This window comes from Phasianus colchicus, chromosome 2 (genome assembly GCF_987193195.1).
Source record: "Phasianus colchicus chromosome 2, bPhaCol1.hap1.1, whole genome shotgun sequence".
Lineage (NCBI taxonomy): Eukaryota > Metazoa > Chordata > Aves > Galliformes > Phasianidae > Phasianus > Phasianus colchicus.
Genome location: NC_143437.1, coordinates 78,706,124 through 78,994,481, shown reverse-complemented (window position 1 = coordinate 78,994,481; position 288,358 = coordinate 78,706,124). Strand labels below are relative to the sequence as shown.

The 288,358-nt window shown below is 38.8% G+C and overlaps 3 protein-coding genes and 1 long non-coding RNA gene across 10 annotated transcripts; 2 read left to right on the top strand and 2 right to left on the bottom strand.

Moving 5' to 3' along the window:
* Positions 1–23,862: 23,862 nt before the first annotated feature.
* ELOVL4 (ELOVL fatty acid elongase 4) lies at positions 23,863–55,952 on the bottom strand. 4 transcript variants are annotated; one of them, XM_090136098.1, is made up of 7 exons: positions 55,803–55,948; positions 55,601–55,712; positions 37,606–37,793; positions 34,823–34,903; positions 27,292–27,463; positions 25,409–25,536; positions 23,863–24,703 (listed from the first exon to the last, which is right to left on the bottom strand). In XM_090136098.1, the coding sequence occupies exons 2-7, from the start codon at positions 55,698–55,700 to the stop codon at positions 24,428–24,430; spliced, it is 945 nt and encodes a 314-aa protein (XP_089992224.1). In that variant the 5' UTR covers positions 55,701–55,712; positions 55,803–55,948; the 3' UTR covers positions 23,863–24,427. The 4 variants fall into 4 exon arrangements, with proteins under 4 accessions (XP_089992224.1, XP_031466905.1, XP_089992225.1 ...); XM_031611045.2 differs by having other exon boundaries at positions 55,601–55,952; XM_090136099.1 differs by lacking the exons at positions 55,601–55,712; positions 55,803–55,948 and adding an exon at positions 54,982–55,433.
* A 25,925-nt stretch (positions 55,953–81,877) lies between these two features.
* Positions 81,878–89,282, bottom strand: LOC149919130 (uncharacterized). The gene is made up of 3 exons (XR_016464803.1): positions 89,203–89,282; positions 87,938–88,073; positions 81,878–82,309 (listed from the first exon to the last, which is right to left on the bottom strand). It is a non-coding gene; the product is annotated as an uncharacterized LOC149919130 (long non-coding RNA).
* Positions 89,283–89,412: 130 nt separating this feature from the next.
* TTK (TTK protein kinase) lies at positions 89,413–124,006 on the top strand. The gene is made up of 23 exons (XM_031610956.2): positions 89,413–89,540; positions 93,249–93,394; positions 97,010–97,157; positions 97,403–97,628; positions 99,225–99,331; positions 104,112–104,255; positions 107,304–107,412; positions 107,511–107,586; positions 107,667–107,764; positions 108,506–108,605; positions 109,382–109,505; positions 111,342–111,523; positions 111,636–111,772; positions 113,052–113,178; positions 113,931–114,023; positions 115,098–115,255; positions 115,335–115,486; positions 116,399–116,523; positions 116,702–116,785; positions 118,479–118,655; positions 119,325–119,415; positions 119,690–119,787; positions 120,945–124,006. Exons 3-23 carry the CDS (start codon positions 97,010–97,012, stop codon positions 121,032–121,034), a joined length of 2,646 nt encoding a protein of 881 aa, XP_031466816.2. The 5' UTR covers positions 89,413–89,540; positions 93,249–93,394; the 3' UTR covers positions 121,035–124,006.
* Positions 124,007–156,755: 32,749 nt separating this feature from the next.
* On the top strand, positions 156,756–268,795 carry BCKDHB (branched chain keto acid dehydrogenase E1 subunit beta). Of its 4 annotated transcripts, XM_031610910.2 has the most exons (11): positions 156,757–156,952; positions 158,868–158,945; positions 161,166–161,234; positions 178,809–178,942; positions 182,032–182,187; positions 186,172–186,280; positions 190,248–190,345; positions 193,089–193,199; positions 215,210–215,296; positions 262,293–262,445; positions 266,178–268,795. In XM_031610910.2, exons 1-10 carry the CDS (start codon positions 156,796–156,798, stop codon positions 262,431–262,433), a joined length of 1,140 nt encoding a protein of 379 aa, XP_031466770.2. In that variant the 5' UTR covers positions 156,757–156,795; the 3' UTR covers positions 262,434–262,445; positions 266,178–268,795. The 4 variants fall into 4 exon arrangements, with proteins under 4 accessions (XP_089992221.1, XP_031466770.2, XP_089992223.1 ...); XM_090136095.1 differs by lacking the exons at positions 262,293–262,445; positions 266,178–268,795 and adding an exon at positions 243,177–243,290 and having other exon boundaries at positions 156,756–156,952; XM_090136097.1 differs by lacking the exons at positions 262,293–262,445; positions 266,178–268,795 and adding an exon at positions 223,302–223,367.
* Positions 268,796–288,358: the final 19,563 nt, after the last annotated feature.

Below are 288,358 nucleotides of genomic sequence, written 5' to 3'. Positions count from 1 at the left end.
CTGCTCCTACCATTTCACTGAAAGCTCTGCTCTAGTAGCATGTGTTATCTCTGCTGGAAAACAGTCACATTGCTTCTCTGGGTGATTTGCTCCTGTAAGGCTTTTTTAGTGCAGTCACAAAGAAGTAGCAAGGCTGGAGCCTGCTTTTTGTTGAAAGACAATGAGTACATTATTTCAAGTAAAATATCTTAGTTTTGAAGTAGATAGTAAAAAAAGAAAGTTTACTCCACAGTGCCTACCCCTACACCAACTTTATTCTAATTCGAAATGCCTATATTTCATACATTTCCTGTAATCAGCCCTATAGTATGAGGGAATCTGAATCCCATTTCTCTGGGATTTTAGATGCATTTTTGAATCCCCCATATTTTCTTTTGCTTTTCTTTTCTTGTCAGGGAAGTAAAAGCAAGAGCAGAGAGCTCTAGGGGAGTATAAGCCTTCCTTAGCCTGGAAGACTTGTAGCCAAATCCTTCTGCACTTACCAACCAAGATAGAATTAGTACAGAATTGTTTAGTTGGAAAAAAACACAAATATCATCAAGTCCTGCCTGACCTTTCAGGATTAAGCAAAAGTTACAGCAGATAATGGAGGCATTATCTGAATGCTCCTTGAACACTGACAGACATAGGGCATCAAACACCTCACTAGGAAGCCTGCTGCAGTGTTTGACTACACTCACAGTAAAGATGTTTCTCCTGGTGTCTGATATGAGCCTCCTTTGTGCAGCTTTGTCCTGTGCCTGCAGGTTCTGTAATCAGTGAATGAAAACACGTGAATTTCCACTTTGATTGCAATAATGCCTCATCCTCACTGCATAGCCCAGTGTTGAATGATGTGGTTGCATGGAAAAAGCAAAAGGTCTGGAACTATTTTTTGTTTCCATAACAGTGAGACACGTGATAAGGTAGCTTTAAAAATATGGGTTGGGAACTCCAGGAGAGTTTGATCTCTGCCAGGGTCCCTTGGTCCTCCTACACCAGCATGGGGCTGATGCACGAGAAGTGGCCTCCGAAGTGCCATCCTTTCTTCAGAGACATGATGGCAGAATGAGGAGCATCAGCATGGGGTCTGGGGGCTCACCACTCATCACAACCCTGTCACTGTAAGTGGGATGTGAGGTGTTACAATTTTAGATGCAGATGTGGAGGCTGGTAGTGGTTGTTTTTCAGCACAGCCTCTTCTGAGAGCCAATCAGAGCAGTGAGAGAGTGCTGGAAATAGGAGTAGGTAGTGCTTGCTGCTATTTTTGCTTATATCCTTACCAACCTGCCTTGTTTGTCCTGCCAAGACCTTTGAATTAGCAGGAGACTTGGTGATGCAAAAGGCAGAACTGCAAGTCGCAGCAGTTCTGGGAGTAAGTGGATCTAAGCTTCACTGTCAGGTGGAGGGTGGCCCTGTTTCCCACTTCCAGCTGCCAGAGCACTGCAACAGCATTAAAGCTGTTTTATTCTAAAGTGAATTCTGGAAAAATTCTGTATTATTCTTAAGCATTATTTGAAATTGAAATGATATCTGGTAGTTTGTGTGAGCAACCTGAGCTTGTGTAATACATGAAATATTTGACATCCGATCTCAGCTTGTTAGAATTCTGAGATAACATGAGGGAAAAACATGACTTAGCTGACTTTATTTTCTCCTTCTACAGTTTTGAAATTCCACCTAGGCCTTGCCATTCTCTGCCTACTTTGGGCAGTATTGCTAACCAGAAATGTGCGTCTGAAAATGTAAATGACACCTTTGCTTGAACCTCCAAACAATCCAATGACCTCTGCAGGTACTTCTCTGGATCCAGACCAGGGCAACTCCAAGGGACAAGGGCTCAGCCTGCAGAGAGGTGCCTATGCTGGGGCACACACCTTTTGGTGCTGTCTCTGGGGACATGCTGCACTCATTGCGTGCCTGAGTTGCTTCAGGGAAGACAGCCCTGAGAGAATCTCAGAGCGCATCTGCTTGCAAAGCAGAATTGAAGCAACGAATGAGAAGGATGCAGTAAGTACATAAGCTGCCTTACTTGAGGACATACATGGTAGAACTAATTTTTCAGAGGATAGTCTGAATGACAGTGCCACAGGCATGGAGCTGGCCCCTGTCAGACAGCCCCTGTGCCAGTGGTCACTTGTGTATAGCAGATCATAAGATGGGAATATGCACTCCAGCTTGAGACATGAGGACTGGGTATTTTTTCAGGGGCAAGTGTTTCAGATCGAACTGGGGAAGCCAGGGTTTTAAAACCATATTTGCATGATTCGGGAGAGCACCTGAGCCTTCTGCTTGGCTCAGCAGGCAGGCTCTGAGAATACTCTTGGGTCAGCAGGACCTTGCAGACACAGTAGGTGGGAGATGCCTGGCTGGAAAATCCTCCTGCAGATGAGTCAGAAGATAAAGCTCTGAGCAGTTTAGTGATGCCAGGCTCCCCAAGGAGACAAAGCTGTGACAGGGAGCGGGACTGGGGAAGAGGGAAGCAGGGGCTGGGAGGTGTGGGCAGGCATTTCCTCACCTCCTGGAGATAAAACGGAGTTGGTTCTTTTACAGGTATTAATCCTCACAGGAATAAAGTAAATTGTTTGGTGGATTAATGTTAGTGCTTCATTATATGAACGGAGTATTTATGCTTGGACCTGTATTGCTGTAGTGGGAAAATGAATAACGCATTCCTGCCTACTATTAATCATCTTTCTGTTCAGAAAGCTTTTTCTTTATGGTTACCCAGGATATATGGCGTGATTAAGTTATTCTAAAACATGATGGATGGAATTGTTACCTCTGTTCTACCCATGGGTTGATATTAGCATCACAGACAGCATGATCTGGCTGTATGGATGCTGATGGGATTGTTCTCAGCAGCCTGCAGGCTGGCCTGATGGTGGGGAAGGTGTCTGAGTGCCTGAAACACACCACAAACTCCCTTCATCTGTGCCATGGCCACATGACAGTGAATGCAGAGAACGCCAGTGCTGGACCTCACTGTGCTCCCCCAGCACAGTGCCAGGTGGGTAGCCTCAGGCCAATTTACTGCCTACAAGCCAAACCTTCCTCCAAAACACTAATTTCTTAATACTTTTTTCCTCTGTGGCAGCTGTTACCCCGTAGCATGGCTGCTTCACAAACATTAATTAACAGATCATCTCCCTAGCACACAGTGGAGAGGCACCGCAGGCCTCATCTCTGGCCCTGCTGGGCACAGTGCCGTGAGGCAGGCAGCCACCCATCTGTGGTTGACCCTGCTGGGCTCACAGCAATGGCAGGAGGGATAAGAAGGAAGCTCTGGTGGATTCTGCTAAAGTGTACATGAGCCTAAGATCTTCCCTGAAGCCCTCCTTGGCAAAATCCTGTGGTACTGAGAGTCTGGAGAGGATGCTGTTGTTGTTTTTCTCCAATCTTTCTGGCACACCAATGTGTGGACTAGGAGCACCATTCTTAGCACCCTGGGACTCACTGCCCTAACAAAACCCACCAGGACATCAGCATCTGTGTAGCTCCTGCAGCACCCAGCGGTAAGCATCAGAACCATCAGAGCAGTGAGTTAGGTTACTGGTGGCAGGAGGTGGCATATTGCTTCCCTGACTAGTAGAGAAAGAAATATGAAGCAGACCTGCACTGGGATAAAGCTCAGCAGCCACTAGTCACAGAGGAACATGATCAGAGCACCTCTGACAAAACTAGCACAGAGATGTTTCCTTGGCTTCACATAATTGCCAAATTTTTGTCAGCTGTAGTAGATCACACACATTTTCAGCGCTGAACAGGCAGACAAATGCTGCTTAAAATAATCTACATCCAGCAATTCTTCCTTCAGGAGCTTATCCATGAACATTTTCAGTGTACCGATTAGCAGGACCAAGCTCCCTCCTCCCACTCATCTCATTAAAATATTTAAAGAAATACTAAGCAAATTAAGACTGTCTAGTAAGTGACTAGTCATGCTCTTCTCTTTGCTAGATGATGTTTTGTTCATCTTAATTAAAAAGAGGAAGAGGAAATCTCAATAAATCAGAAATCTGCTACTCTCTGAATCAGGAATTCTTCCTTTGCTGAAGAAGATGAGCTTTAACATGTGATACAGGTGTCAGATTGGATTAAATATTATGAAATAAGGAGTGAAATAGGGAGCAAAATTACATTATGAGGTAAGTTAAAGAAGCATCTGTTTCAAGTGGATTTTTTAAAATTTAATAATTGGGTCTGCCAAGATGGTAATACTCTTAGATAGAAAATGAGAAGTCTCAGAGTGAGAATTTCAGGGTCTTGGCATGAAATCTACAACACCTCACAGTTTTTATATGATAAATATGTCTGACGTTCAGTAATGGGATATTAAAGCAGGCATCAAACGCAGCCCGTTTCAGTTGCTCACATGTGAATAATGCAGCCTCTTCTTGTCAAAGTCAATGGTCTCTCTTCATCTGCTCATCCTTTTCTGATGCCAGCTGCACTCTTAAACGCAGGACTAATCTATATATTCCTCAGAGTGCTATAAAATTTATGAGAGAGCAAAGTGAACTGCATCCAAATGGTCCACTCTCAGGCTAACAGTTAGCAAAGGAAAACATTTCCTCTACAATGATGATTTAAGAACCCTGATCTTAATATATATGAAAGTGATATCAATGAGTAGATGTATGCTATATTCTGCACATGTAAGAAGTTACTGGAAGGTATGAATTTGAGAAGAGAGCAGGAAACCGTGAGTTCTGCCATAAGTATGGCTCCTGCAAATATATGTACATGTACCAACTTTAATCTGCCTTTCTGTATGTATCCTCTATAGCTTTCAACCTACCGAAACTCTTTGTCAACCACTGTCCCTTTCTGAAGCCATGAAATTCTGTCAGCAACATTTTGGAGATGGGAAAGAGGGACATTGAGGACTGAATTCACAAGAGCTGAATCTGAAACACAACCAACCTCCATGCCAGCTGTGTCTTGCCCCAGGTTATGGACCAATCAACTGACAATTGACCAGGGGCCCCCAGCAGTGAAGGTAGGCTTTGATTTGGAAAAATATATCTATTTCAGTACCTCTAACAAGGGCACTAATGGGAACTTTCGGTCCTACAGATTTCTTCTGACGTATTTTCCTGCTAAGAAGGAAAGTGTGGGAAGAAATACTGATGACAGGTGTTTCTGATGGAGTCAGTGGTGTCCAGGAGCGGGATGCAGCTGCACAACCATGCTGTAAGTGCCTTACCTCCATCAAGATCAAACCATGACATTTTCTGAGGAGGGGAAGTTTAAAGCACTGCTGATAAATGCTGAGCAGAATGAGACAAAATGGCAGACAGGGGAACCCTGAAGAAGAGGGCATGTGAGGTGGCCATGACATCCCGGGCTCACCACTCATTGCTTTGCAGGAGCAGCATGCTGGATGAGGATTAAGAAGGGATATAGAAGACAAAGAGGAAAAGGCAAGGTGAGGCTGTGTGGGAGAAGGTGGGGAGTAGGCAACATAGCGATGAAAAGGATCAAGTAGGCAGTACACTCTTATTCTGCAGTACTCTCTCCTTAATTCACAAGCAAGCCACAAAGAAACTCTTCTGGAAAACAATATTAAAGTTGTTGATTTTTACAGAAAAAAAATTAAAAAAGCCTATTAATCAAGCAAATGGCACTCCAAGGAATTGGACAGTGTGGGAGAACAAATTGATTTCAGGAGCTGTATGTTCCCCCTATGTGTCTCAACATTTCAAAGTGTATGTAATACCCATTTATATTATTTGTTAGCCTTTTAAGTTGGAATTGAAATGCAATTAAAACAGTACTTGAGAGAGCCATACATTTTAATTAACGGCTTGCATTGCTGAGAACTTGGAAAACAAAGAGAGTATTGTCCTTTTGTAATGAGTAAATCAAGACAGATGTGTTCCTGGCTGTTCATACATCAATATGATGACATAATCTAGTAAATCGAGAAGGCCATCCCTGCTGCAATATCACTAGTTTTTCTTCAGAAATCCAACCCAACGGGTGTGTATGATAAGTGGATTGATGGATGAGCAGTCATCCATTTTTAAAAAATGGGACCAGATGTATGTGAAGGGATGGGGTTCTCCTGCTGGTCTCCAAAACCAAATTCATTCCGAACTGCAAAAGAGGTGTGTGCTTAAGATCTGGAGTTTGCTCCAACTCAAAGCGCCTGTTGGAGCACGGGCCTGATAGCAGGGACAGTGCTGGGAGAAGGCCCAGATAACCCTGCTGCTCACAGGGGACAGCTTGGATGTGGTATCCCTCTTCTGGAGGGCAGCAGAGCTATAAAGCACGTAACTATGTATATGCATACATCAAAAACTGCAATCAGGCAGGTTTGCAAGCACACCTTTCTCTCCCAGGCCTTATGTTCACAAACATTTTACAAGATGAGCAATTTGAACCTAACATTTACCTGGAATCATATTGACACACTGAAAAAAAACCAAACAGACAAGATTACTAAATTCTCCTAAATAAATAGTAAAATGGGAACTGATTCACATGTTACAAGTCAAAGAGTTTTTCAAGGATATTTGTATTAACTCATGTTCATCACAAACCACATATATTTTGGTTAAGGAGCAAGGATTGCATAGAAGAAATTTCTTCAACTTTTTACAAGGGGAAAATCAAACCAAACAAAACCAAAAATGATAAAGCTATTAGAAAAATCTCACACTAAAATGAGAGTCTGCACAAAGCAAATATACCAACCATTTTAAAGCACATTTATAGACCTTAAAATTACAAACCGCTGAGGTAACTGCAGAGAAGAACATTTTGTTTTCTTAAGATAGATCAGTGTTTCCTGGACTAGAGAAACTCTGGGAGAAACTGACAACAAATAGGCTCTTGGGAAAGAAGATGATGGGGGAAATTGGCTGTTGTCAGTATGAGAAAATGAGCTTTAGAAGAAATAATTTGGGCTGTTTTGTCCCCTTGTTTGTCTCTCAGTTAAATCTAACCATTTGGGAGAAGAGATTGACAACCTCTGGGTCTATAATCCAACAGAAGGTTCCGATTTTATTGTTCCCAGAAAAGCACAGAAGGGTCTGGGATAATTCCACTTAGTTCAGCGGTCTTCGTGCATTTTGAATGTTTGGGGCATTTTTAGTCACTCTATCGTAAACCGTATAAAGCAGAAATTGACTGGCTCCAGAAAATGGGCAGAAAACAAGGGAGTCCAGGGAAAAACCTTCTAAATTTAACCCCAGGGTGGAGGTATCCAAAGGCTTATGGTTGCCCTCAGAAGGGCAGTTAGGCTGTAGTCGGTCTGCCTACAAGGAGGTGTCAGAGGGGCTGTGGGTGGGCACAAGTATCCCTCTGTCTGGTTTGCAGCTCTTGGTGTGGGCAGGAGACACAGAAATCGGCACGTCCACACCAAGGACATCCTGGGCATGTGTGGGTGCAGGAGATCTGTGTGTATGTGGGGGAGGCAGGGTCCAGAGCAGAAAGAGAATTTTGCAGTCTGGCTCCGATCACCTCTGCCTTTTCATCAAATACGCTTGGAAAATGTTTTGCATGGAGAATAATCATTCTATTCTGTTCAATTTATTTAATATTTTGTTCTTATTTTTTTAATTTTTTTTTTTTTTCCCAGCTTTAAAAAGCTCTTTTTAAATGCATTGCTAAGTTTTTCCAGCAACTGATAGCCATAGTAACATGCAACCACTTCAAGGTTCATTATTTACTGAGATGAACAGAGAAAGGTGGGTGGCCCTTAATCCACACCTGCATACTCCCTTGGGAACCAGTAAAGCTAAGGTACTTCATCTTCTGGGAAGTCTGATTTAGAGTGCAGCTCTCCTTCTGGTGTCATCTCAGTGGAAAATGAAATTTCACGTTGTCATCAGACCTGCAAAGTGAAGCCCAAACTGTTACCAGTTTATTTTCTGTATCAAGAAGCTGAGAGCAGGGAAGTACGTATGAAAGTTACAGAGGCTGGATCAAAGAGAGCTAATTAGGAGCCTAGATAAATATGCTGAAGGAAAGACAGGGGATACAGTTGAAACAAAAATCACTGTGCAATTATTCATATAATCAACATGCTGTTTTATAATCCATGATGAAATACGTATTTACAGTTATGCAGTGTTCCAAAGTTTGATTTACTTGCACAGTTGTGTCTTAATTGTAACATTTTATTGCAAGACAAAGCGAACAGTCAATCCAGCCCCCACATCTACATGCTGTCATTGATTCCAAGGGCAAAATCCCCTTCTCTAATGATCAAAGACAGAAGGCGAACTTGAACTTTCCAAGAGCCTGTGGTTGAGCTTATAAAAATGGAAATGGCCTGGGTCTTTGGGTCGTGTAGTTAAAGTAACACACTGAAAATGCTAAAGAAACTTCCCCTTCTTTTGCCATGGCTCCAGAGCCCTGTGGGCACTCAGACCTGACTGCTCCCCACCTCAAAGTACATGTTCAGCACATTCACTGCTTTTATGCTACCTGTTCTGTAGGTGAAAACCAATTAAAGCAGCCAGGGGTGTAAGTGGTGAAGGAAGGGCAAGTTCATCCAGTTGCTGTGTTAGAGAATTGGGAATTTGCATTATCACAAACTGAAAGGGGGTAAATTCCTTTCATTTGCAGTTACCCTGGAACATAAATTTCCTTTACCTGTGAACATAACTTTCCTTTATTCTTTATTTTTGAGCCCGATCTGCAGGTGTGTTCCTCAGAGGAGGCTCTGTTAGCGATATAACCCAAGGACTATATGTACATATATATATACTGGTAAAGCCGTTTGACAGCGATTAATAAGAGAGCATCAATTAAAAATGAGAAGAGTTAAAATTTTAAGTAATTCATCCCCTCCATTTGTACTTAAAGCCATTAGGTGGGGCCAATTACACACATTGTCCAGCATCTCTCGTTGTTATGGTCAGGAGTGGTGGGGACATCCCATCCCATTCTTATCCTGACCCATCACATCCCATCACGTTGCCTCTCATCCATCCCACCCCATCCTTTTGGTCCCCGTGGCCATTCACTCTGAACCCAGAAGCCAGGGCCATGTCAGTGCTCCCCAGGGAGCCTCTGTTAACAGGATCGCATCTCCTTTCATGCTGAGTTTTGCCGTATCTGAATGTCCAGTGGTCTGGAATAGCTACCAACACTTGTGTCATGTAGTTCCACAAATTAAAAGGAGTGGGTTTTCTGGAGAGATTGTAGAATAAATCCTTGTGGTGGTATCTGCCTTTTTTTTTTCTGCTTAGTGATCCTATCTTAAGCCCCTACGTTCACCAAGGAGCTAACTCCTATCTAGGAGCAGGAATGAGCCTCAGGCAGAGTCTGCATTATGCAGGTGATGTGCAAGTGCCAGTGCCTCTCTGGCATCAGGTATTATGAGGTGGCTTGACTGCCATTCATTTAAAGACAAAATTTCAAGAAGGACCAGGGCCAAAAGGTACAAGAAAGGAAGCCATATATAGTCTCAGGTGGGAGGGCAGCGTCCCAAAATGTTTTCTTGCCTCCTCATTACAGGCCTGAAGCCTTTCCCTGAATAAAGAGGCACCTGTTCTCTTATATGTTGCACACCAGCCTGTTTTCATCTCACTTTTGCCTCTCTCTTTACTTATTGCTAAGAAAGACTTTGGGGTGCTGGCAATCTTCCCATCCTGAACCAGGACCTTTAGTGGTGGTGTCAGGTCTGACTGCCATGGGCAGTTATGACCATGGAGACTTCTGCATGCTGCAAATCAGTACCCCCAAAGGCTGCCCAGGATCCCACAGGAGGCCCTAAAGTGACACCTGAGTTCAAGGCATTGGACTGAACAGGCTAACTGAGAAAAATCCCATTAGATCTTTAAAAATGGTATTGGTGAGCAGCCTTGTGCTGCATAATAGAATGGAAACCCAATGCACAGCTCTGATAATCCTGTGATATTTTGAAGAAATTGTGCCCCCTGCTGATTTAATTAGATTTTTTTTTCTTTTCTTTTCTTTTTTTTTTTTTTTGTAGCTTCAGCTCTAAACCTGGTGAGAACATTCAAACATACTGATTAGCATTCAAGGTCAATAACTCAGATGTCCCACTGGGTAGTAAAAATCTTCTCTTTCAACCCTGAAATAAGATGCTTATTATTGATTTTTTGGAAGCAGAAGTCAAAAGATGAATGGCATATTTTTGCAGGGACAGCTTTTTTGAGACCATTTGTAGCATTTTGCATGCCCTTTGTAGCATTTAACGGGGAAATAAAAGCCTGGAATAACAATACGAACAGAAAATCATGACTAGGAAATTCTTCAGGTTTACAAAGTCTCTGTGGATGCTCGTGCTTAGCTGCATGTTAAAATGGCTTCATTTTCCAGCCCACCTACAAGGGACGTTTCTCTGTCACACATTTACAATAGTCACAAGCGATTAGTACAGCAAAAATACATCACACATAGAACAGCCATCGCTGATGAGGCAGTGGTTTATACCCCAATACCGACTGTCTCACTGGCCAGCAGTTCTTAGAAAACCTCAGCAGTGTCAAGCTGGCCGATACTGGGGTCCCCCCCAAAGCTTCCCCTCTCGCAGGTCGGACAGCAGGAGCAGAGAGATGGAAAGCAAACCCAGGCTTAAGTCCCACTGTGGGGACAGTCCCATCAGAACCCCAACGGGAATAGAAATGTCCTGTTCCCACCCGGCAGCTTGGGGTCGTGGCACATGCTGGACTTCAGATGGCCCAGCGCTTCTTTCAGCCGAAATCCTGCTGGTGGGCGCTGCGCTGTTCGCTGCTATTGTTCATGCATCTGGCAGGGACATTTTCTCTCTCTCTCCCTCCTCTTGCAGTCGCTGGGTTGCAAATTGCCTTCACTGGAAGGTCGTTGAGTACCCTCTAGTGGATGTTCTAGGAAAATAGCTCCCGTAGGTCTCAGGAGACAGCAACGGCTCTCCGAAAAGCCGTGTGTTTCTGCTTAGGATACGCAGGGGATGGATTACAGTAAGCACAGCACATACTAGAAGCTGCAAAGATAAGAGCTTCTACTCTTTAGTGAAATCAAATATGAAGGGCAAACAAGATGAAAAATCAATACATCAGAGAGAAACTTCTCGGTTTATTTGAACTGTTGGATGTGGCAACACACAAGGGCAAAAATACCTGCAAGGCAAAATCAATCTGCCAGCAGCATTCATTGCCAGGAGGAGCCTGAGCTGGAGCTGAGCCCTGGCCTGTGGTCTCTGGGGACACACGAGGTGGGAGCACTGGGAGAAGCAGGACAGATCCTCCTCACCTGTTATCGATTAGATTTATTAATCTCCTCTTTTTGTAATTAGCCATTAATGCATCTATCCGCTTATCTACGTATTTATTAATGAATTTAATAATTTATGAGCGAAACTATTAATTGAGTGGGGTTATTATGAATTTAGTAATTAGCTATTAATGTATTTCTAATACTTCAAACATTTCTTTTCCCAGGTGTAAGTGGTGGGTCACGATCACTCCCAGTCATTCCTTCCCTTCCCCTCTTCAGGAAGAGAAGCTCTTATGTCAACACAAAGACCACTTACAAGTTACTATCACAGGCAAGACGGACTGGATCTGGGGAAAAATAATTTAATTTGTTGCCAACAAAAGTAGATTTGAGTAGTGAGAAACAAACATTACGATAGCAACTCTCCTTCTCTATTTCCTCAACTCACCTTCACTTCTCCAGCTCTGACTACTCTACCTCCTCCCCTGAGAGGCACAAGGGAATGACAGCCCTGCCCCAGGGGTTCCTTCCCAGCCTGTGGTGGGGGTCTGCAGTGCTTGGAGTCCCTCATCCTCCCTGCTTCCTTCTCCTCCTATTCTGACCTTGGTGTTCCCACCCTTGTTTCTGACTTTTCCCTTCTCTGCCTATCCTGTGTTTTCTGTCCTAACATGTCCCACAGAGGTGCCACCAGCTTGGCTGCTCTCTCAGCACTCTCATCACTTTGCTTTGGGTGGATGTCAGACTAAATGCCTTACAATTACTGGGCTCATCCTCATGCCCTTTTAACAGCGGCCTGATGTTAACACTGTAAGGCTTTGGGAATTTCCCTTGAACACCAGGATGTGTTCACAATGAAGATAAGTAGGCCAATTATCTGTAAGCAGATCTTCCAGGTCTTCTGAGTATGTAGCAAGACTTAATATTTATGTGATACATATTTTTAATATCTTCACTTATCATTTATCTAACATGTTACTTATATCATTTCTCTCTGATTTTGAAAATAGCCTCTTTCTAAATGCATAACAGAGATACTGGGTTTTCTTTTCCTCTCCTCCTCCATCTCCTTGCAGTGAAATTGCTGATTTTCAGGGAGATTCATCATATCCAGCCCTTTGCATGTCTCAGTTTTATATTTTCTGATCTGAGGATTTCTAGCTGCTTTGAAGTTTCTCCATTAAGGCCACGTTGCAGTATTACTGACCAAAGGTGTAGCAAACACCCCGATGGTTTTCCTTCTTAGAACCTCTGATACAAGGGGTCTCAAGCTCCTCAGTGAAGTAGGCAGTGATATCACTGCTGTTTTAAAGATGAAGGGTCACCTCAGATTCACTAATTCTGCATAATTTTCAGCTGTATTTTGACCAAGACACCTACAAGACAGCATGGGACTGCAGGCAGACTTCCAACCATCATCAGCCGAGTCTGGAAGTGGTTTTCTATATAACTGGCCCCCGACAGACACACAGCCATGGCTTTTCTGACACAATCTGGGAGTATTTATCTAGAACACAAGATTTTTGTGTGGCTTCTCCAGTGAGACCATGGGTCTGAGTGCTGGGTAAGAGAGGATTTGGTGGATGAAAGTATGCTTGCCTCACTCAACAGTCTCTGGTGAGTTTCACATAGCAGGGATGTGCCAGCTTCAGCTATGGATAGCAGTCTGCTGTATACAGCAAGCAACAGTGCTTATTTCTGCACAATCTCGGGCATAAACATCTGTAGCAAAAAACTACATTGGCTTCACCAGCACTTCAAAGAGAGTGAGCGAGCTACCACCTAAAGTTAATTTTCACCCAATACCTGCCACTTTCTTTTGCAAAAGGCTGCTCCAGTGTCTCATGCTTCCATCTACTGGCATGCTGGACTTGTCAGCTTGCTCTTTGTCTTGGACCCAGAGTTTTAAAAGGATTTAAAAGGGACTTCAGCAGCCAGACTAGCAGTGGGACGTGAGCTTCCTCCCAGCACAGTGCACTGCACCCAACCCAGCTTCCTTGCTGCCCACACTTGTGAAGGGCTGGTCCTACATCCTCCTGTGACATGAGGGACACCCGGCCCATGGGGATCTGCTGGCTTTCCCCAACACTTTCACTGTTCTCCAACTGGAATACAAGGATATAATTCTGATGCAAAGTTAGGCTGTGAAGTTACCACATTAGCCATGGGCACCCTGTGTCCAGGCCCTCAACATTCACTCACTCTTTGGAAGAACCTTCAGACTCTTTCCCAAAAAGCATTACCCTTTTTGTTATTTAACACAGATACCTCAAGTCACTGCTGTCCTTTTCTTGTTAAGTTCACACCACAGCTCTTTCCTCCGTTTTTCTTTCTTTCCAGAAGTGACAGCTTCTCCGTTTGTGCTCCCATTGCGTCATCCCCCCCTCCACATCTGCCCCGCATTTTTTTGCCTAACAGCATGTAATTAATCACCTGGGGTTTGTAATAAAACATGACGCCCATTTAATAGCCTGAGTCACTGATGGAGCAAGGCAGAACTAGAACATGAGAAGGATGGTGGAGCAGATAAGGCTCTCGCTGGCAGGCCCAGATCAAGGGCCTCTGTGACACCAGGACTGGGTCTAGTGCTGTCCCACTGCTCAGCTGCTTGGGCAGCTCTTCTGCAGACTGGTCAACCCCTTCCCTGTGGGATGGCTGTGCAGGGAGCAGGGGAGCAAACGAGGCAGAGGTAGTGGAGAGCAGCCTGGAACAAAAAGGAATAAAGTGATGGGCTTTGGGGTTTGCTTCCAGCATTCAACAGAATTCCTGTTTCACGCTGCGGGAACTGATTGGGTCTCTTCTCAAGGAGCAGAACCTGCAAATGGAGTAAGGGTGTGAGTCACGCAGGGAACAGGATCAAAGAACAGAGCCAGCACTGCCCAAGTTCTTGCCAGTCTTGTTTCTGAGTGTGCCAACCACTTTATAAACCTCTTTTTTTTTTTTTTTATTAGAATAAAAATTAATGAAGAGCTAACACTAACACAAATTACCTGCCCTGCTTTTTATTGTTTAATGAATAATCTCCTTACTTTATAGTGCTGCCAGGAGGGATAATGCTATGGTTAGGGCATGACTACACTGTCTTCTCCAAACTTGTGCTCATCCCTGCCTGTAACTGCTGGAAAACACATACCTTCTGCTTCTACACATCACGAAGCCTCTTCAGATACAATATAGGGCTCATCTTTTAGTCTTCCTTCCCATAAGGTAGAAAAGTACGAAAAGACAAAAAAATATACAAGGTGAAGCACCTGAAAGTGGTCTTCAACCAACGCAGAGAATCTCCTGAGATAGAAGCTGAAAGCATTTGTTTTTGGTGATATGTGAGTAGTGGAATAGACTCCTTCTGAATGCCCATCAGTTAAATCTTTCACGCCAGGGAGGTGTAGCTGCAGAAATACCCAGCCTGTTGCTCCTGGAACATTACAAACCTCCTCCTCAGTGAACTGCAGCAGTTGGGACAGGCTCCAGGTTTTCCTAAGGAAACACCACAGTGATATACACCTTCAAACTGGGTGTAACTCTGTCACCACTAAATGTCAGTCCCATACAGAGCAATCTGTTAGTAGTTTACTGGCTATATGAAACTTGCAAAATTCAACTGCCACCCAGAAAATGTTTTGCAAGTGGTCGCAGTCTCCAGCTGTTGGGATTTTCTCTTTCCTTATGAAACTGCCTGTAAAAGAAATTCCATGCATATTTTAATGTATTTACTTATTTAAATAGACCAGTGATTGGATATCGGGAAAAATTTCTTCTCAGAAAGAGTGGTGAGGCACTGGAACACGCTGCCAGGAAGGTGGTGGAGTCACCACTCCTGGAGATGTTCCAGAGCCTTGTGAATGTGGTACTGAGGTCAGTGGGCATGGTGGAAATGGGCTGACAGTTGGACTTGGTGATCTTAGAGGTGTTTTCCAACCTTAATGATTCTATGAAAACTAAACTAACCTAAGGATGAGATCAGCAGTGAGCACACCATCATTTAAAAAAGGGTTGAGATCAAAGGTTTTTATGATCTATAATCTTTTTACCTTCCACTGGACACAAGGGTGATTCTGCTGGACTTGTATGGATTTGTGGGCTAAGGAAAAATGTTCCTTTTGCTGCCAAATTTCCAGCCTCAAGAACTGAAATTCTGTCTCGAATATTCAGACTGCATTGTAAATGGCCGGGAAAAAAAAGAAAAAAAAAAAAAAGAAATACAGTTGACCCCCTACCTTTGGTTGAGTCTATTATCAACATCTTTCCAAAGCATCCTCCACAACCATGAGGGCAACTTTATCAGTACAACAAAGAGTAACAGGTATCAGCTGGGGCTTTAAAACCCGAATTCCTGGCTTTCTTAAAAAAAAAAAAGAGCATTAATAAGCAACAATGGAGACAGTTTTTAATTGGATTGCTTCCGCTAGTCAAATAGCAGAGGGCACAAAGAGAAGAAGTAACAAGCAGTGAGCACATCCCATGGATTTTTTCATTTACCTTATTCTTCAGTTCTGAAGGAAATGATGACAAAGCTGTGCTGAATGTGATGGGTTTTTTAAATTATTATTATTTACTATTATCATTATTTATTTATTTATTTTAATCAAGGACTTAGGACACACAAAAGAGCTGTGTTTTGTCCTGAGCTCAGATGCAGAACACCCTGCTTATCAGGCCTAAATTGTTTCGCTGCATAACCCTTGTGTCCAGCACCAGGCTTACAAACAGAGCCGTGCTCAGCAGAACAGGTCCTGCACAGCGCTCTGCTGTGCTCCCTGCTAACAAACAAGGGAAGGATTCCATTAGCTTAAGGTGCTGTGCTGCCAAACTTATTACACCAACACTTAAAGTGAGAGCAGAGCCCTAAGTCCTATTTCAGCCAAGCTGATGCATTGGTTTCATCATCCTTGCTTTATGCATCTGTCCATAACTCAGCCCTTCACAGGCAGCGTGTGTCAAGATGTGATGTGAAGAAAATATCAGCAACATTTTTGCCGGATTAAAATACTGACATAGGCCCCAGCCCATCGTTAAAATACCTTCCGAAACACCTCACAAACAGTTCCTTTCTTTTAATGCACATGCAAACTCCTGCCTGAACCCTTATCAGAAGCACATTTAATAAAATCATAGAAACGTCTCATAGAATCAAAGAATGGTTTGGGATGGAAGGGACCTTAAACTCACCCAGTTCCAACACCCTGCCATGGGCAGAGCTGCCCCCATCAGTTCAGCTTCAAGGGCCCATCCAACCTGGCCTTGGGCACCTGCAGGGATGGGGCACACACAGCTCTCTGAGCTGCTGTGCCAGTGCCTCAGCACCCTCTGAGTAAAGAACTTCTTCCTTATATCTCATTTAAATTTCTCCTAACTAAAGAGATTAAAGCCTTTCTCCCTTGTTCTATCACTATTAAACCATGTAAAATGTTGGTCCTTCTCCTGCTTACAAGCTCCCTTCAAATATTGGAAGGTTGCAATAAGGTCTTCTTGGAACCCTCTCCAAGTTAAACAAGTGTGGCTCCTTCAGCCTTTCCTTACAACAGAGGTGCTCCAACCCTCTGACCACCTTTGTAGCCCTTCTGTGGACCCACTCCAACAGTTCATTATCCTTCTTGTGCTGGACAGGGCCCAGTTCCTGGACATAGTTCTGCAGATGGGGCCTCACAAGGGCAGAATAAAGGACAATCACCTCCATCACCTTGAAAATGTCAGAAGGCAAATGAAAAAATATCTCTATGTGCATTGCAGCATGAAGCAGGTTTTTCCTAGTAAGGGATCTGACATAGTCAACTCTGTAGAAGTCCAAAATATATCACCCTGTCTTGTCCTGGGGTTTTACCAAAGTGATCATTTCATCCTTGCAAAAGCTTTAAATAAAATCAGTATAGAAAAAGATAAAAGTTTTCTGTACTGATTTTTCTATTATGCTCTGAACTTCTTAGCCTGCAAAGTGGGTTACACAGTCAGTGAACTGTTAGAAATGCTGTAACACCACCAAGTGTCCTTAGCGAGTGAGAATTCTCACTGGAGTGAAACTTGCCTAGAAAGCAAGCAGCAAAACGCCATGAATTTCAGTATGAAAACTGATACCTGTGCAGTAAAATACTTGAATTTGTTACCTGAATTTGAAATAAAAATTTACATAAAAATCCAATTTTTATTAGACTCTAATCACAGAAGGGAATAGCTTGGTACGAAGTCTCTAACATTATAATGCAGGGTTCTCTCCATCTCCCACAGCCACAAGCTCTGGTTAGGAGTGTACAATGCACATGGTTAGTATTACAGAATACAAAACTGGAGTTTCTCCTTGGAGTTTATTATTATTTTGAGCAGGAGGAAATAATGAGATTTGATCCCTCCAGCACGCTGAAAAAGTCTACATCTCAGTGTAACTAGAACATCCAGCTTTGCAGTGATGCTTTGAGAGCATAGTTAAAATGAACGCACAGCTGCTGGGAGGGATTTCAGACTGTGGGATAAGTCAGCTCAAATGCCCCAGTGACAACACACAGCAGGAAATCAGCTCCTGAACACATGCAGCACCCTTGATCCAAGAAGATGCAGCCATGCAGGAGCAGTGCAGGAGCACACATGGCTTCAAGACACCTAAGGGGGAAAAAGAGAGCTTACTCAGCCTCACTCCCTGAGGGTGGGTAAAACTGGAACAAAATTCCTCTTAGGCCCAAATACTTATCCTGGCACTGTAATGCTTGTCTCACTCACAACTACCATAAGATCCTGCTGTGAAGCCCACCTAATTCTGGAATAACTTCAGTAAGCAAATGTCTTTTCCCTACAGAAAAGGAAGTAGGCAACAGGAGCCTCGCAAGTACTTTAGCAGTTACATTGCAATTTTCATCTTCACTAAGCACTGTGTTGCTGTAAGAAGCTACCTGGGAGCTCTGCAAAAGCCTATTGATCAGAGGCTCCAGAGTGACTTATTTGCCATGGTTCCACTACAAGTATTTGTGGTTGGAGACTGCAGGCTCCCCTTCTGTTTGCTGTAATATAAGACAGAAAGCATTTTTTTTTAAGTACTTCAGAATCTATTTATGTACAAATACATTACTCGCATACTTCTACGGTGTCCATAAATAATAGATGTATGGCAGTAACAGCTAGACAACAGCTGTACAACAGTCGTTAAACTCCTTTAGAACTGGAGGCAAGAACCAGAGGAGCCAGCACTGCACAACCCCAGGCTTTTGACCCCCTAAAGTCAATTTTGATATTAGTCTCGTTTCCTCTCACCAATACACTCCAAAGGTAAGGACAGGCAGTGCACATCTTTGAGCGACTTAAAGAACCAAAGATTTCCTTCCATTCAACAGACTGAAACCTGCTTGATCAGGATTTAACAGACAGCAATGACTCCATATCAGGTTCTATCAGTTCCCGCATACTGAACCAAAAGTCAAATTGCTTTTTTTTCTTCAAATATCCTCTTTATCTGTCAAGAACTGCTGTTTTAACACCATCCAGTCAGCATGCCTCAATCAGGCCCTAGACAACTGACACCACAGTGATGGATGCAGTGGCAATCTTGCCCATAGATACCATTGGCAACCCTCTTGATAGTCAATCGCGATGGGACAGCTCTCGCATATGAGGCAATCAGTGGATGTCTGTATGTATGTGTTCACTGGGGCTACTTCAAAATCTTACACATGAAAAGGCAGAGGAAGGCACTGGTCCGAAGACAGAAAGCACTGCCATTGGAAGTACCTTGGAGAAAGTACTTGGTTTGCATCCAGGACTGCTGCGATCACTCTGATGACAGGAGCTGAGCAAGCAAGAAGGTAATGCAACCCTTCCCCTACCAAAATGTCCTCAAAGAAGCAAATGATGCTGTAAAAAAACCTAACATGAAAAACAAGAGGTCCAATCTGTTCTTTTGAGTCATCTGATTTCTCTAACTTAATCATATGTGTTTATATTAATTGGTAGTAGGGAAGAAATACTATGGGAAAGATACCTGGATAGAGTGTTACTATCAGCGCATGTTAATCACCTAATGAACAAGTCCTACTCTGTGAGCTGTGTGCATTTGCTGGGAGGATGCAAGCAAAGAGTTGAAGCAAGAGTTGCAAATGATGTAAGAAATAATTGACCACACCACATTCTGCTATGATGGCAGACTTGATTCTCCACTACCTGGCACACAGTGTCTATTTGCATTCTGGTGCCAGGAGCTCAACACAGGTGCAACTCAATATTACATGCTTGCTTACAGAGATGGTAGTTAGGGATGAGCTGTGAAGGAACCTGTCATACACAAAAACACTACTTGTGAGTTATATCTCCTGTCAAAAGTGCTTGAGACTCTGTGGGATGAGAGACCCGATGCTAACACAGCACAGTGTCCAGCAAAAGCAAAACCACATGGCTTTCTGTTGTATTCCCATGTGTTAACATGTCTAAAACCAAAGAACTGGTAGCCTTAAACTGAGTGCAGTTCCACTTACCAGCACCTTCTTAAATCAGATGTAAGACTGACTGAGACTTTATAGAAAGAACCATTATGCTTATGTGTCCAGGTGTTGCACCCACCTTGCACCATGCTGACTGTTCCCCAACCTCTCCTGCACACCCAGAACAGGAGCCCAGCACTGTGTGATGCTGGGAGCATAAGAGAGATGCCTTTCATCCAACCTTCTGTTTCTCCCTGACTGGAAAGAACACATGGACCACAACTGAAGCTGATATATGTGCTGCAAAGACAGAATATACCCCAGGAGACATGTAGGATAAGTGGACATCCTGTTTTCAGCTAGTTATGCCAAGGGCCAGCAGAGCCAGTACACTATCCTTTCAGGAAGACATCCAACAGTAGAGAGTCTCCACTCTTTAAATGAGAAGGGATGTACCAGAAAAATGTCCCTTGAACATTTGGGCTACCTGATAGATGCCATCAATGCAACGCTTAGAAATCAGCATGTAATTCAAAGATGGGACAGAACATTCTGGGGGATGCATAAAATCAAACTCAAGACAGCATGAAAAAAAAGTAATGTTTATTTTTGTTGTTTACAAAAGCATTAACACCTTATGCAAAAGCAGCATTCTGACTCATATATTTCCCTCATCCTCATGGGATATTGGCAGAAAGTTCTGTTCTTTAGGGTTAAACACACTCTGGTGATGTAAACAGGAGCCACCCTGATTTCCAGAGCTCTGACTGCTTACACCAGCAAAAGGGAGACCTGTCAGAGCACAACACACTGAAATGTCATGGTGGTGACTTGCTCCAAGTGCCAAAATGTCATAGCCTGTGCTTTCAAGCTGAGTGCACTATCCAGATTCTTCATTACCTCCCCATTCTCTTCAATTTCAAGTGAAACTGATCTAAGTATGTTTACACATGATGACTGATACCATACTAACGTGACACTAGGCTTAATTTTATGTACCATGAACATTTTTTCTCAAGTTTTAAAGGACAGCAAATGTGCTCAAAAACATTTTAAGAGTGAGGTCTTTGAGCACAGCAGTTGTTTACTCTTTTCTTACCTGTCTCCCCCACATCTGGATGTCAAATGCTTATTCTAGAGAAACAAGATTAACCCCCCAAAAATGTGCAGTATTTTTATTTTGCCTTCATCTTTTCCTCTTGATCTGGAGCTGGAAGTAGGTAATGGTCATACTCAAATAGTCCATGCTTTTGAATCTATAGATAAAATTTTATTTATTTATTTATTAAGGGTTCTCTTAAAGTATGTGATTGCAATGACTTCAGAGACTTACCTGGAGCAGATAACTCACACTGCTTCCCACTAGAAGACAGCATCACTTGTCAGCTCCTCTAAGGAATTGCTACCTCAATTTGTGCTAGGAGAAACAGCTCTGGCTTGTCCACCACTCTACATCTAAAATGACTGACAAATACTATCCATGTATATGAGACTGATATTGGATCTACAGATCAATGAAAATTGCTTCATTTCAGTGCTCAAATTGTAGGAACTATGCTATTAGTTCCTGCCAACCTCACATCAAAGAAATATCATTTACTTCACACCCTGAAAGAACCTGCTAAGAACTCATGTATATGTACATAGACACACCCATACTATATATGTGTGTGTGTATACACACAGAATTTGTTTTAGTTCTTTTACACTGAGCAAAGTGCTAAAAGAATCCAACAACTGTCACCACTAGAGATGAGGATAAGTAAATCGGTATCACTTACATGGCATCAAATAATTGTATGGTTGGTCCAAGAGCTTTGGAACTGTTAGCAAATAATTATAACTTCGATTTCATTTCTGTGTACAGCAGAAACATTTTTACACATGCACATACATTTGTGGCAAAATTCTGTGGAGCCCTGGACTAAGTGATGGCTGTAGCAGAACTGGCAGTATCTCATGTATGCAAATCTTGAGAAAGAGAAATCTGCATAGTCAGAAACAGTGTAGCAAGAGATGGACTCAAAACAGCAGCATTGCAGAAACTCAATGTGATTTTTTTCCCCATGGAACTGCCAATCTCTCAAGCTGGTTTTGTTCACGTGTCCAGACACGATGTGCATCTATGCATGCGTTCTCCCAAAGCATTGTCTCTCTCTCTCTCTCTCTTTTTTTTTTAAATGGTATCAAATGACCCAGAATTTGAGGGCAGGATTCCATGTGTGCTGAGGGCGAGAAAAGATTTGACTTTCAACTCTTTCAAGTATTTACCAACATGCAAGACATCCTTACTTTACAAAGTGTAGCAAAGGATAAGTCAAACCTGTACTACAATATTCCTCGGTATGCTCTTTTTGGAGCCAGATCACATTAAGCCTATCAGTTTATCCAGTCTGTCTTACAGAAAGAAAGACAGAGTAAACAACCAATTTAATACAAGACAAGGAATGATACAAACTTACTGGTTAGCTGTCCACATCCCATGTCAAACAGAAAGAAGCTACTCTTTATCAAAGAGGAGTAAGCTACCTGCAATTTACACTAGGGTAAGAGTACCCACACCAGCCATTAACCTGGAATGGCAGGTGTGCTGTAAATCTGCTGTCCAACTTGCTTTGTAGTTATATGCTCCATTAGCCATTCCAGAGCAAGCCAACTTTTTGACTTGTAGCGGCATCTGTGCAAGAAAGAAGAATAGAACATGTTCCCTCTTCCTCATGCCATATTGCATAAATGCATAAGAATCATAGAAATGCAAAAACAAAAAACAAAAAACAAACCAAACCAAAAACAAAACACCTTCATTACAAAGACTGGAAGAAGAATCATGGGACACAACAGATAGGAATATGAATGGTCACATGCATTACAGCTCAGCAGAGACATTCTCTCCAAGTCCTATATTCTGCCATAAAATCCACAGCGATGGACATTACTGATGAACCACTTCAGCAGTTGAATGAACTCCAGCATTAGGAATTATTTCCCAGTAAAACAGATCATAAGCAGCCCTTTTTTTTCCTACAGCCCATTTTTTAGGCTTAGATAGTTTTCATCAAAGTGACAAACTACAAACCCAAGACAGAAAAATGTCCATATTGTGCAAAACAGGTCACAACAGGCAAATGGGTATTCGAGATGCATAAAGATGTGCCACATGTGTAACTCTCTATACCTAGAGCTGTGTGTACTTTTTTCCCTCAATAACGTCACCACTCCCTCCATGTAAGTTCATCACTGACAACGAGTGTTTCTGGCCAGAGCTGGGCAAAGTGCATTTCAACAGCAACAGTGCAGCTCTTGCAGTGATGAATAAGGACCCTGAGAATTCAGGATGTGGTTTCTAATTCCACTTGCATTATACTCACTGCATCTGCAGCAACACAAAAATTCTGTCTAGATTTTCATACTGTGTGGAAGGGAATTAACTCGTATTCATATTTACTTCTCAAAAGGAGTAGGAAGAAGTCCATTAATGCATCAAGTAAGATGAAAAGCTGACTAAAAGAGGCTTCTGCTTGTAGTAGCAGTTATGACTAAAAACTGATTAGCAGAATCACTTTATCAATCAGGTTGAGAAGAAACAAGAATATTTTGGGACTAGATTTTCAGAAACCCAACTCTGATATTCACATTAAAATGGTGGCCTGACTGCCAGCAATATTTTGCCTGCAAGTTTCTAGCAGGCAAATCATCAATCGAGTACTGATGGGCATCAAACAGTAGCAGCATTTTCAGCATTGTGTTTGCTGTATTTAGAACTTTATAATTGAATTCTCTTTCCCCTAATAAAGTACCTGTCCTGTTGTTAGCATGACACTACACACTGTACTTCTGAACAGGTGTCAATGTTGTTTTTTCTCCATCATAATGTTATCTTACAAGTTTCAGTGTCAATCAGCACCACAGGTTTAATGTAGGTCACAGATAACAAAGCCACAGGCCTGTTTACATTGCTTGCTTCACACAATGACTGTCTCATATTTATAAATCCTTAAAATGTTTTCTTCACTTAGCCATGCTAAGAACACCGCTCCAAAATTTAAGTTCGCATTAAATGAAAATATTGATGATTTGACCCAAAATACCTGGAAATAAAATCTCTTTTACTCCCAAGGAAAAATTTCCTCCTCAATTATGTTAATAGATACTTATATTAGAAGACTCCGTATTTCAGAAATCAGTTATTTAATGCTCAATATTCTTTTCAGCAGATGAAGAGGTAGGTATATTTCCACACAAGGAAAAAAAAAAAAACAAAAACAAAATAAATCAAAAAAAACAAAACAAAACAAAAAAAACCAAAACCAAAACCAACCAAAATAAACCTGTAACAGACACTAAATTAAATCAAGTAATTTCTGAAAAGTCAAACACTGTTCTGACAATACATAAACATGATGTTTATGAAGATACTCTTCAAGGAGGACAAGAAAAGTTGCGCGTTCTGGTTAGATAATACATTGTAAATTGAAATTTAATAAATTTCTGGAAAGAAAACACAAGTATTCAAACGCTACTTCCTTCCCCCCTCCCTTCCCCAGAGAAATGTGGGTGCCAACAAAGCTGGTTGCATCAATGGTAGTTTTAACTTTTGGACTGCTAAACATGGAATTAACTGCAATTCTTCCTTACATTCACCAACACCAGCAGTCTACAAGTTTACACAGAGACCATATGCATGATAATTACATAATTACAATAGAAATTCAACTTTAAGTTTTGTTCTTAAAACAATCTTCATAAATAATGAAAATATCTGTGTTCTAGCTCTTCAGTAACCTAAGGTTAATTGGTACAGATAGTGTTTTTTTCTTCCTTTTATAAACCAAACTGTAGGTTCCTCATTGCCAACAACGGTTAAGGCCTGGATCAAGTTACTCTCCTTTTGCTTTTCCCTTTTTCTGCTTTTTTCCATTTTCCACCACTGGATTATTTTCTGGTTTGCTTACTCCATTTGCAACAGCACCATTTGCTATTTTGCCATTCTTTACAGGTTCCTTGGGCAGCTTATATGTCCGATAGTAGAAGTTACCAAACAAGAAAATGAAGGTGATAGCATAGAAAATTACACCCCAGTGCATCCATTTAGGGAAAGGACAATCAATATAAATAGACAGAGCTGTGTGGCCAATAGTCACGTGGAACTGCACCTGAAAGACAGAAAGCACGTAATCAAGAAGGTTTGTATATATTTTGTAGGTCTGCACCCATGTATGCTAATGTATTAACTCATGAAAACTGAGAAACACTGAAGCAGGGGGAAACTGTATTTGGCTGTCATAATATGCAACCTACTAGCTCTACAGTGGATTTGAAAACTCAATTAAACAAACAAACAAATAAACAAAAACATATAGAGATATATTCAACAGTAATAGATATTCCTTTAGATTTTTTTTAAAAAACACAATGGTGATTCCATGGTACTCAGAATAGGATAACCACATGCTTGATAACTGACTGCTTGCAGATATGGGTGTTGAGGAGGGTTGTTAATGCCAGTCTGAGGTGGAACTGTGAAGTCATCTTTAGATCTTTTCCAGTCTCATAATGATCCTTATTATGCCATTAATTAATAAGTCATTGTTTGTTGAAAATAAAAACCTCTTAAAGCTTAAAAATGCCCATGATCAGTAATAAGTACTTAAGAAGACTTCTTCACACAACAATGGTTGTATACTTAAGCAATTACTTTAACTGCTTAATTACATTTAAGAATATAATCATTTCTAACTAGACGTGAGTATAGGACAGCTAAGAACTTTAGATAGAGACAGCACCTGTTCCAAAGCTGTATAGAAGTAAATCTACCCAGAGGCAACAGCTCCTCAAACGAATGGAGAAATTTTACTTACCAATTGCAATATAGTCAAGTATCGTTTCCACCACAGATATTTCTGAACTTTAGGGCCACAGGCAGCTAATCCGTAATACATGTACATAATAACATGAATAAATGCATTCATCTGAGCTCCAAAAAAAGCTGTCCAGAAACAGAAGGAAGATTTCCATGTAATTAAAAAAAAAAAAAAAAGAATCTATTCTGGTATTATTCACGTGATAGTAAACATCACAAAGCACAGGGCATGCTGGGCTTCCATCTTTGAAACATTCAGTTGTGTAGTGTAGACCTCACTGATGACATGCACTGACAGAAATAGCTGTTTAGGCAAGTAAGTCTCACTGCTCTCATGGAACTACTTAAGCAAAAGCTTTTTATAATGTTTTTGTTGAATAGATTGAAGTCATGCATTACACGTTAGTTATTGTAGTGCAATGGCTTTGCTAAGGGAACTTTTAAAAGCTGTATTGGACAGTGTAAAAGTATAAAGCAGTTGCAGGTTCTGAACTTCAATTTGTTAAGCTGTAATGAAATGTGTAAAATTAACATCTCAGCAAGACATCAAGAAACCCACATGGAAGTTTGAATAAAGAGGTCAAAAAATAACACAAAGCAAAACCTCACTTGTGGCTGTAAGATGTTTAAGGGCATTGCAAAATTAGTTTGTTTAAATAGCTCATCTCTGTTTTTTTTTTTTTTTTTTTTTTTTTTTATTTATGACTTACAAAATCCAGTATTCTTAAATAAAAGTCTAGTACTTTTTCCAGGATGATCCATGCTGAAAACAAAGATCAGTGTTCATGTCTGCATTAAGATCTCTTTGCTCTTTGCATTTAACAGTGACAAACTAGATCATTTTAAGGTGTTATTACTCTACTAGAGAGGCTAAAAAGGGAGGTGATGTATAAGATCAAGACAATGCAAAGAATAGCTGCTGAAATCAAACAACTCAGATACCCATCTGTGGCAAACTACTAGGATAACCTAAATGTTAGATAATTTACAACAGGTGTATCTATGTATACAATATCTCATCTACTAGCATGAGATATTTGTAGTAAATGAGAGCCATAAAGTTTTAGGGTGGTTTGACAAAAAGTTAGTTTGGTGTTTACTGTGTTATTCTAAGTATCTTAAGCTTAAAAGCACATTACCAACAGAATTGGGTATTTTCCCCAAACCGTCAGCTCTGTAGAACATATAATTTGAGAGGAACAACAACAACAAAAAAAGCCACAAAAACAATGGCAATGAAGGTACATGAAGGTACAATTTAGGAAAGAGAGGATATGGCAGGAACAATGGAATAAAATTCATTGATGTAGGTCTTAGAAAGTAAGCAGGACAAAAAAAGGCTGATAATGATATATAGACTTGTGTCATGAATAGGCTTCAAAAGTTAATTGATGGATTTATTGGCTCACTTTCAAAGAAAGGTTTCAGAACTTTATATATGTCTCTTTATACAAAAAGAAAGCAAACCCCAAACTCAGATATAATAACATCTCTGTTAACTTCATTACATTTGCACACAGATTGTTGCTCATATTAGATTTTGCAGTTCTCTGTATCTGCTAAAACTGAAGTTAGGCAAGACACGTTCATCTTTCTATTTCATACAGAACAAAGATAGTTTTGAAAACAGAACTTCATGCTTGCAGTTGATGCCCATGAGGAAAAAAAAAGAAGTTTTGCAATTCATTAGACTATGGGGCCTGGTATCTTTTCCTCCCCCACATTTCCCACAGAGGAAGATAATACACATTAAAGTTACTGCACTGCTTCAGTGCTATTCAAACAGCCTTCTACATAATAATGCTAAGTCCAGTAGAACTTTTTTCCATTGATTATAAACAACAATAATTCCATTCAAAATACGGGAGGAAGGAAACTCACCTTGTCCACCTGCAACCCACTTAATACCAATCCACCACAAAGTGAACATGGTGAAATGGTGATAGACATGAAGAAAACTAATTTGGTTGAATTTCTTCCTCAGGATGAAGAACACTGTATCTAGGTATTCAATTCCTTTTGAGACATAATACCACCATAAAGCAGCAGCTATCTGTAATGAGAAAATAAATAAATAAATTAGTGGTTTCCAGCTTGAAAGGAATTAAATTATCTCCAGCTATCTAATGCAAGGGAAGAACATCTCTTCCATCCCCAAATCCTGGTAAATGTTGCTGTGGAATCATCAAACATCTGAAAGTATAAGAGTAAAAACAAAACCAATACTCCATTTATCTACTCTGGATGTAGTACTTCCAGTACTTTGAGTGTACTGCTCGCAAATCATTACCACAAAAAAGAACTAAAAGTATTAAGAACATTACTATCTCTGAACAGTTTACCCATTAAATGCAAGGAGTTGGTGTCCTCATTCTGAATCTTGAGCTTTGTGGGAGACTGCTACAGAGCTTCCCATACTTACGGAGCAACATTGGTATGGTCAGAACAATGAGGCTGAAAATTCATGGTGAAATGAGCCACAAAGGCTGAAACTTTACATGAAGTTTTTCAGTATCACAAGCACATGGATAGGAGGACAACAAATCATTCAACAAGCTAGGCTGATGTAAAGATTCCAGATCTGTTAGGGAAATATTCCACTTAGTTTCTTCTGGTCTATTCAATAATATCATTATTAATAATATTCAATATATATAATAATAATAATAACAATAATATTCTTTGGAAATCAGCAATCCCCTAGTGGCTCTGTTCCATTCAAGGAATGGAAGAAATGAGATCATGGGAGCCACACAAGCCACACAGATATAACCTATCTATCCAATACAGTACTGTTGCACACCTAAACTTCCTCCGCGCTCAGTCCACCAACTACAGCAGATAAAACATGAATGTGGCCTCCTGTTGAAACCAGAATATTGCTATGCCAGGTTTAGCACAGAAGTTCTGTGTAGTAATTTGCTAATAAAGTGATGTTGGAGTAATTGTTTGTGGGGACTCCCAGATCATGAAGCGTAGCAATGACTGCAGTTCCTGGCACTGCAAGTCAACTAGCTTGATATGCAAGGGTGGGACCAGAATGTATCCCAGATGGTGACTCATAAATAGAATTTTAAAACAAGCAAACAAACAAACAAAAAAAGATGGAAATGGCACCACCTGCAAGAAAAGCAGGCAATGTCGTAACACATCTATTTGCAAGAACTGTACCTCATCTTTCAGGACTCATCTGAAGGCAAAGCACACTTTCTTACCTTAACATGTGAAATAACTCCACCACCCACTCAGTCCCCAGGGAAGATAGATAGAAGAAAAAAATTAATAAGAGGGCAGCAGCTTCCCCGACCAAATACACACGAATGGGGATATTTAAGAGTATGGATGAGTGAGAGAATAGAAACTGGGAGATTGAGCAGCAGAGAACAATCACAGAAACATGAATTATACAGTCCTGTCTGCTGTTTTCCTTCCTGTCTCCAAAAGAGCCAGAAAGAAACATATCTTTCCTCAGAATAAGCTTGTCACAACCATAAGTGGACTGGGAACATTTTAAGAGATTACAGCAGAAGCCAAAAAAAAAAAAAAAAAAGGCAGAAGAGTGCCGCAGTTCTGCATTGCAGACTCTGCAGTTTCCCAAAGGGACTGCACAACTTACTGATGCCAGACTGCAGACTTCCGTGTAACTGTTAATCAACACCCTTCTCCCTAATAGACACAGCACAGCTCAGATCTCAGGAAGAAGACACAAATTTTGTCAATTTTATATCAAAAGATACATGCCAAAGTTGAAGAGATGCTTGATGAGAGAGAAGGGACACCCACAGATACTGGAGTTCCCAAACATGCATGCAAGTCACAAGAACTATCAATACAGTTACCCAATATCCAGTACAGTTCTGCCTCTGGGACAGATAGGCATGTGTATAATAACACCCACATCAAGGCTTTGTCTCACACCCATGGATTAGCATTACAGCACACTGTCTTCTACAGATCTTTGCTAAAGCTGCATCTTTTAAATAAATTAAGATAAACATCTTTTCATCTCATGAGTTGACAGTAAACACTTTGGACTGTATCCATAGACAGACCAGCACCCACACTCATTGGAAGTGCTGTCTTCCGAGAAAACTGCAAAGAATCAATAGGTCAGCTACAAGCAAACTGCCTGAAAAGCTCAAAGCTGCTGTGTATTTTGTTAAAGAAACAGTGGAATAACTTGTAAATTTACTGCATAACGTACAGCAAAACGTATGAGAAAAATCCAACATTAAACTATTTTATGCCCAGGTTGTTTCTGGAAAGTCATTTAGCACTTTATTTCTCCTCTTTTTAATTCTAACTGTCTTGCAGAGAAAGCAATTACAGCACGTGGATCGAAGTCAGCTTAACTTTTGATCAAAATGCTTCCCATTACTTAAGAATAAAAATAGCCTCCATTTCTCCACAGGATAATAACTGCTGATTATTATGTTTATATAGATTTTTTTGCCTGAAAGCTCTTTTTTTGTCCTCCTGCTTTCCATTCTGAGGCTTTACTATTATTTATTCTCGCAATTGACAGGTTTCAGGTATTGATCTAATCTCAGAGCTTCCAATGTTTTATGAAGGCATTTTGATCATTAGCTCACAAATGCAGAAAAATATTAAACAGATGTTACATTGTTTCCCCAAAGACATGCAAGCTATCAGTGACAGAAGGTGGAAAGTAGAACAATACACCGACATGTAAGCTATTTAAGGAGTGAATGGTTACTGTTAAACTTTTTCCTGTAAAGCATCAAAAGTTATGACTTAATCCATAGTCTTTCTTTGGACATAGCACGAAAGAAAAATTTAGCTTAAGAGAAAAATATGCATTAAAACAGATGTGTTCCCGTAATGAATAATACTATTTATGACCACACAGTTTCTGTCAGTTTTCAGATGCATCAAATGTAAATCTATTAAAACACCAGATGGCACAAAAGATTATACTATAGCCTAGGATTAAGGGAGTCAACAAGAGGTCCAATCCTATGAACTCTGCTTGCGGCAGGGTTTTTGAACAGAGGGCTGTTTTAACATGGAACTCTGCTCCTGAACCCTCTTTTCTCGTTTGAGGTTGAGGCAGCCACCCAAAAAGGGGTTGTAGGGAACAGGACTTCTTTTTAAAGAGAACTCATTTTCCTTCTGCTTCATTTATGGAATTTTATTTATAGAACTATGGGGCTTATTTTATTAAAAGTCCAGTTCCCTTTTCAGAGAAATTTAGAGGAAACTATTCAATCTGTAGACACATTTAAAGAAAGCAAGCAGACTACAGTTACAACCCCAACTCATCGTTGCGATTACAATCGGTACACTTAAAACTAATAACTAATTCATTGCAGATTCTGACTTCTAATTCTCATCTCTCCAGAAATATACCAATAGAAGAGATCAACCTTGTTCTGCAAAACAAGAACATGCATGCATAAGTAGAGGGTGCAAGTGGCTATTCACAGACACAAAAACGTCTTAGTTAACACAGAATTATGAAATCCTATACTCCAAATACTGGAGCATCTAGAGGAGCACTCCATTGCCTGGATTTACATAGGCTGCTCTGAAATTAACATCTCCTGTGTTGTTATGTTGGCCCACGATGTCAGAGGCAAGTGTTGGTGGTATGGCAGTAGAGGTTGAACCTTTTTGCCAATATTCCATTACTTTTTGTTGCTGTGCGACAGATGGCAGCAGAGGGGCAGTCAGACAGAATGGTATCTGACATGGAATTGCATATGAAACAAAAGGGTACCACTGAATTCCTCCATGAAGAAAAAATGACACCCATTCACTGAACATTGATGGAGACGAAACAGTGGAGGTTAGCAAAGTGAGGCAGTGGATGGTGCATTTCAGCAGTGGTAACATGAAAGACAAACCATGTTCTGGATGGCCATACAGACCATACCGTGAAATCCATGAAATACCATTTCATAACGTGAAATTAAGAGTGTCTCCATCAGCTCTTCTGTGCAAATTGGTAGATTATGAACAGGGAACTGTATACCGAGCTTAATATTGACTTCAGTGCCTTGGAAACAATGGTGACAAAGTTTATGCCAGGTGAGTCCCATAAATGCTCACACAGGAACAGAAAGAACACTAAATGCAAGTCTATCAGGACCTACTGAACCAATATGAGACTGAAGGTGATGGTTTCCTGAATCACCGTCATTAACAGTGAGAAGAAACAGTGTCACCACTACCAGCTGGGATCAAAACTGAAGTTCATGGAGTGGCAACATGTGAATTTCCCATTGAAGGAAAAGTTCAAGACACAGCCCCCCGTGGGTAAAGTCATGTGCACTGTCTTTTGGGATAGGAAAGGGATGATCTTTCTGGATTTCCTGAAATATGGACAAACCATCAACTCTGATCACTACGTTGCAATGCTGACTAAGCTGAAGGCTCAAACATCCAGTGTCAGGCCAAAGAAGAAGACAACCTTTCCCTTGCAACACAATAATGCCAAGCTCTATATCAGTTTGAAGACCATGGAGCACTTTGCCAAACTTGGCTGGACTATTTTATCTCACCCACCACACAGTCCATATTTGGTACCTTCTGAGTTTAATCTGTTTGGGCTGATGAAAGATTGACTGTATGTCAAACTGTACATACAGGATTTTCCTAGCAATGATGCCATCATAGCAGCTGTGAAACAGTGGGTCACCTTTGCTGGTGCAGATGTTTATGAGCACAGTATGGGTATGCAGGCTCCTGTTCATCACTGGTAAAAATGCAGAGCTAATGGTGTTGAATATATTGAAATACAGTGCTTTGTAGCTGAGAACGTGCTCTATCAAATAGTGTTATCTTGCTCTTTGTATCTGGTGTATTTTCCACATAAATAGGAAATAAATAGGAGGCATTACTTTCAGAGTGACCTACATCTCACCTTTTTGTTTTTATTTTCTCTGAAATTATAATCAAAATATTCCTCTAAGATGCAGCTCCAGCTCCATCAAAAGCCCTGTTGAGGATTTTTCCTCATTTTTTCTTATCTACTATGAATGTTGTTTGTTTGTTTTTTAAAAAAACCTAATCATGAAACACAGTCCTTAACAACTCACCAGCACAGTAAGATAGCTACCTACTATATCCAGAAGATATTTCTGCACTTTTGAAGTCTAGTTTCCATACCCTGCTAGCTCCAGTTGCCCACTGCCTCCTGTAGGACAAGAGCCAGTGGAACTCAGATGAGATTACAGGTATAGATAGAGGTTCAAAACACTAAGTAGTGGACCAACTTTTTCACACTGTGTGTAAACTAACTAAAGAATTAACTGTCAGCGGACGTCAGAAGCTTGGTAAAGTTAAAGAAAGCATACAGACTAATTCATGGAAGGACATCCCCTGAAGAATCAGGGAATCAAAGAGACTATCTCTGCCTCAGGAGGTCTAAGCTGCGGACTGCTGGCACTGCACTAGATGGGGCAAGTGCCACCATATGTCCTGTCTTACACTGCTCCCTTGAAATAACAGCTGGTTATTTGTCTTAAGACAAAAGTGGTTTGGAGAGGAGATGGAAGACATCCCTCTGTAATCCAAGACTGCCAAATCTTTGCTTTGGAACTGCTAATCAGCTCTCTGTACTCCCTGTAGGCAAAATAAAATCCTTTGAGCAGGCCACTACATGGCAACCTCGTATTTGCACTTCATCCAGAAATGATAAAGATACAGAGAAGATATCAGGACTTCTAAATTTTCATTCAGATTGCCACATGCAATTAGTTTGACAGTATTAGTTCCAGCTTCCTAGCCTCTGTAACAAAGCATGATACACTCAGAAGTCAGCCACTCACCTACTTTAGACTCCTTAGTTAAATTCAGTACAAGTGTAGAAAGTATAGTTTTCCACTTGCTGCTTATTGCCTTAAATTGAGAATTTACTCAGAACTACCAGATTATGATCATGACAAGGGTCTTGTCCAATATCTGACTAAACAATTACTGCAACACTTCAGAAAACTCAGCATTTTTCCCTACTCATCAGTTGCAAATTGAGCATATTACAATCCAGAAGTTTAGAAATAAAGTTTATGCAAATCCACAAATTTGCAAAATCTTAAAAAGCTAGGAAATAAAAAGAATCTTGGCCACACATACCATAGGCAATTAATATATCGTACTGGTCATTTTGTCTTTATTTCATTATTTAATAATCCTTTGTTCCTCATAATAAACAAATTAGAAGATAATTCTGTTGATCAGGTCTGATACCTGTAAAGCCTGTCTACACGTGCACCTAAAAGTGAGGCTATTAAATACCTTTCATGTACAAACTGCTACACCTCTTCTGCTTAACAATAACAAAAATGCTTTTAATTTATTTCACCACAGTCCCTCGCTACCATTCAGCTGAGTATCAAGGCATTCTATTTTGCTTGTCTATTGGACAAAAAACAACAACAACAACAAAACCCTCAAGCATTTTTTATACTTCAATTATTTGCTTTTAAACAAAATAATTAACAGAAGTATTTAAATGAACAACACAATGAATCTACAATAATGGTAAAGACAAAAGACAAGTGACTATCACTGCTGTTCTTCAAAATCAGCCATTATACAGAAGTTTTAAGACACAAAGTTGTCTTTCTCACTACCACTCATGCCACTTTGACAGGTCTTTGAGTACCCATGAACAGTCACTTTGTTGAAATATATTTTTCAAGATGTGCTATAGCCATCCAAGGTACTTAGATCACAACATGCTTCCATTGCATTTTTAGGAACATGTTATAATCTGTAGTGGATGAAACTTGCAAGGACAGCTGCAAGATTCTCAAGAGTCAGCTCTGCTGGAAGATAAGGTTTAACACATGAGCTAGTCAACAGTATTACTTAAGCTAACAAGCATCTGCACTTTGATTTTAATTTGAATGCTTTCCAAAATACACACATTTGAAATCTAAGCTTCTGCAATGAAATGTAGTGATAAAACATTTGCCAGAAGCTAGCAAGAGTTCATGAAGCCAAACACAATAAAGAAGACAAAAAGTTGCCTCACCAGTATCAGCGAAGTGCAACCACAGTATATGCTGACAAATCTTACCTGCTTTGATCTAGAACTACACCTTTACTGTGGTTACGCTGTATCATAAACTGCAGCATAGGCTGGCAACCAAAGCATGCATACAAAGTTTATCCTGGCTCATGCAACCGGGGCTGAAGCCAGGGATGGTATCTTTAAGGCTATGCTTCCTTGTAGCAGTCAGATGAAAGTTAATGCAAACACACTGACGTTTGTGATTAACCCAGCTATGTGTAACATAATCAAGCTTGAAGCAGTCAGAGAATGTAACGGGATACAGTATGGCTGACAGCACAAGTTTGGAAACTGTATTTTCAGACAAAACTTATAGCATAGTGTTATATATTACACACACATCAATAATAATAATAATAAAGAAATACTCACCCTAACTTCATAAACATTATCTGAATAATCCACAGTCTGGCAGACATAGCTGTACCCTCGAGCTCTTGATGATAAAAACAGCTGAAAATATTAAAGCCATACATGAGGAGGAAGATACTATATAAACCAAGTTCAAAACAGTTATCAGCAAGTTTCTTGCTACATCAAACTTACCTATACAAAGTACTTTAACTGTCCTAATTTGTCTTAATAATGCTACTGAAGAAAACCAGTATTTAGTTTTAACAATCTGTTAACATACTGAGCATTTTTTCCCTATTATATTAAAAGTACTAATTTCCTTGCATGTATTTCACCAGATCATTAGAGACCCTGAACAAATACAACCTTAAGATATTCAAACACAATTCTTCTCTTAGAGGGCTCTAGATTCAGAAACAAAAGACACCTAGTTGCTTTCATGAAGAATGATAGAAACACAAATGCTGTGACAGCTCAGAACAGAAAGAATTCTCTCCAGCAGACAGGGATTAGACAATGTGCATCTACCATTCTTATAACAATGTACCAATCAAAATCCAGGAAAAAATCCCTGGAGAGACAATGCTGAGCACCCATAAAACATATTTAGAGACACTGCATGAAGAGAACTGCCCCATTTTGTGCAAGTGCAATGGCCTAAAGCATATCAAGTGCTTCTGTAGAGTCATGCCAAACAAAGTGTATTGCAATAGTCAAAGCAGGAAAAGATAAACTTGACATTTGAGCAAGTTTCCATTGGAAAGAAGAGCACTTGCCTAGAGCTGTACAAGGTTCAAGTAATACTTTTAATTTTGATGTTTGTATATGCTATGATCCCAGGTTGTTTATAGCTAGGTATTCCCACTCTGTTAAGGAGCAAAAAGATAACATAACGTGTAAACTGGGAACTGTTACAGTAAAGAAAACTGATGCAAGAACATCTCCAAAACAAACAGATCTCAAGAAAGAAATTCAACTATTTCTGTGTCACCAAGCCTGTTTACAAGCTACTGTAAAACCACTGTTCTTCTGTGTGGTTCCACATAGGCATGAACATATCTGAACGTATCAGAGAACTACAGAATAGCTTTGTGTGCACCGTTACAGAAACTAACCATTTTCTACTCTGGTCTGTGATAATTAGGTAATTTCTCCAAAGTTCACTTGGCAAAGGCAGTAGTAAATTTACTTCCCCAGCCTGAAGCTAATTCTTCAAAATGGAGAAAGAAATACATGATTTTGTGGCATCTTCATCTGAGACTTCTGAATGTTTGAAGATAAATTTGCACCTAAATCTCAATCTAAACTTGAGACCAATATATGAGAGTTTTGGACTGAAAAATCTAGCAGCATTTTATGACTCATCATTTTAATGTATGTTATCAAAGGTGAACAATTCACTTAGTAATCAGGATGAGTATTTAAATAACATTTAAATTTAAAAACAAGATCTATGGATCTTATCAAAAGCACTTCACATTCAAATTCTGTTCTTAGAAATACATGGAAACTTCAGTCATTCGCAAAATACAAATAGAGTATCATTTTACCTGTATCAGCTACATTACTCATGACAATTACAACAGGAGCACATAGGTAATGTAAGCCTCACATAGACTGAAGTAGAAGTTGCCTGGCTAAAGATAACATTTGAAACTTGAATACTTGTATCAGTCCCTAAGACTGAGAAAAGTCACTTCTTATTACAAGTGTTGTATGAACAGCTTGCTTGGTTTAAAATGCACTGAATAGCCAATTGAACCGCCATTTGAAATAGCAGGGAATTAGAACCTCTGTCTGCAGCTGAGCATTTACATTCGTTTGCATATGAATTCAGTGGTTTGGCAATGCTACACAAATACATTTATTATCCTATAAGCAACAGAGCTTTGAATATGAAGCTGACCACAAGCTTGTTGTAATTCAGCTTATGGATAATACAAACTGACTAAGAAAAGTGAAAGAGACAGATATAGGGGAAAAAAAAAAAACAGTGAACTCATTTCAGAGGAATTCCAGTTTTAACCTGCCAAGATGCCTCATCAATTTTATCTATTTTCACAATTATCTTTATGTGACAGCATTAAATTCTGGGTTATCTTATATCATAAATCTTATTACACATCTGAATAGTGCAAGAGACAACTTAGAGAAAATGATGACTGAGGTGTTACGGCAAAGATTAGTTACTGAATTATGTCTTAAAAACAACTAATCAACTAGAATGAGGCTCTGGAAAAAGGTCAATATAAAGAAAATTCCTGCTTTCCTGGCAAAAGTGTTGAACAGCCCATCTTGAAAAGAAATGCTGTAATTTTAACCATGTTAATCTGTTTTCTTATTTCTGGAAATACATCTAGTAAATTCACAATCTTTCAGGATTCACAGTTTTTTCAGGAAGACCCTTAACCCACATGAGCAAAATCACAGTAACAAAAACTACTCCTTAGGATCATATGTATTCTGAAACGCTATCCTGGGAAAATGATTTCCAAACTTGAATAATTCTACTTAAATCTTTCTTGATTCCAGTTATTCTGTACAGTATTTACGCTAACAAATCTAAGAAGATCTTGGTCTAGATAGTGTACAAATTCCTTAAATACATCCATCTAGGTATTTTATTCACGTCACAATGTACCTAACTACCTAAATGCTCATGTCAAACAGAAATTCGGTTTTAAAAATCGGGGCCAAACCTCCTACAACAGACATAAAACACATAAGATTATTTTAATTTTGCATCTGTAGATGTCTTCAAAACTTAGTAGGAATTCCCTCCTGTAAGAGTGCATACACACCTCTTTGAAAATGAAGAAGTTGAGTAGAACCATTCCAAAGTTGTAAACAACCAACAGGAAACGTAACTGGAAGGGCTCTCTTGTCTTCATCCATTTGGGGCCCAGCCAAACAGTGAGGAGATAAATAGTGCTTATAGTCAGTGTTGGAAATGGAGACTGCATCAAGGGCCAATCATCGACACGTTTGTCTGGGGAGGATGAAGCAAACAGAAGAAGTCAAACTCTAAACAAATTTCATCATCATTTTAGGCACTGCATTCAGTAAATGTTATTTTCTCCTGGAATATCTGCATCACGTAGCTGAAACACAACATATTCATTCTAAAGGAATTAAAGAAAATAGTTTAAAAGAATCACATTAACTCATACAGAGATTCATTAAGTTAAACAAATTCTACATTCCAGTTCTACAATCCAAAACAGTAATATATATATCAGGTAGCCCAAACTCAATCCAGTAATCCACCAAAAAGCATTTTACTTACAACGATCGGTGACTGCAGCAGCAATATAACCAAATATTCAACACCAAATATAACCAAATATTCATTGAATTATAGAATATCCTAAGTTAGAAGGGACCCACAAGGATCACTGAGTCCAACTCTCAGCTCCGCACAGCACTATCCAAAATTCAGACCCTATGTCTGACACCACTGTTCAAATGCCCCTTGAACTCCAGCAGCTTGGGGCCATACCCAGTGCCCTGGGCAGCCTGTTCCAGGGCTCAACTACCCTCTGGTGCAGAACATTTTCCTAACACCCGACCTGACCCTCCCTGCCACAGCTCTATGCCATTCCTTCAGGTCCTGTTGCAGTCACAGAGTGCAGAGCTCAGCGCTGCCCATCTGCTCCCTGTGAGGAGCTGCAGCCACTACGAGGACTCCTCTCAGCCTTATCTTTTCTAAATTGAAGATATCTAGGGACCTCAGCTGCTCCTCGGAGATCTTACCCTCTGGATCCTTCGTCTAAATCCTTTGAATTTAATAGTTTTGCATCCTTATATCTTGGTGCCCAAGCCTGCACCCAGTGCTGGAGGTGAGGCCACACAGCACAGAGCAGAGCAGGACAACACCTCCCCTCACCTGCTGGCAGTACTTGGCCTGATACACTCCAGGGTATGGTTGGCCCTTTTGGCTTCCAGGCACACTGCTGGCTCATGTTCAACTTCCTCTCAGCCAGAACTCCCAGACTGCTTTTTCCATGGGGCTGCTCTCCTGCATCCTCCTGGGCTGTACATAGAGGTTGCCCTGTCCCAAATGTTAAACTTCGTGTGGTTGCTGACTGCCCATCCCTCCAATCATAGAATCATTAAGGCTAAAAAGGATCACTAAGTCATCTAGTCCAGCACTAGGTCCACCACCACAGTGTCCAATAACCATGTCGCTATATTTCTCAAGAACACTCTGCAAGACTTCTCTACTCTCAAGGGAATCAACTGCTTCTCCCAATTTAGTATCACCTGCAAACCTACTTTGTATGCATTTGAGTTTTGAGACTACACTGTTTGTAAAAACATTGAAGAGAACTTTTGCAAATGGAAGACACATAAATTTGGCAAAATGCTGATAAAGTTAACAGATTTGTTATTTTAAAGTTTGGCATCAAAATCTCCCATTATATATACTTCATATATAGTATATGGTGTCAAATAACTTTCCTATTTTATGCATATCAGTCTGATATGTTTCAGACAAAAAAAAGTAATAACATTATTGAAAAAATACTAGATAGAACAGTTCAGATGGCTCAGCTTAGAGTAGTCTATGCTTCTGTACTGGAAACAACAGGGTTGTTTTAAACTGCCATAAAGTCACTGTTGGGATCTAGCACTGCATATACACTAGGGCCCAGAATTTGCTATATAAAGTCCTGGATCTATGTCAAAAGAAGCATTCAGCCTGAGGAACCAGCGACATTCAGGATTAAAAGATGGCTCTACCACAGAGGAAGGATGGAAGCTACAGTAATGTTTCTTTCCTCATTTTCTCAGTGTTTTCTTCTGCCCTCCTTATGAAGACTAATCTCTGGCTATAGCAAAAAAGTAACTGCTCCATTACTAACAGGCCTGCAGCAGTCAGTGCAGAAGGAGGGCAAGAGGTGTTCCAGGCACCCACAGGCTCCACATGGAGCGGATCTTCACGTGCAATCACATAGGAGCCCATGGTGCAGAGGTAGATGAGGCCCAAAGGAGCCACAGCCATGGATACCCCCACAGAAGCAGCCAGACTAAAGCTGCAACTTGTGGGGAGCAGCCTGTAGTGGGGTGGGAGGGCTGGGGGAGCTGCACCTGTAGGGAGCAGTGCCCAAAAGGTGGGCCCTGTGGTATGGAGCCATGCTGGGGCAGTGCTAAGAGAGCCCACACAAGATCAGTTTGGGATGGACAACATCCCATGGGAGGGAACTTTGTGGAGCATGGGCAGAAAGTGACCTTGAGGGAGTGGCAGAAACCAAACACTACAGACAGATTTCAGTTCCCATTTCCCATTCCCACGTGTCACTTGTGGGGAGGAGGTAGGTGAGGGTGGATAGGAGGAAGGTGTTTGTAGTTTGCTTTTAGTTCTCACAGCTCTGGTCTATTATCAGTAGGTAATAAATCACATGAATCTCTCTATACTGAGTCTGTTTTGCACAGAACTCTGGGGCAATGAGGTAGGAATAGAACAGCACTGCTATTCCTTCTCATTCCATTCTCCAACCACCTTGCCTTAGTGTCTAAGAAAATACATTAGAACCATTTTTTTAGAAGCAGATGTCAGGAGACTTTCTGTATTTCTAATAAATCCCACACACTGTGGTCTACAGAAAGACAGCATGTACAGCACTGACTCATCTCGCTTCCTGTTGATTTTACAATATTAAACCTGCAAATTGCAAATACAATGCTTTTTAGGACTGAAGCATCAAAGCCAGTCTTAATAAGAAGCGGAAAAGAAGAAACAGAAACTAGCCTAGCTGCTTCCATTATGACTGTCAATAAAAAAGACAAACAGAGAGGCAGTTCTTGTGCATGGAAACCTGCAGCGAGCTGGATGCTGCCAGAGTGATAGCAGTCAGACTTGCCACTGCAGCCCCTGACAGAAGCCACAGGCAAACAGGGCAAGGAGCATGGGGAGGACTGGCAAAAAAAAAAAAAATTAGATAATCTGGCTGGGAAAATAGAGGCAGTTAAATACAACGGAAGAAAAAAAGAAAAGTTGCCTTTTACTCTTCAGCAAGTCCCTGGGACAGACAATTCTACTGCAATATAATGTACTCTGTGTAAAATCACTGCTGTCCAGTATAGTACAGTGAGTTGACACAGAAAGAACTGCCCCATTTTCCACACCTCATAGAATATTACCTACTGAAACTGAAAGGACACTGCTGTGTTGCAATTATTACACTATGATCTCTTAATTCAATTTCCTCTTGCTTTTAGCGATCACTCAACAAATCTTAGCTAAAAAAAAACAACAGTAAGACCATTAAAATATATATATATATATAGTAAAAGAGATTGTCGTTTCCACACGATATGAGGCAGTGGGCAGAGATTTATTTCTGCCAAGTAAGGAGAAAGATTTCACTTCTTAATCTGCATCTTGCTTCAGACACTACAGTGCACAAAATGTAAACAACAAGAAATGCAAGAGGCTTTCCTAGTCTCCTTATGTTGTCTAAGCAGTATAAAAAGGCAAGGACACAGTGGCTTCTATTTTCTGACCTGGCATTTCATTGCATCCTAACTGCTGAAGTGATGACTCTGAAGACATGAAAGTGGAAGATTTGAGATGAACAGGAGATGAACATTATTGCCCACTGCTCAAAACAAGAAAGCATGATCCATCTCAGATCTCTTTCTATGTCAGGAGGCAAAGATTATGCCTGTAGGTGAAAGGAAGGAGCAGGGAACAATGAAATCTTTTACGAAAGCCCACTTGCAAGTCGGGTCCTCCTCACGCTTCATCAGAACTGTCAACCACTATTTCACCCACTTTACTGGAGAAAAAAAACCAAAGAAATATATAAGTACATCTCCCAGCATAGAAGCAGACGGTATGCTTCCATACCTGCATGTTTTCAGCTTGTTACCTTCCCTCTGCATGGGGTTCCTGGTCTGTGAATTACTACAGCTCAGATACCAACCCTTACAAAGTACAGACTGCACATCCCATTGCCCTGGGAAGTACCTGACTGGCATTTGAGACTCATGTCTCCTAGGATAACTAAAAACATTCTCAGCATAACACATAGAAACATTCTTCAAACATTCTCTGAAGAGAAGACTCAATATTACAGCAGTCAGTTCACTTCTGAAGCGTATCATAGATAATCAAAACAGAAACACTGCATTTATTTTAAGGCCATTTGAGAGACTCTGTATCTGATTATTTTTCATTAACATGATGGTGTTAGAAAACATGGTAATTTTAATCCCAGAAATTCTAGATTTAAACAAACAAACAAAAAAACCCAAACATGAAACAACACAACTTATTCATCCTACAATCTTGCCTGGACAATTCAAAGTAACTTGTTAACTTTTTGATCAGCTCAGTATATTATTCTTGTTGCACAGAAAGCATTACAAAAACAGTTTCAGTTTACTGGGCAAGCCTTCTTACCCATGATCTATGCAGAAAACAGTTATATGCACAGCTTTTTCCCAAATTTCCTTTCAGGATAGTAAGATAAACTCTTTCAGATCAAGATAAATTAAGTCATCTGTTTAAAGTGACAAAGCTTCCAAGCTACTCAAAATAATAATAATAAAATAAACCAACCTCACCCCACTCTTGTTTTAGCAAAAACATCAGAATTTTGTATCCCATTTATTCTCTGGTACAGATGGCCACAAAGGATTTCTGCAAATTACAGAGAACTGTGATAGTTTAAAAGGACATACAAGGGTACAAAATCTTGCATTATTTTATATGTAATAGCTACATTATTACCTGAAAAACAAAATAAGCAAAAAGCCCACCTCCCTGTATTAAAAAACAAAAAACCAACCAACCAAACAAACAAAAAAACCCCCAAAAAACCAGCCCCTCCAACTGCCTTGAAGCAAAATGAGCAATGCCTTCACCTGATTAGAATTGACAGAGAGTGACTGAATCTTTCAGGGGATTAATGCGTTTGTCTTTCAAATCCTAAGACCCAGATTCTAATTTGATCACAAATGAAATGATGGTTGTGATGGTACAACCTGTACTACAATGCTTTGTTGTAAGGTGGTACAAGCTTTGTAGACCAAACATTTAAAGCAGCACTCAATTGTAAGGTGAACCCAGAGTAAAGGAAGGCATCTTTTAACAGCAGTTTTCTAGAAGGAACGTGTTATGTAAGGCAAGAATGTGAAATCTTCACGTGCAAGAGATTTACCTGTCATTTTGCATATATACATTTTTAAGTCTCACACTGCAAAGCCAACATGAGGGAGAGGAGAACATACGTATTTGAAATTGCCTCAAGACATCCAATTTTTTCAGGATTTATATCTTTATTGTGTGAGGCAATTAACAGGAAATATATGCATGAACTACTGCTCAAAAGCAAGGTCGAGAGTAGAACTGTTAAAAGGACTGAATATTCTACCATCCATTGTTTGAATTGGATGTAATTACCCTACATACCTATACTGAAATATAGAAGGCAAAAGAAGATGAACTTGACAAGCATGGCTGTACTGACAGAGACCTGAATTTAAAATCATTAGAAATGCCTATGAAGAGCACTGTATGTGTTTTAATAAGCAAATGCTTCTGTTATGTGTGATTCAGCATTTCCTTGTCAATTGAGACGGGTTTAGGTGGTTACATTTTCCATATATTACTGAACCTATGATTTTTTTTTTTTCTTCCCCCCCAGTGAAGAAGTACAAACTTTAAAAGTAAGCAAAAAATGCACAGCACAGTAACTTGAACACTCGTCAGGAGAAATCCTGAACTGATACAATGGTGACTATCTCTGCATTTAATACTAGCTTTAGAGGAGATAAACTAAAAGACACGACTTTTGAAATTCCTTGCATTCACATTTGTTTTATAAAAATAAAAACAATAAAATCAATGCAAGTTTTTAGCTCAGCGACGTGTGTATTCCTTAGCTGTAAGGGTGCTACTCACTAATTTATCTGGAGAGCCTTTCGAAGTTATTAATAGCTATTGATACTATTCTCAGCGCAAAGACACTTACAGTGCCAATCCAGCACATCCATCTGTCCAATCACATTTCTAAAGACACTGCAGAAATGACGGTGGCTGTTTAAAAGTGGTTCTTAGCAGTGAGAGTTCTCTGCAGATCATGCTGTTTATTTTAAACAAGAAGCCCTCCCAAAGCCCCATCACATGTTCGAGAAAGAGTTCCTTAAAGAAGTCAGATTTAAATCTGCAAGATAAGGAAGGCAAACCAGTAGTTTTGGTTGTTCTATGAAAACCCCTGTGGCATTAATCAAACGATTTTGCTTGTCGGCTCCAGTAACACTACAATTCAGAGTTATGATCTGGGTTTTCATTTTGTAAGAAAACACATGAGAAACACCTTCATGCACCTTATAACATAATGTGTACAAAGCTACAGGATTAAATTCCTTCATAGTATTCCAGCGTTCTTCTCTACTTTTTATTTCTGGTGATGATTAATAATGTTCTAGACTATATATTTCTCTTCCTACTTTTGTGTTAAAACCACTGGCTCAGCCCCTTTAATGGTTACAAATGAATGAAATATTCACTGTGGCTACACAACCATTTGCAGACTAGTTCAGCTCATGTAAACATCTCTGTGGTTAGAGCCCAGGCTTTTAAATTAATTGGAGTAACACATCAGAACCACTGAGCAGCGCATTTATCATTACCAATTTGTGGAGATTCCAAGAAAAAACAAATTAACAAAAACCACTACTTTAGTCTGACAAACTGAAGCCCCAGAACATACAAATGAAACAGCTGAAGCTACAAATGAACTGCATGGGCTCCATAACCTGAGACTGAAAATTGCACACTTAAAACAGCTGAATTTAATACCAACAGAAACAAAAATTTCTGTGTGTCATTGTCATTTTAATAAAGCATCCATACAGTTTGAAATTAAATATTCTTTTAAAGTCCTCCAGCTCTTGAATTAGCTTGTCTGTTCTGATGCAGATTATTTATTACATATATTCATTGTACTCTAGTCCTCAAATGCCTCAGGTTATCAACCTTCCTCGTGGAAAATCCTACAATAAAGGGCCAAAGCCAGAGCACAAACATGCCCATAGCATGTCTGATTCATCAAAAACTCTGTATGGATTCCCAGGGGGGGCAGTGCAGGAAAGCAGAAGGGCTGGAACACTGGGAATGCTTAGTTTATGCTTCTTTCCTTTATCTCACCCATCACACTCAGTGACGTCTGCAGGCACTACAGGTATTTCTAAAGGAGTCTAAAGACAAGTCAAAGATACCTGTACTTATTTGAGAAACACAGATATCCACTACACTTTACAAAACGAAGGCCTTCCAATCTCCCTTAACTGATTGTTTTAGCTTAGATATCTCCCTGAGAAGAATTTCTTGTTTTACTTTCCAGTATGTATTTCCAGAGGCAGAGAACCCTACAAAAAAATCTATTGCTATGAATTGTTAATTACACCTACTGCAAAAATCAGAATTAAGCTTGAAGCAGTCAATTAATCATACTTTTCCATGGTAGACTGAAGACACATCATTTTTCCTCTCATTTGTGTACTCACAAGTTTTCAGCTTGCTCGTATTTTTCCCCCTATTCACCGAAAGGCATATTCTCAGACCTTGAACCATTTTCATAGCTCTACTCTGGCTAGTCTCCAAACACTGAAATTAGCCTTGCACCTGTTTGATGGGAGAATGGCCACTGTGCCAATCAAGTTGCTGCCACTTTCCCTCACAGAAGAGCTCTGTACCACCATGTACACGTGCATGGTCATAGAATTGTTTGAGTTGGACATGACCTTTAAAGGTCACCTAGTTCACCTCCCCTGCAATGAACAGGGACACCTACAGCTAGATCAGGTTGCTCAGAGCCCAGTCCAGTCTGACCTTGAATGCCTCCAAAGGTTGGAGAATCCACCACCTCTCTGGGCAATCTGTTCCAGTGCTTCCCTACCCACACACACAAAATTTTTTTTCTTAGACCCAATCATTATTTCCCCTTTTTCCATTTGAAAACATTTCCCTTTGTCCTATCACAGATCCTGCTAAAGAGTCTATTGTTGTATAGACAACACTTCCAACAAGGGAGCAAAACAACAGGCTTCATTTCAGTCACTTTTTAGCACACAACGGTACAAAGATGTCATGTTCACTTAGATCTTAGAGAATAAACAGGAATATGCGAGTCAAGTATTTCATCTATGCTCAAACTTTAACATGAACAAATTAATCTCATAGAATCAAAGAATATTTAAGGTTGGAGAAGACTACTAGGGTCATCTAGTTCAATCACTGAATTTGGTTGGGCTGAGAATAAAGAAGCATCAGAATTTCATGGCCAAGTGTTATTGTTATAGCAAGCTATGAAACACCCAGATGTAAGAAGAAAAAATATTCTTCTATAGCACAACAAATAATAAAAATATAAACAAACAAACAAACAAAAATACTACATTTTAGAAATTTGCAGACAAAACTGAACAAATCCTGTTCCATCCAGAAATTAGAGGTACCTGCCCCAAACCTCAAGAGGTACAAAAAAGACTAACAGGTACTACATGCAACAAGCTGTGGTTTTCCTTTGTATTTCAGGGCTTTGCAATTGACTACTTATCCTTATATAAAACTATACACAGCAATATATGAACCTAACATAAAATCAAAATACCACACAGCTATGAAGAATATCTCCTGCAGCTACTAAGCACCTGGGTAACATGCATATTTCATAAACTCTCATTAAAGTAACAGGACGCATTTTGTTGTTATAAGGTCAGGTGTGGTGTAACTGGTATTATAAGTAGCATCCTAGTCTTCCTGGGACTCCCACAACTCAGTTGCTAGTATCACACTACCTTTGAGCCTGTGCACAGCAATTACAGGATACACTTGTCTCAAGGCAAAGATAGTAATGAAATTAAGCTCAAGAGTCACATCAATTCAGCATTTTATCAGGATTTTCAAGTCAACAAGAGTGCCTTGTTCCAACGATTTTTTATTTACCTCCTCCATTGACTAGGATTATTTGTGGGGACTATGAAAACTGCTTCAGGGAATAATAAAAATATAATCCTTGCTAAAGCTTACACAATATGTGCAAGATAATAAGCCCTCAAGGCTTGTTTTCATTCATTTGTCAAATCTGACTTTCCCAATCATAAAAGCAAGATACATTCCCAACACAGTGATACCTGCATGACTTTCCTGAAAGGTTGCAAGAAACAGATGCAAATAGAACAAAAAACAAAAATAGACAAACAAAAAGCACAGGCTGCAATTTTATGAACTAGGTACAGAGTGCTGTGATCAAGCATGTCTCTGTATTTCCACAGAAATGTGTGAAGCATAAAATATACTTTGAAAAGATTTTCTTCTGCAATGTTTTCCTTATCAAAATTTCTCTTTAAACCATGTTCTATCTTGTAGATCAATTAAAATTATCTTTTAGTACAATTAAAATACCTGTATTACTATTAGAGTATTAGTAAGCAGTCATACAAGCATACGATGTACACACATTCTGTGTTGCAATAGCAGACAGGAGTATTGGCCCACCTTGTACAATTTGGGGCTTTTATAATGGCAAAGGGTAGATGATTGCAGAACAGATTTTCTCCATAGACAGATCTATATTAGATTCCTTCAGATAGAAGCTAACATCCTTGAAAATTAACTGTTATTAATAATCCTTTAAATTAAAATCTCTGCAAGGCCTTACCCACTGTAGAGAGATGTTACACACTCAGCACTAATGGGACATTAAGTGCAGCACTGAAATATCTTGCTGATATGCTAACACAGCAGAAGCATACTGTTGCTTAACTACACAGCGACTGCAAACAACTTACATTGTTGTTCTCAAAACTAAGAATGATTTGGGGTTTCAGATGAGTATTTAGAGACTCCTAGATGCAGTGAGCAAACATGTTTGAGGACCAGGAATGGCAAATGAAATCTATTAAAAAAAATACCAGACAGAATACCAGAGAACATTTGCAAGGGACTGCACAATAAATCCTGCTGATAAAACTGCCTGCTTTTGTTTGCATCAGCACGAGGGTGCTGCTAACTAACTTGGTTTTACAGAAGGATAAACAAGGTCAAAAGTTTGTTTGGAGTACAACTGCATAAGAAGATATTAAAATGTATTAGCTCTTATCTTCCAAATTCAAGGGCAGAAATAGAATTTACAGTAGTGAGGTATAGCAGGTCTTCTGTTAGTACATCTGCCTCCACAAAAGAATCCCTCACAGAAGAATAACACTATAAGCCTCAACACGCTTTTAATATCAGCAATGACAAATCCAGGGGAAAAAAAATTACAAATCTGGAAAAGTTGTTTTTGAAAATGTGAACTGAACAAGAAAGCATTCTCCTATCCAAAGATGTTCAGAACAATTATAAATATCTGAGTCTTTCACCAAGTATATGAGTAGAAAAAACAATCAGTTTGGCTGCTATGTAATGCCATATCCAAATGACTGCCACAATTAAGTCTCTCTGCTTTTCATGGTTACCTTTCATGGTCACATATGGTTCCCAAATCTAAGCTTTGATGATTTCTGAAATACTTTCTCACCCTTGATAAAAAATTCATAGATCAATGAAACCGTGGTTAGACAGTATAAAAGAAAATTTGGCCTACGTATCAAAGCCCATCAGGGCACTCTGTATGAAGCACTTGAAAGGTACGCATTTGTTCCTAGCAAAATACTAAGTATTACCTGCAAACCCAGAAAATACAATAAAACGGTCTCTTATTTTCAGCCCAGCTATTCAAGTTAGCACCTGTATTTCTTTTTTATTTTTTCCTATAGAGGGGTGTATTAAACCATCTTAAAAGGAAGTATTATAATTATGATATAGGAATAGAAGGACACAATAAATTTTTTTTTGCAAAGACAAGATTTACTGGCTCAACAGATGAGATGAAAGAAATGGGCTATAAATGTCTTCTTCCAGCAATATTTTATAACCATCAACAGAGCAATCTCTCACACTTGCTGTAACTGGCAGTGGGATACGAGGAAATGATTTTCACATTCAGGGAAAAAAAAAAAAAAGCCAACCCAGAGGAAAATAGTGTTCTCAATCAGAATATCTGAAGCATAATACATATAAGACACAGAAAAAGGCACTTTTGAGAAATGCAGAAAGAGATAAGAGGAAGAAGAAAACAAGATGGATATAAACCAAACTGTCAGAACTCAAGGTTATGCTGAAACAGAAGAGTGCACGTGGAAGGTGGATGGAGGGAGTGAACCAGGTGAGGAGCTCACCGTACAAGCAGACACAATGCCACCGAGAGAGAACATTCACAGGCAGGACTTAAGGATCAGGCCACTAAAATGAAGTGCATGAAGAAAAGAGCTGAGCACTAGGCACATAAGTGAGTTAGCTCACCACAACGCAGAGCAGTCAATGCCCACAGGCCTGACCCTGTTTTGCAATAAATGCAAGCCAAATTGACATAGTTTGTTACCTCACGCCTCCTGTGAAAGAAAGGTAAACTACCTCATGTTTATCTTGAGATCCAAGCTCACACGGTGGGATTTAATACAAAGCACACAGTGCAATGTAGCTCTGAGCTTGCCTTGCAGCTATATATCACTTTTCCTGCTCTATGGGGTGCAGTCTTGAGAATTCTCATAGGGCTGCTGTCTGACCGTCAACAGCCTGAGCCTCATACCCACCTTAATTTCTGTCTATAAAATGCCAAAAGTCCTTGCAGTCCATATGCTCAAAAGCACACAAGTCTTGACAAAATTAAGCACAGTTACGCATCACACCTAAATAAGATCAAGAAACTAGCTATTATCTGTCTCTATCTTGACAAGAAAGTCAGTCTGTCTCACACACTAAAGCAAATTCCTTATTAAATGCTATGGTAGCTGCAGCTTTGTTTTAAATAAAATACAGCCTGAAAGCCCCATAGCACAGCAGTTTACTGTCCAAAGCCCTTTCAAACACCTGTCCCAACTTCTACGCTCCAGGCACACTCTGATCGCACCAACACTCTCTAGAAGCCAGACCGCTTGTTCTTTCCATGGCCAGTTCTTTTTAGCCAAATGAATCATCATTCAGCCCCAGTTTTTCCCAGTTCAAAAGCTCTACAGCACACACTACAACCATTTCCCCCTAATGTCGCATCCTAGCAATTTCTTCCTCACAAAGTTTTCTCAATGTCTGCTTGGAGCCTTTTCACTCATCCGTCTTTCATCTGAACGCTCCTTACTCTTTCCATGTGAATCTAATAACTCCAAAAACCTGTCTGGACTGGCAAAAGCAGAATCTTGCCTCACCCACATCTCATGGCCCTTGATCTTCAAGTCCTGAGAAGCATCTCTAACCTACCTCTTCCTCTACTGGTTGTCCTTAAGTTGCCTTTGACAGTCTTTCCTGGTTACAACACAGAGCTGTGTTCGATACAACCTCTTCTGCAAGCCATTGCGATAACCATAACCCTGAGCACAGCATAAATATAGAATGACTACCACAGTCAATCTGTAGTCAAGTTCCACTAATCAGAGACAACCACCTACAAACAGCACTTCAATTCCTGGGCTCCATCAGTGTATGCAACCAGTGCAGTCCCCAAGATGAACAACTCTGCTTCATGCCACAGATATTTCAACTGTTTGAGAGCTCCTTCCCTCTTGTTGCAGCGTAAGGCTCCTGCACAATGTTCTGATTTGCACCTCACTGATGGCATGTGGCCTCAGCTGAGAAATGTGGTCTGCCAAGAGCTCCACAACAGTGGTTCACAGTGTGCAGTAATTTTAAATGTCATTTGGATTAGCTACAGTAGATAGTAAGGTCATACAATCAGGTTAGTTAAATTCTGTTTAGTTTTCCAGCCTTTTTCAAGGAAACTGCTTTAACAGTATTGTCTTATTTAGCAGCAAGTTCATAAATCAAAGAGAACTTTGCATCACATTCTTACAGGTGCTCTGAAGGCTTTTTTCTTGTTTCATCTCTCTGCTGGAGCTGAGAATTGCAGTTGATCACTTCTTCATTTTATGAAAGAGGAGTCTTCCTCTCACACCTCAGCTTCTTGCTCACATCATTAGGTTTGCTTCAGGCTACTCTCTAAGGCTCCACTTCTTCAAGCTTGGTGATCAAAAACCTCTGAATGGGAGCTTCCACTTCAGGAACGCACTTTTCTGAATTATGTTCCATTTCCAGATGTTCTTGCACCTGTTTTGCTCTGATTAGTTCTCTTTTGAGTTCTGCAACTTGATATCTTCTGATGATGAAACATAGGTGAAACTTCCCTCAAACACCCAGCAAATTGTCTTCCCCCAAAAAAACCAATAGCTGTTTGTTTTTTTTACACCAAATAAGTTCCTTCACTGGCAAGCAGTTAAGAAGGATGCTTAATGAAATGCAAATGAAACAAATTGGGATGCTCCTATTCTTTGTTTGGTTGACAGTGGATTCTAGCCTTTAGCATTCTTTACTTCTGCAATCAACTTCCCCAAGTGCTGCTTCTGCCCCAAGGCAGCCAAACCCAATTACACTTACCCCATTCTCTAGTTTCTGGCATTGGTCTTCCCTGTTCTACAAGGAAGTCTAAGTCTTCCCATGTCTAATCCTTGTTTTACAGTTATGGTGACAGATCAAAAACTGTTTCTTTGAGAAGAAAACTGCATCTGCAAATCAAGTATTACCAAATCACCAAGGCTTAGGAGCACATTCTGTTTCCCTTCTGTGAAGCAGACTGCAAGAATTTTTACCTCGCTCTTCCATCTCTCCCCCCACCTTCAGCTTCTGAAGAACTTTCATCAGGATGCTTCTGGCTTCCAGCTTTGGCACAAATACTCCAATACAACAAGATACTGCTTTCACTCAGATAAATCCACTGTTCTACCAACCACCTCAGTGAACTTTCTCCAGGCATAAATATCCAGGATCATTTGGCCATTTTCACTTTCTCCATGGGGTAAAGAATAAGGGAAGAAGAAGAAATGTGCTTTCTTCCAGTTCTTTTCCCTGGGCTGAAAAACAAACTAGGATAGATTCCTCAGGTAAAGCTGTAGTCTCAAGACCTTCCCAGCACAAAATTTTACAGCAATTGGAGTTCCATGAGAGCAGCTCCACCAGATCACTGTTAATGCAAGTAGCTGCAAGTTTCCCCTATATTCCCTATCCTCACGCCCTTACACTTCTGGCCCAACTAATATAGTTGATGTCACTCCTGAATAAGATGTAAACTTCCATTTCAGTAGTAGGATGGTTCTCTGGGCAGCATCTTTTGCCTCTCTTTCCTCTTGATGGAAAAAGTCTAATCTTATTAACTGCAACAGCTGTAAATAAGTGCTGTTCCAAAGCAGTCCCACATGGCCTGGGCTAGCCCTGCCTTCTTTTAACTTGGAGCTCCAAGAACAATAATTCTCACCCAAAGTCTGTAAATCCTTCTGTTCTTTAGCTCAGCACATTCAAATTAACTCATTCCTCAAAAATACCTCTTTTTGATAATGGGTTTCACAAACTTCCTTTCAGTCTCCTACTCCTCCTCCCTAAGTGTCAACAGTCTCTTCATCCATGTTTTGAGATTTCCACATTCTTTCTTGGATTTTGTCCTGAGTTATTCATCTTAATAGTTCTCCTGGACTCAACCTGGAACCTCCCTTTAAGTCATTTGCTCAGTCATCTAATCATACCCTTAATCCTTCCTGCCCAGATCTAACCCCAACCAGCTATCTGAGCCAGAAGAAAGAAGAAGCCCTGCCCTATCTATTACACATTCCTGCTCCCATGCCCTTACAGGAATAATAGCATGGAAATTCCTAGATCATCTTTCTTGATAATAATTGTTCCCCCAACAACCTTTTTTTATCCCTTGGTTATGTTGATAATGTTTTTGCCCTTTCTGCCTCCCTTTAAAATGTATGGCTTCCTAAATGATCTCCTTCAGCCTTCTGAGATGAAGATACACTAACAATGGATTTTAGGTTTCCATGAAGAGGGGTTTAAAAAGACCGACAAAGAAGAAGAGAAAAAGAAAATATGTATTTCAAATAAATCAGCAAGAGTAAAAACACAGTTAAGTAATTCTAAGGCTGAAAATATATTTGAATAATAAATATGGAGGAAAAGACAGACTACTGTTAACCATGCAAGATTAAACGCAAAACCAAAATACAAAACAACAACAAAAAACTCCAAGCCCAATAGCAATTGCTTTGGATAGAATGCTTAATGCTAAAATCTGTGACATACTAAAACAAACAAACAAAACAGGATTTATCAGATATCTTTTTGACCTCAGAAAGGGTTGGTTGCTTTTTAAACATCACAGAGCAAGGTGAAAAAGGACCAAATCTTTACTGCATAAAACTGAAGCAACACAGTACTCAGTGGGATATTCTGGCAGTTACATTCAGTCCCATCACAGGAGTATGGGATAACAGAGGAAAACATCTGCAGGCAGGACAATCTAGTTGTGCATTTAGATCAGAGAGAAAAGATCTAGGCATTCAACAGAAAATGGAAGCAAATATTGGAGAATAAATAATTTTAGTTTTATATGAATGAGAAGCCTTTGTGTAGGAGTAGTAGTGGGAATAAAATTTCTTCACATTTTATTGTGTAATTTTGCTGTGTAGTAGTGTTTCAGTATGATTTATTGTGTAATGCTATTGCATGGCATCACTTCTTGAGCAACTTTGCTGCGTGGTATAGTTTTTTATTTAATGATATTGAATGTTAGGCAATGGTCTTGCATGCCATAATTTGTGTTGGCTGTTGAGCAACATCACTGCCATTCTTGACACAAAGGTGAGTTCATACAACAGTGCCAAATTCATGATCTTAGCACACACTCACTAAAAAATGACAAATGGATACAGTATCTTGTCCTGAATGAAGACACATGAGAAAAGCTGCAAACTGGGAGAGTATTTAAGCCAAACTTTGACATTAAAAGATGATTTTATTAGATAGCAATAATGGCACTTTCTTATCCAGAGCTACATTGTAATTGCATGGTATGATGCTACATTTCACATATCCACACCTGGCCATAAGTACTGCAGGACCTTGTTTTTACAGACTGCTGGGTATAAACAAGGGTGGTAGTATGAGTACAACGTGACTTAGGCTCTGTCCAAAACTGTCCTTGCATGGAACCATGAAATTCAGAACATGAACAAAAACTCTCAGTCCCTTATGCCAAATGCAGTCAACGCACTTCATTATAGAGGATTCTTGCATTAACAGCAACACTATTGATCTTAGTGTAATATCTTAAAGTTTTGCATAGGATTAGCAAGGACTTGAGCATGTTCTACAAGCATCACAAGAACATCCTACCACTTAAAGGTGCTCTTAAGTAGCAAAAGAGGAAACAAAAGTTTGCTCAACATGTAGTACTAATGTAAGTAACTTATCTTTACCTTCCTTACACAAACTTTATTTTCTTTTCTTTTCATACTTCCCCTTCTTTTCCTTACAACAAACATAGTCTGTATACAGATTTAAATAAAGCATTTGAAGTTCAGGAAATATACGAGAACTTGAAACTCTCTTCCAAACAAAGCAAGTAAGGATATAAGGATATCAACTTAGTAACCATATTTGTATTTACGTCCACCCAAAAATGCTACTGATGGGCTGGAATGCATTACCTGGGAACCTACAAAAACTTATGCAGCAAGAGGCAGAGCAGGCACAGCTGACAACTTACAGCTGCTGCAAGCATTTTCATTTGATTTCATATTCTTGCAGGCTGCAAGTAAAGACAAAATGAATATGTATATAGGTTTAATAATTTGTAAAATACGGTAAGACCCAGTGGATAGATCGGGAAGGCAGCCTGGGAGAAAAAGCAAGCCCCTGCACCTATGACATAAGATCAGTTTGTTATCTGGCAGATGGCAAAGCAGAGGGGGGCAGAGAAGCAACGACTGCTGATGCAGTATGAACTCCCGGCCCAAGCCAAGGCTGCACGCTTCCCCTTAGCAGCCTGCCACAAACATTTGCTCCAGAGCGCTCCATGCGATTCTAGGCTTACATCTAACTAGTCTAGAGCTCATCACTGTGCAGTCAACTAAAACATGATGGAAACATCCAGAGAGGTGCTATTGTTCTGTCAGCTGCGCAGGCCCACTCACGGCAGCAATGAACAGAAACTCTACCCCACTCGTTTTACTGACCAGCTTGAGGCCGCCATTGACACGCAGCAGCACCTGCGGAGATACCTGTCAGCAAGGTGACTTACTGCCTCATCTGCTGTCCCCATACTGACTCTCGAGGCATTTCCTCTTCCTTCAGCATCATCCATGCTGGGTGTCAGTATGAAAACCGAGCACACTGAATTCAGCAGAACGACCCCCGACGCACTTAATACCAAGTGAAACGCTCCACAGCGATGGTAACAGCCATTTCCTCGCCGAATCGCTGAACTCCACCATTTGCAAAGCGCGAGGGATGCTGTCAGAGGGCTCCCGGCTGCCGCGCAGGTCCCGGGCCGCCGGAGCTCCGGAGGGAACCAAGGGGCCCCAGAAGAACGCGGCCGCCCGGGGAGGCTCCGCTGCACGGGTCGAGGCCAGAGAAGCGGCACCCCCGGCCCGCGGGCAGCCGTTCACCTCGCGGCTCCGAGACCGCCCGTGCCTCGGGGGATTAAAGCGGATCGCGAACCCACGCGCCTCGAGAGGACGCGCCCGGGCACCCCGGCAGGAGCCGGTCCCGACCCCTCGGCCGCGCCGCGTCGCCGTGGCAACGGAGCCATTTTGAGCGCGGCAGCGCCCGCGGGCGGGGGGCGCGGGGCGGCGATGGCGACGGCGGCGCCGCGGCGGGGGCGCGGGGCGGTGGGCGCGGGGCACGGCCTGGCGCGTTACCTCGGATGCTCCAGGTCCAGCGGTAGAACTCGAGGGTGTCGTTCAGCACGCTGGACACCAGGCCCGCGGCGCGGGGGGGCTCGGCGGCGGCGGCACCCATGGCGAGCAGCAGCAGCAGCGGCGGAGCCGGCAGACCTGACCTCGGTGCTTGCGTCCGTGCCTCTGCGCCGGGGCTGCTGCTGCTGCTGCCCTTCTACAGCCGGGGATGTGATTTAAATCTCTATCTCTCGGTATCTTCCCTCCAGACTCCGCCTCGCTCCCGTCACCGGCTCCCGTGCCCCGCGGGCAGGGAGGAGGGCGCGGAGGCGGAGGCGGGCGGGGAGGAGGCGGGGGGGGCGCGGCGCGGCGGCCGCGGAGCATCGGTCCCTGCGCGCAGGCGCACGGCGGCCCCCGGCTGCGGGGAGCAGGTGCAGGGCCGGGGCGGGCGGCCTCGTCTTGTCTTGCCTTTCTTTTTCTTTCTCTAATCGATCGGTTTTTTAGCTGGTCGGGAGAATAAATATGTCAGTCAGCTTTTACTTTATTTCTCCCGGCTTTCTCCTCTTAGAATCATAAAGTCGTTAATGTTGGAAAAGTCTGCTAAGATCGTCTAGTCCAACCCTCAGCCCTTCTCCAGCGTGCCCGCTAACAGTGTCCCTCAGTGCCACATCCACGCATTTCTTGCTTAGGGACAGTGACTCTACCACCTCCTTGGGCAGCCTGTTCCAATACTCCTTACTGAGGTACTTGTGTGAGCCGTGCCCGCTCCACCTCAGGTTGCTGGTATGAAGGTGTGGGCCTTTCAGCTTTCCCCAAGAAATCTCAGCTCACCATTACTCCAAGAAACCTCACCATCGTCCCATCCACTGCTCATGGGCTGTTGGTGGCACTGCCGTAACAAAGCAGCACACCCACACTCCTCTGCCTGCCATCAAAGCATGACTCCCGCCCACATGCCTTCTCCACCTCCTCCCCAAGAGCTTTTATGGTCATCTCATGGCTCAGAGGGGTTTGCCCACCCAGTCTATCTCTGAAGGCTGCAGAAGGAGCTCCTGTGCCAAAGGCTGGTGAGGCTGTTCTGCACCCAACACCTCAGCCCGAACAAACAAGCCCTCTGCCTGATGTAGCTGCATCAGGTGTTTCTGACACCCTTTCCTTCTTATCTCCTGCCAACTTCTCTCTTTCTCTCCTATGATCCATGTAGTGGAGCTGGCTGAATGATACGTTTGGGAATGGTTTCCTCACTGAGGGACTGGAGGAGAGCTTCTCCACCCGTGTGCCAGCTTTCCTTCTGGCAGACAGTAGATCAGATGGTATCTACCTCTTCCTCCCCAGTACGCTGGTACTGTGTGTCACTTCTCACTTGGTCTCTGTGAGCACAGCTTGCACTCTTCTGCCTGGGTGAGTCACCATTGACTTGGTTCCTGTACTGCCTTGGCAGCTGTGGTTCCAGTGTTATGGATAAGAGAAGCACGCTAGCCATTGCTGCTTTCCCCATGATGAGGTCTGTTGCCTTTGCAACTTGGATGCCAGCAGCTGTTTGAGAGTTGGAACTGCATGCTCTGGGGAGAGAAAGAACAGACATGTCAATCCCTGGAGGTCTGGATTGTGATGGCAGCCTGGTTTATCCCACTGCTGCTTGCAAGTTGGAGCTGAAGCAAGGTTGCCATATATCAATATATGGACAGCTACTTCTCTCATGTGGGAAAAGTCAATCAAAATTCTGCATAGACGGTACTGACTTTGATTATGTTCTATTCTGATGGTGCTGATCTCTGCAGGAGGCCTGGTAGAAGCTCTGAAGTGGATCTGTCACTGAGTAGGGCACAGAAAACACCAACCTGCTTCCCAGCTTGCAGGAAGGCAGCAAAGTGTTTGCTGTTGTTCCTATGCCGCCTTCAGGTGAAACCACTGCAGCTTGTTGTTGAACATTTAGAAACTTGTGTGTTGGGCATCACCTAAAGCAAGGATTTGGATTTTCTTTAATGTTATCTCTTAAAAGGAAACCAGAAGAGCAAGTTGTGATCCTCACACTGGCATTTGTCTTGAATGAATGTTTGAAACAGAATGGGCTACTGAATTACTCAGCATGCCAAAAGATCAGTCCTCTACCATCCCTGATATCAGGCAAGATGCGGATTGAGCACAGTGCACTGGCACAGGGAGTAAAGAACCACAGCCTACCAAGGAATAAAAAGGAATAAGGCATATTAGCAATATTAATACATGTTCATAATAGCTATTATATATATTATACTATAGATATGCCTACTTTGTTATTAGAATGATTATATATTTATTCCATGGATATATTTTTGCACAATTAACACAAAAATAATTATAAGAAGTATTTATATGATACATTTTAGAGCTTCACCTATTTAATTTTAAATGCATTTTAATTTGTTGCAATTGCTTTCTTTATATTAGCAATATGATTGCACATACACAACTTTACAAGGCAATTAAGCCTTGAAAAACAGCAACAGCAGAACTACAGAGAAGATGATCAGTCTGATTAGAGTAGCTTCTCTTGTGCTTGAAGAACTGACACTGGCTAAAAAATGTAATTTCATATATGGCTAACTATTCTCATTAGTTTAACTTTCAACCTGAGAGAATGCAAACATGGTTTGAAGATTAGATCTGGGTCTGAAGGCATCCAAACACATATCAGCTTGTTTCCTGTGTTTGTGCACCCAGCTAGATGTGATGGTTCTAAGACAGCTGAGAATAATGTCCTCTACTTAGAGGAGAGGGAGGAAGGCATCCAAAGGCAGAGTATCAAAGTAACATACAAGGAAATCTGCAAAATGGCAGTCAGAAAAAGATGACTTTTTAATTCCATTAATTGGCCAGGTCTGTCATCTTCTATTTGGTAGCCTATGTAATCCATGCATTCCTAAAACCTGATATCTCATATGGGCAAATTTCTTCTTGGAAAAGGCAGGCCTGTTTCAGTTAACCCCAGAGGAGTGGATGAATGCCCAGCTAAGCTCCAGCCACTTGACCAGCACTTTAAGATGCTTGTGCTGACAGCAGGAGAGCCAGATTGCTTCAGGAAAGGTGCAAAAGGTAACAGGAAGTTGTGGGATAGTTAGCTCCAAGGAAAGTCTCCTCCCAGCTGCTATTAGAGGTATGCTTATACCTCAAGACACAAACTTTTTATTCCTTTCAGACCTTTTCGTTAAAAAAACCAATGTGATATTTCAGAACATGCAAGCCATTTCCTCCTTCTTCATGATAAAAATAAAGAACAATATAAATGTTACCTTGGGAGAAACACCAGAAACATCTGGGGAGGAACAGTGTCAGGCACCAGTACCTGCTGTGGACCACCCAGCTAAAAAATAGCTCTGTGAAAAATGGCCTGGCGGACACCAAGCTAAACATGAGCCAGCAGTGTGCCCTTGTCACAAAGAAAGCTAGTAGCATTATGGACTGCATTAGGCAAAGCATTGCTAGCATGTCAGAGAAGGTGATCCTTCACCTCTGCTCAGCACTGGTAAGGCCAGACCTGATGTGCTGTGTCCAGTTCTGGGCTCCCCAGTAATACAGAGACATGGACATACTGAAGAGAATCCAATGTAGGTCCATTAAGATGATGAAGAGACTGGAGAATCTCTCCTACAAGAAAAGGCAGAGAGAGCCGGGACTGCTTAGCATGGAGGAGACCCAGGATCTCATCAGTGACTGTAAATACCTAAAGGGAGGGTGCAAACAGAATGTTCTTTTCAGTGGTACCCAGGGATAGGAAAAGAGGCAAATGGGAATACAGGAGGTTTCCTCCAAATGTTGGGAAACACTTTTGCACTGTGCAGGTGACTGAGCACAGGTTGTACTTTTTGGAGACCTTCAGAAGCCACCTGGACATGGACATGGACACCCTGCTTGAGCAGAGCTTAAACCAGATGGACTCAGAGGTCCCTGCCAATGCAAACCCTTTTGGGATTCTGAGATTCAGTTACAAAGTTCAGATGATCATTGCGTTAGCAATGAACATGAAAAAGTATTTATTCATGAATTTCAGGGAAGTATGTTCTATTACAGTATTTGATGAATGAGCAAATGCTGCAGCAATTATTGAATGTATTCAGACTTGAGGTTCACTTCAGGTTAGCAGTGAGGTTGTTGTGAGGGGAAAGTGACATACAGATGGATAGTCTTTATGAGGTATATGAGGAAGAATGCAGATGGAACTCTGTGTGTTGTCACCAGCGATTTCCTCCAGTTAGCTCACCAAAAGATATAAACAGAAGAGCTTTTCTTAGCTACAAAGAGAATCATAATAACCAAGAACTTTCCCAGTGGGGAAGAGAGTCATAAGAGTCATTGAATCAATTTTGATAGATCTACGTGTTAGGCCATGTGTAAAGGACAACTCACCCATTTATCAGTAAAGAATGTATACAAAATATTTTATGTGTAAAGCATAACCAAATTAAAATCATTCAAAAAACCTTAACTTAAGAAATATATGTGATTTACATATTTTAAATACTGAACTGTCATATTTTTCCCTTTGATTTCGTAAGTGTTTTAGAAGTGAAAAACTGAAATAAATCAGCAAATCAATTTGCAATATATAGAATTTCCTTACATAGCCTGTCAAATTTGTATGCTCATTGCATCGAAGCCTTCTTGAGAAGATGGCTAGCTGTGCTGAATAAACCTGTCTGATCTTTGAATCAACAAGTGCAGATTTCAATATTTGCTTATGCAATAGCACAACTGCTATCTGCTTCAATACAGAGACTGGTTTAAGGCCTTTTTTATACTGTACAAGTTTTAAAGAGACAATTTTAAAACAACCATAATTTTAAAAAATAACATTAATACCAACAATGTCTCTTTCAACACTAATTAATTTTTTGTTGTTGTTTATTACGTAACATTGCTACATCTGTAATTTGAGGTGGGGTAACAGGGATTTCACAGCTTTTGTGAAGGAAACCTTCAGTAGGATCTGAAATGGGTCCCACTTTTTGTATTCTAAAGTCTGCTTAATGCCATCTGCCCTCTCGCAGATTTTACTGCATCAAAACAGATTTTTCCAAAGCAAATATATTGGAGTGATGTATCAGAAAGTATCAAGAGATGTTAGTACTCAGTGAGGACTTTGGTCAAAATTAACCTTTGATGTAAGTTCCCATTGAGTTCTGCCTAACTTGCATCTCCTGCCACAACAATGAATTTATTTTCTGGCTTGTACCAACTGTAAGTTTTAAATCTTAACCATTTTTGCTGTGGCTGTATCTGGAATCAGAATTTAAATACATTTAATATTGTAGCTTAATTGCTGAATGGCCAGATCCAACAGGAAGAATTCCTAGTGACAGAAATACAACTTTTTTTGCAGAGGATGTGATATACACACAGACATTTCTTCTCCTTTCTGCCCAGTGAGGGCAGAACTCTGCAGGTTTACACTGCAGAGCTAAGCCTGTTGACTGCAAATCTGGACAGTGAGTAGAGGTTCTGGCCCACAGTTCTCAGCTGCATTCAGCTCAAGCTGTTCCTGCTCTGTGCTGGTTGGAAGAGGAGACATTAGGTCGATGCTTCCCAGCCCCATTCTGAAAGATTTACATATAGTTATTTCCTCTGTGGGAGATTTCTCCCCAGCCAAGAAGCTGACATGTAATGCACAGTATATGAGATGCACTGCATACTTGACAGGTGTAAGTTCATAACTTTATTTTAAAAATAAGTGTTCCGTGGGCAAAAGGATGATAAAACCCTCTCTGCACACTGTCTCACATTCAGCCCTACTGATACTTTTCTACAGGGTTTCTCATACTTTTACACAGCTAAGATTTTTATCTGCAGTGATATCTGTCACAGCATCTATCATTTGTGAGGTGTGGCAAACACACTTTTGCAATGAAGGATTCATATGTGTACATGCCGTAGAATGGTGATGCCCAACTATCAGCTGATGTTTTGAGGGCGCTATGTTGAAACGACAGCAACATGTATAGTCAGATCTGCAGCACCTCGCTAACTACCAAATCCAGCCTTTTCCATAGGTGTGTGTCACTGCTACTGCTCCCACTCTGCTGGGTGTGTCAGCCACCTGAAGGCGTGTAGCTGTTTGTAGGGATGATTTTGCATCTTTGCTTCTGTACTAGTAATGGCCTGAAATGTAGGGCACAGTCCCCTGCAAAAGCCTCTTATAGCAATGTCGTTAGGCGGAGGGGTGCTGATTGCACAAGATATGCACTGTTACACTGACTTTGCCTGCTTCTGTAACTGAGTATGGGTGATAAGCCTGATGCTGGGCATACCCCTTATCTGTGATGTGAAAAGAACAAGATTATGGTGAATGAGTTACATAAAGGATGTGTCAGCCTCTGGATCTCTTAAGCTGCACAACCTAGAGCACATTCGAGCTCTCGCTCTGGAGTAGGGGTATTCTGAACATCCAAACATCTTGGTGGAGAGGCAGAGAGCCAGTCCTCATTAGAGGCTCACTGTGTCCTATCTCCAGAAGATCACGGGAAGTATTCACCATACAGTTATACATTTTATTAACAATGGTTTAACCATATAGCACCCTAGTGAAACAAGTGGGTATCATTATTAACATCATTTTTTTGTACGGTGAAATCAAGCCTAGAGAAAAGCAGAGTCAACCCCAGCTCTTTGGAATGGAATCAAGAAAAAATGGTGGGATCTCCCTTTGATTAACTAAATCTAGTACGCTCACTCATATAAGCTCATGGCTCACCTGTCCTGCCAGTGCCATATTCAGGCATTGTCAGTTAGGGCATTGGTCACAGCACCCTACTTTGAAAGAACCTGGACACCTACTAAGCAGTTCTAGGCAAACCAGACACATTAAAATGTAACATTTCCTATACTACATAATGCAATTTCAGATTTCTTGCAAAAGTACATGTAGTGGCAGCTCTAAAGCATTTTAGTTGGCTGGGCTCTCAACAGAACTATAGATAGTAGATGAGTGCATGCGTAACAATGCTGTTTTAAGAGAACAGTGTTGTACAAAACCAAAGCAGAAAAAGCCATTACAACATGAGGATTTTTAGCTGCTGAATGCTGGGAAACAGAAAAACAGCCATTACCTTGTAGAGGACCTTGAGGTTGTCTTCTAAGAGCCCCTGTACATGCTCACTGATGTTGCCACACAGCCATCTCTCTGGCGTGGGGACAGGCAGGGAAATCCCCAACAAGGGCTGTGGTTTAGGTGTACTGCACTTCCTTGCTTGGATTTGTAATACCTGGCCAAGGGTGTTGTGGTGCTGGGCTTGGTGTTAGCCTGTGAGCAATTCATTCTTACAACAAGATGCAATTAATATCCAGGAAGATTTTACGAAGGTTGTAAAGCTTTGGTGGGAGTGAAGTCACCTGTTTGTAAGGGAAGAGTCACAGCTCAACCTGGCAGCTAAATAGAGTCCCAGAAGGGAAGGTAACACCCTAAACTGTTGAGCTTTCATAAAGGCAGCTATTAAATATGAATAGGTGGACATAATATATATATTTTATTTGCTGTGAACTGTGCTGGTCCCCAGTCAATTTTTTGTCTAGCCACAAACCTTTATTTTCCTTTAATTCTTAGAGTTCTAGATCATATCTACCTACCAGAGCAGGACACTTAAAAACAAAACTTGGAAAGCATGACACTGGAAGAGGATCTATCCTCCAATGTTAAAGTACGCCTCAATAACAAAGATCAAGCAGATACCTGCCCCAAAATAATAGGAGAAAATGCTAATGTGGACATTGGACACAGAAATCTCCAGTGAGTCTCTGTTCACTGAGCCACAAAATCAAAATGGTTAGGAAGGGACCTCTGGATCCATCTGGCCCAGTCTCTGCTTGAGCAGGGTGCAGAGGACCATGTCCAGGTGGCTTCTGAAGAGCTCCAAGGACAGAGACTTATCTCAAGAATCCATGAAGCAACATTCAGACAAGATTCTCAGCTTGTACAAATGAATACTATATGTCGAATTCAGTGGAGTCTTTTGGATACATATTTTATGAAATGTACAGAAAGAAACACCAACAGAAATATAATACTTGACTTTTCATTAATGAATTAATTGAAAGTGTGAAGGAATCCAAAGAAACTGCACTTAGATGAGCACAATAAAATTTATATAATTACATTATCATAATTAACCTCAGGGTCAGTTTAACTAATACAAATCAAATGAAAAAAATCCTTTTTAAAAAAAATAAATTTATTGAATCACATAAATTTGTTTTTATTTCTTCCTACCTGATTCTAATCAGATCTAATCTAATATTGATAGAATTGGGCTTGTCTGATTTACTCCTAAGGAAATCATACGATTTGAAGATGGGAAGCAAAAAGGGCACATAGCAGAATAGTGATTTAGAGTGTCAATAGAGGCTCTCAATAGAGACTTCAGGACAGTTTCTGGTGGATTAGTTTCCAAGGGCTGCCACTCTGAAAGACAGGGGAGCTCAGGAGAGCTGCTTGATGTGTAGCAACAACACCCTCAAAGAGCAGGAAGCTTCCACTTGTGTCTGCAGGACATGATGCAGGTGTGAGGAGGCCAGACCAACTGAATAGGAAACTTCATAGCTCAGATGCAGAAATGAAGCACATGGCAGGTGGAAGCAGGGATGAGTTACTCAGCAGGAATAAAGGAGAAATACCCAGGCATGCAGGGATTCATCTGGGAAATTTGAAGATTAGATAGAGTTTAAAAAGGTAGAAGACATGCAGAAATTCAGGAACAGCTTGTATAAGAACAGAACAGGGAAAAGTAAGACTGAGGCTGACCTAGTGATGATGGAAACAGAAAGGCTGAAGTTTTTATGCCCAGTCCATACTGGCAAGGTCTGTTCTCAATCCTTCCATGTGTTTAGTGGTATGCAGTTATGTTAGAGAAGGAGTGGGATAGGGATTACTTAAGAAATCTGAACACAAAACCAAACAGTATGTATAGCTGATATCATGCCTGTGATATTGTATTGTGTCAGAGAACATAGAGACTCCAAGAATGTAATAATGCAACTAAAAGTTAAGACAAGCCAATCAAAAGCTTTTTTAGCTGTGATTGTAGTGAAAGAACCTTTCAGACAGCATCTCTCCATCTGCTCCCCTATTCTCCGGACGTAGCTGCAGAGACCTGGCTTATATACTGCTTCAGTGAAAAGAAAAAGGTGAGGAAATGGAATAAGGTTGCAAAGGCAGGTACCCATCCCTGAGAGGGACAAGCTCCTTAAGTAGCTTGTTAACTGTCACATTTCTGCAAGGAATCAAACAGTGAAGATGTGACAATGTGGAGAAGTGGTTCCTAGTGGAGCCTGTGGGAGCGGTGCACCCAGTATTACTTTAGCTCAGAAGTAGGGCTAGCTTTCAGTTGCAAGGCTGTTCTCTGTCTCTCCAAAAGCTTGTGGTGTTTGGAAGTTCCTGTGACCACAGCAGGAAATGTCATAAATGTCTTGCAGAAAGCCAAGGAGGGAAAGCTGGGGAAACCCAGGCCAGCTGGCTTTAACTTCATTCCCTGTGAAGATTATGTAGCAAATCCTTCTGTAAGCCGTGTCCAAGCATATGATGGAGAAAAAGGTGGATGGAAGAAGACAGCATGGATTTGTCAAGTACAAATTGGCAAAAAAGTGACCAACCTAATTACTTTTACAAATAAAATGACTGAATTTGTGGATGAAAGCAAAGCAGTAGATTTCTTTTACCTTTGCTTAGGCAAGATTTTGACTAAACTAAACTGCAGAGATATGGGCTATCTGTGTGAATTACAAGGTTAAAAAAAAAAAAAGAAGGCTGGAGCAAGAGGTTGAAAATGTGATAGTTATTTAAGAGTGGCATCCCTTCAGTATTTATACTGGGACTGCTTAACAGCCCCATTAATGGCTTTGGCAGTGGAAGGGGGTGCATTCTTCACAAGTTCACAAATGATATCAGACCAATGCTGGATGAGGCTGCTGTCCAAGGTACCTTGACATGTTGGAGAAATGTGCTAACAAAAATTATATGAAATTCAGCAAGGAAAAAGTCCTGCATGTTGGATGGCATAATGTCTTGCAACAGTACACAGTAGAAACTGAGAAATTAAGCAACTTTTCAGAAAAAGACCTGGGAGTCCTGAATGGTAAGCTAGCTATGAGTCACAGGTGAAGAAGGTCAACCATATCCTGGGCCATAAGAATGAAGCCAGTGGGACAAGGGAGGCTCTTCTTCCATCTGTTCGACTCTTGTGAGACAGCATCTGCAGTACTGTGCACAGCTTTGGGCTCCCATACAAGAGAAGTATGGATATAATAGTGTGAGCCTATGTGAGGACCATCCATCTCAGCAGAAGGACTGGGATGGGTGTTTGCTCAGCGTGGAGAAGAGACAGCTTCAGGAAGAACTTACACTGTCTACAGCTACCTCCAGGGAAGGGACACAAAAGTCAGTCAGGCTCTCCATAGAGATGCACAGGGAAAGGACTGAAGGCAAGAGACAGAAGCTGCAGCTTAGAAAAAGGTGTTCTGAATCCAACCTGAGCAATCTGTTCCAAAGTCAAAGATATCCCAGCTTTGAACAAAGGGTTGGATGTTATGAATTCATGGGATCCCTTCTAACACAAATTCTTCTGGGTTTTACTTTCAACTCCAGCAGTCAAATCTTCTCTTATTTAACTCCAGATATCAATTTTAATTACACTTAATAAACTTCATCTCTCCAATCTGAGCATACTGATGGTGAGCTGAGATTGTTAATATTTCTTACATCATCACTTATGGATACTTGTACAATTTTCCATTTGTATTGTTAATACTTTTAAACTTCTTTCCTAGAACATAGCCTAAGGAAGGGCTACTGTAAATGTAAGCACACTGCTGCCAGCATGAAATGTATTCATTTTGTTCTTCTTGTCTGTTTCTCACTAATTGCACTTCAAATTTCCAAATTTCTATGTGGCAGCAGCTGATACATAAACATGGGCCTGTTCATGCTGGACAGTTCAGAAGAAGTTTGATAGTAAGCTGACTGTATCTCCCATTTAAGTAACAACTAATGAAAGAGACTGGAATCTGTAATTCCTAGAACAAGAAAGAATATGAAAACATCCAAGAAAAGGTAGGCTGTGTTTGGTAGGAACCAGCAGCTGAACAGAGAGCAACAGGAGCAGATAATGAACAATAGTAATAGCAGTAAATTTTCTTACTGTTACAATCTGTGACTATTTGATCTATCTTTGAAATGAGCTTTATGGGTATCCTTGAACAACAGACCAGTCAGCCTTCTTTCAGCACAAAAATACCCTGTCCGAAACAATAAAAGAATAATTAAAAAAAAAACATGGAGTATGTTAAGGCTGCAGCTACTTGGTAGTATAACATTCTAGGAAAGGAAAATTTATTTACTGTTCTAATAAGACTTTCAGTACATCAGTGAAGCTCATAAATCTGTATTTTCCAAAATCTTTTAAGGAGATAAGTTATTAAACTTTTCTAAAGAAAATTCAGTTGCTGTAATGCAAAATAGCAGCAGACCATGGATAACTAAAAAAGGAGGAATAATGAACAGTTAACTCTGTACATGAAAACGGCTGCCATATAGCCAGAAGTTAATAGAGTACACAAGATACATGGAAGCATGCATTATGCCAGCATACTCTAGTCGGGTATCTTGAGGTAGATAACTGGCCCCAGGGATATATTCTGAGTTCACAGAGGCTGTTTAACTACACAGGAAAATCATACTTTTAAATGTTTTACATTTTACACAGTACAATACTGATATCTGAAGAACAGGAGCACTATCTTATTATAAAGGAATCTTGGATGAATGGGAGCACTCCAGGTAACTCTATGAAGGTGCAGGTTCATGCACACCCAGCACCTGTCTGCGGTTGCTCAGTAACTTTAGGATAGAAGGTATGGTGCTCAGATCTTCTGACTATCCGGTCAAGCAACAGCTGGAACATCTGTTTGGTTTGCTGCCCCTAACTCTGCTCTCCTTTCCTTTCAGCTGCAGACTGGTTGCTTGCATGACTGCACTGCTCCTGCACCTATTTCCCAGTGCTGGTAGACTTGTGCAAAAGCCTCAGTGTTAGCAGCAGCAGATCATCCCCTGTTCCCTTTACTTTCTTCTTCATACTCGGGGCCTCTTTTCTAATACTGATTGCTGTTCTGAGTGCTTGAATCGCCCAAAGCAGCTCAAGGAAAAAAAAGAACAGCCGACCTCCATTTAACTTTCTGTTTTAAAGAAAAGAAAATTTGGGTCTTTTGTCTCTGTGGCACTTCTATTTTGCATTAAATGCTTGCACGTTGTGTTAATACTTACACTGTTATTTATCATGTGTTTCTTGTCTGAAAGCCTGGTGGCAGCTTTCAGCTACCTGTTAGTAGGTCAAATTACTGTCAGTAATCTCTTCTCTACACAGGCATTCATATATCTCAGTTTCGTAATCTCTTGATTTTTGATTGTATGGAAAAAGATTAATCTTATTTAGTATGTTAACATCAGGTGTATATTACAGATGTTACATTGTTCACCAAAGGTTTTTACATATTTTCAGTATGTTTTTTAGAAATGTGAGTGTCAGATCTGACCACAGTGCTTCAGAAATACCCTTAATCCTTAGAGCTGAATGGCAATCCATTTGCAATTACCCATTTTTGTTCTGTCACTACTACTTGTTAATCCATATAATTTAAATTGAGAAATTTTTACTTCCCTATTTTTTCACAAACTTGTGCAATTCAGGCACCTACAAAAGCTTTTTCTTAGTTATTAGCACCATTATCTTGTTCAATCCAACTTTTGATCTTCAAATAGCAAGCCTAGCTGAAGAAATCCATATTTCATAACACCAGGTTGATGGACATTAACTGTCTATATATTTTATTTTCTTTCTTATGGCATCCTTTTGCTACCTTTTTAGGTGAGTCCTGAATATTTGTTTAGTTTATGCCTTACAAATTTCTAAAATCAACCAGTTTAACATTTGGATATCTTTATCATAATGAACTGAACATGAACTTTTCAAGATTAGAGAAAAATCAACTTTAATCTTTCAGATGGCTTTTTGACCATTTTCCTACTTTAATACTCTTTGAGACTGTTTTTTCATTCCTATATTTATTTGCTTTTTTAATATTACCAATGAAACTAAAGATCTGTATCCAGTAATTATATTACTTCCATTCTTTCAGGCGTGACAGCTTCACATAGTGGCGTGTGATGTGTGGCCAGCTGAGATGCAAATTCCATTCTGTTCAAAGTGTATTGCATGTGTCAGAAATGACAGTGAAGTTTTTGTAGGGTAACTAAACCTGAAATCCATACATAACTATAAATATATCTATATATATTTATATGTACAAATATCCTAGAACACAGGTTAAAATGTAGCATGCCCTGAGATGTACTTCCAGTAAGGACATATATGCTGTCTCACGGTATGTCACAGTATTTATGACCTGACAATGTTATTAACTCCAGATTTCCCCACATTCATGAATGATACAGATAAGACAAACTGTGAAGGAATGTTTGTCAGCTGTGATAATAATTACAAATATGCTACTGTTATGGAATTACAGTGCTGTAAGTATTAATAGTGGTAGTGACAGCAACTTTTATTGCCACTTGAGTTAAGATTACCTGTGAATATACAGGGTTTCTGCATATTCAATGTCAGAATTGCATTTATTATTTCCTAAAGTGTGAATAGTCAGCATGTTGAATACACATATGAATGGAATTTGATCCCCTAGTGGAATATACCCAGTGGATTATAGGAGGTTTAAAAGAGACTTTATTATTTGTGAATAATAGTAGCTTAAGTATAACACCATAGCGATAAGAAACTCTACAACTTGCATGCTGAAGATGACTTACACCTACAGCAAGGACACAGCCCTTTGCCATAAGGAACCTGCAACATAGATTTGGATAAAATATCCTAATGGCAAGTCTGATATGGCCGGTTTCAAAATCCTCTGACATGTTTGTATGAAAAATGCTTTGACCATAGGAGGGGAAGCTAAGGAAAATGGTAGAGCAGAGACTACCAAGAAAACATTTCTATATAGGTATAGTGACCTCACATAATGATTCACTGATCTTACTGCCGTACCTGAAGTGTTTCCTTGTCCTTCACCTCTTCCCATTCCTCCTTTTCTGTTCTCGAACACGAGCTCTTTGATGCTAAGTCTAAATAGATTCTTGCACCATATTCGATTTCTGTGGTTTGGACTCGTCACGCATTCAGTGAAGAAACCTGAGCTCATGCCTACAGGACTTGGAGAACCCAGGTAGGTTCTCCTGTGTCACTTCTGTACACTAAGAGCATAGTGTAATAATAACTTACTTGCAATGCTGGAGATATGCATGTATTTGTATGATTCTTGTAATGTGGCTGTCCAGCTTGACTTAAAGGGTACGGAGAATTGTGGTGGGTAGAATGCATGTCATGATTTTTTATAGTTGAGATTTTAGCCATGTCATTCTTATGAGCAAATAACATATAGTAGTTGAGTAAGCAAAATAGTAAGTCTGCAATTAATCTCACTTTGTTTCCCTGGGTATCTTGTGAGAGCTAGTTTATGTTTCATAGTTAATGGGGAGAAATAGACACTTCAGAGGAAGATGAATCCTGCTACTCTCAGGTAAAATGAGTCATAGCCTGAGGTTTTTTGCCTCTAGCAATAATGTAAACAGCTTAGAAGAGTGACTAAGCTATAATACCCAATTTTTAGATGGCTAAAGAAAAGGAATTGCACCTTTATATACATACCAGTTGAATGTGCTGTCCAATTATGAACAATAAGAATACTTTTCACACATCTATATCATTCACCCCAGAATATTGTCTGTGTGCTCTATAAACATTAATTAATGTGGATTCATAACAATCTCATGAGGAAAGAATTACCCACAATTTAGAGATGAAGAAATGCAGCCATAACACAAATTAAATAAGTTGTCCCAGGTTGCAGAGAAAACCAATGGCATAAATGTAAATACCAGAGGATGCCTCACAGCCATAGCCCAAAGATAAGGTAATAACAAGGTGTGGCTCACAAGTCAATACGGTGTAATATGGTACTTGCTTCCGCCCTATTCAAAGTAAATAGGTTGAGGTGTGATGTGTGCAGGATAATTCCTGATGTGTTCACATCAGCTGTGCTTTAACTTGGTATATATCTAGCCAGACTGACTAAGGACAGGGTAAGGGTCAGATTCCAATTCTGGATGTTTGAGATGTTTGTGTATCCAAATGACTGACATGTTTGGACTCTGCAAGACCCAGCCTTTAATCAAAGAAATACAGCATATGCCTCTTTTCCTTTTCCTTCTAATGCATAAATAAAGTTATATTGGGTGATTGCATATCTACTGATGACTCAGGCTACATTTTATATCTGTAAATGGCATGTTCCCAGGAAGGTTCCCAGGTACTGAGACAAAATGCACACAGAGAAGGCTGATTGATTCAGGCAGAAAACATGAAGGGACCATTTTAGCAGCTTGCTGGTGTAGATGACTTCAGTTTAGGATTATTGAATATCCTCGGCCATCAGCATATGAGTGATTGCACAGGCATTCTACTGGACTTTGTTCACATTTTCAGTAAGTTTCATGTGATGACTTTAGTTATCTTAAATATGGATTTGTTGCATGTATCCACAGTACGGATTGTTGCATATTTTTGCCTAAATTACCCCTCTCCTCTCCTGACTTTACCCCCTATTGGCATACTTGCCCAACACCTCTTATGTCTTAGAAAGACATAATGGCCCTGGAGCATGTCTGAAGAACGGCAGCAAAGCTGGTAAATGTTCTGGAGCACAAATTTTATGAGAAGCTGAACAAATTGGGATTATTTAGTCTAGAAAAGAGTAGGCTACAACTGCCTGAAAGGAGGTGGTAGTGAGCAGTGATAGAATGAGAGGTATTGGCCTAAGTTGCACCAGGAAAGGTTTGAGTTGGATATTTGGTAAAAATATTCTCAGAAAGAGTGGTGAGGCACGAGAATGAGCTGCCCAGGAAGGTGGTGGAGTCACCGTACGTGGAGGTGTTCAAAAAAGGTGTAGATATGGCACTGAGGGACATGGCTAGTAGGCATGGTGGGGATGAGTTGATGGTTGAACTAGATGATCTTAGAGGTCTTTTCCAACTTGAATGATTGGATGATTCTATGATTCATGTGCTAAGCTTACCTTTCTGCTTTGCCATACAGAAACAACAAAGTCACAGTTACCTCAAATGCAGATATTCACACAATTCGTTTCATGTTTATGCTTTTCCAGCTTCTTTTCATGTCACTCTCTCATGTGCCAGATAATTTCCTAATGACGTTTGTACAGTGTTTAACTCTCCTTTTCCATATGATCCTCTCCATTGCCATACAGTTCATATCAGCTATGCCAGCTAACAAAATGCCAAGTCAATTTTCCTGCTGCTATCTGGGTCATGGTATGGCCTGAGTTAACTGCTGGTGTGAGCAACCAGCAGCTGATTCCTTCAGACACCATCATCTGCTATGACATAACTGAACAAAGGCTCTCACATTCTTTTCCTGGAGGATACAAGTGAAAGTAATGGAGAGGTTATGTGGTAATGGCAAAGAGGAATGAAACAAGATCACAAAGACCATGGGGTTCCTGTATTGGGCTTACATGGCAAGGTTTTGGTAGGGATGATATTGCAGGGATGGCTTCTGTGAACAGAGCTCAGCACTACCCCGTGTCAGATCAGAGCTCCAGCTGCTCCAAAAGGGAGCTGCCAGAGCTGAGCCGTGAGTGGTGCTGCGTGTGCTCTGGGAGAGTAGATTTAAGAGAGGGAAAAATTGCTGTGCAATGGCAGCTGGGAGATGGGAGTGGGAAATGTGATAGAAATGGCCTGCAGCCACCAAGATAGGAAACCTCTACAACTGGCACATACTGTAGATCATAAAACTTTGAGTCCTCAGGTAATGAAGAAATCTCCTTCACTTGAAGAGGTGGAATTACACCTATCTTTTCCATACTTTTCTCTTTCTAGAATCTCCAAAAATAATATACTTCAGGACTTACCAAGTACGAAGTAACAGTGAAACCAATTCTTTTAACATGACTTTGATGTGGTATTATGTTTATTATTATTTTCACTAGCAAATCCTCCTTCACTTTCCCAGCTGCTGTAAGTTTTTATTTGCTAGTAAATAAATACACGAATAAAATGAACATAAATAAAGTCCTAAATATAGTTTCTGTTTGTTTATTTTGACAGTTTTTGATTCAAATATTTCAAAATGTACATTATTTCAGATGGGAATAAATGTGAGTCATGTTGATAAAAAGTCCTTGTTGGGCTTTTGGTTTTGCCTAGATAAAAGAAAGATATTTTGTCACTTTTTTTTTAAAGTATTTTCAGTTGTTCTGCGCATACTTGTGGTTTAGGACACGCTTCTTTTGTTTTGTTTTGTTGTTGATATATTGTGTGGGTACCCTAAAAATGGGGATTATGTTCTTGAAAGGTAAAGGAGAAGAAAGTTGTAGCACTCCAGTCTTACACAGTAGTTGTAGTCTATTCAAGTTCAGTAAAACCAAAATATCTTATGCACAAAATCAAATCAGTCCATAATAGATAATAGAAAATAAGATATGCATTCCGCAGCAATGCACAACGCCCCACATGCCCCATGTTTGCCTGGCATTCTCTCATTCCTGAGCCACATCACACTGCAATAAAGTATGTGGGAGCATGAGGCATCCCTCATTTTTCTTCATTGCCTCCCCTTAGCCTCAGAGGGAGGAGATATGATTTTTGTCTGTACCAGATCTACAAGCTAAACGTATACGGAGCCTGCCATTACCTCCTCGGGTAATGAGAGGATAATGTAAGAAGTATGTAGGTGCTCTCTGCATAAGCTGCAGCATACTGCAATGATATGGCCAGGGCAGCATCCAGGTGTTTCCTTAAGTAATGACAGCCTGCACATTCATTTATCATCCTGCAATCACTTGGCATCATGGTAGGAGCAGGTCAGTGGGATTCCTTGAAGCAATGGTGAAAGCACATGCGTTATTGACTACCTTGTTGGTAAGATTCTTGTTTTTCCAGAAGTGAAATGGAAAATCTCTTCAAACAAGATAAAAATACATACCTGTGCCTATGCTTTTTATATATACGTATATGCATATACACAGGCACACACACAAGCATGTCAAAGACAACATGAGAATGGTGGGATAGCAGTTGCAGTTATAGACCTTCCATATGTTCTTCCAATGGAGATGAGAGCCCCAAAGTACCTGGAAATCTTGGTAAATCCAGTTTCAAATATCTGCTACTTCAGCCATACCTGAAGAATTTTTCTACAACTCATTTTTACTGACTTCACACAGTGTCACTAGCAAATGAATTAAAAGAGGCAATATGAAAAATAAAATGAAAAATAAAAAAGGCAATGATGTATATGGCTGTAGGGCTGGATCTTGATGCAAATAAGAAGACTGATGTGGATGAGGAAAGGTGTTGACCTTTCCTTTTGGGAAAAAATATGTGAAGGCAGAGAGAGTAAGAGTATAGTTTTATCATGCATAATTAGGAAGTACTTCATCCAAACAGGATTGGTTTTTTTAAGAAGACATATAAATACAGTATTACCAAAATGATGTGAAGTGGTAGGGCTGTCACTTATGAGTGTGCATGGAAAGCTGATGAGAATTTGTAGTGGAAAGAGAGGAAAAGGTGAATTAATGGTTAAGTTGGACCAGGCTCCAGCTTTTTTTATCAAAACGTGTACATGTTGTGTTCCTGAAGAAAGGGAAAAGATCTCCTATGAATGCTTCCATTTCAGTGGCTTTCTGAAGCTCGCTAAACAGCCAGAAGTATTTGCATGTGATAGTCTTAATGACAAAAAGTAAAATAAACATGGCCATGTAATTTATAGCTCAAGTACATTTATTTGCAACAAAATTCACCCTATAGTTAATGCTGCATTGAGAAGAAAATGGAATAAGGTAGTTACAGAGATAATGAGCTGATACTGATAAAAATTGGCATAATTCCATGCCAATTTCATTAGTACAAAAAGTAGTTTTGAATACTGTTGAGTAGGAGTTCCAAAATGTTCAGTGTTTAGTGGAATCTCTTCTCCTTCTGCTGAAATGGACTTCTGCTTACCAGATAGTTTTCCTTATCTGTCTTTCATTGTGCTGCAGGTTTTCAGTACCAGTGTAATTTTGATATCATGCTTCAGCAGTGAGCAGAGTTACCTTATCCTGCTTGGAACTGTTCAGATATACCAGCATACACGTATTTTTTGCCATTTCACATTACATTTGACTTTTAAACTCACTGTCAAGAAATCTCAAATTAATTATTTCACAGTTTTAAATCATGTGGGACTACGAAATGAAAATCTGTGATGACATGACTCACTGCACTGCATTTTATTCACATTTACATACTGCAAAATACATTTTTTACTAAAACATACTTTCAGAAAGAATTTGATTAAAAGATTATTATTCACCACTTTTAAAAGCTTTATTTCAATGGTAATGCTCATGCCATGCCTGGTTTTCATTTTAGATACATGCATTTTTATCTTTCAGACATTATTTCCTTTGAACTTTTTATCCACTACATTATAGACACCACTGCACTGCCTATTTTTGCTCCCAGTGAAGATACATACATAAAATAACCAAGTTACCTCCCAAGACTCATTTCTTTGCCTTTTCTTTAGATAACTAAGAAAGCATTTTGTTCATATCTGAAGTACTTTTGTGATTCTTTTGTGAATTTTAATAACCTTTCTTTTAATGAATATTCTTTTGTCTAACATGAGATTCACCAGCACTGTATAAGCAAATAAAATAGCCTACCACCTCCTACACCCTAATTACCTTATTTTTATATGAGACTTGAATAATTTCTTTCTGCAGTAAAATCACAGTTTTGAGTTTTCTGTCCTTAAAATACACACAAATTTCAGAGTTTTATAAGATAGAGCAAAGGTTTGTAGTTACAAGACAAATTATAGACTGTCTCATGTCAAAAGGCCTCATTTGGTCTACTATGTGATCCAGATTAGTGTATCTATGAATGTCCTACACTAAACCTCATTCACCCTTACCACTTTGGTGACCTCTGTATCATCTCCACATTAATCTGTGGTCAACTGACAATCAAGAAAACTGATCTTAACAGATTATACCTTAACACTGATTCACAAAGAAACCCACTAGAGATAATAGGAAGCTCTCACCATAAGTCTTCAGTTTTTTTTTTATCATGATCATATGCATTGGTCAATGAAAATATAAATTATACATACATTGTATATATCAAATAACTGTCCATCAAAGGGCATCAGGCTTGTTTAAGAGCATTTTATAAAGCCAAAATACTGATAATTTATTTCTATTTACCATCAATTGATCAATAACACATTTTATTTTTCTCATGATTACTAAATGATTGACCATTCTGAAATTACTTCATTCTCGTTGCTTCTTGAGCACTGAAAAAATAGTATTATTTAATTTCTCCAGAATTTTCTGAAAATCATCAATAGAATGACATCATCTGTTTTACAACTTCAGATGCAAAATATTTGAGTTTACTGATTTAAAAAAACTTATCTACGTGTTTTTTAACATTTCCTTAATTACTAATATATACCTGATATAATTTGGCTTGAATATGTGAATATGGGTATATAAATCTTTACTGTGTAGAAGAACCCATTTTAAAATATTTTCTTTTTATACATTCTTAGTTTATTGTCTCAGTCTTCTACTTTATCCACAAACTTGCCATTTTGTCTGTACCTCAGGATCTCAAGACAATTAAATTTGGAAGGGATCTGAGGAGGTCTGCAGTCCAACATCTTGCTTAAAGGAGAAATGGAGAAATGTCAGCTTCTCCTTACCCCAATATATATCTCTTTACGTTTATTACTGGACTTGTTCCACAGTAGAGCCTGAGCAGACTCCTTGGATCCCAAAAGCCATCTCCATTACTTTTTGGATCTTTTGTGCCTTTGACATCCTCTGCAATTTATATAATTGAATCATATTTAAGGTACGAACATTTGTAGAATTTTGCAGAGTCATACAATAGATTGGAAGAGGTTGGAAGAGACCTTAAAGACCATTTAGTTCCAACTACCTGGTCATGGGCAGGGACACTTTCAACTAGACCAGCCTGCTAAAAGCCCCATCCAACCTGGCCTTGATCTACAGCTTCTCCTGGCAGGCTGCTCCAGAGCCTTACCACTCTTGTTTCTACAACTTTTGCTTATATTTCATATGGTGAACTATGTTCTTGTCATTTAAATGGTAAGCAGTTTTTAATGTAAAGGTAATTTCAAATCACTGTTCACAGAATCACAGCACTGTGGAGGTCAGAAACCTCTGAAGATCACCTTGTCCAATCTCCAAGATTTCCTGAATGAAGATAATTACTCTTCTCAAATGCAGTTACTATCCATTACCCATAAGCAATACAATTTACGATAACCACATGTGGACAAACTGCCAGGTGGTAATCGAGGGATTTGACCTGCCTATACATTGATAGGTCATTGGTATCTGCCCATATGCCCATTCAAACCTTATGTTCAAAGGTAGCTCGTTGAGGAGTGATATATTTGCCACATTCTTCAGAGATTAAATCAGATAGCAACGCATGGTGATGCGGGCAATTGTGGAACAGTTGATTCATCATAAATTCATGCCCTATCTTAGCCGACTGTAAGCGTCTGATAAGTTTGTGTCTTCAATTAGCCTGCCTGGTGTTAATATGAGACCACACTTGGTTTCTTTTCAGAAAACATGTAACATAAAAACTAAGGTGCAAAAAGAAAAAAAAAAAAAAAAATTATTGGTTGCTGTGACAGTTTAAAATATTTTGGGATTTTTTAGGCATGGCAATTCAGATTTCAATCTAATAGTCAACAAGGAGTGTAATGGTGTAGTATGTGAGAAAAAGTTAGTAGATCTGTCTAAATTTGGGTGAGAACTCAAAGCAGACTTTTTTTAAGGTACTTCGTGGTTTCAAGAAAGAAGTGGTATAAACCAAGTACTCAGCTGTCATAGACTTGAGGAAGACAACAGATTTTTGGGGACAAAGTAGGAAAAATGAAATTTTCACAGCAGAGCTCACAGAATAACATAAACTGTAAGGCATTAGATTTGTTCCACTAGGAGTGTTAGTTTTTTCAATTTAACACAAAGAATAAAGATTTACTTCCTCATGTATTTTCATAGAATCATAGAACGGCTTGTGTTGGAAAGGACCTTAAAAACAATATTAAATTCCAAACCCCTGCTGCTCATCAGCTCAGGGCCCCATCCAATCTGGCCTTGAACTCCTTCAGGGATGGGGCATCCACAGCTTCTCTGGGGCATCCACAGCTTTTTCTTCAGTGGGTGCCTCATCACCCACTGAGAAAAAAATTTCCTCCTAACATCTAATCTAAATATCTCTTTTAGTCTAAATGTCTCTTTTAGTTTAAAAGTATTTTGCCTTGTCCTACCACTGTCAAATTGCAAAAAGCCAGTCTCAATTCTGTTTATAAGCTCCTTCTAAGTATTGGAAGGCCACCGTGAGGTCTTGCAGGAGCCTTTCATCTCCAGGCTGAACAAGTTGAGCTCTCACAGCCTTTCATTGTAAGGAGACGTGCTCCAGCCATCTGACCACCTTTGTGGCCCTCCTGTGGGACCCCGTTCAACATCTCCATATCCCTCCTGTGTTTGGAGCCCCAGGTCTGGATGCAGTATTCCAGATTGGGCCTCACAGGGGCAGAGTAGAAAACTATCATCTCTCTCACCCTGCTGGCCACCCCTTTTTTGTCTAACCCAGGATACTGTTGGTCTTCTGGGCTGCAAGCAAACACTGCTGGCTCATGTCCAGAATTTCATCTACCAGAAACCCCAGCTCCTTTGAGTATGTTGGATTTGAAGGGTAAAGTGAGTAATTACTATTCATGCTCTGATAAGTTTTATTAATTTATCTTCTATCATCTTAAGTTATCATTTATTTTAGTTATCATTTTTATTAAGTTATTTTATATATTTATATATAAATATATATATATATAAATATATATATATGAAATAAAAAATACATATTAAGTTATCATTTATCATATATGGAATGAATAACTTTGGTTATTAAGACAACTTTTACTTGTAAACTGTCTTTCTAAGGCATCTTGAAAGTATTGTTTGGCAGTTCTATGTGAAGGAGTTTATAGGAAGGTTTGAGACTTGCCTGTATTGGTTAGTGGCTTTATAAGTAGGAGTACCTGTAAACACCAAGGGCTTATATTTTATCTCTGTTCACAGAAATGATAGAGATCATCTGCTGAAACCACCTTTAATATCTGTGGGGTAGTTTTCTTTTACATCATTCACTGATAGGTCAGATTAAATGCTAATTCAAACATATCCCAGTCATCTCCTCTTTTAGCTCAGTCCTCAGTATTTGCTGATGCCTTACTCAACACCTAGACTATCTTCAGAGGGCTCGGTATTTTCTTAACATAAAGTGGAATTTCAGATACTAACAATTTAAATTTTCCAACAACATTCATAATACAGTGTTAAGCTTAAAAGGTTTCTGATGTGTCTTTATTCAGAAGGCAGTCCTTTCATTGCTTTTTGGTCTGAAAGCATCTTCTTTTCTGACAATCAAAGTTACAGTTAAATTTTGTTATAGTTAAATTCCCTTCTTTCGATAGTGAAGAGGCACAAGTTTTTCAAACTAGTTATAAACCAGTCTAAATAAGCATACTCTACAGCTTGCTTTGGAAATATCAGTGCAGAGAATCCTTAGCTGAGAATGAAGCCAAGTGCAAACATCCTATTGAGTGGCTACTGTTGCTAATCATCAAATTCTCTTCCTCTATAGGAACTGATTGGCATAGGTAAGATCAAAATGTCAACCACTTTGCCTTACCTACCTGAGATGGTACTTCAGTATTGACAGATATGATATTAGAAGTTTCAGGATCACTTAAGGTCCCCTGAGATCTCTTCATCTTTGAATTTCAGCATTTCCAGAGCATGAGGTTAAAGAAAAAAATGGACAGCTAGAGTGTTTTTCTCCTAGATGGCATCAGAAATCTGCACTGCCATGATGGCTCCTTTTCTTTTGCTCCTCTGTTTTTCTCCCTTGAGAGAAATCCTCTTATGATGAAATCCCTTAAGTACTGAATAACTGGTTATTCTCATGTCTTTGATTAAATAAATAAATGAGGTTAGGTTTGTCTTATTTCTGGCTATCTGATTTGCTTTGCTAAACCCAGGTTTAGCTTCCTAGGTTGCAGACTCTAATCTCAGTTGGCCTTTTCACGTCTGCCCACAAATGGGATGCACAGTGGCAGCACTGGTATACGTTACATGTAGGGTGTAATCTGGCTAGCTCAGTTAACTGTAGCAGTGATAACTAACATTAGCAGTAGCAGGAGTTATGCAATGAAAGCAAAATACATTGATTATTTGCTCACACTGTGCTGCCCATGTCTTAACAGCTAATTTTACCTCTGCTGAGTAAATTATAGCTAAATCAAGCATGTCTCTTCAAGGCTGCTCACACTTGCACTGAAAGCAGAGAGGACAAAACTTTCTCATTTCTTTTTATGAGTGCAATGTGTTGAGACATCTTCTAATTGTTAATTTTTTATCTCAGACCTTCCATTAAATCATTTTTGGTGGTTGATTCCTTTCTACTATTTATCCATGAGTTACTTTCTGAGTAAACTTCTTTCTTGAGAAACCTTGGGAGAAGGCATTGCTTCAGTGAGATAACAGTAGTACATTTTGCTACTCAAGCAATGGTTCCTTTCCTAACTTTCAGCTGCTTTCATACCCCACCAAGGAGAGAAGTGTGCAGCTTAGCATGCAAGATTTGATTCCTAAGGAAGTAACCTGATTTTTTTCATTATCTGCATTTCTGCAGATCTGTCAGGACAGAATAGAGGAACTGGCTCTGCAAAAAATCAGGATTATATCTTAAGTTACAGACAGATTTCCACTGAGCAAATAATACTTTTTATCAGCCTATTTAGCCTATACAATGTCATATATTGTAGGCATTCCTTAAAAAATGCTATTTGGGTACCAAAAGCAACAGTGAGAGCATGGAGAAGCACGTGGGATAATGCACAGCCTCACAGCTCAACAGTTCTGGGCTGAGTGTGGGAGTCCACGTTGATCTCTGTTGCTGCCCTTGGACTGCTTTCAATAACCAGGTTAGTTCATTTAAGACGAGCTAAAATTAAGAGCTCTAACAAAGATGTCCTGAGGTGGATGTTTTGGCTCTCTTGCCACTATTTACACCTGTGATAAAAATCAGTTACACATTTATTCTTAGTAATAAGGTCTTAAAAAGCACCTCACTTTTGGCAGGCTTATTTTATTTATTTTTTTCTTTTAAGAAGCTCCCGAGGCTCAGTTCTGGGCAATCTGCCTAGCAGCAGCTTCCACTTCCTTCATTTCATTGTGTCAGCTTGAACCACACTTTCAACTGGGAGAATCAGGCCTCTTTATGGGAAAATATAATCCAGAATCATGATTTCAAACCTTTTAATAAGTCATTATTGAAGGCCAGACTTTTTACTTGAGCTTGTATTTTAATGCATTATAGAAACAGCATCTGAAGCAATTTTGCATTTTCAGTTTCCATTCCTTTTGCTTAAGTATTTTAATTCCAGCAGTGTAAATAAACACAATATTTGATATTTCAAATCCTACAGTTCTTCACAGTTGTCCCATATTATGAAAATAAAAATGCTTTTTATTTCTGTTTAATTGAATATATTCCAGAAATAACCGCGGAAGCTTCTAGTTCCCTTAGATGCTTACTCTCTAGTTGATCAGTTTTCTCTGTGCATGTTGTGAAGTGAAATGATGAGATTATTTGGCTGTACTGAGAATTAAAAACCAACATACATCACTTCAGTTTAAGCAGTACTCACAAGCAGGTATTCTTCTGAGACAGCTCCACAGAGTTTATGTTTCAGAATAGTTTGCTCTCTGACAAGGACTGATTAATCTGTATTCAGTATGTGATTAGAAATAACAGGGTCCACTTTCTCAACCATACTAATGAGTAGTAATTACTGTGTACCTCCACAGAACACTCAAGACGTTATCACCAAGATGATGCAACACAAACCTGACCTATCTGCACAGCACTTGAATCTTTACAAATAAATTCATTCAGTTTTAATCCTTTTTTTTTTTACTCTGATTTTTTTAATGCTTTTCTGAATGATTTCCAATTTGTAAGTGATTTGTAAATGTAATAAAGAGAAGCAGCACTAATCTTTTTGATGCAGTCTATCTAGGGCTGTTAAGAAGAAGAAAACAGGCAAGTCTGATCTGCCAGTTTTGGCAGCAAAGGAATTTGTATTCCCACTGTCCTGGGTAAATTGACATGCTTCTCTGGTAGTAGATCATTATTTTGCTGCAGACTTGCAGTTTATGTATGCTAGCAGTTCATCTACCACATCACAATCCTACTGAAGTGAGCACACAAATGCTTAGGCCAGTGGGAGCCTCCCATAAATGTGAGACAAATGCCAAACATTGCACGTTGTTAGTATTTGAATTGTTTTCACAAGATTATTGGCAAACACAGTGAGATCTTTGAAGATAGGAACAAATCTATCCATTAAAAGGATTTTGAGAGTAATTGACCTGAATGTTTTGATCATATTACTGAGATAAGAGGTGAACCAGTCTGAAAAAATCACTTCATCCCACTGCCAGAAGATACACTCCCTGTAAAACAGAATAAAATATTTGAGCTGCATCATTTCAGCTGAGCATCCCATGTTCACTGGTATCTAAGAGGTACCCTACATTCTTCACCAGTGTTACAAAGGTAGTGACCTCCAACAGAAGAGCAAGAAAATAGGTAAGGGGTGAAAAGCAGTATCTATGAGAGCTTGTCTGTCAGAGTACTTAATTACTTAAAATGGTGATTTGGAGTGGCAGTTACGACATACTTATATCCTTATGTAACATCATCTATACTTCCCCTGCAATACTATTGATTACCCACTTAGTTCTTCTTTTTGAATGCTTCTACTTTTTTTTTTTTTTAAATCATTTTCTTTTCTGCTTTGTATCCACCTAAGTTTGTTAAATCTTACTTCTATTCCAACTCCTCCCATTCACTTCCAGTTTTGCTAATATTTTATTTACTACCTTCTTAAGGTCACCAGTAAGGATAAAGATTGGTCAGAATACAATCTCTGTAGCATAATAATACATTGTTTGGATGTATTGACAGTTCAGAGGGTGGAGCACTAATGATTGGCTGCTTAAATAAATTCTGAATCCTATTTCTTCCAGTGTCATTAGGGGGCTCTACATTCCAGTATAAATATATTATTATTTATGCAATGATGACAATAACTACATTTGCATGCTTATAACAGTATCTTTCACATGCAGATCTACTCTAATAAAAATACATTATTATAATCACTTTTCATAGATAGGAGAGAAAGCAAAGCCCGGAGATTTAGCAAAATGTCAGTTAGATAGTCAGATAGAAGACTTGTAAAGAAAAGGCAAGGGAAAAAGAAGTTTTTCATCAGCTTGGTTTTTATAAAATTGTTGAGGGATGCTGGGAAAAGAGGCAGTTGGCAAGTCACATGTGGCGTAGATATGGGCAGGTCCTTACTTCTGAGGGCCAGAGGAAGTGTTCTGATCTGCTGGATTTACAGTATCTGAAGGCCTGATCCTGTTTCAGTTTGTTGGACATTATTTGTATCATCTTGGTGCTTTTCAAAAAGCCTTGCTGTGCTTTCATCCACACAGCCCTCCTAACTCTCTTGGTCTACTCTTTATTCTAGCAGATGATTTCTGGAAGACCAATCCACCCACTGCATTTTTTATCCTCCCCCATTTTTTTCTTCTGATATTAAATATCGTAATTTTGGTGGGTTTGTAGGAGTAGTGTATGAATTTAGTGTGATATGAACTAGATTCTTTGTTAAAGATTTAAAGACACTCCATGTTCTTTCAGTTACGAGCAATTGAAAAATTTAGGTTACCTGAATCTAGATTTTGCTATCACTTTTTCAGGACAGGTCGAAATTATATGTGGTATCTATTTTTGTTTTCACTGTCTGTGGTAAAGGAGTTATTAAAGGAGTCTTCTAACAACTGTGATTGTGTCTACAGCTATTCAATCTGTAGATGTGGTAGTCTAACACTGGTACGTAGCTGAATTCTACCACGTTGTTCTCCATGTTCTGAAAATTTCCAACATATGCATACACACACACACACAAACGTGTTTTCTTCTGTTCTTTTTACACAGACTTTCAACAGAACCTGTGGATCCAGCATGACCCAAAGCTCAATACCTGCACAATAATTGTTCACCCTATTTCTCAATTTTGTTCTTTTCCAGTCACTTCCAGCCCACATGAATCTGTAACTCAGTCTGGTCAAATATGAAGTAAGCTGCTCAACAGCACCAGCTGGATCTGATGAAATAGACATGCACAGATGGATATTATCCTCCCACTGAAAGTACCAAAACTCACATATCATCATTGATTTCCTGTGTGGCCTCATACTTTGTATTAGACATACAATAGAACAAAATGTAGAAGAACTACACTTGAAAAGTCATCCAAGGAAGATTAATAATTATCCAATATCCAGATGAGTAATCACCTAATATTTGTTGTAGCTAGTGACAACCCGTAGAAGTGGATATTTTAATAGCTCTATAATTATTATTGTTTGAAGTGGGTATGTGTGATAATGAACTTTTTCTCAAAGATTATTGCAGCCAATGATTACCAAATAAATTCTCAAACAAGAAAGTAAAGTGCTGGAATTGTTATCAGGATCTCAGGGATTGAGGTCTCAATGTCTTTTTAGCATCCTGTATGACATGAGATACACTGCTCATCTTCCCATGTCTTAGTTTTCTAGTATAAATTGTGGATAACAACTCTCAGCTTTACATAGGTGTTGAAAACAAAATCTCGGATATTTTCAAGATCTTCTCATGCGATGGCAATGCATAGAAAAGCATCTGAAAATGAACTGTCATTGACAGGATAAGAATGCACATTTTGCAATTAATCACTGCAATTAACAGGCTGCCTTTTTATTTCCAAGAGGAATAAGTTAAGATCTGGAAGTGGGTAAGAAACTGAATTAAAGCCATTCCACCTTTAGCTTAAAAACAAGACACAGTGAAAAAGTGTAAGTATATCCATGAAGGCAGAAGGCTAGTAACAAATTACGTTAGGAAATGCAGCAGAGCACAGGATGAGGAGAAGCAAGCAGTTTAGAAACAGTTCGCTTTGCCTTATTTAATTGAGAGTGAGTTTTGCACTTAGACCAAAAAGAATGTGGATATTTCCTCAACAATCAACACAGAGGAACAAATATTCATCCTGAATGTCCCTTACTGCATTTGCAGACTGGGAAGATGTAGGATTAGGCAGCCTTCCCTGCAATGGCTGCAGAGGGAACATGGAGCACTTGGATAGGAGCAATTCCAGGTATTTATACAAACTGGAGGAAGATCTCCTTGAGAGAAGGACTTGGGAATCCTGGTAGATGAGAAGTTGGACATGAGCCAGTGAGCCTTGCAGTCTGGAAGGCCAAATGTGTTCTGGGCTGCATTAAAAAAGGGGTGGCCAGCAGGTGATTGTCCCGCTCTACTTGGCTCTTGTGAGGTTCCATCTGGAATACTGCGTCCAGGCCTGGGGCCCCCAGCATAAGAAAGACATGGAACTCTTGGAGTGAGTCCAGAGGAGGTCCACTAAGATGATCAGAGGGCTGGAGCACCTCTCCTATGAGGAAAGTTTGAGGGAACTTGGATTGTTTAGCTTGGAGAAGAGAAGGCACTGGGGAGACCTCACTGTGACCTTCCAGTAATTGAAGAGAGCAGGAGAGGGAACGGCTGTTTATGAAGGTGGATAGTGACAGGACAAGGGGGAGTGGTTTTAAAGTGAGACAGAGGAGGTTTAGGTTAGATATTAGGAGGAAGTTTTTCACACAGAGGGTGGTGACACACTGGAACAGGTTGCCCAAGGAGGCTGTGGATGCCCCATCCCTGGAGGCATTCAAGGCCAGGCTGGATGTGGCTCTGGGCAGCCTGGTCTGGTGGTTGGTGACCCTGCACATAGCAGGGGGGTTGAAACTCGATGATCACTGTGGTCCTTTTCAATCCAGGTCATTCTATGATTCTATGATCACTAGCCTTTGCTAATTATTGGTCTTTTAGATAGCTCAAAGGAACTGAATTAACTGCCCTTCCAGTTTTTATGTTCTTAACAGTAATCAAAAGCTTAATGCTAGCAGTTATTTGGAATTGCAATAACAAACAATTAAACACTGCACCACCAAATGAGTAAAGATATATCAGAAATTAATTTACTATAAAAGCAGTATAATTAACCCCATCTTCAACATGGCTCTTGCTTGTGCAATGGCTAGCTATTTCCAGGCAAGTAGCAAACATTTACATCCAGATTAACTTGTTTGACAGAATATTATTTGACCAGGACTTAAGGAACAAAACAAAGAGAAGAACAAAGAAAGATAAAGAGCAAAAAATGTAAGAACAAAAAATTAAAACTTATATAAGGTGTAAGAAGTCTCATCAGAAATATTTATCTGATTCCCAGGAAGCAGGTGCTTTGAATAAACAAAACTGAAATCAACTTTGGAAGATAAGACCCATATTTTCCAAGCAATAAAGAATGCTGAACAATTCTTGAACACCATGGATATCTCTCCTGAGACATATGGATTCACACAGTTCAAGGTGGAAAGGACCATTGGATTATCCAGACTGATCTCTTCTTAGCACAGCTTAGAAATTTTTACGTAGTAGCCCTGAATATTGATCTGAAGAAGTTATGCTTAAATATAACATCTTACTATAAGAATTCTCTTGGAGATGCCCAAAAGCAGAATGAATGCGTTTCATTCCAGATCTTTTCCAAACCAGATCCACTGTTTCATACCAGATCTCTTCCAGATCTTTTCTCAGCTTTCTTTTTGTCCACTCTTGTGGCTCCTTTTTCTCTGCTACAGTCACCTCCCAAATACAGAACCCCCCTCTAATTTCTTTTTCTCCATTGTGTCCAGTTTTGATAAGTCTGTATTCAAATCTGCTTGTATGGTACCATTACCTAAGAGATCTCACATGTAGTCTTATCTCTAACACAGCTACATACATGTAGGACTACTCTTCACAGAAGGTTCCCTTTCAAAATATTCCCCTTCAAATATCTGTGAAGTATTTTTTATTTCTTACATAATTTCCCTGTAAACATATACTACTCAAAATATGGTACAGTTAGAACCAGTCCCTGAAGTATTCTTCTGAAATGAACAGTGTAAAAAATTCTAAGACTTCCTTCCAGGGAACTGGTGATTGAATCCATTTCTAAATTGGTATTTCTGCACATTTTACTGACTTTACATACATTCTCTCTTCCTCTTCATTATTAAAACAAACAAACCCAATAAATTACACAGAAAGTTTGAAGTAGTATGTCACAGAGATATAACAGTTAGGACGCGAATATTAGACACCTGGTTGTTACTCTTGCTGCTAAAAATCTTAGTTTTTTGTTAAGAAACTACTTAATTCCAGAACAGCTTCTCAGTTGTTTAGTCAGCTCCACCATCTAGAATGTTTGTTTGCCTCTTCTTGTGGACATATGTACGTTATAGCAATGCAGTGGATTGGTTTGCATGCTCTCTATAAATAAAGACTCTCATTAAACAAATACTCATCAGAGTTCTCTCTGCACATCTAACCAAATCAGTTACACTGAAAGTCTGTCATTAGCTGTAAATAATAAGCTACCAACTCTACCATCAGGTTGAATATTTGAGACAGGTTCCTCATCAGAGGGTGTTCAGGCCCTGGAACAGGCTGCGTAGGGCAGTGGTCATGGCACTAACCCTGCTCGAGTTCAAGTAGCATTTGGACAACCTTTTCAGACACAGAGTTTGAATTTTGGGTAGTCCTGTGTGGAGCCAGGAGTTGAACTTGATGATTCTTGTAGGTCCATACAAACTCAGTTGGAATTGGATTCTATGACTCTTAACTTTAGATCAGCACTTCACACCAGAGACACTGATTACCAAATACTTGCTCAGGAGGCTGCATTGGTTACTGGCAAATTTTCAACTGTAAGACAACCTTTTTCACATAACCATATCAGAAAACATCATAATGTGGTATAAAGATTTTATTAACATTTGAAAAATTCTTTGTGATTCATTTGTGTATTTGTCACACCTGGATTTGCAATAGGGACATACAAACTAATCCAAAATCTTACCATATGATCAATTATTAACAATAATGAAATAGGATTCACCTGGTGCAAGTCTTTACAAAAAACTGACCTCTTTTCTTTTGTCAGCCTTTTTTTTTTTCACCACATCCTTGTTTTTCTGATTATCATGTCACTTCTGTCATTCAAACAGGAATCACCTTTAGGTGTAGACTTCAATTGGTATACTTCTTAAATTCCCAATACATCTATGATTTTAAAATGAATAACAAGCATAAATAAGTAGTTAAGTAATGGTTCTGCCAGCAATCCAAACATCACACATTTTATAATTCACTGCAGGGTACTATATGAAAGCTTCTTTATATTTTTTTCTACTGATATTACAGCCTTACAATCTTTCTTTCTTTGATCATCTCCTATCTTTGACATATTTTCCCCCACTCCCAGAGGTCAACACATCTTCATTCTAATATTCGCTTCAGCTTTGCTAAGATTCTTTCTACAAAGCATTCTAAGTTCTACAGAACTCAAATACCTGCCCTAGAATGACGCAACTCTCATCTTCTTAAGAACCAATCAGAACTCCTGCTAATAGAATACTATGACCTTGAGTAAAAACAGATCAAGACTGGACTCGTGTGACTTATGTTGTGCCTTTCATTGTCACAAGGTTCCGATTTTAGTGCAATATTAGAGCTCCAAGACAACCACACCATCTCTAAATCCATCAGAGATGTATAAATACAACGAGTAATGTAGTGGAAGCTTTGCACACAGAGGGTGGTGATGCACTGGAACAGGTTGCCCAAGGAGGTTGTGGATGCCCCATCCCTGCAGGCATTCAAGGCCAGGCTGGATGTGGCTCTGGGCAGCCTGGTCTGGCGACCCTGCACATAGCAGGGGGTTGGAACTCAATGATCACTGTGGTCCTTTTCAACCCAGGCCATTCTGTGATTCTGTGATTCTCAGTACTTGGAGAAAAACAGACATGCCCATAGGATGATCCAGTACATTCTAAAAGAGGTGCCTGGACTTAATTTCTCTTTTAAATGTCTCTTTGCTTTCAGTGCCAAATGAACTTGTGTTGCTGTGTAAGACAAGATGCTTGTGTTTTAGATGAGTACAAGATGACTAAGTTTAATTCCAACTAAAACCTTGTTTACGTATTATATTATCAACATCGCACGTGTTCTCTGAGGAAAGCTAACGTTAAGTAGCAAGTTATTAAATTTAACTAAATATATATATATTAATATAAACATACATATGAATATACATATAAATATGTGTGTATGTGTATATGTGTGTGTGTGTGTGTGTGTATATATATATATATATATATATATATATATATATATATATATATATACATACGCTATCAGGGAAACACTGCCGGGGCGGGTAACGGCCCCACGGCGATCCCGCTCCCTTATTGCGCCTGCGCATAACCTCCCGCCCCTCCTTCATGAGATACCAATAGAGAAGCCGGTGAGGACCCGTGACTGCTGTGGGGGCGGTACCGCCATGCCTCTCCTCCAATAGGAAGGCGGGTTCGCGATGTTTTTTTGTTTTTTTTTACTCTCTCGGCCAATCAGCGCTGGCTTTGGGTGGGGGGGGATTTTCAAACTGGGAGAGGTACGCGGCCTAGTTTAGTCCGCCCCGAGCGCGGCCTGCTCGCGGTTCGGACGGGCGGCGGTGAGCGCGGAGACGCGGTGAGTGTGGAGCCTGGGGTGGTGTTAACGACCGTGGGGTTCCGGGTACCCGAGCGGCGCAGGCTGTGGGCCTTGGGCCGCCTGCAGCCGTGCTGGCTTCCCGCCGGCTCCGCCCTCGGCTCCTTGCCGCGGGTAGGAGGCGAGTGCTGCCCTGTGGGCTCGGGGAGCGGGGTCCGTGCGGGCGGCAGCGGGGAGGCCCGAGGGTAGAGCTGGGCGGGGATGCCCCGCGGCCTCCTAGGAGCATTGTAGCGGTCTGCGCCGGTAGTTGGGCGAACGTGCAGGGGCCTGTGGGCTAGGATGGGAAAAAGAGACGGATCTTGGTGTGTGCTCAGTTCAGCTCTGGCTGGTGCAGGTGAGAACGCCACGGCTCTTCCTCCTGAAGCACTATCCCGGCTTGTGCCAGGGTTTCCGGCTGCTGCTAAGCTGCATCCTTGAGACTTTAGAACCGAAAGCTCTGCCTCGGTGCCTTTGTTGCTGCTCGGTTCTCCCCTGCCTGTTGGGAGCTCTCACGCACCGTGCACGTTGCAGGTTGGTTGTGCCCTAGCAGCTCACCTGCATCACTGGTGCTGAGCCTTTTCCTGACTAGCACTGTCCTGTATCTTCCTGAATCTTTTTGTGTTTTGTAGCCAACAAATTCTGTGTTTCCTACTTGGAGTTAATGTTGCTAATTCTTTCTTTGAGTGCTGATTTTCCTGGAGGTTGAGTTTTTCTTTCAAGAAATTATGATTTAGGTTTTAGTGTTTAGAGGTGAATGCAAACAATTATATACGTACATACATTCTCTTACATCTGTGGAGAAGCTTAGTTACTGTGTTTCACTGTGCTTCTGCTGGTGAGGCCTCATCTTGAGTGCTGCATTCAATTTTGGACCCCTCACTACAAGAAAGACACTGAGTGTCTGGAATGTGCCTAAAGAAAGAGCAATAAAGCTGGTGAGGGGTTTAGAACACAGGTTTTTTGGGGAGCAGCTGAGGGAGCTGGGATTGTTTAGTTTGGAGAAGAGGAAGCTCAGGGGAGACCCTATTGCTCTCTACAATTAAGTGAGGGGAGGTTGTGGTGAGGAGGAGGTCAGCCTCTTCTCCCATATGAGTAACAATAGGACAGGAGGTAAGGGGCTTAAGCAGTGCCAAGGGAGGTTCAGGTTGGATATTAGGAAATACTTCTCAGAGTAGTAGAGCATTGGAGCAGGCTGTTTAATGAAGTGGAGTCACCATCCCTGGAGATGTTCAAGAGAAGGGTAGGATGTGACACTGAGGTATGTGGTTTAGTTGGCATGGTGGTGATGTATTGATGGTTGGACTAAATAGATTATCTTGGTGGTCTCTTCCAACCTTAATGAATCTATAATTCTATTTTGGGGAAGATAGTGGCTAGGTAAAGGAGAGACTTGGTGGCCACACTTGGGAATAGGGTAGAAGCAAGTTATTGGGTTTATCTAGTTGGATAGCTTACAAAATCTTGTAATAGTTCTTGTAATCAGGGTATCATGTGGGTTATGAAGGGAACTGAAGCTGGGGAGGATTTGTAAGGTTAATGCAACTTGTTGGATAACAGGTTCTGTAACAAGCAGTTACCTGCTTTCTAGAAAGAACATCTTTTAAAATGTGTCCAGGCTAACAAAAGTTACAGAATTTCTTTTGTATTCCTATCACTGCAATTTGTTCTTCTGACTTAAACCTTTTTTTAATTAAGCAAGCTTTCTGCTTTCATTACTTTTGTTTGTTTAAAAAACTCAGTAATTTATAAACTTGTCTGTTCCTTTAAAGTTGTAATAGACTGGTTTCTGCTGCAGTATCTGTGGACTAAGTGGATAAATGACAGAATGCCAAGCATTTCTGATGATTGGCCACATGTTGGTACATGCTTGTGTTCTTTGCCTTGAATGCAAATGGTAAAGTCTTGAGGGAAGGGACTTTTATTTACTTACATAACAGATTCTAATGTTCATGAAAGATCTATATTATTACTGTTGTGTTTAAGCAATGTTGATATAACTGCACTCGTAAAGGATTATGGTATAGCATTGCTCTGCTTCCTGCAATGGCCACAGTTTTCTGTCCTACCAACAAGCATGTGCTTGAGCAGTGAGCAAATTTGAAATATTAAAGAGAGTACATGGAAAAAAATAATGCAAATGCTGTAGGAGATGAAGGTTGTGTTTTACCTTCTCTACCTGCAAGGACTGGAGCTTCTCCCCTATGAAGACAGCCTAAGGGAGCTGGGCTTGTTCAGCCTGGAGAAGGCTGCAGGGTGACCTCATTGCAGCCTTTCAGTACCTAAAGGGAGTCTACAAACAGGAGGGGAATCAACTCTGCAGTTGATAACTGCAGGATGAGGGGAAATGGTTTTAAGTTGAGGGAGGGAAGATGTAGGTTGGACATCAGGAGAAATTCTTTACGGAGAGAGTGGTGAAGTGCTGGAACAGGCTGCCCAGAGAGGTTGTGGATGCCCCATCCCTGGAGGTGTTCAAGGCCAGGTTGGATGGGGCCCTGGGCAGCCCTGATCTAGTATTAAATGGGGAGGTTGGTGGCCCTGCATGTGGCAGGGGGGTTGGAGATTTGTGGTCCTTGAGGTCCCTTCCAACCTGGGCTGTTCTATGATTCTTGTTTGTGTGTAATTTTTCTGCCTGTAGGGAGAGCAAGATAGCTTAAACATAAGGTGGAAAGTGGTAAAGTGCCAGGAAAACAACAAAGAAGTTCCTGATTTGGTGATATTGATGGCAAATCTTTTGTGCAGAAGAGAAAAATTAACTTTGTTATTCACTGTGTAGTATCTTTGTAGAAATTTTAATTGGGCCATTGGAACACAGCTAGACATGTGTTTATATAATAGCTCTCATCACAGTCGTCTGGGAGCGTAAGGAAAATCTAGGTAATGGGGTGGCGTAAGTGTCTTTTAGTGAACTGATTGATTTCCTTTTTTATAGGAAAAGTGCCAGGTAGCTCTTGGGCACTTGCTAAAATTTTGGTTTTCTTCTGTACCTCCTTGGGAAAGCAGATGTATTTCAGTAGATTCCAGGAGCAGGAAGAGTATGTCTTTTTTAATTATTGATCAACAACAGAAAAATTTCATATGTTCTCAAAGTTTCCATCTGAGGAAAAAATGCATCTTGACTTGTTTATGACATGACTGCATGACATTGCAAATCCATCATTCCAAGTCTGATTGCTATTATTCTCTTTATTATCAATAAGGCACATGGGAGCCTATGTCTAACAGCTGTGGCAACTTCATTCTTTTACAATTGAATGTACATATAATTGCATGTTGATGTTATAACTCTTCACTGTCTTGTCAAATTTTGAAGATGCTTCACAAATTCATGGCAAATACTTTTTTTTGAAAGTAATCTTGTAGCAGGTTTAACCATTGTGATACTCTCAATACTTGCTTGTGACTGGACTTTGGCATGAGTGAAAGAGTAGTTGTGACTCATGACAATACACAGGTGATTATGCTCTCAAGGTATTTTTCATCTATACATTTCATACCTAGCAGATGTTTCTGGAAGTGTTTTCATGTAGTCCACAAGTAATTCTTGAGGGTTTTTTTGGTGCTGGTTAGTATTGTTAGTAATTAGGAGTAGTTATATTGGTTTGCTTTAATGAAAGTCAGTTTTTGTGATGGTATGAGTATGCAGGAAGCTTACAGTATATATCGATACCTGTGTACTTCTGAACATCTAATAATTCATTTTTTCATATTCAGGAACTTCTTCAGGATGAAAGACTTCATTTCTTGCTATTGCTGGATTCTTGGGATCATCTGAAGTAATCTGACCCTTCAACTTCAGAAGTTTTCTCCATATTGCACATACTGAACCTTTGTCAGTTAAGAAGCTACGTACCAGAAATGTAAGTTTGGCAACTGACCTATGGTCAGATTTATGTAGAAAATTACTGTTTTTTTTGTCTGCTACTAATGACAGCCTGTCATTAGAAAAAGAAAACCTTAGTGTGGACAAGGAAAACAGAAATAGTGTTTAAAAAAATTCTGTCTGGGAATCATTAACAACTATAGTTCTAATGAAAAATTGTAGTACTGGAACATATGACATAAATTTCTTTTTATGTTCTTGCTTGTTTAAAGTTGCTTAGGGCTTAGCTTCAGGAAATTGACTTCATCCATATTCTTAATGGGTACAGCTCAAGGACTGATCTTTAAGACTGTTCTCAACTGTAAATGGGAGATCTGGAGTGAAAATTTAGGTATTAATTTGGGGCAAAACTGCAACAGGCACCAAAATCTTGTCAATAAGGAAATTATCTTATTCCTGTCAGGTAATTAAGTATCATGTTTGGAATGGCATGTAAATAGCCTTTGCTTCATAATCACCTCTGTCATTTTTAGCAATGTGATTTCTGAAAGATGGGATTGTTTATAGAGACTGTCTCGAAACTACTGAAGATGATTCTCCTCTATGTACTTTGGGGAGAAATGTGTGTTGAAGTACTTTTCTTTTTTAAAATAAATTTTTATTAAATGTACTCGTGTTCTGAAGAGAAATGGGGGGGAAGTTCTAGTCTCATCTCACTGAAAAATTGTTTTTCAGATAGTGCTGATTGATATGTTGTCTCTAGCTTTCATAGTCCTTTCTGTGTAGTTCTTGATTACACCTCTGGGGGTTATGTTTACTTCTGCTTAATACCACTGAAAGTACTTATTTTTCTTAAGAAAGGAAGGAATCATTTGCAGAACTTAGTGGACCTTTCGCTGTTCTACGATAAGATGAATGCCTTTAGCGCTTAGTACACTTTGTCAGGGTAAATCTTGGGCTTTACATAGTAGGTTCATAATGTTTCTAAAATAACCTTTTTATGTAGATTGGAGTGTGCTTTACATTCTTGATAGCTATTTCTAGTGCAGGAAGGACATAAGTTACAGCAGCTTCTGCTGTATAAAGAAGTTCTGTAAGCATGACGAACTTTCTGGTTGATGGTCTCTGGGAAGAGCTGAGTCTGCTGCTTTCAAAGAAGTATGAACTTCGGATGATAACCGCTCTAAAAATTAATTTTGAGACTACTGAAAGAGAATGAAAGGCTTATCTTTTAGTAAGTGGGATTGGAAGTGGATAGATGAACTTCTTGTGTTCCATTCTGTTGTTTCTCTGTAATTAATCTAAAATAGATCTTAATATATCTAAATGCAAGCATTCTGTAATATTTATTACTAGCAGTACAATATAGTAATTTGTTGCATTTTATTTTCGGGTTCACCTATATTCGCTACATTCACTATTTGTGTAATGTCTTAGAATTCTTTTGAAGTGAGGCCTAGGATGCAAAACTTTGCAGCAGGAAAACTTAATGTGGACTAAAATGGGGAAATGTTTCAAAGCATTTGGTTTAGAAGTTCAGTGATATAAATAAATCTGCATGTCTTTTAATTGAGTGTTACTTTAAAGAAGAATTTTGTTAGGATTGAGGCATAACCAACACAAATACTCAGATATTTTTGAGTGTCTCACCACCCACCTGTATACCTGTAATGTATTAAGTAAAAAAAATCACGTAATCACAGTATGGCCAGGTTTGGCAGGGACCTCAAGGATCATGAATCTACAACCCCTCTGCCACAATGGCCACCAACCTCCCCATTTAATACTAGACCAGGGCCCCATCCAACCTGGCCTTGAACACGTCCAGGGATGGGGCATCCGCAACCTCTCTGGGCAGCCTCTTCCAGCATCTCACCACTCTCATAGTAAAGAACTTCCCCCTGACATCCAACCTAAATCTCACCTCCCTCAACTTAAAACCATTTCCCCTTGTCCTGCAGTTATCTACCCTTTCAAAGAGTTGATTCCCCTCCTGTTTGTAGACTCCCTTTAGGTACTGAAAGGCTGCAATGAGGTCACCCTGCAGCCGCCTTTTCTCCAGGCTGAACAAGCCCAGCTCCCTCAGCCCCTCTTTGTAGGGGAGGTGCTGCAGTCCCCTGATCATCTTTGTGGCCCTCCTCTGGATCCTCTCCAACAGCTCTGTCTTTTTTGTACTGGGGGGCTCCACACTTGGACGCAGTATTCCAGATGGGGCCTCACAAGAGCAGAGTAGAGGGGCATAATCACCTCCCTGTCCCTGCTGGCCACCCCTCTTTTGATGGAGCCCAGGATACCATTTGCCTTCGGAGCCACAAGGGCACACTGCTGGCTCATATTAAGTATTTCATCTATCAAGACCCCCAGGTCCTTGTCCACAGGGCTGCTCTCAAGGACCGCTCCTTCCAGTCCATATGGATGCCTGGGATTCCTCCAGCCCAGGTGCAAAACTCTGCACTTTGCCGTGTTGAACCTCATCAGGTCACCTGGGCCCACCTTTCTAGCCTCTCGAGGTCCCTCTGAATGGCATCCCGTCCTTCAACTGTGTTGACCGCACCACTCAGCTTGGTGTCGTCAGCAAACTTGCTGAGGGTGCACTTGATTCTGTCATCGATGTCATTGATAAAGATGTTAAAGAGCACCGGTCCCAAGACAGATCCCTCAGGGATGCTGCTCATTACCGGCCTCCACCTGGACATAAAGCCATTGATGACCACCCTCTGTCTGTGGCCTTTCAACCAGTTTCTTTTCCATTGAGTGGTTCACCCTTCAAATCCACAGTCCTCCAATTTGGATATCCTGCCTGTGGAGGCAAGAAATAAGGCCAAAAGATGAGTTATAACTACAGATGGTTACTGCTTCTACTGTAAGTTATGTCTGATGGAAATTGAAACTTCAACAATTCTCATTTTTCTCTAGTTCAGAGTATCAAACTTTCTGTGTTTAAAAAAAAAAAAAGTTTACACTTGGTGGAGTTGTAATAGGATTGAGGTATATAAGGTGTAGCCTAACCCATCCATACAGGTGTCATCAAATGCAAGTCTCTCCTTTCTTCCTTTCCTTTTTCTTTTCCATGTGATGAGACAATTAAGGAAAAACACCAAGATAATAATGAATGATATAAAAATATATATATTATAAATTCTATCTCTGTTTTTAATGTGGGATGTGGGATTACTTTTTTCTGGAGTTTATCTCTGAGTCAGGTCACCATGAGGTCTGACAAGTCCTTGTTCTATTACTGTTTGTTTGAGAGGTGTGGCAGAATGTGCGGATAGAAGCGGAAATTTTTCTTAGCGATGCAGAACTGTGGATTTAGGTTGCAAGTTAATAAAAGAATCCTATATGTTCAGGTACTACTTCTCCACTTCTTCCTTTGGACAGTTAAGGCACTTTATTGGAAAGGGCAGCTGTGATGCATGGACTAACAACTGGGCAGATCAGTGAAGAGTACTGATTGCTTTTGTGCATTCAAGTTGATTTTTATTAAGTTTACTTGTGTGACTAAATTAACCAAGTCTAATTAGAATAATTATTTAATGTGTGAGTCTCGATTTGCAAAATATAAGTGAGGGGATTTCCTGTGTTAATTCCAGTTAATGCCAGTTGCAACTGGGCTCTTCAGTAACTTCCCGGTTTTACCTTCCCTCTGCAGATGGAGGAGGAGGAGGATCTAAGTGAAAGAGGATTGCCACGAATTGCTTCAATCATGAGTAGAGTTAGAGACTTGAAAAACAAATACAAAAATGAAGACAATATTACAGATGAACTGAACTGTACTAAAATATCAGCTGATACAACAGGTATGTGTTTGTAATTTCTCTCAGTTATGCAACTAAAGGAAGAAAGAACTATTAACCAAAAGGTTTTAAAGTGTAATGTCTCTTCAGTATTAGTGACCATGAGGTACACTTCATTTCCTTTTTAAAATAAATTGATGGAGGGGGAGAAACAAAACAAAAACCCCATAATGCTAGTATTGCATGAAAACTTTTTTCTTCTTTTTATGTTGGCTACGCTTTTTTCTGCTGTGTTATTTTTCTGTCAGATAACTCTGGAACTGTTAATCGAATAATGATGACGACAAATAATCCAGAAGATTGGCTGTGTTTTTTGCTTCGGCTGGAGAAAAAGGGTATTCCTCAGATGGACCTTAGTATACTGAATAGACTCATTGGTCGCTACAGTCAAGCGGTAACTGCGTTACCTGCAGAAAAGCATAGTGAAGATGAGAACTATGCTCGCATCCTTGTGAGATTTGCGGAGCTTAAAGCGTAAGTACAAATTTTCAATTTTCAATACAAGAAATCTCATCAATGGCTTCTGGATTTTCATAGTGATAAATTAGTGTGGTGTGTTCTTAGCAGCTCCTTGAAATTGAGCAGCTTTGGGTACTCTATGGTGCTTGCATTTGTTGTATTTGCTAATGAAAAGTGATTCTTCAGAGTAATTTGATGTAGAGATGTTGGTGCTCCTTCTAGACAATATATGTGAAGTTCATGGGGGAAAGCAGTGTGAGACACCTCTTCCTAATTTCAGATTTACACTGTAGCTCAGAAGTTATATGAAGGAAATCTGAGATAAAACTTCAACAAAGATTATAGTTTAACAAAGGTTAAACTGTATATTTTCTAAGTTCAGGATTATTTCTTTGTTGACTCCTGTAAGTGTTCTGTTGTGGCTGTGTGATAGACAGCTTGCTGTTATTGAATTTATCCAGCCAAACTCCAGTGGTCTCCCATTGTCTGTTCTTTCTTCTGCCTTACTCTGAAAGGCACATCACAGCTATATTAAATACTCCTTTAGGGTTGGAAGAATGTCTTTAAAATATTCTATACTTTTACAACTTATGAAGCCAGTTCTGTTTGTAGTTTGCTGCTTTGATTAGTGTGAAACTGATTATTCAGGTATTTTCAGACCTATTTTAGGGCAAGATTATAATTTTTAAGTTCTAATATCACTGTAAGTACTGTGAAAGTATATTTTTGAAGAGCTGCATTTCAATGTGGCAGTAATCTTTAACAGTAGAAGTCGTCTCAGTGCGTGTAGCTATTATCTCTTTGTTCATTATAACCCTGTTATTACAACTCTAGCAGGTGTTTGGTCTTGCAGTATGATTTAGTCTACTTCTTTTTCTGTAATGTCATCTCCAGGGGTTTTGTTGCATTGGTGTTCCATTGTGTGGTTTTAGTTATTGGTTGAATCTGTTGCTGGTAAACAATCAGGAGTGAATAACGTCCTGCTGTGAATACACAGCATCTTGAAGACAGAAGTAGTTTCTGCTTAAGTGTTGGAGTAAAACATATATCAGAAATACTTTCTATTTTTAAAGGTATGGAAAGATAGTGCTCTTTTTTGACGGTCACTTGTTTTTTGAGTTTTTTCAAGATTTATGATGCTTTTTTTTTTTGTTCCACACAAACTTCCTGAAGTTTTTCTCCCCACAGATTCAAAATCAAATGTCTTTAATGTAGTAATTGCTCTCAGTTTTCCTCCCTTACCCCTCCATCCCATTTTGCAGCCTCCTTAGTGTAGAAGTGGATGTAGTAGATAATGGGGATCTTTCTCTGGTGTCAGCATGCAGCTTGGAAGGTGTTGATGAGTACTCTGGGGTGAAAACAGCTATATGTTCTTTATTACTATTAATGCTATTCCTCAAAATGAGCACCCAGTCTTCTTTCACATTTGAGCACACTTTTCTGTTAGGAAAGGGTCAGTTTAATTTGTTTCAATTACTAGATATCTTTTAAAGACTCTTTGCTTATATGTACTTCATGAACGATTCATTAATGATTCTGAGAAAAAGAATGTGGGATGTTAGTATGTGTTTGAATGTATGCTCTGTAATTAGTGATATGCTGTCTTTACAGTCTTCAAGATCCAGAGGAGGCACGAGACCAATTTCATCTGGCCAGACTGAACTGCAAGAAATTTGCTTTTGTGCATGTGGCTTTTGCACAGTTTGAGCTATCACAAGGTGTGTAGAAAAAGGTGTTTTTTGTCTTTTGTTGTTCTAGGTTGTCTTTTAAACCTCAGCTGTTACATTTTGCAAGGAAACTGATAGGTATTGTCAGAAAATGAAACAACTGGATCTTCTTTTGATTGAAATTTGAAGTGTCTTCATTTCTGATACCATTATACGCAGATATTACTAGGTGAAAGATAAACAAGGTGATAATTAGCTTTTCATTGGCTATTTTAAAGCTTTGACTATATTGACAAATCTAAGTGAGGCTCCCAGTGGTGTGAAAAATGATGATGATCAACTAATCTAGGTGATAATATTCCTTTAGATACTTCCAACTTGTGAGAAAGACCATCTTCGTCCAAAAAGCAACTGTAGATCTTTGTATTTTGCTTAAAATAACAACAGTGAACTGTAAATGCAATCTGGTTGATTTAAGTTTTCCTGTTGCTCAAGTTTTTAAGTAGCATGACCGCTTTTGTTTCCTGTTTTGCTGTTGAAAGTTGGTATTGGGACAGTGGAGATGAAAGATATCTTCTGTTGCTTAATATTAGTAGTAAGCTAACTTCATTCACAGTGTAATCAAAGTCATATTCCCAACAAGTCAGGGAGCAGGAGATAGTTTTGTCAGTGTTTAAAATAGAATGGTACTCTGTCAAGTTTACTGCAGTGTTTTAGGCAAGCCATTTTGATGAGACAGTGATAACATTTCTAAAAAAAAAAAAAGGAAGACTAATGGATGAAAAAAATGAAAAAATAATGAAGGTTGCGGATGCCCTGTCCCTGGATGCATTCAAGGCTAGGCTGGGCAGCCTGGTCTAGTGGTTGGCATACCTGCCCATGGCAGGGGGGTTGAAACTAGATGATCATTGTGGTCCTTTTCAATTCAGTCCTATGATTTTATGATATGAATCTAATATTTGAACTGTCTGATTCCAGTAGGACTAGTTGCACTGAGAGCAGATTTCTTGAAAAAAGTTTATGCTGTTGCTGGGTATACTGGATCTGGCTTGAGTAGAGGTTTTCCTTCATAACTGCTAGGTTTTTAGGTTTGTGTATTTTTCTTAACAATGCTGACAAAACACCAATGTTTTAGCTGCTGTTGAATGTCATTTGCCCAGTCTCAAGGCTTTTTTTTCCTCACTCTGCTTCTGACCATGCTGAGTGTGCTAAGTGAGCAAAGGGACAGAACATTCCTTCAGCAAGTTCGAATCAACTATGGAAGATAATATAATGTTCAACAATAAAAACTGGGGGTAGCCTTTTCATGGTAGTTGCTTGAAAACTGGCAGGACACCAGTCTGCTGGCAGGATGTGGGGATTGCTTTGTGTGACTTGTTTATTGGTCTTATTCCCTGCTTTTTCTTTTTTTAATTAGGCACCATCTTAACCTATGAGTTGTCTTTTTTTTTCTGCTTTTGCTCTTCTAGCTCTCCCCTACCTTTTTGGGGTGAGGAGTGAGTGAATGACTGGTGAAAGCTTCATTGCTGGCCAACTCAGGAAACTCAGGAAAAAATCTTGATGTTTTAGATGGTTTCAGGATTTACACCTCTTCAGTTTCTAGATGACTGAAGACTAAACCATTTTAGACTAAATTATGCCTTAAATATGTTTAGAATAACATATCCCTCATCCTTTGGGCCACTCGTCCACAAAGTTCATGTTGACTTATTTTGCTTTCTCATTTTCTGTACTGGGGGGGGGGGTGACCTGTGTACTTGGCAGCAGAACTGCACTACATACAAACTAACTTGCCTTTGTGGATTGGTCTTAATTTATCTTCCTTGTACAGGTGAACTGGGCCACAGGCATTTAATTAAAACTTGTGTTTGAAAGAAGAAGCCTTGGTGGATACATGTTAAATTTTTTTTGTGGTTTCTTTTATGGCTTTTGTCGACATAATGGGAGCTGGTGTATACTGCTGAATATGAGAAATTCTCCACTGAATTTACTATAATAGATAAAAATCTACACTCTGGATTCTGAACACACCTTACTAGATACTCCATGCTTGCCTTTGTTTACACAGGACTACTGTCTGTGGAGAGTAGACTTCAGCATTCCTTTGTTCTACTACATTTTAGGATACAACTTAGATATTTGAATTATGTCCAATAAATTGAACCATTTCATTTAAACCAATGAGTAAATACTAATTTCTGTATTTGTTTTTTTAATTCCAGTGTCCCATTTGTAATGGGACAGGAGAGGCCATGGAATTTTTCCTCAGAAAACGCTTGCCACAAAATAATTGGGGAAGAATATTGAGTATTTATTTTCCACAAAGCTGGGAGGAGAGGACAAATCTTAAATCTCTGATTTCAAATTCTATATTTTTTCAGATTAGTCAGTTATATGACCAACCATGTTCTGGTATTGCTTGTTATTTTGAGCTTTATAAACAGTAGTTAAACTGATTACATACAGTGTTCACAAGACAAATTATTGGTTAATTAAGGTGATAAACTGGTAGTACTGCAATAGTAAAGATACTGGTAAGTACTCATTGCAAGTGTAAAACCCACTGTATAACTTAATTAAAATGTAGAAATGTTACAAGCGATTACTAATAACTAAATATCATCCTTCTGTCACAATCACTCATGAACTTAGTAACCCCACAGTTAAGGGATATGCTCATGCAATTGTGTTTTTTTCTTTTTACTTTGACAGCAGTCAACATGAAATGAAATCCTAATCCTAAAGGAATTAACAGTTTGGCTTTCTTATCTCTTGTGTGGTTTCTGATTTGTATCTGTTGCCTTTGATCAGGTTGATGTGACATTTGGTAATCTCCCTGCTTGGTGCTTCAGACAGGATTGGGGTACCATGTGCATACTACATAGAGTGCTGTTGCTGTTCAGTGAGCTTGTCCAGTTAGGACCAAAGGGAAGGGGAAGATTGTCGTGCTCTGGTACCTCTTCAACAAGGTCATTTCAGCAGTGCATTGGCAAGCCTGCTATTTGATTCTAAAGGAATCTCTTTTTTGCATTAGGATGAAAAACTATACATTCACTTTTTTGAGTGAGATTGGGAGAGAAAGCTTAAGTGAAAATTTTGAAACAGTGTTTAACCATGATATTGATTTGCTTATAAACTGAAAGCTCATAACTTGCAAATGGAGTAACATAAGTGACCCTTTTTGTTTAAATAGGCCAGATGAGGAGCTGTCTCTTCCTTTTGTGTCTTGGATTGGGTGCTTAAAGCAAGATTACTGTGAGTTTCTAAAAGCTCACCATAAATAAAACTCTTTTTTTGGGTCTATGAAGTGTATTGCTTAAGTGTAGATCATCCAGGCTTCTTTGTGAAGTACACTGGCAGACTCATAAGACACCTCTGGCTTTGCTTCTTTGCCTTTGTTTTCCATCTAATAAGGACTTTAGAATGATTTTTTTAAATGTAGGTGTCTTTCTCATGTTCTTAGTTATTTGATGTGATGCTTAATGCAGAGATAAACTATTCTCATTGTGAATATCATGTCATCTTAATGAACTACATAGTTAATTATTATAACCATGGGTAGAATGCTGATTAGGGTTTGCAAACAAACAATCCCAACATACCAGCAAAAAACATCCCCTCTGCAAAAAGCCCTATTCACTTGCTAAGGATTTGGGAGAAAAATGATATTTGATCAAGGGGTTTAAAAAACAGTCATTGTGACTATGCACAAAATAGACCTAAATGAAGTCATAGCCAATTTTATTTTAACGTTTACTTGTTTCCATGTCAGTGCTACAGATTATTCTTATATTTGCTTGCTTGAGCAAAAGTTCTGCCCTTCTGGCTTCAGTCTTAACTGCAGGCAACATTGACGTTCACCTTCAGTTATCGGTGAAGTTTTGAATGCTAGAGACATGGAGCTCTGTTAGAGCATAATAAAAACTTATTCTTACAGGTGCTACGTCTGTACAGTTGAAGTACTTTATATTTTGTTGCTCTGCAAATGGGGAATAAGACATCAAGAACTTCAAGGTACAGCTGTATATTAACAGCTGTAACAACACTGCATCATTTTGTCCTGATGCTTTCTGAACAAAAGCCAAGGGGAAGATTTTGGTCCCAATGCATTTATTTCTTTATTCATGTCTGATACTTTTTTTGTAGCTACGTGTATATATGCTCATACACATGAACCGAATGCTTTAGCGTGTCCTTTGGTAAAATATAGCCCATCTGTTCTCTTCTATTTCAGCTTATGGCAAGTAGTAATGTGTAAAACTAATTAAAATAAAGAATCACGGAAGATCAGAACTAAAAAGCAAACTCATCATCCCTTTTCATCTTTTCTTAATTGTAGTGCATTCTGGATTTATGATGTTTGACTCAACTGCTGTTTTTAACCTTGATTCTTAAGCTCATTAAAGATATTTTATAATGCACATAATTTTATATCTGGTCAGTTAAGTGCAAGTCCATAAACCTCTTATGCTGCAGAGAAAAAGCCCGACTGATTTTAGCTTTTGTGTTCTGTTTTCTTATGGTTCTAATGCTGAGGAAAACTGAGAATGCAGTTATGAAGTCATAAATCATATTTTGAGGCTCAATTACTTGTGGAAAAAAAACTGGCTTATGTAATTTATTTGCAAGTACTTCTAGGCAGTGTTCCAAAAGTGGAAATCTAAGGAGTAATGTGCAGACAAAACAATGGCTTCAGAGAATGATGGAAAACTAATATGACACCATAAACATAATTATGTCTTCCAAAGAAAAAAGTCTGTAAAGACCATGTTGCCACAGTGCAATTGTTTTTATTTGCTTTATCTCTAACGTTGTGTTCTTTATTACTTAGGAAATGTGAAGAAGTGTAAACAGCTCCTTCAGAAAGCTGTGGAGTGCTCTGCTGTTCCACTGGAAATGTTAGAAACTGCTCTACAAAACTTTAATTCACAAAAAAAGCAGTTGCTTTCAGATGAGGAAAAGGAGAACTTTGCAGGTAATTGCAATCTCTTAAAATATTGATTGATTTTAAGCACGTTGTACTGCTAAATTGAAAAATTATTTCACTGTATGTCCTTTCTAGATACAAACTCAAAATCCATTGCTGTCCAATAAACAGTCATATTTGTCTATTCTCCATCTTAATTCTTCAATACCTGGTTCCATCTCTTCTCAGGAGTCATCAGAAAGTAAACTGTTTTTTTGTGAGGGGTGTATTTTTTGCTTTATATGAGGATAGAATTAATGCAAAATAAATCTGATTTCATAAGGGATCTATCTTCAGAAGCATGATAGAGTTTTGCTGTTTCCTTTTAAGTTGACCTTAATATGAAACGCTACTTATGAGGGGGTAATAAGTATTTGCTTACAGTATTATTCAGTTGTGGTGTTAGTTTTTAATAAGCTTTGTTTTCTTACTGACCTCAATTGCACATCTGATGAACTGTGTCCCAGGATAAGTTAATCTTCATGGAGAGTGCAATTTGTATTTGATAGAGTTTGCTTTACCTACTGCAAATCTTTAAAGTATACCTGTGAAAGAATATGTGCAAAAGGCTTATCTGCCACTTAGGAATCAATGAATTCGGGGGAAGAATGGGCTCATCTAGTTTTAGTTCATGTTAATTTGTAACAGTAAGTGCTTGAAAAATGCTGCATTTCAGTGCAACTATTTAAAGATAAAAGTTTTAAAGAGCAGTAATGCACTAGAAATGCAGCAATGTAGAGGGTTTAAATTACTGAGCTTTGGTTTTTACTTCTGGAGCAATATAAAGGCTTATCTCTCAATCTATAGACATTTAAGACTTGTCTATTTAATATTCTTGCTAAAAGAGCTGCTTTTTGAAACTTATTTAAAGATAGTAATGCTGTGTAATGCATTTCTTCACATATGAAAAGATTGTTCAGAAAGCTTTTGACAAGAGTTGCATGCAGTTGTAGAGTAATGATGCAAACATAAAAACCTCAGCAAGTCTAGAAGCTTTTGGTTTAATTCCCCCTCCCCTTCTTTTGTGGATGACAATATAAATATCTGACATACTGGGGATAATTTGGAAAAAAACATACGTTCTGAATAGGACAAGAGAGAAGCTGTCTCAAACCAAGAAGAAATTAAAGTATTGTAGATCATCTGAATGTGAGAGTCCAATGGTAAACCTGGGCATGAAATACAGGGGAAAAAAAGCATGGGAGATGTTTGTGGGAGTATGGGAATGATGATACTGGATTGGTCAACTGACGATTCAAAGCTATTCTCAGTGTTTAAGTGTATGTTGAAGTACTTATACTACTTCGTCAAATAGTTCAAAATATGTTGACCTGAGCAGTTTACAAAAAACTCTAGAAATAGCTAAAATGTCTGTGTTCATCTGCTGAAAGTATAGCTTCTGCTGGCTAAAGACAAAGTGACATGGGAGGGTGTGAAGTAGAAATGAGTTAACTTTAATGAATTGCTCTAGAACTTAAATGTTAGGCAAAATAGTAGGTAAAAAATAAAACCCTTAAACTTGGGTTTCTTGGAAGGTAGTGGATAACCATGAATTCTGTTTGGTCAGGCAGTAATTCCCTATAATGATGGAAAACAAGGTCTACACGATGAGGAAGATCTTCCCATAATAGTTTAATGCATATTCTGTAGTGCGTATTTCTTTTTTATTTTTAATGATCTTGTGTTGTAGTTCAGCTTAGCTGTTTATCTGACTAATCAGATGGTAATTTCAAAGAGTCTCATCAGGGTAATAAACCTGAAGTTGGGTTTAATATTCACCTAAAGCTCTTAAAACAGCTCATACTTCAGTGTTCCCTAAATGGAGAGTTAATCTTCGTTCTATATTATAGCACAGTTATGCACTGCCTGCACAGAAAGTTACTGATACCTTCATATGTTCAGACTTCTTGTGATAATTTGTTCATCCCTGAGGAGTTACCTTCCCTTCTATTTTTCAGCTAAACACAAAATAGTTTGGATGATGGGAATGTTCAGTGCAGTGTTCAGCAGAAATTGGCTTTACACTTTTGTTCTAAGGTTAATGTACGACTTCAGATAACTTTTGCCAAGTCCTCCATGACAGAGTGAGATTCTCTGTTGAGTTTGAGATAGGGCTATTGAAACTGTTGCTTTTGGGTTCTGTATATTTTGTGAAGTTGCAGTAGTAGAACGCAGCTTCTAAGAGCACTCTCAAATTTGCCCTGAGCAAAATCAGGTAGTTAACTTAGACCCAGCTAATTACTTTGTCTAATTCAGTTTAATTTGCCTGGTATGAAATATGAGTACTCTTGTATGTGTGATGTTAGCATGTAAATGAGAAGGGTCCAACAAACAGTCTTTGGTAGCAAGTTACTGAGTCTCTGTAGTAGTAGCAGGAAATTTGTTTATCTATGCTGTTGTACCTTTGAGGTAGTAACTCTGGGACAAGCTGGGTTTTGGTGCTTAATTTAGGATTTATTGTGGTTATTTAGATGTGCGTGTGGAATAAACAGAGTCCAAATTTGAACAGTTCTAAATTTCCAGATGAGTCCATGTAGGACAAGCTTCATTCGTTCTTCATGTAATGCTGTTTTGGAGTGAAGGCTTACTTTCAGAGAGGAGATATAGAAAATGGACTTGTCCTGAAAGCTGCTGTTTCTTCCTCATTCTTTGTCATGCTACTTAAACCATTGTTTAAGTATTTTCTTTGCATGGTCTTTTCCTTCTGCACAGTGACTGAGGATTTTGAGTGAAAAGTTAAATTGCTTGGATAGTCTTCGAATATGTTGAATCTCCCTTTGTTTTAAAGTAGTTTATAGTTATAGCTTTGCAGAAATCAAGCAGCTAATGTTTTAGCTGTTGCATGTCGCTTTGTGCCTGTTCTAGATATCTCTCTCTGGCTGTAAATCTTTTAAAGTTGTATAAAATGTATGCCTAGATTTATAGGAAATAATGATATTAGTATATATTGATATTAGATTACTGCAAATGTATGTATTTCTTTCTAAATCATTACAAATGCTTTTCTTTAGAAATGCAATCTGTTGTACTGTCTGAATAATTCTAATTTACCTACAGTATCAAGTATACAAGAGTCCGGACTTCAGAGCATAGTTGGAAATCAGAGAAATATTAAAAGGAATGATTCTACTGAAAATTCTTCTGCTGTTGCTAAAGTACTTCTTGGGTAATGGCTTTACTTCTTATTTAATTTCTTAAAACGTTTACGAAAGAAAGCTGTATGCTACTGTGCTTTATTTATTTATTTACTTATTTTGCCTTCAGGGAAGAGAAATCACAAGAACTTGATTCTATAGTTAACTTCCACAATCCATTAAGACCACTAAACAAATCTAACCAGGTATAACATAAATTTTTTTTCTTTCAAAATATTAAAATTTTAATACTTTATGCATTTGATAACTTGTGATTTACTCTTAGGCCTGCCCTTTTGGGAGGATTCCTGTTAAACTAGTAACTGATTTTGATGATGTGGTGCAGAAGATGGATGTCCCTCTTACAGCTAGTGTTATGAAAAGGTATAGTTGCTTGGTTTTATTGCAACGCAACAGGTTTCCGTTCTCCTTTTCAATGGGGATAGTTTTTCTTATAAGATGGTGGGAATATAAGGTGTTAACAGTGTTAAAAATTAAAGATTGGCAAATAGTTGTAATTATGATAGTTATTAAACATCTTCCTAACATAATACTGAGATTGTATAGCAACATGGATCAATTTCTTATTCTAGCAAATCAATAGCCTCAACAGAGGCAGAGACTAAAACAAAAATGATTTCTGTTGAAAATTACTTGAGATTTAAAAATTCTAGTTCCAAAAATTGTCTTTTTTTCCAAAGTGTTTTTAAAATCTCTTCTAGCTGTACTGTTATAATTTTTTTGTAACAATGGAGATTTACTGATGCATATGTTAGTTGTTCTATTATGGAAGTGATTATGCTCATTTTCTTGTAACTGCTCAGCAGTAGAAGGATCTGCCAACTTAAACACCATGTTGTTATGAGTGTCCCAGAGCTTGAAATTTACTTTGAAGCCTATTGTTTTCTAGCTGTACTTTATTACCGTTTGCAGTAGAAGACAACCAATCAGCTATCTGTCACTTCATGAGATTGTAGTGGCAAGACTTCTGTATTGTTTCTCACCTGGCTATCAGTGGACCCATTTTCCTATGGTTTTTGAACTTCACGCAACTGTTTTCATCTGTCTCACGAAATACAATTGTTATGTTTGCATGTTATACAATTAACAGTATTATTTCAATAGGCAAACATCTGGCACCAAATGTACAGCCTTGATTCCGCCTTTTCCACTCTCTGAACCAAAACTTAGTGAGAATGATTCATGTGACCTGGCAGACTCAAAGGTAATATAAATATTTTTCAGATGGACAGAATGAACCCTAGCTGGATGTCTGATGTTGTTAGAAAAAATGATAACACTTCAAGTCTGGTTAAGTAATACAGTAGGATTTTTCTGTTAAGCAATCAGTTGTGAACAAAAACATTCATTGTACCTTTCAGAATTGAAAAGCATTAAGTGTAATCAGGTGTTAAGAAAAAGCTCTCTGTAAATCTGATGGGAGGAAGAGCACAGGGTGAGGAGGATTTAAAAATCCATCATATAATTTATAAATAGGAAATGAGATTGCATCTTGACTACATGACTCTTTCAGCTGTAGTCAGAATACTTCCCAAGATAAAACTCGTATTTCCATGATGTTAATTCAGTGAAGTCTATTAAATGATTTATGGAGCTATAAATCATGGCTTTTGATGGAGTATAATTTTGAGCTACGTCTTGCATTTTTGTCTTGTCTTTCCAGAAAGAAAACATTTAGGTCTTTGTTAAACAAATTGTGTGATGGCAATTGAGTGTATTAATGGATTTAAAAGCAGAATCAGTAATCTTTCTGTGTATCCTGTACTATTTTCTGAAATTTATTTGTTCTATGGTATGCTGGTCATTTTGTATCAGATGGAAGTGTCTTTTGGGCACTATACTTAGGAACCTTACCTGGTGTAGGGATCCTGCTTTGGCAGGGGGGTTGGACTCGATGATCTCTGGAGGTCCCTTCCAACCCCTACGATTCTGTGATTCTGTGATTCTGTGAACCATTTAACATGCTTTCTGTTTTCTTAGGTATTACAAGAAAAAAATTCTGTGCAGCTACAGATGTTGGATGAGAACAGCTTAGAAATGGCTACCAATTCAGCTGTCACTCTGAAAAACAAAATAGATACAAGTCTTGTGATGAAAAGAGAAGGTAACTTATTAATGTAATGTTCTAGGATGTTGAAATAGAATAAGTATTGAAAAATTGCTGTTCTGTATTGTAAATGTGGACTGCTAAAGAAAACGTTCTTCAAAAGTGGAGAAAAGGATCTGCTTGGAGTCTGAGAGCAATTAAAGTATGAGTTCTGAGTGGTGCCTGTAGAAGTGCTGAAAAAGAACTGCAATAACTGTTCAGAAATATGTCCATCCTGTGTGTGGATGATTGGGCTTGAAATAAAATGTCCAATGAAATGTATTCTGCTAATTCTCTATATATCTAATTTTATTATAAAAATAATGTAAATAGGTATTGAAATAGCATCAATATAGGGTTTCATATTAAGACTTGCCAGCCTGAGCATGGAAAAATGCTGCCAGCAGAAGTGATACTTTATACAGGAAAAGTGTATGCTGACTGACAGCAATTTCAACTGTGGATTAGAATATTCGTGGAGTGTTGTCTGTTTAGGCTTTATTTTTGGCACTCAAATTATACTAGTTTGCTTTCCTTGTATATGCTTGTAGTTGGCCATATAGGTGCAATAGCTCTAATTTCTTGTGTTTAAAATTTATTCTAAGATGCTTCATCTGAAGTAAGCTTTAAAAGATCACTGCAATTCTGTCTTCTGTTCTGGGTGAAAATAAAGTCCAAAGCTCCCTCAGTTCTTGGTGGATATAGCACACCCACATCATCCATTGTATTTAGCACTTCCTACTTTCTTTCCTCTTTATATATTTGTATGAGAAAGTAGGTATTGCGTGGGGTCTGACCATTCCCTGATTTACCTCACAACATAGAACAAGAAGTATGAGAAAAAGCCTCTTAGTGTTTATAACAGTTCAGAAAAAACTCAGACTTGTATCAAGTATTTTAGGATAGTAAAGCTTGGAAGGATGCTAATAATGACTCTGACAAAAGTGAGTGAAAAGGTCTAGTAACCCTACACTGGTTGGATCTAGGATTATGCATATACCTACCTGTATAAGGAAGAGGAAAACTTAATCTGAACAATTTTTCAACTTTAGCCCCTCCCCTCCAACTAACTTAAATAAAAGAACACAAACCAAAACTACCCTCACCACTGAACCTTACCCATTAGTTTGCATGTGAACGGTTTGGGTTTCAGGTCATACTTTGCCTGTTAGTGTTTTATTTAAGCTTCCAAAGGAAGTACTGTTTTTTTTTGTCTTTTAAAATTGCATCCAACTTCTATTTAGCATATACTTTCTAATTACATGAATCTGCACAAGCAGTTGGAGGAACACTCTTAAGCTATTTGCAGCCTCTTCTGCAGTTTGTCCTGTTAACTCTGAAAAAGGAACCATCTGACTGAGCAACCTTATTGTCTTATGCCTTTGTCTTCAGTAATTACATTGGATTATAGATTGCCTGTTGCTACAGGTAGCAGACTTCTGATGTGAAGTATTGCAGCAAGCTTATCCTAAATGTTTATAAACCTGCTCAGGATGTCCCTGGGTGTTATGGTGCGACTGAATATGGTCTTACAAATATTCTCTTTGCCCACATGCAGGGCATTTGTGTTACTATTATAATAATACTATAACTTTTTAAAAGAAGTTGCCATGTTACTATGCTGAGCTGAATATTAACCCTGAAGATTACACTAATATCTTGTGAGTGACACTTTCTGTAAAAGAAGTAAGATTCCAGTAAATTAATGATTCTCATTTATTCTGATGTAGAAAATGAGGGGGAAAGATATCTAGAAATTGAGGTGAATTACCAGAAACTGTTTAAAGTACTGAATATTATTATATTTATTATTATTAAAAATACTGAGTATTTTTAATTATCTGATTTATTCAGAAAATAAACTGCAGTATCAAGAGCTGAAGATACCAGAGCCAAGGAGCATGGAAAGTCAACAGCAGCAATCCAATTCAGCTGAAAGCTATAGAAAGCATTTTGATCAGATGAAACTGAACTGTGTTAACTCCAGAAAAAAATGGCCAAGTCAAGAAGTTATGCAGCAAAACTGCTATAGAGAGGTGAAGTGACAGGAATATGTGATGGTTTGCTACCTGAAGCTACTTTGACATGTTGTGAAAAATGATTTCTTAATGGTGGCTTCTTGTGTGGAATAATGTTTACTCTCTTTAGGGAAAGCGGTCAAGTCTTGAGCAATCTGGTCATCCCATTTCAAGAAGACTATCACCACCAGATGCAGTTTCAAAGAAAAATGAGCTATTGTATGTTTGTGGAACACCAAGCTCTGCATGTACAGATTACATGGAGTGGTAAGCTATGTCATTCAATTGCACGGTCATGGACAGCACTTGGTCTCTGGAACTACTTCAGTGATTTTTTTAACAGGGGTTTTAATTTTTAAGCTCTTCTGTTCAGATAGCAAAAAAATTCTTGACTGCTTCCAGTGTTTTATGTTGAGTTGGAATGTTTGTAGTGAGTGAAGCATGCCATCTCATGGTATAGGTTAATTTTAAAAAAAAAAAAGTGGTTTGCAAGCAGATTGTTTGCTTCTTCCACCTTTTGACATCTTAGAAACTTCTGAAAATCATATTTGTTTTACAGGATACATAGTGAAGATGGGAAGTATGTGTAATTGTTAAGTAATTATGTGATCAGTGAGAGCTGTGCTTTGACTATATTGAAGGATTGGAAAATTTAGTACTCATTTTGTTGAGAGTAAAGTGACAAGTGTATAAAATTGTTTTCCAGTTATGATGTTTGCAGATTAAACACTCAGATTATTACTAGTGGTGTTTTAGCCCAGATTAATTAAAAAATGGAATGACTTACATTTCTGAATCACTAAATTAATATTGCAAGAACCTGCTTAGAGTTTGAGAAGCTAATAGCTTTTCATTCAGTGCAGGGTTCAAGCAGCCTGGTGCCATCTGTGTAACGCTCAAGTTTTTCTTTAAATACTTATTTGTAAGCCATGATTCATCCTGTGCCATTAATGAATGAAACAACAGGGGGGAAAATGTGTTTGTTAATGTAACTAAATATGTGGTAGACATATCAAGGGGACAAATCATAAGATATAAAGGATTTATTGCAATCTTTAATTTACTTAAATATGTTCTACTTTATGCTCATATGCAGTGTAGATAACATTCTCAAGAACTCATGTTTATCTTGAAGTCTCAATATGTTCACTTTCAGTAAAAAACCAAACATTTCATCCATAAATGTTCTGAACAAAGAATAGTAAGCTTAGAAATAACTGTAGCTTGCCTTGTCTTATGAGCTGCCCTTCTATTTTTATGGTGCTTTCACTTTCCAGCTTATGAGTGCCAGCTGGTGCCTGAAGAAGGGAAGTTAGTTTGCTTCTGTTTTAAAGAAATATTTTCTCTGTTATAGTTATTCTGTAGATCTAAAGACTTCTAAGTCAAAGTGGAAGAGATCTTAATGCAAATTGTTGAATACAGCAGGGATTTGAACGTTTGCTGATGGGGTTTAACTTTCAGGAAGGAATGAAGATTTTATTTTAGGAAACTTCGTTTTAAAAGAAGTCAACTAAATGCAGATATTCTTAACGATGATTTCCTTTAGTTTCAGAACACCAATTGTAAGAAACAACTTTTCACCAGGATATCAAATTTCTACTCCCTACAGTCAGCTTCCATATTTTCTACCACCTACTCCAGCAACTACATTTCAAAATCAAATGGGCTTGCAGGTAACAATTTTAAGCTGTCAACTACCATTTTTAGCATGTTTTCATTAGAGAGTTCTTTAGGGGAAATATGTGTATTAGATATATTTTTAATTTAAAGTTGTTACTCATATTTGTGGAATAAGTAAGGGAAAACAGAGTCTCTTAGTTAATTGCAGAATAAACATTTTATTCTGTATTAGATCTATTCACTAATTTGAATTATGTGAGACTTTAAGGCAGAGTTTAGGCTCTACTTTCCTGTAAATTGCAGTGGAGAACTGATATTTAATATATTTTCACTGCATGTATTTCTGCACACGTAATCCTGGTTAGATTGAATGATTTGAAATAAAAATGTGAAACAAAATAGAATAGTTATGCAACTGTGGTGGGCTTAAATAGTAAATTTTGTTGGAATTACTCAACTGAGCATAGGTAATTGCATTTATTTTTAGGAGCACAGGAAGTAATATGACCTCTATTCTGCAATCTCTACAATGTTTTGTAAGGCTTTTTCAAGGCCCGTGTTCAATGTGTTGATGGACAAGCTTATGAAATGGTGCTGCTTAGTAAACTTGTGATGATCGTTATACAAGTTATGCTGTGGGGGTCTTTTGCTTTTAGTAGGCGAACATATTTGAGGTTTCTTTTGTATGCTTTGCCTTGTTCAGAAAAATCAAGACAAATAATGTTAATAAAAGTAGAGCTCCTCCACGTTCTGATGCATGTGTACCAATAGTTACTTTCTTTTATTTTTTTCTGTATTTACGCAGGTTTCAGCTTCTATACCTTCAAATGAATGCATTGCTATTAAAGGAAGAGTTTATACAATATTAAAGCAAATAGGTAGTGGAGGCTCAAGCAAGGTAAGATGCTGTATTAGCCTTTTAGATGGAGTCACTCACTTACACAGCGGTATTTAGCATAAGTACATATACTGTAGTTATCTAATACTGCTTGACCTGTGTTTGGCTGACACAAAGAAACTGAAACAAAATTTTAGGGCCAAGCTTACACTTTCTCTCGTGGATGCAAAGAAGAATAGCACACAGATTAGATTTGTTACAGTGTTATTTTTCAGAGTTCTGAGTTCCCTGAATTATATTTTGTGTCATTGCTATTTCAGAATGTTAAACAAGTATTGATTTCAGTGGAGAGAGAAAGTCAAAACAGTGGGTGAATAAAGCAACGTGTTGAAATAAAGAAAACAAACAATTACACTGAATGCATTTGCTTCAAAAACAACAGAAGCTACAGAAATAAGAAAGCAATTGCTCAGCTATCTTCTCTTAGATTAGTAAATGGTGGTGGCAGCCTGCTTTCTTGTTTTGCTTTCTACATAGGCCTTAAGGTAGACTATTTTATATTCCTGAAGATCATCTTTAAGATGAAGAGTCTTAAAATTCCTGGTATCACAGAATTCTCCAAAATAAGCGAAGATTGTTAGGGATTTTTGGATGTCATCTGGTCCAACCCCTACTCATGCAGAGTGCCCAGGACCATGTCCAGTTGGCTTTTGAAAATCTCCAAGGAGCAGACTGCATAGCCTTCCTAGGCAACCTGTGCCAGAGCTCTGTCACTTGTACAGCAAAGAAATGCTTGCTGATGTAGAGAGGGAACCTCCTGTGTTTCAGTTTGTGCCTGTTCTCTTCTCCTGTATCTGGGTACCACTGAAAAGAGCCTGATTCCATTCTCTCAGCATCCTACTTTCAGGTATTTATAGACATTGAGATTCCTTCTGAGCCTCTTCTTCTCCCACCTGTTTCTGTTGTAACCAATGAGTTTTGATAAAACCTTAATTTCAGCAAACAGGAACTTCTGTAAATTTACTGTGCTTCTTCCTTTTTGAAAGGTACGTCTTTCATTTTAAACTCTGGCTGTGGTGAAATGGAGGACCATGAAATAAATTGGACTTAAGATGGAATTAACTGTTTTTTCAGGTGTTTCAAGTACTGAATGAAAAGAAGCAGCTGTATGCAGTCAAGTATGTGAATCTAGAAGAAGCTGATCAGCAGACTGTTGAAAGCTATAAGAATGAAATTGCTCATTTGAGTAAACTACAAGAGCATAGTGATAAGATAATCCGTCTTTATAGCTAGTGAGTAAATTTACTATTCATATCATGCAGTATTGATTTAATAAAGCTGCCTTGAATTTTAACATTTATTTTGTTTTAGTGAAATTACTGATCAGCATATCTACATGGTAATGGAGTGTGGAAACATTGATCTCAATAGCTGGCTGAAAAAGAAAAAGAATATTGATCCATTGGAACGGAAGAGCTATTGGAAAAATATGTTGGAAGCTGTTCACACAATCCATGAACACGGTACTCTTAAGTAATTCTTGGTATTCGTATAGTTATTAGACATATGGTGTGTTGAATTTTGGAGGTGATACTGCTTTCAGTTTTGGTGTAGGCCTAGTGATCTTTGAGGGTGGTATTTACTGTATTGTGACAATGAAACAAAAGCAAGTATATCTTTATTGAAGTAGACTCTTTTGACTCAGATCAACAAGTATCACTGTTCTATAGCGTTTTCTATTTCCTTGCAACAGCTAGGAAACGATTTCTGTAATGAACTACACTGTAGACTTCTGGAGCTGCTTGTTTTCCATAAAATTCCCATTAAAACCACTTGTCCTCTCCAAAGAAATGTTGACTACTTTTGCTTCTGCACAGATCTGTCGTCTTTACTTGATTAACCTTTTTCACTGCTTGTATTTCATGAGGCTTCCTTTCATTCTTACCCATGTAACTGAAATGCATGTATCCGTATTCTATTTCTGTGTAACATGGTGAAGATTGAAAAAATAAAGAATAATTAGTTGATTATGTGAAATAGAATGACTAAACTCATAGTTTATAAAGCAAGCAGAGGAAAACTTGGGAATCTGAAGCTGAATGTTGACTGTGTTTTGAGTGAATGTCTATGCACCTACAGCATGGGTCTATATCCCCTAGATCTCTCCTTTATTGAGAGAAACTATTCAACTTAAGATTCATAGAGATATTTCAGGGTTACTGAAGATTCTGGTACTTCAAACTATGAACTTATTATGCAAGTCTAATTGCCTATTGGGGGGGAAAAAAAAAGAAACACTTTAAATGAAATCTACAAAGAATAATTTAGTTATCACCAAACAAGCAATCTGCGTGTTCTCTCTGTACAATGGTCAGGTAACTGAGCAATGAATGCACTTAAGTAACAGCTTGGATTGACTTGAAACTGTTTTACAGGCATTGTTCACAGTGATCTTAAACCAGCGAACTTTCTGATAGTTGATGGAATGTTAAAACTGATTGACTTTGGCATTGCAAACCAAATGCAGCCAGATGTGACAAGCATCGTTAAAGATTCACAGGTGACAATTCTGGAAAATTGATGTATAGCTTTCAGTAAAATGTTGTAGTTACTTGTTGATTATGTTAATCTCACAACTTGAATGAGTACTGTACTGATTTCCTATATGCTTTTCTGTACTTTGAGACAAAAAATCAAACTACTTATTAAGTACATGCTTCATTGAATATTTTTACCAGGTTGGCACAATGAATTATATGCCACCTGAAGCAATACAAGATATGTCTTCTTCCTATGGAGAAAATGGGAAATCGCAATCTAAGGTAACGTGACTTTTTTTCTCCCTGTTGTCCTGCATACTATGTAATTTAGGCATATAATTGAAGGTTTAGGTTTTTTTTCAAAACCTTCTGCTGAAATAGAACGAAAACCCACTATGCCAAGGTGGTGGTGGGCAGTTTGAAGGCTAAGTACTCTGTTTTCTGCAGAGAGTGTTTAGAGAAGTGCTGAATTGAATTAAATTGAAAGTAAGACAGGTGCACGGACTTGAGGGAGTTGAAGTAGCTGATAGAAGACAGTAAGTATTAAATGTAAACCAATAATAAACAACTCTCTCAATCCATAAGGAATGGTATAAAGCAATCTTCCTGTGCTATTAGTATGAATGATATTCAGTGGTGATAATCTGTATCGGACTTTATGGAGTATGTCACTGTGTTCTGAGGTTTGGGTTTCTAATTTTATTGATTGCTTTGTTTAGTGAAGATTACTGATGGTATTTACAGTGAAAAGAGAGAAATTTTCTTTTTTAAAAGATCAGTCTAACTTGTTTTGGAAATTCTTCATATTTTTGGCTGTGGATGTTTTGTCCCTTAGGCCTTAGTCCAGTGCTTTTGTTGACTCATTTTTTATGACTTCCTTGAAAGAATCCTGATAAAAGTTCCTGAGGCTTCTTTCCATTTCCTGCTTTCCAGCCTTAAACTTTCTGACATGGAGAATCACTTGTCTCTGTCTCTTTTTGCTGCTCTTTAGGATAAACCACTCCATATCCTGTTGTATCAAAGGGTTAACATGAGCACTGTGTTCCCAAAACGACATGTGTGCTGTAGTTCAAGACTTCAGCATTTCATCTGAATTTTATAATCAGGGTCTTCCATAGACTCAACTGAAGGAATCATTCCCTAGCTGTTTTCTTGATTGCCTGTTGTGCTGCTCATAGCCATCTGTTTTGTCTGCTCCAGAAATTGATGGAGCTCTTTACTCTATTGCTATACAGCTATATTTTAGCATTCTGTGTAAGTAGATCTGACTTAAATCTTCCAGTGGAAAAGAAAAAATGTCTGTCACTGTTATATCCTGAATCCTGTAAGATACAGGACAATGTTTTATAAATTCAGGTTTACAAATGATTTATTAAAAGATTACACGTCTTGCCCTTAAAACTTCTACCTTTTAAATTCTTTAAAATTTGTAAATGAAGAGCAGCCTTGTTCTGGCTCTCAGTTCATTTTAGCAAAAATCCAACCATCGTGCTGCTAAGTCAGTGCAATCTGTCTCTTCCACATCCTTCCACTTCTCCATACCCTCCGACTTCATCTTTTTGTTTTAAAAACACTTCAGTAAGAGGAGTGGTGGTTGGAATTTGGATCTTGAATCCTTAAAGCCTAGAAAAACTGGACTGTAGTTACCCACTTTGGGCACAAGCATACCTATGATGCCTTACTGGCTTATGAGCTGAATTTAGTATATTTTATTTGGATTTATGAATATATCCAAAATCAGAATACTGCTATTCAGCTTAAGGGCTTTTAAGTTTTTGAAGTTGACTTTTTCAAATGTTACCTAAGAAAAAAAAAAGCTTGCTTATTGAAAATTACTGGAAGTCACATTACAGTACAGTATTAATAAGTAACAGTGCACTGTCAATCATGTTATCCAGTGTAAAAGAGCTGAACTATTAAGTGAACTGTACAGTTACCATTTCCTAAGTGAGAAAATCTTTTTTTTACTTTTTAGATAAGTCCAAAAAGTGATGTGTGGTCGTTGGGATGCATTTTATATTGTATGACATATGGAAGGACTCCATTTCAACATATAACAAATACACGTAAAAAACTGTATGCTATTGTTGATCCTCATTATGAAATAGAATTCCCAGATATTGCTGAGAAAGATCTTCAAGATGTACTAAAGGTAATTGTTCCTGAAGATTAATTTTGTTTCAAACAATTGCAACTCCTTTATTTAAAGCATATTTTCTGCTAATAGTAACAGGCCTTATTCCAGAAGACTAAAACTAGCTATTTCATGGTTTCTGTGGAAGAAGTCCATTTTCAGCTCAGTAGCAAATAAGCCAGACTGCTTTAAGAATTTACTGAGCTTCTTTGAGCCACTCAAAGTAAAATAAGTAGCTTTTGTGCCCTTCGCCCCTTCTCTTATCCTGCATATTTGCCTGCATTTGGGACTTCACTTATTTGTTTTACATAAAACCCCTAATTGTGTTGCTCAGGAGGGAACAAAGTGAAATCCAGAAACATTTATCCCCAACTTTCAAATTCGAATATCATTTTGAGTTTTTCAAAGTAAAGAGATGTAAACACAGGAGCCAACAACTTCTAATGTTGTTGCCAGAGTAAAACAGAATATTGAACTTTACCTTCTTTAGCAATTATCTTCACAGAGTAATTAGGGTAATCTTTTGGTATGTTTAGGGTTTTTAGTCATTTCAAGTTAGTGACTTGACAGTAAGAAGTTTGGGCTTTAATTTGATAGGTCTTGAAATATCCGTAGTTTCAATTTTAATTCTTAGGAATTAAGACTAATTCTCTTGATTTTGAAGCAAAATATTCTTTTTCATTGCAGCGCTGTTTAGTAAGAAATCCTAAACAAAGAATATCCGTTTCAGAGTTGTTGATACATCCCTATGTTCAAATTCAAACCCAATGTCAAACAGGTATGTCTATTTTTAAAATATATTTGTTAAATAGCACTTTAAATTATGTTTTAAGGAATCAAAAGGCTTTTTCTGTATGTAGACATTTGCTAGTATTGCAGTAGGTGGTTTTGTTTGGTACCCACGTAGGTTATATGTAAAACTTCACTTAAGCTTATAATTTTTAATAATTGAACCATTAATTTCAAAACTGACATTTTATCTATGTCTTACAGACTTGTTGGTAATTATACACAACTGTATACAGCTCTAATGATTTTAAATTAACTGTTAGGTGTTGCAAATGCAAAAGGAGCAACAGAGGAAGTAAAGCGTATCCTTGGCCAACTTGTTGGCTTAAATTCTCCCAACTCTATTTCCAGAGCTGCTAGGGTAAGTAAATTGGCTTTTCCTATGTCTATCTTAGCACATGTTCTTGCAATAAAGTAAAATGTTTGGTAATGAAAGACGAAGGGATGCATATATTGGAGTTTTAACTCCTGCTGCAAAAACATAGCATATTGTCATGCTTTTGTGAGTGTGTGTGATCTCTACCTACTCCTGAATTGAAAGATTCAAAAGGTGGTTATCTTGGTTTATTCTTTCCCTGTTTCTTTTCATTCAGCTCCCAGTATATCTGTATTGTATGTCTTCATTTCCAATACCCACCATCCTGACTGGCCTTTGTGTCTCCTCCAAAGCAGCCATTAGTGGGCTGCTTTTCTTTTAGGCTGACTGAAGTTAGAAACTGCCTATGATCTTCCACTTGTCCTAGCTAATTCCTTGTTACTGTGTTAAAGATATGACAAACTAAGCCTTGACTCTCATGATCACTCTGAAAGAAGACAGGTATCATGAGGAGTCTATTCAGGTCTGTGGGTATTCCTACTTCTGGCACCTTAGGGGTTTTTTGGTGGACAGTGCTTCTGTTGTTTTGTCAGACTTCTCTGTAACAGCAGTAACTGATTCTAAAATAATTTAATGCAAAAATATGACCCATAGTCCTTATTGAAGATCTGTCAGATATCACTGTAGATGGTTCTTCCATTCATGGTTCTGAATGGTAACCTGAAACTTCTTGTGTGAAGAAGAGATTATCCTTTTAACAATATTGTGATGTGGCTATGTTTGTGGCCACTGTTTTTTCTGATTTCCTCACATGTAGTTTCCTTGTATACTCAGTATGAGCAAGCTTTATATAAGTATCTCTTTCTATGCTGGTGTTTCCACATCAGAGACAGTTAATGGAGTAAATGTGGATTTCAATCTTGGTAATTAGTTCTCTTCAAACTTGTGAAATACTACTTTTTCTCACTTTTAAGTCAGTATGCACTTTCAGGCACTATTGCATTACAGCTGCTATGACTAAGCTCTTGATCTTAAATGCATCTTCATTTGCTGATTTCTGAGACAAATCTTAGTATAGTTAGTAATATTAATATTTCAAATGAGAAGTTATTTCAAGTGGTAACACTTATAAAGATTAAGTTTGAATCTATATGTGAAACAGCTGTGCTTATATGAATACTTATGTTTTTATTCATTTTCAGACTTTATATGAGCAATGCAACAGTGGTAAAAGTCTCGACGTATCAGCATTTGCCAAATCTGGGAGTCAAAAAACATGGACAGCAAAGTGATGTACTGCTGTTCGGGGATGCAACTTAACTGGTCTGTTCAAAAGAGTATTTAGTGCTGCTAGCTTTTAAAAGGACACTCAGCATGAAGTTCACATTTTAAAAACTAAATGTAAAAAATATATGTATCTGTGTACAGTAAATCCTGACTTGCCACTTGGATTGAAAATGAAAATGGATAAGATAGTTTGTTACTATAGTCTTTGTTTTCTAACAATGCTGTACAGTTTGAGTTGCAAAAACTTGTACAAGACTTTTCAAGCTTCTTTATCACTCCAAAACTAAATTAAAAAAAAAAGCTTTCTAAAACACCAATCGTAAAATTGGCTATGTGAAACTTGCAAGTCTTTTGGAATGCTCTACAATGTGAGTACAGCATTGTGTTGTTCTGTTCTGCTACCAAGTAAAAGAAATGCCTCTTGTGTCCAGGCTTGTCCAAAACTAAGGGAAAAAAGCACTCTGCTTATGTAAGCAATCAGATACAGTTCTGGTAGATACATGTAAATGCCATCCAGTTCTCTGCTCTTTTGCTGATTAATAAATGGCATAGTGGAAGCATCACTCTTGAAGTGTAATAGGAATAAAATGGCTTATGTTCTATTAAAAAAAAAATACAAATACAACTGCTTTGCAAATCCAGTATGTTTTACAAACTTCAAAATAGAAAAATTATCAAGATTAATGATGATCAGAAACCACTTAATTTGGATTTTTAAGAGAGCTAATACTAAGCAGTGTAAATAAAGTGTACTGAATATAGCTAGACTGGTTTTATACATGATTATTAGTGGATTGATCAGATTTTGTTGTCACTGAGGTATATTTCTGGTGCAAGAGTGAATTTAAAATTACTTAATTGGAAGCCATTTAAATATTTAAAAGTTTCAGATTGGGAGGGGAAAAAATAATCTTCAAGACAGCTGCCATATTTTCCTTTGAAAACACAAAGTTTGTCAGTTTATAGAATCTCTATCTTGAGCAAGTATTTTTAAGTTTGTGGTTTTTGCCTTTTCTTTCATAAGTTATGCATATAAAGATCCTAGGTTCATTGCTGAAGTGGCTCTTGTTAATTTTCATGTGTTGAGTGTTGTGCCCTTTGAACAGTGACAGAAAAAGTGGAAAGATATTATTAGAGAAACTTTCCTTGATGATTTCTACATGTTAATTACAGAATTCATGTTTACTTCCCTTCAGATGAGTATTAAAATATTTGAACATCTTTAAGGTAGCTTTAGTGTTCTGTGCTTCGTTTTGGATAACTCACCAGGATCAAAAAAGCTTGATAAAATGCTGTAAAAAGGCCCCACTTAAGGAGGAATTATCTTACACTGTAAACATACATGTAAACATTACCAACCCCTATTCTGAGCATTTTTCTCCAGATTACCTGATCTCACAGAACTCGTTTGTATTTTGATTTTTGGGGCATTCGGTTTCACTGATACCTACCAGTTGCTTTCTGTGGCTTTTGCTTCCATGACTCAAGGAATAAAAATGGAGTGGCAGCAAAACAATCCTTCAAATAACCTAGTAATAAGAAGAAAATTTTGAAGAATGGGATTTATGTAATTTTCACACCTCTGCTTCAAGCCTATTTTAAAGCCAAGCCTTCACCATCTTCCTGTGCCAGTTAAGACCATCCTGCTGTGACAGTACCAAGTGCTTGTAAAAAGAGCACTTCTGGTGTGTGGTATTCCCGTGGCTGTTCAACATCTGCCCTCTTTTAACTTAGTAGGTATTCTTTAGATTGTTGGCTTGTTTCCTCCAATGATCCTGTTATTTCTGATTTAATTTATTACAAACATGTTCCTGTACTATAGCACAATGAGTGTGCATGTTAATTGTACCCTGCTTGTCTCTTATGTGTAAACTTGTTGCCAAGATTGAAGCTATGAAAGAAAAATAAGTTAACATCCTGTACCTTTCATATTGTAGGCAGTTTAGGAAACTACTTAGAGCATGTGAACTGAAACATTCTCTCTGGCTTTATCTGGAGATGGGAAAAAATGCTTAAGTAAACTTGTGGAGAAAACTTTTACACTACAGAATATTCCTTCTGTGTGAAGAACAATTGAAATGTCTCCTAGCTACTTCTCTGAATTACACTTGAAAATATTTCTGCATAACTATTCAACTGTTACAACTGTTAAAATTTCCAGTGTTTTGCTTATCTGTTGCTTAATATTGAATATGCAGAGGAGGTGTGCCATGTTTTTTTTCTTGCAGAGTACATGCTTTTGCAATCCTTTCTCTCATGCAGTCACTGATGAAAAAAACACAGCATGAGAGATTATGGAAAGATGACTGGGGCTAATGAGATGCAGTAGGTTGTTAGTCATGCTTTTTATTTAAAGTTTGAACAACTTATATTGCTTATTTATATTCCTTTCCTGCCTCACTGCTAGATTACAATATCTGCCTACACTGACAGTTGTTCCTTACTGCCCCTCAGTGCGTTCCTGTTGTGGTGGATGTGTTTTCTTTTTAACAATCATCTGCTCCCCTTTTCAGGTTCTTTTGGGAATCTCAGCGTGTGAATTACAGAATGGCTATGCATGAGTAATTTTTAAAAGGCAAAAAGCATGTTCTGTATATTGGTTAACAGAGGTTGCTGCTGGAGCTCCCTCAAGATTATAAAATGCCCATCCTGCATTACTATCAACTACATTCAAGGCCACAGTTGCAGGACATTGTGCATGTATAAAGTAGGGGGAGAAGATGGTTTTGTAAACCAGATTACAGTATGCCTGTTTGCAATCACCATCCTTGGATACATATGTATAGTGTAGTGCTATATTAGCTTTTACTGATGTACTGTAACTAGATGAAGAGTAAACAGGTAAATAAGAATATTTCATTAATCCTTTTCTTGTAATTCTTGCGAAAAATGAATTTGAATAGTTATAATTTTTTCTAAATCTAATGCTATGAGCTAATAAAAGCCTTTAGTCAGCAGGTAATGCTAAGAAATACATAAACATGGAAGGTATCTTTCTGTAGTTATGGATTAGCATAGCATTGTTCTGCCTGAGCAGCTGAGCTAGCTTCTCTGTAAGCATTATTGTAATCCAAAGGCTAAATGGATTAATGTGTAAGTTCCAAAGGCTCTGATTTTCTTGGTGTGCCAATGTACAAAATGGAACCCTTCTAAGACATGAGAAGAAAAAGGGGCTGTTATCTTGCATAACTGGTCTCAGAATATTTCTCCAAGGAATGAGAGAAGCAGCTATCCCAGTGGTTCAGAGGACTCAAGGCTCCTCTTTCCACCCCTGGCTTTTGAAAGGTATTATCTATTTGTGCTGCTGAACAAGGAGGTGTGAAGGAAGACTATTAAATTCCAAGCAGTTAGTGCACAGAGGATTGTGTTTTAACCTGAAGGTAAGTGGTCAAACGATCACTAGATTGTGGTCCTTCTTATGGGTTTCTGTTCTTTCTTTAAGTACCTGATATTTTCATCCTAAATAAATGATAAATTTTGTGAGCAGCATTTTGTATCAAATTACAAGTTGAACAATTGATGTAAACTTGAATTATGGCCCAGCTCTGAAGCCTGTCTTATTCCTGGGAATGTCAACAAGAATGAAAAGTTAATCCTTACAGGTGCTGATGATGTTGCTGGTGATACAGTAAGTGCTGAAAACTAACTGCTCTTTTGTTCCTGTTTTCTCTACTGTTCTATCACTTTCATGGGTTCTCAGCAGCAAGTATAAAAAAAAATAATGCTATTTTAGCATATTTTTATCATTGATACTTTTGTGGCTAGGAGATTGTATTTTAGCTTACACATACATAGTTAACACAAATATTCTCTTCCTTCTAAATGCATGTATATCTTTTAAGCTCAGTTATTTGTTCCCATCTGCCAAGTTCACAAAGCCTTGCCTGTGTCAGTAAGCTTTCCAAGTATGCCCTTCTTTGCTCATTTGTTCCACATAAAGTAATTAAGAGAAATCTTGCAAGCTATGAGATACAAAGAGTGAAGGAGGCACTGTAGTGTGACTGTAGGATATAAAACTGTAGAACTGTTTAGAACAGGAGTCTTGATGCAGCCTATCCATATATTTTTTTCATGGGAGTTGCTGCAATGAAACCCAAGATAAAAATCTGACTCCTCACCTCAATTCCTTGCCTTAGCAGGTGAAATTGCAGCTAAACAATGATGTAATTCCAAGACGCCAGTTCTAATCAGATGAATTGCTAAAATCCAGGCAGCTTTTGCAATGAAAGATGATGAATTTAAGGAGGAATAGTGGTGCCACTGTTTTGAACCCTTAATAAACACTAGAAGAAAGTCAGTATTTAAACAGCCTGTTTCTCTCAACTCTAACTATATTGTAAATATCTCTGGCTTGTCTTGGTACCCACATAACGATGTGCTTGTTATGTGGTAAGTGCAAGTAAACTGAAGACCTGTTTTGTTTATCTCAGGCTGTTTCTTCTTTATTTTATGTAGTTGTTAAACAATTAAAAATACAATTAAGTAGCAAGTACGTTTACGGAAATATAATTTGGATTCTTGGCATTAATACTTCCTATGTGTTTTTTATAACTTGTTTGAAAATTTGCTCTCTACATGCTTTTTGTCTGCTTACAGTTTGACAGAATTGTTTCTTACCACAACTTCTGTAGAAAGCTTGTATTTACTTTCTTGTGTGGGAAGGAGAGGGCTGTTAATGCTGCTATAGTAGAGTGGCAGTGTGCTCCAAATTAGTCTTAAGAGGGAATAAAGCTTGTTGTCTGTTTGGTGTTTGGATATTCATATAACAGATCTCTTTCTGCAAGCATAGTTCAATGTGGCAGATTGCAAACATGTCCCATGTTCTTGGTGGATGAAGAGTGCTGGGCAACGCCATGCCATGGAAGGACTCCAGAGCCATCCAGCAGGGAGCAGTGACCAACATCTACCCCTCAGGCAAAGGAAGGGAAGGCCTGCAACCCACGTGTTTCACTTCACCGATGAACATGCTAGCTATTGTGCTGTAAGGCAAAGCTTCTGAGGCCGCCTCTGCTGTATGTGATTTGGACATATCTAGTAGCCTGGGCATTTAAGGAACCTGGTTGCTGAGATGGCATTTCTACCTTCCCAGTAGTTTGTGTAAGAGGCAGTCAGCTGCTCCCTTCTGTTGAGATGGTGCTCACTGGCATGTGTCAGTGAGTTTTTATGGATAAAGGTACCTCACTAATAAGGAGGGAGGTTTTTAAACTGGAGCTGAACTTAGGTACCTAACCAAAAATTGAATGTGTGCCTAAATGTCTTCTGATCTGATTCAGTGTTCTTAGCAGAGGTTTAACACTGCAAAGGTGAAGGTGTCTTCTTACTGCAGTGATGCACGTTGAGCAATGCAAAGTGAAATACTAACAAAGAATAGTTTCAGGGAGAGCAGATGAAGATTCAAAGAAACCCTGCCTTTTGGCACATTGGAGTAGTTGAATGGAAGGGATCTACAAAGTCCTTCCTGACCATTTCAGGACTAACCAAATGTTAAAGCGTACCACTGGGGATGTTATGTGAATGCTTTTTAAACATTGACAAACTTGGGGAATCAACCGCTTCACTGGGAACACCTTATGTTGCTTTTTTTGAGAAGCCCCTGTTGCTGCTCATGCTGTTTATCTTTTTCAGAATGAGAAGATCTACAGACACGTAGGTTATCTGCTTCAGTATTCAGTGCAGAAGGACTTGCAAGATTTCATGTCAGGACCTTTCATTGTAAGAGAAAGCTTCAAGAAATTACTTGAATTCAATGTGTCAGAAGCAGCTTTTTCAGACACTAATTTCCAGTTCCAGGTGGTATTAACCAAAGGAGTTCTAAAGGAGTTAGTAGTAGCTGTAATAGAAGGTGTACTATGTGAGTTTGAGCTTATAACTAGTGATGGGAGGCAGTAAATATGATACTGGTCTTCAGAAATGTAGAGCTGGAGAATTAGAATGCTGAATAAAATTTCAGTAATAAACAAATTGAGGGGAGAAAATTACACTAAGGAGCAGATTTGGGGTACGAATGTATGAATACTGAGTAAACCTATTGTATAGAGGGGAAAAAAATTCTTAGTTCTTTCTCCTGAGCCTGAGTATGTGGTATTTATATACAGTGTATTTGGATTTTCCAAAAGCTGCTAACACCAGGGGTCCTTCAGTGTCTTGAAAATAAGCACATATATCAAGAGGAAGCTGAGGGGAGACCTTGATTGCTCTCTTGCAATACCTGAAAGGTGCTTACAGCGAGAGCGGGGCTGGTCTCTTCTCACTGGTCACAAGTGACAGGACAAGGGGAAATGGCCTTAAGTTGCACCAGGTCAAGTTTAGGTTGGATGTTAGGAAAAACTTATTTACAGAAAGGGTTGTTAAGCACTGGAGTAGGGTCCCCAGGGAGGCGGTTGAGTCACCATCCCTGGATGTGTTTAAAAACCGTTTGGATGTGGTGCTCAGGGACATGATTTAGCAGAGGGTTGTTAGGGTAGTATGGTTAGGTTGTGGTTGGACTTGATTATGCTGGAGGTCTTTTCCAACCTGAGCAATTCTATGATTCTCTCTATGAAGATCTGTTCAAGGATCACAAAATTGATTGGATTTGAAGGGACTTCAGAGAACATCTGGATCCATCAGGGGCACCTCCAGTAGATTAGGTTTCTCAAAGCCCCATCCAACAGAGAAACAGGGAGGAGAAAAGTATCAGATAAGTAGTTGGTCTAAAGAAGGTGGCATTAAAGTGGGTCAAAGGAGCTGTGGTAATCCACATACAAAAGTGATCTTAGGGTTAAGTAGCAGTCTGATTGTTGACAAGATGGTGGAGGAGAAAGGTCAGCTTTATGTAGGATTAAGATATACTGGGAGTCATTTAATGAAATGATCAGCCAGAATTTTTAAGCAGTTGAAAGGAAGATAAAGTGTTTTGCATGTGAAATGTAATTACATTTAAAATAAGGCTATTGTGGAAGCTGAAAAGTTTAAGTAGGTTCAAAAAGATTAGGCATGTTGAAGGAAGTTAGGATCATCCTTGGCATTGAGTGCAAATGGTATGCTTGCAACTTCTTTCCCTTTAAACCTCTGATCCCAAGCACTTGAATGTTTTGCCAGAGATGGAATCTCTTACCTTGTAAGGCTTCGCTTTTGGAAAGAGGGTATTGGACAGTATGGACTCTTGCTCTGATCCATTTCAGCAACATTTAGGCTCCTTAACAGCAGCCCTGTGGTTGGGGTGTTTTGGGTATTAGATACTTGATTTCAATCTCCATGCCTGTCAACATGATAATTTTCGTAAGCGGCATTCAAATGTTTAAGATGCATTAGTATCATCTGAAAAGCAATCATGTTATAGCAGGCATCCTGTATACCAGCAACATCGTCTTGACTGTATCTCACTGTTATCTCACATCCCACCTTCAACTTCTGAGTCAGTACCTCAAGTAATTATGCCAGTTTTGTAACTTCTCTGCTGAGATCATCCACCATGCCTCCAGTAGGGCACCTGGAAGCTAGGAACAGGGTGAAGATCTTAGCCCTGATGCAAGATGAGATCAACACTGCAGGAAATCAAGTGTAGCACTTAGAACTGTATAGGAGGTTACAGTTTTGATCTGGTGAATAGAAGTTCAACTCCAGGTCCTTTGAATACATTATAACTTTCCCAGATCGTTCTGTAACTACATGCTGCTATAGTAGGCACCAGGTAATGTTTTGTACATAGTCTGTTTGTAGACTGGCAGCAGCTCCTGCCAGCAGCTTTGGTCACTACACCTGGCCATGTTCCACTAACTACTTTGGCACATAGTTTGTCATCGTGCATGGGCAGGTCTCCCACCAGTCCTGCAAAACCTGTTTAACTGGCCCTTCCTTTCACAGTTCCCCCATGCTCAGCCTTCCCACAGCCCGTTGCCTCATGACTTATTATATGAATGTTCTGATTTGCTGTTGTATGGCAATAACTGGAAGCTTTCCAGTGGTGGTTTCATGGGGAAATGCCAGTTCATAGAACCGTAGAATTGCTCAGCTTAGAGGGAACCTTGAACATGGTCTAGTTCTACACCCCCCCCCCCCCTCCACCCACCCCAGTGTGGTCAAGGTTGTCACCTATCAAATCAGGTTGCCCAGGGTCCCATATAACCCAGCCATGAATACTTCAGGGTTGGAATGTCTACAGCTTCTCTAGGCAAACTGTTCCAGCTCCTCCACCCTCTCAGTAAAAAATTCAATACCATGTTCAATACCTAGCACTTGGTCTTGTTAAACCTCATTAAATTCTTGTGTGCCCACTTCCTGAGTGTGCCTAAACCCCTCTTTATGGCATCCTTTTCTTCTATTGTGTCAACTGCGCTGCTCAGCTTCATGTCATCAGCAAACTTGCTGAGACATACTGCCTGTGTCATGAATAAATACATTAAAGAGCATTGTTCCCAAGACAGACATCACTCGTGACCAGCCTTCACCTAGATATAGAGCCACTGAGAACAACCCTCTGGCTATGATCTTCCAACCAATTCCTTATCCACCAAATAGTCCAACCTTCTAATCCATATCTTTCTAGTTTAGAGATAAGGATGTGGTGTGGGACCATGTTAAAGGCCTTGTGTAAGTCCAGGTAGCTGGCACTGTTCCATCACAGATGGCCACCAGATCAGTCAGGCATGATCTTTCCTTGGTGGAGCTGTGCTCGCTGCCTTGGATTGCCTCCTTGTCTCACGTGTGCTTTAACATCTTTTCCAGGAGGATCTCCTCCATCATCTTTCTGGGCACAGAGGTGAGGCTTACCAGCCTGTAGTTGCCTGTCTTCCTTTCTCCCTTTCTTGAATAGGGGAATGATGTTTCCCTTTTTCCATAACAGCCATGATTTTTCAAATGTGATGGAGGAGAGCAGCTTGGCAACCGTTTATCTGCCAGTTCTGTCAGGACCCTGTGGGATGTATGTTGTCCAGCCCCATAGATGCATTCAGCCTTGTGAGGTGGTTTCAGACTTGTTTCACATTTACACTGGGAAGGATTTTGCTGCCCAGACCCTTGCTTGAAAGTTCAGGGACACCAGGAGGTGTAAGAAGCCTGACTTGCAAGGAAGACCAAGGCAAAAACCTTGTTAAGAACCTCAGCTTTCTCCATATCAGAGGGAGCGAACTCTCCCTTTTCATTTATCAGAGGGGGTATATTCTCCTTTGCCTGTCTCTTCTGCCCAGTGTTATCTAAAGAAACCCTTGTTGTTTTTTACATCTCTTGCCTAATTCAATTCCATCTGCACCTTGTCTTTCATGATCCCATCCCTGCACACCTGGCAACATCTGTATATTCTTCCCAGGCCACACATCTCTGTTTCTGCTGCTTATACTTTCCCTTTTTTCCCTTGGTCTGACCAGCAGATTCTCACTTAGCCATGCTGGTTTCCTGCCTTCTCTGTCTGATTTCTTATTCTGGGTGATGGAGAGCTCTTGTGCTTTTAGAAATATGTTCTTAAAGTGCTGCCAGCTCTGTTCCGTTCCTTTAACCCTAAGGAAAGTTTCTCAGGGGATCTCTTACAGCAATTATTTAAACAGCCAGAAGTTTGCTCCTGAAGTTCAGGGTTCTGACTCCAGTCTTTGCCAGGCCCACGTTCCTTGAGATCATGAACTCAATCAGTGCATGGGCATTGTCCCAGGGTATGGTTGCTGCAGCCCACTGTTAACAATTTTTAACAATCTGCTTCACACTGGTGAGCACCATATCCAGCAACACTTCAACTTCACCTCCAGTGGGTCTGTCCGATATCTGAATCAGAAATTTGTAATCCATGGACTCCAGGAGTCTCCTGAACTGCTTGCAGCTCGCCGTGTTGTTTCCCCAGCAGATACCTGTGTGGTTGAAATCCTTCACTGGGACAAGAGTCTGCAAGCTTAATCCATAAATACTGCTTACGTTCAAGTTGACTATCCAAAGGGAGTACATCCAAACACACTTTCTGTAACAGCTTATTCATCATTTATCTTTTTGTAGTAAACTAGAGTTATTACAAGTTCAGTCTTGTTCATTCTGCTTAACCAAAATATCATCTTTTTCTCTTAATTTTGTACTTAGAATCATAGCTTGAAGTCTGTGTTGAGATGAGGTGTGACACAGGTTGACTTTTCATCTTTATCTTCTAGAGCATCATAGCCCAATCAAGAAATCTCCTTCCCTCAAGATGGGCCAAGCATATACAAAAGGAATGTATTAACACAGGGCTAGCTCTGCAGAAAAAATATATAATCATGAAATGGATTGGGTTGAGACCTCAAAGATCATCTAATTCTAATCCTGTACCATGGGCAGGATTGCCAACACTAGATATTCCGCTGTGAATGACTCCTATGTTTAAAAGAAGAGAAGAGAAATGAACAGGAAAGTGCTGCCTTTCTGCTACCATGAGGCTTGCTCTGAGGTGAGATGTAACCTGCTCCTTGCCTGCTTTTTCCCAGCCTTTCACCTGCCTGGCCACATGAGTCATGCTCTTTGTAGAGGGTTTTCCTAACCTGCCCAGCAACTTGCCTTGGCCCTTTTGCACATCCTGGATAGCCACAGTCTGGAAAGGTGAATGGAAAATGGAACTGTATTTCAGAGGTCACACCAGATACCATTCAGAAGAAAATATTATCGCTATTTGGTGCTTTCAGAGAATGTTTTTCTGAGCACGATCCCTGAAACGCTCACTTTTGTTGCCTTAAGCAATTGCTACTGATGACCAATCAAAAGTGTCTGATAGAAAATTCTTTTTCCCTTTCTTCACATTTACTGTTGAGCTCCCAGCACACAATTAAAATCCTTGGATCTGGTTCTGGGTGCTTGACCTGCTCTTTGTTTTGTTGGGTTTATTGCAACTCAGATTACTACCTGGGTGTGAATTACTGCTCTTGAACTGAGGTTGATGTAAAGCAGAGGTTAGCAATAAATTTCCTTAGAATGCTGTTTCTGTCACTAAGGAAAATATTAGCTGTGATCCTTCACCCTGGACTTGGCTGGACTTGGGCTTTCTTTGCACAGAGCTACTCACACTTCTGAGTCTTCTCAGTGAGACCACTGTTAATGCTATATGTTGCAATCTGTCTTAGTGGGTCATGTAGCTGCCCTCAGCTTTTCCCATTTCAACCAGTAAGAGGCTGTTGTGCAAGTGGATGTTTGTCAACATGTGTGATCTCCTGATTGTCAAGAGGAAAGAAATTATTTAGGAGGTTCTGATTTAAATATACCCGAGCTGTATTTTGCATCACTTTCCACATGCATCTCTGTCATTACATATTTTTCTTCTAAATCTGGGCATACTCTTGACATGTTACTTTCATCTCAAAATGAGATGGCCTCATCTAAACTTCTCTCTCAATCCTTTCACAACTACAAAAGAGCAGAAGTGAGGTCAGAACCAAGGTCCATATAGCCTAATATCTTGTCTCTGACCACCACTGGATGCCAAGGAAGGAATGTCCTGGGGCCAGTGTGCAGTGATGCAGTGGAGATGTGATCAGGAGCTTCCTTGAGTGCATGGGAAGCTGCATAAGTCCAGAGGGATGGAGTTGTGCAATGCTATACTCAAAGTCAGCAGCCATTCTGTTTCTGCTCCTTGAAGACATCATAGCCCTCACTGAAAACCAAGGCAAAGAATCAGCTTCTTAGAACTTCTAACATGAAGTTACACATAAGTTTAGTGATCTGTATTTTTTTCTCAGTTGTCTTTTTTGTATGACAGAACATCCTGTTTCTTTTAATAGTCTTTGCAAAGTCAGTCTTACCTTTTAGATGAGAACTATTTGGTTTTGAAAAGTTCTTGCCATTATAGAAGGTTTTCATTCTTTTTACGGCTGCAGTTCATGCTCTTTCAGATTTTAAAAATCAAAGACTTACTGTTACAACATTTTTTTGCCTGCTGTTTTATTTTAGTCTTCGATCACTTCCCATTTCTCAAAGAAAGTCTTGCAAAGAAAATCTCTTCTGTCCTTCCCTGAAAGGAACCCAAACTGACTTCTGCTTTTACAGATCTGGGGGCAATTTAGTAAAGACAAATGTTGCTCTCAAGTTGTCAGTACTACAGTTTTTCTCCCCCACTACTGAAGTACGTGCAGATGTTGTAAGAGTACATTGTCTATGCACTCTTTCTAAGGCCTCACATTTATTTTAATGAAGTTCTTTAACTGCTTCAATTTCCCCTCCATCTTTACTAATATTTGTGTCAGTGCATTGGAAACACAAAAATACTCTGAAATAGATAATTTTGACAGCTAAATTAAGAATCCATTTCTGGACTTAGTTTACTCTTGTAAGGAATGCTGTATTTCTTCCTGCTGTGCCAGATGGCTGTAGTTTTGATTCCTACTTACCAATGTTTCTCTGTATAACTAGGAACTCTCCTTCTAATAAATACAACTTGTTGTAGTTCTGGTCTTGTGTTACCAACTCTCTCCAAAGCTGCTCAGTAGATTAAATCATGCTAGACCAACCTGACTGCCTTCTATGAGGAAATGACTGAACCTGGGAACAAGGGAAGAACATCCACCTCAGTTTTGGCAAGATTTTTGGCATTGCTATCCAAAATCCAAATCCGGGGACTGTAGGGACTGTATAGACATCCAGATGGATGAAGCACGGTTTGGCTGACTGGCTCAGGGGGCAGGAGCTGCTAAGTTGTACTTCACAGACTCCTGCAGTTCTGTGCTGTTTGCTTGCCTCCAAGTGTTGGGGTGCATCCAGCATCTTTATCAGTTGTCAGGAGGAGGCCATGCAATGCACTCTTGTTAAGATGGAGATGATGAGATCTTAAGGGTAGGGCTGCCTTTCCAATGCAGGCTGGAGGAACAGGCTAATGGGAACTCTGTGAAATCCAGAGAGGTCTAATGTCAACCTTACCCCTGTGGAGAGAGAGCCCTGGGCATCAGGACGGGCTGGGGCTGCCCAAGGCAAGGCCACGATGGGCAGGGAGCTGAGCACAGGCGTGAATGACATCCACACTGCATGGTTCTAGCAGAGCCCTGCCATGCAGTATTTAGCCAAGGTAATTGAACAGCTATGCTTAGCTGATTTAAGTTCTACATTGCCCACCACTCTATAATTACAGCGTTACTTGCCCTGTCACCTCTGAGCAGTGAGCTCAATTGGGTCTACTGTGCCAGTTTTGACTTAAAAAGGAGGGATTCGTTTTGAAATGATGAGAACTGGGCATAAATCTCTTTTATCCCACTCTTCCAAGATATTCCCTGTTTTCTTTATAGGTTTCTGTTAGAGCTGCCCTCTATCTTTCTGATACAACAAAAATCATAGCGCATTTCCAACCTAAGAAATGGGAAGGAAGAAGCCATAAATGGGATCCGTGTCTTTTCCAGTGTGTTTTTTAACCTCTTATTTTCTTATTTTTCTTATATTTTCCCCTGTGCCGCTTCCAAACTTGTGTGCCCATCCGTCAGGCTGTCGGTCTGGCGCTGCCCGTGCTCTGAAGCAGGGAGACGCTGCGGGCGCTGCGGCGAGTTTCTGAGCGCTTTGCGTCCACCTGAGGGCACCATCGTTTTGCAGAGAGCTGAGACACAGCTCACAGCACGGATGGACTGTTCCCTTAGTAGGAAAATCTCGTAGGGAAATCTTTCACAAACGACTGCTTTACTTAAACAAACTAAAACAAACAAACTCCTCCATTTTGTGAGATCACCTGTTTCAGATCGGAGGAGATTGCCGTTTCAGCTTGTTGCTTAGGGGGAGCACAGAAGAGGTGTGTGCTTTTCTGGTGAGTGCTGCGGGCCCCAGAGCTGTGCCACAGCCATACTGAGAGTCCTCTGCTTCCCTGTCTGTGTGCTGCATCTAATTGCATGCAGATTCAGCGGTCTGAAATGCAAGGGCGACATCGCTTCCAGATCTGCTCTTGTTATTGGTGGCCCCGTTCTGTGAGCCTTGTCTTCCTCAGTGACTCATCTCTTCCAGCACAGGTGTAATTTCACACTGATAAAAGGCTGTAGCCAAGTCAGTACGAGCCAGCCTGAGCCAACAGGGCTGCTCGTGCTTATGTTCAATATGTGCAAAGCTGATTTATTTTATTTTTTTAGTTAACCTCGTGGATAAAAGGCTTTAGCCATTTTGGCTGCATGACGTAAGTCTAAAGGGTTGGGAAAAAAATGAATGCCTGTTGTCATTGGGCCAGCTGCCTGCTCCCTGCATATTTGCTGTTATGTTCTCAATTCTTGGTGATTTTAGCTTCACCAGCAAGACCAGTGACCAGGCTGTGAGGGTTGGTGCTGCCAGTCATGCTAATGAGTGCAGAGCACTGAAGCAGCAGCCTGAAAGTCTCAATTGTGTGAGTTAGAGTGAGGAGTAACTTGCTGCCTCTGTAACCTCTGGAAATACATGGAATGGAAGCTCCTTTTTATTAAATGTTTGAAAAAGAAGGAATACTGATAGAAAAAACTCCCTAGCTCTGGTGTCTGCAGGTTGTCGTGCCCGTTATCCCATTCCCCTGTCAGGCCTGCTTATGTTCTGCAAAGAAGTCACAGTTATGGGCTGTGAATACATATTGGAGCATCTATATGACTCGCTTTTAATGCAGTTAGCCACATGTGTCACAGTAGTAAATGGTTCCTGTTCATTAGTATCTAAGAGAGGATTATTAAACTGCTGAAAAAGACACTGTGAAACACAGTTGACTGTTTTTGTGGGGTGTTTCTACCACATTCAGAATCTCTTAGGCTCTCTCCGGGCTGTACGCGAACTCCATGCTCTCCCTTGGAGGCTCTGGCTTAGCTTTGCTTCTCTGCCAGCAGCTCCTTTCCCTTCTTGCCTGATTTTTCCATTCATGCTGCAGGGATTTTTAACATGAAATCCCTCTCACTCCTTGTTTTCTGCAGGGACCCATTGGCTTAGCAACCTCTACCTCGATGCCTTGTCTTCTCCATTGTGTGTACTTCAGATGAGTTCTTACTTTATCATACATGGTCCTCCTGGTCAGCTGCTGCAGCTGCCACTTCTGATGCTGTGAGATGCAGACTCCATTTTAGTTGATGCAGAGCAATTTTTCAAACCTCTTTTATACTTCTAGCAGTATGTTGTATGGAAGCACTGTCTGAAACAACCTTGGCTCCATGTTTCATTTTTTACATAGAAATCCTGTTCATTCAAGCTGTCTGAAATCCTTATATAGGATGGAAGGTAAGGATAAAGGTGTGAAGGAATTATCAATACATTTAGATGAAGATAAAAAGCTCTCAGGCCTTCTGCCTGTTGTGAATATTAGCTGGTAAATCAAAATTACATCATGGAGAGGTGCAGCAAGAAGAGATCAGTCATAGGTGATGATAGCTGGGGAAAGCTGCCCCTGGGTTTTCTCTTGGACTGGACAAAAACACAACAAAGCACATGCTATGACTTAATTAACAAGGGCAGCTTGTGCTTGAATACAGGTGTGAGTGAATAATTACTTTTTATTTATTTGTTTATTTAGTGTCTTTGCAAATGTAAAGGCCTGGTTTCATGGAGGGTGAAGTGAAGACAGGGTCATAGCAGTCCTACCTGAGGTTTGATGTCAAATGGCACTGACTGCACAGCAGCTGTATAATGTGAACGTGAGCACGTCAGATTGAAGATTAGCATTTTACATTAATTTTACTTGTTGCATAAACAAGATGGAATTATGTGCTTGCTTTTGAAATAACATATTTAGCATGCACATGCTGTTGTTGGATCTCAATTAAAGGTTAGCTAAAGCCAGTTGTAATATTGTCTGTTATCAGCTGTTTTCTATCTGTGAAGTCAACCTGTATGTAGTAGTTCTCTGTCCTTGCATGTTGCTATAATGTCTAGGTAGCTTGCTTTACCTTTTAGGTGGTCAGAAGTGATAAGACCTCTGGAGATCATTGTCATATCAAGAGTGACTGGTTTCCTACTGTCCTCGTAGGAAAGGTACTCCAACCCTTTGATCATCTTCCTCTTTCTCTATTATTATTATTATTTAATAGAGTGGGATTTCCTGTCTTCTACTTGTTTTTTCTGTTCTTCTGGTGCCTCAAAAGACTTTCTAGGTGCAGACATATTAGCAATTGTCTAATCATCTCTGCACCCTGAAACATAATTTCAAGCAGAAAGTGAATGATGCTGGCTAATGAAATGCTGAACTTCTTCTTGGGGTTTTGTTAAACCAGAGTTTACTGTGGAAAAATTAATATAGAAAAGAAGTTCTTTCAATATATATATTTAGCTGAGGTTCATGGCACTTCATACATTTCTGCTGTCACCTCTGTGGAGATGAAGCAGATAGAGCAGCTCTAGCAAGATCTCTCCCTCCAAGGATCCTCCTTCAGGTTTTGGCACCCATAAAGATAATGGTAGGGTGTTACTGGTCAAGTTAAATGCAACAAAAATAGTGACTACTGCCATGACTGTACTTTTGCTGGGAATCATGATATCTCATTTTTGGAAAAATGCAGTAAAAGGAGTTATCTTTGCTGAAGTACTTGAGCTGGGCTCAGTTATCATGTACACAATCTGCATGAACTGAAGTGATGAAGGGAGCCTAACCTCAAAGCTCCTGCAGAGATTCTTGCTTGAGCTGGTGAGACCTTGCTTCTGCTGAGCCAGAGACAGAGGTTTTGCCTCCCTCAGAGCATCTCTGTTGTCCTCTCCCATCAGTGAACCATCTCAAGGTTATTTTCCTATCTCCACGGATAATTTGTCTTATGTTTTATGAAGCTGCGAAGACACTCTGTGGAGTCTGGTGGATGTAACTGAGCCCAGGACTCAGTAGGAGCACAGATCTCTGAGGAGGTGGCCTCCTGCAGGATGTGTCCTGGCATAGCACGTCTTGTCCCAGCAACCTCTCCAAGGGCAGAGCTGGGAAATGATTTGAGGTAACCCTCAAAATATTTTCACCCCCGTGTATGTGGTTGCCATCAGCTCCAGTCTCAAATGAGATCAAGATATGTCAGTTGTCCACGCTTATGATTTTGCATAAAACAAGATTAGCAAGTTATATGTATGTACAGAATAAAAGGTTTAATGTGAAGCATTTGTATCCCAGAATCTTTCCTCAGCTCAGCTCTACTTCACAACAAGCTGAGAGTTTATTTGAAGTCTTGGCCAATCATGGGAAAGACTGTGACTTTCCTGAGAGGACAAACCCTCACACTGTCCAAAGCATATTCCCATCTTCACAACAGAAGGTTTCAAGCTCTGCCTTTTCTGCTTTATCTAATGAACAATTAGTATGTGAAGCAGGAGGAAGTAGGAAGAGGAGGAGAGATTTGGATCAGAATGACCATCACTGTAGGTACAAACACCTCACCACACACAAGCTTGAATGTATCCTCCTGTGATACTGCCACAAAGATTTTAGCATCTTATCATAGCACTCAAAGGTTAAAAGGGATCTTTGACACTAATCTAAGCACTCTGCAGACAAGTGCCTTTCTTTTTCATTGTGTCTTTGTGTTCTGTCTTTGTGTTGCAGCTGAGCTGATCTATTTAGATTCTGTAATCCCTTTGGCATGTTTTATATGAAACTTGCCATACTGAACACGGTTTCAAGTAAAAGGTTGAACATTGAGACATTCTTCCTCCGAGAGAGGTGGCTCTAGACATCAGACGCTTTCTCAATGATTCTCAATGGTTCTCCTATAACACATTTCCCATGGTAGTGGAAGGACAAGGAGTCATACATCCAATTAGTTTCAAAGGTGGGTTTGAGATCTGCAGTCATCTGCTTAGGAGAGATACTCTTCATAATCCACTGTACACTAGGAGCAGCCACTGACAGATGTCACAGTAACATCGGGCAGTCCCAGATTCTGTTGGTCCCAAAGGAGAACTGTGTGCTAAGACTACAGCACATGCTTGATTTCTTGTCTACTGGTTTATAATGGCTTTGACATTGGTACATTGCATGCGTTTTCATTTCTTATTACCTAATTCTATTTTTTATCTCTAATTACTTGAGGATTTCCTATAAGATTTTAACAGTTTCCACTGACTTTAAAGTCAGTTTAATTTTAAAGTATTATTTAAAGAGTGGTTAAGTGCAGATTTTTATGAGGCAAAAGGACCCAGAATTCTCTTCGAAAAAATATGATTGTTGCAAAAACCCTCAGAGCAATTTTTCGGAGTGACAAAAATAACATATGTGGCAGGATGAGCAGCAGTCAATTTCACAATGCTGAAATCTCAATATTGAATGAGCAAAGCATTCATTTGTGGATGTAGAAATAGTTCCAGAAGGCTTGAATGTCTTCTAAATCACCAAGTCAAAGGCATGGAAGTGCCTGTATCTTGAAGGCACTTTTGTCTCTGTGAGAAACTCACACCTCGTTTATTTAAAAATGAAATGAAAATACTAAGAATCTATTTTGTTGGACCGCAGTCTGCTTGTTAAGACCTTGCTTATTTTATCGTATGTAAAATGTGAAAGCACAAATATATAGACACCATGTATCTAATCTGCCATCAGCTAGCTAATCTGTGGTATATAGAGAGATGCTAATCACTAGATTTGACACTTATCTTCAAGAATATAAGATAGATTTCATTTTAATATGATAGCAGGCTTCATACTTTGTTTAAACGCTTCTCTCAACCACTATTTTCAGCTCTTGAGCCAGCTTTCCAGCAGGAGAGAGCTACTGGGAAAAGTCACCTTTTCAGTGCCACTCTGAAGACAGCATTGCTAGCCAGGAGCATTTTCTAACTTTGCTTTTCAAAAATTGTACTCATTCTTTTCCTTACTTTCCAGCATTTTGCATTTGACAAGCAAATAAACTGTCTATCTTCTCATATTTAAGAAGATAGATGGTTCTTGTCCTGGTGCTGATAAGGGGAACTGCACCATTTCTCTGGTGGAAGAGCTGCAGCAAGTGTCTGACACTATCTGCTGTGAGGCCATTTCTGCTATGTCAGACAGTGTAAAGCCTCCAGATTCATGCCTCTTTCCATGATCTACTTCAAATGAAACCTTGCCTTTAATTCTGGAGAAACTGCCCAGTAGCAGCAAGTGTGCACTGCGTATGGAGGAACCATTTGGGATATGATGCTCAGGGACATGATTTAGTTGGTGGTATGGTTAGGTTGAGGTTGGACTTGGTGATCTTGAAGGTCTTTTCCAACCTGAGCAATTCTATGATTCTATGATTGATGTGGTTTTACAGAAGAAGACTCAGGCACTATATTACCAAGGGGCAGGATAAAACTGTTCCATATCTCACCAGGCTGCTCATCATAGAAAGATTTTATTAATCTGGCTGGGATTATTTGCTTTTTCTATATAGCCAAGAGAATCCCTTGGGTTTATTTATGTATTTGCATACATAGAAATGCATTGTTGCTTTAAATTTATAATGGGGTGAAGAGTTAAAAATAATTTTCCTGTGTTGCCTCATCTTCTGGGAGAGGAGCATCACTGAGTTGTACTTACACAGTAGTGTCAGCTTTGGATATAGATCTAGATGGCACAGGTATGCATTCTGATTTGAAACATTCTTGTTCAGTCAGTTCCTAAGCTGCAAAAAAAACAAGGATAAGGAAAACACTCCTGATACGTGTGGTATTTGTCTTTCTTCCTGAAGCACTCAAGTTTGGCAGTTACCAAGCTAAAAAATCTGGTTGAGATGGCCCTTAAGCTTCTCTATTATCTGACAAACTCTCTTCAGCCTTCCAGATATCCTACTAGGCAAATTAAGGCTATGGGTTGAGGGCCAAAAATACTACAAAAATACTTGTTTATTGAAAAATTCCTCCTCAAACAAGATTTGGCAGCTAGTAGTGAGTCGGGCATCTTGTCACTGGGAGCACCTTTAGTGAAAACTCAGAAGATGAAGAATTGTAGAAATTCTGGGACCCAAATATAAGTGCAAAAGAAAATGTTTGTCTCAAAGAAGTAATTCTTTGTCATTCTGATAAGTTCTCCTGGAAATTACACAACTGATAAATTACCTAGGAGGATGTATGGTATTTTCCTCTGTGTATAGACAAGCATTTAATTTTATTCTTTTCTATGAATGCTGCTAAATATTCTCAAAATCTGTATCTCACAATTTAATGATTTTCTTCCCAAAGCAAAGTTGTTTCCTCAGATGATGTCAGTGGGTCTCCCACTGTAAGCTAATATAGATGTAATTAGGCAAATCTTAAGTTGTAAAGAATTAATCATGTCATTGATTTTCAGTTAAAAAGTAACACAGCAGCCTCACCCTCAGTAAGAGGGTAGGAGGGATGGTGTGTGGTTATGTGATAGGAATGTCCCAGATGTGTGAACAAGGCTCCCTCCAGAGCAAGAACACTGGAGAAGGTAAGTCAATCTACATCATCTGAGTGTCATTAATAAGGCAATCGTATACTATGCCAAGAGTGCATAGCTTTCAATTCTTTCTTTCTTTATACTTTTGGTATTTCTACATGTAAAACCTGAGACAGTAGTTGCAGAACAGACTCACACAAGCAGTTGCATCCTTTCACACCTGGTGCCAACTTGAGCCTCTTTTTGGGGAGAAGGTGGCCCACATCAGCACTACAGTGGCAGTGAGTCATTAAGTGAGTTATGAGTCCCCTAAAGTAAATGGAAAGACTTACTGACTCCAGCTCACTCTGGCTCAAGTCCTGACCCTTCCACAGCCATGCCTGCTGCTGGCTGTGCTGTCAGCAGTATGCTATACTTGGTACTGCACCAAATGGATGCTTGAAGGCTTCAGTTGTTCCATGATATTTCTTGCTGTGAGTGGTTTATAAGCTGCTCAAAGGCTGTAGTGTCTTTGTATTTATTTCCAACAGAATTCAAATGCTGATTCCTAATGTTTAATGTCATCCAGATGGTCTGTATTGTACTGTGTGTCTGTACTGCATCATCAAACCAGTGGAATTCTTTTCAGTGCAAGTTATTTTTTCAGTATTTCACAATAGAATTAGGCTGAAAGCAATCACCAGCTTTATTCTGTGTGATAAGAGGAGGATAAATCCATCATCTGAAATTGCTTACACAGTTTAAATAGCAGGCATTTTTATTATTTCAGTGGATAAAATATGATTTTCACTTAACAAGGAAGAAAGAAGCAGCAAAAGCAGTGTTACATTTTGGATCTGTGCCTTCTGTTGTCAGCTGATTCCCTGGAGGCCCAGAGACAACTGAGAGCTTCACGAAGCCTTGCTCTCGACTGGATGACTCCAGGCTGCAGCAGCTACCTGAGGTAGCTTCTTTACCTGCTTTGCAGCAAATAAATTTGCACAGCTGTTGTTTCATGATCATTCTTACTAGTTTAGAAATATTTTCCATTAGACTCAGGAAATGTCTTCTAGATACATGCAGCACATTTTCAGTTGACCTCTTAGGTTTGGGTTGATGTTTGTCCAAATCTTAGTATTTGCAGGCCTCAACTCCAAGAGGATATCAGGGAGCTGCTAGAACTAAATCCTTTCTGGATCATGGAATACCTCACATACTCCTGCTCCGCACAGTTTATTTCTTGTTAGGACCACTAAAACTGGCAAAGGGACAGGATCAGACACAGAGCAGTCCAGATCTGGGTTATGAGATCAGTAAGGTTCCCAGAAATGCAGGTGTATTTGAAAGCCTAGGTGCAGCTAGGCTAGTGTTTGAGCAAGAAACATGAAAAAATAGGCATGGCAGAGCTTTCTCTGTGCCCTAAACAAGTCCCTTTGGAGAGAGATTGGTAACAGTCAGTACAGGGACTAGGTCCCCATTTCCTCCAGATGATTACAGCAGAAATTCCAGGTTGTAAAAGCAATTCCAGACTACCTTTTTTTTCAATGACAGACATTTTTAACAGTGACTCAGATCCTTAGAGAAGCATTGAGGAGTCAACACTTGGGAAACACCTGCATTTGAGACTGCAATGAAGCTGCGGCAGTGCTTCTGTGTGGCTGACTGGGTTACTGAGTAATGAATCACAGAATCACAGAATCGTAGGGGTTGGAAGGGACCTCCAGAGATCATCGAGTCCAACCCCCCTGCCAAAGCAGGATCCCTACACCAGGTGAATGATGCCTGGTCTGGGCCAGCAAGAATCTCTGAATGTGAATATGTGCCCTAGCATGTTAGAAAACAGGTCCTGACTCTCCAATAAATTCCAGAAGATGTTGGCATAGCTCAGCTAGGTAACTTTAGAGAGATCAACACACATAGGCAAAGTATCCAGCTGCAAGATCTGCTCTAGGATTCCAGTAGTGGGTAGGGGGAAGCAGTAAGATTGTCCCACCAGGGAGCAATGGCATGGCTTGGGAATGAACTACCCTTACTGTTTTTGATGGAAATCTATGGTCTTTGGTCTGCCAGCCTGCACGCTACTTCACACCACTACTTCCATCTTGCTGCCATAATCTACCCAATTTAGATCAGTGCTGGAATATTTCTACTATCCAGACTACAGCTTCAGCATCACTTGGTGGATAAACAATGCTGTCAATGTTCTTATTCTCTTCCATGTGAAAATCATCTTCTATTGCCATTTCAAAGCCAAATTTAACATAAGGGAATTCTAGATTCTAAGGTGCTGCTTACCATACTGCCCAGTGCTTATCCAAATTGTTGCACTATGTGTATCTTCTTTTTTCAAAAACTACATAATTTTTGTTGCTTTCTAGACAGAGCAGTACCATTAACTAGAAAGCCAGACATCCATAATTGTGCAGAGTACAGAACTGAAGTGTTTGCTTGAGATTATTTCACTTTGTTTTGCCAGGGTACTATGCCCTAAGATGCCCCCCACTATGTACACGCACTGCAGCAAGAAGCTCAGCAAGCTTTAAATAAGTATGTCTCAATGACAATTTGCTTGAATTCTTCACCTAATCACCTCTCTTCAAGACATTGATGTAGATGGTATTGAAAAGCGTTTCTTCAGGTTCACCTTGGGGGAGGCTACACTAAATGAAATAATTGTAGAAATCCTATATATCAAACCAGACTGACTTTGAAAACAGATGAACTCTGTGCTCTAATTTTGAAGAGATGAGAGGATTTTATGACTGTTAAACATGTTTCAGACAAATTATTAACACACTTTTGTAAGCTATATTTATTTTTTGTCTGATGAAATCATTTTCTAAACTTTACAACTAGAAGTTGAGAGCTAGATGCATTTCCAAGACTCCATGTGCTTTCAAAAATCTTTAACACAACCAAAGACTGTTTTTCTAGCAAACATTGGTGTTGTGCTAGGTCCAACTGTATTATTTCTAGTAACTATTTTTATAACAGTTTAAACAACTTTCTATGTAGTTTTGGCTATCCAGAAGTTTTTGCTTTTAGGCAGTAGTAAATTATATTCAGTGCACCACCAATTGAAGATGGATGGATACATAAACAGTACATAAAAAGCTGCTCACTGGTAAAATCAGAATAAATCCTTATGATTGGAATAGATTTGAGATATCATTCCCTGATAACCCCCTTACTCCCTTTTCTGTTTCACTGAAAACTCAGACATTGGCTATAATTGTTAGTTGGAGACTCACTGTACGAACTCCTTTCCAGTAAGTTGTTTTTCTGTGTCTTGCACTAAACTGTGGGCATGAAATCCCTCTCCCATTTTTCACAAACTCCTTCCCTGACCGAGGAACTGAACCATATGGTTCAAAAATCTGTTTAACCAACAAAAGCCATTGTTCTATATTGTTTCCAGGATGGGAGTAATGAAGATTGAGAGCTACTGTATCATGACATGAGCAGCAGAACTAATGTATGTAGCTAAGTTTCCTACAGATTTAAGACCTTTCTCTTTCAGCCTGCCCTGCATGCTTCTGCAGTTACCCTACCTTCCCTTCAAACAGATAGCGGATGTTGTTCTGTGGGCAGCAGAAGTGATGAAATGTGGTTTCATACAGATGTGTACAATCTGCTCCTCCATTTCTCACTTGCAAGAATTCTGTGTCTACACCTCCAGGTGTGCTGTAGTGTGTCCCACGGCATCTTGCTGTCTCCAATCTGCCTGGCTGGAGCAGAAACAGCATGTGTTGGGGTTGGCATCAAGATGTGTGTGCTGACTTTTTATCAGGATGATAAAAACAACTGTCGAGCAGTACCAAAAGAGTGACTCAAAAACCTCTCAAGGCCTAACAGCTCATACCTTCTGGCTGCCACTAATGCTCCATGTCTGCATGTAGCAGTGCAGGCTGCAGGTGCAGGGCCTGCTTGTCCCTGAAGATGCATCTTCTGCAAGGAGAACGTGAAGAAGATCCCTGCTCTGATCTGAAGGTTTCCACTGGTGGTGGGAAGAGAGCGAGGAGGGGAAGAAACAGCCTCAGTTCAGTGGGAACTGTGGGGAACTTCAGATAGTGGGAAAAAAAGAGTGGAAAACGTGAAACGGGAAGTAATCATGGGTGGTTTCAGGCAGGAGAGAAAAGGAAGATCAAAAAAGCAGAAATTTGGATAGAAGGATCTTGTTAACCAGGCTAATTTCTGTGTATTATCCAGCTTATCATTATAAGCCAAAGGCCTGCTCAACAACTCACCAACACCCTGAATGCAGGACAGGGTTCAATATTCAAGAGCTGTTAGCCTGAAGCTCAGGCTGCTGGGAGCACATCAGACAGTCTCTGGTTTTAGTTTCGCCTTTATGGAAATCACCTTGCAGGTTTTTGACTTTGACTTGAAGGTGCACAGTGGCTTCAGTTCAACTTACTCTGATTTGGAAGGCACAGTGCCAATCACCTCCCATCCCTTGACTCACTGGAAGACAACACTGCGTTTGCTGTGTAAACAGCTGTCTGAAGTGATGCCTCATGCTCCACAGTGAACAACTCTGACTTTCAAGATATAATTTTCCACCATGCAGGCAGACACTGGGCTTCAAAGGGAACTCCCTCAACATCTGGTTAGTACTCATGAACCTCATCCTGCTCTGAATTCAAGATTCAGTCCTTGAACAGCTCTTAAAAATAAAACACATCTTCTTTAGTATCTATGCAATTAAAAAACTCAACAACCTTGATTTAAAACTTCATGTAACCAAACATTCCCCTGCTCACAGACTTGACACTAGAGCAATATAAATGTTAACAATCATTTGCTTGACATCCTGTTCAATGGAGCTAATACACCACTGTCTTGCTGAGTACAACGTGAGAATCTGCATGTAATGTAATCAAGATCCATATAAGGGTGGAAGCTGTGAATGTGCAAGAGGCAGGCAGAAGCAGAAAGGCAAGAATTGAAAGCATAGGGGAGGTGAAGAAAGAGGGAAGGTGCAACTCAAGGCTTTAGAAGTCAAGGGGAAAAAAGCATTGGAATGGAAAAGCAAAGCTGGAAGTTAACAGATAGTAGAGGGAAGATAAAGAACCATTCCCCTTCTCTGAACCACTCAAAAAGAAAAAAAGAAAAAAAAAAAAACCTCTGAGGAGAATAAGGTTTGTCACTATTTCCTTAGCTTCTGGAACTGATATCAGAAACATGCATTCCCCAGCTATGAAATCCAGCAGCAGAGAATATGCATTCATACCCCTCTGGTGCCCACAGATGATGACATTACCCCCATGCTTCATGGGTTGTTCTGATGGCAACCTATCAAATAAAGTAGGTAAAGGGGGGAGTTTTCACTCAGAAATACCTCTCCTTTTCTAGTTGATGACTTTTAAAAAACGTTGCATGATGACCCTTTCAAACAGCTAGAAGAAACATACACTTGCAAAATCAGGAATGAAAAAGTAAATTTTGTTAGTGAAACTTTACTCCATCCTCCTTCTGAATATTATCATAAGCTCTTTTAATGACTTGATTACAAACTTTGATGGTTTTGCCTCAGGGGTACCTGCCTTACTTGGGGCGAAGAATGGCCTGTGTTCTGGGAATTAGTTTTGACTGAGCAACAGGCTAATCTGCTGTTAAGTCTCTTCTTGCTTTCCTTGCAGAATCCACAGTGCAGAACCTGGATTACAACAGGTCTGCAGCCACAGTGCTCTTACAGTTAAATGGGATGAATAGCATCTTACAGAGTGGGGCAACCACATAAAGGTAATTGGCTTTATTTGTCACTTCAGAGTGGTGAGCGTCCCATAATGCTGCTATTGAGAGTGTTGTGTGGTAAAAAAAAAAAAAAAAAAAGAAGAGTTAACTTTTGCTAGTAGTAAATACGAGGGGAGGTTGCGATTTGCAGAAGTCTGTGGGCTTCCATAGTAGCAATAGATGTCACAATAATCTGTGTCACACTTCCAAAATGCCATATGGTGCTGTAAGCACTGAAAAGTCAGTCCCCATGCTATCAATATGCAGGAAAACTTTCGATGTCTCTCACTTTGCTGCCTTTATTACTCCTTTGTAAAGCAGCTGTAATCATACTGCCCTTTTTGTGACAGATCTGTAGAGGCATTAACCAAGTTTTGTGGTGAATGATGCACCTGAGCACCTTAAAATGTCACTCCAAAAATGAGTAATTCTGTGTTCTGTGCTATGCTCTATAGCACACAGTAAAACAAGGAAGAGATCTACACGTTACAGGAAGAAGATAAAAAGACAAGATGATTAAAAAGATGATTTAGGAAGCACCGAGTGAAGCAGTGATTCCATGGGAAAAATAATGTGCAATTAGTTATGGTGTGATCCAGCTTGCAGGCAAGTCTCTGGAGTACAGAAAGCTGAGCATGCTTAGAGGGATTTGTGCCTCACTTGTCTGAGACACCTGTCTTAGGTTGGGTGAGTCACACTCTGAGGTGCTTTGTCTCTGCCTAGTGACACAGCTGTGGAGCCTACCTGGCCATTTGAGATTCAGTGCTTAACTTTCAGATGTTAAAGGTGAGATTAATCCCACCTTTTGATATATGCAGAGGTGATCTGGATCCAGTCTGCATGTGCAATATTAATTTTAATCTCTTTTACTGTTAGCATAGCTTGGCTTTGCAGTCTTTATCTTCTTCAAACAGTTGTTTCTAGATTTATGTTTCCAGCTAAAGTTGTATTTGCAATAAACAACAGATCACTGATAATTCAGTGATGTTGTTCACTTTCCCAGAAAGGAATAAGAAGACCCACAGTTCTCTGAGAATAGTAATCTATTTAGTTTAATAATATCAGACTTTAAAGTCACAGGGAACATCTCACTTTCATATCTTTATCCTTATTACCTATGTCAACACTTCAATGACTTTTCAGTTGGATCTTTTGTAGGAATGAAAGTGCTTTGTTAAAACTAACGTTTCACTTTTCCTAGAAAACAGTTATGAGTCACATTCAATCTCAGTCTTAAATATTGTTTTCTTTGCACCTGAGTCAATTATTATAGGGTATGATGATGTGAAAAATATGGTGCTGTATTTTATATTAAAATCACACAAGGAAACATACGCCACATTTTCTATTGTAGCTCTGCTTACAAAGTAGCCTAACTCAGGGATAAAAGCCATGGAGATAAGTTTCTATAATACTGACAGGCCAAAAGGGCCTCAAATTTTTTAATGACAAAAAAGATTTCACTGAAGACATCTTTGCTAATTGAACTGAAATCCTCACTCTTTTCCAGTGGGCTAGGACAGGAGAGGGTGAGGCTGTTGTTCAGTTTTGCTTGGGCTTGTTATCAACTGTTGTCCTAGGTGAGGTTGATTTTGAAAGTACAACTTGTCATTCTTCCTGCTCACCTCCTTTCCACAAACACACACACACACATTGCCTGGGGGTAGCAGAAATGTTGCAAGATGAAGCACTGTGCATGTCAGATAAGATAAGAACTTCTTCACTAAAGAAAGGTATGGTCACAGCTTTCTGCTAGCAGGTAATATCAGGGAGCCAAGAAAACATTGGGTTTCATGTAGCGTGGGAAAGATCCCATTTCAATCACTGAGGAAATGGTGTGAGCCATGCACAGTCACACAAAGACAGATACTTACTAGGAGGACAGGTTAGAAATTCAGTGTGGATGAAACAGCAGTGAGGACAGCAGGAGGGGAGTTTGCAAAAGAAAGTTATTGTTTATGCAGATGCAGTGAAAGATCTGGCAGCCTTTTTCCACCAGGATCTGGCAATTAGGAATAATCTGTCACTTGCCAATACCTCCCAGTATTTGCTTCCAACTATACAAATATCAGTCAGTGCACTGGAACACGATGATGTAGTAGATGTGGTGCATTGCAGCACAAATAGGGATTGTACTTCTGTGGAAAAAGTAACAGTGGCATCATCTTCATTGTTCAACACTGTCTGGGAACTCAGCGCAACTGGGAGAGCTCTCTTTTTTCCTGGTGACATTTCATACATAACATTGGTGGATCAGACTGATAGAATCACAGAATCGTAGATGTTGGAAGGGACCTCTGCAGAATAAGCCACTGAACTTCATACCTGCAAGCAGAAGTGAGTAGAGGGATGCTACACGTGGCTCCCCAGCATATGGCCATGATACCCTGGATTGGTAAACATTGCTACTACCTTTCTTTTTGAATCTCAGTCCCTCCAACCCTGCTACATCCAGCTTTCATGGTCTCTGCAATCTCAATCTTAAGCGGTTTTCACACTCCTCTGAGGCACCAAACATGTGAGTGCTGTACAGCCTTCTGAGGGCACATCAGTCTGGATTGGTGTGGATTCCCTCACCCACATTCCAAGTTAGCCAAAGCAAGCCAGTGTAGATCTGAAAGTCATGTATTTGTACAGATTTCACTAACTCAGGCACTGCCCTGGGCCACTCCAGCTACACAGATTCCAGAGGTGGGTGGCATCCAGTTGGCTTGAAAAGCAAGTGAGGCAAATATGTGTCTGTCTGCACCTGTCCTGGTCAATATATATGAGTCAACAGTATCATTATTAGGAAAATAAGATTAGGGTTTAAGATTAGGGATCAGGAAGGTCCTCCTACAGTACTCAATCTGAGCTCTTTTATTGTGGCTATCAATCTTTTATATGATGACTTCCTCAAATTTATCAAACCCTATCTGAAAATTACCTAGTACCTGTTTACATGCTCTATTTCTAGAGGGATGGCACCCAGAATATTCTGTTCTTGTGGGTATGAAGTTTTCAATTCAAATTCTGAGTTATTAGCAACTAATCACAGAATCATAGAATGGTTTGGGTTGGAAGGGACCTTTAAGATCATCTAATTCCAACCCCCTGCTATAGGCAGGGACACTTCCCACTGGACCAGGCTGCTCAAGGCCCCACCCAGCCTGACCTTGAATGCCTTCAGGGAGGGGGCAACCTGTTCTTTCTGGGATCATTCACATTGAGAAGACCATTGTTTTCTGGAGATCTAAGTATTTTGTACTGCACAGTTTTAAAACATAAGGCATGGCAAGTGATCAGCTTGTATTTTGGGGCTGCTCCTCCTTTCCCCTTTCCATGCAGATCCATTCCGTCCCAGACCCAATCAATAACTGTAACCAACACACTGTTAGATCAGGGCAATGTCATCTTTATTTCCAAGCACAGATCACTTAATGTGAAATGGAAGCCAGAGGTTACAGCATGCTGCAGACTGCAAGGGCAAATCAGGATGTGCATGCAGCTTGCACTGCATATTGAATTGCATGACCTACCTGTCCTCCAGCAGCCAATCCTTCAGAGATAACAGCACTGGACAAAAATCTCCTCAGAGAAACATATTTGATTAATGACTCTTTTTTTTTTTTTTTTTTTTTTTTTTTTTTTTTTTTTTTTTGCCTAGGGAACTGTCTACAGTGCATCAGGAAAAAAAAAAAGCACTTGTTTGGTTTTTCATAGGCTCAGAGTTCAGTCTCCTAACACAGTTTCTCTCCTGTGACCTCCAGGGCTAAGCTACATCTTTCCTTATCTTTCCTGGGATATCCACGATCTACAGAATGCAATGATTTATGGATTGACTGTAAAGCTAATCTGTTTGGAGTAGCAAGACTACCATCAGAAGCTAAGGCTGGTAGCATGCTGAATTGAGTCGAATCCTGTTTAGCAAATGCCCAAATCTGTATCTGTGAGAGTTAATTGCAAAGAAAGCAAATGGTTGTTGAAGATGGTCTGCTTTTCTCCCTGGCAGCCACAGTGGCCGTGTGACTAAGATACCTGCAGTACTTCTGTTCGGATGGAAGCTGATTGTATGCATGCCGCATTAATAGAAACTGTTGTCAAAGTCATCTCATAGTATCATCATTATTATTGGCTTTGGAGTTTTTACCTATTGAGGTTTGGATACAAAGTTGCCTACAGGATTGCCTACAGCCCGCCTGAGCAGACACATAGTGACTGAAACTCATCTTGCCTAGATGTTCAGCCACTAAGATGAAAAATCCTAAGCACCAACCAAACCAGACTGTGCTGTACACCTCACAAGAACCAGACAGTGCTGTACACCTCACAAATACTGAGATAAGAGCTTGTGTGCTTACTGTCATTTTTCTCTGGCTGAAGTGGGGGAACAAAGAACTCCTAGCTTGGCCATGATTGCCTGTATCAGAAGTCACCCCGTAGGCCTTCTGAGCATTGCCACCACACATTGTTCTGTGAATTATGGGTTTCAGTCTTTGCATTGTCTCTTAGTCAAGTTAAAAATGCATTGAGCTGAATTTTTCTGCAGATCAGATGAGTTAATAATAAGTCAACAAAATACCACTCCGACGTTTTTGCTTCTTTCCAGTGTAAGCTTAACAAGCTGTTATGGCAAACTGCAGCTATATTATGTTTTCTGAAACTGTTGCTTCTTACTTTGGCAATGAGTTTAAAACATAAACACATGGAAAATCTGCACTGAGATTTTCCAGTTAAGCAGATGTGACAATCTGTGGCACTGTTCCTATCAGCAACACTGGAAGAATTTTAGGACATAAGGATAAATCTCATCCTTAACTCCTACTGAGTCACTAGCAGTGGAATTAGTCTCCTATGCAACAATCACTGAGTGAAATATCAAGCAGTCGTGCCTTGTTCTGTGACTCCTGCTACCTACCCTCATACCCCAACATCCACTGGAATTCTTGAATCAGCATTAGATTTGGAGAAACAAGGGCTGCTGGAAATACAATTTCCCTATCTTTTTACATCCACCCATCTATCTGTCAGCCTGGTTAGCACCACCACACCAACCCCGCTCTATCTATGCTGTGTAAAAATCCCCTAGCTGTATCTAGAAAAAAGCATATTCCTTTCAGACAGTTTAGAATCAAGACTCCCAAAAGAGTAATCACATTTCTCATCTCCCAGTAGTGCCTGGTGGAATTATGCTGGCCTAGGGTCTACCTCCAGCAGTCAGGTCTAGCTTGATTTGGTTTAGATTAGAGACAGAAGTACAGATGCAGTTATAGTGAGAGATCACTTTTGAAGAACTCCCATTAGGGTGAATATGTCTTTTTTTTTTTTTTCTTTTTTTTCTTTTTTTTTTTTCTTTCTCTTGACAAAAGGGTTGCACAGAAATTAAATCTGAAACAGTCTTGATGAAAGCAGTGCTATCTGTTTGTAAGTAATTTAATAACTAACTACACAAAGCTCTTGACAGTTCACAGTGGGAAATAATTCAATACAAAAAGGTGGAGAGAATGGACTGACACATCTTTATTTCAAGACGTGTATTAAATTTCACCAAGTAGAAACACTATTGTTCTCTGCCACCTAATGGTGTCAGTGAAAAATTACAAATCAGTAAGACAATTCTCAGGTTCTGCTCTTCCTAATAGACTGTAGTGAATTAATCTAAATATGAAGAAAGAACAAGGGTATGGATAAAAGCCTGGATTACCACAATCTTTCACTGAGGTCCAGGCTGCCTAATGTACTCTGAACTCTGTGTGTTGGTGAAGAGGTAAGACTAAATTAAATGCCTGTGCTGCCTAAGGACTCACACTGAGGCCATGGTGCCTTCTATGAGATTCCATTCATAAGGTACAAAGTTAAGTTACAAAGCAGAATTTTATCATATGTCATAAAAAAAATCTTTATAAAAAGATTAGGAAGCATTATTGTGCAGCAACAGTTGACTCAAAAATGTTGAATCAAACTTTGATTTACTCAGAACCGCATGAAATGCACAAGTCAAAAGAGCACTTAGGAAGATACATTCTTTGTATGTTAAAAATAAATTAGTCTACAGTTTTTTAGTTTTGTTTTATTTTATTTGATGGGATAAAGGGAATGGACTGAGTGCAAAGGGGAAGAATTAATGATAAGTACCACAGTTAACTTTGTGCTTGCATGCAGGTGACTGCATTGTGCAGACATCTACACAACAACGACTACAATGGTGGAATCTGTCTGTGATCCAAAACCTCAAACGTCTGTAAATCAGCCTAGGAAGAAAATGCCTAGACCATCATGTAATGGCAAAGCTCATCAAACCAAGAATGACTGGTACATAAGAAGGTAAAAACAACAACAAAAAAGGCATTTAGATTAGATGTTGGAGAATTGTCTGAATGAGATTTTATCTTCATAAAGCCAGTAGCACAGGCGTCCCTAGAGTAAGATCTATGCTTGGGTAGCTTTGATTGCTCACACTCTGAGTACTTTTCTGGCTTCTCATGGAACGTTGGCCTGAATACTGCACTGACTCATGCAGTATTGCCTATCTGGCTATTGATACTGGTTGAAGAAGTGGGTAACTGATATACAGAAACTGATGTCTCCAGAGGACTACAAATTCTATACGTTCAGTTTACGGAAATTGCTATTAACATTATGGGGTAAAGTTGATTATTTTTGTAACTGATAGCTCCTGCTCTAATCAGCAATGCAAGGTCAGTCTGTGACAAGGTGAACTGAATCTCAAACATTTATTTAAACCTGTGGAACACGTTGCTTTGTACACTGCTATCTCCAGTGCAGTACCTGCTGATGGCAGACAGCAGTGCAGAGGAAAACTGCAGGAAAATCATGTGATCCAAAGGAAACTTCTTCAGACCACATTACTGTTTTTTAATGCCAACTTTTGTCTGCTGACAAAAGACAATTCATGGGCTGTGGATTTCCCTTTCTATTCCATTTTTGTAACACTCTCTTACCTTTATACGTTGATGATATAAAGTTTACTATTTTTATTTAAACCAAAATGAATGCTAGTGGTCTGAATGAAATAAGCAATTAGTCTTAACTACAGCAATAAATGCAGAACTAAGTTAAGATATCCATGGAAGACAAAATGCTCCATAAAGGCAGCACATTTAAACAGACATGGGAATTGTGCATGGGAATGACAAGGGGGAAACAGGGAAGCTTTGGCTCAGTGGATTCCAGGCACAAGTGGATCCATCACATTCTCTTATTCTCTCCTTTTTAACTCCAACAAAACATATTATAAGCAGGTGCATGAACTGGCCAATATGTGGTTGCATATAATCAAAAATATCAAAGAGGCATTCTAGTATGTCTATATATGTTCAGCAAGATCTACTGCATGTCTTCTACAAAGAAATCTCAGTTTTATTTGAAGAACAGAAGCGATGACAGTCTAACATGTTCTCTGGTAAACTGTTCCTACATTTAATTATCCTTGAGATAAAAATGTTCTCTTCATTTTTCATACAAATTGAACTTCATTTTCTTTCTTTTGTGTGTGTGTGTGTGTGTGTATACTAGAATTAGAAGGTGTCAACTACTAGAAATCATTTTCCTATGCAGGTACTTCTAGACTGAGCCACAGTAGCATTTTCCAAACCATCTAAACTGATTGAACTAAACAAGGAGTGTGGGATTCTCCTCTGATAATTATGAAACTCTACAGTCTCTTATAAGGAAAAACATTGAATAATATCTCTGCAGGTAGCCCCTGTTGTTTCTAGTATTGCTTCACTTAACATTAGGAAATACTCTTGTCATTTAAAAATGGAATTGCCGATTATAATTAGGGTAGGAGGAAGGGAGAAAACAGCAAAGGAAACGAGAGAACAGCAGTGTTGCCAGGACATAGCAATAGGGTGACAGAAATGCTCACCAGCACCTCCTGTAAGAGGGGGTGGATCAGTTCACTGGGGTGGAAAACATGTTACAAAATTCCTTCTATGACCCACAAAGCAGTGAGAAAAACTTACAGCAAGACCATAGCATGAAAGACTTTACAAGATAAAAACAGTGAAACTATGATCAAAGGAATGTAAGAGAAATCCTGGATTTCTCTTGCACCATCTACAGAGGCACAGTGTAAACAAAGCAATATATACTGGGTGATGTAGGAAGCTCATAAGGAGTCTAAGGTTCAGCTACAGGCTATGTCCAAATTTGGGAGATTTTGTAGTAGAATAACAGTCTGGGGCCATATGCTCATGTAGGAGTCCAATACTTGCAATTAGTTCACAATTAGATTAATGTAGATCTTAAGTAATATCAAGGAGAGTGAAGCTGATTTCTTAAAGTCTGGTGTATACATTTAGCAGAAGTGGCCTGACGTGAGTGAATGACTTGCAATTAAGAGAGCTGTCTTCAAAACATGATCGAAGTTGCTGGAATATATCAGAAATGATGTGGATCTTATTATCCTATCAGAGCTGAAAGTCATGAGTGCTGGGACTTATCTCCACTAACATACTGGTCAGTCAAAGTAGATTTGGATAAACCCCTTTGATTGTCCATTTCTATTTTCAGTCCAGCATAACTTTCCGAGGCCATGTGAGTACAAACTATCCTTTGCACTCAAAAGGCAGTAATACTTCAGGTAGCAAGCCTCATCTGCAGGCACTACTTTCTCTTTCATGCAGGTAACAGGTCCTGCTGCAGGTATTTCCTCTTTGCGTCCTTCCATGAGAGATGCCAGAACTTCCTCTGTAAAACACGGGGCTGCATTCCTTTTCAAATTCCGTGTACAGCAGCTGTGGGAGACAACAGCCACTGAAATTCTTTACAGAGAGAGTGGTGAGGTGCTGGAACAGGCTGCCCAGAGAGGCTGTGGATGCCCTGTTCCTAGAGGTGTTCAAGGCCAGGTTGGATGGGGCCCTGGGCAGCCTGGTCTAGTATTAGGTGGGAAGGTTGGTGGCCCTGCCTGTGGCAGGGGGTTGGAGATTCATGATCCTTGAGGTCCCTTCCACCCCTGGCCATTCTGTGATTCTGTGATTCTGTGAAGCAGCAAGGAGCATCCTGTATCAGCCAGTGGTGAAAATGCAGGCATCTCCTGGGATATCTAACCAAGGCTATGTGTTATCCACCACTGCATGTAGACATAATGATCGTTACGGCTCATGGTTTGAACTTAGCAATTTGCAGGTCCAGCAATGGCATATTAACAGATGACTCCTTGTAGTGCTTTTATGCACTGTTCTCCATTTGCAAGTGTTGCAGTGTGCAAATATAGGTAAAATTCTTCCTACTAGAATACGCTATTTTCTGAAGTAAACAATTATCTGTATAATAAACCGGACTAGAATTACCTATCCCATTATCAGGCATACGGGTAAAAGCTTATATATACCTTCGGTTGTTCTATCTTTTATGTCTTATACTTTTTCAGACATTTCACTTTCCCAGTGCAACCCCAATGCTCTTATTTTTCCTCTTGTTTATTATATTTCTCACTGAGATGCACTGACACACCACCCACCTCACAACACCAGGGTCTCACCCACAGCGACCGCCGCCCGCCCGCTAAGGCGCACGACGCGCTGCGTCACAGCCCTGCCCCGCCCCCGTCATGGCCCCGCCCCTCTTCATGGCCCTGCGCCTCCATCACGGCCCCGCCCCGCCCCTCCCGTCGTGACCCCGCCCCTCCCGTCGTGACCCCGCCCCTCCCGCCATGGCCCCGCCCCTCAGGCCCCTCCGTCCCGCGTGCCTCCGCGTATAAACACTTCACCCCCTCCTCACTCCCCTCTCAACCCTCCCCACCCACCGCGGAGCGTCCTCTGATTGGTCTGCCCCCCGCCGTCGCTGGCCAATGAGGGCGCCCACCCGGGACCCCGCCTCTTTAGAGCGCGCGGCGGCAGCGGCGCCCCCCGATAGCGGCGGCGATGGCGGCGGCGGGGCTGGCGCGGGTGCTACGCCGGTCTGGGGGCAGAGCGCGATGTTGCGGAGCGCTCCGGAGCCGCCCGACCCCCCTGCCGGCCGCGCCCCGCCGGGCCGCTGCGCACTTCGCTTTCGAGCCGGACCCGGCACCCAGCGCCTACGGTGAGAGCGGGGCCGGGGTCCTCCCTGCGGGCAGGGCTCTGCTGTCGGTCCCGCCCCCGCCGCCTCTCTGCGGTGGAGGGGAAGGGCGGGCGGGGCCGCCGCAGTCCCGGGTGGCTCGGCCTTGGCCCGGCCGCGTGGCTGAGGTCCCTGTGTTTGCTCAGCGCAAGCAGGGGAGCTGAGGGGAGGCCCGATGGCGGCTGCAGCTCCTCACAGGGAGCGGAGGGCAGCGCTGAGCTCTGCTCTGTGTGACAGCGACAGGGCCCGAGGGAACGGCGTGGAGCTGTCAGGGGAGGGCAGCTGGGGTTAGGGACGGGTGCTGCGCCAGAGGGCGGTGGGCATGGAGCCGGCTGCACAGGGCTGTGGGCGCGGCCCTGAGCTGCTGGAGTTCGAGGAGCGTTTGGGTACCGCTTTCAGACATAGGGCTTGAATTTTGGATGGTGCTGCGTGGAGCGGGGTGTTGGACTCGATTCCCGTGGGGCTCTTCCAAATCAGGATGTTCTATGAGGTGTTCTGACTTTGTAGTTAAGTCTAGGACAGCTCTCAGCCGTTCCCATGTGCTTCGAGGAGGCACAGGCGTGCAGTGTCCCAGAGCAATGTCTGTGTGCTGCCCGGCTCTGCTGGAAGGCACAGCAAAGAAGCCCTTTTGGGCAGTCAGCCCTAATGCTAAGAGGAAAGCTAGGTCCCTGACTTAAACAAAGCAAGCAAAAAACCCTTGGAGTTCTGTGAGAAATAATGAAAGAAAATAAATCACAGTACTGATCTGGTCTTGATATTAATCCTAGCTTCACAGTTCACACCTGAAGGGCACAATTACTTTCTATTCTCCTGCTTCTGTAACAGCCTTTTGCTGCTAGAAGCGGGAGCAGCAGGTTGGAACTGTCAGTGCTAGCAATCTGACAATTGCTGGAGGAATAGGCATTTCCTTACAGTAAATACTGAAATGAATGTGTCCTGCTGAAAGGATAACCTTGTGTGCGTGACTGGGAAAGGAGAAACAGCTTCCCCAACTTCCACTTTGCAAATGTTGATTGTTTATAGCTTTAATACAATTTGAATGGTTCCATGATGGTTTCTTACAGCTTCCTCTGAAAGGGTTTCTGTAAACTATAACAAGAAAAGCTATTGAGCACGAAAAAGCATAGGAACACAGCTCCCTAGCTCTGCTACGACTCGAATCATGATTACCAAGGGATAATTGGCTGAGTGATTGTTGAGAGATACTGTAAACAGAAGCCAGTTCTTTTGGTTACTCTTATTCCTGTTTTCACGTATGACACTTATTTTATTTTCTGCCACTTCTTTCCTTGCAGTGCAGAAAGGGACCTGCATTAGATCTTAATACTTAAATCCCTTTTTAAGTCTAGCTGTTCCATATCTAACTTCCCCCCCTTTTTTTTTGTTTAATGCTTCTAACGCTTTCTAATTGCCCCCAGAGTGCAGGCAGGAGGCATATGACACTTCTGATGGCAGCAGATGTCTGTAAATAGTGAAGGAAAGAGGTTAAAATGTAATAATTGAGACATGATAAAGGAAACTTGCTGAGATCTGGTAGACCTCAGCAGAAAGAAGGTATCCCTGTCCTCAAGATAATAATGCTTGACTATGGGTTCTTTTTCCTTTGAAAAATTGAATTAACTTTTGTTCCTAGTATCTGAATAAGCTTTGCAAATCTGCGTTTGCAGCCACAACCATACTGAGTAGAGTTATAGTCCTTGGGATTGCCAAGTATGCTGTACTTGGTCCCATCTATCCCATAAATTTAAGTTTGCTCAATAAATGAGTCTTTGAGGCATTCCTAATGGGGATTGTTTTTATGACTATTGACTACTCTTTTAGTAATGTTTTGCAATCGTGTTTTCAAATGTATTGCATATTTTGAACTGAGTTAAATATCAAAATAATCCCATTCTCACAGGGCAAACTCAGAAGATGAATCTCTTCCAGTCCATAACAAGTGCCTTGGATAATGCTTTAGCCAAAGATCCGACTGCAGGTATGCTGTACTTGTAAGCATGTTTTGCTTTCCATCAATTGTATTTTGTATGTGTGCACAGTAGCGAATTCATTTCTCATTGCCTTCAAGCTTTGTAGTATGCTATTTCTACATTTTGATATTGAACTAGGCTTAAAAAATGCGCTGGGATTTAAAACATAAATGGAATATTAATGGATTATGTATTCTAAGCTGTAGTTGTCTTCTCTATCAGCTTGTTGCATTTTGATTGAAAGTTGGGACAGAAATATATGTTTATTAATACATTTCTGCTATTTTAGGGTGGCCTAAGTTCCAGAAAAAAGTAAAGGAGGATTTTTTTTTTGCCTCACTTTTAGTTCACTCAACTCTCCATACTCAAAAAGTGGTACTTTTGAAAGACTGCGTGTTCCTTGCTCTGTCATTCTCCTCTCTGTCCTTCTCTGTTCTCTCGTACTCCTTTTCAGATTTACTGATTTTGGGTCATCACTGTACATACACAATGTAAGATTTCTCCAGTCTTTTGCAGTCTGGATAACTGATAGCTTTGAAGAAACTAGTTCAACACAGTTCAGTTAAAAATGAATTATCTTAACTTTATTTTGCACAAAACGACTTAATTCATGGAGATAACAGGAAATGTGTTGCTTCTGTCATCAACAAAGGTGTGATGAAGGCCAGATATTCAAAATGTTATTTTTTTTTTAGTGGATGAACACAGCTGGAAAAGCTGTATGATCCTGTTGTGTAAGTTTGGTTTTTTCCACTTAATGCATTAGTAACTCTTTCTGGCACTGTTTAAAGCAGTGCTTAGTTTTAAGTCTGACTAATTGTCTAATCTGTCAGGATAAATTCCATGTTCTGGAAAACTCTGTGTTACAATCAGCTTTAATAAGCTTGACTTAGACAACAAGAGCAGGTTTTAGTGATATTTCTGCAGTATCAATAATATAAAAGCAAGTACAACGTAATTCTATGAGGAACCTAAACATGTATGTGGTCTTCAGCCTTTTACTTGCTCTAATGTTCTAGTCTTGTTCCTCAGCTTGCAGGGCTGTATCTGTGTAAAACCCTTTGTCAGACTATACTGGAATTCTGCAATCCAGATCTGTGTGTTGTCAGTATTGCTCTACTTAATGAATTAATTAGTAATTCTTGCAGTAGAAAGTGTATTCTTCATGTGTTTTCAGTTGTATGGGAATTGAGCAACTGTTGTTTAAATAGTGCTTGGGTAAATGAGAACTAGAATCTGGCCAGGAAAGCATTTCAGAGGATGAGGAGAATGAGTAAGTTCATGGAAGCTTGCTGACAGATTGTCAAATGGGGCTGTCTTCTTCATCTTAATACCAGATGATTCCAAAGTGTGTAGTCACATGGTAGTAGGAAAACACTACAAAGTTTTTAATACATTAAAAAAAAAAAAAAAAGCAAACTAATAAAAATGAATTGGAGCAATGATTTGAGGATCTATTTCTGTCATGAACACTATGATGGCATAACTTTTTTCCAATCTCTATTTTAACTGATTAAAAAAAAAAAACTGTTTTAACAAAAGTCAAACTTCAGCATTTGATAAGTCAAAAGAAAAGATCAGATGAAAATTTAGCCCTAAATCCGCTAAAGATAATTACTTTGGGGAGGAAAAGACTTTAATTGTCCAGGTGCTCTATGAGAACAGTAGTGTTGAATACTTATAGTTGTCCTGGCTATTAGATTGCCATCTTTTCTGTATAGGATTTCCTTTGAAGAGGCTCTTGAGGGATCTGGTGAGGACGTTTGGAGAAGGCTTTAAATTTCACATTAGATTATTATTTTGTAGAACACTTCAATTTGACACTTTTCAAAACACTAAATATACTGGAATCTGTGAATGAAAAATGAGTGAGTTGAAGCACAACGTACAACTTCAGTAACTTTTTCATAATTGTTTATTGGAATTGTTCTTATTTGTTTTGATGTCTTGATGTTATAGAATACTTCAGAAAAATAAATGGCCTAATGAAGCCATAACTGAATCAGTTAGATTAGTACTGTTTCAGGGCATAGATGTGTTACTTTACTGATTCTTTGTTAGCCATGCATCTTCTAGTAGTAGTTAGGCGTGTAAAGGAAGCACTTAGACATCTAGATAAATCTTGAACTAGAATGAAGTGTTAAGTGCTTAACAGAAAAATTGCTGAAGCGTTCATGGAAAAATCAGATGCACTGGGATTACATTAACCTTCCTTTACTTTTTTTTAGTAATATTTGGTGAAGATGTGGCCTTTGGTGGAGTCTTCAGGTGTACAGTTGGTTTGAGAGACAAGTATGGTAAGCCACTGTTTACATCTGGTGTTACCTTTCTATTAACATTTGTTTTTTCCTACCCCATATGGTTTGTGGGAGAAGACAAGAATATGTAGGAGAGAAATCTTATAACTGCAGTGCTTTTTGAATTCTATTTGTCTTTGAAAATAGAAGTTTTGAGTATGCTATCAGTGTAAGCTTTCGAAGTTACTGAATATGCTGACATTTCAGTTGCCTTCTGTTTCTTCGAATAACTTTATCAATATAACTTCACTTTTAACTATACTTGGACTAAATGTTCATCATTTGGGTCCCATTTTATTTGTCATCAAATTAAAGCCTCTTATCAACGACACATAGTGATGCTTTCTGTTCTTATCTGCCACAAACTGGAAAGGACTTAACTTGAAATAGGTTTTAGTACTTCGTTAAATATAATATTTTCTAACATGTCCTGGAAATATAGAAAGAAAACACAACATAGAAATTTTATAGCTATGCTTGTTCTTCATCTGGAGTGCAACTGGTTTACTTGTTTGGGAGATTTGTGTGCAGGCATTCAGAGAAATAATGACATTGCCGTCTAGATAGGGAAAAATAATATGCAAAAACATATGAAAAGTGTGACATACTTAATTATCCCAGACAGTTGAGGTGGGTTCAGGGGAAGAAAAATGTAGTTACTTACAGGATCTTTTAATTTAAAAGACCACCTTAATTTTTTTAAGTGAATTTAAAATAAGGAACTTCCTAGAAAAAAAAAATTGAATTGGAAGAAACCTTCAAAGGTTGTGTAATCCATCTGAATTTTAAAAACTTGCAGGAGTTTTCAATAATTTCTTGCATTATCTGTGGTTTAAGTTAATCTTTATGTTCATTTAAGAAGAAACTGAATTCTGCTCTTTCTGTGGTGTGATCTTCTATAGCTTCACATCAGTGGAGATAAAGGTGTAGACTTTGTTACAATGAATAGTCTGAAAGAAAATAAGTGCCATCTTCACAGTTTTTGTAGGGTGCAGGGATGCTGTAGAGATGGGTGCTGCTGAGGTAATGCAGGGAATGTCTATAAAGTAATTTGGTTGGTGTGACAACAGTCTCAATATACTGGCAACTTAGCTAGAATTTAATTTATTTTATGAGTGTGCAATGAAAATTTTTAGTGAATATTTTGAGGAAGGAACGGGAATATTTGAGTGGAACTCCTTTAAAGCTTGAGGGGGAAGATGGGTGAGAAATTGTAGCAGTACTTATGTTAATATATTCACTAAGGCCAGTGAAAGTTAGTATTGATTCTGACCTTTTTCTAGTGAAAAAGATGATAGATTTTTGAGGGAAAACTAAGCTCATATTTCTTGTGATTAAAATAAGTGGATACATAAAGTGCTGGTGAAACCAAATTGGCAAGGTGGGAAACTGACTCTTCAAGCCAGTTCTGACCACTGCAAGGGTTGTTTTGACTGGAAAGGATGTTAGCTGAAAGAGAGAAATTCAAAAAGCTTTTCTGATGCGTTCATGCCTTAAAAGAAATACAATCTCTTATTTTCTTATATTACAGGAAGATCTCAAGTTCCCTTTCTGTTTTGCAAATTCTAAGATTTAGGTATTGTTGAAAAGTGAACTGAAGATGTTGATAGTGATTGAGATGGAAGGTGGTAGTAGAGAAGACCTGACAGGAAAAATAAGAGTTTTTATAATTATGCTGTTGGTGAGGTACCTGTAAGTACATGGTGACAATATCTGATCTACACATATGGAGAGAAAGAGAAATATGAAGGAGTTGTCCATAAAATGATAATTTGGCTTTGTAAGGCAGGCAAGCTGACCAAGTAACTTTTGGTTTCTTCACTAACAATGACATAGAAAACATGCAGTAGCTTGAGTGAAAATAGAGAAGAACCTCATGACAAACTGAAGGTTTTACAGTGTTTAGGAGAACTAGGAAAACCTGAAAGCACAAAAATTGAAGGAATCCAAAATTTCAACTAGGATGTATCTGTCTTAGATCAGTATTGCCTGAGACATGAGATAAGTTCCAGTTGCAGCACTTGTCTTATGCAGGGGCTGTATATAGTCTATTTTCAATAAGGAGGAATTCCAGAAGAGCTGATGAGCAGGCAACCAGTCTCATTGATCTTGCTTGTACTATAAAGATTACATACTTTCTGGCCTTTCTTTCCACCCTTCACTCCTGCAATAATCATTAGCATAATAATAGGGAAGGCAAGTAGCACATTATGTTGATATAAAATTTGATGAAATTGATTCCTCCCCTTCCCCCCATTCTAGAACTGGAGTTTTCCAATTTAGTAGCTAATCAAAATCACTAGGTGGCAGTCTATGCCTGTAAGTAATTATTTTGCTACATATTATCTTCCTTTTAAAGCATATTGAAGAGATTGAGATCTAATTGTCTAATATTATAGCAGTGAGAACTCAGTGCATTAATATTCAGCAGTAACTCTATGCAGATTGGGGTTGCTATCTGTACTGTTACTGAAGTCTCCCTGGAGAGGTGGTGAGGAGAAAAAAAATACTTTTAGAATAAATTATAATCAAATCTGAAACTTCTCTTTTTTTCCAGAAAAGCTTCTTAAGCCCTGTGGTTTTTATTAAAACACTAATAGGCAGAAGCCCAGCTTTTAGACTTTATAAAAAAAAATAAGTCTTAGTTGTTGATTGGGTGAGTTTGTTTTGAAATTGTTTAATCGAGGAATTGTATATAAGCATGTCAATATGTAGAAGTTTCTTTTCTATGACAGCTGTACCTAGGATATCATGTTTCTTCCTGTGCCTCTTCTGTTAACGTCTGAGGTAGTGGCGTCAAAGCTGGATTCAGCCTTAGCAAATCATCATTCTTCCACGGATATTAGTAATTTCTGCATTAACTGAATGCTTAGAAGTCAGTTGCTGTATAATCCTCCTTCCTGAAAACATGTAGATTCCCGATTATTATTACTTTATTTTTATATGGAAAGTTCCTTTCAAATAAGGGAACAAGAAGTCTTGGGTTTTTTTTTTTCTTTTTGCCTTTCCCTTAGGTCTTACACACTGGATGGTATTACTCTTATCTTACTACTTCTCTCCTTCCTCATTACCTCCTGCCAGGTCACCATTTTGCAGAGGTTGCATATTCTAACCTGCAGAATATCTCTATTGAAAAAGGAACAAATACCTGCTGCTCCATACTCCTGCTATCTTGGACAGGTTTCTTGTTCCTTGTTTACATCTTTGCTCTGGAGACCAAATATTTTGTATCTGGTTCTTTTGCCTACTTTATCTTTGTAGCCTAGGTAGTCTGTGTAAACCTTTTTTTTTTTTTTTTTAAGGGATACATATTATTTAAGACTTTGGAGAAAATGATAACTGGCTAAAGTATTTGTATGCATTTGTCTTCAAGCCTATGGATGGATTTAAAAGGATGTTGGAGTGTAGATAACTGTGGCTGGTTTCTCTGCTTGGAGTGTGAAATAAAATTGTAGCATGGAATAATTAGCATTAACTCTTGCAGAATCATAGAATGGCCCGGGTTAGAATGAACCTCAAGGATCGTGAAACTCCAACTTCACCACAGGCAGGGCCACCAACCTCCTCATTTAATACTAGACCAGGCTGCTCAGGGCCCCATCCAACCTGGCCTTGAACACCTCCAGGAATGGGGCATCCACAAGCTCTCTGGGCAGCCTGTTCCAGCATCTCACCACTCTCTCTGTAAAGAACTTCCCCCTGACATCTTTTCCCCTACTCATTCGATGTTACAAAAATATAGAACAGATCAGAGGCAGGAATCAGGTGACAGTAGTTAAAGAAAGGAGGAGGTGGGAAACAGGCTTAGATAAAAGAGGAGAAGGTGGTCAGAAGTAAAGACTGAGAAACAGGAATGTCAGAAATAGAGACTAGGGACATAAAGCAGAGAGAGAGAGAGATACAGAGAATATATAGAGAGAAATAGAGAATAGGGACAGGCTGCTCATAAAAATGTTAAAACAGTCTAAGTGGGTCACTCCCAAAAAAAAGGTCCACCTAGGCACTGTGGCCAAAAATGAATATGTTGGGAAGCTTGTATAACCAGAGTAAGTGAAGTATGTATATATAATTTCTTGAATTTTCTCTCTGCCATCCTCCAAACACTTATGTCTTGAGGACTTCCTGGTCCAGAAGTGCCACTGTGTAGTAATGGGCCATTCTGGTCTGTGCTTGAAAGGAGGGTCTGATCTGTGCTTACTGCAGTGTCAGGCATCTATCAGTGTAGGATCAGTCCTTACTCAGAGGTCTTCAGAAGAAGTAGAGTTGACTTGTCAGCTCTTTCTCTAAAACAATGCCCTGGGGAGACAGAAATTCTTTGGTTTACATGCAGTGAATTTTGCACATCCTGGACTGAGTTTTTTTGTGGATAGTAGAAACTAAACACGCATACACTTTTTGAAATGAAAGAATTGAAATACAGTATTCAAAATTCCAACTTCTTGAAAAAAGAAAAAAACAAAACAGTTCATTATCACAAAAATTAATTTGCATCCCTAGTAGATGTGTATATATATAGATTTTCAAGACCATAGCTGTTCATAGGTCTTGTCACTTACATGCAGATGCCTTTCACAGAGATGCACTTATCTGTATGTATGTATCTGGATACCTTGTTTTGGTGAAGTTATGTTTTATGCAAGTATTAGAAGGTTAAAGTTCTCCCCAAAATATTTATGGGGAGATATGGTGATATGCTATGATTCCAGCCCTCTGGAAAGGAATCTGGGGGCTCTGGCTGATGGGAAGCTGCATCTGAGCCAGCAGTGTGTCCTGGCAGCAGAGGGGCCAACTGTACCCTGGGATGCACAGACCCAGTGTGCCACACCAGAGTGTGATGTGGATGAGGAAAAAGATTGTGAATAAAAATCAGAATCTGTTCAGTCCAGGATACAGGATATTTTTTTGCAAGCTGGAAAATCACTGAAGAAATAACGCTTGTATAGAACCCCATGGGTGCAGGGGGAGTTGAATTAAAGATTTCTCCCTGTGGAAAATTTCAATCACATCAAAAAGCAAGTGATTTAACTGCATATGAAACCACAGAGCAAGAAAATAACATCCTTATGTGAGGATGACCTAGCCACATCATTCGCAATCAGCTGGATGCTTTAAAAATGATTTTATTTATCACTTCCATATTTGTTTTGCTCTACTTTCTGCCTGCCTTACAGATTTGGATCTCTGAAGGACAGGGTATGTTTTGGGACAGATAACTGCCAAGGCTGTTCTTAGCCTTCAGATATGGAAATTCTGTGGCTTCCCTATGCACACTGTCCCAGCACAGGATTATGTTTTCAAAGCTCTTTCTTATTGATCGATCTTCTCTGGACTCTGTTTGCTGCAGCTGAAGATCATGGGCCATCCAAAGCTGAGTACATTACTCTACTTGGATCTTGCTGAGTAAAACATGATTGCTTACAGCTTTCTGCTGATATATCTCATCATAATGCTAGCTTGTCATGCAGCCCTGATGTTTATTTCCAATGCCTGATCCACTGTAATCCCTGAATGTTATTTTTCAGATTCTGTGTCTAAGGTGTAAGCTTGTGTGTGAGTTTTCAGGGAATGCTTCATTCTCAGTGAATGACTGGTTTGTATATAGTCCAGCAACATAATTCAGGAGGATTTGTTTATCTATCCAGGAGATGCCCGCATTTGTAAAATTGAGGTAGTCAACTTTGGAGAAAAGTGTTTACTTAAATGCAGTTTTTTTTGCGTGTTTATAAGCTGCAGAAAACCACTGAAGGCAGACTGTTTAAGTGAAATGCCTGTGGGGGAAAATGTACATGCTGAGATATAGGTGTCCCCAAGTTGTTATTGTATTTGCTGAAGTTCTTGGCTAAGGATTGGATATGCTTAAAAACAAACAACAACAACAAAAAAAAACATGCTGAGCATCCTGACAGCTTTTAGTGTTGTGAAATAGAAGAACAACTTTTTGAAGCTAGGCTTCAAAATAGATATAAAGAGGCTTTTTTTTTTTTTAATTCTAAATATTTTCCTCTAAAATTTATAAAATACTTTAAAATGTTTATGTTGTAGAAATATTTTTGTTATTTTTTTTTTCAGTCAAATTAGTTATTGTGAGACTTCAAAGCATTTTACTGCCAAGGGAGTAGAGATGCATCAATGGAAGTTCTGTGTCTGCACTTGTGGTGCCAAGCATTGCACTGCAAGGTCACCAAGTAGCTGAATATACTTTGGATAGGCTGTCTGGGTTTGTAGTGCCTTCCACAAGCCTACTACTAGTTCGGGATTACTTTAGTAGGTGTGACATGTTCCTTTTTTTTTTTTCTTCTGAGTTCTTTTTAATCGATAATCTTGGGTCCTTTGCATGCTGTATGAAACATAGCAATAAGCTGAGGAGAAAAATTCATCCTAAAGTAGCATGAGAAGTGAGTGATTAGGGGTTTATCTTATAAACGTTGCTTCAGAAGTAGTCTGCAAGCTTATTGGAGAAGCACCCTGCTACCCCTTTTATGGGTATGCTTGTCCTTTTGCACACAGTGCATGTGCTTGAATGAAGTAGTTCAGTATTTTTTGATTTGTCAGAATTAAGTTGGGGTTGGAAAATTTCATTGAGTTGAAAGTGGTGTGTGTATTTAGATGGGGTAAAATTTAAGAAGCCTGGAGTTTGGTTATCCTTGTATCTTTGTGAATAGACTTAAGCAGATAATTCTGCAGGGTGTTTTTTTTTTTTTTTTTTTTTTTGTTTTGTTTTTTTTTGTTTTTTTTTTGCCTGGTTCTTCCAGAGCAGTCTGGCAAGACTGTGATTTTGTTCTGATTTATAAAATGCCTTTGAATAGGAACATCTGGAGAACGTGTTCCTTGTTCATTACACAATTGTACATTTTGTTCATTTTCATCTTAATAGCCAATTCTTTTCTTAGGATTTAGAGCTAGAAAAACAGAGCTATTTGAGAATCTGATAATAGCATAGTATCTACTTCTGCAAACTGTATCAATGGGATATTGACATAAAAAAGTCAATGCCTTTGTTTTTACTTTGTTTTTAGTGTGTCTGTTTTGAAAGCAATGCATATTTTGTTTGGAACTTACTGGTTTTAATTGTTTCTTCTTATAGATTGTAAATCTGTTTGAGGAGAAATAAAGGACTTACGCTGTAATATGGAACTTAGAATCATAGGATCATAGAATCCTTGGAGTCTTTGATGTCAGTCCTCAAACCTTTTCTATTCCTTAAATGGAATTAAAACATTCTCAATTGCCTTGGCTAGCCCTATGATCAGCCTGCTCTGTTTCATTTGTATTCATTGTGTGGGACTAATTTAGCACGTCCACTATTTTTTCTACCTCTGAAGTTGGTGATGAGAATGTGATAATTATCACCACTTCAGTTTAAGATGATGTTGCAGACTTTATAACAGGGATACAACATTGAGTTTCCATGGGAATAATTTGTTAGAAGGGTCAAACTGCTCAAGTCATAGAATCACCAAGGTTGGAAAAGACCTCCAAGATCATCCAGTCTAACTGTCCACCTACCACCAATATTTTCCCACTAAACCTTGTCCCTTAGTACAGCATCTGAATGTTTCTTGAATGCCTCCAGGGATGGTGACTCCATGACCTCCCTTGGTAGTCCATTCCAGTACCTGACAACTCTTTCAGAGAAGAAATTTTTCCTAACATCCAAGTTGAATCTCTGCTTGTGCAACTTGAGGCTACTCCCTCTAGTCCTATTGCTAGATACATGGGAGAAGAGGCTGACTCCCACCTTCCAGATCCTCCTTTCAGGTAGTTGTAGAGGCAGTAAGGTCTACCCTGCGCCTCCTTTTCTCCATACTCAACAATTCTAGTTCCCTCAGCTGCTCCTTATAAGACTTGTTCTCCAGACCGCTCACCAACTTTGTTACCCTTCTGTGGATCTGCTCCAGGGCCTTGATGTCTTTTTTGTAGCGAAGGGCCAAAAACTGGAAACAGTGCTTGAGTTGTACAGGAGGACAATCTCCTTCTTCTGTGGAAACACTGTTTTTGATACCAGCCAGGATGCTATTGGCCTTCTTGGCTACCTGGGATACCTGCTGCCTCATATTTAGCAGAGTGTCAACCAACACTGCTAGGTCCGTTTCCTCCACAATCTTCCAACCACTCTGCCCCAAACCTGTACTGTTGCCTAGGGTTGTTGTGGCCAAAGTGCAGGATGAGGCACCTGGTCTTGTTGAACTTCATCCCGTTAGCCTAAGCCCAGAAATCCAGCCTGTCCAGGTCTCTATGTAGGGCCTTCCTATCCTCAGACAGATCAGTGCTTCCTCCCCACTTGCTCTCATCTGCAAACTTACTGAGGGTAGACTCAATGCCCTCATCCAGATTGTCAATAAGGATATTGAATAGAATGGGTCAAATATCGGAGCCATTTCTGCAACAGAAGCACTTTGAGGAGAAAGTTAATCTTAATTCAGTATTGTCTTCTGGTGACTAGAGTGACATAACATACTAGCAATTACTGACAGTCTCCTTTATGTTACTTTGTTGAAACACTGTGTCTTTATAATCTGGCAGGGATTTTTCACTATTCTATGGGAGCACTGCATATAGATCAATTTTTTCATTTTTCTTATACATGTACTTCGCATTATCTGAGATACGTGCTTTTAATTACTGCAGATTCTTGGTAATTCAGTATTTTATCTTTTTTTTTTTAGCGCATTAAATTCATGCTGTTGTGTTGAGTGAAGTGCTTCACAATATAGACTAGAGCCAGCTTGCTTTCAGACTGTCATAAAGTATTTCTACACCACTGATTCTAATGAGTGGGAGAGGCTGCCTCTGTTTCTTCCCCAGTTTGTCACTCGGATAGTCTACCCAGCCTCTCATAGCAGAGAGGCTATGATCTAATACTTAGCTGTGCTAACTGTTGTGCATTTTCCTGTTGGATGTCTTGTAGTGCTATGTAACATTGCACATAGTCAGAAAATGTGTGGAACTGATCGAAGTTGTTATGTTATCCCACGTGTAAGTGTTTGGTGAATGCTGATTTTAGAGCTTGTTTTTGCAAGTGAATATTCTATCACCTGATACAGCTTTCCAAGTTTCCATAGTCAGTTATGTTTTCTGCAGGTGTGCCTCTTGTGCAGCAAAAGTTTTTGGTGGGTGGGCAAGGGATGCGATGAATCATTGCTGTAGGAACACATGAATGCTGTGGTGTGGTTAGGCAGAGTGCTTTTTTCTTGAGTTTGAGGTATAATGTGGTGTATGAGCCAGATGATCAGGATGAATTCATCGCTGAGTGGGCTACCTGCATAGTCAGCAGCAGAAAGAAATTCTGCTGAGTAAATTCGCAGCTTCAATGTGAACTGCTGATAAAATATTTTTCTAATAACTTGGAGCTGAATAAATACTGTTTTACTGATGTCATGAAATGTCCCCATCAGCAGGGTAGCTGTAGAAAAGATGCTAGGACATCCAGTACATAGCCCTGCTTGGGGCTGTTAATGAATCACAGAATAATAAGGGCTGGAATGAAGAGACCTTGAAGGTCATTTGCTCCAAATCAATTTTCACATTAGGAGCCAGTTTAGGTTGCTTGTGGTCTTGTCCAGGAGAGTTTTGAATATGTCCAAGGAAGGAGCTTGTATAACTGCTCTGGGCAGCTTGTTTGAGCATTTGTCTACCATCAGAGTGAATTGTTTTCCTTAAATAATTATTTTTCCATTTTGCATCTGTTTCACATGTCACTGTGCTCCTGAAGAGAACTTCTATGCAATTGCTTGTCTGCTTTTCTAGTATGGAAGGATTAAATGACATACAAATTTACTGGCCATTTCAAGTTATTGCAAAAGCTTTGTATTAGCCTCTCCTGACCTCTTCTGTTTCCACTTGCCTGCTGAGAAAGGGAGAAAATTAGGTAACACATTTTATCATTTATGCTTTACTCTTTAGCTTTTGTGGGGATGCCAGTTTTTCATAGATAATAGGAAATCTAGCATGGAGGAGAGGGCAAGAAAACTAAGTTTAACTTATGTTCTTTTAGTAGGTGGAGCTGTAAATAACAAATTTCTTGGGTCTTCCATCACCCAGAGAGCCACAAGCCTGGCAGTTAAGTAAATGCTTAATGTTACTTTATGTTAGAAACAACTTCAAGGTTTTACCAGAAAGTAAGTATACTTTCTTTTCACACCTGCAACTCACTAACTGCATAGATTATAAGAATTTAAGAATTGTATTAGTTTATAAGAATAAGGTCATGGAGAGGGTTGCTCTTCATCCATGTTAATGTCTTTTTTTGTGCTCCAGTAGTTCTCCTGACTCTGATATTGTTGAGGTTCTTTGAGAATGATGACTAAATAGAAAATGAATAAACACTCTTTTCTCCCAAGGGACGATTAGGGGAGAGGTAGAAGTACAATTTGAGCGTATGGAGCACTTGGGAATAAGATGTACTGCATTGAGCAAGGGAGCATCATGCTGAGAATGCTTTGAGCTGTTGCTACTTCACATATTCAGGTCTGTTTATATGTATGAATGCCTCAGAAATAGTAATCGGGGAAGACTTAGCAGCTGAAAGGGTATTTTTTCTTCTTATAATTTCCAGTTTACCTGAACTACTCTTCTGAATGGAACAAAATAAATCTGGATAAACCTGTGAGGAATTCCTGTTCTTCACAGCTACCTGTCAGGATAGGTGTCCTTTCCTTTGGGCAACACTCTGGTGATCAGTGCTTCAGAAGTATAGATTTATTTATTTATTTATTTCCTAATTGAATCTTTTCAGAGAATCTTGTGAAAGAAGTGAAACCAAGCAGGAAGACTTATCAGTCATTTGGCTGTTGTAAAGCTTTCATATGGAAGATGTCAGGATCCTTTGTTGCAAAGTAGTGTTATAGCAGATTCTGCAGCAACAGAAGAGGGAGCAGAAAATATAGTTCAGTGCATGCAGGTCGCCTTTCTGACCTGGATTTCTGTCGCTTATAGTTTTCTTAAATGGATTTTTTTTTTTTTTTTTTTGACTTAGTTATGTCTAGATGCCATGTCATGACTTGCTGGATTAAGGGAAGAGCTGGAATACTGTCATGGGATTACCTGTTAGTTACAGAATCACAGAATCACAGAATTGCCAGGGTTGGAAGGGACCTCAAGGATCATGAATCTCCAACCCCCCTGCCACACGCAGGGCCACCAACCATCCCACCTAATGCTAGACCAGACTGCCCAGGGCCCCATCCAATCTGGCCTTGACACCTCCAGAGATGGGGCATCCACAACCTCTCTGGGCAGCCTGTTCCAGCACCTCACTGCTCTCTCTGTAAAGAATTTCCCCCTGACGTCCAACCTAAATCTCCCTTCCCTCAGCTTGAAACCATTTCCCCTTGTCCTGCTGTCACTCACCCTTTCAAAGAGTTGATTCCCCTCCTGTTTGTAGGCTTGGTCCTACAAAGAGCACCGGTCCCAAGACAGACCCCTGGGGGACACCGCTCATTACCGAGCTCCACCTGGACATAGAGCCATTGATGACCACCCTCTGTCTGCGGCCTTTCAACCAGTTTCTTATCCATCGAGTGGTCCACCCATCAAAACCACATCCCTCCAGTTTGGAGATAAGGATGTGGTGGGGGACCATGTCAAAGGCCTTGCTCAAGTACAGGTAAATGACATCGGTCACCTTTCCCTTGCCCACCGATGCCGTCACTCCATCAAACCATTTAACCAAAATTCAAATGGATTTAACGTTCATCCTGAATTGTGGGATATATATTTAGCTTTAGAATATATTTAGCTTGTTGGACTCTTCTGTTTGACTTATAATGGAGATTTTTAATTGAAGCTACTGAGATCACAGGGCAAATAAAACGTTACCTAGAGAAATTGCTAATAATTTTGTTATTAAAACAACCCAGTATTAATGTTTTTATTTTTTTTCTTTAAGATGTCTTTTTTAACAAGAGTGATGTAGAAATACCCAAAAGAAAAGTGTCCTTAAGGAACTAACCAGTACTACACAAACCACTCAAATATTTGAACATATGCTCTTACAGAGTAAAAGGCTCCAGAGTTGGAGCCCTGGGTCATGTGTTAGTATATAGGAGATTTCATATTGTTTGAATAACTCATTTTTGGAGATAAATTAAAACAGAAACATGTTTCACTCATTGTAGATATTGAAAGCTGAAATAGTTTTTTTCCTGACAGCTTGGAATAAATAAAGAAGAAGCAGGCCAAAACATTAATGCATAATAATCGACTACATATGCCTGTAAACATGTGTTCTGTTAGGTTGCTAGGAAGCTTTTCCTTTTGGAGCAGGAAATGGTTGTAAGACTGAGTTGAACCCGTTGCCCCTTAGGCAGAGTGTCAGTGTCAGTGACAGTTTGAGCACTGGTGAGGTTCTTTTTGTTCAGAAAAAGTCAGAGACCAATCTTGTTTTATTCAAATAAAAGCAGTTCACAGCTGGATGAAAGAACTGAATAATAATATAAATAATAATAAAATCAATTAGCTGCTACTTTTTTTTTCCTCAATTTTTAATCTTTTCAGATTTACTTTATTAGGTGATGTATTTATTCACTTTCTTAATGTGCATCTAACCCTCTTTCTGAATTCCTGAGGTGGAGGCATAAGGAGAATCGTCCACTTTCCATGTAGCTCTGTATGTCACTTGTTTAACTCGCTGCATGGAGAAGAACACCAGCTTGTTCAGATGGCTGAAAGTAGGGATGTTGAGAAAACTGAATGAAAGTGAAATGTCTCCCCAGGGGCTGATGCATGAGGGTTCACATAAGGCAGAGGTGTCACTTCCTTGTATCTGTATTGGAAATCTGAGTTTGGAAATGTTTCTTCTTGATACAGAAGCAAAGTATGGAAAGATAAAGTATCTCTGGATTATTAGTCTTGAGTTAAAGTTCAGCTGAGTGAATGGTTTCCAAAGGCTCATACGAATAACTCAAAGCAGATTTCCTTTCCACATTTTGACATACATAACATAACATACATGACCTTATAGTTTTCAGTGTTTAATATTTGGTATTCCTTTTATTAATGGTTTTCAGATTGTGTAAATACAAATAAGAGGCTAAAAACATACCCTAACATTTCTAATGTTAAGGAAATTTGCTTTATCTGATGACGTGCATATCTTTTGTTCAAAAGGCTAGCTTTTATGTAAAACAAGATCGTAATGAAATCGTATCCAAGACTTGTTTTCCCATCTAATGAATATAAAAGGCATACTTTAGGCTTTGGTTGAAAGAGGGGTCACTATAATTGTTATACATCTAAAACTAATACCTAAGTTATAATGTGAGAGTGAGAATTACCTGACTGTCTTTACTGTTTTAAGCTGTAGTACCTCAGGGTTTACTTCTGAAAGTTCTAATTAGGTGCTTCAAACTGATTATATTATAACTGTTGTGGTATATTTTATGTTTTCTTCCATTGATTCTCCTATCATTTATTTTATTGTACCCATTTTATAGCATCAAGCTGCCTCTAGTTTGATCCCAAAACTTTTTCAGGAGTTTCATTAGGGTGTCTTTTATATTCTGAATCACAGAGAGGAATGTTAGTGTCGCGATTCTAAAATGCTTTTAATTCATTCATCTACCTAAAAATGATATTAAACAATTATTTTCAAGGTTCTTATAAATGACTACTCAAAAACTAATTTTGTAAGATTGTTCAAGTCAGTTTAATTTAAAAGAGTAAGATCTTAAAAGAGTAAGATCAGGTAAGCTTAGTATTATTTGGCTGTTTCTGGGCAATTCTCAGCAATTCATTTGTTTTCTTATGTGACAGTAAGTATTGCTGGTTTGTTTTACCTTTCTATCTATGGTATATCCATGAGATGGCTTCCAGTGCTCTGCCTGACAGGGAAGAATTGTGACCAAATGTAGCAGCACATCTAAGAGAAACAAATTAAAATGGAAACCATGCCCTAACCTTCTCTTATGCTGCTACTGGTTTTCAGGCCTCTATGAAGTGTGGTGAATTTAAAAAAATACATATGCTTGTATACGATCAGAATACCATGTGAGCAAATGAGGTGAAATGCTTTGACCTGCATGTAAATGTCTGTGAAGCAGACACATGTAATATGATGTTAACACGTTATTAGTCGGAGACAAAATGATTAAAAAAAAATTAAGAAAAGCAAACATTACATTCATCATTGAAGAGAAGGACTTCCTCACAGGCCCAGGTGGTGGTGAAGCCTGGGGCAGATGCACACATTTTCATGTGTATGCTTTCATGGGTGCTTTATGCTCCTTTTTCCTGGCTAAAAATTCTTTCGGCTGAAGAAAGCTGGCTGTTCATTGGATTATACTGGCTTTAAGCCCTGAAAAATAAAAATACAGGTGCTAAATGGAGACTTGGATTGCTCAGGCTGCTACCGGTGGTACAGGCAGCTGCGGCGAAGGCCTGTTGCACATCAGGAGAGGGGAAGGCTGTGGTGCCCCTCAGCAGAGGGAGCCCCCGGGGGATGCACACAGCTGTCCTCTGGGGTCAGGGGCAGCAGCATGTGGTTGCTCTAATTTAAAAATCATTCTGTGGCCGTGTTATAGGATTTCTTTTGTCTTTCCATGGCATTTCTTCCTTTTTCTGTCTTACAGGTTAGTTCTGATCTACTGATTCATTCTGCTAAATTGCCCTTAGAGCCAAATTTCCTTTGTCTGCATGTGAAAAGGAAAGCAGTGATGTGACTTAAACCATCCCCATTAGTCTGTTTCTAAGGGGAGACATAATCCCCTTTTGAAGCTTTTCAAACCATTTTTTCTTCTTGATAAATTTCTTGGCAATAAAGCCAATGATTGATATCTGTCTGAAATTAGTATAATTTAATTGCAAGGACAATAAAAACAAATAACGTTTTTATAAAGATCTTTTCCATGTCTGGATTTCCTAGTCTTTTTATGGGAATCTTTTTGGTTTCGGGCTATTTTTAGGCAATGATGCTGGTAGTACATGTAAAGGAAGAATAGGAATATGCAAGCTTGGTGTTTTACTGAGGCACACTGGTAAGATAAATGCCCAGCAACAGTAAATGTCAGTGCTGTGAAGTTTCTGCCATTCTGACTTTCTGAATCATTTTTGGTCTGATGAACTTTTAAACATGGTACCTGTAAGGATTATTTTTTTTTTTCAGGAATGTGAAGTGAAGTACAATTGACCCACATCTGGAAATTACTTGGGTTAGATTGCTCATATATTTTGGAAATGAGAGCTTGTTGATCTTCCTACTTGTAAAATGTTCTGAGATCTGCAGGGTGATGTGATTCAGGAGTTGATCAGGATAATATTCAGTGAATATTTGGTGTATTGGAAACAAGGAACTTATTTCAAAAGCTATGCAATGATTTTGTTAATCTGGAATTCAATCTTAATTGCTGATTTAGCTATGGTAACATTCTTGTGTCTCCCAGGAATGGCAATTCTTCTAAATCCTAAGAAACAAAAGCTTGTAGTTTCTTGGAAATCAATTTCTAAACAAGAAGTGGCCCAGCGTGCTCATATCTTAAAAGTACTGTAGGTCACAGGAATTTGATACAAACACTCATTTTTAAGGAATGAGTAGAAGTGACGGAATTTCAGAAAACAATGCTTCCCTCCAGGAAAAAAAAAAATAAAAAAAATTAAGGTGCTTGAAAATATTTCTCCTGTCTTGCCTGTGGAACTGTAACATGTCCTACAATTGTGCTAGGCATTCAGACTTGTGATGACTTATGTAGCCATACTGACACTATTAACATTTTTGTATTGTTGGATGACATTCTTTTTTACTTTCCCTAAATGAGTTTGTCATAGAAATGTTCTTGAGGAGGTGTGAAAAGAGGAGAGCAAAGGGGGAGAGAGCCAAAACCTGATGCCTGATCTGTCATAAACCAAACCAAACCAACTCTTAAAGTGTGAAACTCAAAACACTACTGGCAAATATTGCACATATATCTTACAGAAGAAATTGTAATGGTGTTTCATTTCCCTCTCCTCATTTTTATTTTCATGAACTGAACAATTTTGTAATTACTTATCATATCAAAGTATATTTGGAATATGAAATTACAGTGACATGGAAACGTCAGTTAAAATGACCATTTTGCACTTGCTTGGGAATGTTACAAAACTCAGAATACTTGGTTTCCAGTCTTTTGCCTTCAACACCAAGAACAGCTTTTTTTTTTCTGACAGCAAGCTGGGAGGGAGTATTGATCTGCCAGAGGTGAGAAAGGCACTACAGAGGATTTGGATAGACTGGATAGATGGGCCAAGGTAAACTGTATGAGTTTCATTAGGGCCAAATGTCAGGTCCTGCATTTTGGTCACAACAACCCCAGGCTTGGGGAGGAGTGGCTGGAAAGCTGCCTGATGGAAAGGGACCTTGATGTACTGATGGACAGTCGGCTGAATATGAGCCAGCAGTGTGCCCAGGCGGCCAAGAAGGCCAATGGTATCCTGACTTGTATCAGAAATGATATGGTGAGTAGGACTAGGGAAGTCATCCTGCCCCTGTACTCAGCATTGGTCAGGCCTCACCTCAAGTACTGTGTTCAATTTTGGGCACCTCAGTACAAAAAAGACATTGAGTTGCTGGAGCAGGTCCAAAGAAGGGCTGCAAGGCTTGTGAAGGGCTTGGAGAATATGCCCTACAAGGAGAGACTGAAGGAACTGGGGCTGTTTAGTCTGGAGAAAAGGAGGCTGAGGGAAGATCTTACTGCTCTCTTCCAATACCTGAAAGGTGCTTACAGCAAGCGGGGTTGGTCTCTTCTCGCTGGTGACAGGTGACAGAGCAAGGGGAAATGGCCTCAAGGTGTGCCAGGGGAAGTTTAGGTTTGATATCAGGAAAAACTTCTTTACAGTAAGGGTTGTTAAGCACTGGAATAGGGTCTCCAGGGAGGTGGTTGAATCACCATCCCTGGATGCGTTTGAAGATCATTTGGATGTGGTACTCAGGGACATGATTTAGCAGAGGGCTGTTAGAGCTAGGGTAGTGTTGTTGGACTTGATGATCTTGGAGGTCTTTTCCTACCCGAGCAATTCTATGATTCCATAATTCTATGGTTCTATGATTCCTACTGATGAATCAAATTCTTTAGGAAATGCAGTCTTTCTTTAAAAAAAAAAAACAACTGGTGAGACTGGGATCTGCTTATGGGGAGTGGTGGGAAAAGACAGCATACTGGAGACAGATGGCGCATGTAGGGCCATGTATGTTTGAGGATGAACAGATAATTTTGATTGTCTGGAAAAAAAACAATTGAAGTAATAACAATATTTTTTCTCTGTTGTAACCTTCTTAAAGTTTGCATGTATTTATTTCTCCTGTATAAACATGACTATACCTGTTCGTTTGCATGTTATCGGAACAACTTCTTTTACTCGAAGTGCTAATAAGAATATTGTAAATTACTTAAACTGTTCTTATCTTACATCTAACCCTAACCCTTGTCTTCCTTTAATTGACATTAGATACCCATATCTGTAATGTTTTTTGTTTATGATTGATACACATAAAAAGCCTATCTAAAGAGCAATATGCTTAATTGCAGACAATAACTTGAATATTTCTGGTGCTAGGTTTTCCACTTAAAACTGGTGCATGAAAGGAATTTTCTTGTTTTACAGGCAAAGACAGAGTTTTTAATACGCCCTTGTGTGAGCAAGGAATTGTTGGATTTGGTATTGGAGTTGCTGTTGCGGGTGCTACAGCCATTGCAGAAATTCAGTTTGCAGATTACATTTTTCCAGCATTTGATCAGGTTAGTACCAATAATTTTGAATGAAGTAAAAAAGAAGTTTTATGAATTTGTTTTAAATGTTCTCTTGTTAGCATTAATACTTGGTCTGAATATATGCTTTATGCAAAAATAGCCACAGCTGTAATACTAATATTTATGCATGCACTGTGTAAACAGGAAGGTACCAGTTCCAGGTTGAATGCTGATTAAATAATGTAAGTTAGCTTAAACTGCCTTAAATTCCCCAGCTGTGTTGTCCCAACACCATCCCTTACTTCTTTGTGTGATTGCAGGCCAACTATTTGTCAACAGGATAAACTGAATTTGAACTGAGCTGACTGTCTTCTGGGAATGGGGAAACAACTGGTCTATATGACTACTCTTGATAGAATCCTAGATTCATAGAATCATAGAATCACAAGGTTGGAAATGACCTATAAGATCATCTAGTCCAGCCGTCCTCCTGTTACCATTGCTACCACAAGCCTCTAAACCATATCCTATAGCTCCTCATCCAGATGCCTCTTGAACACTGCCAGGGATGGTGACTGCACCGCCATGGGCAGGCCATTCCAGTGCCTGACCACTCTCTGGGAGAAAAAGTTCTTCCTTATGTCTAACCTAAACCTCCTCTGGTACAGCTTGCGGCCATTTCCTCGGGTCCTGTTTGTTGCCTGGGAGAAGAGGCCAAACCCCTCCTCACCACAACCTCCCTTCAGGAAATTGTAGAGTGCAATGAGGTCTCCCCTGAGCCTCCTCTTCTCCAGACTAAGCAATCCCAGCTCCCTCAGCCGCTCCTCGTAAAACTTGTGCTCCAGCCCCCTCACCAGTTTCATTGCCCTTCTTTGGACATGTTCCAGGGCCTCAATGACTTTTTTGTAGTGAGGGGCCCAAAACTGAACACAGTACTTGAGGTGCGGCCTCACCAGTGCTGAGTACAGGGGGATGATCACCTCCCTGCTCCTGCTGGCCACACTATTTCTAATGCAGGCCAGGATGGCGTTGGTCCTCTTGGCTACTTGGGCACACTGTCAGCTCGTGTTCAGCTGAGCATCAACCAACACCCCCAGGTCCCTTTCCTCTTCACAGTCATCCAGCCACTTGTTCCCAAGCCTATATCACTGCATGGGGTTGTTGTGACCAAAGCGTGGGACGAGGCATTTGGCCTTGTTGAACCTTATCCCATTCACCTCAGCCCAGTGATCCAGCTTATCTAGATCCCTCTGCAGCACCTCCCTACCCTCAGGCAGATTGACACCACCTTCCAACTTGGTGTTATCTACAAACTTACTGAGGGTACACTCAATCCTCTCGTCTAGGTCATCAATAAAGATATTAAACAAGATAGGCCCCAGTACCGACCCCTGGGGGACACCACTTGAAACAGGTCGCCAGCTGGACTTCACTCCATTAACCACTACCTGTTGGGTATGGCCCTCTAGCCAGTTCCTTACCCAAACAAGGGTATACCTGTCCAGGCCATGGGCAGCCAGTTTCCCTAGAAGAATATTGTGAGAGACCATGTCAAAGGCTGTGCTGAAGTCTAGGTAGACTACATCAACAGCCTTTCCTTCATCTACCAGTCTGGTCACCCAGTCATAGAAGGAGATGAGGTTGGTCAAGCACTACCTTTCATGAACCCGTGCTGGCTGGGCCTGATCTTCTGGATGCCACACACATGTTGTGTGATCTCACCCAAGATGATTTACTCCATAACTTTCCTGGTACTGAGGTCAGGCTGACAGGCCTGTAATTCCCCGGATCCTCCTTATGGCCCTTCTTGTAGATGGGAGTCACATCACCAAGCCTTGAATCCTCTGGGACCTCTCCAGGTAACCAGAAGTGCTGATAGATGGCCAACAGAGGCTTGGCAGTCACCCCCGCCAGCTCCCTTAGCACCCTAGGATGAAGCCTGTCCAGTCCCATGGACTTGTGACAGTCCAGGTGGAGGAGGAGCTCTCTAACCATCTCTACCTGAATCTCTGGGGGTCTATTCTGCGTAGCATCCCAGACTTCCAGATCAGGGTGTAAAGTGCCCTGAGGATATCTGACCTGCCTATTAAAGGCAGATGTAAAGAAGGTGTTGAGGACCTCAGCCTTCTCCTTATCCTCAGTGGTCACATTCCCTGCTTCATCAAGTAAAGAATGGAAAATCTCCCTGGTTCTTCTCTTACTGTTGATATATTTATAAAAGGATTTCTTATTCTCTCTTACTGCAGTGGCCATTCTGAGTTCAAGTTGGGCCTTTGCCCTCTTAACTTCCTCCCTGCATACCTTAGCGACTTCCTTGTAATCTCCCCAAGTAGCCTGTCCCTTCATCCAGAGGGCATAGACTCTCTTTTTCTTTCAGAGTCTCAGCAATAGTTCCTGGCTCATCCACACTGGTCTTCTTCCCCTACAGCTCACCTTATGGCATTCAGGAACAGCCTGTTCTTGTGCCTTTAAGATTTCATGAGAAGCATCCAGGCTTCCTGGACCCCTTTACCCTTAAGGAGCGACTCCCAAGGGTCCCATGCTACAAGCGTCCTGAACAGGTCAAAGTTCACCCTCTTGAAGTCCAAGGTAGCAGTTTTGGTAGTCAACCTTTTGACATCTCCAAGAACAGAGAATTCAACAATTTCATGGTTGCTCTGCCCAAGACAGTCCCCAACCTTCACATCTCACACCAGTCCTTCTCTGTTAGTGAAGAGCAGGTCTAGCAGGGCACCACCCCTGGTAGGCTCTCCTACCAGCTGCGTAAGGAAGCTATCTTCCACACACTCTAGAAACCTCTTGAACTGCTTCCTCTGTAGGATATGCTGTATTATATTTCCAACATGTATCAGGGAAATTGAAGTCTCCTGTGAGAATGAGTGCTGGCGATCAGTGCGACTTCCGCAAGCTGCTTGTAAATAACTGAGTGTTTAACTTGAATCCACTAAATTACCAACTCACTTGCCTTGGAAAATGTTTAGCTTGCAATAGACTTAACGGAGTCTTTTGCATCTAGTTTGGTCCTCTGAATTCTGTGCATGGACTGGATGATATAGATGCATCTTGTGTATTGTAGAGGCTTATTGATATGTAACTAGAGGTACTGGACTGGATATTACTTTTTCTTTTTTCCCCAGATTGTTAATGAAGCAGCAAAGTATCGTTACCGCTCTGGAGATCTGTTCAACTGTGGAAACCTCACCATCAGAGCCCCCTGGGGTTGTGTGGGACATGGTGCACTGTATCACTCTCAAAGTCCAGAAGCTTTTTTTGCTCATTGTCCAGGAATAAAGGTACAGTAATTCTTATGTTACAAAGATTGATTCTGAATGAACCTGAATAATCAGACTAATGAGTCTGAGTGCAGGCAGGGAAGGGAGGACGGAAGTCAGTGTACACAGCAGAACGTCTGAATCTACTAATTAAGAACTCTATTAGAAGCTTTCCATTAATAAAGCTTAAACAGTGTTTAGAGTTGGAGAATTTATAGTCATAATTGAAACAACCTTTAGCAGGTATAGCGTTGTATTTGCTTTTAGCATACATTTTACATTTGCTCAGTGTCCCCAACATACTACAGAAATTAAAAACTAATGAATACTGCTTTCCTTTTTTTTTTTTCCTACATGTGTCCTTAAGTGGTTTATAAAATTCATGTATATAAATGACAGTGAAAAACCAAGAGCTATTAGTTGCACACTGAAATGCAGGAGGTTCAGTCTGAAATACCAGGAAGCACTTATTTAACTGTGTGGGTGACTGAGCTCTGGTTGCCTAGAAAGGCTGTAGAGTCTCCTTCCTTGAGGATATTCAAAAGCCACATTGAAGAGATCCTGGACAACCTGCTTTGGGTTTGAGCAGGGACTGTGCCAGGTGGATCCAGAGGACCCTTCTAGCCTCAACTGTTCTATGATTATGTGAATGATACCTTAGGGCAAGCTTTCTGTGTGGAAAGTGGCATTTCTTGAAAGTAAAGATTCTTAGCATTTAGATGGATATGGTTCTTAGTGAAGATGGAGTGGGGGGGATCTGGTCATCTGAGATTAAGAAAACACTCTTTGCCAGCTTCCTGAGTAAATTCTGAGTAAAGTTCATTCTTTCTGAGTAAACTTAATGTCCATGGACTTGTGCATTTGGATTAACTGACATCCAACCCATTAAGAGATGAATCATAGCTTGATTAATGGGATGGACTTGAACAAAAACAGTATTTGTATGTGGAAGACACATGTTCATTGTTTATCTTTTGTTTAAACTACTCCTTAATATGGTATTGGTGTACTGAAATGTCAGATATTACTCTTGTACAGGGAGGCTATAAGCATTTATCCTGCCTGTAAATAAGAGCTTACATCATTCACATTTTATTGTATGTTATTTGCATTGTATTTCATGATCCTTGAAAATGAAGAATACATCTTCATGGACTCTGAGGTGTTCTTATACTAAACTTGAAAATATTCAGTGATACAGACAAGTAAACTAGAGCCTCTTGCCAGGTAATTGATTCTGAAAGTTTCTTGAGCTTTTTGAAAAAAACATGAGTAGCTTATTATGGTGTAGAAGAATAAAATAATTTTATGATTAAGATACAGACACCAGGCCTATCTGCTGGCCTTGTTTGTCAATCTCAAATCTTCATATTGAACTAACTAAGTGCTGAGATTTTGTGTAGGTTAAAACCCTTTCTAATTCAGTGCAGTCTAATACTACTGAGTTTAGTCTTCTGAGTAAGTTAGACAAAATTTTATTTATTATGCCCGATGATTTTATTTTCTTTTGTCTTTGATTCTTCTTCTTTTTGTTTTTTTCTTTTTTTTCTTTTCAGTATAAATGTGTGTATGGCAAATACCCTTCCAGGTCAATATCTTAAACTGTATATCTTAGCTATAGTAAGGATGAGATGCAAGGATGCATTAATGGGGGCAAATATGCCCTGCCCCCCTCCCTCCAGAAAAGTGATGGGCACTGGGGTTTGGAAGAAGCGTTAGGGACTGTAGGGAATTGTAAGTTGCTGAAGAACTTAAAGGAACCCAAATTGGAAATTCCTTGGGTAATTGTGTTAAAATACATTGTTACAGTTAATTGCTGCCATCTCAGTTAAAGAACACATGAAATTCCATGGACTTGATGGAACCATGTATTAATTTTGGATGCACAGAGGAGTATTCTTTTGAATTTTGTATCTTTGTGGAAACAGTGTTGCATCTTGGATTTTTTCTGCAAAGCTGTCTGTTAATGCAGTTAATGTTTAAGAAAGTTATTACTGCTTTACTGAAATTGAAACTCTCATATGAATATGCTAGTAGTAGAATATTAATGTAACTCATCTGTGCATATTTTGCATGGGAAGTAAAGCCATGATTTACAAGTTGGAGAGGACAGGAAACGTTCCACAGGAGAATGGTTTGCAGAACTGCCCTCTTACTAAGCTCTTTAGTTGGTTTCTGACTGAAGGTTTTAACACTGTTCTTGGTGAGTGAAAGGTGAGATTCAGATTTCCTTAGCAGAAGAAGGTTTGTGTAACCTTGGTTGTTGAGGGGAGAAATTGTAATCATTAGAGCTTAAGAATAAAGTTCGTTGGAGTGAGGAGGACACTGTTAGATCATTGTTTCTTTCGTCTACCATTGTGAGCAGATGTCTTAGTGCATCCATCTGTCTTAAGTATTAACTCTCTTTATTCAACTGCAACAGTGTGCCAGGATCTTTGCCATTGCAGATAGAAGTTTTCTTTCCATTTTCAGCTGAAATTTCTTTCTAACTTGAATCTTCAATTAATGTTTCCTTTCATGTACTGAAAGCAATTGTTTTTCCTTTAGTCATTGTTTCTTCTTAGACTAAACAAATCAAACTATCAAGGAGATATTTTTTTGGCATCTGTTTTGATTCATTTTCTTTCAAAACAATGTACTTATGAAGTATTCCAACTGAATTTCTAGCAGTGATCTTTTCAATAACACTAATACTTCCTTCACTACATGATGATGTCTTTTAAAGCTAGTGTCCTAGTTATCTGTTGAGCAAATAATGCATTCAGATCTTTCTCTGAATGTCTACTGCCGAGTACTAAATTTGTAACAAAAATTTACTTTCCAAATGCTGACTTACCACTGTGTATCATTCAATTTTCCTTTGATTTTGTCTGTTGTATCTTTAATGTGAACTGATCTTTTTTATATCATCCTCTTTACTGGTAGTGACTCTGAGCTTTTGAATAGTTTTCATTTCTGCATTCTGGTGCATCATAAATGAGTCAGGTAAAAGTCTGTCCTAAAAGTGGTCCTGAAGGAGCTGCACTGCCAGTGTTCATCAGTCTGAAAATTTCTTATGTCTGTTATCAAATGTTTAGTTGAAATTTAAATAGACTGCTTTTCCCTTGCTTAGAAAATTCACTTACTGAGTTAATTGGATGACATAGATGATTTAGGCTGTGTTTTGGATCTTCACAGCTATAAAATGAAGTTCTGACTAACTTCACAACTACAAAATGTTTACCAGTATTCTTGACCCCCAGTATATGTCAGATTTGAATTCCACGGGATGTAATTTATCTGGTTCTGATTCCTCAATTTCTGAGGAAATTGAGCTCTCTTGGCTTCTGTCTTCATTTAAACTGTGACAGTTCGGCAACTTTCTGTTTGTTATTAATATTCTCTTAGACCATCCATAATTAACTCTTCTGTTGGCAAAGCAGTTATGTTTTTTTTCCTTCTGAGTGCTCTGATTACATCTAGAGACCTGACTGAGGCCTCCAAAATGACCAGGTTTCAAACTTCTGCCATAAGTAAAGTTCCTTTTCCAGTCTTTACTGCACCAAGTCTGAAGTTCTTCCATCCTCCTATGAGGAGTTCACCTACACAACTTGAGATCGCTCAGCTGCTTTTTTTGTCATCCATTTACATTAATTTAAAAAAAGTAGCACTTTAATAGTTTGTTGAATCGGTCTTTTTTTTCCCTATTCTTTCAACCTGAAAATGCTCTTCTTAAAATGTTAGTTTTAGTTAGTATTACCTGAAGGGAATAAATTAGTATTTATAACATGGTGTAAGAGAAAACTATTCAAGTCTCAAGAATGAATTAAATAAAATATGAAATAAAATTCAAAACTTGGAGTGTGTGCAAGTGACACAGCACTGATATTAATGAACTTTGTAACAACTCAGTAGCTATGGACTTTTATTTAAAGCAAATAATTGCTTTGTTTTTACAGTCAGTGTATTGTTGAGGAAGCTTGTACTTGAAATAAATTATTAAACTATTTAAAAATATTTTTACAGATTGTTATTCCAAGGGGTCCTCTTCAGGCCAAAGGATTGCTGCTGTCATGCATAGAGGATAAAAATCCATGCATATTCTTTGAACCTAAAATACTTTATAGAGCTGCAGGTAAGGATGTACTGTATTTTCCAGTAAAGCAATATTTATTTTTGCCCATGTATTTCCTTAGTTACAGCTAAATTGATAGTGTAGCAAAAATCTTGATTTGCACTCATTTTGTCTTTAGCTGGGTTTGGGCTTGTGTTTGTTGAGAAAATCTGAAAACTAGATAAGATTTCAAAATTTGCATACAAACATGAATATTTACAGTCAGATTCTTGTTCAATGAATGTTGGAAGTGGAATGCTCTGTATAGTTTTGAGTTTAAAAAAGAAAAGAAATAGAGCTAAAAGGCGTTATCTCATGAAATGGCACGGTGGAAGTACAAACAAGACTGAGTCTGTTTAAGTATAAGTGATGTGTAAGACTGTACTGTTAACAGTGAGAATTTGGTAGTTACAATAACAAAACTTTAAATCATTTAAGGATAAACTGGCTGTAGTTAGCATGCTGATTTATGGAGTTCCTCACAGACTTTATTGGGATAGGGCAGTGTAAGTCTGACAGAAGTGAAAGTGCTGTTCTTTTGGTAATTCTAAATATTAAAATTAATTGCTAGAATTGTTTTTATTTTTCCAGAGGAGGTGATTTTATGCAGTCACTGTTGTTACAAATTTTAAATTTCTTTTGAATGCTTCCTTTCTAAAAGTGTAGAAAATCTGCTCCTTTGAATTCTGATTTTATGTGGCAGGAAATGCGATTGCCTTTACTATTTTTCTTTGCTTCAGTCATAGTGACTTTTTTGTTCAGTTTTAGCAGCCATTGTTATGCATGACATAATAACGCAGTAAATTGAAGATGATAGCACATGTTGTATCATCAGTGTTAACTGTAACAATGCAGTTGTTACTGAGGACTGGTGAAGCTGTATTGGACAAGAGAGTGTAGGAAAACAAAATTGCATATGAAGAGATAGGCAGAGTGTCTGGGTGAGCAACTTATGGCAATAGCCATCATCATTCCTATGTTGTATAATTTTGTCTACCAGCTATTTGTGAATAGTGAAACAAATGTCTTCAAAACAGCACTTTCTTTCACTGTTTTTAGTATTTAAAATTCTCAGCTGCAGACTGCAGCATTAATAGAATGTTTACTTTCATAATGGAATGAATGACTGCACAGTAAAAATTTCACGCAGCTATTGAGAGCACAGTGGGTTTTTCATGTATGAGAAATTGACCTATGAAACAATTGCTGGATCTTCTAGTGAACAAGATGAGCCATGTGAATGAAATCTTGAGTGAAGATGTGCTGAAATAGTGGTTAGTTGGGTTTATAAGTTGGTCTGTAACCAACCGCAGTGTTGTTACAAGACTTCAGTAATTTCTGAAAGAACTTACTGATGATGTTGCTGTGTAATCTCACAGTCTGATTTCCAGAGAAATTACCTTAGATTTTTAAGAAAATCAGTTTAGTGATCTATGCTGAAATTTGTAGTGCCACCATGTGACAAGGCCAGTTGTGACTAATTTGTTTCGTTTTCTTGTTAATCACTTTTGTGCCCTTGGATATTCCTTCTTATGGCTTTCCTCCTAGTCTTGATCTACTTCCTTTTGCATTGGAAAAGTCCTTATCCAACTACACTTAATGGGAACAGAAGTTTTTACGTATATTCATGTGCCTTTTATAAAATTAGAAGCAAATAGATGCAAACATTTCTGAAAAAAAGTCCAAAGTTAAATACAGAAATGCACATCTGCTGAGTGAATTCTGTTGCTGGTTAACTTACGAAGTTATAACATAACAAGTGCCATGGTGATGTCCCCCTAAATGTCAGAGATGCTGAGAAAATATCTGAATTAAAAAAATAGAACAGAAAAAGAAAAAAGAGACTGATTTATAAATAAGTGGTTATCAGACTGTGTGTGTAGTGTCGAGAGCACGTAATGATTATGAATCAAAGGAGATGAGTCACCTTGACATTATCAGGTTTAGACATCTTGTGGAGAACCTACTCTGATGTTTTTTGACCTTTTCAGTTTCATTTCGTTGTACCATATATGACATTGGTGCTGTAGAAATAAATACGACTTGCATCAGTGGTTGTTATAGAGACAAGACAGTAAGATTAGAAAACATATGTTTTCTTTCTGCACTTCAGACTGCTCTTTAAAAAAAAAAAAAGCAACAGATGGTGCAGCCTCTTAAGACTGTGATGGTCCTTTTTGTCAGATTACTACTTTTTGTTAATTGCTTTACTTGAAATCTGGTTTTGAAATACTTGATTTAAAATATTTATAAATTCAGTAATAGATGAATGGAGTGCTCTGCATATAAACATTGTTGTCCTGGTTTGGTTAATTGTTATGCAAGAAATTGCATGGGATAATTTCATCTGCTGTTTTATATCACTGTTACTGGTGGGGGAAAATTTGTTAAGGCATTTGAATAAAATCCTGTCAAATCTAGACTTTCCTTATTGGTTTTTTTTTTTGATAAGCATTTAAGTATCAAGAATAGTTTAGCTATAATAAGAAATTAGATAATTGTAATTTGTAATTGTATGCTGCATTTAATTTTTCTAAATGGCTGAAACCATTACATAGAGGAGCTCTATGTATCATGTGTGCTATCCAGGTCTTCTGCTGGTTTATCCACCTGATTTCCAAACTGTATTCATGTCAGTTGCCTGAGCTTACATTTGGATATACTGAATCTATTTCTACACTGTCCTTGTTCACATTGAGATAAATGTGACATAAAAATAAGAAAAAACATTTTTGCTGCAAGTGTGGCCAAACACAGGAAAAGATTGCCCGGAGAAGTTATGGAGGTGCTGGAAGCCCTACTGAGCCTGAACAACACACTTGTGGTGAGAGAGGGCTGTCAGCACAGGGCTTGGACTAGGTGGTCCCTGGAGCTTGCTTCCTACCTCAGCCATTATGTGATTCTGTAGCACTTGGTGTTTGTATAACATCTCTGGTCTGGAAAAAAAAAAAAAAAAAGGTATGTTTTAGAAAATTATTCAGGTATTTGCTACTTAATTTATTAAAAATAGATATGTTCCTAATGTCAGGAAAGAACTACTCCACAAGTCAGGAAAGAACTACTTGCGTCGGATCTGCTGTACGAATGAGAGAAAACAGAAGATGCTTAATTTTTCCTAAGATGTTTCCATCTAAAAATTGTTAATTGGGTAGTAATGTGAGTGGAACTGTCTTCAGAGTTACAGTGAAGGCAAAATGCTTTTTTCTCCAGGGAGGTGGTTGAGTCACCATCCCCTGGATGTGTTTAAAAACTGTTTGGATGAGGTGCTCAGGGACGAGGTTTAGCAGTGGGTTGTTAGAGTTCGGGTAGTATTGTTGGGTTGTGGTTGGACTTGATCTTGAAGGCCATTTCCAACCTGAGCAATTCTATGCTTCTATTGTTTTTTGTTTGTTTTTCCCTAATTACTTTAATGGTTATGTATTTTTGATGAATTAAATATTTGAATCACTTAACTGCTATCATCAGAAGTTTCTATGACAGTTTCTGTGCAGATTCTGAAAGCTGTTTTTCCTACCACTTCACTGGTAAACTGTGGAGTGTCATTCTTGGTAGATAGCAGGAGAGTGCTCTGAATATTGAAGTGTGATTTCAAGGCTGTGTTGATGTTTATTCAAATCAACTGCTGTCTTTGCTTGAGACTTTAAACCATTTAAACCATTAATGCAAAGTCCATTTCCAAATTTGATTCTAATATCACTGACTTGGTGTGCAGCAAGATCTACTGCCACAATGGTGTATTTGTGCATCTCTTTGTATGCTACACAAGATAAATGAAACATTACAGTGAATGCATTCAATACATTATAATTAAAATATTTTTAATTGTAGCAAAACCTCTGAAATAAAGGATAATTCTTAACGTGATTTGGTCTATTGCTTTAAATAGCATTACTGTTAAGAAAAAAGCCTAGTGTATGTTTTTATGGGATAGTGCTGACTAGGAAAATAATCTAATGCTTATTTTTCACTTAGTGTTTTATTTTTTCAGTGGAACAAGTTCCTGTGGAGCCCTACAACATTCCTCTGTCTCAGGCTGAGGTGCTGCGGCAAGGCAGTGATGTGACACTGGTTGCTTGGGGCACACAGGTCAGTAAGATTCTTTGAAGCTTGTTGTTGTCCTTCAGAGCCCAGATTAAGGGCCAGGAGCTGAACTTTGTACTCAGTCTCAAGTGCCATCCAGTAAACTTTGTATGTGTTCCATCGGTACATGATTGAATGAATGATTATTTCTGTTTATATGAAACCTGCTTTTTAATGTGTAAGACTTCACTCATTTTTTGTTGAAGCTGACACTGAAAATGTGGAAGTGTGGAACCTCTGCTGGAGGTTGATGATTTATGTATGGTTATGAAAGTTACACTTTTAAGAACGTGGCAGTGGGATGTGACTCTGAGGAAGGCGGTAGAAGGACAGTTGAAAGTTGTATGTTGAAAGAAAAGTGTACATCTTTACTGCACAATTTAAAAATAGTGCAGTCAGTCTGGGGTTGCCTTTATGCAGAGAGTTGAAATATACAGAAAATTTAGGTAATTTAAAACCATTAATACAAATAAAGATAGTTTTGTTTCTGATGGCTTATTTTCAAAGCTGTTCAAGCGTATGATTCAGCTCCCTTGTCTGCAGTTAAGATGTTCAAATATTACAAAAAATATATAGAAATAATAAGAACAAAACCGTGCAGAAAATCCAAACACGTTCATGTTGAAGAATGATAGAAAACAAATTTTAGTCTAGATTGGAATTACCAGAAAAATCTTTAAATTGCCTTTAACCTGTAATTTAGTAAATTACAATTTTCCTGGCTTAATTATGTGTCTGGGAAGCTGTTAGAGTGAGGGAGTATTGTAACTTTCATCACAATAGTGTTGATCTGTGGAGTTGGTTATTTTCTGCTTTTTGTTTGAAATCTGTTATCTTCATTGCTTTCCTGTGATAGGTCAAGTAGCCAGAGGACAAGAAAACTTCTTTATAGCTATGATTATTCCTACTAGTTAAATTATAGACTACTTCGATATCTTTACTTGAGCTTATTTCTCCAGCAGAAAACAATTTATACTTTTCTCCTTGTTCCGTTTTGAAAGTGAGTGCACATTGTTCCTAGATAGTGCCTGCTCCATTTGGATGGAATCTTAATAGTCATCAGGCTCCCCAAAACTGAAATGATAAAAAACCATACAGATGTTATACTTTAAAGATCACTTAAGTATTGGCTATTGGGAAAGCTGTCGAAAGCAATTAAAATAATATCTTACAGTTGTATGGAGTGGACTTGAAATGACATCTTTTCAAAGAACTGTGCTTTAGAGCTTGCGAAATGTAAGCCGAGTGTTGAGACAGGCAACTGTTTTGATGTACAGCCCTAATGTGGATTTAGGATCTGACTTAACCATGGGTGTGGCTGTGTAATACAGAATGGGGGACTGTTGCATAGAACTTCTCCCTCTTTCAGGATTTCTTGGCAGAAATATATGCATGTACATCACATGGAGGATGTGCTCTGTGTTGCTTTATACAAGATCTGTTGAGCATATCTCTGTGCAGAGATGGAGATACATACTTAGCATGTAAGCAGAGAATACAGCATGTTTTGCATCAGACTTCTGCAAGTGAGTTTTTGTTGTGAGTATTTGCAGGCTGTAAACCTGCATAAACTTGGAACTTGATGGCTACGTGTACAGTGGAACCAACAAATCCATTTCAATAGGCAGAAAGTGATCACACATATTAAGAGGTTTCTTCTTGTGGGTTTTGTATGCTAGGTAGTTGCTTGGCAGCTGCTGCCCTAGTGAGGTTACCTGATGTGTGCTTTCCTGAGTTATACTAATGAAGGGCAGTAATGGCTTTTAGTTCCCCTCCGGTTGTACTCAGTGTTTTATGGTCATTAACTAATCCTTATCCCTCGTGAACTAGGCAAATATTTTCACTTATGCATCATAGAAATGGCAAAAACATCCTTCCCATGTGTCACACTGAAAACTCTCTAACCATTACAGCCGCTGATGCATTAGAAGTTTAAACAAAATCACTGCAAGCTATTTCTTTTTACTGTTACAATACTTGTATTGTGATTTATCTTTTAAGCAGTCCTCTGATGTTTTGTTGTTCCTATTTGTGTAATACAGATTCATGTTAAATCTTTAATCATCTTGTTTCAGTGTAGATTTTTGCTCTGTGTGACATTGACTGCAGCCCTTTGATCCCTGGCAGTTAATGCCCTCTTACTGTGTCCATATTATTAAATGCTGTTGTCTCCCTGACCAAGGTGACCTCATCAAAACTTCTTGTTGGGGGTGGTCCTTGGCTTCCATCCCCTGAACTGTGCCTAGCAGTTGCTCAAGGGAGGTACCTCAGTCCAAACCTGCATTATGAAACGTTCCAACCCTCTGACAATGAGGACTACACCAGAATTTATTGACAACATCATGTCAGGAAATTCTGTATTAAAATATATCACTGATATTTGGATCTTGGTTTAGACACGGCCTTGAGAAAAATCTTATCCTAAAACCCAAACTGATTGGAATAATAAAATATTCAGGCCTGATACTGCTCAGTGAATGATACTTTTCTAGCAAGTCGCAGTTTTGTTTTCAGTGATCCTTCACTGAAATTTGTTTTTTCTTTTTTGAAGTAATGCTGAAATGCAAAGAATAGTGTAAGGAGTAAATTAGAAGAATGAAGTGAGAAATAAATACTGATGAAATTACTAAATAAAACATTTTCTGCTAAAAAAAACAGCGTTAAATCATTATATGTATTTAGTATGTGTAATTTAGGAATCTTAAACAGAAATGAAATGTTTATTTGTAATAATACATTGCCTTTTCAGGTACACGTGATCAAAGAAGTTGCAGTGATGGCTCAGGAAAAGCTAGGGGTGTCCTGTGAAGTTATTGATCTGAGGACCATCTTACCCTGGGATACAGAGACTATTTGCAAGGTAAGGAAATGATGTATGTTAATTAAAAGAAAAAACAAAAAAGAACCCCAAAAACCTATTGGTAAAAGCAATTTAAATACTAGTGACTTTGTATTTTATGTTTTTTTTTTTTGAAGGTCTAAATTTTTGCATATTTAAACATGGAGTTATATCTTGCTTCTTAAAAGTTTGATTTTCAGTTGAAGTGTTTCCAGTGTTTGTTACCAGTGTATTTTATAGTACTTGGATGTGCTTTCTATGTGTAAAAAATGAAATGAGTTATCATGGTCAATATGAAGAGAAACTTCTACGCACCATTTCAGTTATTTCTAATAAATCCTTTAGAAGCCCTTGTGAATAAATCAAAATTAACCAAAATGTTCTACAACAGTTTGCAAATCTGTGTTTCAGAAATACTCTGTGAAGGTCTTCAGCTTGTTTTCCATCCTAATGATCTTTTAAAGTAATTGTTGCATAAATAAAAAAGATGGAACAGATAAATGTTGCTTTAGATTTTTTAACAAGTTTACTGTTAAGAATTTAAAGTGAGTTTTTTCTTGAGGTATGGTGCATGTTGGCTGAACAGTTCCTATATTATCACAAATGTCTAATAGTAAATGTTTTTAGCATTGCTTTTATGTTAGTATGTATGCAGACTGGTCTGTATAGTGAGAGAAACATTATTTCTTTATATCTATCTTGTCTGCTTGTTCAGCTGGAAATAATCAGTAGTTTGTATTTGGTACTATGCAATGCTGCAAGTTTTAAACTTCATTTGTACCCTGTGCAGCTTTTAAGATAGGTAATATCTAACATAAGCAGAAAGATGGAAATGATAGCTGTAGCTGCTTGCTGTTGCCTCATTCCTAGAGAAACCCCTTAGTGCAGTTGTAAATGGCAGTGGCTTTCAAGGTCAGTTCCAGGATCAGGACTTGCTGTACTTCAGTTGTTCCCTTCCTGAGATGCCATGGTCAAGGACTGAGAGAGCAGCGGAAAATTTGGTGATGCCAGAGAAAGTCCTTAGCTGCTCACAGGACTGCTTAAGTCCTGTCTGGGGACTCATAGTATGTAACAAAATTGGTCTTGCTCCGGTCCAACCAATAATCAAATAATCGGTAGCTACAAGGCTGTCTTTTGTTTGAGTTTCACTTACATCAGCCTCCTTAAATCTTAGGCAAAGTTTTCGTTTCTCCTCACATTATGTATGTGTTTGAAATTTGTCTGATATCTTTCTCCTAGTGGATGTTGAGGAAAAGGATGGTGTATGTGATAAGCTGCAACCTGGGTGCTGTTCTGCTGTGCTGGCATGCAGAATCTTCTGCTGATGAGCAGTCTGTACTGGGGGCTTATCAGACTTTGTGTTTTGGTGTAAAACCACATGTCTGTTTTACTGTGGGGAGTGGTGTACTTTGTTCTGAGTACAGGTTGTTAATTCAGTCCTTGGTCTGCTGCTTCTAGTTCTTATGCACGTACTTCCTCTCGCATTTTGTTCATCCAGCCCTTAACATTTCCATATTCTCCTGTCTGCTGCCTCTTTCTAGAAGCTTATGTAACTTCTTGTAGGCTATATTCTTGTTACTAATCATGTGCCAAAATTTTGGCACAGACTTCTAAGGGACCAGTGTTTTCTGTGGGTAAAAGTCACAAGGCTATAATACAGGAACTGAGTTTTGTATAAGTGTTATGCATTTCCTTGTCTAACGTGTTTTAATCTGCAGGGTTATTTTATTCTTATACATATCCAAGAAATGTTATGTTTTTATATTGAAATATTTTACTGGATTTTCCTAATCTGTATAATTTTCTTAAACAAAATTAAGGAGCCTTCATGGTGTGTCTTAGGGAATAAGCAGGAATGAAATGCTTTACTTAACTGAAAATACATGCAGCTTTAAGACTGATTTGACAACTGTAGCATTGGAATGAGCATGGATGGACTGAGGTGGTTACTGCTTTGGAGATGAGCAGGAATGTATCAAAATTTTTACTGGAAATATAACTGCTTTGTATACTTTCTATATAAAAAACTGAAAGTTACGTTACCAAAATATGTACTTCTTGAAACTTTGAGTAGCTATACTTTGCAGCTGCCACCAGAGGTCTCTTTTTAGCCAAGTTAAGCTACTGTTTATACTTCACACTGCTCCTCTGAGCATGTTTATAAACATATGGCTCTGAGTGAAACATAAATACAACATGGATAAGTATGAGGAAACACAAATAAGAATTTAAGCCAAATTTTACTGATGTTTTCTTTGCATTTTCAAGGTTCTGATATTATTTTTAATTTTGAAATAGATTAACATTTGTCATCTGCATGAGAAGGAGATGAGGGTATTGAAATCTGAGCTAGTGACAATAGCTCATAGAGTAAATCAAGAAAGATATCTCCTGAGAGTCATTCATCTCAGCTATTTTAGCAGCCTATTGTGGGGTGGAATAGTGTCCTCTAGAAATGTCTTGGGTTGAAGAAAAAATAAAAAAATCAAGGAGGCCTCAATGAGGTGTAAAGTCAGGAAGGATAAATACTACCTTCATTATTAATCTGAGAGATGATACCTACTGCTGACAGAAGGGATTCAAGTATTTGGCCGGTTTAAAATGATCTCCTTGCTAAGATAAAGAATCTGTGTGCATGTGTATAAATACAATTTCTTTATATAAGGCTTCATTGCTGTTTAACTTGGGAAAGATTCTTGAGAAGTGATGATGGTGCTTCTTTACATAAAGGCAATGGATAGAGTTCCTAGCCCTTGAAAAATGATGTAGTTTGTTCCAAGATTCCATAGCATTCTTGAGGAATAACATTCTTGCTCTGGAGCAAGAGAAATAATTGATTTTTACATGTTGGCAACTTAAAAGAGATGCAGGAAATACTTTCTCTATTGCTTTTCACAGAAATGCAAACAGGTAAAACAAAGTCAAACTGCATAAAATGCAGTATGTCCCATAGTTGTCTGTGTTTAATCAGAATTTGTCATTTTGAACAAATATGAAACAGCAGAAGTTATGACTTCTGTGGCTCTGTTGTTTGAGATGTTCGATGCCATGAAAAGTTGATGTGATGTCTTTTCTAAACATCACTTCTAAGTTCTAATGTGTTTAGAAAACTAATTTCTGAAGTGGTATATTTTCTGAATTTTATGAATTTAGTTCCAGATAAACTTTTTTTTTTTTTTTTGAATGATTGTGACTTTTCACTTTCCTTTGATGACTGTGGTATTTCTTAATGCATCACTTTTATTTTCTGGTTTGCAATTAGTTTTGAGCTAGCATGCTTGGATGACGTGATTACATAAACACAGACTTACCTTCTCAGAAAATTCAAATCACAGTGGAAATGTCACTAGTTGAATCTGCCAGATAAATTTGTATGCCTTTGCACCCTTTTAATAAAGAATAGTGTTCTGAAAATGAAGACAAGAAAGACCTATTCTTTTTAATGTCATCCTTACAGGAGTGATCACATTCTTTTTGCTTTCTTTCTTACTATACTCTGTGTTCCCTGTGCTTATTTTAACATCAGAGTCCTATTTTGTGTCTTTAACTTGTGTATGAAGGAGCTCAGGTCAGCAGTGATCTCTCCCCTTTATACATTCAAATGGAAATGCAAACTCATGAAGTCAGGGTGCTTCTCAGCACATGCTGCTGATAACCACAGCTCTGCCTTGACTCTGCTCTGCTGCCTCCCCAGCTGTTGCATGGCATGTAGGCTTCCAGACTCAGTGAAGCTAAAACAAAGAGGCTGGTTGCTCCACAGATCAGTAATGCTTTATTACTGCTTGACTGAGCAGCTACATTATTTTTGGAAGAGCAATCTGCCATGAAGGGTGGCGTTCCAGAAACCAAAACATGAAACGTATATGAAATATCTATAAGGTGTCTATGAAATTTCTTTACAACCTACAAAATTGTTTAAAGATACTTTGCTTCCTTGCAGAAATCGTACTTTCAGACACTTTTTTTTCTTCATCATGCTTAACAGATTTGCTTGGAAGCTTTAGAGAGATTAGACTGTGTGGATTTTTGTCTCTGAACTGTTGGATGGTGTGGTATTGATTAAAGAGGCAATGGCACACCTCCCAGTGCTTCACTGGTCACACTTGGGGTAAAATTCTGTGGTTGTAGTGTGTTTTTTTTTTTTTTAGTACTGGAATGCCTGTGTTACTGGAAGTAGGAAATCTAGCTCAGAGTTAAATACTCCTGAGGGACTGTAGGAGTTTCTATATTTTATTCACCCTGTATTGAACTGAGAACGTTATTTAAACTTTGAATAGATTAGAACTAAATTGTTCAGTAAATTTCACTTTTGAAGTGCAAATTTTTAACTGCACTTTTTTGTAGTTATGTATTATTTAGAAGGCAAGCATTTCTTATGCATAGCGATGAAGATTTGCATTTATTTCCAAATTAGTCATATCCTAATGGTCTCTGAACTGTTCCTACTGTAATGCGAGGAAATGCTGAGTTATTCCTGTATGAATTAGTAATGAAGGCACTGTAGACTGAACTGCAGTTTAAAAGACCTGTGGTTATTGAGAGCTTGTGTAATAACGACACAACTTTGTGCATTTTGCAGAAAAAATATGTTGTCTTTGCAGAAAATTAGTTTATGGATTGGCATTATCAACGGATAGCAGCTGTGAAAGTAGATTTTCATAGGACAGTATTCTACAGAAAAGTGAAGGGCTTTATGTTCTTCTGGGCACTTGGGTTTGCTTTGCTATTTTATTGAAAAGGTTTTGCAGACCTCCCATCAGGTCAACATAAATTCTTAGCAGTCTGAAAAAAAACATCTGTTCTCACTGGAAAGAGAAATTTGGGCAAAAGTGAAAGCAGCAGCAGTGGGAGTTTGCGGATAATCCAGCACCATGGAGTGGATTAGAGGAAACTGTGAGCATGCTTTCCACCAGGAAAGGGAAGTGGCTTGCTACAGTATTCATTTAAGCTTTCACCTTGGTGTTCAGGTAGTGTTTTTGTCAGTCACTGTCATCAGAGTGGTTGAATAATTGTTAACAGTGAATTCCCGGTTCTTTTTATCTTATAGGCCCAGCCGATTTAATGATCTGCTGGTCCTCTAGCTTGTTCTTCACATTCCTTTATGTTTACTTCATCTAATTGGATTATGAATAAAGGAAAATCAGGATCAGGAGGCCTGATTTATTTATTTATTTATTTATGTATTTATGTATTTATTTATTTAAACTACACGCTCCAGGCACTGAACTGTATAATTACAATGCAGGTTTCCTGGGATCAAATTTGTATTTCTTGGCAATCTATTCTTGATATTTTGCCATTTTACTTGTTGCTCCTCAGATTTCTTACTAAATGGATGCTTTAATAAGCATCACGCTAATAAAGCGTGATTAAAATTGTACTATTTACCTGGTGACAGTTGACTTTGTCACTGTTTCCATGAGAAACTTGTTTCTTTTGGTTGACTTGTCCTTTGGTTGAGAACACATCATAGGCTATCATTTGGCTGAGAGAAGAAGAACTCTGGAACCATGCCTTGAAGTAGTCATTTCTGAATAGAGAGAATATATAGAGCCATTTATAAATGAATTATTCACATCTTTTGCCCTTCTGTATTTCAGAAAAGCTTAAAATGGAAACCTTGTAGTTACTGTTTCAAGCTAGAGCCTCAAAGCTGAGATACTTGTATAGCTCTACTCCTTTCTCTTTTCCAATATTAAATTCATGTCTAATTTTCATATGTGTATTGACAAATGGTACTAGAATAGGAGTCAGATTATTTAAAAACAAACAAAAAAAACCAAACTGCATAACCCCCTTGAATAAATAGAGAAAAGGATAGAAGCATGTTGTTTCTGTTAATGTTGAATATTGTGTTGATCATGTGGTCCATGAATTGCGTGTGAAACTTTGTCACTTTTGCCTACGTTCTGTATTACATGCTTCAAATTTAAAGGGGCTTAGCAAGTAAATGAGTAGTGATGCTTAGTCTATAGTTAGAAGGTATTTTATAGCTCCTGTGTGTATGTTTTTGGTTTTTTTTCCTATAGATGCTGATTGAATTCTAATGGATGTTGGGATTAAGTTCCACAATAGTAATCATATATGAATCATTCTTCCATGGAGATAATTATTACTTCTCTACAGTATTGCCTTCCTTTAAATGTCTGCAGCTATTTATCCTGTTATTATCACTTAGTTGAGCCAGCTACTTTTTCTGAAATACTTTTTGAGGATTTAGATATTACAGATTCTTACTATTTGTGCGTTATTAAACATAAAGCTAAACTGTCTGGGGTAAAGTATTTCTGCTATTCTTCTGGAACTTTTAAGGTAATTTGATGATTCAGTCTGCTTTTTACAGAATTATTGTGTAATAGCATAATGCATAATAGCATAAAGCAATATTTGGCTTAGTGTAAGTGTTTTTCTTTTGACAGCTGATATTGATCAGCTTTCTGTGGAGGCAATCAGCAGTGATCATAATTGTACTAGATAGACTGCAGAGATTTCCAAATGTAAATATCTTTGATTTTATAATAAGATCTTTATTAACTGTTAAGTTTAATAAAGCTCTTAGAGCTCTAGCCAGTAGGATGACAGGCTAAACTCTGGTTGGATAGATGTATTGATTAAACTTAGTTGTCATTATGCTGTTAGTTTCCACTGCTGATAATGTTGGGCTGGAGAAACGTTTTTCCTTCTCTTCTGCCTTTGTTTTGAGCTGAAGAGCCTGCATTCTTGGACTGCTTTTATTTTTGGTGTGCTACCCAAAATCACACACCAAAATCAAAGGATTTCTTCTAAATAAATTCAGTATAATTTATGGTAACTTGTTCTTCTAAGTAACTACTACCAGTACTATGAAAATATTCCAGGTCTCACAACTTAAGGTGTATTTTCATGAATGCTTCAAGCTATTGAAAGTTACTTTGTCTGTAGTAGAAAAAAAAAACAAAAAACAGTTCAGGTTTCCACAAAATGCTCATTTAATACACTTGTTGTCATATGCCTTCAAGAAGAACTAAAAATCCCTTGTGCTACTAAAATCGCTGGAATCTTTTGTAACTTCTTTGAGCTTACTTAACTGTTTCCCTGCAGAACTCATAAGCATCAACCTTTATGCATCAAATCCTACATGCTTGACTATCAAACTTTCTCATAATGATAGGAAACAGTTGTTGCCCTATGAACTTGACTGTATCGAATTGTCTTGTTATGGATCTTTGGAAGGCTGGAAGGCTCTGACACGCTGTAAGAATTTAATATGTTAGTAAGTTATTTTTTGCATCTTTTATGTAGATGTGATTTGCTTTTCATTGCATGTAACTTACACTGTCCTCAAATATGGTATTAAGAGTTACTTCACTTAATATGATGGTGTGGAACAAAAATTACCTGGGCTATGATGTATATTTCACTTTGCCTGTGAATTTATAAAAACAAACAAAAGAAGTTACTGGCTGGTCATGAAAAATGTTGTAAAATGCAGTTTGTGAATTTTAATTACTACGTGTTTATGTAGTGGTTTAATGAATGGAAAAGGTGGCATTAGGAATCTTTTTTTCTTCTCTTAAACAATTGTGACTGAATTTTTTTTTTTTTTAGCTCATTGTGATTGGAACATAGTCTTTTGATACTTAAGCCTGTTTCTACTAGCATAAATTTAAATAACCTTAAACTGATGTATATGCTTCAGAAATATAAAATTGCACTATTTAAATGGTTTAGTGGACATTTGAGTGGCTACAGTAAGGAGAATATTTAACTGGAATTTTCATATATAGTAGCACATTTAACAACACACCAATCAACTTGCTCCCTTTTTACTTGAAATATTTTGCCTGTGTGACAGTGTAGCATTGATGGGTGTCATTGCTATACAGCACATTGATCTGTAACTCACCTGTTATACAGTAATCCTTATTGCTTCATAAAAACAGGTGATATGCATGGATTTCATTTATTTGGCCTAAATTCATCAAGAGAAAAGAGTGCCAGCATTACAGAATACTTGCAATAATGTCATTTTCAGATTTTGTGATTCAGTCTATTTTTTTCCACTTGAACCATATGTGAGGTACTCAATTGTTGGAACAATGTACTGTCTAAATAATAGTCACATTCCTTAGACCAGCAATGCAGCATGACATGAGTTGGAACAATACTTTGGTTGAGGTCTTCTAGCTTAAAAGTTATTGTTTACAGAGGATGCTAATCAAACTTTCCAGATGAGAAAAACTGTAAGTGGCAATTTATAACCAATATAAATACAGTATAAGTAAGTTACAATTATAAATTGATTACACTTTAAATAATGCTCTTGCTGTTTGCATTATGATTTCTACATCCAACTAAAAAAAAAAAGCCACAACTATTTTTAGTAAAAGTTACATGGTCTGCAAATGACAAAACTGTAAAACCACTCTTTTTACGTGTGGTCAGAGATTACCACAGAGTACCAGTCTATACTGTATTATTATCTCCAACATTTGTGGTGCACTTACTGACATGTTACCTATATTCTAAAGTTCCCCATAGTGCTGTGTTTGGAAGATTTACAGAAAAAGGGCTTATAAATGTCTTTATTGCAAATTTGAAGTTACTTTGAATTTAAAGAGTAAATGACTTTCTATTTCCCACTTGCCAATAAACTGGTTCATTATTTTAGCACTGAAAGCCAAAGTTTGGGATATTATTTTTTTTAATTCTTTTTTAAAAAAAGATTCCTCTTTGATAAATAACAATAAATTTAGAAGGTGAGATTCTCATCTGCTCTTCCTTGCAGGGAAAATAGAGGTAGGTTGAGAAGTCTAGTAAATAAATAAAGAAATCAGTTGGGCAGTCCTGACTTTTAATTTTCTTTTTGTAAGTGTTGAATTGTCTGCAATATGATGGCAACAAATATTCGTCTTCAAAAAACAATTAATTTCTAGTTACCAACTTCAGTGCTTTGTTGACGTTAGAGAAATCTTTTTTTTTTTGTTTTGTTTTATCCTTAATGATGTTTTAAATATGGATTGTCTAGAGGAAGATGTGATTTCAAGTCTTAAAAAAGCTATTGTCAGTTTATGTTCTTACTGTTTTATTTTTCCATAAAAGAAAACAAATCTATCAGAATAATACATCTAATGTAAATTGTCCTTTCTACTGAAAGATCTTAATGGTTTGAGTTGAAAGGAACCTTAAAGATCAAAATATATATTAAAGTTGCTAATATGTCTGAAGGGGATGTAGAAGTCCAGATTCAAAATGGATCATTGTGGTTGATAAAGCTTTTTTGTAGTTAAACTTTAAAGATCTTGTTTGCTTTACCTAATTACATTTGTTTACACTACTGAAATGTTGAAATTTAGAGATTTTATCAGGGCAATTATTTGGTAACTGAAATTAAACTCAGAAAAGTAATTGCAACGATAATATATGGAATCTTTTTCATTTCAGACACCGAAATTTCATGTTGAAATTTACTTTTTACATAAGATAAATTTATCTGTTTGTTATATTTTGGTTCGTTTGAACACTGTTCCTTGTTTAAAAATATTGCATCTTTGCTTTCCTTAAAGCATCAGTGTTAAGTAGTTTACTGACTTGTATTTTTAATGCACTATAATAAAATACCAAGAGTTTTTTTTTCAGTGAGGCAGAAGTCAAGACTCGCATTTCCTCTCCCTCCCGTATTCTTTATGACTTTCATCTTTATTTCATTATTACCTAAATTAATGCCAGAAGCAACATGATTGAGCAAACCAGTTACTCGGCAAAGCACCAAGTGTGATAATTGCTGTTGTGGGGAAGTGTTGAAGCTTTCACAATATGCATTCTTTAAATAAGAAAACGCTTTGAACAATCTAAATTTATGTATGTTGAGAGACTCAAAGCTTTTATAAATTATTATTGTTAGAAATGAAGGGATATAGAGGAGAGGGGATGGATTTGCATTTGTCAAGTGCCTTAGTCACAAGTCCTTATGCTACAGACTAATATATTTGGCAAGTCATTTAATTACTTTGTGCTATGGTCTTACCTTTTATAAAATATCTACTAATCTGTCCTTTTTTGTGTGTCATTAATGCAAATGCAAGTTCCTACCTGGGTGCTTTAAGTAGCTTTTAAAGATTTAGATCTTTAAAACTTTTTCAAAGTGCTACAATATAACCACTTACTGCCTCAAACCTCTGTTATTTTTCTGGATGCTGCATGCTGGCTGTTTAATATCTACTTTACTGATTCCTCTGTGGGAAAAAAAAAAAAAAAAAGGTGTCAAAAAAGGCTAAGCAGCTGTATCTAAAATTGGTATTGTATACAGAGACTATACCTGAGCAATATAGAAAGTCGTGATAGGCTTGCATATCAAAAACTTTCCGCAAAATTAGAGCTTCAAAGAACAAAGATGTTGTTATTGAGCAGAAGTTAAATGAGCTTCTGTGAAGCTCATTGGGATTTTGGAACATTCTGCCATTCTCTGAAGCTCATGTGGGATTTTGGAACATTTGTGCCATTCTTAAGGAAGTCTTTCCTTATCGACACTGTAAGAAAGTGCAACCATTTGGAGCAGGAATATGGAGAGAACATCTACAGTGCTGCTAATTATTACTCTCCAAGAATGAATCCTGCTTGCTTGGAAGCATGTAACTAAAAGGGTCTTGGTGAAGTTTAATGAGAGCATTATGGTGTGCCACTGTTTGTAGCATTGAACTGTGGCATAACAGTCTATATCATTTTGCTCAGTTGACAAGTTTGATAGTTCTGTTTCTTTCATTGACATTTACACAACTCGTCAGGATTCCTAGGGTTCTTGTACTTAATGTTTTCTCTCTGGTCCTTGCACAGACAGATGATGAGTATGAGGAGTTCTCTGCAGGCATTGCTGATTACAGTGATGCAGAATTGATTTCTGTCTTGGCATGTATATTATTTAAGAGCATTATGTCAGGAAATAAAAGCTTCAGTCAATAAGAGCTTATTAGTGCTTGTATGGGTTCTTAAGCCAAGCTCTTGTTTTTTTTGTCTGAATTTTATTTACCACATAATGTAAATGCTGCCTTAGTGAGTTGGGAGAAAACTCTTGGTGTGACAATTAGCCTGAGATTATCACACTTCAGTGTTTAAATAAACACTGTGTCAGATATGTTAAAAATATGTAGTAAGAAGAAACAAGGGAATAAATGCTCCATTATTTGGAAATATTCTCAATGCTGAAGTGAATTTACAAGCTTTGATTAGTTATTCTGTTATTGCAAAGATGACAACTGTCTTCTAGTTTGGTCACTGTGTAAAGATTTCAACAAGCCTTCTGGGCTCTTGCTCTAAGTAATAATATCTGTGTATTGTGTTGAATTCTGTTGAGAGAAACCAAAGATTTGGTTCTTTGAGGATTTCTACACTCATTTATAAAATTATGCTTTGTAATTTGTTCATGCTGCAGACTCATTTTGATGCTATGGTGATCTGTACAATGGAAAAAATGTATAACAGGCTGTTTTTCCTGTTGTTGCTTTCATGAGTTTTAGGCTTATCAGGAAAAGGTGTTTATAATGAACGTCTTCGTCTATAGGTAGACTTTGTAGTTGCTGATGTTTTTTTTTACCTTTATTGAAAGTGTTGTGACTGCAGTCACTCCTCTAGGAGAGAAAGATAAAATCCGAACTACTGGATTTAGCAAGAGACATCAAGAAGATCAGTCTAAAGCTATTGTAGTATAAGCATCGGAATTGTTTTCAAATAAAAATAAATTATTGTTTTGCATTTCATGTTGTTTTAATGGAAATTTGAATAAAAAAGTTACAAGCATATTACTGAACAGTAATCACATCTTAATTAAAAAACAAACATATTGTAGAATTGTTCAATAAAATAAGAAGGCTTGGAAAAAAAAATCAGAGAATTCTGAGATATTTCATGGGCTTCAGATTTGACCTTACCATCTTTTCTCTTTCCATGCAATGCTATGAAAGTATAGAAATGAATTTGCTTTTTTCCTTTGGATAACAGCATTATCGTAAAGAATGAAAATGAATTATTGCATAAGTAATGAAAACTGTTTTCTTATAGAGTTACGTTTCATATTTCCTACCCTCCAACATTCTATAATCTTCATTTACCTCAGTAGATTGTCTTTCTAAATGGCTGTCTAGACAAAAAGTAGCATTGAAAACAATTTGGTGCTTATTGGTTGTGGGAAGAGCTGTGGGAAAGATAGTGCTAAGAGCATCTTTTATTTTAGTACACTAAATTAGAAGGGCTACTTATCTCCTTTACCCAGACAGACTGAATTTTACCAAACTTGCAGGAACTTTAAGGCTTTATCCTTAATCTTTAAAACTTGCATTTGGCTGCAGTGTGGTTATCAGGAGACTGACAAATAGAAGAAAATCAAACCAGCTCACAGAACCATCATTTCCTTGGCTAACAGGCTGAAAATGAATATAACTGTACCTTGAAAATGACTATTCATTTTTCCATTAGTTGAACTAGGTCAGAGTTTGTGACTGATAAAGAATGGAGACTGATGAAATGCGGGTGGCTTAGACAGCTTTGATTGAGAGGGCACAATGAACAGAAAAGATAACGGGAGAAAAAAGAACACTGCAAGAATGAAAAGGGAAAAGGAGTGAGTTGTTTCTTTAGAAAAATAAAGAGCAAGTAATACAGGAAAAAAAAGTATTCAGAAAAATATTATCAACAGTAATAGTGATTTTTAAAAACAGTTTTGCAAGATATTTGGCACAGCATTCTTAGACGGTGTGTCTTTCAAATAGTAATCACATTCATTAAACTTCTGCTAGTACTTACTTTTGAAAGAGGTCAAAGATGGTACAAGTGGCATTTTCAGACTACTTGCCATCTTGGTCTACCTAACGTTTTTTGTATGTTATTTAGTGATTATTTAGCTGAGATTTTTCAATGTTATTACCTCATGCTTCCCATATAGTCCATATCAGTAATTCAGATGCTAAATCCAATGATTCCTAGCTGTGGGTGGGTTCAGCAGCTGCCATGAAACAGATTGGTCTGTCTTGTGATGAGTTGTGTGAATTTATGTGAATCACAACTGGGTTAATTTCAGGAATTGAGATGAGGAAGGTGCTGGAGCTCCTGCTTCTCATGGAATTTTACATTTTTAGAATTGTAATATAGCTTTCCAGAATGGTTATTCACGCTGTAAAATGCACTAGCTTTCAGACTTAGTACACATGCTGTGGCCTTCATGTGATTTTTTGTACTACTTGAAAGATACTGTTGCTGATCTATCTGAGGAATATCTGTGGTGTTTTTTTGTTTGTTTGTTTGCTTTACTTTTGTTTTTTTCACCACACTTGGAAGACGTCTTCACAGCTGTTTATTGCTGGCTAGAGATGTACTGTTTTGTTTTTCTGTATCAAAGATGTTTTGTGAAGGTATGGCAACTACAGAACTCTGACTCAGGATTGGCTTCGTTATTTCAGCCAAACTCTGGATCTCTGGAAGTTTGAATACCTAGAACAACCTTTTTAAAATATCTTTAGTCTTGGGATGAGAAACATCATTTTAACTTTCAGTTATTTATTCCAATTATTTCAGCTATTTGTTCCATCACAGGGGTAATCGATAAGATGTGTGGGTTGTTTGCAAGAACCTTAGGAGCCTTGGTTAGACAGACTGTGTGGGTGGGAATCAACTTAAGAACGTGCATCTGCTTCCTTGATGAAGGAGAGTCATTTTCATGGGATACCAAGTTTCTGGTGAAAAGCAAAGCAGTGTTTCTTGTCCTGTTTTTTGATGGAAAAAAAAAAAAAAAAAGACCTCTCTTTGCCTAGTTTTGAATCTCCACACTTGATTAGTTGGATTATTTGTTGTTCTAACTGGCATGATTAGCTCAAAGATACGCTTTATTATATTTCATATGGTATTCATGCCCATCTTACCACCTGACGTTGTTTCCTTTTTCTCTTCATATGTTGGTGTGTTGATTGGTCATATCATCTCAACATAATAGTTTGAGGATGCTTGGATTTTTAAAAGGAATTATTTGAGCATTGTGGATGTGACTTTTTCTTTCTTTTCTCCTGAAAGAAGACACTAAGCAATATCAGGCTGCATTCAGTGATTAACAGTGGCACAGGGCTGTTCTCAGTTCCTTCCTCTCCTGCACTCCTCTTACTTGCTAATATCCTATGCTTTTAAGGACCATATTCTGTTTTTTTTGTTGTTGTTGTTGTTTGTTTTTTTTTCCTGTGGCAAATCAGGATCCATATACATTCATCTTCTCATTCTTTTCAGTCTGGAAAGCTAATGGACTGCTTCCCCTGAACATATAAATTGCCTGTCCTTGCCATATAAATTTCTTACTGCATTTCCTTCCATTCTGGGCTGGCTGGCAGTGTCTCTGAGCTCTGCCTGGTCCTGGCTGATGACGGCAGCAGTTGCTGTGGTACCTGCAGCATCTGGCTACCAGCCCCCTGGGTTGGAAAGCTGCTGAATGAACCACACAAGCAGGTGGTAATGAATTAAAAGCCTCTGTGTTGTTTAAGTATTAGCAGGAAGAGAAGGATTTGTATTCTACTGTTGTAGGTCAGTTAAAATGATAATGTTTTAGCAATCCATGTAAAGTTAAAAAAAGAGAAATCGGATTTTCTGGTGTTCACTGCTGTTAATCTGCATGCTCACCTACTGCAGAGTTTTGTGGTTGGTTTTTTTTTTTTCATTTTATTGTTTGAAAAGACTTAAAAATTTCTCTCCAATCACCTTTCTTAATGATGGAATACAAATTTCATTTTTCCCTTTCCAAGTAGTTTTATCCTTTGATCTACCAGCATTGGTACCTGTGCTCAGCTAGAATTCTCTGCTTTATTATTGTGCTAAATGCTTATACCAGCCTTACAAATCTTAACAACTTGCACGTAAGCTCAACTGTCTCATTACCAACAGTTGAGAAATCTTACTCATACTTTGGGCTGCTGAGCTGTATTTGATGAAATAGTATTTTTTCACATAATTTGTTTGTCTTTGCATCTTCAGTTTTACTGATAAATGAATTTCAATTAACTTCGTAATGTAGTAGATCTCATTTTTGATCTCTGGACATTTAGTAACATTGAAAACTGGACCATTTGTTATTTTCTTTTAGATTAATAGGGGAAATTTAGGTCAGATGTTAGGAAGAAAAATCTTAATCAGAGTGCAGTGAAGCACAGGCACAGCTGCCCAGAGAAACTGTGGATGCCCCATCCCTGGAGACATTCAAGACTAGGTTGGATAGGGCCCTGAAAAGCCTGATCTCATGGGGGTTGTAACTAAATGATCTTTAATGTCCCTTCCAACACAAGGCATTCTGTCATTCTCTGAATTTCATATCCTTTAATGATAATAGTTATTTTTGGAGCTATTAAAAAAATGTATACAATTTTTAGCTTTAACTACTTCTGGGAGAAGCTTATAGCTATGATTTGCAAACTGGAAATGACCATCAGTAAATTAGAGGGCTCATGTATGTCCAGGTTTCCTAGGGCGCTTCCTATTCCCTTTCATTCCTTCTTTTGGCATGGCTTTGAGAATTGGGAACATAATTACTGCATTTGTTAAGATTGTTAATATATCACATACAGTAACAGTTCCTTGACTCGGGGATGCACTGGATTTAGTGTCATGCTACCAATCTGCACATGCATAATAAATATAATCCACAGTGATTCATCTGGCAGGTTATGTGGCACGTTTCTCTCTGGGAAATGCTAAATAGAAATCCGAGATCTTATTTCTATGTCTGCGATGCTTACGATATTCAGCACCACAAATATAGCTATGCAATTTCATTAGTTATTGAAACATAGAAAGGAAAGAAGAACTAATTGGATCTGTGGAATGTGGCCTCCCTCAGGTTTTCTAGGCACAAAATCATTAAATCTGATCTAAAATGGAAAAGTATTTTTCAAGGCATTTATGGAAACTTTATCACAGATTTATTAAATTATTTTAAGCTTCCATGATCTGACTAGTTTTCAGTAAAGGCATATCTATTAATGGGATTTTTATGTTATTTTTATTGTAGTTTGCATACATGTTCATCAACAATAAAATATTTTGATACTTTTGCCAGCTTCATTGAAAACTGTTTTGGAAAGCTAATTTTCTAAATTGTGCAGGATTTCTTTATCGTCTGTAAGGAGTAAGATCAAAAGTATGCAGAACTTCAAAGGGGAAGGTGACCTCCAAAATAATTTCTCTAAGAGATGGAAGATTTTCTTTTCACAGGAAAATGCAACTTGCCAGCGTGTTGCAATAACAGACATTTATAACATAATTCTAGCTTTAATAGTTTCTCTAAGGGCAGTTGCCATGTAAAGAAAGCAGCTGGCTACAGTGAAAATAGTGCTGTTACCATGTGTAGGGGTAATAGTGTTGGCTATCAAACTCATTTTGATTTAAGTCTGCTTTCCCATAAGTAAGGGCCCAGAACATTGCTGGTAATGTCAGCACTTAGATTTCAAAGCATTTGGAAGCACCAGATGTGTATTATTTTATTCTGTCATCAGAACCTGTGAAAGAGGAGAAAGCAATCAAAATGACAAATTGGGAATTGAACAGTAAAATGATTATGGAAACTCTTGGATAAAGAGTGCAGTGAGGGAGGTTGAAAATAATTCACAAAGCTGCTTCACTGCAAAAACATTGGGCAACTGTTCAGCAAAGCTTCGGCTACAACCTGAAAGTCTGAGTCTGGCAAAGGCACAGAGGGTGGTTGGGGAATCGCACTGCCATCTCTGACAAAACCTCATTTGGCACTGCTGTGTTCCTACACCAATGTGAAACAGATCTGACAAGCAAATTGGGGTGAAAAAACTATATTTGATATTAGTTGTTTTAGAGTTAATTTAGTAATTGAAAGCCTTGGACTCTTAAAAGCCCTCTTCTCCATTGAAAGCCCTATCCTCCGTTGTCTAAGTACAGCACAGGTAATAGTGGAGTGGCAGCTCATGCATGGCTGTCGCTGATGGCCTCAGTGGAGGGAGTGCTGCTGAAGTGTGCTGGAAGCTTCTGAAGGAGGTGACCCGGATCTGCCCTATCTCTGTGCCAGTGCTTGCTGATTTCTGCTGACTGTACAATGCTGCAGGGTAAATCAGATTATCTCCTGAAACTGGCTTGCCTCACGGCCCTATAGGTGCTTGAGGAAATGCCAGGATAGAATGCTGAGTAGAAGCCCCCCCTTCTGGGACAGCCAGGCTTACATCAGCTTGGCTGTGAAAACGTGGAATGGCTGAGGCCCCTGCTCTCTGAATAACCAGATGCTGCTTCTGACTTTCTTCAGTGAACTGCTACTAAAGCTAATAAGCAAAAGCTCCCAGTTTCATTTAATTTGAGATAGGAAATGGCTACAGATACACTTAGCACCCTCAGAAGTATGTCTTTGTATTTTAGAGATCAGCCAGCAACAACTTCTGGCTATAGATGTAAAGAACAAACATTTTGTATCAGTGTCAGTCTCCAAAGCCACATTATATTCTTTGAAGATGTGTTTTTTTTTTAAAGTCCTTACATGAGCTGCAGTTAAAATATTTGGATCTCCTGCTGAGGTAGGACCAACGGTAAAGACTGGGTTTTTTGAAAGATAGAGATCTCTGGGGAAATTGAGAAGAGTCAGGCCCTCCTATGAGTACAAAAAGTGTCTGGGTTTGAGGGGACGGAATACTTCATTCCTAGAAAGATCTTCTATTTCTCTAGCTAATCCAAATGAAAAAAAAAACCAACAAAACCAAAACAGCACTCCAAGTAGCTGCCTCTTTAAAAGGTGACAAAATTATATGGTAGCCAATTTATTACATTGTGCCAATTTAACCACTGTTTTCTTCAGTGATTTTTGTCCTTTTTAATGCCACTGTTATTTCATAATCAGTTTGAAGAGTGAGGACCCCATTAGTCATGTCTACTGTGCTGCAGACAGAGCTGCTAGTGGCAGTCTGATAAAATATTTGGACTGCAAATGTTGGGTTTTGGTCACCTTAGATATTGAATGCTTGACTCATGATGTGACAGGCAGTAACTTTTTGTAGTTTAATTTTAAAATGAAATTAATACTTGATAGAAGAACACTGATATCTGCAAACTACCTTAACAATTCATGTCCACTGTGTCCTATAGTTTGCAATTAGTTTGAATTTTTTCCCTTTAACTCCTTAGCTAACTTTCTTCTAGGAAATAGGATCAAAATTCCGTATGAAAATGTAGAAATTATTTAACTTAGCCATTCCAGAACAATATCAATGCAGGAAAAGCTTTTTTTTTTTTTTTTTTTTTTTTTTAAATATATAACAATCATAGACTACAGCTTTCTTCTAAACTACATGGTTGAAAAAAGTTTTTACATGGCAATATAAGAAAAAATTATACCTGTTGCAGTTATTACTATCATCTTTGATAGAGGAAACAATGTCATATTAAAAATGAAAAGGGCACACAGAGACCCGTAATGTTTGTTGTACCTTTCAGCCAGTAATTTATTAATCACTGATGTCTTATGGAACTTCTTCATTTAAAACAAACTAAGAAGACAAAACAAAACCAAAAAATAAAACCAAAAACAACAACAACAAAAAACCAACCCTCCCCCCCAAATCGTGTACTAACTCAATTAAAAGGAATGATCTATAAAACTATGAATAAATGAGCTAAAAATAAATCAAGTAGGAAAAAATAGCTTGAAAATGTATGATCAGCAGTTAAAAGTTGTTTGAGATCTTTAATAGGCGCTCAAAAAAAAAATTATTTAGTTGAGAGGTAAGACGTTAGGAGTGCCCTGACTTTACACTGCCCTTCCCTGCCATACAGTTTAATCAATGAGAATAGCAAAGCCACTGAGTACTTGCAGAGTGGACTGTGTAACTGTTTAAAATTTCTATCAAAGATATGGAAAACATTTTAAACACTTTAAAAATATTACTGATTAAAAAAAAAAAAAGAAGTAGAGCTAGGAAACAGTTGGAGGAATAGATATTCAGTCACCAGTGAAGAGTTGTGTTTACTGACTGAGCTGAGTTCAGACATACGTTATATTTCTCAGCATATTCCAATATTATTTTACATATTGAAATAATGAGTGCAGACTGTATTCCATCCTTATTGCAGCCAGCAATCATTTGTTAAAGAGAAATAAACAAAAAAAAAAACCCCAACAACAACAAAAAACACAAACAAACCAAAGCATAACAACAACAACAAAAAGTACAACCACAAAAAATAACACAACCCCTCAAAACCCCACCTCTTTCCCAGGAACAGAGAATCACAGTCAGTTGAATCTGGACTTGTGCAGTTGTGCTTTGACCAAAAGACCTTCTGCATCGAAGAACTACAGGAAGAAGGTTACATTTATCTCTGCATTTGGCAGTATTCTGAAAAAGGATGGAATGCTAGTTCTAGATGGGTGTAGGACACTGTAAACTGAAGCTGATCCAGGAAAGGATTGTAAGAATGATGAAGTGATGAATTGGAAATGTGCTGCATGATGAAATATTTAAACCTCTGTCTGCTTAGTTTAGCAAAAGGGTGGTCAGGAGAATGATTTGATCACAATCTGACCATATTCATGTGGGGAGATCTGATAACAGATAACTTCTCAATCTAGGAAACAGAAGAAAAATAAGAACCTGCAGCTTTAAGTTAATCAGCCAAATTAGTTTAGAAATATAGTGCAAAATGTTAGTGATGAGAGCCGTTGAAGACAGGAACAACTTAGCAATAGCTGTGATGCATTTGCAAACACTGAAAATGCCATAATTAACATTGCATGTCTTTCTGAAAGACACACTGTAGTTTCGGAACAAGTGCTAAACTTCCTGCAAGAATTAATACAGTAAAGGCTGTAGGATTCATGAATTGCAGTACTTGCATCCTTCCTTAAAATTCAGGACTATACTTGTGGTCAGTATTGTGCTCATTTTGTTTCTCTTTTAATATTTAGAATTTTTAAGGTATTTCTACATGGCACAATATGGTCCAGATATCCATGCCTGCCAGGAACAAAGGTTGGGTACCAAGTGCACCCATGCCTTGTTGGCCTGGTTGCCATCTAGATACTTTTTAGTTGGGCTGAGATGCTTGGTGATTATGTCTATGTGTTCACTGTTATCAAATCAACAAAGGCAACAAATCTTTGAAGCCCTTGGGAAAATATGTAAAAATATAGTTCTTTTCAAAGGAGAAGGGGATTTTAAAAAATGTGCGGTTGTTGTTTGTTTTCACGGGTTCTATTTGAGAACAGACTCTTTCTCAGTTTTGGACTCGTGATAATGAACTGCTGGAATACTGGTTTGATCCCATGCAGATTTTCTTACCAAAAGTGCCTATGTTTCACATTAATATGTTCTGAAAGACGAAACATGTAATTTTAATAATAGCTTGTAATGTTTCAAGCTGGGTATTTCTCAGAACAAATATATGCAAAAGAATAAACACCACTGTTTAAAATAAGAGGATTCTCCAAAAAAGAAACTATCTTAAATTGACTAATACTATCAGTTTTATCATACTAGATTTAATCTGTAGTGTAAATTTTGTTTGTTGAGCTGTTGTTTTGGTATATTTATCAGATTTGTAGCGCAGTTAATGTCTTTGGTCTTTAGATAAGAGTTTCCAGTGCAGGCCTCAGAAATACAAGAAAACAGCCAACCAAGCTATAGATTACTTTCCAGCTACTGGAATGTCTTTTCTTGTCTTGCTTAGATCTGAATCTGGTGAAGGTTTCTGACGCAGAACATGATGAATTTTGGATTGCATATAGGCTTGTCACCTGCTGGCAGCTCTGTGGAAGAGCTATCGAGGGTCAGTCAGACATTTTAGAAAAGTGAAAGGGTTTGAAAAGTACTGTCATTAGAATAAAAATCGTGTTACTAAGATATAGCATTTATGTATTCTATTGAATATCCTATTATATTCTAGAATATATAATAGAATGGAATATATTCTGAATATTCTGTTTGTGGGGCCTGGAGGTGCCCCACAGGACAATGTTCTGGTGTAGACTGAAGATCACAGCATTAAGAAAGATTGACCTGAAAGCTAGCGCTGTCCTGGGCTTTCCCACTTAATGACTAATGATACACCAACAGTACAGTGGTTAATTATCTTTACAATCTCACAGTAACTGACACTAAAATAATGACATACACATTCTTCTGATGACTTTTTTCCCTAATGTGCCTCCTCAGAATCTCTTAGATTTTTTTAATATACCTTATGAAATGTTAAAGCATTTATTATGAAAAATGAGGCTTGCTGCTGTATTTCTAATATTTTTTTTGAACCCTAGGCAGTTTACCATGTAGTTGCAATAAACTTCAAGATATTCGAGTGTATTGAAGCTTTATACTCTAATCAGATTAAAGTGTTTTGCTTTAATTGTTACATTTCAACATAAATACAATCTCTTTTTGATTAAAAGTAGTTTTATATCACATTCCGTATATATTGTACTACGTAGCTATTTCTGAAATGGGTCACACAAAAACTGCACAAGCGTTGAGATTTGAAAGTAAAAAATGTTGCTTGTAATGGCTGAGTAAAACTTGAATAAGAAGCACCGCACAATTGTTTTCTTACATGTATATATATATTTAATAGCTGTACTTATTGAATAGTTGTGACTTATGTGTTTAGATCAGCTCTGATGAGGCTGATTTATATATCACTGAAGGATTTCTTTGCATGTAAGATTCTTAGTGTTTTCAGAATCCGAGCTGACCTCCAACTGAAATCTTATTTTCCTGTTACAGTTTGCATTGATAGGATAAATTCAGTGGAAACTATTCTTTATATTTCTTTGAAATAGAATAGACGATATTACCATCTTTGTAGTGAATGACAAGACTGTAATAAATGTAAAAATGCGTCGTATGAGTTATTAAGTTTAGATCTCTGGGGTGATTCACTGTTTCAGTGAAAATGCAAGAGAGAAAAAGTGGCTACATCCAAATACTGCTAATTATATCACACAATTCGTATATTTAATACGCAACACATGTAAGAAATCACTACAGCTGTAATTTGATTGCATTTTGGGGTTTGTTTTTCCTTTTCAGTCAGTGGTGAAGACCGGGCGGTTGCTGATTAGCCATGAGGCTCCCTTGACAGGAGGATTTGCATCTGAAATCAGTTCCACAGTTCAGGTAAACAGATTAACTTTTTTTTTTTTTTTATGTGTCTGAATATGTTCACCTATGCATTTGTTAATACATTAAAAATTGAGATTTTCATATTTTTGAAATTAGTTTCTTTAATATTTTAATTTCAGTTTTGTGGTTGCTTGCATTACTTTATCTGAACAGATGATAAGCCATATAGTTACCACGCAGTGTGCTTTGCAGCTGCTAAACCTGAAAACTTAGCTTTCAGTGAATAGCAGGGAATATGTACTGTCGGATGCAAAGGAAAAATATTTTCTACGATATACTTTTAATGTGTTTTTCTAACCTTTCTCATGTCTTGTCCTCATAACTTCTTAAAATTCATTCTAGGAATGTGGAAATTAGAAACAGAAAATCCAGTAAAGTACAGTGTGGTGTTAAATGTAGTGTTCAGAGACCTCATTGGGAATGCAGGCTACAAATTGGTTCTGGTAGAGTTTTGGTGATTTCCATACATATGTTGAGCTTGTCTGCACAGAATGGCTTTGAAAGTTTGAGGCATGCATAAGTATCAACTGTCTACGGTACCAGGCTTTAACAGAAGTTCTTCTGAGTTTTCTACCATGTTTTATGTCTGAACTTGCATGTAGGTTTTCCCATTAACTAAATTTTCTTCCCATGTGCATCAGTGATACAAGTTTCTAGAAAAACTTAAACTAATTGTGTCCATCACTATCAGATTACTGTTTTCTGATTACTCTGTTCTCAGAGAAGTAAAATCACGATGATGAGAGAGAAAGGTGATTCTAAAGTTCACACAAATAATAATCCATATGAACAGTAGTTGAAGCTTAGGAATCAACCTTTTTTTCTTTCCCTTTTCCCCTTTCACAGAAAAGAGTGGAGTTAATTGGTCTCAAAATGTAACAGGTGTCAAAACTTAAATTTCTTAGTATATATGAAACAATTTCTTTTTAAAGAGTAATTTTATTAATTTTAACATTACTGTGAAGGTAATTCAAATTTTCTTTCCATGAGCAACTAAATATTTATTATCTTTCAAAATAGTATTTGACCACTGTTCCATCTCCCTTTCATAGGTGACTTTTCTGGTCAAAACAGGACTAGTAGAGTCATAAAGCACTGCCAACCATGAGTCTTGAAAGTGGTGATTTCTCTTAAATTCATATGAAAATGTGAAACAAAATCAATGGAGCGTGTCTTTTAGTGTCTTGTATTATTATCAACAGTTCAGGCGAAAATCATTTTAATTCAGGCAGAAATCTTGTAACTTAGTAGCATAAAAGGGGAAAGCATGTGTGTTGGAGAGGAAAAAGAAGTTGAGGTGAAACCTAAATATTACTGGGAGATTAAATGCCTGGGATAGTCAATGTACTGCTAGAACTACAAAATGAGTATTTAATCTCCTCAGTCCTCCAATGAGAGAGGTATTCACCTAATTGATCCATTTAAGGTTGTTTTTCATGCAATGGACATATCTTGACAAATATGACTTTCCTAGAAAATGAAGTTCTAAATCCTTAATAAATTACTGTTTCTTATGGTCCGTTCTGAAAGCGTGTATTATTTTTATGATAGTAACTAATAATCTTATATTCATTCTTTCTAGAAAGTGAAGATTTTCTTCTTGAGAAATATTAGTTTATCACACGTACTAATTCAGAATAAGTTGAAATATAACTCTGGCATTGAGTTTATCTGTAGTGAGTTTCTTTTATATAAATTGACTTGAATCTGTCATCCAACTATGTTATCACTACTCTTTGTACCCATTCTTGAAAATTTTAATATCCTGGCCACAATTTTTGATAACTGTTGAGAAAATCTATATTGAAAAAGAGACTGGAATAAAATTTACAAAACACAACAGCTTTTTCAAGAGGAGTATCACTTTAGGCATAATAAAGACCTTGCTTTTTAAAATTAAGTTAAACATATTTCCTAAATAGTCAAGTAAAGTCTGTGTGTCTGATACCAGTTTGCAGTAAAAATAAAAATGAAAAGTGAAATTCATTTATTCTGGATGTGATGCATACTGAGAATGCCAAAAACAGAGGATTGCAGTTGGCTTTACTTTCCTCTTGCATATGGAAGTAATAAGACTTCAATCAATTGTGTTCAGTTGAATTGGATGGTTAGTTTCCATATTATTATTCCATCCTTGCTGTGAGGTCTCTCATCATTGAAATAAGGTGAATAAAAGTACATAGATTATTTCAAAACACTTAACTGTCATAAACATTTCATGATGATGTTAGAGTTCAAGGAAATTAGTATGAATGGAAATGATAGTTTTCACTCATGAATTATGGGACAAAACTATATTGAATGGTTTCCTTTTTGGTGTTTGAGGGATTAAAATCAGTGTTTGGAGAGCATATTAACCGAGTTCTCTGTCAAGTGCAGAATATTTAAAAGGGGTGTATTATTGCATTAAATAGTTATTCCCTGATTTCTTAAACACATAAAGCTAAGAATGGGACAAATCAGTGTAGTTAAAATTCCATGTACTGTAACTTTGCCCTCAGTATTGAAGTTTATATGTGTGTTCTATGGATATTTTGAAATGAATAAAAGATAATAGGATACACTCAATACAGGTACAGTTAATACTACTTGTTGATTATTTCTGTGTAAAAGCTTTCAGAAGAGTTCAGCAGTAAGGGCACTAAACTTCCTTAAGGGACACAACTGGAGCGTGGTTGGAGGAGCCTTGGAGAAAGGACGACTGAGATGTCAGCTCCAACACTGTGTATAGAAATGATCATTACATTCTTAACTTGTACTATAAAATAATGCAAATCCAGCATTTGCTTCCCCATTAAAAAAATAAAATGAGATAAATGGGTTGTTTTTCGAAGAGGGAAAGGCTCCCTTGTGAGTGGATGCAGAAGTGGGTTATGTTAGGTTGTATGACAAAACTCTGGTTTCCGCTTACACATGCCAAGAAGCCGAGTCACAGCCCAGGCAAGGGAGCCATGGTAGTTCATCCTTGGAGATGGAGCCCTGATCGGGCCGTCTCTGTGGGCAGTGGGAGGACAAACCAGCATCAGGAATCGGGGAAGGCTGAGTGAAAAAGAACCCATGTGCCCATGGCACCAACAGTGGTAGCACGTCAGTTTCTGTCACCAGCCAACACTGGGCTGGACAAGCTGGGATTAGGTTAAGTGATGTGGGAGCCAGGAATATGTGTGTGCGCCTCTGGATGAGAGTCAACTAGAGGAGCTGGCTGCTGGAGGAACTGAGAGGTCTAAGCCAGCTACTGGCTTTGCAGCCTTGGGGCATGTTAAAATGACAGAAGAGGATTTATGTCAGAGTAATGTGAGTACCTGCTGTGTTAGTTTGCCTTTTCATTTTTGTTAATCTTGTAATCATTTTAATTAACTTGCAATGCTTCAGCTTCTAAGTGTCTACCATTCTAGAGCTGTAGGTGAGGCTGACCAAGCTCAATGAAGGGTGTTTCTCCAATTAAAACAATCAGGGAGCCTTCTGAAATTGGGTTAAGCTCTAATTTAGGCATGTCCAACCTGCGGCCCACATGCAGCCTGGCACAGTTGGCACTGTGGCCCAGCCCCTGCCCCACACCATCTGCCCCACTGCCACTGTGACTCTGCCTGGCCGAGTGGCTCAGCCCATCCCCAGCAGCACTGGGGCTGGGCTGCTCACCAACAGCCAACTGGTACTCTATTAATGCTGTCTGAGCTGAAACCAGGGCACAGGGAGAACGCAGTGCAGTGCCAGCTCAAGGTATACCAAATAATTGGATGCATTTTGATTCATTGGCTAAACGCAGTCCTGAGAACAGCAAAAAATGTGCAGCCCTGCTTTCCATTCTGATGAAGGAATTTGAGCAGGTTTCAAGTTGCAATAAGAATTCATCCTTTTTTTGGTGTACTTGCAACTCCATTTTCAGTTGACATAAATACTTGGGAATTCTCAAATGGAGTGTACAGATTTGCAATCAGGTATTCAACTCAAAGATTTGACCATATCTTTTCACTTTTACAAGCCCTATCTTTGCAGAGAAAAACATTCCTCACTTCTCAATCACGCTTTATTCGTGTCATCGCTTTTTGGCAATGCACATATTTGTGAATAACTGTTTTCAGGGATGAAGCACAGGAAGAATAAAATTTCATCAGAAATCTCTGAACACTGAGAACTCAGTAAAAACTGCTGCCACTGACATCGGTGACATCAAACATTGATGCACTGGTTTCGCAATAACAGGGTCACATATCCCACTCGGTCTGTGGTTTTGTTGCTCTCTTTTTTAATTAAAAAAAAAAAACAAAAAACACTTTGTTATACGTAAACTATATTGTGTATTTTATGAAGGCTACTCCAAAAGTAATGCCTCCTGTTTTATTATATTGGCCCACAGTGTCAAGGCAGATGGTGGTGGTACGGCAGTAGAAGCTGAACCTTCCCACCAGTATTTTGTTACATTTTGTTGTTGTGTCACAAGTGGCAGCAGTAGAGCAGTCTAACACAATATTTTCTGACATGGAAGTGTATATGGAGCAAATGTGTATCATTGAATTCCTCCATTCAGAAAAAAATGGCACCCATTGGCACTCATTGATGCTTGCTGAACATTGATGGAGACCAAGCAGTGGATGGGAGCACAGCGAGGCTGTGGGTGGTGCATTGCGGCAGTGGTGACAATGACAGCAGGTCACCACTGCAGGTGCAAATTTTTCTGACTGCTGCATGCAGCTCTTGTTCATCACTGGCAAAAGTGTGGAGCTAATGGTGGTGACTTTGTCTTGGAAACTATCTTGTTTTGGAGCTGAGACTTTGCTCTGTCAAATAGTGGTATTGTGCTCTCTGTAGCAGTTGTGTCCATGGAAATAAATAATTTTGGAGCGACCTTTGTGTATGTAGTCCAGGACAATTCCTCTTTACTCAGTGTGGCCCAGGAAAGCTAAAAGGCTGGACACCCATGCTTTTAATTCATGTCTGTCTTTCTGTAGTGTGTCTGTGGTAAAAACTGTCTTACAGAGGCAGGTTGCAGTCCCACTTTTTCCTCATCATTGCTGCCTTACTGACAAAATAAAGATGATAATGTAATATACTGTCAGAAAGAAATGGAGACTTAATAGAATACTATGAAACAAACAATTGTAGAAGAGAAACTGAACTCATTTGCAGGAGAAACTGATCCTTGATGTTAGAAAGCTTTCATTCTTGCAATGATTGATAATCCTTTTGTCAGATCTCTGTATTTGTAGCTGCCGTCTGTGTTCCAGTTTAAATTATTTTTTCTTGCAAATGGTTTATTATTCAAGATTGCTTTTGAGAGCAGCTGTATTGATCTCTTTTGTAGAAAGTGGAGGTCCTTACAAATGGAGCAGTTCTGCTGAGCATGCAGTGTATCAGGGAGAAATCCAAACCCAAAGCAGTAAACTTGTAACTGATCACCATCACTTGAAAGAGGGATGAAGATTCAACCGTGAGATGTTACTGAAAGGCTCATCTAAAACTAATACAAAACTGGTCTTTTCTTTAAGATGTTGCCGTCATCTCTTTGTTTTATTCCAATTTTGTCTTTCACTCTGGGATGCAACATATTAGAAAGCAGTGTTAACACCGAAGGCCTTAAATCTTATTGTGCTCTATGTGACATTTCAGACTTGTCAGAGAATGCTAGGATTCTGTTTTTAGGAAATGCTTACATTTAATTCCCTCCTTTAACAACAGGTGCCATTTTAGTATGAAATCTCAGGCATTTATTTCTAGTTGCTCATGACATGTTAGAAGAGAGTGTTTGAAATGTGGATGCGGTTGAAAATTTCATGACTATCTGAAGAATATTTCCTTAGAAGCCTTTTGAATTATACAGTTTTGAGAAAGATGTTGTGTAAATCTAAAAAAAAAGTAGCTTTTGTTTTGAATTGAATTCTGATTTGGCACTGGTACAACATGCAGTTGTTGCATTTTGCTGTTATTATGTGGCTTCTGTGTATGATAGAATGTGCACACTGTTTTGAACAATAGAGACTATTCTGCTTAATTTCTGATGCACTTGGGTAAAGTAAATATAAGCTGCTTCACCACAGAACTTAATGAGCACTGAATTGACATAATACAGTGTGTAATGTTCTTTTTTTTTGTTGAAGTCACCTTTCTTGTCCTTCTTTATTGAAACTCTTTTAGAAGAGCTGTACTACTGTTCTGAGAAGTGATAGCAATTCGGCAGAGAATGTATTTAGAAATTGGAAAGTTGTGGAGAACAGAGTTAAAATTGCTGGAGAAATTTATAGGTAGTGTAGGGAATGTTTGTGCTGGGTGAAGTTTATGGCATGAGTGCTGAATAATGGCTTGATTTTTTTATTTCCTTGTATTTAGGACTTGTTCATCCAATGCATAGTTGATTCCTGCTTTCAGTGGGACTAGATATGGGAAGATTGTATTATGGTTACGGTAATGGTAGCTGCTATTTTCTTTTAGGACTAAAAATAAACATAGGAAATTAGCAGAAACCATCTGTCATTGATCTTGCAAACACAGAAAGTCTGTGTCACGTGAGTCTTTGTGGTTTATCCCCCATTCTCTATAGATATTATTTAATTTACTGAAAAAAATGGAAAATACTTTACTAAATTTTGAGTAATTTAAGATTTTTGAAATTTCTTTTAGGAAAATTGATTGTGTACATCACACCAGTAAAATTACAGCAGAATACAATAGAAAAACTACATTTTTTGTGTGTGTGTGAATAACAAAGATGGCTCATTGCTGTCTATAGAATAACAAGATGGCGTAATGTGTTTTTTTTTTGTAGGAGACTTGCACAGATATAAAAGGGAAAGTATTCAGTCCTGTAAGAACAGAAGAGATTCTGGTTTAATTGTGGGTTTCTGTTTTAGTAGTGCGGCTTCTTTCCTTATTGCCTGGCAGCTACTCTGACCTTGGGCATCTGATTACAGGAGAATAGAGCTCGCCCCTCTGGAGCTCTTCCAGAAGGCATCATGTGCTTCTCCAAGTTGTACTGGGGTTTGTCTTACAAAGATTGACATTAATCAGGGGAATGGTCCCAGCAAATTCAATGAAATAACACGTATCAGAGGATTGAGTTACATGATCTTATTTTTTCAGTTGTTCGGTTCTGTATGTAAAATTGGATATAGTAATCTTTCTCTGTTTGGATTGGTGGTGCTTTTGATTTCCTTCTGCCACTGCAAAATAAGGCTTAATCTGCAGTAAGTGGGGTAATTTCCTGCTACTGTGTAACACTAGGAGAAACTATTAAGTGAGCTATTTTTGTGAGAAGTATTTCAGTAAAAAAGAGAAGTTGATATGTCCAGGAATGCCTTTCAAGGATGTAGCAGCTTCAGAGCAAAAGAAAAAATCACCCTCCCAAATTATACTTTCAGATTCTTTGAACTGAATACCGTTGCGTGGTATGTCTTTGGAATATCTAAACCCATATTCTAAACAGTTCCATTACTTCATTCTTCTCATAAGCTGAAGTTAAACTAGTTTTTCTCGGTGAAGTGGTAACAGCCTTCCATGGCTCTTTTTGGTTCTTAGAACAAATGTTTGCAATGCAGTACTCCAAAAATATTTAAAAGGCCAAATTTGAGTTTCAAGTCACGCATCTGTGTCTGCATTAGGGATTTACGTACTGCAGTTGGAGCTAATTAATAACTTGAGGTGGTCTGTGGGGGTTTATTTTGTAATTATGATGAATAGCATTGAATCTTGAACTGATGCCACTTAAAATCTAGTTTTAATGAGCAGGTTGTGAACCTCTCTTAAAGTCTGTCTGTGTTGAAAGCAATTTTTCTGGTGTAATTGAAATTCATTTGTATTTAAATGATTTCATTTTCACAATACATATTAAAACAAATTACCTATTGAACTGATCATTGAGATATAGTGGAATGGGTAAGTCTTAAGTATTTGGAAGAGCTTGAGGTACAAAATGTTAGCACTACTTAATTATGGAAGTGAAGGATTTGGAAGAATTCTCTATTCATTCTGAAATATAATAGAAGATGACTCAAACCCTGTTTTCCAGGTTGACTTCAAAGATGACTCAGGACAAGAAGGCCTGGGCAGCTTTTCATAATGTGCAGACTTTTTTTGCTGTTGAGGACCATTTGATGGAGTTAGCTAAATGAAGAGGTCCTGGACTAAATATAACATGAAAGCTTAAGAAAACAGCACACTGAAACATGTAGGTACAGGAATGTAGTCATTCAGCTTGCATACATATAAATTCAGATTTAATAATTTATGTTTTTAACCTTGCTTTGCCATAGTCACAATAGGCAGTAAGAAAGCAAATAAAACACTATGTCAGTATTTCAGTTGTATCCTATTAAATTTTGTCACTTCCATGCTTTTAGGCTGTGTATCAGGAATCACAAGTTATAAAAGCCTGGTTTTATAGGTTACAACATCAATTTCTGTCACTAGGAGTGTGATCTAGGAAATATTGGCATAAAATATAAAGAAAAGCTGGAATAAACACACAGAAGTAAATTGAAGATGAGAAGAAAATACTTCATAATGCAACGGAAGAAGAGCAGTGACTTGATGGAAAAAATCGGAACATATAGAAATGACCCATAATATAGGAAAACAGTAATATTTTTTCTTAATAAGCCATTGAGCTTGTTTTCATGACAATTTCCATATTAAAGTTCTTATTCAGTGTCTTGAGTCAAAAGTGTACGTGGCAGGTGTACGACCTCATTGTGTTTATGAATATAGACAGTTCAGTGAGCCTCCTGCTTATGTTGCATTGTAAACTAGAAGCAATTGTTGTTGTGCAAGACTGAATTCTTGGAATGTTTTGTATGTCTTCAGCAGACTTTGATAATATAGAAAATAAGTGATTTTTTTCTAAAACACAAGCAGAAAAAGTATTAATAACAATGACGTCTGTTGTCTGCTAAGACTACAAGGGAGTGTTCTGTTCTTCTAAGCTGGAATAAATTCAGTACAGAAAGTAGTGGTATAATGAGTTGAAAATAGCCAAATAGTGAACTGCAGACACAGTAATCTATTTGTATTGTGTGGAACTCCCAAATCCTTAAACATAAACAAACTCCAGCTCCTCAAATAACATTCAAAATAAAGTACTCAAATAGTGGGGTGCATTTTTATAAAATTCACCTCCAAACATGGTCATTATAATTGTAAATGCAGGGTAGGTATGTAGTTCAGTTTTGAAGGACAGTAAAAATCAAATACCTTATTAATCTGCCATTTGACTTGAAGTTCCTTAAACTTCTATAAAACATTTCATGAAAATATCTCCGCAAGACTGGACATGTATTAAGAGATGTTGGTGTTTCTTATTTGTATGCACTCCTCTTGTTTTTAGGGGACAGCCTCATTTACTGCATGAGACAGCACAAAGCAACTCTACCATTCCCCATGCACTTAACTGCAAATGAGTAACTCAAGCCTGAATCTCATTCACAGTCATTTGGACAATGATTCCCATCCTGTATAAGTGTGCACTACTAACCAGGTGGTTTTGGGTTCATGCTGTCTAAAAGCTGTGGTTTGGACCAAGATTTTTGCACACACTGTGAATATCCTAGCTGCTGATGGAGGTTAAAGCAGTTCCTTTTTTTTCTGTCTAGAGAGATGGAGGCAAGAATAGGCTTGGCAGTTTCCATAGGCACTGAAAGGCAATAAGATCTGCCTCATTACCAGTACTGAGTAAGTGAGGGAGCAAAGCCACCAGTAGAGTTTTGAATTATTTTTCCCAGCGCGTGTGAATAAATCTGCCTTCGTGGAGCACACACATCAGCTTCACATCTCTCCCATAAGTGTTCTGCTCTACTGCTGTTCTTTCCACCCCAAAATCAAACATTGCTGTATGAGTGCATCCAATTCTTACAAAATAATCAAATGTATTAATGTGCCCATTGTATTTTGCAGGTGAAAGTAATTTTGGGTAAATATTGATCTGTTAGTGATATTAGGTGTACATCCTTGACATTCTATGGCATCCAGATGAGATACGAATTTAGAAGTCAGGATAATTCTGTCATTGTCTTTTCTCTAGTCCAGCACCATGTGCCATATGAGCTCTTACGACCGTTTTGATTCAGTATTGCCACGGTATGATAACGTGTGCTGCAGTATGGCATTCAGTAGTAAATATCAATTAAGTCATGCAGTTACTAGCTTTTAATTCTGGAAGAGAGACAAAATGGCTAAGTTTGGACTTAGCAGTTATATTTGAATTTGTATTGTGGAAGAGATCATAGAAAAATCTTATTAAATCAGTTCTTAGCACTAAAATAGCTGAACATATTGGGACCATTTTAATAGCTTATTTAAATCTCATCTTTTTCCACTGATGCTTTTACTTTTCTGCAAATAAAAGTAGTAACATCATTTTCTAAGCTTTCAAAATGTTTGAGCTTTATAGCAGTTTGCAGGAAATCCGGAGAAACTATTACTATACCTGTACTTTTAAATGAAGGTACTCTCCAGGGAGGAAATGGCTTTGTTGATACGTGATCAATGTTCACTGAGTGACACAGTAGCTGAGGATGACAGACATGTGCTAATTTAGGCAGCCTATCTCCTGGCAAACACTCATGGTGTGCAGTACCCAACAAGACCTGTCAGTTTTTAGGAAAGTATTAAACTGAGAAGAATGATTTTACAATTTAATTTTATCTTGTATGCATTCTGTAGAGTTATTAATTTTTTGTTTATTTTCGAGTAGCATGAAATTTGTTTTCTAATAGATGCTTTTGTTACTGATGCTCAACAGCCTCCTGTCACATCACTACTGCTGACTTGCTTTCATCTGTGCTGTCTGTTAGGCAGGGGGCAGCATTTCTTCCAGATGCAGCAGCAACCTATTTGATGGTCTTCTGTATGAGCTGTTTTTCCTGCATTGCATGTCTATGCAAGAGTGGAGCTGCATACTTGTTCAGTCCTCACACAAATTATTGGACAAGCACAAGGCGTTTATCCCAGGACAATACATAGTGCTACAATACATCAGGAGTAGTAGTTGTTCAGGCAAATGGAAGGTTTGGTTTTGGCTACTGATCAAGTGTTGGATTCACCTTAATCAGTAGAGTGTATAATGTTAAGTATTCTCTTAGTGTTTTTATTGAGGACACTTTTCCCATGATCTGATATTTAATTTGGCATGCAATCGTTCGTATGCCTGAGGCTGAACTCCAGGATTGTCTTGCTGATGGATCTGTGTTCACTCATTGTGATTTATATATTTGAACAATGTGTTTGGCCTTCCATATGCTAATACTGAAAAGAGCCCAAAATCTGGCCACCGAGGCAGAATTAAAATTCTCTTTGCTGTGCACTAACCCCAGTTTGCATGCCACTCTCTCTAGCTGTTAGACACTGCTTCTCAAGGGAAAGGAAATATTTTGTATTTATGCTTACTCTAAGGTACAGTTTGCACTTGCAAAAATACAAATTTAATTCAAACTGCTTTGATTAGAACCATGTTGTGATGCTAACCATACACTTCAGATAACCCACAGAGTGATTATAATGAGGAGGTTTCCCTCCAAGCAGTGAGGAGGGCAAAAAACCTTCCATGACTGCATATCTTGTGTTTTCTCCTCTGTGATGTGGTGGTACTTTTTCCATTTTTTTTCCATCTAATAGCGTATTAGAGTTCAGTTACATCAGCCTTTTTAACTAGTATGCAAACATAACTAATGATGTTTTAGGAGCACATCAAAGCCATGAGGCCTTCTATAGTATTTTTAGACAAATGTTAAAGCTATTACTGAGCAGACCTTTACGTTATATCATGTCAAACTGCTGATTCATTGCTTAATTCAAATTAATAAAAAGAACATCTCTGTCATTTAATGGACTTTACAGTGCTTTGAAACTGTGACTCTAGTCTGACAAAGACAATCTGTGGCAGGACTCTTAATGGAGGGAATTGAGGGTGTCTGGGTTGAGTGAGTTGGGCTTGTTTAGCTTGGAGAAGGCTCCAGGGAGACCTCTTTGCAGCCTTCCAGTACTTTAAGGGAGGTTATGAGCAGGAGTGGAAACAACTGTTTGTCTAATAGCGATAGTACAAGGGGAATGACTTTGAACTAAAAGAGGAGAAATTTAGATAAGATGTTAGGCTGAAGTCCTTTGCTCAGGGAGTGGTGAGGCACTGGAACAGGCTGCCCAGAGAAGCTGTGGATGTCCCATGCCTGGACGTGTTCAAGGTCAGGTTGGATGTTGCCCTGGGCTACCTGATCTGGTGAGTGGCAGTCCTGCCCACAACAGAGGAGGTGAAAGTAGATGATCTTTAAGGTCCCTTCCAACCAAAATCATTCTATGATTAAGGCAGATCTGCAAAGTAATTAATAACTTAGGGGGTATTTAACTTCTCTGCTTAAAAAAGCTAACAATAATATGTATAACTTGCATTATTGTATTTGGCATTATCTTTTCTTAAGAACGAGTTATGAATTGATCTTAACAGCAGTTTATGATGCCATACCTAGCAGTCCACAGAAACAGCACAATAATGAATATTCTTCCATTAGCCAGTGTGTTAATAGCTATAAAAGGCTTCTTGGGTGCTTGAAGTCTCTTCCTTTCGTCATAATCTCTCAAAACACTTTCGTGGAATCATAAAATTCTTTATCAGCCACAGGTTATTGCAGCATCAGTACTAAGGCACCCTGGTAAGACATGGTGGAGAATAATGTGGAGCTTGGTAGTTATAGTGTTTGAGGGGAGACCTCATTTTGGCCTACAGCTCCTCGTGAGGTGAACAGAGGGGCAGGTACTGATTTCTGCTCTCTCGGGACAACAACAGGACCTGAGGGAACAGCTTGGAGCTGTGTCAGGGTAGGTCAGGTTGGGCACTAGGAAGAGGTTCTTGACCAGAGAATGGTCAGGCCCTGGAACAGGCTCGCCAGGGCAGTGGACACAGCCCCATGCTGCTGGAGTTCAGAGAGCATTTGCATAATGCTCTCAGAAATAGGTTCTGATTTTTGGATGGTAATTTGTGGAACCTTGGTGATCTTTATGGTTCCTTTCCATTGTGGGATATTCTGCGATTATATTATATATATACACACTTTAATGAGTGTGTATGGGGTTGTAATGGGTAGGTTCGGGGTTATTGAGAGTTGATTTATAGGAGCATTTTGTACTTTTACAGTTTTGTACTTTCCTGGCCATTCATATGGTCATTAGAAATGACCTAGCTAGATAGTGATGAGTTTACAGCAATGGTCATAGCTCAGAGTAGCACAACTGGAATAGAGTGGTCTGTGGCATACGAAAATCTGTGCAGGGTTGAGAGGAAAAATGTTCAACAAAATGAAGAAAAATCTGTACTTCCATGTTAATGACTCATGGAAGGTTTAAAAATACTATATATATAAGCAATATTGTTTTTTTTTTTCTTGTTTGTAGGGGTCTACTGTAATTAATACACAAAAGGCCTCTAAAACAGCATGTAATTACTGGCATTTTATGTATGCTCACAAGATCAAATTATTTCACAGAATGGCCAGGGTTGGAAGGGACCTCAAGGATCATGAAACTCCAGCCCCCCTGCCACATGCAGGGCCACCAACCTCCCCATTTAATACTAGACCAGGCTGCCCAGGGCCCCATCCAATCTGGCCCTGAACACCTCCAGGGACGGGGCATCCACAACCTCTCTGGCAGCCTGTTTCAGTACCTCACCACTCTCTCTGTAAAGAACTTCCCCCTGACATCCAACCTAAATCTCACCTCCCTCAACTTAAAACCATTTCCCCTTGTCCTGCAGTTATCTACCCTTTCAAAGAGTTGATTCCCCTCCTGTTTGTAGGCTCCCTTTAGGTATCGAAATGCTGCAATGAGGTCACCCCACAGCCTTCTTTTCTCCAGACTGAACAAGCCCAGCTCCCTCAGCCTGTCTTCATAGGGGAGGTGCTCCAGTCTCCTGATCATCTTCGTGGCCCTCCTCTGGATCCTCTCCAACAGCTCCCCGTCTTTCTTGTACTGGGGGCTCCAGACCTGGACACAGTACTCCAGATAGGGCCTCACAAGAGCAGAGTAGAGGGGGACAATCACCTCCCTGTCCCTGCTGGCCACCCCTCTTTTGATGGAGCCCAGGATACCATTTGCCTTCCGAGCCGCAAGGGCACACTGCTGGCTCATGTTAAGTTTTTCATCTACCAAGACCCCCAGGTCCTTCTCCACAGGGCTGCTCTCAAGGACCGCTCCTTCCAGTCTGTAGGGATGCTTGGGATTCCTCCGGCCCAAGTGCAAAATTCTGCACTTTGCCATGTTGAACCTCATCAGGTTCACCCAGGCCCACCTTTCTAGCCTCTCTAGGTCCCTCTGAATGGCATCCCTTCCTTCCACCATGTCAATTTCAGTTCTGTACTGAATATATTAATAGGAAAGGGTGTAAAAAGATCCTCTTGTGCTCTTTGGCACTTTGGTACCCTTCTGAAGTGCTGTGAATTTTATACTCTTGCTAGGTTTAATGTCTTTACTGTAGAGGGAAAGATGGAAGCTGCAATACTACCTTTAAAACCTAGACTGGCAACTTCGGCTTCATGCTTGAGAAGGTAACTGCCTGTGTAACACTATACAGCCACTGCTCAAGTAAGTGCCCAGATGTTTCCCTGGCTTCAAGTCTCAAGTAGGTATGTATGGTTGTAGGATAAGTGGTGGCAGTGCTTAATTTTCGTATAGAAGCTTAAATAAGCCCGGAGAAAGAACATATGGAATGTCTTTTTAGTCCAGTAGGGTTTCTGAGTGCAGATGTATATTCATCACCATTGTGTAGGGATATAGCAATTAAAAAGCAATAAAAGCAATTAAAAATTCCTGAGTAGCAAATGTAAGCCAAGAATTAGTTGCTGAGAGAAACAAATTAACCAATTTCAGTTACATGAGAATAGCATCACTGGGAAATAGACCTGCATACCCCTCTGTTCCTGTCACCTTATCTGCAGCAATCCTGTAGACTCAGTGTAATACCAGCATGAACAAATGAATGTGAGTTACTATCCTAGAGGTAAGCATGATTCATGTGCTATGTCTAGGTGGTGCCTGTGATGCTTTTTGTAGTTGTGCTGTTTGCTATGGAAGTGGGATCTTGAAAGGCAGCTTTATTGTAAGCAGTATTTGTTACTGCTACAGTGCTTAATAGGGGACATATAAGCACAAAATGAGGTTGGAGGCACATACAGCATGGATTGTTCTGCTTGCAGGTTTCTCACAAGGAACAAAAATTGAGGGGTGTTAGACATGACTGAGTCAGGAAGGAAAGTAGGTCTTCTATTGTACCAAATATTTAAATGCACATTTTATAAAACACTCAGTGTGAAATAGTTTGAAACTGAAAAAGTTGCTCTGTAAAGAGCCAAACACGTATTTTCCTTCTGTATGGAAGATCTGACTTTGGAAAAGTAGATGCACGCATCTGGAATTATTCCTGAGGTACGTGAGCTTGCAAATAATACTGTGCTCACTGTGAATGAGCACACTCACTGAGTGCATTGCCTTTTGTGGAATTTTGATCAGTGACTGCTTTTTGAGGAAGCACTAAGCATGAACAAATGACCGTGCAGTCCCTTTGATGTCTGAGCGTAAGTATTGACTTGAGCAGGAGTCAGAAGAAGGGGGCATTTCCTTCTCTCCCACCATTTGGTGAAAAACTATGATTTTTCCTTTACCTTTATAAGAAATGACAATCCTATATTAAGGGAATTGCTGAAGAGGAAGGAATTTGGATAAAATATAGCTCTCTGTTAGACATTCAAAACGTTCAGAAACAGTCCTAGGCAGGGAGGTAGTAGGAAATGCAAATTGCTGAGCTTTCAGAGCCATTACTTGGACAATGCATCCTTTCCCTCTCCTCTGAGTCTCTGGCACTACAGACTTGGCTCAAATTCACCAAGGGTGAAAGTCTAGGCCCAACTGGTGAAGTCAGTGGAACTATGATTTCAATTTGAATACTTTTTCTTTTTTTTTTTTTTATTAAATATTTTATAAGTTAGTGCCTCGGGATGGTTGGCCACAGTTGTCATCTCTGTTAATTTTTTTCTTTAAAAGACTGCACATGTATGGCATGGAAAGCTAGAGGCCTTTACAGCAAAAACTATGGTGGTTTGCTTTTCTGTACCTTCCTTGGTTCACCAGTTGTGCTGCATACCAATGAATTACCCACCAATAAATAAATCCCTGAAAAGTACAATGGGTTTGGGTAAAGAAAATGCCAAGAATGTACTCTAATATTACAGTATTGTGAATAAAATCAATATACTATAAAAAACAAACGTTTCAAGGTCTTCTTGAAAGGAGACCTCCAATTTTATGCTCTTTCTCTGGTTTTATTGTTTTTTTTTTCAGCATGGTTTTCAGAATCTTGTAGGGCTTTGTACTTTATATAATAAGAATAATCAGAGCTTATTGTATATGAGGAGAGATAACTGAAATTATTTAGCACTCAGCTATTAAATTTGTAACTTTGACTAATGCAGCTTAAGATAATTGTGTCTTAACATAGTGATATGTTTTAGGGCACTCAGATTTCTTCAGCACAGTGATTCATTTCAAAATTGTACCCATCCCACGTTGAAAGGTAAAAGCTACAATAAAGAAGGAATCTCATTTTTGAGTTATAAGCAGAAAGTGGGATATTCGCTATCCATTAGTCCTTCAAAAATGCAAATTAATTATTTTGTGTCTTGCCTTACTGGACGTTATACAAGGCAATGCATTGACAGGCATTGTACAACCCTCAGAAAAATAAATCAGTGTTGGTGGGTCTGTTGCAGAGGATCAAAAAAGGTCGTTTTTCTTTTTTTAACCTTTATTCCTAAATGTCATTTGTATGACTATGTAGTTATATGTATTTTTCTTTTTTCATTCAATTTTCCTAGATAATTTTCCTTAAAAAAGGTGTATTCTATATCTGTTGTGTATATTTTGTCATTCCAAGAAGTCAGTTTATGTCCTGAGTTACAAAAATGTTCATATTTCATAAGACTTATTGTAACAGTAATGCAGGCTTCTTTCTCTTTCAAATGTTTCATTAGTGAGAAAGAGGAAATATAGGCTAATTGTAAAAGGTAATTGAAATATCTTCCAGTTTTTCCTTCTAACATTCATACTTGATAGATCGTCTGCTTAAGAAATGAGGGAAAGGACACGATCACAGTGATATTTTTTCAAAAGTAAAGTGCTGAAAGAAAAAGAATCATCATAGTGCCAGTGACATTAGTAACTGGTATTAATCTGTTCTGAAATTTCCTGGGTGAAGAGTAATTGAACCACTGAGATCATCAAGCCATTTAGTTCACTTCAGAAGGACAGGCATTTCAAAATTCCTCCAAGAAGCTGTTCTAGACTAACGAAAAGCATCAGCAAGCTACTTTTGAAGGCAAGAGAGGTCAGGTTTTTATGCAGAGGTTCTTTAGCAGCACTGCATAACTATGTAACTGAAAAGGTTTTGTGCGCATATATCCATTTGTTGATTTGAGAATAGCTTTTAAATTGAGTTGCTATCGAAAGGAGAAATTAAAGCTGGTGTCTAAAAGATTTTATTAATATGGGCTGTAACTTTGGGATTATTTTATTTTTTTCCAAGATTGCAGTGCTTTCATGGTTAACAGTGATATGTTTCATTGCTTAAACATTAAATGGTCAAATTCAACTTTTTAGAGAAAGAAATTGATACTTGACTTGCACGTATATTACGCTATTTATATATATAAATCTATTAAACATGGATAATTTATTTTGAAATATAATAAAATTAACATTCGGATTGAAAATTCTTTTCCTTTCCTTTGATTCTTTTTTTTCCCCCTTCCGTGAGCTGAACTTGCCCAAGAACAAGCATTGTTAATGGATGGGATGGCTTCCTAGAAAAGAGAGCTTAGAATTAGCTTAAACCGTGCTTCAGTCATCTTTCTACTAAATTCAGTGCTTTCATATATCAGGGATGTACATTTGTAACTCATAGAAAGTTGTCTGGCTTCTGTGAATGTGTATGCTCATAATGTTGGCCTCCTGTGGTTAAAAACATACCTTGTTCAGGAATTGATTTAGTTAAAAGATGCAGATGTAATATTCTGTACCATGCATAAAGCATTGGTTAGGCAGTGGAATAACTGCCATGACAAAGTCATGAAGTTGATCAATATAATAATGCTTTTTCTGTTAAACTGATCAAATATTTTGTATTGAGTGTATTCAGACATTCCAACAAAAAGAATGCAGGAATAATTAAAGGTCCACTGTGATCCCATGTTGAGGATATTCCTCATTATTGCTTCTTCCAAACACCACAGTTACGTAACTGAAGATGGCATAATAATTTCAACTGCTAGAAATTTCAGTGAAGATAATATGTATCTGCTTTTGAGGACAGTAGAGAATTACAGTAATACATGCTAGAGCTGTACAGTGAAAACTGCTGAAACATTTACAGACGTGCAACTTGATACTGCGAAAGTGAATTTCTGATGCGTGTAGTAGTAGTACACACTGCTGTCTGAATGACAGAAGGAGGGAAAAGCTGCTATTGAAATGTGCACGTCAGTGTTTGTAAGTGATGCTACGATCACAGTAAAGTGTATTTCTAACTGTACAAGCATGTGTTGCCAAAGAAAATCTGTTTACTCATCTGACTGCTGCCAAGTAGTTAAAATTTCAGAATGTCTTAAATAAAACATTTTTACAGTGTTACATAAAATGGTGGTTTGGTTTCCTATTGAGATTTATAGGCTCTACAGTGTCATAATTGGGTAGCTTTGCTTTAATTTGCTCTTAAAAAGACAATCATCATTATTAACATTTTTAGCATTAGGAAATAAGTCCTTTTCACTGGTATTTTAAAACATGTTCTGGAAGAAAGTCTGCTAGCTTGCAAATGTTCCAGTGTTTTGGTGTGGGCTTTAGTTCTGCATGCTGTTACTCCTACTCTAATTCATCAGACTGGAGCGCTGCTGGAAAACATGACGAGGGTCACTTATACCCATGGAAGTAATTTGTTTTTATCAGACTTGAAAATTATTTGTGGTATTAAAAATTTATTCCTGTATATTTATGTGCTAATAGGTTTGTGCTGACCTTGGTTAGTAGTCCTTTGCTGTCTGCCTTGATGGCTGTTTGGCACTTCAAAAAGTCTGAGGTATGAGTGCTAATGTTCAGTCTGCATAATGCAAGTCTTAATCTGGTCTTGGTTCTGCAGTAGTTATTGAGTGGCTCAGGTGGGTATTTATAGCACAGATTTTGTGAAGCATGAATTTATATACCTATATATCTATCTTTATATATAAATATTACTGGTGATTGAAGTATTTCAAAACAAGGCTGAAATAAATTCTCAGACAGAAGGGCCAATGTATAGGTTTGTTCTGTTCCTCATGGACTGTAATGAGAACCATATTTCACCAGCAGCACAGTGAAAGTGAGCACTTAAAATGCAGCTCTGAAATAATCAAGAAGAAAAGCTGAAAAGCCCTAAAGCTCAGGAATAGCATTAGGAAAGGCTGCTGCTTTATTGCTTATTGGTTGTGCAGATTGTCTTGCTGGTGACAAGCTATGGAGCTGCAGTAGCTGAGTTAAGCAGGCATATGTTTCCGTTACATTCACACTCAGCACAAACAAAGGGAGGGAGGCCTTTTCAGATGGTTCTAAATTTATTTAGTGAAAGTGTCATCTGTCCATAGAGAATGATATGAAGCATGTACTTCCTGTGAAGGAAAATTCATCTTTACCAGCAGCAATGATAGAACAAGAGAAGCCATTCCAAGTATCAACCCCTAAAGAAACAACAACAACAAACAAACCAAAACAAAAACCCAACCCAAATCCTTTCTGTATCAGAAGTCACCTCTGGTATAAATCCACTGACAAAAATGGAGTCCCACAGGACATTAAGCTTACAAATGTTTACTTGAATACAGCATAACTGGGCATCATTTTGCACAAAAAAACAAAAGCCATCTTCCCCCTGGCTTTGATATCTTTTGAGGGATAAAAGGAAGGCCCTTGGTTTTAAGAATTGTCATTTAGATCCACTTCAAGTGCTGGAGTCATACAAACTGCTTGCACAAGGCTATACGGTGCAACAGCTTTAGTCCTTACAACACTGACAGATTATGCAAAGGTATACAGGCAAATTCCTTGCTACGTTCTGGGCAGCCCCACCACTTAGAAGCATCATTGCTTTCCCCAGACAGTTGCAAAATTTTCTAATCTGTGTTCACTTTTTATTTTGCCAGAATTCTTATCATATTAAAAAGGCAAAGCAGTTGAGGAAGATGGGTTATGTAAAGAGTTTTCGAAGTTATTAGAATTTTGCATTTACAGCTGATGTGGCTAAAAGCAATCCTATTGCAACATGCCTTTTTTCTCTTCCGAATGAAGTGGCAACACGTGTGCATTCTGGAACCTTAGGGATACATAAATCGGAAGGAAAAACAATGGAGAAACACGGCTGCAGTTTTGAAGTTTGAAAATAAGCAGTGAATAAATATGGTTTTAATGCGCTTCCAAGATGGAATAAGATTTATTTTTTTGACTGTGTAAAGATTACTTTTTCCTTTGGGGTGGGGTGAGGAAAGGGGATGGAAGAGTCTTGTTCTTCCCAAGATTTCAAGCTGGAATTAATTATGTGAGTGGTGCTGAACCGCTGGTATCGTTTGATCACAGAAGATGATGACAGTCATTAGCTTCACATGTAGGTGATTTTTATTGACTGAACATTTTTTAGATAAGAAATAACAGGAAAACTAATTTTTGGAAGATGTGTGCAAGCATGCTCCCTTCATACTCTTTTCTAGTGCTTGCAAAAATGTTTGGTGTAGCCATTCTGCTACAGTGTCATGTCTGCGTTCTGTGCTAAAGATAATATTGAATCATTCCTATATGCTTTCTTTGAGGGCCAAATGAGTTGTGTTTATGCTACTGTTTCTTCTGGCCTTGTTGAATCCTTTTCCCCACTTCCTCATCTGCACCGTGCAGCATGAACTGCAGCTCACTAGGAGATCATGAAGTTATCTAGGGGATATTTTTACAGCCATAGCCGCTTTTTCTTCCATTTCCACATACCTTGGGGATAGACATGGGAGGCAAATATTAGCTCTTAACTAACAGAAAAATGCATCATGTTGTGCTCTGTGTTTTTTGGTATCAAGTTATCACACACTGAAATTCAAGAATATTCTTTTAGCGGAAGATATGAGTGTTTGTTACCTCTATCACGCAACACCTGTGCCCGTGCGTGCCACACTGAGCAGCATTTATTAGGGAAAGCAGAACAACAAGGGCTGGAACTGTCTCAGTTCTCACAGTTAATCCATGCCTGTTATTTTAGAAAGGTTTCAAATCATAAAAGCTTTTTGCAAAAGGCTGTCCAGTGCCTAATAACCATACAATACTGATGTCAGTGACTACGCAAGCAAGCTTTCTAGTTTACTTTGCACTTCCCCGTATACAATGCAAACAGATAGCTAATGACTGGGTAAATACAATGGGAATGTACTTTGTGCACTGTGTGTTCTGAGCTTGAGTGTTTTGGTCTTTATTTTGTTTGCCTATTTTTATATTCTTTCACAAGCACATTTTGTAATGATGGAATATTACAGAGTTCCTAGTACAGTACAGAGGAATAACACAAGGAATGCTTTGTGCTCACTCTTTTTAAATCTGAAATCATTGATGCTAATTATTTTTGGCTTTTATTCTTTTGAACTAATATAGTATGAATGGAGGTAATGTGCTATGATTCTTCTAGCACAAGAGTGTTCATTCAAAGCAAAAAAAAGCAACCAATAACAAAAACTCTGTGATACACAGAAATGTAACTGTAAGACTTTGGTGTGTACATTTTTTTCCCTATCTTTTTTTTTTTTATAAGGAAAATCCATATAAAGTTTAAATATATGTCAGAAATGGCTGTGAGAGCTGAGGAAAATGTCATTAGCTGAAAACTGAAGGGCTCTTCAGAACAGGGCAGTTGTACATTAACCCCCAAGGATTACATTCAAGCCATGTAATGGATATAATTTGTGAAACTATGAAAGACAAACATTAAAAGCAAGGTCCTTGAAAACAGACTGATTTTGGCCTTGCTAATACAGCCCAGTTCTTCCCAGTATTCAGGTTAGTCAGGCAAGCTTTGCCCTTGTTAAATTTGTGTTGGCCATTTCCAAGTAGCGTATGGTCCTTGATGTTCTTAAGTACAGCATCTTGGGTGCCTCACTCCACTATCTTTCTAGGAACTTGAGATTATGCTGACAGACTTATGGTTTGGTAGATTTTTTTCCTTTTCCCTTCCTGAAAACACAAATATGTTGCTATGCAGCTCATACTCGTTCTTTCAGTCATACTAGCTAAGAGGAAGAAATCGGCTATTATAAATCATTCTCTGCTGCCAGAGATTCCTTCTAAGAAAAACAAGTAAATCAATCCTGTATCAGCCATCTGATTTAACTGCTGCAACCAGTGACCTGAATGGAATGGATTGGCACAAGTGTAGTGTCTTAGGTCTGTTCTTATATAACTAATTTTTCTAATTAATTTAGAATTTTACAGTAGAAAGGGAAACTAATTATAATATTCTGAAAAAAGCAAGTGCCTGCCAGTTATTATGTAAATTTGGAAAGCTGCAGTGCCCGTGTGAGACTTGGATGTTTTGCTCCATATTGTGTTAATATATCTCACTGCCTAAATTACCTCTCATCTGGTCTGTCAAGTCCAGTTGCAATCAGACAGGTCAATTATTATATTTATGATGGAGTGACGGCATTGGTGGGGAAGGGAAAGGTGACCGATGTCATTTACCTGGACTTGAGCAAGGCCTTTGACATGGTCCCCCACCACATCCTTATCTCCAAATTGTAGAGATGTGGATTTGATGGGTGGACCACTCGATGGATAAGAAACTGGTTGAAAGGCTGCAGACAGAGGGTGGTCATCAATGGCTCTATGTCCAGGTGGAGGCTGGCAATGAGCGGTGTCCCCCAGGGATCTGTCTTGGGACCAGTGCTCTTTAACATCTTTATCAATGACATCGATGACAGAATCGAGTGCACCCTCAGCAAGTTTGCTGACGACACCAAGCTGAGTGGTGTGGTTGACACGGTTGAAGGAAGGGATGCCATTCAGAGGGACCTCGAGAGAAAGGTGGGCCCGGGTGAACCTGATGAGGTTCAACACGGCAAAGTGCAGAGTTTTGCACTTGGGCCGGAGGAATCCCAGGCATCCATACAGACTGGAAGGAGCAGTCCTTGAGAGCAGCCCTGTGGAGAAGGACCTGGGGGTCTTGATAGATGAAAAACTTAACATGAGCCAGCAGTGTGCCCTTGCGGCTCGGAAGGCAAATGGTATCCTGGGCTCCATCAAAAGAGGGGTGGCCAGCAGGGACGGGGAGGTGATTATGCCCCTCTACTCTGCTCTTGTGAGGCCCCATCTGGAGTAATGCGTCCAGGTCTGGAGCCCCCAGTACAAAAAAGACAGGGAGCTGTTGGAGAGGGTCCAGAGGAGGGCCACAAAGATGATCAGGGGACTGGAGCACCTCCCCTGTGAAGACAGGCTGAGGGAGCTGGGCTTGTTCAGCCTGGAGAAAAGAAGGCTGCGGGGTGACCTCATTGCAGCCTTTCAGTACCTAAAGGCAGCTTACAGAGTTGAGGGGAATCAACTCTTTGAAAGGGTTGATAACAGAAGGACGGGGGGAAATGGTTGTAAGTTGGAGAGGAAGAGGTTGTAAGAGGAGAGAAGATTTAGGTTGGATGTCAGAAGTTCTTTACAGAGTGAGTGGTGAGGTACTGGAACAGGCTGCCCAGAGAGGCTTTGAATGCCCCATCCCTGGAGGTGTTCAAGGCCAGATTGGATGGGGCTCTGGGCAGCCTGGTCTAGTATTAAATGAGGAGGTTGGTGGCCCTGCATATGGCAGGGGGGCTGGAGTTTCATGATCCTTGAGGTCCCTTCCAACCCTGGCCATTCTGTGATTCTGTGAATTAGATTTTTGTTTAAACATTCACCTGATGTACTTGTCTTTAAAATTTAAGCAATGATAGTTTGAGATATTTGCAAAACATAAGCTAAGTGGATAATTTATTGTTTTTGAGAGAAGAAAGATATTTATTTTGGAAATCTGGTAAGCTTCATAACCCAAAGGGATGCATGGTCCTCAGCATCAGATTTCTCTGCAGGTTTTTGGCAATGTATTCCATGTCAGCATCTGGAATTGGCCTGAGAAAATGGACAAACGGAACAGTTATCTGAGAAAAATTTGGAAAACTTTATCTCCTAGGTTCCTGTTTTGCATATTGTTGGCTGATTTAGAGAAAGCTAAACTTCAGTTTGGAAAGTTTGGAAGCCCATGCTATGTTTGTGTGGGAACAATTAACATCAGAAGTGCAGTGTTGCAGCCTGGGTGTTCATCTGTTATCTGGTGCGTATCTCTCCAGACCAGTTCCCTGCTGCTGGATGAGCCTTAGCAGACTTCTACTCTTACTTTTCTGAGCTGAATCGTTTCTGTAGGGTTTTAGTGCTTGAATCCATTTATATTTGGGATTACTGGAAGATATCTGAGTGAAGCCTAATTGCTTATCATTTATGGGACAATTTACTAGACCTTCAGATCTCCACATTAGCAAGTTAAATTGTCACATTATTTAGTTAAATATTTTAGGGTTTTTTTTTCCCCAGTTTTGAATGTACTTTGCTTATTTTTATTATTGTACTATTTATGCACAAACTTGAGCAGCTTTTTAAATCATCTTTTAAAGGAGTGCAATCATATGGTCGTATTTAAAAGGAAATATTTAAATTGATCTAATGAAAACTTTTTGTGGTAAACTGACTTGTTTTTAACTCGGACCATAAAAACAATTAGAGAACTGTTGCAAAGTTGCAAATAAATGTCTTATTACTTTAAGATGAATTGCAGAGCAAGCAAGTGCACTCTGTGAGGGATTTTGCAGAATGAAGCATAAAATATATGTCTAAGTTACAGAAGTGTGATGATTTAGGTCTGCGAACTGAGCTAATATTGGCAAGTAGCTAATTGATCTTGCTGAGACTGCTGCTTTGAGATGGTGCTCATCAACAATTACTGTGTTACTGTATTGAATTACCATATAACTGCTCCACTGCTACTGACTGCATCAGTGTGATCAATACAGTGTTAACAGTTGGAAATGAAATCTTTAAATCTTCAAATTTGTACAAAACTTGCTAACTTCACTTATAAATTATAACAGCATGTGACTATTATAATTCAGATCAGAGATGTGTGGATGTGATTGGTGTATTTGCTCATTATGCATTACTTAAAAAATTAAATTGCTTAAGAAACATTCAGAACAACATTGAATTGATTACATCTGGGAACATTTTATATTCAAAAGCAACAATATCAATGCTTGTAAGCGAATGTTTTCCAAAGGCAAACTGTAGTTTAAAGTTGTAATGCAGACTGCCAGTTTCTTTATACAGTCTGCTTTGTCAGAGATTTAATCAATTAACATAAAAGCTATCTTTATTTCTCTATCAAAAAAAAAAAAAAAAAATTGGCACATAGAGAGGGTGTATAATCTCTGCTGTCTCCTATTTTCTAGCATAGAAAATACTCTAAGTTTATGAAGTTGCCTGATTTAGGCTAAAGTTAAAAGAGAAATTCCATCTCAGATACAAGAAATAACAGGCAACTAAATAAACAGCACCCAGATCACCTTACTCATAAACGAGGACTTATCAATTCTATAGCTGGCAGCAATTAAATGCTGAAACTCTTCTCATTTTGAGTGAGAGGTGATAATGCCATCTGCTCAGACAATTCATAAACTTTTAAAAGGCAGCACATTATGTTCGGAAATATTTTTGTCAGTTTTATTGGTGATAAGAAGCATGGAAGTAGTAAATTCCTTGCAATTAGCTCTTGTTATGCCAGATATGTCAGTTTAGAGTCAAACTATCTTCAGAGCAGGCATTAGTTGCCAAATATTGGGCTATTTCAAAGGGCATTTTTGTACTTCGAATACTCTCAATATTTTGAATAAAGCGAGGAAGGCATTTATATGTATTAACATGTTTATGTATGAAGGTATGGCGATCAGCTTTGAACTGTAGAGGGAATTAAGAATTTTGCATTGAAAGCACTACCTAGTGTCTAGTGTGAAGTGAGCTACAACATGAGAAACATATTAATAAAATGCAATCAGATAGGAGCAGCTACCCTTTGCAACATATATGTACCTTTGAATATATCTATATACATCTAGATTGGTATAAAATAATCATTTGCAGTTATAAATCTTGGGTAAAAATGCTCTCAAAGTTTATAAACTAAATCAAACTAAATTTCCCATCCTTAAATTATTCTCACAGAAGCAATGCTGTACCTTTTCAATCATTACTCTCTCAATGAATGGCAGACTTTGAAATCATTCATGAAAAATGAGCTGTAGTTTTTAGCAGTATGCAGCAGGGAAATGTGGGGATTAAATGTTTTTGGAAATGAGTTAAAAGATAATTTCTTGTGTTTAAATTTCTGAGAACTGAAATGGATCTGTCAAAAATCGGACCGGTTTAATGTAGTGCAACAATTGAAATGACATGTTACTAAATGAAATTAAGAAGCTTCTGCTTGAATTCTTTAGTCACCAGTTAAGAATATGCTAACGAATGTGAGCTTGATCAGCCTGCTACGTTCAGCAGATTCCCTGGTTTTCAGATATCACGAAAATCCTGAAACTAACAGAAATCTGTTTTTTTTTTTTTTTTTTTTTGTGCAATGCAATTACCTCTAAGTAGTGTCAGCTTCAGGGGAAAAGAAAAAAAAAAAGAAAATTAGTATTAGTTCCATACTTACAATTTGCTAATATTATTGGAAAAAAATACTACTGGAATTGAGAAGGGAGTCAAACAAAACTGGCTTATGAGGAACCCAGTAGTGCTTGTGAAATTGAGAGCTCATAAGAAAAAATGGGGAGGGTGCAGTATCAAAATGCTAGCCTTGTAAAGGTCAGATAAAATTAATTCTGGATGACAAGCATATGAAGAACAACAAAACATGGTGCTGAATGAATAAATAAATGCAGTTGAAACTATGATATAAAATTGGCTTTGCCCTTGGCTTACTAGCTTTGGTAATAGCCTAGACAGAGACTTTGTGTGTATTATATGCACAAAAATATTCACAGATCATAATAAAAAATGGAGCAGGACTGTATTGACAAAATCTATGCTGTTGTTAGATATTCTTTCACATCAGCCAAGCTTTTTCACAGAAATATTTTGGTATGGAGAGTTTTTTAATAAGCTTATGATTATTGAATTTAGTGGATGCTTTTCTGGACTTTCAATTCTTTTTTCTTCATTAGAAATTGGAATTTTTAACAATATTTTTATGTCCGGGGGAAACATATATTAAAATATATTATTTCAGAAGACAAGATTAGGCAAAAAGGCTGTTAATAATTTTTTTTCTCTCTGAAATCATTACTCATAAGATCCAAATTGCGAAGTGTGTGCTTGATTTTCAAGTGGGCAGCGTTCTGCAGGCTTTTGAGAGTGAGCTTTTGTATGTGAAAGTTTGAAAATCAGTGTATGTGAAATATATGTACTGCATGTGGGTTTGGTGATTTGTTCATGTACCGTAAATAAATGCTCCATTTGTTGGAAATGCTGTTGCAGACTTTGCAGAGCAATATGCTCGAGCTCGTTGGAACCACTGACAGTTTCGATTATGTAGCTGGGAAATGTTGAGCTACCAATTACTCATATCTCGTGTGAGACTTCACCCTGGAATATCAAGGAAAGGAAATTTCTTGTCAGTTCAGAGCTGTTAAATATTTAAGGAAAGAGAGTTGAAAAACTAGGGTTTGCAGCTGTAAAACTTGGGTATTTATATTTTAAATTAATTGATGCTCTTACCTCAAGATGTGTTCACCTTATCTAGGCACGGGGCAAGGTCATAAATATTGAAGTGCTGGAGCCAGAGACTGGCACTAGTGAAGCAGGGGAAGATGTGATCTTTAATAGAAAACAAATTTGTTAAAGACACAGCTCTGCAGATAAGTACGCTGGTAGTAAGTAAGTGACAGTGAAATAAATGCTTGAATGTTGCAATACCATGTAAGTATTTTTTTACTTTGTTTACACTACTAAGATTTTTGGTATATGGTAGTTTTTAGTATTGAAGTTTCACAGTCTTTTGGCTGGATCCTATTTTTTTCTATTCCAAAGTAGCTCTTTTGATTTAAGACATGCTTTTCAGTGACATCTACCAGCATGTATTGATTTATTGCACTGAATGAGAAATAAAGATATCACTTCATTAGCTACGGAGCCGTTGGGATAACTGAGTCTGAACATAGGAAAAAGAAACCAAACCAAACAACACTTCTAATTTTCCAGCTTCCTACTGTTCTTTATGGCTTTAATAGATGAAATTTTCAGTTGATTTTATTTTTTTTTTAATAGCAGTTAATTTTTGATGCAATTATTTCTTGTCTTGATAGTTGCCTGGGTCAGATTAAGTGAAGGGGCCAAGAAGTTTTGCTGCTCTGTCTCTGGTTGAAAAGCAGAAATCTTGGCAGCACCCATGTCCCAGGGCTTGAGGAATGTGTACAGGTGGGCTCCTGTTCTATCATATTGTATGGAGGTCTCAGACAAACAGCTTAAGCCAGCTCCTGATTCTCCAACAGCCAGATGAGAGTAGAAATAGCCTAAGTGAGTAGAAAAGCTTAAGTGGTTTGGTCTTGAATATTTTGTTGGGAGAAGAGTTTTACATTAAATCTTTCACTGTCCAAAGTGCATTTTTAAGTTCTTTGAGGTAACACTCAGCTGCAGCTGCTGCCGTTTCCCACTGGGTAATGTTCACAGCAAATTAATACGCAGTCCATATTTATACAGCGGCTTCTGAGTAACAGAAGCTGCCTTTAGCTTTCTAAAACGACCAGACTGGGAGCTGTCATTATCATTTCATCACCTGAGGGGCTCACCTGTGCTGCCAAAAATTGGAGGATGGTGACTGTGCAGCCCCCAGATTCTGCACAGGCCCTCCCTGAACACCAAAGCCTGAACTTGAATTGTGTCCATAGGCCTGTTAAGTGGTCATCAATCAGTAGGTAAGGCCTCAGCGCTGTGCCACACCTGCCCTTTTCAGAAACAGGAGAGTGGTGTTTCATACAGACACTGTGTGTGTCACATTTTGCAAGCTGGACATTTTCCTTCCTACTTTGTACAGAAGTACAAGTAGAAATAAAGCATAAACATAAATCTAGAAGCCCTGGGGAGCCCTGGGGAGCTTTGCCACCACCACAGTGCACTTTGTTGTTGCAGTTTATTCTGACCACAGTGCAGTTGGGAGTGCTGCTTGTGTCAAGAGTTTGTGGAACGTGTTTGCCACTTGAAATTGAAAGTACATATGGAAGAGTGAACACTGAATTGATTTTATCAAAACAAACTTGTGATGAATAGAGCAAGTTCTCATCGCTTTCTCAGGTGCTGACTTCCACAGAAGCAGTCCAAACAGGCTGGTTGCTGTGTTCCATCCAGTTGAGTTGCTATAAGTATAAAGGAAAATCAGTCATCTTTTACAAATTTTGAAATAGTAATATTTGATAATACATATGCCTGTCATTTTGTGTGGCCAAAATACCCACTGAATCCTGCCTGAGTACAGTAGGGCTGAACCCATTGAAAACAGAGTGGGGAACTGTTTTGGTTTAAGTCCACAGTTCAGTGGTCTGCAAGGTGTTTGTTCAGTAAAGTAAATACAACCAAGGAAATTTAGTGTTTTTTAACTTGTTCAGCCCTGTTTCTTTCACCAAGAAAAACAAAACAAAACAAAACAAACAAGCAAAAAAACCAAAAAACGAAAAAGCCAAACCAACAACAAACCCAAATCTGAACATTACCTATGTTTACAGTTTCAGATTGCTACAACAGTTGTATCCAATAATACTATCAATGTTGTAGCATACAGTGAGAACATTTCCTTTTGAAATTATAAATACCAATCTCTGATTGATTTTCTGCAGTTTTCAGTTACTCTGACCTTTGGAGATAGCATTCCTTGTGTAGTTTGCTTCTGTCATCTCCCACTGAAGTGTAAGAGTTTTAAGCAAAACTGAAAGCATTTTGCAGCTTACAGTACTGGTGTTTTTAATCTTAATGTAACTTTAAGCTCTTCTGACAATTTAAACCACCCTCTTTGTTTGCGTAATAGAGAGGAATGGTAACTAATGAATATTAGAATGAAAGAATTTAGGATGTCTTTCTATTTAAATATTAATCCCATTTACAAAAAATATTTCAGAGAAAAAAGTATATTTTTGTATTACCTTGTAGTATATTCCTTATTTATTTTTACATAGCTTGATACTAAAAAATAACAAATTATCTCTAATTCTCTTTAAGTAAACAGGCATATTTGCAAAGTATCACCATTTCAAATCAGTTTTTTTAAATCTTTATTTTCTCTAAACACAGCCTAAGATGATTGCAATTTGAGTTAATTGCTTGCATGTGCTCTAGTTTGTAGTAGGTCTGCAGCTTTAAAATTTGAAAGCTATTCTGCGTATTTCATAGCATGAGATTTTCTTTTTACAGTACATTGCAGAGTATAAATACAGAACCGAAATACAGAACAGTAACTTAAAACAGTCTTTCTTCACTAAAATGATTTATTTATCTTTTGCCATTTTCTGCAGATTATTAACATGCTAAAGATAAAAAAAGAATATATTATTAGAAACAATGTTATCTGTTGAGAAAAATGTATTTTTTTATTAAGAAAAATCTGAGAAATCTAAAAAACAGCACGCTGTAAATCTGAAACTTCAGTTTTCCATGTGTAAAAATCATGGTATTAATTATGGTATTGTATCTGAAACTCAGTATGTTAAAGCTTTTTTTTTTTTAAAAATTAAGGTGAAAGATTTTCTTTATATAGCTGTTCACAGGTTTCACAGTCAAGAACAATTTTGAATAATACAGTGGAAGTTTTAAGGGCTGCATTTGTACTCTTGCCAAATGTAATTAATTAAGTGTAAAAAAAAAAGCATCAGAGGCTAATCTTACAATAATTAAAATACACAAACTGCAGACGTCGTATTTTTAAACAGTTTACTGAATGTGAATCATCTGTCAGTTGAAGCTGAAACACAGGTCTAGCTCCACGTGCTTTATAATCTGATCCCAGCGTATAAAATCTTTGGAGCAATATAAATGTTTGTGTAAATGAATTGTTTTAACTTTCAATTCTCATAATATAAATGCCTTCAATCGTGAAACCTCAGACCGAAGATATTCCATCAGGGAGGCAGAAATGCTAGTAACAGTGAAATCCAAAAAGCGTACAAGAAACAGCTTTTGGGTTTATGAGTCCAAAGACAACTCACGTGGTGCTCCTGCAAAAACTTAAGGAGAAAAAAAAACCAACAAAAACCCACTGCTTAAATCCCACATCATAATGTGAAAGCTCCTTGCTTTTTTTGGACAGCTGAAATGGATGAATCCTAAAGTATTTTAAGATTGGCTGCTGCTCTGAGTACAGTTAAACTTATACTGTGCAACATTGTCACAGAAAATAAGTTATCTGCAAGCCCAAGTTTCTGTAATTAAATCCTGGAAGGCCCCTTGGGTGGCTAGCATTGACTGGTGTTATTCAAGAGAAAGAAGCATTGCATTTCATTTATGAAATACTCAAATAGAAAAATAATGCATCTGCCTCTTTACCTAATGTAGTTTCAGTATTTTTCTCTAAGATGAAGTGAGGAAGATGTGCAGATTTTTGTGTTTGAATGCATCTGTAAGGCATGGATAGGTCCAAGGAAGCAGTAGGGAAAGCAGAGAGGTGAAAATCACTGAAGACTTGGAGAATAAATGGTCACCCAGATCCACCAGGGCTGCCAGTACATTGGTTGTTCCAAAAGTAATGCATTCTATTTATTTCCATGGAAATTGCAACAGATACAAAGAGCATAGCAGCACTGTTTTATAGAGCAAAGTCTTAGCTACAAAACTTTCTTTTTTTAAACATAGTAACTAAGAGTAGCTCTGCATTGTCACCGGTAGGCACACTAAACTCATAAAAATCTGCAGCAGTGGAGGTGACTCACTCTCACCACTGCTGGAAAACACCACCCACTGCCTCATTGTGCTCATAGCCACTGTTTGGTCTCCATAAACATTCATGAATGTCAATGGCTGCCATTGTTTCTGCATGGTGGAATTCTATTCCCTACCTTTGCTTCATATGCCCTTCCATGTCAGACTGCTTCTCTGCTGCTACCTGTTGCATGGCATGGAATATTTGTGGGGTGGTTCAACTGCCATACTACCTCTTACGTTGTGGGCCAGCAAAATAGGAGGCATTACTTTCGGAGTCACCCTAGTACTTAGTCCCTGAACCTATTATTGCAGTCAGGCAGGAAGGTAATTACATGCAACTTTTTCATCCTTTAAACAAGAAAAAGGCAAAGTTCCCTTGTATTTTGACTAGTGTGGATTTTTTGACAAAATGCCTTTCTGTCAGAAAATGCCATCGTTAAATCTTTTATCCGTTTTAGCAGACAGTTTTGTCAGGCAGCAGTTTTGTCTTTCCGGATGGAACTTCTGACATGCTTGATTGAAAATCTGAATCATTTCCTTGGTCTGTTTCCACATTTTTGCATTCACAACCATTGGATGAAATATATATACGAGGAGGAACAGAAAGGAACGCAGGAGCTCCAGTCCCCAAGGTGAGCACCTTGGCCATGGAGCAGAAGTGCCATACTCATGCTTGCTTGCTTGCTGTTCAGTGACACTGCTTCTAGAGTGAGAAGTGTAAGCACTGTTTTGGATACTGCATAGGATGTTGCCTTGTTTCCTAGTACTACCATTTATCTGAAGAGCAGAGAATTTTTGCTTCAGAGATCTCCTTTTGATATTCAGATCATCAGGACCAATTAGGTCATTTCTTCAACTCTAAATTGAACTTACAGCGTATCTGGTTGTTCTGTTATAACAGAGTTGCAGTTAATTGTTCTAGATGGAAAAATGGATATGTTTTTTTGTTTAGTTGTTTCCTTAGAGTTAAAAAAAAAAGAAAGTTATGTGAAAGGTAGTGAAATTTTTGTTTTGACAAGAAAAGAATGAGATTGGATAGGGGCAAACCATTTCTTGACCCCTACAATTTACATTGGTCTGCAGGGTGTCCTTTTTTAGAGCCTGGTTAATTAGTTCAAAGCCCTTTACCTCCCGCCCTCCCCCCAAAAAAGTGAGCAGCCTGTTTTCTCCTGCATGGCTTGGAGAAGCTGGCCATTAAGCTTTGCAGTCTGGATTTTGAATGTTTATAACATCACTATAATTTTTCTTTTAAAGTAGTCAAAACTCATTTCTGAGATCATGTTACTTACTGGTTTGGAAGCTGTGCTGAAATGGAGATATAATTGTGATGAAACAGGTGTGAAGCCAGAAGCTTAGTTGCAGCCATCTGTATGAGAGACAAGATTATCTCCAGGAATGATTGTGTAAAAAACTCAATGAGAGCTGCCCCAAGACTTATTTTTGTTTGACTTCCCAAAACACTGGGCAGTTCTTAAGCTGATCAAAGCTAAGTCTTGCTTTGGGTGATAGGGCTTGCAAAGCTCACTAGTTCTTAGCTACAGCATGGCTTCCTCATATCTGGTAATAAAAATGATCCTGAAGAATATGGAGGCTGCAAATGTATCTGATATAAAGTCTCTGTAATAACAAATAGTTTTCATCTCTGTCATACCTTTCTAATTTCTAACCATGCTTAAAATTTGGTAATGCTATGTTTAGGTCTTTATGTATGATAAGAAAACTGTGACATGTCTGTTTACTATTTTGCAGTAGTATCCCTTGCACAGCAAAACATAGTTTTCTTAACAGTTATATGATTTCTTTTGTCCTGCAAGAGATTGAAAAATAAAACCTTCAGTAATTTCAGTCTCCAAGTCTATGTGTGAAGTTGCTACCAACGAGAAGTTAAAAATCTTGCATAGTGGTGCAGGATTCTAGTTCCATAATAGCAAGAATCCTGAAATATATGCCTGGATATGTTGTGTGCTGCTGCTATATCTTGTTATGAACTTATTTCATTCTTTGTTTTACGGTGATCATCCGGATGAAATTTACATTTGTGATTGTTTGCTAAGAAATACCAAATGTTTTAAAAAAAAGCTAGCACTGAATTTTCTTGTGTACTCTGTAGGTGTCAAGATCAAGCCTGCAGTGTGCATGTGTCTGAATCAACCAATAAATATATATGGCTGTTGATAGAATTAATGCAATTATTCGTTAATAAATATATTGATGGAGTTATGCTGTATTTAATCCCAGCGGGCAGAAATGAAAGAATAGAAAATGCCTCTGAAAATGTAACACTATATATTGCTGTGTTGAGGAAGCAAAATGCTCATATTTATTCAGTATGGTTCAGAGAAGCAATTTGTCTTGAACATGTTTTGGGAATGCTTCAGATGAGCAAATAACTTAGTAACTGATACAGAATAAGCAGTCCAATTTTATTATAAGATTACTTTATCAACATTGCATTTCAAAGTCTGTTTTAACAACTTTAGAGGAATTCTGCTTGATTAAACTAAAATTGAGAAACCTAATTTCCTTTGAGGCAAAATCCTCTAATTCTACGTATTTAATCACTATCTGTGTTTAGAATGATAAAAAAAAGGCTTTCTTGTATTAATAAGGATGACAGGATTAAGTGACTAAAATGTAGATGTTATTATCTTTCCAAAAGTTATAAAGAATCTCCTGCTACTCTCTATATGATAGAAGTTCTCTGATTTAGCGTTGAGGAGGGAGAGCTGAACTTTTCCCATTTTCATGTTTTTTTGAGCTAGTAACCATCTGTTTCTGAATACCACATATTGTATTACCTACCAGTGCACAGTTTTATAATTGCGGAACAGTATATTGTTAAACATTTTCCTTATCAATTCATTCAATTTCAGTACTTAGAGAAGGTCAAGAAATTATAATTGGATTCTACTCTGAGGAAATGATAATTTCCATCAGCCGCCTTATTTGAGAAGTGAGTTCTCTTAAACCTGCTGACATGAAATTATAGCAACATCTTCAGAATTTGTCAAATCACCTCACAAATGCCATAATGTTTTCTCTGTAATGCATTTGATGACTTGCAATCTTCAATCACCTTTAAAACTGAATATTACACCAACTTTAAATTCCAGCAGATAGTCAAGAAACTTGAAAGTTTTTAAGTGAAATACATGCCTTTGCCCCAAAGTATTTCTTTTACATTCTAAATAGCCCATAGTTTTCTTCTACTCTTATTAAGATTTATTAGCTGTTCATGACTTTAGTAATGTTCTGTAATTTACATAATTAGAAACACTCACACTATCTGAAGTGACCCATTACAAAGCAAAATGTTATAATAAAGGAAAATTACCCTACCTTAATCATTGTTTGTTTTCAAAGACGGTGACAAACTTAACATGACATGTAACAGCCCAGAGTGAAAAGCCTAAACACTAGTTGATTAGAGCTGCGAAATTCTGATATATTTTTCATATTCTCATTTTTTGAGGGGAAATAAAAGAGGAAAAAAGAAGTCTTGAAAACATCTGTTTGAAGACAGCAAACAGTACTCATTTAGAAAAGTTACAGCAAATGAAGATGAAATCTTTCAAAAGATAATTGGTTATTGGAAACTATCATACTCAGAAATAACATAAGAAAACTGCAAAGCAGCAGCTTGAGTTTCGGGATGCTTTGTTCACCACACTGCAGTAAACCTCAGCCATTGCTTTGCTTGGTCAGAGGGTCTTCTAGACTGAAGTTGTTTATTAACCACTAAAAGTTAAGCTTTTCTTTCTCTATAATTTGCGGTGACCAGTAAAATAAGTAGAAACATCTTGAAAAATTATCTGCTGTTCAGAGAAAGCTGCTTTAACCTCTTATTTTTGTAGAGCATTCAAGATAATATTAATTTTTTACTATGGATAGGAAACTATGCAGCCAATGAAACCCATAATTTCTGGAATATCCCTGAATTCATATGGGATACAAACCATGAAAATAATGTGTTACATGTGAGTTTTATTTGCCTCGCTTTTTTTTTTTTTTTTTTTGTAAACTAACCACTAAAGAAGACATTTGAAACACATTTCCTGACTTGATCAAGACACAAAGGACAATGTTAAACTCTTTAAGCTGGATCTTCAGTAATATAAACTTGTGTCTGCAGTATCTGAAGGATTCTTTCTAACAGTTGTTAGCAGAACTGGTGGGCTATATTTCTACCAGCTTACAAATGAAAAAAACAAGCAAACAGAAACAAAAACTGAGAACTAATATAGTAATCAAATGCAATGAGAACAATTTTTGTGCATGCTGTTTTTTTTTTTTTTTTCTGCACCGGTTTCCCATCTCCATGGCTTTTCAAAGGGGTAAAATACTGGTTTTATTCAGTTATTGTATTCTGATACAATTTTTTTCAGACTAATGTTTTCTTAAATTAAATTTGTTACTGAGTTTGTGAGGTCTTTTGTAGAAAGTCTGTACTGTGCCAAAATCAACCTAACGGATCCTGGTATAATAAAATGTTGATGGTAAAAGAACTGCAGGGTATACGATGAACTTTTAAAATATTATTATTATTATTATTATTATTATTATTATTATTATTATTATTTTACATAATCATGTAGCTTATTAGTTGGGCAAAAGGGGAAGAGGTGTTTGTACTTGCATCAGTTACAATGTGCTCAATTATGTACCACCAACTCCAGGCAGCTGGATAAAAGGACAAGTGCTTTTCCAGAGAGTTTTACAGTAGAAATAGTATTTATTTAGTATTAATTAGTAGAAGTTGCTATAGTTGTTATTATAGAAGTTATTATATTATATAGAAGTTAGTATAGAAGTTATTATAGTTGTAGAAGATACTGGTAGGATCTTTTGTGGAGCAGTGTAAGAATCATGGTTGTCGAATTTTAAGAAAAAAGTATTGGAACCAGACTGTCTGAGTAAGGAGCTGTGAGGGCAGATGGGCAATGTGGAGAGCTTGCTTTGTGAGCTCCTTTGCGGTGCCCAGGTCAAAATAAAGGCTAGATAACCATCAGAAAGACCTTGTTTTACTAACACTGGATTAGAATAAATGAATGAATTTCGGCTTAAAATTTGAAGAAGAGTTGTAATATTTCCTGTTAGAAAGAAAGAGCAGGCTTTAAAATCTGGTAAGTACAGTATAATACAATGCAGTTCGAGCACAATCTGTTTATGATAGAAGCCATGGCAGTCTGTGTTAGCAAAGACTTGGCTTTCATTCTGTAACCTCATCAAGTCTTGGAACCTTGTGCTTTCTCAGAAACTCCTAAAAGAAAAGCCGTTCAGGTAGACATGCCACAGTGGCCTGATTTATTGAGTAGAATTAAGACACGTAGGGTGGTAGAAGCAGGAATTTCCCTGAACGGTTGGTCACTGCTTAAAAATGTGTTTTGGTTTTGTGGTTGCACAGCTGGAAGAAAACATCAATATCAGCGTACTTCATCCCCGACTTCTGCCATCAGAGATGATGTTATGGGTCAGGAATTCTGATTAGGGCAATGGCGGGTTTGGCCACCAGCAAAAGAAATGAACCTAAAGAAAAGGTCTGACTTCCACAGAATTCTGCTTTTTGGTTTCTCTCTTTATGCTTCTTATTATATGTCATATATCCCAGCCTTTGTGACTGCAAATGGCTGGAGGTTCTGCTACTGTGTAATTACAGATTACTGGGTTTAAGCGAAACAAGAAGCCCAGTGTTTTTCCGAAAATATTTTATATATTGAAGAAGTCAGTTACATAGAGACAGACCCTTGATTCTTAAATGGTTCTTAATTCTTAAGTGATTCTTTAATGTAACAACTGTGGATTTTATTTCAGAGGAGAGAGATTGACTGCTGTTTGCTGATTACCCTTACTGAATCAGACCTTCTGAACATTAAAACAATCCTCATTCATATCACAGTTCTAATTTATACTTCCTTCTGTTATCTCATTCTTCTAGCATGCAGTTTGTGTTGATAAATTCATTTCAGCAAATTTTTTTACTTACTTTAGAGATTGAGAACTTTCTGACTTACTTAGATGAAGGAAACGTTTTGATTTTTACCATTTAGCAGTCATTTTGGGGAAAAGAAAACCTGAGCTTTCACTGGGTTGCAATTTCCTTTTTGCACTATCACCGGTGGCTTATTTTTACTTTTCTTTCATGGCAACTCTAGTTGAAGTGATGCTTTGTGTAACTGAAAAGAAGAAAATTCTGCTGGGTGCTTGATGTTAACAGAGACATTATAGATATTTCACTTTTTGCTCTATGATGTCTTCATTCTTTGTGCAGTAGATAATATTGGTAGGAGAGAGAGGTTAGGTTGCCTAAAAAATTATAGTTTTCTCTGCAGCAGAAAGTTCAATAGTGGAGGGAAATGTAGTGCTTTATAGTTGATTTAATGTAGAAGTAAAGTTCACATCATTATTGTATGATTTTTCAATCTTCAGTAGGATTCATTCATTGTTTTTTAGTATTTTTCTATGGCAATCCTTTTTACTTTTTGTAAAACGTTGTTGCATTTCTCTCCAGACAATTTCTTTTCTCCTTATTTTTTTTTTTTTCCTATAGAATAAAATATATGTATATAAAGTAAAAATCACCTCACTATTGAGAGGTTTCTCTCCATATATGTACTAGTCAGTTACAGCCATTATATGAGAGGATATTTAATATATGAGTTTAAACTTTGCACAAGAATACTTCTGTCTGTGGGTTTGAATCGTCAAGCAGGTTCCTATAAATTAAATTAAATACACCAGTAAAATGGCAGTTTGTTTTAAGGAATATGCTATAAAATTCCTTATACAGCTGTTTCGAGTAATCTAATACTCCCCCCTTGCTCCAAGTTCATTTTACAGAGATGGTATGTTAGAAAATGCTGTAGGAAAACACTAGAACCCACTTCTTCATGGGTGGAAGAGATCATTTCCTCTACTTGCCTCTCCGTGGCTCACTGGTTTGCAATACAGAAGTGTTCAATGATGGGCAATCAGAATGACAGCAATGCTTAAATTATGCTGTCACAAAAATGAAAATGCTTTGATACAAAATGTCTTAAATTATTTAATACCAGCAGATGAAATTACATTTCCTTAGAATTTAATTAGTGCGTTGAGTGAAGTACTTCTGTTTTACTGTTTTGCTGGGTTGAATGTGTAGATTGACAAACTGTTTTTTGCAAGAATGTCTGAGCTGTCTAAACAGCTGTAAAAACAGAAATACCACTCACTAGTTGTTAAAACTCTAAGCAGTAAATCCTTTTAGTCACTTCTGGCACATTGAGCTTATCTAAGAGATGATTTTTCAAAATATTTAAATAAGTGATTACAATGGTAGGTGATAGATGGTGATCCAAAAGTACAAAATGGGATTATATTGATAGAGTATTACAAGCTTTGTGATTAAAAGGTGTTGGTTATAATTAGAAGTCAGATGATCCTTACTTAAAAATCTTAAATGTTAACTGTGTTGCTTGTTGATGAAGAGAAACAACTTGTGATCTGCAAACATTTTTATGTGCAAATACTTTAATGTAGATACTTTAGCTCCATTGATTTCACTTGGATTTTTCTCCAGTATTAACACATAAGATGGTTTGCAGGATCATTGATTGAACAGATGAGTTAATAATGTCAACTAATTAAATAAAGCAATTATCTTCTGATACCCTTGAGCCTAGAAAACCATTATAACTGTGGGACTAAGGACAAGCTTAGAAAGTATGTGGTCCCGCTGCAAAATATCCACATTTACTACTAGTTTTAAGAATCTGAATATGAACTTGAAATTTATTACAGAAAATACAATTTGTGGTAACCAAGCTATAAGGTTGTTTGTTACTCTACAGAATAAGTAGCATCTGTAATTTGTAGGAAAGACTGTAGATTGTTTCACATAGGGTGAAACAATATAGAAATAGGAAAAAATTGTATATCTAGAACTTATAGAGAAAAGGCAGGAAGTGATCATTTGGTGGGTTACAATTAAATATAGAAACCCCTACTTGCCAAAGGCATTAGTAGGGTTCATATGCTCACAAGAGCATAACAATCTTCAAGCCCTGTTGCATCCTCCTGAGCTGTTCTGTTGTGTGCTTTGTATTTTGTGGAGTAGAGTCATGTCTGTTGCTGCATCTCATAAATAAAATTAAAATAAAATTGTTTAGCGATAAAGTTATACATTTTCAATGAAAAACTTCAATTCTGTCAATTTGTCATTCTGAGTGGAATGTATTTAAATTCTGGTCTTGGAGTCTATCATCACAGTAGATGTAAATTGTGTAAAATGTTAATGGGAAATGTTTTTGGATAAAGCATGATAGGATGCAGAGGAGTTTCAATTACTTTTTATTTTTTGTCTCCACTTATGGGAAGGATAAATTGATACAAACAGATTTTTTATTGTTTTGTTTTTTAAATGCCTTAGAATTGTGATGCTGATTTCTGTTTTGTACTACCAGGACCACTAAGTCACTGACTGAATCTCTGGTTGCAACACTTCCAGTTACTGCTGTTGAACATTTCCTGGAGTGACTGTATTGTAAATTTGACCAAAAGAACTTTAACAACCCAATGCAAGACTGATATAGTTTGTTAAGATTATTGCTGTGCATTTGTGAAGCCAGCTGAAATTCAGTTTGAAGGCAGTCTTCAAACCATTGTGTGTGCAAGAAAATCTAGCTGCATCAGACATTTCTCCCATAACTGGTGTTGCAGCTAATGAAGGTCAAAAAAGTGGTATGTTAAACAAGAAATAAAATATTCTTGAGTCCATATGAAGGTCCTCCATGTGTAACAGGGCTATTGATGGAAATGAATAAAGGTAAAGAAATGTGTCATTGGTGACTCCTGTCATCCATAAACTATTGAAGCTAGAGAAATTAGTTTACGTTTTCTCGATGAAATTACAGAACTTGAAAAACTCACAGTTAATATTTCATGAGCAGCATTGTTTTCTTACTGTAAGCAGCTCAGTGATTCTGTGATTTCAGTACATGAGCTACAAAAGGCGTGACTCCACAAAAATAATGCATACGGATTTCAAAAGTTGAAATTCAGCCCATAATAAGGAGCATGTCCCGAATTTCTGATCAATTCCTCTTTCTGGATATTTATAGCTCCCAAAGGTAGAAGTGACAATGAATACGACATTGTCCTCATTTGTTTTACTTGGCTAATTATGCACATTCTTTCTGTGAAATGGAAGTAATGAGCTTAGCAGAGCAAATTGGCTATTTTTTAATATAAAGAAATTGCAAATGGTCTGGAAAAATATGCAACAGAAACATTTTTCAGGGACATAAAGAATAAAAAACATCCTTTCAATGTCATTAGTTTCATCAGCTAATAGTGTGCCAAAAACAAAGCATGGAAACATGTATCTGCAGTGTATCAAGGATAACAGAAAATTAATGTATTGGAATCTCTAGACAGTGACTTTCCAGAAAATATTCATTTAATATTTCAATCTTTTTTCTTTTTTTTTTTTTTTTTTTTTTTTTACTCATAGAACCTAGCACTGACTCGCAAGATAGCCATTGGCATGTGGCCACCCAATAGTTGCTATAAGAGACCTGATATCATTTTATGGGATTGCAGTTATGTCTGTAGCATCAGCAGTTTGCATCCTGCCTGAGAGGAGCAGTTTTGCAAATACTTTATTTACTACATGCAGATGTTTTTGTTCTCACATTTAATATGTCAGAGTTACTTCCATGTGTATTAACCTCATTTTACTTTTTGTTCAAATTCCTTCAGCATTTATTGGGAAGTGGTATATGGTAGAAATACGTTTTCTTAATGTTTGTGTGCTATGTATATAAAAGAAATATATGTTACCAGTAACCACTTCTCTATCTCTTGTGTTCCATTCCCTTCTCCTGCTTTGGATTGTATGTATTACATACATATAATTTGATGGAGACAGTATTTAGAATGGACATGCTCTGTCCCTTTCTTTTCTGGTAAAGATCATAATATAAATAAGTCTTTTACTAAGCTTCCTTTTTATTTTTTATTTTCTTTTTTTTTCAAGTTTGAGATAAGTATGATAATTCAGTTTTCTTAGGTGAATTAAAACAGACTGGATTAACCAAGATTGTTGAAATGCTTCATTATGGTGTACATCTCTGGATTCTAAACGTTCTGAAATCAGTAAATATTCACTGTAAATAGATGCACTCTCATTAAAAATAGCTGGAGTAAATTCTTATGTTAGTATGATGATGATGGCTGTAAGGGATGAGAATTAATTGGAATTAAGCTTGTGCATTTCATATTATAATGCTTTATCTTCTGTGTGTAATATTGGGCTTCATCTATAAATATTGTTTTATGTGATTTGGTCCTCTAAAGACAATATTTGCCATTAATTGCTTTTATATGGCAACAGGCCAATAAATTATACAAAACAAATGCCCCTCCCTGGAGGACTTCTTTATTTCTAATTGCCAATCTGTTTTCCAATTAAGATGTTTTCTATTTGGAAATCCAAAAATAAATAATTTTAGCAGTGAACTGTGTGTTTATCTGTGTTTTTCAAGATATTAATTATGTAAATTCAAAGAGCTGGTAACAAATAAAAGCAAACACTGCAAGCTGTACTGTGTTATAAAAGAATTATCTCAACGTGCTCTCATGAAAAGCAGAAAGCTCTGTGGTGGAATTAAATATAGAAAGTATAACCTCAGTGCTCTTTGAGGAAAAAAACTATCGCTATTAAAGCTATCAGGAAGAGTTCTATAGCGTTATTTTAAGTCGAGTCAGGCTAAACTAGTGGAAAAAAAAAACTTCCTCTAAAAATCGAAACAAAAACATAACTTCAAAATATCCCTTGGATGTATCGCACTTACGCAGCTCATGGAAGTGTCTGTTCAAAAGGATGTAACGTATATTTTGTCAAAGCAAACTCTGTTTAAAATTTGCAGCGTTCAGTGCTTGCAGCTGTCAATTACTGGTGCTACAGTGGAGACATACAACGACTGGCACTTCTTGACGTTTCCTTTCTTGAAAGTAAACTGTGCAAATTAGGGAACTTTTGGAATCAGAAACCAAAGAAAGGCTTCATCCGTACTTGGAGTTTGTATCCAGAAATCCTCCTTTTATGGATCAGATATTTTATTGACTATCTCTTTTGAAAATCTCTATATTTTGTTGTATATAAATATATATTAAAAGGAGCTCATCATGCTTATTATTTATCTAGAATAGGATTCATTTCATTCTTACAGTAGTAGATAATATACAGTTGAAAATTTGCAAGGGGAAATAATAGCTAATGTAAATGTTACATTCTTCTACAACATGATACAGAATAAGTTTTCTCAACTGTTTGAACCCACACTTTAGTTCAGGAAAAAGGTATATCTGAAATAAAAATAACATAAAAGAATGTGAATCTCTAAGGTAATAAGTGTTTTCTCTGAAGTATATAATGAATGTATATATTCTGAATTTTGCCATTTTATCATCTATATATTTATATTTCTTATAGTACAGTCTATAGATATGATGCAAAATTCAGAATTCTAGTTGACAAAAATTTCACAACTGGATTAAAACTTTTCAAGCAGTCACTGAGTTCTTGGGTGTAAATTCTGCAATTACTGTCTGCAGAAAAGTAGTCCTTCATGAAGTTTTCCTACAGTCTGTCTTACGTAATCGGCCTTAACTTTATTTGTAATCTTATTTCTATCACAGCAGCTAAACTCCAAGAGAAATATTGAAACTCCATCCGATCACGTTAATCTTTAAAGTTGACTTTTGATTTGTCACAACATCTAAATTCTGCAGAAAAAGAGTTCACTGTTGTCATATAGCAGCTCTGTAGTCATGTGATATTGTTTAAGCTCTCCATCTCTTTTGGGTATCTGTAGTGTTGCTAAATAAGAGTAGCATGAGAGAGGAACATAAAATGCTGCAGAAATAACTGATTTTTTAACAGAAGTTTTCTCAGCTTCAGGAATAGTCTACGGAGGAGAATAGAAAAGGTTTCCTAAGCAGTGTCAGTGATCAGGGAAAAATGAACTAGATCCAAAACATATGGAAATAAAAAGACCAAAGTAGGATATATAATTATTAGTATTATTTCCAAATCATCTGTCTTACTTAGTTACACATTAAGTAGCGTCATTTACTGTTACTTATAGGAGTGTTTGCATATGGAAGTTTGTTTGCTTTATGTAAAGGATGATGCAGATTCCCTTTTACAGAAGGAAGAACTGGAGCAATGAACTCTTAAGTGTTTTCTCACTGGCCAGACGCCTAAAAGTTCTTTCTCTAAACTGTTCCAGATTGCTGCATTTTTCTATAAGATGCAGAAGGATGAGTAATACTTTCTTTCAATAATGTCCAAAATGAGTTTGTTTTTTCATCTCTTTTGTACCATTCCATATCTCTATAAATACCCGCCGTTTCAAGTTCTACATGTTTTCAATGGTTTTGCACTGATTTAGCAACACTCTAAAGTCAAACCTGAGAGCCTGGTTCTCTGATGAGAGTAAAGCACACACTTCAGGACCTTATTGAATGATAGTGTGAAGCTAAAATTAACTTATTCACATGAGCTAGAATACGATACTTAAAGGAAATAGTGGGTCTGTACCCAGTAACAGAGACTACGTTTTAAATAGAATCCTGCAACATCTGGCAAATACTTGTTTTCAACATTTATTCTAAAAACCAAGGCACAAGATTCTTCTGTGGTGTCCTGTGTGATACATTTGACTGATTGTTCTTAATTTCAGAAGTTGGAACTGTACTCCTGAGTTGTTTTGAACTCTTCCTAAATTCATGTTAAGCATCAAAGGTCAAAAGAAAAGAATGTTTCTAACTAAAAAGATTTTATGGAATATAACTATGTATGTTACCAGAGGCATTGAGTGAAATTTAGGGAAATGAAGGTAATTGGCAAAAGTTGTACTGATTAACTGAGGCCAGAATTTTACTTCTGCAGTTCAGAAGCAGGAAGAAGAGCAATGATTTCCTTCTGTCTGCTCTCTTTAAAATTAGGACAATTTGGATGTATTACACTAATAACCATTATGTTTCCTTCTGAGCATTTTTCTCTAACAGAAAGTTATTTTTTTGCTCCATTTGAATTTTGGAATCTAATATATACTAAACAAGTGTGATTTTTTCATAGCTATTTTCAAAATTGAACTTTAAAGCATGTAGCACTGAATTGGAAAACCCATACCTATTTTGCTTCAAAACCATTTAATTTTGTAAGATTTCTCCTAACTCCTTTCCCTGCATGACATGGGATTTTAAAGTAGTCTCTCTTAAATAAGCAGAGATTTACTGAAGGCTTTCAGTTTGCATTCCTCTGCAGTACAAGAACACTTTGAGCAGTCCTAGCTGTTATATGTGCAAATGGTATGGAGTAAATCCACTAAATTTATAATTGTGCTCTCCTATCACTCTTTTAAATACTACACTATACTTGTGCTTTTAGGCTTGTACAGTGGATGTCTTTGAATTTGTCCTTAAACAAAGCTGGATGAGATATATTTATGTTATGTTTCTCTACAGTATGGTTGCACAGGTGCAAAAAATCTGGCACAAAAATCTATGCAGCAGATGTTGCAGCATCCTGTTCTTGATCAGGTGAACAGTTGTTTCTCATACAGTCTAGCTTTTAGCAGCTGCTGTGAACAAAAATCAATTTAAGTTAGGTTATTTGATGGGCCAGTCACTTGTTTTTCAAGCTTAAGAGGGGAGATGGTTTAGGAATTTGCCTAAAGACTATAAATTTTTTGAATTAGCATATACAACTTGCTGGCTCTATCATATTTCTGAGTGTAATGCCACTGATTAAGAACATCATCTTGTGTGCTTGCACTGACGAGTTGTGACTTCTTTTATTGTGACCAGATACTTAGCATATGACAAGTGTAACCGTAATTCTCACAGCCACCTGAATGTTTTATTTCCTTCAAAGAATTATGCCACTTCAAATGCACAGAAGTGGTAGCTGGAGAAAAACTGTTATATTCGTGGTGTGTTACAAGTACTTTCTATGCTGCCATATATCATGATGTATATAAAGCAGAGTATGGTAGAGTTTGGCCACCATGAATTGCAAGGCAACATTCATTGAAAACAGGGATGTCTTTAGTTTCTTCATTTGTGCGCTCTGGAAAGCAAATAGATATACTATGGTTTGGTGGAAAATGACATAACTAACATCAATGTTCGTTTAATGTGAGAAACTATATTCTCTTGTTGTGAATGGGCCTATGCCTTCACTCTTGTACTTGAGACTAGCAGTATTCAAACCCTACTATATATTCAGTTATTAAATATCGTAGCAGTTTATATGTATTCCCACAGGTTATTTTCAGGTTAACGCAGTGCAATATTTTGTGCACTGGTCGGTTGAGTGAAGAAACTCTGTTATTGCTAAATCTGATCTCTGAATAGAACAAAAGTTGTGTTTATTTGTGTAAAACATGCGTTTTACTCATGGGGTTGGAGATGTGGAAATTCAAGTTCAAATTCATAATTTCCACGAGTGCTTAGCACTTCTCAGACAGAGTCTTAATTGTAGAAAGGTACAAAGAAATTTAAATGTGATGTTCGTTGTCCAAGAAATATATGCACTGTTAGATTACATAGATTTGCTATATGATTAAAAGTGGTGCAGGAAAGAAACTCTTACTACTTTGTTCCTAAAATATTTGTTTTTTGGCAGCATTTGTCTGGATGTATAGCAGATGTATTATGTATAACCTGAGTACAACTTAATGCAGCACACATGTAGCAAATGAAAATAACATTAATAGAAGTTGTTATTTTAATATGGATCTTTGGGCAAAAGGAAGCAATGTTCTGGTCTGGACTACTTATGCTGTGATATAAATAGAAGGTTTCAGTTTCCAGGACTGTCCGTCTGGCAAAGTTCATTTGACCTCAATTTGTGATGCAAGACTCTAGCAAATAATGGCCTCACTAACATTTATTTTGTTTCTGTTAATAGGAGGAATGCTTTTTGAATTTAGAGGCTCCTATTTCAAGAGTCTGTGGCTATGACACTCCTTTCCCTCACATCTTTGAGCCTTTCTACATCCCAGACAAATGGAAATGCTATGATGCCCTTCGAAAAATGATTAACTACTGACCAGTAACACAGGTGAGAAATACTGTTCTACAATGGTAGTTTGCTTGTAAACTGTTTTAACAGGGTGATTGCAAGGTTTGAGGATAAAATACCACTCTTCCATTTATTTTTTCTTTCACAGGAATTACTTGTAATGACTTTGGGCCTTTAGTCTGAAAAGTGTCTGAATATTTTTTAGTAGTGCCATTGAACTCAGTGTTTGAAATTAATTGCCTTCCTTAATCAGAAAATTAAATTTCTTGTATCCTGTCAAGTAAGATCAGATATATTTCCACCTATATTTAAAGGCTATTATTTCACAGGAAAATCATATTGTTAAATTGCATTTTTCATTATTTGGGGTGGACTTGTAATCTTGTGAAATAGTAAGTCCTGATTTACACTGAATATAGGCACTGCATGACAAGTGTGCACAGAGCACTGAAAGTGTAGGAAGCATTTGTAGTGTTCCACAATTCTATCCAAATATGGCTATAAGGCTTATACTTAATATTTGTTCTAAAAAAAACATTCTTCTGTATAACTGTTCACCTCTACTCTGCTCTTGTGAGGCCCCATCTGGAATACTGCATCCAAGTGTGGAGCCCCCAGTACAAGAAAGACAGGGAGCTGTTGGAGATGGTCCAGAGGAGGGCCACAAAGATGATCAGGGGACTGGAGCACCTCCCCAACGAAGACAGGCTGAGGGAGCTGGGCTTGTTCAGCCTGGAGAAAAGAAGGCTGTGGGGTGACCTCATTGCAGCATTTCAGTACCTAAAGGGAGCCTACAAACAGGAGGGGAATCAACTCTTTGAAAGGGTAGACAACTGCAGGACGAAGGGAAATGGTTTTAAGTTGATGGAGGGGAGGTTTAGGTTGGATGTCAGGGGAAAATTCTTTAGAAAGAGTGGTGAGGTGCTGGAACAGGCTGCCCAGAGAGCTTGTGGATGCCCCATCCCTGGAGGTGTTCAAGGCCAGATTGGATGGGGCCCTGGGCAGCCTGGTCTAGTATTAAACGAGGAGGTTGGTGGCCCTGCATGTGGCAGGGGAGTTGGAGATTCATGATCCTTGAGGTCCCTTCCAACCCTGGCCATTCTTGACTCTGTGATTCTGTAATGTCATCACGGAGAGATTTCTATTTGCAGAGCCTTTAGGCACCCTAACCTATGAAGTAGTCTATTTTTTATCACATCTCTGTTGTCTTTGTCTTTGATTTCATTTTAATACCATACCAAGCAGTATTTGGCTGTGCATTGGCCAACCACGACTTCAGAAATTATTGGGTGTTCTTACTGTAGAACTCTTGGTATTTAATAATTAAAGTTTAATCGTCCACTGTGTTCTGATCTTCCTTTAGTTAAGTAAATCGATAGATTTTGAGATTGAGTCTCAATAAGAAAAAAACATGCAGATGAAACCGTAACTGGCCGGCTTTCTTTTGGAACAAAGAGATCTTCTAATAGGTAAAGGAATTTGTCACTGTTGATGCTGAAGGCCGTGGGTCTCAGGTAGGCCCTATATTAGGAGCGCCCTCTTGTGTCCATTTTACTCAAAAGTTAAGCTATGAATTAGATTTAGGGCCAGGGGAGAAAGTTGTCAGTACTTAATGTCAATCTCGTCTGTATACACACTTTCTTCCAGGATGACTTTTTGCACTTCACCATCTTTGTTTCCCACGGTAGCTGAAAATTGAATTTCTGTATGCAAAATGGGAAATCTACCACTGAGGCAGCATCTCCTCAAAAATAATGTAGTTCCCCATACAGCATGTATCCAAAATCACCCATTATTGACATCCTGTAGCATTTCTTAGGAGAATGTTGTAAACATGTAGAGTATGCTGTCTTTTTCACAGCAGTTATTCTTGTCTTTTATCTGAGTTTAACATATTCAACCTGTGCTGACAGTGCCTCACGTGCACATAGTTGCTTATCTTGAGGTTGACATTACATATTGTTTTCTTGCTCAAAGATAGAGTTTGACAATGCATACTGTATAGCTGCCAGTGACAGAGGCAAGAGCAAAATCTGTATCTTTCAGCAACTTCTTGGTTATTAAAATTTATAGCTAGGTTAGGTATAAGACAAATAGCTTCAAGGTAGGCATCTGGGTTCCAGACAACTCTTTGTAGCTGGGAAAAAAAGATAAAGAGAGAAGAGGCAGTGAGATTAAGATGGTTGTACAGCTCCTGGGTAGTGGTTTCTGGCCACTCATTTGGGAAAGAAAAAAAGAAGAGAAGAAAGAGAAGAAGAAACAGAGGAAAGCAAACAACAAAGTGTATAAAACACACTCTTGAACACAAATATATTGAGGGGAGCTGTAGGAAATTGCCAAGTGGTTTTCTTTTACCTTTGCAGCTTTATCTACCATGTTTGTGTGTTCTGGTTTATTTTTAAATGAATTCTATAGCTGTTAACAGATGACCTCCCTAAGAGTTTGTGTGCTTATGTAAGGTGATAATGTTCCTATTACAAATTTAGCCTCTAAAATTACCAAGTTATCACATTGTTAACTTCATTATGGAACTTTTTTCATTGCTGTTTTGTTGTATTAAAAAGTTTAAGCATGGTTCTTAAAGGTTTAAAGATGTTATATATGAAGGAAGGTGATTTGCATTTATTTTTCTTTTTGAGCATGTGTTTGAGATGTTGTCAGCACCAAATGTGTTTTGCTCAGAACCAGTGCTACAACTGGGAGAGGCTTGTAAGTGGCATCAACACTTACCCTTTCTCAGACACTAACTTGTGCTGGGGAACAGCAAGAGACCTGTGAAATGCATAGTTTAGTAAGTGTTCTCTGCAGATAATTATTATTACCCCTGTTATTAGACAGTACCTCATAAATGTTAAGTTGAGGAAAATTATCACTCTTCTCCCCATTTGCTTAATAAAATGAAATGACTGGGCAATACATACATATATTTAACTTGAGACTAATAACCAGGTTTTTTTCAACACAGAATCCCAAATGGTTAGGACATCCTCCAGAGGTTTGAACAGATCACAGCATTCCTGACTGATAATGTTTGAATGACAAAATAATGCTGGATGACAAACAAACAAACAAACAAACAAACAAAAAAAACAACCATGGAAATGGCCAGTAATTCAGGTCTTATTTTTCAATCCAAATAAAAGATAACACAAGTCTACTAGTGCTACGAGTTAAGATGGCTTTTTGCTAGATTGTACCTAAGTATCTTAATCTTGCATTCAAACCTTCCTGAGAATCTATGTAATCTGTAGTAAAGGTATTGACTGCAGTTTTTTACAGCACCTCTCATCAATGTAATAACAGATTAATAGGATATCTAGAAGAGCTCTAACAAAAAAACAACACATGATTCCTTGCATAACATTTACATAGTATTGTCTTCTCACTAGACATCAGTTCTTAATTACAGCATTTCTAATTTCTGCTCTCTTCTTGGGCAGCATTAAGAATGTAATGAAACTTTTAAGACATTAAGTAAATACACTGTTAGAGTTTAGACATCTTGATGTTCTGATGGTGTTTACATCACACTGCATAATTAGGCAACTTGAAGCAAAGCATCTCAATTCACTTATCTTTACCTTTTCACCAATGGTTAGAAGTGGATTTAATCCAAATGTATATTTGATAAAGGATTTTTATATATATATACTGCAGAGAGCATTATAAATTTAAAAAGGAAGATTACTATGAAGAATGATAGGTGTTTAAATTGTGGATATTACTTTCTGCCTTAAGATATATAATTTATTTTGTTATCTTCTTCTGCAGAGCTGAGAGGAAAAACAGGAAAATACAGAAGTCTTCAAAACTGTTGGCACTTACTAAAAATGATTTTGGAATTCACATAGCAGACTGTTTTCTCTGAACTCAACTATCCTTAGTATTTATCTTGGCTGTTATTCAGGAAGTTCAAATCCTCATTAATTATGAAATTGGTGATGGACAGGTGATTGCTATAATAAGTAGTGTCAGATGTATTTAAAGATATATCAGACGTTTTATGAATGTTACACATTGCAGTGGTTCACAAGGTTACATCTCTAAACTTAATTGTGTAAATGTTAGAAGCAGGATTTTATTCAATAAAACATATTATACAGACATGGTCTCTTGGTTTTGTTATTGTTTTGGAAAATCCCAAAGAAGCTATTGGAATTTTGACTGTATTATCAACAAAATAAACCTTGCACAGACAGACCAGCTGGTGTGACTAAAACCCCCTTTAACCTGTTTGGTGAGCTGCCTTTCTGTTGACTGTACTTCATATGTAAAATGTGCCCAGATACCAATTTTCCTTCCTACAAAGGAAATGAGAACTCCATTTTTTCTCAAGGAGGGAGGAGAAATTTTGATGTGTTGTTGTTCTAGTTGAGAAGCTCCATTGGTTCACCCCAATGCTGTCTTTTATATCTGTCTTTGATATTTTTCTTCTAGAAGTGGAATGTGTTTGCATGTGAGCGATTTTTTTTTAAAAATGTGCTGATACACTGCAAGATTCATGCTGGTGTTGGGAGAGGAGACACTGCATATAACATTTTCTGTCAGTGAGGGCATAGAAATGCAGAATTACCAAAAAGACTATACAATAAAATTAAACAGGAATGCTTTTCTCCTACTAATATAAACAGCACTGAATGTCACAAAGTACAAAAAGAATTCCAGCCTTCCAGGATGAGAGCTTCTGAGATCAGTGGAGGTTTGCCAGGTTTTTGATAGTATCCTTTTTTTTTTCTGTATGACAAGCTAAGGACAGAACAAAGATGCTTGCTATGAAAGTTGTCCTCTCTTGTCCTACATTCCAGGACTGCTGAAAAAGCAGCAGATGTAGCACAGTAGTTTCAAAGCCTGTTAGTGAATTCTTTTGGTAACAGCTTTTCTCACTTTTCCACCATCTACACTGTGAATTCAGCAGTTCCTAGTCTATTCTCTCTGTGCAAATGAATCTATGTGTAATAACATGTTGCTTCTTAATTTTGGAGAGAAGGAGTAGAGGGGTGAGAAGGTGGGAAAAAGTTTGCCAGTAGCCAAATTACATCTCTTCACTAATTAAGGCAGTTCCTCTGGGGAGAAAGAGGAATATCTTTTGTATTTGTTCAGGGCAACCCCGAGGATGATTGTTGAAACACACCAAAGATGAAGTTCAAGAGAGTAACTTCACTCTGAATGTCAGTGGATATTCTCTCCCCTTGCCTGTCCATCATCCATTCTGATTATCTGGGGGATTGGAGCAGATCCACTGAAATCCAGAAGAAATTTGGCTTTTGGACCAGCACTCTCAGGAGTGTTGTTGTACTCGTACCCACATCTCAAAGCAGCTTCACAGGGCTACCAAGCAACTTTCATCACACTCTCCCAAACCTCAGGAGCAATCTCTGTTGTCTACTTTGCTGTTTCTAAGATGGGCTGATGCTTGCTTTCCAGTAGAACTCAATTCAAAGATCCAGGTTCAAAAAATATTTACCAATGGAAGGTGCTTAATTATAATGCTTCAGGTCTTGCTGCCATGTTGTCTGAGATTCTGCATTCATAGTTTGTTGCCCACATTATCTTACAGGAGGGAAAGGAGGAGGAAGACATTTTGTCGTAACACAACTGAAAAGTAATCGGTTCATTAATATTTCTGATCAAAATTACATTATTAGTCAAGTCTTTTCTGAAAGTCTTCTTCCTGTAAGTCTTCTGTAAATGCTGTGCATAGAATTTGTTAATTGTTTTAAATACAATGGGTGCATTATGTGTTTCATATTTTGTCCCATGTGATGGTAAATGTTTCGTTTTTATGAAGAAAAACAAATTTTAAAGTTTCTCTTTGTAGAAAATGAATAGATATTTTATTAACTGTCTTTTTAAAATGTGCTGTTACTGTATTTTAAAACATACAAAATAGATACAGTACTGCCAAATTAAAATGTGCTGTCTTTAATAGCCTTAATACTATATGCCTTGTATTTGTATTTTTCGTCGCTACAAGCATTTTCTAATGTATTGCAGAATTTAAAATTAACTTACATGTATGGAAATGCAGAAATAATGTATTTCTCAATAAACATGTAGAAAATATTTTCTCAATGCAGAATGCTACATTGTTTGAAGAGTATTTTTTGTATTTTCAGCGAATTGTGATGCATCATTTTTTTAATCATATACAAATTGTTCCTCTTTCCACCACTTTTGATAACAGAATCTTTTTCCCAGGCAAGGACGGTTCGTATTTGAAGGTACTGTGCTGTTCCCATAAACCTGCCTAGATGGCAGTGTGCACTCATGTAACCTCACAGGTGCTGCTGTTGAAAGAGTGTTGTGGAAAAATAATTTATGGCTCTAATTGGAAAGGAAGGTGTATGCTGATACATACAAATAACTGTCTCATTAAATTCCTCGCTAATACAAACCAAAGACGATTCGTGGTTGTTGTTTTTTTTTTCTTTTTCTTTGCTGCTAAGGTTTCTTAATTAGATTAATTATATCATGCAAAAGATATGAGACGAAATACTGTCCAATTTACCCTGGAATACCCTACTGGTAGTTTCGCTATTACTGTCTCCTTCTAAAGAGAAATCTTGTTGCTGCTCCTTTCTCTTTGTACAAAAACTTAGAAATCTATCAAGTCCTGCTCATTCAATATTAATTGCTAGAAATGAATAATTACTGTATGTAGTTCAATGCTGGGTCCTGAGACAGCAGGCTGAAATTCAAGAAAGACATACAGAGCCTTCGTGGGACCACAGATTTACTAACTACAAAGACATGTATGCTTGTTTCCATTCATGCAGCTAAGACTGCAGTGCCGTAAAAACTTTGCAGTAAGAAGCATTGCACCAAGTAATAAGAAAACAATTTTAATCACTTGAAGTGTTCTCCTTGGTGTAACTGTATGTTTTTAGAAGAGGATTACATAGTAGCATATTTTCACCATGGTAGCCAGGAGTCTTGGTGTAATGACCTTCCACTCTTATGGTCTGATAATCAATTCTGTGCTCATGAATCTGTTCAGACTGCTATCTTGCTTCCGTGGCTAAAAAACAGTGTTCACAGTGCTTGGGTATATTGCTGAACCTCTGTTCTAGCAACATAACTTCAGAGGCAGCAACTGAAAGGCATCCATTCAGCAAGCTGGCAGAGATTGTTATCATAGCAACTCATGGGGTTCAGTGAGCATTTTATGTTCATAACAAAATAAGCTGACACAATCTGCAAGTCCTGCCAGATTTCAGTAGACCCGAAATAAGGATGCAGTTCTTTTGTAGCTCTTCTAGCAGCTCCACAAGGTACATGTTTGTTAGATACAGGAGGCATAAATCTGACTGCAGTATAAACAAGAATTTTAGAACTTAATTCATTTGCTTTTATTTTGGCATTAAGTACCATCTGAAACACCCTGAGGAATCCTGCAAGGTCTTTAACCACCGCTTCCGTAGGTCCTATGTGATATCTGCCAACCCCATGTGTATCTTGGGTGCTTTAGGGCATCTCAAATGGCACTAGGTGCTTCTGTTCAGGCATATAAATGGAGCCCTTTGTTTTCTGGGGCTTGGATAGCTGATGCCTGATTATTTTTCTGCGAGCTTACATAAAGTGCTAGTGCTGAGATTAGTGTATGCCTGAATTTTCAAAATAAATTGCTGAAATCCCCAGTAAATACATAAGATGGGATGCAGGACATGTTGTGCATATGAAAGAAAGGGTTGTTATCTGGGTGATGGGCTGACACCGTGCTTGGGAGTTGGTACCTTTAGGAGAATAATTTAGAGCAAAATTCCAATCCTATAAATGTTCCCTGGCTGCAGCTCTTAAAATTTCTGCTGAATCTTGGAAGACAGCACGTGGGCAGGATCCGGTTCAAGTTCAGCAAAGCCATGAGGAACAGTGGTGAGTTAATGGGACATGTGGAAGGTGCAGTCCCACTGCTTCCTGCAGGAGCTTGTGCGTGGGATTCAGCTTAGAGTTAAGCCACCTATATTTAAGTGCTAAACTATATATGTGTTTGGCTGAGCAGGGCAGTTGAGCTTGCTAGTAAGAGTTTTTAGAGTAATCTGACTCATTCTGTAAGCTGAACTGATTGCATTGACTGCCTCATGTTGTTCATGCATAGTGCCAAATGAGAGGCTGTAATGTATCCTGCCTGGCCTTCACTTGGAATTCTGGAGGGGTTCTAATCTCCCATAGGTCCTCAGTCACACCTTCTAACTCAAGTCTTGCATCTCAGTCATTCCCAGCATCTCTGCTTGATGAGATCTAATTCTCCACTGGTTGCAATAGGATCACTGCCCAAAAGTGAACGGTGGAGTTCAGATGTTTAACTTCAGCTGAAACTGACCATTCCGTGCCCTTGGCAGAAGGGCAAGAGAGCAGGTGGGTGCTGGGTGCAAGAGACTGGGAGAAGATGGTCTGTCCCTCAGCCTTTTGGTACTGGCTCCACTGTAATGTTGTGCTAATTGTCCTCACTCCTGTACTGGGGTACTAAATGATCTCATTAGCCACACTAATTAATTTTGTCATCACATATGAATATATTTCATATATTGGTATTACAAGTGCAACAGTGAGTCATTTCCAGCTTTGGGTTTATGTTATTTGCTTTGAAATGTTTGTAAGTTCTTTTGTTGCCTTTTTAAACCTAATTTTTGACTCTTTTGGGAAAAAAAAAGCCAAAACAATCATAATACATTATGGGCAGAAACTTGAATCTGTTCTTGCTCATGTAGGTCAGTGGATAAGTATTCCACAACTGCCGGTAATGTGCCATCAGTATTTGAAAAGGATTCCCTGTTGATTCCTGTGTCTAGTTAATTACTTTTATTTGATAATTAAATCATTCCCATTTACTCTCTCTCCATTTGCTTGCAGCTGAGTACTTGCTGAAAACAGAAATTGTCTGAATTTGTTACGCCTGTGGTTGCACTGCTTTTACAGTGTTTGCAAGCTCTGTAGTGTGTGAGCTGCTGCTAGCTCCAGTTTTGTGCATCCCAAGCAGATTTTAGCTAACTGACCTGGTCTGCAGATGGACAGTTTCTTTCCAGTCATTTCACCACAGCCCTTACTAGCACCCGGGTGATGAAGCGGTGCAGATGATCATGGCTGTTACACTCCAGGCAGCAGTTTTTTTGGGGTTAACTCTGCTGTGCTTGTCCGAGTAGAGAGTCTGGTGCTAGTGGAGGAGCACAGCTGGGGGTGCTGGGATCTTCCTTCAGCTCTTGGGGGGAGCTAACAGAGACAACACTGCTGCTTCTACCCTGCACCTGGGTGTCAGCAAGAAGCTCCACTGCACAAAAGCAGTTTGGCTTGCCAGGGCTCTGGCATAAACCAAATGAATGGTAAAACCATTGCCATCTTCCCTTCATGCATAGGACTTTACTGAGGCATGACTGATGGAAGATAACATCAGCCTGTGAAATGACATCAGAACCCTGAAAATCCCTTTCGCTTCACCCTGGGTCGGGTAAGTTCCTCTGTCTGAGCTGGGGCAGTGAAACTGCATGGGTGATGTAGGGATGGTGACCTTCATCGGGTGACAGAAGCACTCTGCACAGTGACAATGCAGGCAGCGGCCCAACAGTGCCTTCATCCAGCAGCTGAGTCAGAGCAGCCTGATACATGGCAGGGAGGAAATAAGCCATGACGGAGACAGATGGAGGAGCCAGCTCATCTCTGCAAGCTTGGAGATGGGGCCTGGCTGGCCTTGAACAGCATATCCAGGTGGTAGGTCTCAATGGCAGGTGAGATGCGATTGCACAGAGGAAGCATAAGGGAAAGATTGCTGCTCAGTGGCAACCTGGGACTTGGCAGGCATTGAATGACTCAACACCTGCACACATTTACAGTGCAGTACTGCAGCTTTCTGTGTGCTCAGATGGCTCAGCTAACTCAAACTCTCTATTTGCTAACCCAGGGTATTGTAACAGAGGGTCAGCTTAAATATGGTTTTTGCTTGTTTGTTTGGTTGGTTTCGGCTGGTTTGTGCAGAAGATGTGGGGAAGGTACCTCCAGCAGGAATCGTGGATGGAAGCCAGTGCTGTAGGCTTTCCTTGCCTGGTGCAGAGCAGTGCCTCAAGTCAAGGGACACTTGAGAGGTATGTGTCACATATTAGTGTAGTTTGGCTCAGTTTTTTTATCCCATAAAAAATACCAAGCTTGTCCTGCTGTGATGCTAAAGTGCTAATGTCTACAGGCATCACGTCAGGGATGCCCAAAGATGCCTCTCTAATGAGCAGTGAAGCAGTGGAAGAACAAAACACAACCTTGTTCAAGTGCACTTTGAATGGTTCTATGTATTTCTTGTTGTAACCCTCCAGCATTGTGCTTTGTTTCCATGATTTAACTTGGGCAGGAGAGTGTGAGCAGGCTGCCATTCAGGTGTTAATACCTGCAGAGTAAAAAGGAACAAGGACAAGGTTAGAAAAATCATAACTGTTATTCCCTTTTAGTGATCTTTTCTTCTCCCCCTAGCCATCTCTTCACCTAGGTTTTCTCTCTCCCTTTTTTTCTTACAACCTAGCTACCTCATCTACTGCAACATTTTAATACTTTTAAAGTGATTTCTATCTCATTTTCTTGTATTAAAACCACTATTTTGGTTATCGAGCCGTTCCTCATTTGGCGTTTGCTTCACTTAAGGTAGCTGCAGCAATGGCTGGTGAATGTTGAAATGTCAGAGACTTGAAGAGCAGAGATGATCTACAGCCATTACGTCCTTTGACTGTCCCTTAATCCTTTCCTTGCTGGCTTTGTTCCTTGCCACAACCAACCAATGCTCTCTGTAGCATGGGGGAAACTTTGCTTCTCCATGGAGGGACTGCTGATCTCAGCCCCAACCCCATGGAACTAAACAATTCATTGCATCATTGCAAGAACTGCCTGTGCTCAGCCTGCTGTTTTGGAGAAGGGGGTCCTCAAGTTGTTGGTATGGTTAAAATAATCACAGTGAAGCATAGCTGTAAAAGCAAACTGGAATTTACATGTGTGTGTGTGTCTGTGTATCTGTATATACTCACTGAACAGAGTGAGGCTGCTCTTGAATCAATCTGGCTCCCCGAAACTGAAGTTCAAAGTCCTTTCCCAAATGAATTTGATTATTTGTATTTTTAAAGACAAACAGTCCTTGGGTTTTAGTTATTTCCTTCCTCTGTGTTTGTAACGTCTGTCTGTATCCATAGATGAATCCTTACGATCATTCATCAAGTTATGAAAAATGGAGCCATTTCCTAAGCAGGTTATTAGGATTTATCTGGTTATTTTTCAACCAGTGGGAACTGATAAATTAAATTGTTCTCTTATTGCTTCTTTATGGGGCTCTTCAGTTCCTTCACTAACTGATGCTGTGCTGAGCAGCCTGCTAGCCAAGCCTCTGTGCAGACCCTTGTGGTGAGGTGAGCAGTGGGGTGGGGATGGCCAGGGAGAATGGAAACCATAAAAACCTTACAGATCTAAAAGATAAAATGATGAGTGTTGTTTTGTGCAGGGTACACTTCGAGACAATCAGTGCTTCCAGCCCTATAACTGTACCCACACAGATGGTGGCTGGGCTAGTGCAGGCCTTGCCACTCTGCCACACTGGGGCAGATGGCTGAGGGAGCCCAGTTTGCAAATGCTCCCATGCTTCTGCCTGGGAATAAGTGCTTAAGGACAGGACCTTTTCAACAATGAGCTGTGGCAGGTTTGATCTGCACTCAATCCCTGTGAGCTCACCCCATTGGGCTGGGAGGATTTCAGGTTTTTCTTTGCACATCAGATATCTTTCCTTTCTACGGCTGTCAAGTCATGTGGGTGGGCATTCTTCAGACTCACCACCTGTTGTCTCCTCTGCCTGCAGCCTTTTCCATCATGGTGGAACACTGAGGTGTCCCCTGCCCTGAGGTGTTGGCTCCTGACCTGTTTGTTTGCCAGCCCCACCAAGGAGGAGCAAGCTAACAGCTCACAAGGGAGCCTACCACAGTGGCATTTGGCAGGGCTGGCTGGGACTCTGTGCACTCCTGATAAGCTGGATCAGAGTTGAAGATCTGTGATATAAGCCCCATCTGCCTGGGGTGTACTTTAGGCATGTTGACTGCTGATGGCACGTGTGTGTGCTATATATATATATATGCTTTGGAGTACAGTGTGCTACAGGTACCTGAGTATCGTGGACAAAAATAAACGCAACAAAATATTGCTCATACATGTTTATAAGACTGTATATAGTCAGGCTCTCTAGCTGTGTCTCATTATCTGAAACGAGGTGTTAAGAAACATCTCAGTCGAGATTCAAGAAAGTGACAAAATGTGGTGAAGGCTATAAATCATAAACTACAAAGCAAGCCCACATCTTGCAATAAAAGCTGCTTTATTCAGGCAAGGAAGTGCACTTAGGAGTAACTTTAAATAGCAGGCATCATAAAAACTCTCTCAAATTCTATATAATTTGACATAATTAAATGTAGGTATTTCATCCGACTACAATTTACTGCCTTCCCCCTTGTGCCTACAATGCTGATATTCATCGTAGATTTGAGCTGTTTATTTCAGTGAACACTAACCCACCCTTGCAGAGCTCGGATTATAATTATGCTGTTCCCAAATGTCAGTCACGATCACTGCAGTTGCCTATTTGCTCACAGTCAGAGCCAGCCATGGGCAGAGAGGCACCCAACAGCGCACTAGATGCAAGGGCACACAGGTAGATCTCTGAGCAAGCTGAAACCCACCCACTGTCTTTGTTTTCCTTCTGGACTCGAGTTGGCTGGAATGCTCAGTTTCCCGTCTTGTTTTGTTCCTCCTGTCCCTGGTCACAGCCCTGACATTAACCTGGCTGCTGGCCACAAAATAGAGCAAGCTGCCCCCATATCATCATGCCTGTGGGTTGTCAGATGGTGGGCTGCTCAGGACCACTGAGGGCTGTAACTGAGGCAGTATCAACTCATCAAGAGAATTGTTTGCATGTGGGGACCCTTAGCAGCTATTGCTGAGCTCCTCACTACGCTGCTGAAAGAAACCAGCAGCACTGCTCTGCTTTGGAGCTACAAACAAAAGGAAGTCATCTGGCCAAGACTGTGGCTCAAGGTTAATTGCTGTCACCTGTGCAGTGCTGCTAGTGTGCTAGAATTGTTATAGGATGTGTAATGATGTTGCTGAGATCCTTGCCTATGCCCAAAGAGAGTAGTTGGTCACTGGGGGAGTACAGGTAGACCTGAGAGTGGCTGAGGATCTTCTTTCTCAGTAGGGTCAGCTCAGTCACCTTAAGAACTACCTCGTCACTCATGTTTCTACTTCAGGCTTGAGATAGTATAATCTGTACATTGTATACTGGTACACATCTGTGTTACACGTGCTCAGACTGGTATATACTACCAGACCAACTATTCTATAGTTGGGGTGTAGTCTACACGTATTACCAATGTTCAGCTTAATTTCTTGCTTCTCCTTTCCTTTCTTATCTCATCGTTGTTAGAAGGAAAAAGGTGATCAAGAGGCTTCTCCAGTGATTTATGTTGAGAACATCTAAAAATGTGGCCAGCAATGTACTAAACTAACTCTTTGATGTCAACACCAACGTTGTTTCAAGTTCTGATAAATCAGCTTTCACCTCCAAGTCTTTTCATTTCTATTTTTTGCTATTTTCTTTCTTTGAAAAACTGTGAAAAAACTGTGAAAAAATACACTCAGGAGAAAAGTGCCAAGTTTCTGTTGGTGTGCCAAATGCTGGAAATTCAACCAGATAAATGAAGTAGAAAAGAGAGAGGTTTTTCTTTTGCTATTCTTAAAGTCACTGCATGGAAGAATGCTGCCACATATAATAGAGCAAGAGATTTATTCCCAGAAGACAATTGTGCCAGTTTTGTTACTGTGAATGTGTACACCTCAAAGGAAGACAGTGCGATATTCAATGTTAATAAGGGATGAAAGTGTAGTTGAAGTCAAGTTTACAACACAACAGAAGCCAACATCTGTCAAATAATCACTGATAGCTTAAGTGTCTTTTTTCGAAGGCTAAATTAAATGTCATCCAAGTCACGGACTTGGATTAGGGCTCTGTACTCATAAGATGAACGTGAAAAATGTTCATTTTGGTACATTTTAGCTTGTTTGCTGGGATCCGTTTTTAGCTCTGGAGGCTTAAGGCAGGACTCATAGCAATGGTATCTAAAAATACTTTCATGCGGATGTAAGATTTCCAAATTGACACAATTTCTTTAACAGAAAAATCTGTCTAAACAAAGCTTGATTTACTTTTTTTCTCACTGCTGTCTCTCAGACTTGGCTGCCCTCAGCTTGCAGCATAGGTACAGCTAAAGGCAATGAAAAATATGCAAAAAAAATGCAATGGGGGTTAGCTGGCATGCCCAGTCATTTTCTCAGCAACACTGTCTGGGCTTTCGGGGAGAGACTGTCATATCCATACATTTCTATTTTTACCACCTGCAGCAAACATGTTATTACAACTGAATTCAGCAAGGCCAGCTGAGAGGGCTGTAGTCCCTGTGAACATTTATGGGCATGCCCAGTATGAAAATCAGAACTGATTCCTTGTTTTCCATGCTCTCAATGGGAAGCTGTGGCCAGTGCAGGGGCTCAGACCTACGTTGTGCCTTCAGGGCTTTGCAGAGAAATAACTGTTATCAAGTCCTTTTCAGGTTTCATGGTTTGCAGAAGTTAACAGGTCAGTGGTTTCACAGTTACTGGGATTAAAGTCCTGAGAGCTCTACTGAAGTTCCCAAATAATAAGAAGAATTGAAAAAGTTAAGAAGGTATGTAACATGCCAAAAGATACAGGAAATCTATGGAAAGATAGATTTTTCACTTTGACAGATCCCCTAAGATTAATAGATTTGCTGAAAAGCCCTTTTGCAAGCAGTATTTATGCCAAGCATTTCCTTCTGAAGCTCACAAAATACCTGAAAGTATTAAAAACCCCACGTTCTGTACCTGTACAGCTTCCAGTTATAATAAAGTCAGTCATGTGGTGGATATGATCAAACTGATCTTTTGTAGCATTTTGGGATTGTTTACATAGTTGAAGTTTTCTAATTCAGGTCCCTGTGCCAGGAACTTGTAGCAACCTTTCCATGCTGAAATTTTTTGAAGCATTATTTTTCATTATGTTCTCCCACAGTCCTGCTTTACAGTTTAATACAAAGTGAGAAAGGCATTTAGGCATTACCTAAATGAAAGGTAACACTGAAGCTCCAGGTGTGATCCTCACCACAAATGTTTGCTGAGGCAAGCTGTCCTATACAAACCATAGCAGCTTTTGCTCTTGAGACCTCTTTTGGGCAAAATTACATGGCACAAGTTATCAAGAAAACAATTATTAGTCCCAGAGGGATGACTTCTGCAGTGGAGAACATTGCATTTTGTCCAGGCTAACTGCAGCAGTAGTAATAAATGGGAATGCACACGCTTAATTCCAGCAAGATCTCAAGCCTTCAGAAAGAGTTTGTCTATAGGAAGAGCTTATCTATAGCTGTCAGGGAGATGGGAGATCATGTAGGGAGCAAACACGTGTTGGAAGGGCTCCAGAAAATGCACCAGAGAGCCAAGGCCCATCCATGAGCCATGCTGCCTCAGAAGTGGTCTTCTCACAGTGGTGGCAACATGGAGAGAGCCTGAGGAAGGTGGCAGCACCTTGGTAAATGGTAAAAGAAATAGAGAAGCAAAACAGCATCTCTACACAGACAGTGAAGGTAAAGCCCCATCCACAAACCTGCAGGTGTGTTAAAAGCAATAGGATGATGGACTCTGCATTTTGGCACTTGCACTGGAGATGGTGTGGGTGTTGCCTGGCATGCAGGCAAAGGTGCCAAGCAGTGTCTGAGATGGGAAGGAGACCTGAGTATGTCTTGTTTGCTTTTTGTGGAGGAGAACAGCAGCTGCAACAAGAAGCAGAAAAGGTCAGTAATGCTGAGGAATTTCATTTCCTTGGTGATCCTGTATTGGTATGGCAACAACAGACAGGTCAGAGAGAAAGCCAAGGAGGGAAGGCAGTGAAACCCCTTCAATGGGTATCAAGGTGAAGTAGTGAGATAACAACATAATGCTTGCTGGTGGTAAAGAGTTAAAACTTCAGTTTGTCTCCTAATGTTGATAGAGGATAAGAGCTGAGGGAACATACTAGATTATGGGTCTGGAAATGTAAGAGAGAACTGGACAAGAGCCAGTAAGCTAAGGTACAAAATCTGGTCAGGTCACACGCACACTGAACTGGAAAGCAGGCAAAGTCCTACAGCCAAGTCCAGAAAATGCTTGGGAATGGGAAAATGTTTGGCCATGGATAGCAAAGAGCATTGTGTCAATACAGCATTAACAATGACCTAAAAGAACTGAAGATCAGCTGTGGAGAGGTAGATGAAAGCGCCAGAGGTTGCGGTTTTGGAGAAATCATCTGTTGGGTTTATGTGTCATAGAGACTAAAACCAGAAAGGAACCAGAACTGTGCAGTCGCAGTTATGTCCTGCTGGGTCAGGATGAACCACTAATTTAATGTGCATGTGCTGTGTTGCTGATTCTCTCCATTTCTGAATTAAATAATAGACCTTTTTACACCCAGAAAAATGAGTAATGCTTAGAAGCTTAACTCATACCACTTGCATTGCTTCTTTTGCGAATCTAGTTGCCAGTGATTGTAAGCATACATGGGAACCTTGGCTGTTCCCTGGCTTTCATTTAATCCATTTACTGCACTTCTGATGAACTGGAACATTGCAAACCAGGTTACTTTTGCTGGATTCCACTGCACTTTATCTCCAGTTATTTTCCTTCTCTTTGAAACCGCTGTGCATCCTGAGTCCTTCATGCTGTGGAGCAGAGCTTTCTGTCCCCATGCAACAGCTGGAGTAGTGATAGCTGTCACACGTTCATGGCCAGATGTGTAGGCATGGATGCACGTGTGTCTGTGATAGAATGGGATGCGGCAAGTTATGAACTGTGTTTTTTATGATGTGCTGGTGCTTGCTTGGAGTCTGGACGAGGACAAGCCTGTTATATCACATTCCTGAGAGTTTGTGGAAAGATTTCTAAGGATCTTTTATAGGGTGTTACTGAAGGCCATAATAATTCAAGCGTGTGACACCAATGGTTTCTCAGTCACTAGCAGCCTTCTGGTGCCTGGCAGATGGGGACGCCAACAGAACTGATGGATCTGGTATTTTCCATCACTTCTGATGCTCGTTCACTTGAGGAGGAGGTCTCTGATGTACTAACGCTTTCCCCCTGTTTGTGTACATAACAGCATATGTGATTGTCATTTCTTCTAACAGCAGTAAGACCATGCTACACAGAGGAAGACCAGTGGGAGAAGAAACAGTAGAGGTCATCAATCTGAGCTCTGTTTCTACTGCTCTAGTTGACAAATTCAGAACTCCACTCATCATCAAGAGCAGAAAGTGTTGGCAAAACTTGTGTTACTTAAAGGAAAATGTTAGGTCTCAGGACACCGTCTTGGTTTTTATCCTGAGCAAAACTTTCAGGTGATCAACCATGTTCCTGGTTGCTTCATTCCAGAAGTATAAGGCAGGTTTCTTCCTGGATCAGTTCAGATAGTTCAGCTGAACACAGGCTTGATTTTACACTAGAAAAAAGTTGTTCCCGCCTCATTCTAAAGCAATGCTAAGAATGTGGTCAAGAAATGCTACAAAATAAAACTTAGACTGACTTCAGAATAATTTTTAACTTTGTTTTCTGCATAATCATCTCTACTTAGACCTTTTCTTTCCCAAACCACTGATTCCAAATTAGAGACCACAATACATTTATTCACAAATGCAGTAAAATCCAGACCACAGACTTCCCAGATCCTGTCTAGTCACAACCTTACACAAATCCCATCAACACTGCCTGTATGTAGCTCACCAAAGAGTTCATTTTGATTAAATTTTTGTAATTATCTAAGAGATACAGGATCTGTTTCTCTCCAAACACACTTATTTTTCTCCATATCAAAGACACATATTTCCTCATTAAGATCAAAGAAACTTTACAGTGTGAGAAGTTTCTTATGTTAAGAACTAAGCCAAACAATTACAGCATGCTCATCTTATACCTCTATCAAGCAATTCTTCAGTATGTCCATTAGTTTTATTTTGTGCATTCTCTACTGTGCTTACTTTTTTGTTTGATTTCTTTTAACTTCAGGAGCACAGAAAGACTGGCATCAGGCATCACATCAGCTTTGCTATTCCTGTTATAATATAATCCTTGTCTTAGCTTTTTAAATTTCATAAAGCCCTTGGGTACATATTCCAGGAAGTTAAGTAGGCCTATTTAGGACTGGATTATGGACTCCCATGGAGAATTGTATTAATGAATGAGAGAAACAAATTGCTCAGGCAGATGGATTTAGCAGACAGCATGGAGCTTCGGGGAGCTGTTTCTTATCATACTTATGCACACTCCTTGGAGCACATGGAGGACAGAGAAGAGTGCCTCCAGAGTGGATGAATGTCCACAAGCAAAAGCTTCAGACCTGGGGAAAACAATTTCACTATTTTGAGCTCCTGATTATTTACAAAAGAAGATTCAGGTTGAATATTAGGAAAAACTTCACCGAAAGAGTGGTCAGGCACTGGAACAGGAAGGTGGTGGAATTGTCATCCGTGAAGATGTTCAAGAACCATTTGGATATGGCACTGAGGGACATGGTTTAGTGGGCAGTATTGGTGGTAGGTGGACAGTTGGACTAGATGATCTTAGAGGTCTATTCCAACCTTAATGATTCCATGATTCAATTCTATATGTTTCCTTGACTTGAATTCAATTGCAAAAATGAGGTAAGCCATAATTAGTTCGGGGGGCAGGGAGAGGTTCCTGCAAAAGGCTGTAGTAGCTTTGATCAGAAGCACAGCCAAAGGAGAGGAGGTGGCTCTCTGTTCCTTCTCTTAGTACTCAGGACACATTTCACAAGGACCGTAGTGAGCAAAGCCCCAGAAAGTTAGTGTGAAGTAAGTGCCAGCTGTGGGACTGCTACACGTAAAACAAGAAGCAAGGCCTGAGGCAGGCTTGCCTCTGCTTCTCTAACAGTCAAAGCAACTGATCCCAGCTGCAGGAGAGCTTCCAGCTGCAGACAAATGTGGTTGAAAGGATCTAGTCAGGATTTAGGATGAGACAGACAACTTCTTCCAGTAGAGATGGGAAGCATTAGCACCACTGTGCAAGGCTTTATGTATGATTTTGTTTAGAAAATTGCTTCCAGCTCTGATCAGCTGTGTTTTAAAAAAGGATAAACTGGAACAGATGTGGTGAAAGGCTCTAAGGGTGATCAAGGCATGGGAACTCTATCATCCACAGGAGGAATTAAAGTGACTTGCTTAAGCTTAATAAAATGAAAGAAAAGCAGGAAATTCATTAAAAAATATATGGTGTGAAATAATAGGGAGAGAAAATAATTATTTAGGTGAAAAAAAAAAAAAGCTGTAAAATTGTGATGAGTAAATTATGGTTGGAAATGAGAAATCCTCTGTTTGCCCAAGGTATGGTGTCAGGAAGGGCATCCTGATCAAACAGCAGTGGGGAGTTGAGATGGCTTCAGGACAAGCTTGCTACCTGTACTGAAAGGTGTGTGTGGCACTGGGCATGCCTTCATGCTACTCAGAAGCCTCCCTGCATACTGTAAAATAGGAGTGAGCACTACCCTCATGCTCTACATTCTGCCAGGTCCACAATGCATTTCCACGCTGCTGAACAACCAAATGCCTCAGTCCTTTAGTGGCTCTAGTCTTTTGTCTCTGCTGCTGTTCACTGTGTGCCATGAAGCAGAGCTGTTACAGCTGTGCTGCTCAGTTGAGGAGCTGGTAAACAGGAGTGTGGTAAAGGCAGCGATCTGCAGTAAAGAAGATCTGTGAGCAGCTGAGGCAAGAGGGTCAGGATTTTGAAAGCCCCAGGTAACGTTGAACAAGCCTTGCTGAAAGCCAGAGGCATCTTTATCCTGTATCACCAAGCCACTTTGAAAATTCTGACTGGGCTTGCTTCTGATGGCAAAGAAAACATATTTTCTTGCAACTGTTTCTCAGAAGGCTTAGTGGGAAGAGCAGTGCAGAGGGTCCTGGCCTGAGGCCTGTGTGCTTCTTCCACAACTCTGTGCCTACAGTTTTCTGCATGCTCGAATCACCACAAAATCACAGAATGGTTTGGGTTAGAAGGGACCTTTAAGTTCCAATCCCCTGCTATAGGCAGGGACACCTCCTTCCAGACCAGGTTGCTCAAAGCCCCATCCAGCCTGGCCTTGAGTGCCTCCAGGGAAGGGGCAATCACAGCATCACTGGGCAACCTGATCCCGTTTCTCAACAACCCTCACAGTAAAGAATTTCTTTCTAATAGTCTAAATCTACCCTCTTCCAGTTTAAAGTCATTTTTGCTTGTCCTGTCACTACCTGCCCTTATAAAAGTGTGCCCTTATAAAACCTGAGGTTTTCCTCAGGTATCCATTCACAGTCCTGCAGAGCTGCTTGGAGCACACACTGCTCAGACAGCTGCTGCCTGCAAAACAAAGCCAGTTTCTGTCCTCTGCCTGTCAGAAGGTTGCATTAGAGTCTCTCCACTTTCCCAGCAAAGTCCAATACTGTTACTGTCCAGATGTTCCCTCCCTATAGCTGGAGGTCAGTCCACAATAATCAGCTGCTCTAAGTTTATCTGTACAAATGTATACTTTCTTGTAAACAGGAAGAAAAAGTGACACAGCATTTGTGTGGTTTGGATACTATATGCAGGGCTCCTGAGAATCATTAATGCACTGCTGCCAGAAAGGAGGAGGACCATGATTGTTTCAATCTGGTTACAGTCTACCGGACACCTATTTGGAGGTTATGCTGTTCATCACTCATTGTCAGCAGTTGTTAGAAGTCATGAGGAAATGAAAGAAAGGACCCAAATAAATCGTTCCCAAGTGAGAAATGGAACAACCTAGCTGCCAGTTCTCCTACCCACAGCCCCTGGGCTGCATGACAAAAGAGTTTGCAAAGATCACCTCTTCCTCTACCCACATCCTTGGGCTGTCTGCTTTTGTTTTGCTCCGAGAACTAGTTAATGATTTTCACCTGGCTTCAGATAGAAGGAACAGAGCTTATTTGTGTGGCTCCAACTTCTGTTTCATTTATCTCTGCATGTGTTGCATCTGTGGCTTCACAGAAGTTGTTTCTCAGTGAATACATCCTGCAGTGCTCTAAGGGTTACCCGAGCACGACTCTAAGGAATTAATAGACTCAGAAGATCTGGTCAATATAACAACAACAAAAAGACCAATTTTATCCCAGGCAGCAGCCTAATCGGTTTTATCACAGCTCATGCATTGCTGGCAGTTGTTCTTTGAACAAGGCACATTTGGGCTTAGCGTGCTGTCGTTGCAGCGTGTCTGGTTAATTCAATTATTTCTGTGATCACTTCTGCACCTGTAGATTAAATTCCATTTTCTGAGACTTGGACACAGGCATGGAATGAATTAGCTGCAGAACTCCCCTCATTCCCCATAGGGACTTGTGTATTTGTTCACACACACATCAACCATTTTGCAGTTGCTCCCTGCTGAGTCATTTCCAGTGCAAGAACAAACTGCCACATTGTCCCATGTACTCTGGTTACAAGCCACCCGGTGTCATTGACCTCTCCCAAAGACTTCACTTGGACCCTGCAACTCCACTGCATTGCTTTTGTTGCAGCAGCATGGAATGTAACATGGATGCCTGGCCTGGAGTGATGGAGATGAGCAGTCAGCTTTCATTCCTGACAGAGCAAACAGCAAAGCAACGGGTTCTCTCAATGCAGGCTCATATTTCAATAAGATTCCATAAAACAAGCAGTTTATGAATACATAGCAAGAGTCACGTGGAAAAGCCACACATTTTCTGCAGAAGGTACAAACTGCTTTCAGGTAGCTCCAGATTTTTTTTCTCTCTTAGGGCATTTGAGAGCACGAGACCTTTCTGTCTTCCTTTTGAGAATACCCTAGCCAGATATGTTTGGGAAACAGCTAGTAGACTGTGCTTTATTCTCTTCACAAGCTTATGAGACCTTTTGAACTGCATGGCAGAAATACATTTTATTGCTTGTTTATATCTTGTCTATAGGGCCTGATTATTTTTAATTAGATATAAAATCCAATGCTGAACTGTAATTATTTTCTGTAGTCTGGTTATTGTATCACTGTAATGTTGGTGGAGGTGATTTTTGTAACCAACATGGAGGGTACTGCAACACATCGCAGTGAAGAAATACTACGAGAATGTGTAAAAATAGAGAAGGATAAACATATATTAAAAATATGTTTAATGGGCTAATTCTTCAGCAATCGTCCCCATTTCTGGATATGGTACTACCTCACTTTTCCTAAGCTATGTAAAAACAAGGCAAACAGGTGTGCTGTTAGCTATAAGAAACATCCATTTCACCTCTTGATGTATGCTTAAAAAATGCTATGGTTTTCTAGGGTAATTGCTCTCTGCTCAGCAACCAGTAATTAAGTGTCACTTAATCTCCAACTGACATGCTGTCAACAGAGCCCTTACTTGCAAAGCCAGCCCACCTCCCCTAGCTGGCTGCCCAGCATGTTCCTCCTCTCATCTTCTCACCAAGGATCCTGCCTCACACTGAAGCTGTCCCTTCTCATCTCCCTCCTGTAAATTTCTGGTCCCTATCTAAACCTATCAGTGTTGCCTGTAAAAGGCTATTTCTGCTGCTCCTTCTCAGGGCCTGAATTAACACTGGTCCCTGCAGATGTGTTAAGAAAGTGTCTGTGGAAGGTATGTTTTTTCCTGCATGTTTTTTTACTGCTTAGCACGGAGAGCCCCATTTTAGCTTGAACTCAGGTAAACTCTGGAGCTGTAGGCAGGATTTGGCATGATTCAAATGATACTTTTCTTCTACTTTCAGCTAGCAGCACCCACCATTTCTATGGTAAGTTGCTTCTGTGCCTATTTTAGTTCATGCTGAGTGAAGAATATATTTAAGAAATGTGGAAGAACATCAAGCCATAAAATAGTCCTCTGGTGAGTCACGAGGCCCAAATAGCTGTGCAGAAAGCAAAACAACCCCTGGGCAGCCACCCACACTTCCCACGCACGCCAGCGCCCATCCATCCCTTCTGCCAAAAAGTCCTTTCCGTTGAAACTCCCTCAGTTGTAATGACCAGATTTAAGGGCTGTTACACATGCTTAATTAATTTGTATGTGGAAGGACTTTAGAACCAGAGTCACAAGGTGTTGTACGTGTCTCAGGCAGCTCACACTGCACATCTTACTCAGTTTTTCTTTTGTAAAGTAGCTTCTAATGCAGCGCAAAGTTCCCTCCGTGAGATTTTAATGATGAACTAGTTGGCGTTGCCATAAGTGTTTTCCAATCTCTGTGTCACTTTGTGATGAAAAATATGGATACAGTTTCATCTGCTGATACCCCTCAAAAAGGGGTTTCATCAGAATTTTGATATATTTTTGGTCTATTTTTACATTTCTTGCAGATTTAACTTAAAGAAAGCCGTTTTTTTTTTTTTTTCCTTTTCAAATCCTTAAAATCTACATTTTATACTAGAACCTGTTGGGACATCAGTGACAAACTATTGTCTAAAAATGTAATTTAGACATATTCTTAATTAAAAAAAAAATATTTGGAAAACATTTTATGATTAAACAAAGTGTTACACAACATTATTTATTCTGGAAACATTTTTTCCTGAGTCTTCTACATGCTTATGCAATATTTTACCTACAAAAATAGTTCTTACTTTAGTGTTGAGCTGGTGCAAGTTAGAAGATTGTACTCATGTGGCAATAAAACACACTTTATCTTTCACTAACAGATATCATCAGGAAACAATATTGAGATGAAGACCCATCTGACATATTTATGATTTTCAGCCCCAGGTTCAAGTTGTTGAAGAAATGTAGAGTATATGTTTTAAACATGTCACAGTGAGTATCCTGATTGCCCTTGCTTTTCCAAAGCCATCCACTGTCTATCCATCTTTATCAGACTTGGTGATGATACAGAAATTGCACCAAAGGCTGTAGTGGCAGTGTAAGCATTGTAACACCGGTGATTTCACAGGAAAGTTATGACTCCTCTCTGCACATTTGAAAGAGAAAATTACTGTTACAGTGGCAGGGGAAATTTGTGTCTTTTGCATCAACAGGAAGCAGAGCAGCACCACAACTTGGGGCTATCTACTGTGGATTGATTTCCATTTGCACATCTGGATGCATGAGACATTTCAAATGGTCAAGTTTAGCACTGGACACTGGGCTAAACCTGTGTTATCCGCAGGGCCCGTAAAGCATTGCCCTGCTTGCCCAACTCTGCCACCTGGGTGAAGGGACGTGAGGGCCCATGCTCACCCTTGGGACAGTCTGCTTAAAGCTTACCTTACAGCACTAACATTTCTTAACTTAATGACAATAGCAGTTGTGTGAATTTGCTCAAAAAATTTCATCTAGTCTACCTCTCTGCTAAAGCAGGTTCCCTGCAGTAGATTGCACAGGAAAGCATCCAGGTGGGTTTTGAGTATCTCCAGAGAAGATTCTACCACCTTTCAGAGAGCCTGTTCCAGTGCTTCGTCACCCTCACTTTAAGGGAATTCTTTCTCATGTTCAGATGGAACCTCCCATGTTCCCATCTGTGCCCACTGCTCTTTGAGTTATTGCTGGGCACTGTTGAAAAGAGCCTGGCCCCATCCACTTGGCTCCTTCCCTTCAGATATTTATAAGCATTGATAAGATCCTCCCTTGGACTTCCTCAGACTGAAAACTCCCAGGTCTCTCAGCCCTTCCTCATGAGCCTTTCCTTTTTGGACCCCTTTGCTGGACTCTTTCCAACAATTCCCTGTCTTTCTTGAACTGAGGAGTCCAGAATTGGCTACATTATTCTAGATGAGGCCTCACCAGAGCAGAACGGAGGGGAGAATCATAGAATCACAAAATCACAGAATTGTAGGGGTTGGAAGGGACCTCTAGTCATGCTATTTTAATGCACCCCAGGATACCACTGACCTTCTCAGCCTCAGGGGCACACTGCTAGCTCATGGCCAGCCTGTTGTCCACCAAGCCACCCAGGTCCTTCTCTGCAGAACTCCTTTCCAGCAGCTAAGCCCCTAAACTGTACTGAGGCATTCAGAATCCCTTAAGCATTTTTCCGAATCAAGGAGCTAAAGCAGATCTGAAGCAGATTTCAGTCCGTTTTCCTCCTCTTCTAAACAAGAAAACTATACCTGAAGTCAGTTTATTGTAAAATCAGTGCTGCACATTGCTTTGCAAATAGAAATAAAAGATTCCATTACTTCCTATTAAACAATCACTTCTATGGTGTTGCAAAATGGAAATGTCATAGCCCTCCCGGCTTATTTACTATTATACAATGAGGGATGTTGTGCAATTTACCTGAGGCATGAACTAAATAAATATCCTTTATAAAGGGCAGATACCATCAACACGCAGCCTTGTTTGCTGCTTTTATTCAAAGTAGAGCTATGGGCTATTTAGAAATATCTTTATGGAGCCAAATGTCAAAGGTAACGGCTATTTACCTGGCTGTCACTGTTTCATATACACACAGTCAATTGCTGTATCACTTTCTGTATGCTCCTCTTGCTCATAAACACATTTCTCTGCCTGCTGTTCCCAAGGTCAAAAGTGGCCTCAGTGCACAATGCACGTGCTGAAGTTTAATGGACAGCAGTTCCCAGGGCTCTACCTTGTCATGGCCAGCACCCATTCATTCAACAGCATTCCAGTTACTGAGCTTTGGTGGTACTGATCTTGGAAACAACAGGCCACAGAAATTGATTGCACTTATGGGCATTTTACTGTTGTCAAAGTGATACTGAAGAATTGTCCTTTATTTGCCCTGATGACTTTACTGTGCTAATGATTGTCAGCACCTCTGATTTCAGCTTTGATTTAAAACTGCCTTTAACTATACAAGTATTTTCTGTGTTTCCTTGTACCTCTTCCCACAGACCTCAGTGTACACATACACACACACACACAAAAAGTCAATAACTCATA

Bases quoted from the DNA above. Each gene is read 5' to 3' on its own strand.
- ELOVL4 (XM_031611045.2), bottom strand. From the start codon at position 55,700: ATGGGTGCCGCCGCCGCCGAGCCCCCCCGCGCCGCGGGCCTGGTGTCC. The intron at 34,904-37,605 runs GTGTGTATGCAC...TAATATTTTCAG, and splicing joins ACTTCTTCATTTTCAAAGAG to CTGTTTTTATCATCAAGAGC. The intron at 27,464-34,822 runs GTGAGTATTTCT...TTCTCATTACAG, and splicing joins ATAATGTTTATGAAGTTAGG to ATAGCTGCTGCTTTATGGTG.
- TTK (XM_031610956.2), top strand. From the start codon at position 97,010: ATGGAGGAGGAGGAGGATCTAAGTGAAAGAGGATTGCCACGAATTGCT. The intron at 107,413-107,510 runs GTAATGGCTTTA...TTTTGCCTTCAG, and splicing joins GTTGCTAAAGTACTTCTTGG to GGAAGAGAAATCACAAGAAC. The intron at 119,788-120,944 runs GTAAGTAAATTG...ATTCATTTTCAG, and splicing joins CTATTTCCAGAGCTGCTAGG to ACTTTATATGAGCAATGCAA.
- BCKDHB (XM_031610910.2), top strand. From the start codon at position 156,796: ATGGCGGCGGCGGGGCTGGCGCGGGTGCTACGCCGGTCTGGGGGCAGA. The intron at 178,943-182,031 runs GTTAGTACCAAT...TTTTTTCCCCAG, and splicing joins TTTTTCCAGCATTTGATCAG to ATTGTTAATGAAGCAGCAAA. The intron at 193,200-215,209 runs GTAAGGAAATGA...TTTCCTTTTCAG, and splicing joins ATACAGAGACTATTTGCAAG to TCAGTGGTGAAGACCGGGCG.